General features: G+C 35.9%; 2 long non-coding RNA genes across 5 annotated transcripts, besides 2 other annotated features; one reads left to right on the plus strand and one right to left on the minus strand.

The window, feature by feature from the left end:
• Positions 1–51,639: 51,639 nt before the first annotated feature.
• On the plus strand, positions 51,640–131,566 carry LOC105377949 (uncharacterized). Its single transcript, XR_001744304.2, has 6 exons — positions 51,640–51,739; positions 79,267–79,399; positions 102,792–103,048; positions 105,447–105,517; positions 106,336–106,418; positions 131,472–131,566. It is a non-coding gene; the product is annotated as an uncharacterized LOC105377949 (long non-coding RNA).
• LOC107986634 (uncharacterized) lies at positions 91,116–208,560 on the minus strand. 4 transcript variants are annotated; one of them, XR_001744302.1, is made up of 7 exons: positions 208,502–208,560; positions 131,196–131,324; positions 93,593–93,675; positions 93,337–93,451; positions 92,590–92,663; positions 91,396–91,566; positions 91,116–91,257 (listed from the first exon to the last, which is right to left on the minus strand). It is a non-coding gene; the product is annotated as an uncharacterized LOC107986634 (long non-coding RNA). The 4 variants fall into 4 exon arrangements; XR_001744300.1 differs by having other exon boundaries at positions 92,590–92,777; XR_001744301.2 differs by lacking the exon at positions 131,196–131,324 and having other exon boundaries at positions 92,590–92,777.
• Positions 142,428–142,537: a silencer, noted in NCBI's record as "silent region_17485". NCBI's record gives its function as "represses an Ori minimal core promoter by ATAC-STARR-seq in GM12878 lymphoblastoid cells {active_cell/tissue: GM12878}" and the evidence as "EXISTENCE:reporter gene assay evidence [ECO:0000049][PMID:35858748]".
• Positions 220,952–221,453: an enhancer, noted in NCBI's record as "NANOG hESC enhancer chr6:113180414-113180915 (GRCh37/hg19 assembly coordinates)". NCBI's record gives its function as "activates a minimal SCP1, AML or CMV promoter by ChIP-STARR-seq in primed H9 embryonic stem cells {active_cell/tissue: H9 hESC(primed)}" and the evidence as "EXISTENCE:reporter gene assay evidence [ECO:0000049][PMID:30033119]".

Below are 234,530 nucleotides of genomic sequence, written 5' to 3' on the forward strand. Positions count from 1 at the left end.
CCTAATTTGTTGCTCCCAATTCATGCCTGCCTCAATCTAATCCACTCTTTACAATGTAGCCAGGTGTATTTTAAATCAACCACGGATCATATTACTCTCTCTTCAATGTCGTCATCTCGCTGATAGTAACAACACTGTTAGTTCCATTCCAAGTATCTCTCTGACTCGAGAGGCACTGCATGGGATGTTCCCCTTTTACCAACACCTTCTTCCATTCCCTACATGAATGTCACCCATTCCCTACGCAACAGTCTCAAATGCTTTCTTTCAACTCCTGTCATGTGCTGTGCTTCTCTCACTGCAAAGCTCAATATATTCTTCTCTGTCTCCTACATATGCTTTTGATCTCCTTCCATCTTTCCTTGTCTAGTTAATTCATGAGCATCCTCAGGTCTTAGGTTACATGATACTTTATCAAGACAACTTTCCTAATATCCCCAAATCAATGAAGTCTCCAGAATTTAATGTCCACTGTTCATGTTGGTCTCCACTGAGAACACTAACTTCCCCTATCTCCCCAGCACTTGACACAGACACTGAGTAAACCTTTTTAAATTGCTTACTTACTTGGTTATCAAGCCATATTTTCAAAAAGAAAGAAAAGTTAAATAAAGCCATAACCAGCCAAATCAACCAAATAATTGTCTAGTCTACAGTCTCAGTCATTACATGACAAAAACGGGGAGGCAAATGGGAGCGAGTTGAGAAAGAAGGAAAGACTTGTTAATTTCTCATGTATAAGGATGTATTTAATAACTAGTTACATATTTAATTCTCATGTAAAAAAACTCAAATAAGTTGATAACAAATATAACCCATTTTTCAAGTAACCATATGCTTCCTCTAGTACTTGCTATTTTAGGATGAAAATTGTATGAGTATTGGTATGAGCCATGTTTTTCTTATCACAGCCTCTAGAATCCTATGGATGTACTCCAACTATGTTATAGCTCATCTACATATTTCATATCAAATTAATATTGTTAAAATTATTTATTCATTACTTTTTTGAGGTAAAAATATTGTTTCAGAGCCAATGCATTGTATTTATCTGCTTCATGGAGTCTACAATATTACAGAAATCTGCTGGAGGTTTTCTTTAGTTCCAATTGTGTACTTCATAATCCACATGGAAAAACATTCAAAATGTGAATTCAATTGTTCACCAAAAACAATAGTAAGTGGTGCCAAATTGAAACAGAAACAAGCAATACATCTTATATCAGTAACACATGTGGAAAGAGCAAAGTGAAATTATAAACTTATGAAAGTTAATAACAAACTCTATATTATGGGAAGTAACAAGACCACTAATAATCATACCATTGCACACAGAGTGCAACTGAGAAACAGATGTTTTAAGTGAAAATGTCTTAAAGCTGAATCCACTAATAATACATATACTAAAACACACCATTGCTCCCCAACTGTTTATTGGTTTTCCAGATTCTGCAAAGGCACTGTTTTTATAGCTGTCTTTATGACTCAGAGCATAAATATGCAAATACCCTAATGCTTATTTTGATACTTTGATGCTGACTCTCAGAGTTACTTCAGTGCATCTTGGTATGCAACTAATACAATGGGCATAAAGATAAATTGGTCACCAACTATAGCAAGTTTTATGTTATTTTAATGCATCCTCAACTTTGTTTTAATATTATCTATATCTTTATAGATAGTTTAATATTATCTATATCTTTAATATTATCTATATTTCTGGAAAAAGTTGGGACTATAAATTTTCCATTTTATTGCATTTATGTTTTTTTTTAAACACCACAGTTCTCACAGATATTTGAGGGTTCTTTGGGTCTGTGTACTATATGAAAATTTTAGCATGTTTATGGGAAACTGTCAATTAAATTAAGATATTATGTTATAATTCAATTTAGGAAACAAAAAGAACTTTCCAATGTATTTTTCGGTCATCATTGTATGGTAGTGCCAGAGAAAATATTTAAAGATTGGTATGAATTAGAAAGTAGTACAGGCCGGGCGTGGTGGCTCACGCCTGTAATCCCAGCACTTTGGGAGGCCGAGGCGGGCGGATCACGAGGTCAGGAGATCGAGACCATCCCGGCTAAAACGGTGAAACCCCGTCTCTACTAAAAATACAAAAAATTAGCCGGGCGTAGTGGCGGGCGCCTGTAGTCCCAGCTACTTGGGAGGCTGAGGCAGGAGAATGGCGTGAACCCGGGAGGCGGAGCTTGCAGTGAGCCGAGATCCCGCCACTGCACTCCAGCCTGGGCGACAGAGCGAGACTCCGTCTCAAAAAAAAAAAAAAAAAAAAAAAAAAAAAAAAAGAAAGTAGTACAATTAACCAGTCCTAGAAACGTCTGCTCCACTTGTTCCACTGAGTTAAGGACTCCACATTTGTATTTGTTAAAACATTTGCATTGTGGCAGAATTTCTAAGGAGTAAGATTCACCAGACTTATCACTGAACATTTTACTAAAAAGCGTTGCTTTTGTTTGGCAATCTTCCTAATCATAAAGTGATTTTATTTTAAGATGTTAAAGTTGGTTAAATGGAGGAGACACTGCTATTGAAAGAAACAAATAAATTAAATGTAGTCTTTGTTAAATTTTCTTATTAAGATTACATATTTTAACAAAGATAAGTGTGACAGTAAAAATATTTGCTTTTACATAGGCAGATAGAAATACTCTCCACATTTCTTGAGAGAAATTCTGAAAGTGAAAGGACAGATTGTTAGATCTAACCAAAAGATTATGAGGAGATTAATCATCTACCAAGGACTGTGAGTTTCATGGAGTATGTGTCACAGGGGATAACTGGAATGTAAGTATGCATTTATAGATGGTCTTGCGGCCATGAATCCCATTTGGGCAGCTATGTCTGGAAGGCAGTGGTAAATCAGATTCAAAATCTGCAAATATGATTGTCCTGGTTCTGCATGGATTATCGAAGCCTAAAAAGAGCAGAACAAGCCTTTTTTGTTATCAACTTGTGCAGTTTTGCTGGGCAGATAAGTGCTGACTTATTCTATTACTTACTGATTTCTGCCATCTTATGACCAATTTGAGCAGGCTGACAAAGTGTTGAGAAAATCCTGTGATCTATTACTGTCCTGTATTTCGCTGGCAAAAAAAATTCTGTTCTCTACATTTACCTGCATTCAAAAATGTAGAAACTTGTACTTCAACTCGAATATTATTTTTCACAATTAAAATTAGGAATATTTCCTGCAATAGTGTATTATTTTTATCTATTATATTTAAATTTCTTTTTCAAAATGCTTAATAGTTTAAAGCAGTTTGCTGCCAAAATTTCAAGACAGGTTCTTACAGGTGATGTTTCTTATAATTTCATAGTTTTATTTTTTAAGTTTTATGTACTTGATTCTCATTGTATATTACAAAACTAAGAAATACAAAGAATGAAATGAATAAATATCTTTAGCAATTAATGTAAGGCCAGCATCAACCATGAGTATTTCTAATTGGATGTACTGACAGATCTCACATCCTTAAGAATGAAGTGGAAAAATGACTCAACATTCCTCTAATTAGCATGCATAACAGCTTTGATACTCTGTATTAATTCCTTCTTTAATTGATTTTGAGGTTAAATGGGTATTAACTAAACAATATTTTATTGTTTACTGGTCAGTTTAGTGCACTTTATTACAAACTAACTCTATGGCTTTTACTTCTATTGTATATCCATGAAAAAAGGGGCTGCAGGGTTCATTTAGTCAATGAAGAGAAAAAATTAATTTACATGTTGATGAATTATAAGGAAAAAAAGCAGCTTTACCTTAATTGCTTTAGGGAAGTAATAGATAGCATTCTCCCTTTGAAGACTTTAAAATCAGTCAAATTGAAATAAATAGTTACAATATATCCTGACATATACCATTTGGGTTACAGGATAATATTGGCAGAGTAACAGCATTTCTCCTTGAATGATATAAGCAGTTTCGTAATGCAATATACATTTTTTGGAAGTTGGGTTTGTGGAGGTATAATTTATATACAACAAAATATACCCTATATGTAGTCACAATTCTATTCATTTAGACAAATGCAGAGTTATGTATCTGTCACCACAATCAAGATATAGACCATCTCCATAACTCCAAAGAATTCCCGCACACCCCAGTGGGCGTGTGGGAAGCAGTGGTCTTCCCACATGCCCACTGAAAACACCAGTCTGTGTGTTCTCTTCCTGTAGTTTTGCCTTTTTGAGAAGGTCACATAAAATAGAACCATTTAGTATGTAGCATTTTGAGTCTGGTTGTTTTCACTTGATATATTAAAGATTCACGCATGTTGTTGCATGGCTCATTCCCTTTTCTTACTAAATAGTATTACTTTGTAAGGATGTATACAAATTGTTTATCCATTTACTTGTTGATGAACATACAGATAGTTCTCAGTTTTTGGAAATTCCAAATAAGGTCGTTTTTAAAATATTCATACACAAGATTTTATGTGAACCTGTTTTCATTTCCCTTGGGTAGGAGTGAGATTGTTGGGTTGTATGGTAAGTGAATGTTTAACTTTATGAAAATCTTTCAAACTGTCTTAAAAAGTCATTGCACCATTTTGCATTTTCACCAGCAATGTAAGAGAAATTTAGTTCCTCTTCTTCTTCACCAGTATTTGATATTGTCTTTTAAAAAATGTAGCCATTCTAGTAGGTATGTAGTAGTATCTAGTTGTGATATTCATCTATACTCATCTTATGACTAGTGATATCACGCATCTTTTTATGTGTTTAATAATAATAATAATAATCTGTGTATCTTTTTGTGGTTTGTTTCATCAAATATTTGGCTAAACATTTTGAGGGGGATTTCTTGTCTTACTATTATTGAGTTGTAAGAGATTTTTAAATTTATTCTGCATTCCAGTTCTCTTCCAGACAGGTTTCTTGCAAATATTTTCCCTCAATCTGTGGCTTGTCTTTTTGTTTTCCACACAAAATTTTTGAATGAACAAAAGTTTAAAATTTTGATTAAAAACATTTTTTTTGAAATCATGCTTAGATTTTTCTACATAAGACGGCTTTATATTAAATAAAGCCACAAATGTTTTCTCCTATAATATTCTCTAAAAATGTTTAAATTTTAGGCTCTATCTTTAGGGATATAGTCCATTTAGAGGTATTTTTTTGTGACTTAAAATATATGTCAAAATCATTTTTTAAAATATATGAAGATTATATTTTCCAGCACCATTTTTACATCCTTCTTCACTGAATAACCTTGACAGCTTTGTCAAAAATCAGTTGTGTATCTATGTAGATCTATTTCTTCACTTTTTTTTTTTTTTTTTAAATGAAGCCTTGCTCTGTCGTCCAGGCTGGAGTACAGTGGCATGATCTCGGCTCACTGAAACCTCTGCTTCCCAGGTTCAGTGATACTCCTGCCTCAGCCTCCTGAGTAGCTGGGATTACAGGTGCCTGCCACCACACCCAGCTAATTTTTGTATTTTTAGTAGAGATAGGGTTTCACCAAGTTGGCCAGGCAGGTCCCAAACTCCTGACCTCAAGTGATCCGCCCACCTTGGCCTCCCAAAGTGCTGGGATTACAGGTGTGAGCCACTGCACCCTGCCTATGTAGGTCTATTTCTGAACTCTCTGTGCTCTTTAATTGATCTATGTGTCTATCATTTAACCAATATCATGCTCTCTTGAATACTGTTGCTTTATAGTAAATCTTGAAACCAGGTGCAGTGAACCCTCTAGCTTTTTTCTTTATTGTCTTTGAAAATTGTTTGGGCTATTCAAATTCTTTTTTTTTATGCAAGTATTGAAGTTAGGTTGTCATTGTAATTTGTAAAAATTGACATCTCAACAACATTGAGTCTTGTACTCCATGGGCATGGTACATCTCCCCGTTTATGTAGTTCTGTTTGGTTTGTCATAAAGGTGTAGTATATGTTTTTTAGAATTATATTTTTAAAGTAATTCATGTTTTGGTGCTATCATAACTATTGCTTGTAAGTGTAAATTTAAAAAGTTTTTTTGCTAGTTAAAATTCAGTTGATTTCCTATAATAGCGTGAAAACTGGCAATCTGACTGAGCTCACTTTTTATTTCTAATACCTTTTTAAGTATTTAATATTTTCTTTGTAGACAATATGTCATCTGCCAATAGAGACACTTTTATTTCTCCTTTTCCTATTTATATGCATTTCATTTCTTTTTATTGTCTGCTTGCACAGGCTAGAGCCTTTAGTGTAATGTTAAATAGAAGAGGTAAAATAAAACATCCTGGCCTTATCATTCTTTCACCTTTAAATATAAGGTTAGCTGTAGCTGTTGCAATTTAATTAGGTTGAGGAAGTACCATCTAATTTCTAATTTGCTTTTTATACTAAATGGCTATTAAATTTTATCAAAAGGGTTTCTTCATCTTTTGCAATAATTACATGATCTTCTTCTTAAGTCTATTAAAAAGTCTGTATGATGAAACACATTGGTTGATTTTTAAATTTTGAACCAATCTTGCATTTCAGGATAAATCTCACTTAATCATGAGATATTATACTCTTTATATATCTCTGGGTTTAATTTGATAAGATTTTAGTGAAGATTTTGCATCTATGAAGAATTTCTGATATTGACCGTTTGTTCTTCTCTTTTTCCCAATGAGTCTGGCTAGAGGCTTATAACATTAATATTTTCAATTAACTCACTTTTGTTTTCATTTATTTTCTCTGTAATTTCATTATTCTCATTTTTATTGTATTCTTCTATTTACTTTGTATTTAATTTGCTATTGTCTTTGTAGTTTCTTAAGGTAGGAGATTAGAACATTGATTAGATCTTTCTTCTTTGCTAGTATAAATATTAAATGCTATAAAATTTCCCCTAAGTATTGCTTTAGCCAAATTTAACAAGTTTTGATATGTCGTGTTTTCATTTTTATTGAATTCAATAGATTTTTCAGTTTCCCTTATGACTTCATATTGATCCATGGAGTTTTTCAAATTATGTTATTTCGTTTCCAAATATTTTTCCACATATCTTTATTGGTTTCTAGTTTAATTCCAATAGGTCGGAGAATATACTTTGTACTATGTTAATACTTTTAAATTTGATGAGGCAAAAATATTATAGCATGAGCACTTCTTTGTTTACATTATGGCAAAACATCTTACAAATGTTTGTAAACTACAGTAGATACTTCATATTGATGACCACAATTCTTTACCCAGCTCATTATGGCTGGGGTATTCTGCCACACCTCTTGACTCTAGACTCAACTGTATGACTTGCTTTGACTAATGAGATATTAGAAAATGTGATGCAAGCAAAGGCTGGAAAAAGGTCCTTACATGTTTTTACCCTTCTTTTTTCCTCTGTGACCACCACGAAATCATGCCTGGGTCAGCTTTCCCAAAGATGAATCACATGGAACAGAGCTTGGGTCTTTCACCTAAAGTCATACTGCCCATTCTACAGCTGACTAAACACTCATGAACAAGCACAGCAAAGATTGGCATAACTACCCAGCAGTCTTATAAACTCATAAATAATAATGTAATAATAATGTATAGCTGTTATTTTATACCACTGAATTATTAGGTGGTGTGCACTTTCTTGCCTACTTTAGCTTTTCTCTTTCTTCCATTTCTGAAATTGCCATGAGAACATATATAGAGATCTACATGGAGAATATCCTCAGGCTAGCCTGCTGGAAAAGAAAATGTGCAGAGTAGAGTCACATAGAGAACAGAATTCAGTTGTCACAGTCGAGGTCACTCTATCCCAGCTCTAAGCCATAGTTGACCTAAGCTGCAGGGGAAAGCCCAGGCCAGACTAGAAGAAGCTCCCAGCTGACCACAGCCTCAATTGCTGACCTGAGGCCAATGAGTAAAATAAATTGCTATTGTTTAAAGGCCATGAAATTTGGAGTGTTTTGTCACATAGCATTATTGTGGCAATAGATAACTGATAGAAAAACCAATAATCATTTGTACTTTATTTTGAGAATGAGAAGAGCTGTAGAAAAGAAAATAATAGGGTGTTTGTATAATGTTTTACAGGACTTCAGTGGAGCAGTGAAGAGAACAGGAAAAAGCAGGGATAATTTACTTGATCTGCTCATATTATTCTCCACATTGTTCCTCCAAAAATGACAGAGCCTACTTTGCATGTTTTAGTGACACAAATGGTTAGAAAATGAAGGGTTCACATTTTATGAAATCTTGTAACATCTCTAATTCATCATTTCTGGTATTGGTAACTTCAGTGTTTTCAGTATTTTAATAATGATAACTATAATTTCTTTTTAGATATGATTTTTATTCTCCTAGAGAAGCACATAATTTCTATAGAAATACATCTGCAGTTTGATAATGAGAACCATTGGAAAACAGGCCAGGCTTGCAGTAACTTACTTGTAGGCAATTATTCTGGGACATAGTTTAAAGAATTTGAGAAATTCTTACAATTCAAAATGAGTTCCATCTCCCTAAATTTTCATAGGAAACATAAGGTTGAGCTTTTTCTCTGATTAGCACAAAAGCTCTTTCTTCAGAAAATCTTAGGAAATGTCACAATACAAAAAGATGGTTAGAATAGAGGTGTTCAGTTGCAGAATGTAACTATTGCACTTCATTTTTACATAATGATATTATTAAAAATTGTAAGAACTTTAAATGTATTTGCATAAAAGAAAAACATTTGAAAAAACGTAGATCTACTCTAAAGACTGTATAAACAAAAAGCTCAAATTGCATATTTGTGGTCTTATTCCATTTATTTATTTATTTCTATTTATTTATTAACCCTTCTTTTTTCCAAAAAAGGTTAGAAAAAAGGTCAGTTTCTTGAAAGGTTGGGGTAATGGGCATTTAATGGCAGCCATGTTTTGACATATCCAATGAATTCCGTGAATTTGTATTAGGTTGGTCAAAGACCTGCCTTTCTAAAGTTTGGCCCTTATAAAAAATCATTTCTATCTTAAATAGGCAAATTCTTGTAAAATCCTACTTTATTTTTCTTTTGAATAGTAACACTGTTTAACGTGGATCACTGTACTCAGAAAAAAATCTTTGCAGGCTTATGTGACCAGTGCAGCAGTAAGCATTAAGGTAGCGTATTCAGTACTGGTGATACTTAAGGAACAGGATAATATAGTCAAGAAGATTCACTTAAAAGGAAAGTGTAATTAAGTTGCAAGACCATATTTGAATCACAGCTCAGATACTTATAGGCTGTGTGACCTTAGGAGATTGGTTCAACTTCTCTAATACCACTAGGTTTAACTTTTCTAAGGAGAATATGGATATAGTGGTGATACCCATTTCATAGGATTAATCAAGGTTCAATGAGGTGATTTTCAATCTCCTCTCCCAGATTAAGGGTAGATGGCTGGGGTATTGGCAGGAGGCTAGCACTGTATGATCCTGGGTGGACAAGACAGCTGTATTGATTGTGGGGCATGAGATAAGCAGGGGAATCAAAGTAGCAGCCATTACTGAGGACAGGAGACAGAAAAACTGTGAAATATTCAATAACAATAAGATTAATATTAATAGTGATATTAAATATCCAGAGTTGCTGTTGTGCCAACCTTAAGTGAGTTAAATATATTTTCTCATTTAATTCTCAGAAAAATCTCCTGAGATGGATATAACTGTTAGAAAACTGAGCAAGAAAGATAAAGTTACATCACAGCTACCAACTGATAGAGTGAAATTTAACCCAAGTACACCAACCCCAGAGTGAATGCTATAAACCACTGTGCTATGCTGCCTTTATACAAATCCAAAAAATTCAGATGGAGAAAAAATATTTATCCTTAAGCAATGTATGCAATTGCAATGATCAAAAGTGAACAAATAGGTTCTGGATTTTTAGTAGGTGGAAGGCAGAACCCATTCATTCATTCCTTCATTCAAGTATTGACTCAACACATATTTATTGCTTTTTATATGCTAAGAATAACACTGGCAGGGGAAAAACAAAACAGAAAATAGCCTCATGGAACTACATTCTAGTGGAGGAGACAGACACTAAAAATTAAATAGGTAGTATCATTTCAGAGAGTAAAAATATTAAAAATAAAATAAAGCCGAGTAAGGGGACAGAGAGGGGCTACTTCAAAAAGAGTGATTAAGGAAGGCTTCTCTGAGGAGACTGACATTTGATTGAAACCATTAATAATAAGAGGGATCATCTCTTTAAAAAGCTGGAAAGTAGTCCTTTAGCAGAGGGAACCATCAGCGTTAAAAGCTCTGAGGTAAGAACAATGCAATGTGAGCAAAGCTTAGGGCCAGAGGAGGAGATGAGACAGATCACTGAGAGCATGAAAGGCCAGGTAATATAGTGCCTGTGGAGGCCTTAGAGAGATTTCTGGAGGTACCATTTGACAGATCCACAGAGCAAGGCCATTTTCTATAATTACTCTTAGTGGAAGTTCCTACCATGAGTGGAAGAGAGATGTTAAAGCTACTGAGATATGTGTGAGATTGTCAGAATCATCTTCTTGTATCTGCTTAGCTCAAAGTATGCCATCAAGAATTACCTGTTACTGGGTGTGATGGTGCATGGTTGTGGTCCCAGTGACTTGGGAGGCCGAGGTGAGAGGATGGCTTGAGCCCAGGAGGACAAAGCTGCAGTGAGCTGTGATTGCCCCCACTGTACCCAGCCTGGGCGTGATGGTGCATGGTTGTGGTCCCAGTGACTTGGGAGGCCGAGGTGAGAGGATGGCTTGAGCCCAGGAGGTCAAAGCTGCAGTGAGCTGTGATTGCCCCCACTGTACTCCAGCCTGGGCAACATAGCAAGACCCTGTCTCTAAAAATAAATAAATAATCATTTGTTCATTTTTTTCTCATGCCTTTTTTCTTATTTATTTATTTATTTATTTATTTATTTATTTTAAATAAGCCTTAGCTGAAAAACCTCCCTGAAACATTTATAATGCAAAATGAAATGAAACCATCATTAAATTTAGGTTTTGCTGCTGATTAGGGACATGATGCTGGGCAAGTAATTCAACCTCTTTCAGTCTTAAGTTTCCTCATCTGGAAAATAAAGAAGGCAGGGGTTGGATTACTGATATATAAAGTTCCTTGTCTACCAAACATCCATTTTTCCATGTTTCTATGATCTAGATAGACAGTAGAATTTATATCCTAGTGATTCACTTTTTTTCCCTCACACATACAAAAAAAAACCTAAGAAAATTCAATGCCTGCAGTGCTCAAGACAGTATAGAGTAGATATTGCCACCAAGTACAAATGGATACACAAATAGTATACATATCCTATTAATTGTGATCTTCTCCTTACATCTGTCATGTTTTGACTTACCAAATATTCTCTTTAAGAGGGATTTTTATTACAGAAAACAAGATGCATGTGAGTTTATCTCAGAGCCTGTGATACATCAACCACTTTTGCTTCTTCCTTGATGTGACACAAGTTTTCTGGTCATTTCCACATGCGCTGTTTTACTCACCTGCTACTCAGTTGTCAGGCTGATGGTCACAGGCCTTCCGTGACAAGGAGTTCCACTGTCATACAGAGACATTAAATTGAACAACTTCTATCACAAGGAGTTAAACTTCTGAAACCTGCCACCTCTACTAAATAGAGGATTAAACAGAGGTTTAAAGTGAGTTCCCATTGATTAGTTAAAGGATTTATTTTGGGCATACTTAAAACTCACCTTTGACAGAAGTGTCAGCATATTCTGTTGAGAAGAGCAGATACACCCATCAGATACTAAGCTAAAGTCTAGCTTTTTAAAGAGGAGAGCTTTGATTTGTTAGGAACTGAAGAAAAACACATTTCTGGTCTGCAAAGTCACATCCTGTGGCCGGAAGGGTGTCCTTTGGAGGGAAATATATTTCTGAAGAGCTAACAGTTGTTTGAATTGAATTAGCTCAATACAAAAAAAATGATTAGTATTCTGTGCTGTTGCTTAGTATAACTATGGTGTTTTTTGAGGCTTTGTCTTTCGGCAAATTTTTGGTAAAAGTGGATTCTGGATTTTATATAGCTGGAGTGAACCAACCATTTACTTTCAATGTGAACATTATTCATTTGAAGACAACAATGTTCATGCATTTTTTTGTTACATTATCTGTATGTATCACAAGCAACCATATTTCCTCAATTGGCAAATCAGGTTGGCCGTTTCCTGGTAAATTAAAGCCCATTTGGAATTTGAATAGATCTTATTTTGAACAAGCCTTTTCCCCGTTTCTGCTCTCAAATTGGCCACATTGGCTTAGAGCATACCCATCTAACCTGCACTTAGTTTTGGATAGACAGAATTTGGAGACTTGAATTAAAAAATAAGGAAGCTCCATGTTCACCTCACCCCACCCCAACCAAAGCAGTACCACTCTTATCTGAATTCCTGATCAAGTGCTGCTAAATAATTTTAAAACCACTGTACTACAAATAACCTAGAGGCAGTCAGTAGTTTACATGCTCCTAGATTTAGGAATTGCACAAACCCAGCCTTTCTTGTATGTTGTTGACTTTTCTATGTAATTCTTCTCTTGGAGTAGTCTAGACGATTCCACATACTGCTTGCTTTTGTGTCCTCTTTGAATTTTGAGGGGGGGATTAAAATATTGGGAGGGTTTGGTTTCTGGACAACTTTATTTCACTATGAAGTATTCCTTAATGGAAACCTTAAGACCAGTGGACTTTCTTCCTAATGTTTGAAAACATTCAGTACTTCTGTTACCTGACTTTCATAAATAAGCAAACACTTTTAGTTTCTGTGATATATTATAGATACTAGCACTATTGGTGCATTTGTTCCTGGTTTTGGGCCCAACCTACTTCTCCCAAATAAAGTCTGCTTATTTCTAAAATATTATTTGAGCTTGAAGGCACTAATATATTATAACCCCAATTTTATTCTTCATCATTTTACTTTCCAATGCATCCTTTGTTTTCTCTTCCTCCCCTGTTCAGATCCTCTTTTCTTCATATTAAACTATTTTGCCAGGAAGTTCTTTACTTTTCATCAGTTCACCGAACTTTCCTTAGCAGACCTAGTTTTTACCATCCCAGAACAGCTTGTGCCATACTTGGATTTCTGTAACTAGGTCACTGCTGCTGCAATTGTAAAGACTGAGCAGCCCTGTACAGAATGCCAACTGGCAAAGGCAGATCTCCAAATCTCCAGGCCTGCTCGTTGGTTGGACGGACCTACAGGGACTTGGGCTTCTACCATCTTTCTTGAGAAAACAGATGTTATGACCAGAAGTGCAGAGGAGTAATACCTTGTCTTGATAAGATAAACTTAGCCAACGGAAGCCAGGGGACAGAGAGAACCAGCAGATAAAATGTTTCCCTGATTAGTCCTTTCTGAGGGCAGCAGTTCATATGGCCTCTCTGGAGATAACTGCAGGTCATCAATGCCCAGCTTGGTAGGGGTTCCCTAACATGTAATCTTTTTCTTTCCCTGTTCCATTTCCCTTTCCCCTTTCCCCCTGTTTCTATGGGATTTTATTTCCCAGTAAAGTATAAGAACATGCTTTTGCTTCAGGCTTATTTTCTAGGGAAGCTAGCCTAAGATATTCCCTAATTTGCATCTCTCTTTTACTCCTCTCTTCTGAATTCCAAGGTCATATATCCCAAATATCCAATTACCTACTTGGCTTCTCTATTTGAACCTCCAGTTGTGACTCAGATCAACAGATCCAAAATATTCCCATCCCCAGAGATCCATAACATTATTTTTTCACTATTCCCATCTTAATAAATTACATCTTTAAACACCAAATTGTTTAAGCCTAGAGGCTGGGAGTCATTATTGTTTTGTCCTTTTCTTAACTCCCACGTATACTTAGTTCTTAATTATTATCAATTATATTTCTTAAACATCTTTCTAATCTCTCCCTGTATTTTTATCTCTACTACTGTTGTAGTAGTTCAAGGACCAGTAACCTTTACCTAGACTCTTATAATTGTTTCTGAATTAGTCTCTTTGAATCCATGCTTGTCCCCTTCAATTTATTCTCTAAATAAGGCCTGAATGTTTTTACAAATGCAAATCTCATCAGGTTATCTCCTACTTACAAGCCTTCATTAGCTTCCCATTGCTTCCCATTACCTTCGAATAAAATGTTCCATTATTGTTATGGTGAACAGGGCTCTACATACATCCTCAGTCTCATGTCATGCTCCTCTCATTTTTGTTCTCTGTGCCCTGGTCACACCAAACATCTTTCAGTTTCTCAATCAGATATGTTATTTTCCACCTCAGTAACTTCACAAATGCTCATCCTTCATCCTGGAATAGTTTGCCCATTATAGTTACCTGGATAATTCTCAAAGTTCTCTTAGGTTTCCAATTTTAGCATTAAAATTAAATTAAAATTAATGCTAATTTTATTGTGAAGATTTTGATGAGGTTCCAATTTATATCAATGATTGCTAACTCCCATATCAACCCAAACTTGTCTTTTGTAGCACCCATCATACTTTCGAAGATTTGCTAAGTTTCTATATCCCAGATAGACTGTAAACTCCATATGATCAGAGAGACCTTGTGCTAGTCACTGTTCTATTCCAGCTACCTAAATACTTTGTCCCAGCCTGTTACTCCACTGGGTCATGTAGCCACTCTGGTGAGAGCAAGCAACGGGGAGAGATTGCAGTGTCAGGTCCAGACAGCTAACATTTCAGAAATTTAAGCCTACTAAGAAAAGTTACCAAAAGAATAAGATCTGATATTATCTAGGCCATTTTTTTTTTTAGTTTGCTTTACTTAATTTTGTTTCTTTTCCTTAACAGGGAAAAGAAACATGTTAGAGGGATGTGTTCATTTGAAGGTCATTGCATTGAAGCATAATATCTAGAGATGGAATCAAGATAATCTCCAGTTTGCAAGCTCAGTGCAGTTTCCTCCCTCTCTCCCTTCCTCCCTCTCTCCCTCTTTCCCTTCCTTTCTCCTTCCTTCCTTCCTTCCTTTCCTTCCTTCTCTTTTCTGCATAACGAATTCTAGGACTTTAATAGTATTGTACCACAATAACTTTGTGAACAAATTTTAATGTAAAGAATACTATCTTGCTCTGTTCTCATTTCTTGGTTGTCTGTACAAATTCAATGCACTCATTTTTTATTCTAACTCAAAACATTCCTCTATATGATTTTAGCATCCTAGTCATCATCCTTCTTACAAATTCTTTCTTACTTCAACTCAAGTTCCTTCCTCTTTCTTGGGGTTTCATGAATGCTAAGGCTCCACATTATTTCTTTATTATTCTTACATCTCAATGTTTTTTGCTTAGTGAAATAAATTCTTCTGATTTTATTATTTCAATAATTCTATCTTCAACCATAAAAAGGAGAAAGAGATATTAATAAAAATGCCTGACTCTAAACAGTATCACTTAAATGATGCATTTCCCATTTATTTTACTTAAAAGAACAATTTCTTTCCATTTCTATATGATCACTGCTAATTACCATTTACCACACCGCCTTGTAGTAAATACGTATTTGTGAATGACTGCATGTATATAATATTATTCAGTGAATGAAGCAACAGAGTTCCAAATATCAAAATGAAGTAGTCTCCCAGTTCCCCCAATTCAGTCTGCTGTTAGTAAATTGAAAAATTTCTTGGATTTATGAAGTTAAATCCAGTTAAAAAATTAAGAATGACTAATTTCACTACTAAAATAAGTATGTATATGAATATGTATATATGTGTATGTGACTATATGTATGTATTTGTGTGTGTGTATTTGACTATTTTGTGACACAGAAGACAATTATTCCTGGGACCTATGTTTCCCATTGATTACTGGTTTGATGAAGCAAATTTGATTAGCTTAATAATCTCTTCTTCTTGCTTTATAGTTTTACATGTGCTCTTCTTAAAGCAGTTTATTCGGTCAAAAGAAGAGGACCTTCAAGGATATAACAGAAGCATTCTTTAGTCACCCTAATGATAGACAGTGAAGCAATCTGGTGAATGGTTAGGATGTTAGTGGGATGGGAGGATTTGAAAAGGAGCAGATATAGTTGAGTATTGGAAAGCAAGAATTCTGTTTGGTACATTTTAAGTTGAGAAGTCAATTTTATGGACGTCCAAGGAGAGATATTGCTTAGGTAGTTAAATGATTGAGTCAAACATTCATGGGAAAGGTGAGAGCTAAAAACATAAACTAGGGAGTTATTAGCTTATAAAGTTAACCTTTAAAGCCATGGGATTCAACGTTTCCACCTAGAACATATGTGTTGTTAGAGAAAAGTGTGAGGCTTGAGCCCTAGAGCATGACAATACGTAGACATCAGGAAGACGAGAAGGATCCAGGAAAGGATATAGGAAGGAGTAGCCAGTGAAATAGAAGGTAAGCAAATGAACAAAAATGTCCTGGAAGAAAAGTGAAAAAAGGTTTCAAGGAGGAGAAAGTGATCCACTGTGTCCAGTGAATTTGATGAATTAAATGAGGCAAGAAATGAGAATTGATCATTGGATTGTTAACCAGAGGTCACTGGTGACTGATAAATTTCAGTGGAGTGATCAAGGTGAAAGCAAGATTGGAGAGTGTTCACAAGATAATGAGACAGGAAGAACTGGAGACAGAAATAACTCTTTCGAAGAGTTTTCATCTAAAGGGCTTTAGGGAAATAGCTGGTAGCTGGAAGGAAACATGAGATTAAGAGAGGGTTTATTTCATTGTTTCAAAAGTTGAGATTTAATGTACATATTATGAAATGCACAGATCTTACATGTACTTAGTTCTGATAAATGCACATACCATGTGGCATGCACACTCTTATGAAGATATAGAGCATTTTTCTCAGTCCAGAACATCCCCTTTTAGCCATTCTAGTCAATACATATATCATCCTACTTTCCCTTATCTACTCCATATGAAGCAACTATTGTTCTGATTTCTCTCAACATAGAACATTCTTGCCTAGTCCAAGAGTTCGTATCAATGGAATCACAGGGTGTGTCTTATTTTGTGTTGTCTATTTCACTCAGCATAATGTTTTTGAGATTCATCATGTTTCTGTATATCTGAATAGTTTATTTATTTATAATTATTGGGTAGTATTCCATTTCATAAATAAATTACACACTGTTTATCCATTCTCCCATTTCTATTTCTGATACTTTCATTTAAGTGGGATTTTCTACGGTCATAAAAAGCCTATTCTATTACTCTAATAGTTCTGACCAGTATTAGTCTTGTATGAAAACAAAATCCATCTCCCTATAACTTCTAACCACTCATCTAGTTATATGTCCTGGACCCAAATGCAAAAAAAAAAAAAAAAAGCATTTTCTTTACATTTTCTCGTCTAGTATAAGCTTTCCTGGTTCTTTCAAATGTGTCTGATATGGCATATTCTTTTACTCCTTAAATTGCTCTCTTCTTGCTCCTGAGACTGTGATGATTTATGACTCTTGAAATAATAGTGCTAAGGCAAATAAATAAATTAATATAGAAATACATAAATAATCCAGATGTAGTTAGATCAATACAATGAGGAACTGTCACCAGTTATTCTATCTACTATATTTTATTAGTGCAACCTACAATCCCATCAGATTTTTCTTAGTCACATATTTCCTTTACAAATTTTGAGCTTATTTTCAATCATTATATTTGAGTGCATTTTTTGGAGTCGTGGTTTCCAAGTTATAATTTTTAAGTTAGTTTCTTGGAGCAACTAGCAGGGCTTTCCATTTATCCCTGTCAAGCTTTATTTAATTAGATATGTCACACTATTCCAATGTGTTGAGTTTCTTTTGCAATATTAGTTATTTCATACAATGTATTTTCCATATCACTCAGTGTCATATCATCTTATATGTGAGGCCACCATGAATATCGTTATCAAAATCATTTAGTAAAGTATTGATTGCATAGGCTGAGTGCTACTAAAGATAAGCCCTTTGATACACTTAAATACTTCTCTCAATATTTACTTTTGTCCCTATGAAAAACACTTTGCTGTTTCCAAACAATTTTAAATGTACATACTTGTGCTATAACCCAGCTTATATACATTTTTTTACCACAAGAATATAATGAAAGATGATGCCTTTTTGATACTCAGATTTCTAAAGGATTCCCCTGCTCAACCTTTCCAGCATCCTTGAAAAACAAGCAAGTAAAAATTGTTTTGAATTACTTTTCCTTGGAGACAACAAACTGACTTTAAAGATCAGTTTCCTTATTCTAAATGCCAATAAATGTTTTTAAAACATAATTCATTTAAGAATTTTCCCAGGTAATGGCATATAAATGACATCATGTCATAGCAAAAAGAAAATGCATAGGCTTTTGATAAAGAAAAACCTGATTTTAAATTTCAGCTATACAATCTTGAGCAAATTATTCAGGTTTCTTCAACTTTAGAATTAGGAAAATCATTTCTACCTCATAATGTTTCTCTCAGGATTAAGTAAAATAGTGTAATGCAGAGCAAGTGTTTGATACATTTATGTTGTTATTAGGCATCTTTCATTCCCCTTCTGATGTGCCCATATGTCAGAGACTACCAAGAGAAAATATAATCTGTGAGTCTTGAATATGCAGTTGGGAACAAGATCTAAACCTTTTAAAAGCCATTTCCAACACTCAACACTGTACCACTTTGAAGAATTATTTTAAACTTGTATTCTCATACCAATACTTGATCTATGTTTTTCAAACTTATTTGTTTTTAATGAAGCCATCTATTTTCTAGTGATTATATTTTCCTCTCTGTGTGCCGTGAATCAAATTTTAATAATTCATATTTAAGGCCTACTTCAGGCAGCATAAAATATGCCTAATTGTTTTGGTTTTATGGCTGTTTTGAACTGAATATTTGTGTTTTCCCCAAATTCATATGTTGAAACCCTAATCCCATTGTGATGGTATTTAAAAGTAGGGCCTTTAGGAGGTCATGTGAATGGAGCCCTCATAAATGGGATTAGTGTCCTTTCAAGAAGAGGCCAGAAGATTAGCTAGCCCTCTTTCGGCCACGTGAGGATACCACGAGAAGTCAGTGATCTGCAACCTGAGGGTTCTTACCTGAACCCAATCATGATGACACCCTGATATGGGACTTCCAACCTCTTGAACTGTGAGAAATGCATTTCTGTTGTTTATAAATCATCCCGTATATGGTTCTTTGTTATAGCAGCCTGAATTGACTAATATAATGGTAGAAAGAAAAAGGCAGAGTTCCTGCCACCTTAACAAATCAATAATTATTTAGTATAATTATTTTTAAAGCATTAGGCTCATGGGAAATAACATCTTTCAATAGAATTTTACATGATAATTATCTAGAATTATATGTCTTTTTCCCTTATAGACTCTCTACTTAATTGCTTCTAAATCTTTACAGTATTGGTCAGATTTGAAAACCTATTTAAATAATAATAATCATATTAATAATGGCTATTGATTATTATGAGACAAATCCTAAGGAATTCTCATAATTTACCAATTTAATTTTCATGAGCAAACCTATGAAGTAAATGCTCTTCCATTCTCATTTTACAAAATAGAAATTGAAGTATAATCCAGTAAAGCAGCTTACCCATGATAGCTTACCTACCCATAGCCCAGTTCCACCACTTACAAGCCATAAGTGGGATATGAGCCTAGATATCTGATTTGTTACTGTAAAAATAGTGAAAGAAAAAGGTTTTAGGAAGAAGTATACTTAAGAAGAATAATTGGGGGGCAAAAATAGATAAAACGGCTATGGGATAAATTTGTGTGGAAGTCTGTTTTCATGTCTTCCTTTGTTGGGCTCCCAAAGTTGATTCACAATGTTAGGAATTTTAGGAAGCATGCATTCATACACCATGGTTTATTCACTGGGCTGTGGTTGTATGCTGGCAAAAGAAGAGCACTCCATGTCTTCCCATTACATCCTATGGGTGGATCCAATGTCCTTATGCACTAATTGCAGAACAGGGAACTGTCTACCAACTTGCCTCCAGTGACAGGCAGGGTGCAGGATGAAGAAGACATTATCACACACCTATTCAGGGCACCCTTATAAAACATAAAAGGCATGTGCAGTTTTATTTCATAAGGTTACCCAGGAATTCTGTGTTAACCCAGAGTAGCTCAAGAGCATGTGTTTGTGACAATGGCTGAGGTTCTTGCAAGCATGGGGCCAGGACTGCAACTTTACCTATCAGTCTATGGGTGGAATGGACACATGCGTTTCCCATAGTTTATCTTCAATAGGTAGACCTTTCTGTGAACTTGACATGTGACCTTATGAACATGGATAGCGTCCTGCCAGAATAAGTGGTCCTCACATGGACAGACTCATGGCAATTAATTTTCATGTTTTATTTTGTATTTCACAACCGATTGTGTGGTGTTGCTGTTGTCGCCTCCCTCCCCAGCCTCATGAACACACATGTTGGAGAGATAGTTAGTGCAGTTATATAAACTATAAGTCGAAGCCATAACATATATGATAGAGCCAATTTGCTTGTGGAGTATAGGTTCCAAATAAAGGCAATCAATAAAGCAAGTGGTGTCTTGGCTTTTATTCAGTGATGCAAGCTTTTGAGGGATTTTAAAGGATCATTATCTTGCTAAGCCTTCCTTTGTGATATGTTCCATAGCAAACTAAATTACATAAAGTGAAGCATCTTTTTGTCATGGAGATCACCATTAGGTGATGATATGTTCATTGCAGTTCTGCTGCACTTATTTGCACAAGGTTAAGTATTTACAGAAATCTTGGTATGAAATTCAAGATGAATTTTTCTACTTTAGCAGAAATATTGTATACTTACATCCTTTAACTTAATAGTTTGTTAAGATAAAGGAAAAAGAGATTGAGTGTTTTGAGGAGAAAACAGAGGCATTAGAATTCAAGGTAATATAGATTCCTTCTTAGTAAAAGATGGTGTCATGACTCTCTTAAATATGTTAATGGCTTATTCTATACTGTACTATTATGAATGAATGAAATCACCAAGTATTAATGTCATGACACATTATAGAAAGAAAATCTGTTTTATTTTATTTGAAATTCAAAATAAAGCATTAAGGTGAATGACCAACATTTAAATAAGTTTATTAAGTGAAAAATTGTGGGAACTTACAAAAATTGTATGAATTTGCTGTTGGATGATACAAAATAATAGCTTTTTAGAAATGATCTATTCCCTATATAGTGATAGTCTTTTTTTTTTTTTTTTTTTTTTTCGAGACAGGGTCTCACTCTGTCATCCAGGCTGGAGTTCAGTGGCGCCATCTCGGCTCACTGCAAGCTCTGCCTCCTGGGTTCAAGCAATTCTTCTGCCTCAGCCTCCCGAGCAGCTGAGATTACATGTGCCCGCAATTGTGCCCAGCTGATTTGTGTACTTTTGGTAGATACAGGGTTTCACCATGTTGGCCAGACTGGTCTTAAACCTCAAGTGATCAGCCCACATTGACCTCCCAAAGTGCTGGGATTACAGGCATGAGCCACCATGCCCAGCCTTTTCCCTATATAGTGATATTCTATCTTATGCTTTGAATGCAGTTGGCTAAACACATTGGCAGTAGAATAGCTTTTAAATGCAAAATATCCCGGAAATAGAGAAATATTAAATTGTTGAGGGAGTATTTGGAGATACAGTCTAAATTTTCAATCATAAAAATTAAGGTCATGAAAATAGATTCACTAATTAAAAATTAGCTAAAAAGAAAAAGATAAAGAAAATACTACAATTTAATACACTTAGGTAAATCAGGTGTTCTTTGCACTTAGCCAATAGTAAGATAGTCAATTTAATAAATGACCTCAATATAAGAAGAGAAATCTCTCTTGCAATGGGTGATGCAAGGACTCTGTTCTCTTTTTTTTTCTTTCTCTGTTACTCTCAGTACACCACCCTGAAGCCTCTATGAAACTTATCTCTGATCTGTGCAGACAGAGTACAGAATGATTTAGTTCCTTTAAATGGGTCTTCTCTGTGAGGCCCTCTTACAGCATTTTAGGCAGAAGCCATCTAAGTGAGTAAATGCTAACAAGATTGAAGGGACTGGATGAAAGGAGACCCTGAGTCCCATTTAGATTCTTTTATTTTAGCAGGTAGTCACCCTGTTTAGGTTTTCTGTGCAGGGCTTGGCCTAATGTTGTGGGCTATGGGTCAACATTTTTCTTTTCAGAGCCTTCGTGTTATTATTTTGGTCTGCTTGGTTTACCTGGTGCCACTGCGGATCCCACTGGTCCCTGTGGTGTTTCCTGAGTGGGTGGAAGGAGCGCTCCAGGCCAGGTTGCCTGCTGCCTCTTGCTAGGGGAAGGAGGTCTCCTGCACATAGTGACAAAAAGTGTTTTCTAGGCTGGGTCACTTGTGGAAACATGATTCTCTTTGCTGGTGCCACCAGCCACCTGGTGTCTCTACATGGGAGAAAATGTTTTCTGGACAGTGAGGAACATGAAGCTTCCTGAGACAGGCTGGTTATTGGGACAAGTTTCCTCTTGCCATTGCAACCTGGCAGTCCAGCATCTCTGGGTTGGGATGAGGAGAGTCTCAGGCTCATGGGGGAAAGATAGCATTGCCTCTGGCAACTTCTTTTGAGCAGAGCCCCTGAAGAATTTCTGTTGCTACATCCGCCAGGCTTGCTGGGTGTTTTCAGCAGCCTCTCCATCCAGGAAAGGAACGAGTCTACCTGGGCTGCCTTCTGTTGCTAGATTGGGAGTTAGGAAACATCAAGCCTGGAGAGCATTCTTTGAGGGTGAGTGGGACATAAAATGACCTGTTGCTATGTTCCTCCTCTAGTTCTGCTGCCCCTAACCAGTTCTCTCTACTTTCCAGATTTCTCCTTTGATTGTTTCTTGCATTATTGTTGATATTTATAGTTGTACTTAACAGGGCAGAACAGGAAGAAATGATCCTATGCCCTGTTGTATGGGTGAAATTTCACTATAATTACTTTTTAAATGAGACAATTTTATGTCAATACAAAATTACATAAATTTTAGTATAAGTAAATTTTTAAATTAAAAATCTTACTATAGAGAGGAAAGATTTTAATCTAGAAAAATGAAAAAACTTAATTTCTTATTTTTGTGTGTCTTGTTAGGTTTTTGACACTTTAAGGGTACTCTATGATTGAATCAATTAAAATTGATAAAGACTGCCAATATTTACAATATAGTGACATCTGTCATTAGTGCATGAAAATTATCCTTTTGTGATACCAGATTAAATGAACAAAATGAGTTGAAGTACTACAGATTAATCATCTAGACCTTGTTTACATTTTTCATACATCTATTTCTAACTCATATCTCTTAATTCAATCTCTACCTCAGCCCAAAATGCATCCATACTTTATGTAGAATTCATATCAATGGAAAAAATCAGCTGAGAAGACTGAAAAGGAAGAGATGCCGTTATTTTTGCTTTTAAACAGGTAAAGAATACTATTTTTAGTCTCTCTCATTAAATATTTAATCTTGTTACTTTTTCCTTGGATCACAGGAATATGGTAGGTATTATAGAAGCTTGTATTAATCAGTCAAATCCAAAAGCAGATGTAATACTTGGTGAAAAGAAAAGGTGAAAATACCAGCATGTTTTCTTTGAGCTATTTTCTCCCATGCTTTCACCCTTTCACTATTTGAGATTTTCCTATAATCACTGTTTCTGTTCTCTACCTGCCATTATTTTCAAGGTGTCACTGCATTTATACAATAGGAGTGTGGGTGTGGTGGCGGGGAAGCCTCTGTACCTCAAAATCTCTGGCTAGTAGCAAGGCAGTTCACCAGGACCTACTGGATAGAAATTTTCCGATACTATAAAGTTTCTTCCTTATAAAAATTAAATTAAGTCTGGGCACAGTGGCTCACGCCTGTAATCCCAACACTTTGGGAGACCTAGGTGGGAGGATCACTTGAGGTTTGGGGTTTGAGGCCAGCCTGGCCAACATGGCGAAACCCTGTCTCTACTAAAACTACAAAAACTAGCCAGGCATGGTGGCACACACCTGTAATCCCAGCTACTCGGGAGGCTCAGGCAGGAGAATCACTTGAACCCAAGAGGCAGAGGTTGCAGTGAGCCGAGATCATGCCACTGCACTCCAACCTGGGCGACAGTGAGACTCTATCTCAAAAAAAAAAAATTAAATTAAAAAAATTATATGTAATACTTAAGGTGTCTATAACAATTTCGTGACAAATAATTATAATATGAAGTTCTGTGGGCAGAATTTGTGTGAATAATGTGCCAATGTTAACTGTGACTACACATTAAGTTCAGTCAGTGCATCCAACTCTAAGTGACTTTTTCATAGGAAAAGGTTGATACCTTTTTCCTAAGTGTTAAAAGTTTAGGAATAATAACAATAATGTCTATAGTCTGTGATAGACCTGTAAAAAATTGTATTATGCAGAGGTTTCACACATGCACATGTAATTCTTTAAAATATATTTGAACCTATTTTAGAAAATATCTGGGATTATTATAATTGAAGAATGACAATTGAAATGAAATGAAATAATTGTGCATATTAAATGTATATTATTTATTGTTCTGTGAAAAATAATTGAATTGCTTGCATCTTAGTTTGGCAAGAATAAACTAGCCTATTTAGGCCTTTTTAATAATGAAATGGAGTACTTATCATTCATATTTTCACAAGTACTTTGATTTTCTTCATTGTCATGCTTCTACAAGAATGTAAACAGACTTTATTTTAAAAACGTATAATTGTAAATTAGTAGAAGAAATGACAGTGACCTTATTGGCCTTAGAACATCAGTGTATCCTGGAGGCTCTCTCAGCTAACCAAGAAGATAGAGCTTGGGGAATGTATGGAGAAATTGTCATGGGAATATTTATTACTATTTTAGGGGAGCTTATAAGCCTTATTGCTAGTCTGAGAGCCCGTTAGCCTGTCTCCCAGAGACATCTGACCCTACTTCTCATTCTGAAACTCTGTGCTCAGGAAAGTGCCAGGGCCAGGATGTATTATCCTGGGGAACGTGAGTATGACAAATGAGGACTGGTGCATGCTGAACCATGGCACTGCATACCAGGTATGTTGTATAACATCAAGATTGATAGGACACACTTGGCTGAAATGAAGCAGTCCCTGGTATATATTCAGTCTGGCTTACATGCAGATTGTTAGAGACTTAAAAATATAAGACTTAACTTGAATGGGGAAATAGAACTTCCAAAGGTCTGATTTGGTGCTTGTTCAGATGCTATAATCTATAAACATGTACCCCTAGTGAGGATTAGGATGCTAAAGTGTAAGCCTTCATTGTCTACTTTAACTTCTTTTAGATAAGTGCACCTTATTTGATTTTACAAAGTGGGGTCTCTATTGGCTGTCTCTGACAATCAGCGCTTCCTACTGATATATGACAATATAGTGGTGCTGCAGTTACTCATACTCCACGTTTTTGTCCGCTTTGTGCTACTATAACAAAGTCCTGGAGACTGGGTATTTATAAAAACAGAAATTTATTTCTCACAGCTCTGGAGGCTGGGAAGCCCAAAATCAAGACGCTGGCAGGTTTGTTGTCTAATGCTGACCGCTCTCTGCTGCCAAGATGGCAAGTTGATGCTGCATCTTCCTGAGGTGAATAAACACTGTGTCCTCACATGGCAGAAGGGCCAGAGGGTGAAAAGGAGCAAACTTCCTCCACAAGCCGTTTTATAAATGCACCAAATCCCATTTATGAAGGTGGAGCCCTTATGACTCAGTCACTTCCCAAAAGCCACACCTCCCAATACTGTTGCATTAAGTTTCGGCATTCAACTCATAGCACTCCATGTTTTAAATGGAACAGCAAAGACCTCACTCTTTTATACTTATTTTAAGTTGCTTGATAATGGATCCAATTCTGCTTGGTGTTGGGTCATTATGAGATTGAGACTAAGTGACTGACAACCTTTAAAGCTAGCAAATAGCAGGATATTACTCAAAAGACTAGAAAAGCAAAGTGAGACCACACATCAATTAAAAATGATTAAAATTATACACTCCTGAGATATTAGTATGAAAGTTCTTTTTAATATATTTAAATGAATAAGATTATTAAAATAAGTCATGAAAATATACCTAAATACTTTCTAGTTTTCAAATACTCCTTTATTTTAACTTAGTTATTTAAGAAAACTTAAATTGTACTACATAAGTACACAAGCTTTAAAGTAACTGGAGGAAATAATTGAGGTGATTTAAAATGTAGTTTCTTTAATTTTTATTGGCAAAACTGCCTGAAAACAACTATTTTAAGATCTAAAAGGATGTATAGTCATGCTCTACATAATGACGTTTCCATCAGTGATGGACCAAATATATGATGTGGTCTCCTAAGATTATAATAACATATTTTTAGTGTACCTTTTCTGTATGTACATAGATTTAGATACACTAATACTTACCATTGTGTTACAATTGCCTTTAATATTCAGTATAGTAAAATCCTGTACAATTTTATTGCTTTAGGAACATGTAGCCTAGGTATGTAGCTGGCTGTACCATCTAGGTTTGTGTAAGTACACTCTATGATGTGTGCACAGTGATGAAATTGCCTAATGATGCATTTCTCAGAACTTATCCTTGTAGTTAAGTGATGCATGATCATATTTACTTAATCAATCACCTCTTGAAATTTTTAAGTGAATTACAACTTTTTATCTTAAATTTTAGCTTTCAAATTGGTGAAATTATGACCCATCCTTAATTTGAGTTGACTAAAGCTCTGCTGCATGGCAAAATTATTGGCAGGGAGTAATACTCAAAGACAGTTATTTCAAATGCTCTGATTGAACTTACATTTAATTTAATAATATTAAAATGTTATATGCAGTGATCTATAACTTGGGGTGACAACATATATTCTCCGTAATCTCAAGAAGAAATAGTGAGTCTCAGACTTTGAGAGTTATAACATGTATCTCAGAATATACATCAGATTTTTAAGTCCTCATTTAATTATTCAGTAGTGATATTTAATGTCACCACTTGCCAAATACTTTCTAAATTCATCAGAACTGGAAAAAATCCCAAGGATACACTAATAGCAGCTGATATTTATTGTCCGCTTACTCTGCTTCACATGAATCATCTCTTGGTTGCTGCTCTTTCTCTGGATACCACTGCATTGTTGTCAGCACCCTAGGATCTCTGGGAACAGACACTCAAATGCTGAGTCTCCCATGGAACACGTGACAGAGTTCTTTAGGGGGCATTCATTATGATAGTGGTTGAGGAAATGTGGTGTTTCTTCCATTTTTGTCTCAACAATCTTGCATCTTCCCACCCAGGCTCTTGCTGCTGGAGCTCCTTGCCCATTGGCTCTTGGACCAGGTACCACCAGGTTGGCTCAAATCCAGATACTAGTATTGTATTCTATTAAAGTAGCAGAACTGCTTGTCTGGCAAGTTGTTTGGGTTAGTAGAATTCCCACACAGGAATGAGGTGACAGTGCCACCTTCTTGAGGGAGTTCTCAATCTCTGTGACTGATTCTCTGTTTCAATGTTGGCTTGAGGATTGAAAGGAAAATCCACTATATATACTGCTATATTTGGGACTTACCACTGACAATTCCCTCTTCTCCTTTCCTAATCTCTGGCTTAAACGGATTTGGAAGAGAGAGAGAGAGAGAGAGAGAGAGAGAGAGAGAGAGAGAGAGTGTGTGTGTGTGTGTGTGTGTGTGTTTGAGAGAGAAAGTATGTGTGTGTCTGTGTTGGGGATAGGCTATCCAGATTATGGCAGAATAGTTCATGTCTGAGCTTCTCTTTAAAAGGTGTGAAGTGCTGTGACTCTTTTTCCTTTGCTGTGAGCCCTAGTCATCAATTCCATAGCAACAGGAAATATCATGTTCACTGTGCACTAGTATATGGATGAATCAGTAAGCTCCTGAAGGGGAATAGAAGAGAGAGGTGTCAAGTTAGGTTGAGTTAGATCACAATCAAATTTTGAAACTAGTCCAGGAGTTTCTTATATACCAAAAGCGAATGGAAGAATACTATAATCTCTTTACATTAATTTGGATAACTTCAGTGCTAAATTCTGAAATACAGGTATTTTGCTATTTTTGTGATGGTTAAATCAAAAGAAAGTTATTTCTGTCTTGTTCTGAAGCAGAAGTGGCTTTCCAATAAAGTGAGTTCTGAAAAGATCACATGTCCTTCGACAAAGGTGTGATATCTTTACATGTTGTTGTAGGAGTTCAGATACATAAATAGCTTGTTGAAGGACTATGACTGACCTTAGAAACTGCCCCTTCCAAAGTTATTTAGTACAAGTAATTAGAAGATGTGGTGTATTAGTCCATTTTCATACTGCCATGAAGAAATACCAGAGACTGGGTAATTTATAAAGAAAAAGAGCTTTGGCCGGGCACAGTGGCTCATGCCTGTAATCCCAGCACTTTGGGAGGCCAAGGCAGGCAGATCACGAGGTCAGGAGATCGAGACCATCCTGGCCAACATGGTGAAACCCCGTCTCTACTAAAATTACAAAAACTAGCTGGGCATGTGGCACACGCCTGTAGTCCCAGCTACTCAGGAGGCTGAAGCAGGAGAATCGCTTGAACCCGGGAGGCAGAGGTTGCAGTGAGCCGAGATTGTGCCGCTGCACTCCGGCCTGGCATTAGAGCGAGACTCTGTCTCCAAAAAGAAAAAAAAAAAAAGAAAAAGAAAAAGAGGTTTAATGGACTCACAGTTCCACATGGCTGAGGAGGTCTCACAATGATGGTGGAAGGTGAAGGAGGAGCAAAAGCACGTCTTACATAGAGGCAGGCAAGAGAGCATGTGAAGCAGAACTTCCCTTTATAAAACCATCAGATCTCATGAGACTTATTCACTGTCACAAGAACAGCTTGGGAAAACCCACTTCCACTGATAGCAGTAGCTGCTCCAGATGCCCTGCTGCTGCCATCATGCCAGCTGCAGCAAGGAAGCATCACTGGAGCTGCACGATCAGTGGGGCCAGCAGGAGCTGGTGACAAGGAGGGTCCCCACCCCTTCTGAGTTGGGGTAAGAGCTCCCTGGGTGCCCTTGCAGCTACTCAAACTGTGGCTGCAGACCCAGGTCTCCTGCTCCACAGAGCAGGCAGAAGCCCCACCCTCCTGGGTGGGGCTGCAGCCTCCTATGTTGTGGCTGCAGATCCAAGCCTCCCTGTGCTCGTAGGGGGCCAGGAGCAGGCAGAATCCCTGCTCTTCTGGGTGCCACTGCATCCACTCAAACCATGGCTGCAGACTCCGGCCTCCCACTCCATGGAACAGGCAGGAGCCCTGTCCCACTTGGTGTGGCTGCAGCCACCTAAGCTGTGGCTGCAGATCCAAGCCTCCCTGTGCTCTTGAGGGGCCTGGAGGAGGCAGGAGCCCTGCCATCTCTGGTGCAGCTGCAGCCACCCAAACCATGGCCACAGATCTGGGCCTCCCAGTCCATGGAGCAGGCAGAAGCCTCACCCACTCTGGGCACAGCTATAGCCACCCAAACAGTGGCTGCAGACTCAAGCAACCCTGTACACTTGGGAGCCCAGGAAGGCCCCCCTGCCCTTGCAGGCTTAAAAGTGCCTGCCCCCACTGCCTGGCTTCTCCCTGCTGTCAGTGCCTGCTCTGGTCTCAGAGCAAAACTGGGAGAGCCAGTTGCCATGAATGGCAGCAGGAGACAGGTTCCTGGGCAGAAAAGTGTGGGTCCCTGGTGAAACCCCATATTTCAGCCAGGGAGGGCCTCATGGCTGGGATCCTGGCTGCCAGTCTCATGGACAGGAGTAGGAACTTGTAGTGCCTTTTCTGGGCCCACCCATGGCCATCCATGGACTGATTGGTGTGCACTTCCTCCTCTTTGAGGCCCATAAAAGCCCCTGGATTAGCCAGTGCTGAACAGACCACAGGATGACCAGCTGCAGAGAGAACTAGCTGCACAGAGGAGCTACCCTCTCTGCTGAGAGCTTCAGAAACCTGCAGAGACATTGGTACTACCAGTTGCAGAGAGGAACAACCCACTCCAGGGCCTTTTCTCTGCAAGGAGCTGGGCAGATGTTAGGATGACCAGTTGCAGATAGGAGCCACCCTCTCCAGGGCCTCCTCTTGCCAGACAGCTGAACACTCCTTGGGATGACCTGCCTGCAGAGAGGAACAACCCACCCCAGGGCCTCTTCTCTGCCAGGAGCTGGGCAGATATTGGGATGACCAGTTACAGAGAGGACCCACCCTCTCCAGGGCCTCCTCTCTGCCAAATGCTGAACACTCCTTGGGATGACCTGCTGGCAGAGAGGAGCCACCCACTTCAGGCTTCTTCTCTGCTGAGAGCTGCAGAGAGGATGAGACCACCTACCTGCAGAGAGGAACCACCCACTCCAGGGTATCCTCTTCAACAGGATGACCTGCCTACAGAGAGGAGCTACCCACTGTGGGCCTCCTCTGTGCTGTTCTAACACTCAATGAAGCTCCTCTTTCTCTTGCTCACCCTTCACTTGTCTGCATAACTCATTCTTCCTGGATGTCAGAGAAGAGCTCAGGCAAAGGCACCACTGGCTACAGAGGTTTCCAGCCAGAAAAGCGACACCCCAAAGATTCTGTAACACCGTGATTGAATTACCTCCCACTGGGTCCCTCCTACAACACATGAGGATTATGGGAACTACAATTCAAGATGCAATTTGGGTGGGGGCACAGCCAAACCACACCATGTAGTATTTAGGAGAACATCAAATTGGTGCTGAACATGACAAATCACTGTGTATTCTTATGGGTACAATACACATTGAGATAAATTAGTTTGATCTCACCAGAAGGCAGAATGAAGTTTGAGGACCTCATGATTGTTTGTTTGTTTTTAATTATATCATCCACGTAGTTTAAAAAGATGATTTGTTTTTAATGTTAGCTAAAATTAGAATAGTTGGTCTGAACTTGCTTGTTTCTAGGTAATATTTTCCAGGTAGCTGGAAGAAAGGATCAGAGTCCTCATGCATGAGGGAATTTAGATTTCATATATAAAAAGCCTTCTCCTTTATAGCAGATAATGTCTTTAAGGGTGGTTACACAATCGGGCTCTTTGCATTTACTGCCCAGCCTGGCAGAATCTCATTTATAGTCTGAGAAAACCTTGCTTTGTCTATTGAACTCATGTCATTCTGAAATCATTTCTTAGTAACTCCGCCAGGTATATATTTTAGCTCTTGGCCTGTCTGTAATTCTTGAGTAGGGGACTATAAAATTCAATTCTTTTTAAATTTCTAATATAATAAATAATATGTAAAAGAACATGGAATATTAAAGGAATATGAAAGTGCCAATCTAATCATAATTTAATGCGTTCCTTGTAGCCAAGACAGAACATACACTTATGCTTAGAACAAGAGTATTCTAAACATATAAATCATTAATAGTCAATTCAATCTTATTCCTTTATTATGAAAATACAAACATTAAAAGTGATATCCAGCTGGAAGCTCTCCAGTCTTTTCCTCCAATTCTTCTTCAGTCTTCCCCAAAGAGAAAGGAATGATAATCTGATTGCTGAATGTCAATTTGGGCAGCCTTAGGCTTTGTATGGAAAAGAAGAGACCTCTCTAGCTTGTGCTCCAGCTCATGATCTCTTCCCTGCTCTCTTGCCACATGAGAGAAATGGCAGGTCCTACATGTGAAATTTCCTATTTATGAATAGAGCTATTCTATTTCTCTTTGTCTTTTCTACGATAATTTTCTCCATTTTTTTGTCATTAGTTCTAAATCCTGTATAATCTTGATTGCCTTATCTGTACATGTTTATAGGTACAAATTTTTCTTTCAGAAACAATTGATGAAAAACACAATACTTTATATTTGGTCTTAGCCATCAAAGAGAATCAAGGAACTCTTAGTTTTCAATATAGAGTTATAAAAACTCTAACTAATACAGACTAAGATTATATAAACTTTGTACCTGCTAGAAAATATTGACAATTTACAATAAATGTGTCAATTGAAAACCATATGTCTGATCTCTTAGTCTAATCACTGCTGTAAGAAGGTATCTCAGACTGGGTAATTTATAAACAGTAGAAATTTATTACAGTTCTGAAGACTAGAAAGTTCAAGATCAAGGCACAGGCAGATTAGCTGATGAGGCTTTCTCTCTGCTTCAGAGATGGCACCTTCTAGCTGTGTCCTCACATGGTGAAAGGGGCAAGGAAGCACCCTTCAGCCTCTTTTATATAGGCACTAATGCCATTCATGATCATGGAGCCTTCATAACTTAATCACTTAGCAAAAGACCCCACCTCTTAATACTATCACATTGGGTATTAGGTTGCAACATATGTATTTTGGGAGAACATCAACATTCAGACCATGGCATCTGTTAACCAATGTTCCTTCATTCTCTTTGTCTATAATTGTGTATTAGTATCAGAATTACTTCTGTGTATTTTCTGTGATTCTTCTGCTTTTCCATTACTTGACAATGTGTGCTCCTTTTTAGTTTTCTGGAAACTTTCTTCTCCTTTATTATTTTTCAATATTAGTGACAATTCCTTTGAGACAAAACCTGTAAATTACTGCAGAAATCTTAGTTTTCCTGGACATGCAAACTTGAACTTATTTAATACAGTCATGTATTCACCGGCATTCTTCTTAGCTGCTTGGATTTCAGTTCTCTCTTCATATTTTGTCCTACCCCTCAGCTTCAAAATTATTCTTTCTGGAGAAGATATATACAAACTCTTTGTTGAGTGGGTCTGATTTTTCCAAATTACTTTACATTGTTCCTTTTTTTTGTTTGTTTTATTGTTTCAAGCATAACTAAAATATCTTTCTATGACCTCTAGAATTTCTGAATTTCTTGAGAATTTTTTCTTTATGACTCTCTTTTCATGCACTTGTGATAGTTTATTCGTTTTGAATCTCCATCAGTGTTTCTGTTTTAAATATACAAGTAATTTAGATTTACTCTGATGAAGAAGAGGGCACTGCTGAATATTTTCATTATAGGGATGGATACGATCGAAGTGGTACTCTAGAGAGATGAATCTTACATTCATAGGCTGAGGAATTGATACATCTTGCTAGGAGATTAACTCACGGGGACAACTATGGTCTCTTAGATGTTCATTTTAACCACACTTTCAGTCTCTACAGAATGTTGAGAGGGAGTAGATCAGTGTTTGTAATGCATTTTTTTTTTTTTTTTTTTTTAGACGGAGTTTCACTCTTGCTGCCCAGGCTGGAATGCAATGGCGCAATCTCAGCTCACCACAACCTCTGCCTCTCGGGTTCAAGCAATTCTCCTGCCTCAGCCTCCAGAGTAGCTGAGATTACAGGCGTGCACCACCACGCCCGGCTAATTTTGTATTTTCAGCAGAGACAGGGTTTCTCCATGTTGGTCAGGCTGGTCTCGAACTCCCGACCTCAGGTGATCCACCCGCCTTGGTCTCCCAAAGTGCTGAGATTACAGGTGTGAGCCACAGTGCTAGGCTGTAATGTTGCTTCTAACTGGACAGAGTGGCCAGTAAAGAACAGATTTGGGTTTCATAAGCACTTAACTCTACTAAAAAAAAAAAAAAGTATGAGAAAGCCTAATTAATCAAATGTCCATGGAAATGGAGACCAAGGGTTGTAAAGGAGCCTATCTTCATTCTTTTATCCTAAAATAGACTAGATTCTAAATCTAGTAAAAATTTCTTTGGAAAAGTTGACAGATGCCTATACATATATATTGTCACCATTTCTCTACATCTCTGGATTTGGATATGAAAATAAAGTTGTTGAATTCTGTTCTAGACTGTATTTTTCTTTTCTTTCTCCAAGGATACACACACACACACACACACACACACACACACACACACACACACACACAGACATATATGTATATATATCTAAGGTTGATTATATAATTAGAGATGATTAATACCAAACACTGACCATTCTACTAAATCAATACAGTCTTGTTGACTGATACATAAATGATGAGTCACTTTTTAATGTAATATGTAGAAACATCCTATTACTGAGGAGGCTCAATGCAAATAAAGATATTTTTCTTCAGCTTAATGTTAATTTTCCTTGAATACATGCTGTCCAATTTCAGTATATATTAAATGATGAAAGAAACACTGAAAAATGTATTTATTTATTCACTCATCAAATATTTGTTTGAATACTGACTGTATATACTAGATTTTTACTACCAGAAGTAAAATAATTAACAAAATTTTAAAAATGCCCTATTATTTTGCAGTTTATAGTATACTGGGGAAAAAGTAAGCAAACAATTATAATAAAGTATGATAAGTTATCTAGTAGATCAGCAAATTAGAAAAGCACCTAGCCTATGCTTAGGCTGCTAGAAAAAGATTTCCTGAATAAGTGATACCAAGCTGATTCCTTAAGGAGGGATAGAAGATAAAAAGGTAAAGAGGAGATTTAATGGCATATGCCAGGCATTCATCGTTGCAGGATTTGAAATAGACATGATCAGATTTTCATTGTATAATTCTCATCTTGGCCGAAGAGTAGGGAATAGGTTGGGTGATGCTAGTGGAAATAAGAAAAGAGACCTTGGGACTAGTCATGAGGTTCTTGCAGTAACCCATGAAAGATGATAGTGACTGGAATTAGGGCAGCACCACTAATAGCGATGTAGTTCAAGTTAGAGCTATAGGCCTTGGTGCTTGATTAAGCAAGGGCAACAAGGAGATGAAGGAGGATCCCAAAATAGTGCCTTCTTTTGTTTCTGTAGAAATATATTGGGATTGTGACCTTTGTTGAGATAAGAAATACCAGAGGAAGAACAGAATGCAATCATTATTTAAGACCTCTCCTCTTCTCCCCCGCTCACGATGCCCTCCCTTCTGTCTCTTTCTTCCCTTCTCCTCCCCTTCCCTCCTTTCCCCTCTTCCCTCACTTCCTCTGTCCATCTTGAAAGCTTAAATCTTTAGTCTGAAATTTTCAGTCCCTTCAAGTCATTGTCTTCTATGAAGCCCAAAATTATTTTGACAAGGAAATGTCACTTTAGCTTTTGTATTTAGGGTGAATCAGTGGGTAAAAATAAAAACAGCCTATCACCTTGCCAAGTTATTTCAAATATTTCTAACTGCTTAATCAAAGGAGACAGAATATTGATGTATTTAAGGACATTTGCCGAGAATATTTCTTGACCTTATATAAAGACTGAAGATGAAGCTAGGCAAATTATTCCATGCAAAATAAAATAACAGTAACTGAGAAAAAAATATATCCAAGAGAAATTATATGCTGCTATGTGAATATAATTTCTATAGATTTTACCTTGAGTACTCACAATTCAGAAATAAATTTTTATTTTATTTTATTATTTTACCACAGTGCTCTTCAAATGGAAGAAATCTAATTTAAAATAAAGTCAACAATGAAAATAATGGAATTATTATCTTTCTTACTGGAGAAGTGTTGGCAAAGAGGTGGAGAAATTGGAACCCTTGTACACAGTTGGTAGGAAGGTAAAATGCTTCACCTGCTATGAAAAACAATATGGAGGTTCTTCAAAAAATTAAAAATGGAAATACTTTCATGCTGCTGATAAAGACATACCAGAGACTGGGCAATTTACAAAAGAAAGAGGTTTAATTGACTTACAGTTCCACATGGCTGGGGAGGTCTCACAATCGTGGTGGAAGGCAAGGAGGAGCAAGTCACATCTTATGTGGATGGCAACAGGCAAAGAAAGGGCTTGAACAGAGAAACTCCTGTTTTTAAAACCATCAGATCTCATGAGACCCCTTTACTATCATGAGTACAGCACGGGAAAGACTTGCCCCCATGATTCAGTCATCTTCCACTGGGTCCTTCCCACAACATGTGGAGCTACAAGATGAGATTTGGGTGGGGACATAGAGCCAAACCATATCAAATACCATCTGATCTAATGATTCTGAATATTTATCCAAAAGAATTGAAATCAGGATCTTGAAGAAATATTTGGACTCCCACATTAACTGCAACATTATTCACAATAGCAAACATGTGAAAATAACCTAAATGTCTATTGACTGATGAGTTGATAAAGAAAATGTGGTATATACATACAATGAAATATTATTCAGACTTAAAAAAGAAGAAAATCCTGCCATATGTGATGATATGGATGAACCTTGAGGACATTATGCTATGTGACATAAGCCAGTCAAAGATGATAAATACTGCATGATTCAACCTATATGTGGTATCTAATATAGTAATGCAGAAAGAAAGAGTAGAAGGGTGTTTGTCAGGGGCTGTGAGGATAGTGAAATGGTAAGTTGCTATTCAGTAGATATAAAGTTTCACTTCCGTAGATATAAAGTTTCATTTCTGGAGGATGGTTACCTTCTAGAGATCTGTTGTACAAAACTATGCCTATGGTTAACAACACTGTATTGTACACTTCAAAACTGGGCAAAAGGGTAGATTTCATCTTAGGTATTCTTACCACAATAATAATAATAAAAAGACAAACTGAAATCTAGTCTGAAGTGAGACTCCATCCAGGGACTCAAACAGTGTTACTGACGCTCCTACTCTCCCTATCTCTCTCACATCTTGGCTCTGTTTCTTAGGAATTATTGGCTTATTCTCTCCTAATACAGATGGCTACCTCCAGGAGGGCAGAGAAGGTGATGGTGGGGGCTAACATTACCTTAGCTAGAGCTCAGAGAAGCATGAGAGAGCTCTTTGCTCCCATTGACCATATCTAAAACTCCAGAAGATTCTAATTGCTCAGGCTTGGGTCATGGGTCCAACACTTGTTGGAGAATTGTGGTCAGGTGTGCAGGGAATTGTGACAGCTCACCAGAATTATATAGTCTGAAAAAATGTGAGCAAAGCGCCTGCTGTTATCCAGTGAAAGGATGCAGAATACGGGGCAGATGGAAATACACATGTCCATTATATTTCTATTGGACACATTTGAAAATTTGCCTGAATATTAACTGTAAATTACAAGACTGATAAATCATATCAATGCCAAACCACTGACATGAATAAATAACTAAAGAAAATTGCCCACGACAAAAACCACATGATTATCTCAATAGATGCAGAAAAGGCCTTTGACAAAATTCAGCAGCTTTTCATGTTAAAAACTCTCAATAAACTAGGTATTGATGGAACATATCTCAAAATAATAAGAGCTATTTATGACAAACCCACAGCCAATATCATACTGAATGGGCAAAAGCTGGAAGCATTCCCTTTGAAAACTGACACAAGACAAGCATGCCCTCTCTCAGCACTCATATTCAACATAGTATTGAAAGTTCTGGCCAGGGCGATCAGGCAAGAGAAAGAAATAAAGGGTATTCAATTAGGAAAAGAGGAAGTCTGATTGTCTGTGTTTGCAGCTGACATGATTGTATATTTAGAAAACCCCTTGGTCTCAGCCCAAAATCTCCTTAAGCTGATAAGCAACTTCAGCAAAGTCTCAGGATACAGAATCAATGTCCAAAAATCACAAGCATTGCTATACACCAAGAACAGACAAACAGAGAGCCAAATCATGAGTGAACTCCCATTCACAATTACTACAAGGAGAATAAAATACCTACAAATCCAACTTATGAGGGATGTGAAGGACCTCTTCAAGGAGAATTACAAACCACTGCTCAACGAAATAAAAGAGGACACCAACAAATGGACAAAAATTCCATGCTCGTGGATAGAAAGAATCAATATCGTGAAAAGGCCATGCTGCCCAAGGTAATTTATAAATTCAATGCTATCTCCATCAGACTACCACTAACTTTCTTTACAGAATTGGAAAAAAACTACTTTAAATTTTATATGGAACCAAAAAAGAGCCCGCATAGCCAAGACAATCCTAAGCAAAAAGAACGAAGCTGGAAGCATCATGCTACTTGACTTCAAACTACACTACAAGGCTACAGTAACCAAAACAGCATGGTACTGGTCCCAAAATCAATATATAGACCAATAACAGAACAGAAGCCTCAGAAATAACACCACATACCTACAACCATCTGATCTTCGACAAACCTGACAAAAACAAGCAATGAGGAAAGGATTCCCTATTTAATAAACGGTTGCTGGGAAAACTGGCTAGCCATATGTAGAAAGCTGAAACTGGATTCCTTCCTTACACCTTGTACAAAAATTAACTCAAGATGGATTAAAGTTTTAAATGTAAGACCTAAAACCATAAAAACCCTAGAATAAAACCTAGGCAATACCATTCAAACCTGGGCAAAGGCTTCATGACTAAAACACCAAAAGCAGTGGCAACAAAAGCCAAAATAGACAAATGGGATCTAATAAAACTAAAGAGCTTATGCACAGCAAAAGAAACTACCACCAGATTGAACAGGCAACCTACAGATTGGGAGAAAATTTTTGCAATCTATCCATCTGACAAAGGGCTAATATCCAGAATCTACAAGGAACTTAAACAAATTTACAAGGAAAAAAAAAAAAAACTACCCCATCAAAAAGTGGGCAAAGGATATGAACAGACACTTCTCAAAAGAAGACATTTATGCAGCCAACAGACATATGGAAAAATGCTCATCATCGCTGGTCATCAGAGAAATGCAAATCAAAACCACAATGAGATACCATCTCATGCCAATTAGAATGGAGATCATTAAAAAGTCAGGAAACAACAGATGCTGGAGAGGATGTGGAGAAGTAGGAACGCTTTTACACTGTTGGTGGGAGTGCAAATTAGTTCAACCATTGTGGCAATTCCTCAAGGATCTAGAACTAGAAATACCATTTGACCCAGCAATTCCATTACTGGGTATATAACCAAAGAATTATAAATCATGCTACTATAAAGACACATGCACACATATGTTTATTGTGGCACTATTCACAATAGCAAAGACTTGGAAGCAACCCCAGTGTCCATCAATAACAGACTGGATAAGGAAAATGTGGCACATATACACCATGTAATACTATGTAGTCATGAAAAAGGATGAGTTCATGTCCTTTGCAGGGACATGGATGAAGTAGGAAACCATGATTCTCAGCAAACTAACACAGGAACAGAAAACCAAACACCACATGTTCTCACTCATAAGTGGGAGGTGAACAATGAGAACACATGGACATAGGGAGGGGAACATCACACACCAGGGCCTTTTTGGGGGTGGGGGCCTGGGGGAGGGATAGTGTTGGGAGTAATACCTAATGTAAATGATGAGTTGATGGGTGCAGTACACCAACATGGCACATGTATATCTATGTAACAAACCTGCACGTTGTGCATATGTACCCTAGAACTTAAAGTATAATAATAAAAAAAGAAAAAAAAATTGGCCAGTAAAAAAGTATTATCAAAGAAAATGTTTCAGAAAAGTCTTCATGCTGTGAGGCTTTGCTCCTATTATAGGCTGAAGAACAGTTCTGTGTTATTGTAGTTGCTTAAGGTGTTGTTACTGAGGTTTTTTTTTTCTTGATATTTTGTTAGAAAGTGACTTAAAGCTTTAGCTTTAGCTGGAAAGTCCTTTGCTGCCTATTTTATAGCTTGTATTTGAGTAACCTCCTTACTCTGCTATTTCTTTGGTCATGAACTGCAAACATCTTCTCAGAGCACTTGCTTAAGGATATGACTCTCATGTATTCTTCTCTCATATTCAGCCAGAATTAAGTTGCTATAAAAATTGTTTCTGGAAAATAAAAAAGGTGATCTTGTGTTTTCTCATCTGACGGTTTCAACCTGCTTATTAATGTCAAAATGAAGATGCTGGAAGAACTCAAGGAAGGAGATAAATGTGTGTGTGTGTGTGTGTGTGTGTGTGTGTGTGTGTGTGTGTGTTTCGGTTTTGTTTTCTGGCAGATTCCAACTACCCTAGCAGTTATGACAGGCGTCATGTATCAAGATATTTAAAAATGAATTGGGCCGGGCACGGTGGCTCACGCCTGTAATCCCAGCACTTTGGGAGGCTAAGGCGGGCGGATCACGAGGTCAGGAGATTGAGACAATCTTGGCTAACACGGTGAAACCCCATCTCTACTAAAAATACAAAACATTAGCCGGGGGTGGTTGCACAGGCCTGTAGTCCCAGCTATTTGGGAAGCTGTGACAGGAGAATCACTTGAATCCAGGAGGCGGAGGTGGCAGTGAGCCGAGATCGCACCACTGCACTCCAGCCTGAGTGACAGAGCAAGACTCTGTCTCAAATAAAAAAAAAAAAGAATTGTAGAATTGTGCATTATTCATTTTTAATTCTTTCAAGAAAGAGAATGCATTTTGTTTTGTTTTTTCAACATTTTTCCTGCCACTACCAAAAAATTATTTTTTCTTATTTTCATAATTGAGGATTGTGTTGATGTCAAGGCCAATAACTTTAAACAAATATAATATTTGTTGGTAAATCATCCACCCAACCAAACTAAGCCTCAGAGGTGGGAAAAGTTTGACTTCTCTTCTATAATAAATGATTATATTCTAGAAAAAAAATCATTTATGTAAGCATGACTTGGCTAACTGGATGTGCACATTGTCTTATGCTTTCTTAATATAGTTTCACATTTATTTCACAAAGAGAAAAATGTTAGCAGGTCATTAAAACCAAAATGTTCACATTCTGAGATTCTTGGTTCTGTTTTTATCTAGATCATTTCTTATTGGATTATCCTGGCTTCTCTTTAACCTATTACTTTACAAATAGCTCCCATGCTTGTCCAATTTGCTAGGCTACTGCACATTGCCTTGAGAACTCAAGGAAAGACTTTTATCACTATGGAAACAAGTCAATATAAGCATCTTCACATTTTATTTATAGACTAGGTATTGTAAGAGGCATGATGAACACTTGATATGATCAGAAATACGGGAGATGCTTTCTTGTTTTTAATTAATAGAATTAATGGTTGACATTGACATATGCATCTTTTCATAGCATCTTTTCACAGAGGAGACAAAACTGCAATTGTCACTTTATTTCATGTGTTACTTTAATTTACAGGTTTTTTTTCATAGTTCAAGGTTAACATCTAGACCTGCGACAGGAAACTTAATAGATGACACTAATATGAAAAGGGAGCTTATGGATATGTCAACCAGAGAGGTGTCAGATCCCCAAAATATCGGCAAACTGCCATAATAATCTTACACTTAACATGTTCTAAATTGGAATAGGAAATTAATAATTCACCCCTTTATAGGTTTCATTGTATAATAGAAAGAAGAAATAATTTGAGTCAAACACTAAAAGATTTGGGGAAACTACTTTATTTCATTTTAGCTGTCCCATTTATAAAATGGATATAATAATATTTATCTGTTGGATTATAGCAAAGATTGCAAATGATCAGAAAAAAATGTCTAGTGCAGTGCCTCCATACAACAGGTGATCAAAAAACAAGAGCTATTACCATCATGATATGTAACTTTTAAAATACTGAAATGATTAAGTGGTTTAATGATGATCAGATTCTTCCTAATTATGCAGCTCTCAAATGCCGTATTAGTAGATTTATAGGCATCTCAATAAGTTTACTGATTTGGTAGAGACAGAAGGTAAATGTGTCTATATCCTACTTCTTATTTAAAAATATTCTAATGTGGTCAAATGGGCTTCTGTAAATAAAGGAACAAATATCACTTTTTGAATAATTATTAGTCACTTATTTGTGTGCTTATTAGCTACAGATTCTAGAACATAATTTTCTCATTCCAAATAAGGAGAGCTTACCTTCACTTATTTCTGGAAAATAATATTTTATCAAAATTATTATCATTTAAGAAATTTATTTCCTGCAAGTTGGGCAAAATTTAGAGGACTTAGATAGCTTTCCAATGTGTGCGTGTGTGTGTGTGTGTGTGTGTGTATTCTTAAATATGGCATCAAGATTTTCTGCAACTGAATTAATTTTGAATAAAAGATATCTTTTGTCCTTCAACATGTAAAAATCAGCTCTTGACTATCAGAAGAAACTTATACTAAGTTACACCATTTAGTGTAGGAGATTTTAGGGTAACCATTTCACAAAGCCAATTTCTGGTTTAATTTTCACTGTGTATAAAAAGTTTTTCTTGGTTTTAATTCAGTTTCAAAGGATTTAGGGTTTATTCTGAGAGTCTAAGTTTATGTGTCATTGGATAAATAAGTGCATTTTCCTCATTCTTCAAATATTTTTCTGGAACAACTATTTCTAGCTAAAGTACTCTGATGGTAAGTTAAAAATTACAAATGTGCTTAAGACTATCATATAGTTTTAAAACATATCCTTGTCCATTAGCCAGGACACACAGAAAAACAAGAAAGCTTGCCAGCCATGGAGACATTTTCTTTCTTTCTTTCTTTTTTTTAATAAGCATTTCTTTTTATGCTTCTCTGTTTTATTTAATCAGATAAGAATTAAATATTGGCAGGTTGGAGAATGTCACCACAAACAAATGAAGGATGTGCATTTTGTTTCAGGTAAAAAGAGACAATACTATTTAGTTGTGGGAAGGGAAACATGATATCAAGCTGGCGAGCTCTTAAGGTTCATTTGGGTTTTACGTCTATGAATTTGTTTGAACTTGTTCATTAAACAACAAACTTCCCCTTACTTCTCCTAGCACACAAAAAGAAAAATTAATCTAAAAAATGCAGAGATTATTTCTTTGTGCTTCCTCTTGGTGCAAAAGTCATAGGTTGATTTCCTACAATTAAACTTGGTTTTTAACAAAGAAAACAAATGATTGAGAGAAAAAGTATCACGTTATTAATGAAAAATAAAATAGTAAAATGTCCCAGAAATAGAAACAGGCACCTTTTCACATTCTACTGTTTTCTACTGAATAAATGAATATCAAACTGAGAAACATTAATGCATGTGGTTGAACAGCAGGTAACACAGGTAATAGCAACACTAAACAAACAAAAAGTAAAAAATAATCAGTTGCATTTCTGTCTCATTAGTACTACCTATGATTTCAGACTTGAATTCATATTCAACATATTTCTGTGGAAAGATACAAGGCCTAAAATGGAGTAATATGTTTTCCAAGTAAGCTTATTTGGAAAATATTTGAAAGAGCAGATTATTTGACCATGTGCAAAACAAACATTAACCATCTCAACTTCTTCTAATGTTATATCAACAAACCATCCTCCTCCTTTACATAATGCAGTAGCTTATATATATTGTGATAGATTGTCCACAATTATCCTTCCTTCTCTGCCCTTGTTAGGACTCCCCATGGACATGGTAAAGTGTCTCATCCCACTGGCTTTTGGCTTGGTCACATGACTTGCTTTGACAAATGGAAGGTGCAGAATTGAGATCATGCTTTGTAAGCATGGTATTAAAAGGCATTATGTGCTTCTTCTCATCTTTCTTGCACTCTGCCATGACATTATCACATCACAGATGGAAGCTTCTCTTTTCACCTAGATCCTAGAATAAGGAAACACAAAGAGTAAACCTGTACCCAACCCACAGCCTGGAACAGACCCACTGCAGCCAATCCCCAGACCCACGAATGAGAAGTCAATGTTTGCCTGAACAATGTAAGCCTGAAAGTTTGGGCTTGTTGATTATGCATAATTATAACTGGAAAAACTGACTAATACAAGTGTCCATGAAAAAATTAACAAGAAAAGTTCAATAGAGATGGCATTATAAAACATGCTTGCAGTTTATCCAGGAGTACCAAGGCCTTGTACTAAGAAGGTGATGTAAAGGAGCTTAGTACATAGTGGTGGAGACCTCACCACTGGGTGCAAGAATCAGAATAAATATGGGAGTTGGGGACCTACTTTTAAAAGAATGAAGACCTTGGACAAGTTAGCATAATCGGAAGTTATATGAAAGAAAAGAAGACAAGGAAACAGTGACTACAAATGGGGTAAAAAAAATAGAGGTAAATCAGCAGCAAGACTGATGGTTTACGGAGCCCTGGAGTAGTTGAGCTGTTTCTTCTTTAAATTTTTCTTATTGTGATGCTAGCTTGTAGTAATGTCAAGTGGCTTCAGATAAGATGGGTCAAGGGAACAAGGCAGGGCCTGGCACTAGAGGCCCGGGTCACTTCTATGTGAATTATCCTCATAATAAACTGACAGCATCTGAAAGGATCTTTTCCGGATGGGGCTCCAGGGCGTGATAAGCATACCCATAAGAACTGTAAGACCTGTAAGACCTGTAAGAACAAACCAAACCACAAAATTAACATGAGATGAATACACTGCCAGCTTGCCAAGACAGATCGTAATGTAGTGGGTGGTCTCTTTGTCATCTTAAGTAATCATTGTGTTGGCATAAGCTTACAAATAGAAATATATTTTTAAAGAATTACAGAGAAAAGTCATTTTACTTTTACAAAGGCCATCGCTACATTTGGATTTAAAGGCTTTCAAAGACAGGACTGTGTTCCCTTTGATACAGGTTTCTTTCTCCATCTCCCCATATGGATGTTTCACTGTCTTGCTTTAAGATTGTCAGTAGTTTCCCCATTCCTGTAGTGTAAACACTATACCCTCAAATTCCTCCATACTCTGACTGAGATTTTCTTACATTTCCAAACCCATTTCATATTACTCGTCTCTTTGAAACCTCTTCAACAAAACAGGACTTATTTAAATATGATAGCATCTGGTAGTCAGAGTGCTGATTTTAAATAATCCTTAACTTATGAGCTGTGTGGCCCTGGACTGGTCTTTATTCTATCTGAACATTAGTTTCTCAGATGATATTGTATTGCTTAAAATTTTAAATAAGCTATTTTTTTTTTTTGGTGAGACGGAGTCTCACTCTGTTGCCCAAGCTGGAGTGCAGTGGTGCGATCTCGGCTCACTGCAACCTCCGCCTCCTGGATTTAAGCGATTCTCCTGCCTCAGACTCCCCAGCAGCTGGGACTACAGGCATGTGCCACCACGCTCGGCTAATTTTTTTATTTTTAGTAGAGACAGGGTTTCACCATGTTGGCCAGGCTGGTCTCCAACTCCTGACTTCAGGTGATCCGCCGGCCTCGGCCTCCCAAAGTGCTGGGATTACAGGCCTGAGCCACCGTGCCTGGCTAAATGAGCTATTTTTTAAAAAGGAAAACTGAAGCAAGACCAATGTTTCATTTTGCTTATTCTTGTGTTTATTTTTGATACTATACTATTCTCTCTTGCGTAAATCTTTTGTTTTCTTTATGTAAGTCTTAAGGTGAGTCACAACTCATGTTAAGCACTGTCTCTGGTGAGCATCTCTTCCAGAGTGTCCTACCTGGTGGTGATTGATTTCTCCTGTTGCAACATGCATGTCATTTAGCATGGCTATCCTGTATTGTTGCTTATTTTTTAAATGTATATTTTGTGTTTCAACTCAAGGTTTTGCAGGGCATAGACACTCAATTTCAAATTTGTGTATACTAACTACACTGTGCAAAACCTTGTTTATTTAAGACAATCAATAAATAGAATTCTAGAGGGTTATAAGTTACTTTAAAAGTCATAAGATTCCACTTCATGTGTGATGGTATGATTATTATAATTATGATAATAATTATGCAGAAAAGGCCAAATATATTTATATATTTTATATAAGTATATAATATGTAAATATACTTAAATATGCTAATTAACCCATCTTAAGGTGGTCCTTTTTAAATCTTTTACATTTTTCTATAAGTGTAGAATAGGAAAATGCATAATATAAAAGATTATATTCTTGTAGAGATTCATAGATAAATATTTAAAAATTTATATTCCTTTTATTTTGTATTTTTAATTCTATTTTTAAAAGTATTACTGAGAAGTAAATTGTTTTATGCTATGTAATAAGACAGCTATCTACAGCTTTATCAATCTATAGCATTCAAATGCATAAAACAGGAGAACTTAATAACTGAATCTAGACCACGGTCAGGAATTATTTTCTGTGAGGGGCTGAGTAATAAATATCTTAGGCTTTTTGAGCTCTTGCAGCTACTCAGTCCTGCATCGTTGTGTAAAACTAACCACAATAGATTAATGAATAAGCATGGATATGTTCCAGTAAAACTGAATTCAAAAAACAGGCATGATCTGTGATCCAGTTTGCTAAGTCTTGAGAGACAATTACATCATCTAAACCAGCATGTGAGTTTTCTAGTTGTAATGAGTAATGACTTTCCACTTTTTCCATGGATGAATTTCATTTTATAAACCAACTATCAAAATAAAATCCCTCGTGTTTATTTGAGAGATTTTTCCTAAATCCTTAATAATAGTTTTGGTCCATTTCTTTTCAAGATTGAAGTATTTTACAAAGAGAATCCTGAGATACATTGCCAGATTTTTACATGTGTTTTGCTTAAGCTTAATTAGTATTTTTCCTTTAATTTGTTGACTTTATACATTTATTTTATGTATATAAAATAGTGAATTTTCAGTTCAATTTACAAGCATCTCTTTGAACCTCTGTATGACTAATGCTGTGTCAATGCCTCAATAAAGTATTTATCTATATCTTTCCTATTTCTTCACACTAGATTTCTTTAGAAATATTGACATAATATAGTCAAATACTGGGGTTCAAATTGTCTGTTTGGTTATATAATGTCACTTGTGGTAGTTTCCTAGGAGAGTGGAATCTTTTCCAAAGTTATCTTTATTCTAGTGCTTTCATCACATTGTATTTCATCTCTGAAATAGGGATGTATCTTATCATCAATGTGATAAAAATATCCACTGTCATATTTACATATATAACTTAATATTTTAATAATACATAAAGTAATGAAATGACTTATCAAAAAAACAGTGGTGTTTAACTTGATCACAGAATCCTGGAGTGGAGAACACACATTCAAGTGAGTCAGTGGGAGCAACGTGTTGAATAATTTTAGGTTTTTAATTGTCCTTTAAACAATGTTTGGGAGCAAATTCTTGGGAGTAATGTCTAATCTTTCTGGTAGGATCTGCAGCTGGGGTTTATTGTCTAATTAGGATTATCTTCCAAGGCAAGACTTTAAGCCCCACAGAAGCAGCAGGAAAAAAATATGCATAAATATATTTATCATCTTATTTTATATTACATACATAAAACTAGATACTAAATATTCTATACATGTCTGCTATTCCATAGTATATATCTATACTATAACAGATTTATAGTTATAAAAAATTGTTTGGCTAAGGGTATAGGCTAGTGTATGATATGTGTAGACACATGGATTGGACCTAGACTGAGTGGATACTGAAGTTTGGGAGAGCAATGCGTTTCAGAACCTTCCCACTGATCAAAATTGGGCTCCTGATATACTCCTAGGCACTGCTAAGAATTTGTATCATCCCATTGGAATGGAATGAGCCTGAAGTTTGAAAAAGTTAAAAATTACAGGTGGATGGATTTGGCAGAAGGCAACAAATAATATGTCCCATAAAAATTAGTTGATGTGTTTGTATTAAAGTGATTACCAGAATGAGCAAATGTAATCCTTATTTCCACACCCATTTAAGTCACAGAATCTTTTTTTTTTTAGACGGAGTTTCACTCTTGTTGCCCAGGCTGGAGTGGTGCAATGGTACGATCTTGGCTCACCGCAACCTCCGCCTCCCAGGTTCAAGCGATTCTCCTGCCTCAGCCTACCTAGTAGCTGGGATTACAGGCATGTGCCACCACGCCCGGCTAGTTTTGTAGTTTTAGTAGAGACGAGGTTTCTCCGTGTTTGTCAGGCTGGTCTCGAACGCCTGACCTCAGGTGATCTGCCCACCTCGGCCTCCCAAAGTGCTGGGATTATAGGCGTGAGCCACCGTGTCTGGTCTAAGTCACAGAATCTTAAAAATCACTTAACAAGTATGTTTCATTGCTTACATTTATTTTTATTATTTTTGAATAGCTTATCCATAAAGATGACTCAAAATTTTAAACATACCAGGAGACAATCTAATGAGAAATAAATGCCACTCTCACTTCAATCCCATTCTTTTTTTAAAAAATGGAAATTGCTGTTTTTATGTATCATCCCAGAAGTATTCTACCAATATATAAGCATACACTTACAGCATTTATGTATTGTTAAGCGTCTACACCCCAATGGTGTGATGCATGCTATTCACATTGTGCTTTTTAAACTTACTATCAAACTCAGGGATGAATCTATGTCAATGAACATTTTAAAAATGGCTACAAATGTATGAATTTACAATAATTTATTTAATCAGTCTCCTTTTGATGGACAATGCAATTGTTTTTAATCTTTTTGCCAGTATAAGGAATGCTGAAATAAATATTATTCCACACACTTTAATACACATGCAGCTCTGTCTGCAAGACACATTTTCTTAGAAGTGAGTGGCATTTTACATTTTGATAGATATTGTCAAACATTTCTACTACGTGATAGATATTGTCAAACATTTCTACTACTTGATCTGGCTAGTTTATAGTCATATCATTAGTGTATGAGGTTGCCTGTTCTCTACTTTCTCCCTGACATAGCATTTTATTAAACTTTTGGATTTTTTCTAATCTCGTAAGTGAAAACAGCACCTTGTTTTAATTTCTATTTCTTCTATTAGGAATAATATTTTACATTTGTTTAAATTCTGCTTTTTATTTCCTTTCCTGGAACAATCTCTTCAAACCCTTTCATCATTAGGTTGTTTTTTGTGTGTGGGACATAGTGTTGCTGATTTTTAAGAACTCTTTGTATATTTAAGAAATTTTATCCTTTTATGTAATGTAAGTATTCTCATCTGTTTGTAGTTCATCCTTTGCCTCTGTTTATATTTTTTAAGAAAATGTCTTTAGTTTTATATATTTAAATTTATTGATCTTATCTTGTATGGTTTCTTTGAATATATGCCATATATACAGACTCTTCCCATATTCATGCTATGAAGTGATCTTTTACTTTTTATTAAAGGAATTTGATATTTTTATTTTTACTTTATATATTTAATCCATCTGGAATTTATTTTAATATAAAGAGAGAACTAGATATTCAACTTAGCTATTTTCCAGGAAAAATCAGTTCATCTCAAATATTTTATTGACCAATCTATTTTTCCCTCAGTAACATATTGTATTTATTACCTGCTAAATTTCTGATACATTTAAATTTGTTCTGAACTATTTTTATCACAGAGTTTTTGCTTATTTTTATACTATTATAAATTTTATTTTGGTAACTTTATACTATACGTAATACCTGGCATGGCTACTTCTTATCATTCTCAAAATATTTCTAAACATTCCTGTGTGTTTATTTTAACATATACATTTTGTTTTTATTTTTCCCATTGTTATTATTATGGGTTTTGATTAGGTGCCTATTTTGTGCTAGAAACTGAAAGAATACCCTGACATAAATTTTAAAAATAGTTGTATTCTAAAAACGTATTTTATTGTATAATAATTTTAAACATATTTTATTAAAATATATTAAAGAATAAACAAATGGAAAGATAGGTTATGTTCATGGATTGAAACATTTAATATTTTTAAAATGTCCATACAACCTGAAGCAATTTGTAGATTCAATGCAATTCTTACCAAAATTCCAATGTCATTTTTTACAGGAATAGAAAACAAATTATTAAATTTATATGGAGCCATAAAAGACCTCAAATAACTGAAACAATCTTGAACAAAAAGAACAAAGCCAGAGGCATCACACTTACTGATTTCAAAATATATTAAAAAGCTATTGTAATAAAAAATCATGGTCCTGGCATAAAAACAAACACGTTGACCAAGGGAATAGCATTAGAAATCCAGAAATAAACCCACACATTTATATTATAGTCAAATAATATTTGATAAAGGTGCCAAGAACACACAATGGGGAAAGGACAGCTTCTTCAATAAGCGGTGTTGAGAAAAGGATATCTATACGCAGCAGAATGAAATTGGATCCTTTCTCACACCATACATAAAAATCAATTCAAGATGCATCAAAGATTTAAATATAAGACCCGAAGCTGCAAAACTACTAGCAGAAAACATAGGAGAAAAGCTATACAATATTGGTATAGGTAATCGTTTTTCAGCTATGACTCCAAAAGTACAGGCAACAAAAGCAAAAACAAATGGGATTGCATCGAATTAAAACATTTCTGCACAGCAAATAAAATAGTTAACAAAGTGAAGACACAACTCATAGAAATAAAAAAAAACTTTTGCAAATCACACGTCTGAATTTGCCTTCTTTTATGTGGTCAGGAATACACTTAACCTCTCTGAAGCTTTGTTTCTTTATCTGTAAAATCAGAGAACTTGGTTACTGGAGTTCTAATGCTCTGTCAAATAGTAATTTGTTATAATCTATGAAAGTTAAATTGGTCAAAAATCAAATGAATTTTGTTAGGTAAAAGAATAACTTTCTGACATTAAGGATTAAAGGCTAGAACAGGTTACTTGAGGAAGCTAAAATGACCCATATTCAAAGTCCATGAAAAGCCTATCATTTCATGTACTAGTATTGTGTCCGGAATTGGTGGGTTCTTGGTCTCACTGACTTCAAGAATGAAGCCACGGACCCTCGCGGTGAGTGTTACAGTTCTTAAAGGCAGCGTGTCCGGAGTTTGTTCCTTCTGATGTTCAGATGTATTCGGAGTTTCTTCCTTCTGGTTGGTTCGTGGTCTCGCTGGCTCAGGAGTGAAGCTGCAGACCTTCCCGGTGAGTGTTACAGCTCTTAAAGCGGTGTGTCTGGAGTTGTTCGTTCTTCTGGGGCTCGTGGTCTCACTGGCTTCCTGAGTGAAGCTGCAGACCTTCGCGGTAAGTGTTACAGCTCATAAAGGCAGTGTGGACCCAGAGTGAACACTAGCAAGATTTATTGCAAAGAGCGAAAGAACAAAGCTTCCATGGTGTGGAAGGGGACCCGAGCCGGCTGCCACTGCTGGCTCCAGCAGCCTGCTTTTATTCTCTTATCTGGCCCCATCCACAACCTGCTGATTGGTAGAGCCGAGTGGTGTGTTTTGACAGGGCGCTGATCGGTGCCTTTACAACCCCTGAGCTAGACACAAAGGTTCTCCACGTCCCCACCGGATACAGAGTGTGGACACAAAGGTTTTCCACGTCCCCACTAGAGTAGCTAGATACAGAGTGTCAACTGGTGCATTCACAAACCCTGAGCTAGACACAGGGTGCTGATTGGTGTGTTTACAAACCTTGAGCTAGATACAGAGTGCCGATTGGTGTATTTACAATCCCTGAGCTAGACATAAAGGTTCTCCACGTCCCCACCAGACTCAGGAGCCCAGCTGGCTTCACCCAGTGGATCCCGCACCGGGGCTGCAAGTGGAGCTGCCTGCCAATCCCGCACCATGTGCCCGCAGTCCTCAGCCCTTGGGTGGTCCATGGGACTGGGCGCCATGGAGCAGGGGGCAGCGCTCGTCCGGGAGGCTCGGGCCGCACAGGAGCCCACGGAGCGCGGGGAGGCTCAGGCATGGCGGGCTGCAGGTCCCGAGCCCTGCCCCGCGGGAAGGCAGCTAAGGCCCCGCGAGAAATTGAGCACAGCAGCTGCTGGCCCAGGTGCTACGCCCCTCACTGCCCGGGGCGGTGGGGCCCCGCCGGCCGCTCCTAGTGCGGGGTCCGCCCAGCCCACGCGCACCCGGAACTCGCGCTGGCCCGGAACTCGCGCTGGCCCGGAACTCGCGCTGGCCCGGAACTCGCGCTGGCCCAGAACTCGCGCTGGCAGGGAAGCACCGCGCGCAGCCCCGCTTCCCGCCCGCGCCTCTCCCTCCACACCTCCTCACAAGCTGAGGGAGCCGGCTCCGGCCTTAGCCAGCCCAGAAAGGGGCTCCCACAGTGCAGCGGCGGGCTGAAGGGCTCCTCAAGTGCCGCCAAAGTGGGAGCCCAGGCAGAGGAGGCGCCGAGAGCGAGCGAGGGCTGTGAGGACTGCCAGCATGCTGTCACCTCTCAGTATAATTTAAGATCAACCCTAATTGAAAATACTATATTTTGAAGGTAAAATCTCAGGTTTTTTGCTATTTTGCTCATTGTTTTAACTTCATGTCTACTTTGAATGTAATTATAGGTGGTGGAATCTACACAAATATATCATTATTATTATTAATAGAATGACAAAACTTTTTAATTACAAAAAAGCATCCACATTTGTTATTGACCTGTTCCAATCAAACTAGTAAGAAAATACCTCTTTCAATAACTTCAAAGATTTCATTTAAACATGTGTCAATTTCTTAAGAAGCAAATATAACAGAATGCCAGTTCTCTTGAGATTAATGGGCTTGCTCGAAGGAAAATAGCACCAGAAGTATGATTATTTCAAATAATTCAAAAGACAATAGTTTCTTTCCCCCTTGTTCCCACTTATATTCTGTTCTATGACAACTGACTCTTCACTCACTTGTAAGCACAGCAGTTCTCATAAAAATATAAATCCTTAATTTCTCCCAGTTTTCTTGTTATTCTCTAGAGGTAAAACCAAACAAATTTCAATAAGCTAAAAAAAAAAGAAAGTGAACTTGCCAAATTAAGAGCTGGTTCATGAGACTGGGTTTGCTATGTGTTTAAACAAAGTCATGATTCATTAACTATGCCTGTAACAATCAAATAAACAAAACCATGCTCTACAAGGCATCCATTAGCACGTTTAAGTGCATAAATCACTAACCATGTGACTTACGGCTTAACCGTTTGCCGAAAACAGCTGTTTTCTCAGTTCAGATAATGAAGAGAAAAAAACAGCTGAAGCCAATTAGTGGATAAGCATTCATTCCGAAATATCTGAGACAGTTGAGTGATTTGTTTTGCAGGCCAGATATGTTGTTATCCAGACCCAAGTAAGAAAGCTCCTTTTACAATAAATTGAAGGTTTTATATTAACCCTTGTTTGTATTCGGCTCTCCTCCAAACAGCAAGCAGAGCAACAAACAAACAAACAGCTGATTAAAATCCAGTGTCCTTGAAAGCATTGCAGTGCATTATTTATTTAGGATTGTTTGTTTTGTTGCTCATGGAATATTTTAAGCATTCATGAAGACTAGGGCAAAGCAAAATATCTAATTTCAAGCAGAAATTATGTTTACCAAAGAGAAGTTATCTATCAAACAGAAATAGACTCTAGAAAAGACTGAGTATATTTTATATACTCAGATGCTGAAAGGAGATCTATTTTCAACAATGGAAAAACTTTAAACATTGCATTTTAGGTTGGAATCAACACCATTGTCAGCAAAATTATTTATTGAGTTTTACGTGGGAATCCTCCAGTGAAAGATTTTATGCAGCTTCTCCTGCTACAGTAAGGGTATAATCTGGAACTTCCCTTGCTTTGACAGTCCTGATAATTGAATTAATATCATTCACTAATAAAAATTCCAGAAACATGACAGATTTCCCTCGAAGGAGTCATCACCAGGCAAGGTACCAAGACACAATCTTTCTTGCAAAGACTGCCTTGTCACAGACAGGAAGGAGAGCTGGCTTTGCAATCAGATCAGCTGAATTCTGACTGGGCCACTTACTAGTTGGGCAATGATTGTTAGCTTTTGGAATCCTTCTGAACCTCAGTTTCTTCATCTATATAACACAGATAATTACATATCTCAAAGCCTTACAAGTTTGTATTGTGAAATTTAAATGAGTCATTTACTTTTTGATGAAGTTGACATAGTATGAGTTTAATCCAAAGGTCAATTCTCCTAGTGAAATGTGAAAATATATTTTAAAAATGGCTAACATTCTGCCTGTTATAAAATGAGCATTCAAAATAAGTGGAAGTTATTTTCATTATTTCTCATGGAAGTCAAATGTCTTGGGTTGTCTGAGAGAGACTGAACTTTTATAATCGGAGAAGAATGGATTGATCATTAAAAGTTTGATTTTCTGGAATAAAGATATGATTTTGCCTTTTGGAGGGAAACTATCTCACTGGAGGGATCTCATTAGTTATACTGATAAAGACAGTACCTACCTACTGTCTTTGGGAGGACTTGAGAATGGTGAATTAACCAAAGTGTCATTGCTTTAAAGAAAATGTTAGGTATCATATTAGGGTAGCTCGTCCTGGTGAAAGCCTAGGAAAAGTCCACCTTCCGAATATAGGGATGTGGGGCTTCCATGAAGAGAATGGATGGTCTCACTGCCAATGATTTGAAGAGGGCAGAAAAATAAGGAAAGGACTTAGGGGTGAAACAGGAGCGTTCACTGTCTCGGGGGCTGAAGGGATTAGGGACTGAACTGCTGATAGGGGAGAGATGCTCACAGGCAATCCTATTGGGGGAAGATGAGTTGGCTATTGTGAGAAGGTGGCAAACTTGAAATAGGAAGTATTTTCGTAAGGAAGTCGAGGCCAAGGAACCCATTAGAGAACCTGGGGTACCTGTAGCATTGTGGTGACCATATTTCACTCTCCAGCAGTGTATGGGAGTTCCCATTTCATTACGCCTTGACTGTAGTGATTATGCAAAATAAAAAATAAAATCTTTGCAAACCTTATATATGTATTGACTGTAACCTGACAGTGCCACATAGATATGAGTGCTGTAACCCTGCTTTATACTTGTAACTGCTTGATTTTTTGACAGAAAAAAACCAAAACTTTTTTTTTCTGAGACCTAGGAAAGAAAACTAAACTTAATCTGGAGACTCAGAACAGTTAAGCTGTTGTTGATCTAGTTCAGTCACAAAACTTGCTGTCTATCCAATACAGACTCTCCATCTTGGAGCTTCCCTATTTTTCTGCCATATTTTTCTTTCCTCTTCCCCCGATTGCTATTTGCATTTCACAAGGTGTTATGTATGTTGGTTTTCACATGTCAGGAGTGGAGAGGCTACTATCTAGTCTGTTTGTCCTGCCTTCTGGTTCTGGCCACTGGTGTCATCTGGTCTCTGGCACAGTGAGGCTGAAGGCAAGGGGAGGAGGGAAGAGAAATGGAAAAAGGGAGGACTTACAACTATGTCACATCCAAGTTGTGGGTAGGCAACCGATGATATCTACCTGCCTAAAATTTGCATTTTGATTATTGATACAAATGAAGATAATTCCACTTGTTAGCTTGAGTTTATTTATCTTTTGAAGATTATTTTCCTTTGTTCTGCTATTTACTGTGGTTTTAAGGTTTTCAGTTTAAATTTGTGCCAGAATTTGATATAGAAAGGATATTAATGCTTTATCAAGCAATTTCATGTGAATATTCTACTTTTTTATTTGCCTTTCAATTTTATGTTTTGCAATGCAGAAGAATACAATCTTTTCTTTGTTATTACTTATAAATTTAAAGGCATTCTTTATATTAGCAGATTAGAATACATACATTTTACATTTTCCAAATAAAGACAAGTAACAATTCTTTTTCTAAATTTACAATGCAATGAAACCTTTCCTAAAGATAAGGAAAAAAATTCTCATTTAATATTACAGATGGTGGATAAACACCACAATATAATTAATTCAGATTAGAAGTAAAATCCAATATAATTGTACAAATGAACTGAGAATATGAACAAACAATTTAAAACAAAAATACATGGTTCTATGTATACAATAATCATAACTTCAATGATATTTTATTTACTGTTTATTTGTATAATTTCTAAAAATATATGAAAAAATTTAGTCTTTCTAGAAAATTAAAAACAAACTCAATCTAAGTTAAAGAAAATGATATAGTTTGTATATAAGAAAGTAGTCAAATTGTTTAGGGTGAATATAATCTTTGTTGAAAAGATTATTGCAGGACTCTGCCCTTATTAATTTTCAGTTGAAGTGTAATTACTAAACATTTTTAGAAAAGCAGTATGGACATTTGTAATAAGAATCATAAATAAATCCTTTGGTGCAGAAATTCAAGGTTGAGACATTCATACTAGGAAAATAATTCTGAAAAAGCAAAAAAGCTATAAGCTATAAATATGATTGTATTATTGATGGCATTAGCTATAATGGAAAGCAAATAGTACTCTTATAGGAAATTATTTAGCACATCGTTTTTTAACAACAAAATGGAATATTATATACCTATTAAAATAATAATTGTAAGAATTGACAGAAGTAGAAAATATACTGGCAATGTCAAGTGAAAATATCAAATACAATATAGCATGTACAGTCTGTGTCAAGCTATGTATCATATTTGCAATGTTGTGTAGTTGGATAGTTGAAAATTCACTTTATTACATTTACTTTAATTTTTATTTAGTTTCTTTTATTTTAATAATTTAATTTAATTTAATTTATATTTTCCAAGTAATTAGCAAAATATATAGTCATACTAATAAGATAAGTAATAATTGTAACGTGTATGTTTGTTTATGACCATGGCATTCCCTGACAAACTTGCCCTGGTATTTCTTTCAGTAATTAACTTCTCTCACCAATTTCTTTGTCTTCAGCAGAAAGTCCTCATAACCAAAATGCCAGGATTTAGAATTCACCAGGCCATTTAGCTTCCTTTTGTAAGAATTTTTCATTAGGGTAGACCCATTATGTGCATTTAAATGTGCATTTCAAGAATAGGGGAGTGTTGTCTGGGATTCTTGTTTTGGTTTTTGCATTAGAGAATAAAACCTTCAAAACAAGATTCTTTGTTTGAAAATCTTCTTTTGGATTCCACTTAAAAGGTGGAGAAATGATCAAAATAGCATCCCACAAGCATTCTTGGCAGGGCTGTGATACGTGTTGAAGTTTTCTTTATTCTCAGGATTGGCATTTGTTGAAGAGCTTTTCAAAGATGGTAGATACATTAAAGAAGAAAGCACTTTCAGCCTCAACTAGTATATGGTTAAATTAATGAGTGATTTTCTGACCTCTGGATTTGTGTTAGAGTAACATTAATTATCTATAAGACCTTTGAACATCCTCTACCACTGACTTCAGCCAAGGAAAAGACTTCCTTCTAATACAGCATCAGTGAATTTTTTGTGACTCTTTGCAGATTTATATCTGTAGCAAGGATAAAATTTCATAAGATACTTTAAATTAAAATAAATAAAATTACTGTTATTTTAAACAAAATTATATTAGTCATTATTTTTTCTTGAAAGGGAAGGATGAAAAATATACAAGAGCCTTTTTGGTAGATCTGTTATTGGCTTTCCTCACTGGCTTTAAAGTCATTTCTCCGGACGGAGCTGCTTTGATTTATGGTCACTTGAAGTGATCCCTAATGCCCCTCCTTTGTTCCTATTTCCTATTTGGTTGCCAACCCTCCCAACACAGTCTATTATTCTGGAATTGGTTTAGTTGTGCTTGAAAGGAAGTTTGGTTTATTTGGTTTGAGAGCTTCTCAGATCTGCTTTTTTGTGTGTAACACACATAGGAAGAGCTGGAGTTTGCCATTGCAATGTAGTATTTTTTACAATCCTCCAGACCCCATACTTTCCATGCAATATTATTTCTTTTCGTTAAACATACCAAAATAGCTACACCCTTAATGGAAACTTTATAAGCCCTACTAAATACATTTAGATTTTTGAACTAATAATTTTTAACTGAGTTTCAGAGCATTGCAATAGTTTTTCTCATGCAGAAAAAAGTTTTGTAGGAAATTAGTTCAAATTTAATTACTTTTCCACCAAAACCTATAGGTCCAGCTGCTTTATTTCTTTATATATCCTTTAATAGGTTGCAGTCTAAAAATGTTTCTAGAGAGGTAGTAGTTTCATAGAAGTAAAGTGGAAAAATGTCTCTTCCATTTCTTGTTAGAGGCACATGAGACAATTGCAGACTAAGCTTCAGGATTTTGTTCTTCAACTTCTAGAATACACAGGAGAAATCATTCACTAGGACTGTATTCTACTTTGGGAGCATGCTGACCTATGTATTTTCAAAAAAATATTTTTAAGAAGTATAAATATTTACACAATAAATTCAGAAATCAAAGTCCTACCATGTATTTTCATTGTTTAGGGCAGATTCACCAATCGCTCCTCAACACTACCTTTCCTAGTGGAGAGCTTGTATTTGACAGAGTTGCTCCTTTAATGTCACTGCTCTGCTGATTTAGTCTTGAGTTGGGGATCTTTTCGTGGGTGAATATTTTATCTCTCTCTTCTGACTACATGTCTGTTCTCATCCAGTCTGGTCTCTCAATCAGTGCTTTTCAAACCTCATTGTACATACAAATCACCAGTTAAAATACAAATCTCGTTAAAACACAGATTGTGTTAAAATGCAGATTCTGGTTCAGGAGTTCTCGGTGAGTCCTGAGATTCTACATTTCTGTTACCTTCCAGGTGATGACAATGCTCCCGGTCTGTATTTTGAATTAATAACAAATATCTGGATTATCAGAGACTGTTGACCACTCCTGCTAGATACTACACATTACTACAAGAGAATTTGAGAGCTATGAGACCATAAGAGCTTCCTGATGCAGTCTTCCATTCTTTCAGTCCAATTCTGTAGAGCATCTGCTCTGATATTCAGATCTCACAACTCCTCTAGCTGGCTAAAGCTTAACCATCTCTAAATGTGTTACATTGCCAAAGTGTAATTAGGAAAGCATCTTTTGATGGGGAAGGTAGCTGGGTAGCAAAATCAATCAGGAAGCAAAATTTAAAGCTACTTTGAGGTTACAGGCGTAGAGCTAAGGTAACAGGCAGGGGAGTGACAAGTGAGAATGTAGGCTAGAGAAGATACCAATTAAGGCTAGAAACTGCTAAACAAGAATAAATAAAACAAGTCACAGATCACATATGCTTGGCCAAGGAACAGGAAAAAAATACTCTAGGTCAAGCCCAACTTGGTATTCCCAAGAGACAAATTAGGGTAGACTACAGGGTTGCTGTTGAAGTTGTCATTTAAAATGCCCAACAGAGCTGGGCCTCTGTATGGATCCATAGAGGTAGCACAGTGAACAACTCCAAGGGACATCATTTACCTAGACTATGATGTGAGTGGTGCTTCCTGGAATTGTACAATGTCATCTTTGGTCTTACTCTTCTGACTCTCAAAGCAAAAGCTTGAGTATACAATTGGGTTATTATAGCTGCTAACATACTTTCTAAAAGAAATCCTCTTATATTCTATTCCTTTGGCCTTGAGATAGTTGTTTCTAACCAACGAGAAATAACCAATGTAATTTCTTGACCTGCATGAGTTAGGTTAAAGCTAGACTGCCTAATAAAGATGCCCAACCAGCATTGACACCTAATGTATTAGTCAGGGTTGTCTAGAGGGACACAACTATTTGGATAGATGTATATATAAAGGGGAGTTTATTAAGGAGTATTAATTCACATGATCACAAGGTCCCACAATAGGCCGTCTGCAATCTGAGGAGCAAGGAAGCCAGTCTGAGTCTCCAAACTGAAGAACTTAGAGTCTGATGTTTGAGGGTAGAAGCATCCAGCATTGAAGAAAGATGTAGGCTAGGAGCCTAGGCCAGTCTAATCTTTCCATGTTCTTCCGCCTGCCTTTATTCTGGTTGCCCGGGCAGCTGATTAGATTGCACCCACCCAGATTGAGGGTGGGTCTGCCTCCCTGAGAACACTGACTCAAATGTTAATCTCCTTTGGCAACACCCTCACAGACACACCCAACAACAATACTCTGCATCCTTCAATGCAATCAAGTTGACACTCAGTATTAACCATCACACCTAAGAACCCTGAAGTTTCCTTCTGCCTCATATAACAGTTCTGAAGTGTACTTTTCAGACGCATGAGTACCATGCCCCATATGGTAATTTAGAGATCCAATCTGGTGGTGGATCTGCTACCTTCAACAGAAGGCTTTCAAGACTGTTCTAGTCATTGCTGTTCCATCCACAGAAAAGTAAGCTTGGTAGAAATTGCACACTTAAATCTGCTCACATTTTATTTGTCAGAAATAGTCACATGGCCATAGTCAGCTGCAGATAAGCTGGAGATTACTGCTCTAAATTGGGGCTGTGGATGGGCCACTTCTCAAGTACAACTACTATTATTGAATAAAGAAAGAATGCACTTTTCTCGACAGCTAGCAATATCTATGTGCTCTATAAACCCACCTTAGTGTCCTACAATGACTTTATTATTATTATTATTATTTATTTATTTATTTATTTTTGAGACAGAGTTTCACTCTTATTGCCCAGGCTGGAGTGCAATGGCGCGATCTTGGCTCATTACAACCTCTGCCTCCTGGGTTCAAGCGATTCTCATGCCTCAGCTTCCCAAGTAGCTGGGATTACAGGCCTGTGCCACCATGCCCAGCTAATTTCTTTGTTTTGCATTTTCATTAGACAGGGTTTCACCATGTTGGCCAGGCTGGTCTTGGACTCCTGACCTCAGGTGATCTGCCTGCCTCGGCCTCCCAAAGTGCTGGGATTACAGGTGTGAGCCACCACACCTGCCCATACAATTCTTATCCTTTGCATTCTGTACCTTGATGACTTATTTCTGTAAAAATGTATGGGCAAGACCACCTTTTTAACTTTAAAAAATGTTTGGTATATGTTAATTTTACATGTTTATTGTTCCATGAATGCCTTTTTATGAAAAGTGCTAAAATACTGGCCGGGCATGGTGGCTCACACCTGTAATCCCAGCACTTTGGGAGGCCAAAGCGGACTGATCATGAGGTCAAGAGATCGAGACCATCCTGGCCAACATGGTGAAATCCCATCTCTACTAAAAATACCAAAATTAGCTGGGCATGGTGGCGAGCGCCTGTAGTCCTAGCTACTCGGGAGGCAGAGGCAGGAGAATCGCTTGAATCCAAGAGGTGGAGGTTGCAGTGAGCCGAGATGGTGCCACTGCACTCCAACCTGGCAACGGAGCAAGACTTTGTCTCAAAAATAATAATAATAAAAATAAAATATTGGTTGATGGACCAGTGGCCATTTAGTACAAAGAAAAGAGCTACATTTTTGTAAGCATATAATAAAAATATTTATTTGACAATTCCAAGCTAAAGTATGATTTAATAGAAAAAAATCTCTTGCTAGTAATTGTCTTTAAAAATCTGAATTTGAATTAAAATCTATGGTATTTTTATATAATAGGATCTGTATAGGACAGAGTACTTTCCTTGTCTGAACTCCAGCAGAAAAAAAAAAAGTACCCTGTCATTGTTAGAAAAATTAACAAGGAAGATTTGGAATAAAGCCAAAGTTGAATTATGTGTGCCTCTATGAATAAAACTAGATCCCTACCAAAAGTGTTAGTATTTTCATTAGTGTTAGTGTTAGTGTGTGTTTTACATTCACACTTCAGAAATATGTGTCTAGAGAGAATTTATTTTCTATCAAAGGGTGCCTTCTTTTCAAGAAGATGTTTCTGTTGCAAAGTAAATTAGTTATCTTGAAGGTTGCTGGTATATTGAGGTTGGGATGATTTATTCAGCCTTTTGCAATTCAAACTTGGAGTAGCATAAGTAAAATATACATCACTAATCTGTTTGTGCTCAGTACTGATGGTACAGAATTGCTTTGAATATTATTTCTGGTTTCTTGCCAGAGCCAGGTGTTGGTAGGCACAAAAATGGAGCATGAGATTAAAGAACATGCGGATGCAAATGAGTCTCAGGAACTTCAAAGTATATTTGGGTATTGGGTTCCTGATAGCAAGATACATCTGTAGTCCTCTAAAAATGTAGCTACTCACTATTTGGTCCAGGTCCCAGGAAATTTCTAAGATGCACATTTTGTAGAATTTATGGGCAGGCTCTACCTTTCATTTTAAATCTTACTGTCTCTGAGTGATTGATCTGATGCATCAAAAGAATAATTTGCATAAGTGAATTCATATGTGAATGTCTCTCATCCTTACCCATCTTATCCTGTAGCATGCTTCCATGTCCTCTGTCTTATCAGGGTTATCACATACTCTCTTGGTCAGAGGTCATGCTTGTCTGTCACTTTCTTGCATAATCCCTTCACCTGAGAGAAGAAGTGGGTGGGGACACCTGGTTTCTACTTATTGAAGGACATCCATCTTCCATAATAGTAGAAACAGGAGAAATAATGCCCTAATACTATGTGGGTTTTTAAATTATTGTAAAGCCTTTGAAAAAGTTCAGTAACTCCAGATGAATGGTAAATACATGTGTAAAGTTTGGTAGGTCAAATTCAAATTTTCACCACTTAAAATACTATCACAATTTGAAGGAAACTTGTATGCTAATGTTCAAATTGTGTGTGTATGTGCGTGTGTGTGTATGTGTGGTGTGTTGTTACTGACTCTGCTATTATATGACTTACAAAACTTAAGTTGAAAAAAATAAAAGTCCTTTTAAGACATCATTGGCTGGGCCAGTGGCTCACGCCTGTAATCCTAGCACTTTGGGAGGCCGAGGTGGGTGGATCACTTGAAGTCAGGAGTTTGAGACCAGCCTGGCCAACATGGCAAAACCCCATTGCTACTAAAAATACAAAAATTACCCGGGTGTGGTGGCACACACCTGTAATCCCAGCTACTCAGGAAGCTGAGGCACGAGAATCGCTTGAACCTGGGAGGTGAAGGTTGCAGTGAGCCAAGAGTGACACTGGCCTCCAGCCTCCAGGCTGGGTGACAGAGTAAGACACTGTCTCAAAAAAAAAAAAAAAAAAAAAAAAGATTTTGTGCATCACTGCATTTACCCAGGATTAGTGAACTATGCTTTCTTTAAAAAAAAAAAAAAAGGAAGAAGTAAAATTTCTTCCTGAGGTATTAATGAAATTAATTTCATTCATTGAGTAATTCTCAATTACTTATTAGGTGATAAGTACTCTTCCCGCACAGCACTAAAAATACAAAGTTGAACCAAACAGACGTGGTCCTTGGCTTTCTGGAGCTTCTATTCAAGTAGAAGGAGACAGACAGTCAAGATCATTTCAGTGTTAAATGCGATAAAGGAAAAAAGAAACGGTGTCTGGGGGAGAATTTTCTGGGGATTACTGGAGTTAAGGTGGTCTGAGAAGGACCTTGAAGAGCTAATTCCTAAAGAATGAGAAACATTCAGATAATAAAGAGCCAGGAGAGGGCTTTAGCAGAGGGAAGTGAAAATGCACAGGTCTTTAAAGGGGGTGGTATAATAGTTAAAGAACCAAAAGAGAGCATTGTGTGTAGTATTGAGCAAGGAGAGAATGAATGAGGTAAATTGGAAAGATATGCAGAGCTCAGATTATGTAGCTCCATATAGGCCATGGTCACAGTTCCAGGTTGAATTCTCAGGAAGCTGTTTCTCCGAGACAGAAATTAGCATGTGAGGCAAATTAGAGAGTGCTCTTGGATCTACTTTGGAAGGTGGTGATGACGCAGGGTGGGGCAAAAGGAGAGGAGGAGCTGCACTGTAGTCCAACCAAGTGTCAGCAACTCCTTGGGAGCACTGGATCTGGGATGGCTCTTTTGAGTTGTCCCAAGTCATATTGCAATGGTGCTCGGTTACTGGATATGGGCCGCTCCTGAGAGGAAGTGTGATTTTGGGGGAAGCAGTTTTCCTTAGCCAAGACAATCCATCAGGAAGGCTGATACCCGAGAGCTGACTTGGCAGCATTCCCAGCAGTGAGTGAAGTAAGTCCTTCATTCCTGAAGGGAGATGGGGGCATGTGGATATTATTTCAAGCACAATGGGGAGCCACTGCAGAGTTCTGGAAATGAAGCCTTGTAGTCTGATTTACATTTTCGTATGGTTAATTTTTTATGGCCTGTTTTTGAAGAATAAATGATATAGAATACAGAGTTAGAAGGGAAATGAAGTGTAATATTGGTGTAAAAGCAATAGATTCAGTCAAATTTGGCCCATGTTATTTTTCTGTTCTTGACCAAAAGTTGTAAAATTTGGAAAAATCAAAGGAAACAGTTTTTATTCAGACTTAGTGATATCAGGACTAATAAGAGGACTAATATAATTGAATGTTTCTTTGCTCATTCTTTCCTGAGAATTGTTGAAATGAGAAATTATCTATAACTGTGGTTTTAGTGAATGCATGAATGTGTGTGTGTGTGTTGTGTGTGTGTTCATAAGAGAAAGAGAGTTTTAATTCTTTTTCTCTTCTTTATAATGTTAACCTGAATTTTTGTATTTAAAGTTTTTTCCCTTCAAATGTCTGCATTTTGGCATCTAACTTCAGAGACCCAGGATGAGTTACATATGATAGATCCTTATAACGAACCATTAGTCTCACTTCTTGGAAAGAATATTGGAGTTTGTGCTAGGCTCACCATGAGAGGTAAATGCTTACCAGCTGATTAACCTATTGATAAAAGTGGTGGTAGATGTGGCTACATGGCTATTGCGCAGAAGCACAAGGGAAATCTTCATGGTAATGGGATAGATCTACATCTTGATTGTGATGCTGTCTGCACAAATCTATATGTGTGATAAATTAGTATAGAGCTATCCATATAAATTTTACATGTATCAATGGCCTGGTTTTGATATTGTACTATAGTTATGCAAATATAACCATTGGGAGAAACTTGGTGATGAGTACATAAGACCTTTGTAACTATCTTTCAAACTTTTTGAGAATCTATAATTATTTTAAAATAAAATGTTAAAAAACGTTCTTTTCTGCATGACAAATGTGCTAGTCATGCCACTGTACATTCTCCTTGGATCATTGTACCCACTCTGATGACTTAAACTACTGCAGGCATATTGAAGACCTAAGAATCTTTATTTTATTCAGATATCCCCCCTGAGTTCCAGACTACATAACTCTCAGGCTGTCCCCATGGGTACCTCAAATTCAAGATGTCCAATGTGCATCCCCCCAAACGACAAAATAAATTTCATCTTAAAAATAATATTGGTTATATATATCTTATTTTCTCAAAATACTTTTAAAAGTCTTATTTAATTCTCACAACATCCTTCCTAATTGGTTAACAGAAATACTATTATCCTAATCTAAGAGTTAAAGAAATCAAAGAGAGTTGTTAAATGACTTGTCTGAGGACTCTGGTTAATATAGTAGAAGAGTAAATATTAAACCCACATATCTTGATTTATATTCCAGTACTCTTTTCAAAATACTATTATTGCCATCTGAAGTCAAATGCTAGTGCATCTTTAATATATTATAACACATGCAAGTAACTTAAAAGTAGTGTGTTTATACTTTTTTTCTAAAGTACCTGATTAAATAGTTCTCTAGAGAAACCCACATGAAGTAGGTCTATATTTTTGGGCATTTTAAATAGGGCACTGAATGTAGTATTTCTCGTCAGCCATTCAGCATATATTACTCTCATTTTTAACTCTGTTTCTTTGTGTTTTAATTCTGGGTGATAGGGGCACTTAATATAACAGGACACAGCATGAAGCTTTTTGCTTTCTTAGGGCTTTAAGACCAATAGAAAAAATTAACATTCTTATAGAGGAAAAAATTCTGAAATACAAAGTCTCTGACATCTGTTTCCCTCATTTATTTGGATCTTTTAAGATTAGCTTATCTCTTCTGGGCTCTTGGAGTCTTAAATTGAAAACACTGCTTTGATATATGTGTGTCGCTATGATTTGCACACTGTTAAAATGAATATCAGATGGTTTTATATTTTTGCAAAGGCAATAGCTCAAGCAGGTAAACTTTATCTTATGATCTGAAAACCAAGATGTTGAGACATGGATATCAAAGAATATTGCTTAATTACTTTAAATATCTTAATATTTTAAAGACTTGACCTTAACAAAAATTAATTTAAATTATGTTGTACGTTATAAGATGTATATCCAGCACACACTTATTAAGTATCTGGACACAGACAGGAAAGTAAGAAAGGCCTTTCACCAAGGAAGTTAAACAAAGCTACAGATACGTTCCATTTTAAAGAGAAGCAGGAGGAGGAGCCAAGATGGCCGAATAGGAACAGCTCCGGTCTACAGCTCCCAGCGTGAGCGACGCAGAAGACAGGTGATTTCTGCATTTCCATCTGAGGTACCGGGTTCATCTCACTAGGGAGTGCCAGACAGTGGGCGCAGGCCAGTGTGTGTGCGCACCGTGCGCGAGCCGAAGCAGGGCGAGGCATTGCCTCACCTGGGAAGCGCAAGGGGTCAGGGAGTTCCCTTTCCGAGTCAAAGAAAGGGGTGACGGACGCACCTGGAAAATCGGGTCACTCCCACCCGAATATTGCGCTTTTCAGACCGGCTTAAGAAACGGCGCACCACGAGACTATATCCCACACCTGGCTCAGAGGGTCCTACGCCCACGGAATCTCACTGATTGCTAGCACAGCAGTCTGAGATCAAACTGCAAGGCGGCAACGAGGCTGGGGGAGGGGCGCCCGCCATTGCCCAGGCTTGCTTAGGTAAACAAAGCAGCCAGGAAGCTCGAACTGGGTGGAGCCCACCACAGCTCAAGGAGGCCTGCCTGCCTCTGTAGGCTCCACCTCTGGGGGCAGGGCACAGACAAACAAAAAGACAGCAGTAACCTCTGCAGACTTAAGTGTCCCTGTCTGACAGCTTTGAAGAGAGCAGTGGTTCTCCCAGCACGCAGCTGGAGATCTGAGAACGGGCAGACTGCCTCCTCAAGTGGGTCCCTGACCCCTGACCCCCGAGCAGCCTAACTGGGAGGCACCCCCCAGCAGGGGCACACTGACACCTCACACGGCAGGGTATTCCAACAGACCTGCAGCTGAGAGTCCTGTCTGTTAGAAGGAAAACTAACAACCAGAAAGGACATCTACACCGAAAACCCATCTGTACATCACCATCATCAAAGACCAAAAGTAGATAAAACCACAAAGATGGGGAAAAAACAGAACAGAAAAACTGGAAACTCTAAAACGCAGAGCGCCTCTCCTCCTCCAAAGGAACGCAGTTCCTCACCAGCAACAGAACAAAGCTGGATGGAGAATGATTTTGACGAGCTGAGAGAAGAAGGCTTCAGGCGATCAAATTACTCTGAGCTACGGGAGGACATTCAAACCAAAGGCAAAGAAGTTGAAAACTTTGAAAAAAATTTAGAAGAATGTATAACTAGAATAACCAATACAGAGAAGTGCTTAAAGGAGCTGATGGAGCTGAAAACCAAGGCTCGAGAACTACGTGAAGAATGCAGAAGCCTCAGGAGCCGATGCGATCAACTGGAAGAAAGGGTATCAGCAATGGAAGATGAAATGAATGAAATGAAGCGAGAAGGGAAGTTTAGAGAAAAAAGAATAAAAAGAAATGAGCAAAGCCTCCAAGAAATATGGGACTATGTGAAAAGACCAAATCTACATCTGATTGGTGTACCTGAAAGTGATGTGGAGAATGGAACCAAGTTGGAAAACACTCTGCAGGATATTATCCAGGAGAACTTCCCCAATCTAGCAAGGCAGGCCAACGTTCAGATTCAGGAAATACAGAGAATGCCACAAAGATACTCCTCGAGAAGAGCAACTCCAAGACACATAATTGTCAGATTCACCAAAGTTGAAATGAAGGAAAAAATGTTAAGGGCAGCCAGAGAGAAAGGTCGGGTTACCCTCAAAGGAAAGCCCATCAGACTAACAGTGGATCTCTCGGCAGAAACCCTACAAGCCAGAAGAGAGTGGGGGCCAATATTCAACATTCTTAAAGAAAAGAATTTTCAACCCAGAATTTCATATCCAGCCAAACTAAGCTTCATAAGTGAAGGAGAAATAAAATACTTTATAGACAAGCAAATGCTGAGAGATTTTGTCACCACCAGGCCTGCCCTAAAAGAGCTCCTGAAGGAAGCGCTAAACATGGAAAGGAACAACCGGTACCAGCCGCTGCAAAATCATGCCAAAATGTAAAGACCATCGAGACTAGGAAGAAACTGCATCAACTAATGAGCAAAATCACCAGCTAACATCATAATGACAGGATCAAATTCACACATAACAATATTAACTTTAAATATAAATGGACTAAATTCTGCAATTAAAAGACACAGACTGGCAAGTTGGATAAAGAGTCAAGACCCATCAGTGTGCTGTATTCAGGAAACCCATCTCACGTGCAGAGACACACATAGGCTCAAAATAAAAGGATGGAGGAAGATCTACCAAGCCAATGGAAAACAAAAAAAGGCAGGGGTTGCAATCCTAGTCTCTGATAAAACAGACTTTAAACCAACAAAGATCAAAAGAGACAAAGAAGGCCATTACATAATGGTAAAGGGATCAATTCAACAAGAGGAGCTAACTACCCTAAATATTTATGCACCCAATACAGGAGCACCCAGATTCATAAAGCAAGTCCTCAGTGACCTACAAAGAGACTTAGACTCCCACACATTAATAATGGGAGACTTTAACACCCCACTGTCAACATTAGACAGATCAACGAGACAGAAAGTCAACAAGGATACCCAGGAATTGAACTCAGCTCTGCACCAAGCAGACCTAATAGACATCTACAGAACTCTCCACCCCAAATCAACAGAATATACATTTTTTTCAGCACCACACCACACCTATTCCAAAATTGACCACATAGTTGGAAGTAAAGCTCTCCTCAGCAAATGTAAAAGAACAGAAATTATAACAAACTATCTCTCAGACCACAGTGCAATCAAACTAGAACTCAGGATTAAGAATCTCACTCAAAGCCGCTCAACTACATGGAAACTGAACAACCTGCTCCTGAATGACTACTGGGTACATAACGAAATGAAGGCAGAAATAAAGATGTTCTTTGAAACCAATGAGAACAAAGACACCACATACCAGAATCTCTGGGACGCATTCAAAGCAGTGTGTAGAGGGAAATTTATAGCACTAAATGCCTACAAGAGAAAGCAGGAAAGATCCAAAATTGACACCCTAACATCACAATTAACTAGAAAAGCAAGAGCAAACACATTCAAAAGCTAGCAGAAGGCAAGAAATAACTAAAATCAGACCAGAACTGAAGGAAATAGAGACACAAAAAACCCTTCAAAAAATCAATGAATCCAGGAGCTGGTTTTTTGAAAGGATCAACAAAATTGATAGACCGCTAGCAAGACTAATAAAGAAAAAAAGAGAGAAGAATCAAATAGACACAATAAAAAATGATAAAGGGGATATCACCACCGATCCCACAGAAATACAAACTACCATCAGAGAATACTACAAACACCTCTACGCAAATAAACTAGAAAATCTAGAAGAAATGGATACATTCCTCGACACATACACTCTCCCAAGACTAAACCAGGAAGAAGTTGAATCTCTGAATAGACCAATAACAGGCTCTGAAATTGTGGCAATAATCAATAGTTTACCAACCAAAAAGAGTCCAGGACCAGATGGATTCACAGCCGAATTCTACCAGAGGTACAAGGAGGAACTGGTACCATTCCTTCTGAAACTATTCCAATCAATAGAAAAAGAGGGAATCCTCCCTAACTCATTTTATGAGGCCAGCATCATTCTGATACCAAAGCCGGGCAGAGACACAACCAAAAAAGAGAATTTTAGACCAATATCCTTGATGAACATTGATGCAAAAATCCTCAATAAAATACTGGCAAACCGAATCCAGCAGCACATCAAAAAGCTTATCCACCATGATCAAGTGGGCTTCATCCCTGGGATGCAAGGCTGGTTCAATATACGCAAATCAATAAATGTAATCCAGCATATAAACAGAGCCAAAGACAAAAACCACATGATTATCTCAATAGATGCAGAAAAAGCCTTTGACAAAATTCAACAACCCTTCATGCTAAAAACTCTCAAGAAATTAGGTATTGATGGGACGTATTTCAAAATAATAAGAGCTATCTATGACAAACCCACAGCCAATATCATACTGAATGGGCAAAAACTGGAAGCATTCCCTTTGAAAACTGGCACAAGACAGGGATGCCCTCTCTCACCACTCCTATTCAACATAGTGTTGGAAGTTCTGGCCAGGGCAATCGGGCAATCAGGCAGGAGAAGGAAATAAAGGGTATTCAATTAGGAAAAGAGGAAGTCAAATTGTCCCTGTTTGCAGACGACATGATTGTTTATCTAGAAAACCCCATCATCTCAGCCCAAAATCTCCTTAAGCTGATAAGCAAATTCAGCAAAGTCTCAGGATACAAAATCAATGTACAAAAATCACAAGCATTCTTATACACCTACAACAGACAAACAGAGAGCCAAATCATGGGTGAACTCCCATTCACAATTGCTTCAAAGAGAATAAAATACCTAGGAATCCAACTTACAAGGGATGTGAAGGACCTCTTCAAGGAGAACTACAAACCACTGCTCAAGGAAATAAAAGAGGACACAAACAAATGGAAGAACATTCCATGCTCATGGGTAGGAAGAATCAATATCGTGAAAATGGCCATACTGCCCAAGGTAATTTACAGATTCAATGCCATCCCCATCAAGCTACCAATGACTTTCTTCACAGAATTGGAAAAAACTACTTTAAAGTTCATATGGAACCAAAAAAGAGCCCGCATTGCCAAGTCAATCCTAAGCCAAAAGAACAAAGCTGGAGGCATCACACTACCTGACTTCAAACTATACTACAAGGCTACAGTAACCAAAACAGCATGGTACTGGTACCAAAACAGAGATATAGATCAATGGAACAGAACAGAGCCCTCAGAAATAATGCTGCATATCTACAACTATCTGATCTTTGACAAACCTGAGAAAAACAAGCAATGGGGAAAGGATTCCCTATTTAATAAATGGTGCTGGGAAAACTGGCTAGCCATATGTAGAAAGCTGAAACTGGATCCCTTCCTTACACCTTATACAAAAATCAATTCAAGATGGATTAAAGATTTAAACGTTAAACCTAAAACCATAAAAACCCTAGAAGAAAACCTAGGCATTACCATTCAGGACATAGGCGTGGGCAAGGACTTCATGTCCAAAACACCAAAAGCAATGGCAACAAAAGACAAAATTGACAAATGGGATCTAATTAAACTAAAGAGCTTCTGCACAGCAAAAGAAACTACCATCAGAGTGAACAGGCAACCTACAACATGGGAGAAAATTTTCGCAACCTACTCATCTGACAAAGGGCTAATATCCAGAATCTACAATGAACTCAAACAAATTTACAAGAAAAAAACAAACAACCCCATCAAAAAGTGGGCGAAGGACATGAACAGACACTTCTCAAAAGAAGACATTTATGCAGCCAAAAAACACATGAAGAAATGCTCATCATCACTGGCCATCAGAGAAATGCAAATCAAAACCACTATGAGATATCATCTCACACCAGTTAGAATGGCAATCATTAAAAAGTCAGGAAACAACAGGTGCTGGAGAGGATGCGGAGAAATAGGAACACTTTTACACTGTTGGTGGGACTGTAAACTAGTTCAACCATTGTGGAAGTCAGTGTGGCGATTCCTCAGGGATCTAGAACTAGAAATACCATTTGACCCAGCCATCCCATTACTGGGTATATACCCAAATGAGTATAAATCTTGCTGCTATAAAGACACATGCACACGTATGTTTATTGCGGCACTATTCACAATAGCAAAGACTTGGAACCAACCCAAATGTCCAACAATGATAGACTGGATTAAGAAAATGTGGCACATATACACCATGGAATACTATGCAGCCATAAAAATGATGAGTTCATATCCTTTGTAGGGACATGGATGAAATTGGAAACCATCATTCTCAGTAAACTATCGCAAGAACAAAAAACCAAACACCACATATTCTCACTCATAGGTGGGAATTGAACAATGAGATCACATGGACACAGGAAGGGGAATATCACACTCTGGGGACTGTGGTTGGGTCGGGGGAGGGGGGAGGGATAGCATTGGGAGATATACCTAATGCTAGATGACACATTTGTGGGTGCAGCGCACCAGCATGGCACATGTATACATATGTAACTAACCTGCACAATGTGCACATGTACCCTAAAACTTAGAGTATAATAAAAAAAAAAAATAAATAAAGAGAAGCAGATGACTGGTGGAAAAGGCACCACCCAAGAGAAAGATATACTTGGATTGTATGAACTATGAAATGGGCTTTGAGACAGCAGGAACACCTCAAGAGAGAAACAATAATCCAGTAAATACTAAACATTAAGTGAAATGCCTAGAAAAACTCTTTTAAGATATTTTCACAGGAAATTCAAACATGATAAAGCATAAGGAAATCCACAGAGGTTGCTGATAAGTCTTGATTTGCAAACTTATTCATGTTTCTTTCAGATAAATGACATGATGACAGTCAGAAGACACAAGACACTAAATTGTCCCTCAATCCACTGTTCCAATAGCATGTGTGCTCCTGCCTCACTTGACTAGTGAATAGGAGATGAAATCAATTCAGCCAGTGATTACTTTTACTTAATGAATGTCACATCTGAGGTCAGGGTGTCATATGTGTGTGTGTATTGGAGGGGGTAGCTGTAAAATAACATTGATGTAAGTTTTGTTGTTGCCCCCCTAGGTGGTAAATACCCAAAGTATCATTGAATCCTAAGGTTTTATATTTGCTTGTTTTATGCTACATGTAAACCTAAATTAGTGAACATGAAACATTGCAGGAGGGTCCTTCTAAACAACATAGCGAAACTTGTGGCTCCACTAACTCTTCAACTCAACAATTTGCAGCTCTTTGAACCAAACCTTGTAGTTCATGTGTGTTACTGCTCACTAGAGATATGAGGCTTGCTAATGTGAAATACATACTTTCCACTCAGATTGTAAGGCCTTGAGACTGTGTCATGGCATAACTTGATTTAATCATTGAGAGGCCTTAATGACCACCCTTTCCCCTCCTTCAAAGCTAGTCCAATTGAATTTTTGTATAGTGGTGGTGGTGAGAGTAGAACAAAGCAAAATGGGAAAGGTATAGGAGGGAGGAAGAAGTAGCCACATTCTTAGCCTTACATTTTTACTCAAAAGTTTCTAGAAATGGAAGAAGGTTTGGGCATACTACTCTGTAAAGGGGATGTAATGAAAAGGAAGAGGCCACGTGGCTCTAATAAAGTCACCTGTTGGGATACCTGCTCCTCACACCTTTCTTCTGTTCCTGTGCCTACCACATACCTGTCTGTGTGTGACTGGGTGGTGACTCAGTTCTAAACAAGGCATGGAGCTAAGAGGAATCTAGGATATGAACATTTCTCACTTTCAAATAATTTTAGTCTTGAAAAACAGGCTACAAACTTGATTCTGGTGCTTTGAATTTTCTGATTTAAGGAAAACCTATTTTTTTCTTATGATACAGAAAATAAGAGAACAGAAAGATAAATCGAGGCCAAAAAAGCAAAACAAACAAAAACATCCCAAATCAGCAAAGCCACTAACATTTGTAAGTATCTTCATAATTATGTAGGGAAGCATCACTTGAAAATCTATATGAATTTTTCAATAAAAGCAAGAGCAGGCTGGGCACAGTGGCTCACGCCTGTAATCCCAGCACTTTGGGAGGCCGAGGCAGGTGGATCACCTGAGGTCAGGAGTTCGAGACCAGCCTGACCAACATGTAGAAACCCCATCTCCTTAGCCGGGCGTGGTGATGCATGCCTGTAATCCCAGCTACTCGGGAAGCTGAGGCAGGAGAATAGCTTGAACCTGGGAGGTGGAGGTTGCAGTGAGCAGAGATCGCGCCATTGCATTCCAGCTTGGGCAACAAGAGTGAAACTCCGTCTCAAAACGAAACAAAACGAGAGCAAAACAATTATGCGTATAGTTGAAACTGGTTAATATGCACATATGGGTTAGCCTAAAAAATTAATTTGAACATTACAGACTATAGGAAGATAAGTTTTTGTTACATCATCTGGATTTTATTTTTCAGGATGGGTGAATAATAATAAAATAATAACAAAGCTGCAACCTGAAAGCAAAATTCAGTAGTATTCCTTTTTTTCTGCTTCCAAAATGGACTATTATTTTGAGATCTATAGTTTCAAAATTAATTTGATTTTAAAATTGAGCTAGTATTTTGTCCTAAATGTTTTTAACATTGTGGCATCAACCACCTAAGAATAAGCTGCAAAATCTATTAATTTAACATGGTTAATCTAAATCACACCAAATATTGTTGTTAAAATGAAAAGACTACACTGTGGGCATTTTTGATACCCAAATCTTTGCTTTGTATGTTTGTTTTGTATGTTTTCAATTATCTCATGATTCACTTGCATGGTCTATACTTACTTGCATTTTATTTAGATCTCTTGGCACAATGTTCATTTTGCTTTTGTGAGTTTTTCTGGCATCATTATAATAAACTATTTTAAAATTAGATATTACAATAATTTATTTCATACTATCAGTGCCGTGTATTTTATTCTTCACCATCAATATCAGAAGTTACTAAGAGAGAGGGTTGAAAATGAGTTGTCTGAATATTATTGAAAGTTACCTGGAATATACCCTACTCTCATTTTTGACATATAATAGTACAACTAAAATGTTACAATGTTTGACTTTTTATACTGTTGCGGAAGACACTGAAATGCAGTAGGTAGTGGCACAATCTTCATTTTAAGGAAATAATAGACTACTTTCTGACAATCTATTTGGATTTAAGCAATGTAGAGTGAGAAGGCAATCAATCTTTGTTTATATTTAAAGTGTTGCAATGATTAAAAAAGTATGGGGAAGGGCATAGATTTGAAGCAAATACATTATCTGACGATATCTATTTTAATGTAACCTACTTTCCATGGTATTAGGAAAAGTATCATAAAAAGAAAGAGTGATTGAAAGGCCTCTGATCAAATCCTCTCTGAATTATTCCTTAAAACACTTGAAAAACACAATTATTGTTTAGATTTTAAGGCAGGCCTGAATTGAATTACTGCTTTAGTACTCAATCTCTTTGAATATCATTATTTTCCAAAATATGTGAAAGTAGGGATAGATGGAAATTAATTTACTTTGAACATTTAATCATCTACACTGCATGGAGACAGATAACGTTCTTGAGGTTTGGGAGAGTAAAGAAACTGTTGAACTTCCTTTTTCACCCGTGATGATTTAGAACAACTAATGGAAGAGATATTTTACATGAGAATTTCTGATTCTGGGAGGATTAGTTTCCAAGCTACAATTCAATAAATATTTCTGAGACAAATGTTAATCTTGAGTATTCAAACCAGCTCAAGAGAATTAATATCAATTCGGCCTCTGTTCATACCTTAAACTATGACCCAGATTGATGAATTTGAATCCCATTTCTCACAGAAAGGCCACCTTTTAAAAAATGTAATGCCCATAGAAGAAAATGGATTAAAAGAGACCCTATTGCTATTCCCATTCCTGCACCAGACTACGTCTTTTATTACAAATATCTCAGAAATAACATTGTGATAAAATTCACACGCACACACACACACACACACACACGTATGTGTGTGTATATATATATATATATATTTATGTCTACAGTCTGAAAATACTTTCATTTTTCTTTTTAAAAGGTAATAAAACCTAATTACATGAATATAACAAGATTAACAGCATTGGTACAATACAGTAGCTCCTCTTTTATGCTTGAGTTTGCTTTCTGCAGTTTCAGGTACCCATGGTCAACCAATGTCCAAAAATATATAATGAAAAATTCCAGAAATAAACAAGTCATATAAGATGTAAATTGAGTGCCATTCTGAGTAGTGTGATGAAATCTCAAACTGTCCTGCACCTTTCTGCCTGCAATTTGAATCATCCCTTTGTCCAGTGTACACACAATGTATTCACTTTCTGCTCATTGGTCATCAACACTGTCTGCTCCTGACATCCAATGACATCGTCATGGCTTAGTGAACCAGGATCACCTGAAGCAGACAATCCTTCTTCTGATACAGCATCAGAAGCTCAATAGTAGCCTAATGTTATGTCACAGTCCCTCTCTTTATCTCATCACATAGGCATTTTATTGTTTCACATCATCAAAAGAAGAAGTGAGTACTGTAAAATGAGATGTTTTGAGAGAGAAAGAGGTCACGTTCTCATAACTTTCAGTGTAGTATAATTATTCTTTTTTATTATTAGTTATTGTTAATCTCTTAATGTGCCTAACTTATAAATTAAACCTTATCACAGGTATATATGTATAAGGAAAACCATATTATGTGTAGGGTTTGGTACTATTCGTGGTTTCAGGATAGTAATTTTGTGTAGATGGAGGGGGTACACTGAGGGGAAATCTTAGAACATATCCCCCACAGATAAAGGGAAATGACTATTGACAGTAGTTTACTAATCATTACTGTTTATTTCCTTTTATTCTTACAATTGAATTTCATGCATACTTTATTTTCCATCACTAACATCAGGGGCTATTGATAAAATTAGTTCTCTTAATAGTAGCCATGAATGCTAAAATATAAAGTTAATGTGATACGTGATTATTTCAATTCATAGGTTTGGAAACTGGGACTATGAAATATGAGGCAACTTTCCAAGGCCATTTTTGCATCAAGTGCTATTGTGACATTAGGCTGGGTCTTCTTAAGTCACAGTTGTTTTCTTGCCTCCTGTCATATAGTGTGGAGTTCTCCATAGTATAGCATGACAGGAAGCAAGAGATCTATATTTATGGAGATCTCCAAATGTCAGTAGATAACACATGTTTTGCTTATACTGACATCAAAAACCCTGTCTCCAAAACAATCTCAGATGAGATTCTCATGAGAACACAATTTGTTTGGAGAAATTAGCATGGGAATATAAGTTAAAATAAACATTTAAAAACTGTACGTTTATTTTATTTTTAAATAAAAAACATTTCACTGTTAGATCTATTTTCAACAGTAGAAGTATGCACAAGTTTATAGAAGAATTCTAGTAACATAAATTTTGTTTACCAATAATGAAGACCTTTGTCTTTATGAAGATTACAAGTATCCTGTGATTTATTTAACCAGTAACTCTGTATTTAAGTAAAAACTTGTTTATTTTCAATTAAAGAGGTTAATATCACCTTTATTTTTTAGTCGCATTTTTATGTATATTGCCCTGAGGTAAAATTACATCTACACAGAAAGTAAGATTTAATGACTAATCCATATAAACAATTAAATACTTTTGCATCAGGAGCTAAATCATTAGTTTTAAACAACTGTTCAAGAATCATAAAGCCATTGAGATCAAAGCCAGAATGGTTTGTGTGATCATTCCTGTTTTTGTCATGTTACTCAATAGTAAATGCCAAGAGTTCCTGGAATGTTTATTAGCCAAATAACTAGTGAAATAATATAATCATTTTAAAATCTGATGTCAATTATTATTTTAAAAAGTTTTATCCAGTACCCAATTATATTCTGATTCACTTTGCCAAAATCCTTAAGAGTCAAATAGTCATTCTAGAAAGATGACTGAAATCATAGAGCATTTAGCAAGGCTTTGTTGATACATGAATGGATGAATGAAATGAAAGAATGAATGAATGAAAGGACCCCTGGTAAGTTTCATAACACTTTTTAGTTCCATCCTACATAAAGAGACAGAGATAAACATATATTGAATGAAGCATCTAGTATGAAATCAACACAACTTTCCTTTCACCAGAAAGAGTAGGGCAGACTGGAAAATAGCATAATTTTTGAAAAATGGATAACTGTAATTAAAACTCATTTGCATTTTACTTCTTCCAAGTGTTCCTGGGAATCTATATAATGAGCATACCTTGGTCTCTTGTGGGATTCTGTCAATAGTTTAACCTCTCCTACCCCTCATAAGACAACACCTGCATGCTGCCCAGTTACAGAGTCAATTAATCAGAGCATTTCACATTGTGATGCAGGGAAATATGGCAGGTCCTATATGGAAAGTATCAGTGTGTATATATCATTTTAAAGCTATATGTTTTGCTTCACTCTAAATTCCTTCCTGGTAACTTCAGTTAGGCTCTTTTTTGAGCTTGTCCCTTCCATTATACAACTATATAAGTTCTTGCAGCAGCCAGTGCCCCATAACTTGGAGTCATAGTCATTCACAACAGTTCAGGACTAGCTATATAATTTGTCGGCCCAAGATTGCATGCCACCTGGAGAGAGGAAACGGAAGTGTTTATAGAGAAACTCCAGTCCGTGACAGAATGAGGGCTTCTCCCAGAATGAGGGCTGCTCCCAGGAACGTTAATTTCTTGACTTCTGATCTGCCACATTTCTGGAGGCAAGAGAACATCCTGAGGCTGAGAAGTGCAGTATCTGGCAGTTAAAGGTTGGTCTGTGTGCACTCCCGTGTTAAGGGTGGGGGACCATAGGTGGGGCACGGATATGTCGCCCACTGGGCCCAGAGTCAGGCCTCCTACCTGGAAAATGTTGAGCTGGTGATCACACAGATCTTACTCTGTTCCCCTAACTTTCTCCCTACCAGAATTCACAGAGGGACACACTGGAGTCAGACTAGAGCTATGGGGGATTGTTTGGTATATACACAGCTCCTCCCAGTTCTTCAAATCAATCACGCTCAGTTACCTTTGTCCAGTTTGGTCAGCTTTCCTAGACTCCTTTCCTTTGGTACCCAGGAAAATATTTATAGGTATCTGAACACAAATAATGAGCTGGGTTCAAGTTCTCTCTTCCAGGATACCTCAAGGGATGTGACTGGAAACTGTGTATTACTTTCCCTAAGCCTTTCATGACTATTGAGCTTCTGGAACTTTAGGTAGGGGTGTGATTTATGCAAAATACCTAAAATGCTTTTGATAAGACAATGTGATAAATCTGTGTATTCCAAGTACCATTTACTTTCTCTTCCTAATAGAAGAGTAACGGAATTTTGAGTTGACTTGGTGTAGCCATGTGCCCAGCTGAAAGACTGTATTTCCTGGCCTCACTTGCAGCTAGGTGTGATCATGTAACTAAATTATGATTAATGAAATATAAGTGGAAGTACTTCTTGGGACTTCTCAGATGACATTTTAAAAGAAATAGTGTGTTATCCTCTCCCTCCCTTTCTCTTTTTTCCCTTGCTGTAACATAGAATAATTGGAACACTAAATGTAATCTTGGGCCAGGAGTTGACCTTAAGAATGCAAGGCGTATTCTGGGGCTGAAAAACAGACAGAGAGGAAACTAAGATGTAAATTATACTATAAAGTCAGTTTACCAGTCCTAGACCATCTTTTTTAGGAATTATTTTATATAAGAAAGAATTAATGTTTGACTTGATTATGCCACTATTATGTTTCCTGCTATATGTAGTTGAGCACATTTTTAACTATTATGGAAGATGTTATCTATACTCCCACACCAACCTACCCAGGTCTAATTGCTACCTAGTTACCGTGTTGTTATACAAAATTGCCATAATACTATTTTGTATTCTGATTTTTATTTTACGGTCCTGTTATCTCACAAATAGTTTTTTTTATTGTTATTTTTAGTGTTTTTCACAAGTTTTCTTGGTCATTTTTAATGTATACATATGAAGTCATCTGATAAATTAGTGACATTTTAATTTATTGAACTGTTGCCCTGATGTTGGACACAAGTTGTTTCCATTCTCTCATAGTTATAGATAATGCTGTTAATATCTATAACAATAAGTATATCTAGAAGAATAAATAAATTATTATGCACAGGTTTGTGCATATTTGGCTCAATTTTATTGTTGTTGATAACTTCTCTCTAATGAAAATGCCACGAATAGAAAATTTTGGAGGCTGCCCTTTATATTCTCATTTTAAGTTACACAATCTCTCTTGTCCTCTCCTTTCCATTTCAGGGTCACGTTTCTCTTTAGATTACACACAGTGTCTTGTGATACTGCCTCTGGTCAGCTGATTTCTCCTTGCCTCATTCCAACTTCTTTTGTCAGAAAATTCTTCAAGATTGCCACATTCTTTCACAATAATATGGTAAGGAAGATCAATTATCTTTACAAGGCTTTGGTTTTAAACTTCTATCACTTCATCGGATCAATCTTAAGTACCTTTGAGGAACACTCATACATAGACCAGTTTCATCTGCTGATTGCATAAGGAAAGTAATATTTTGAATATCTTCAACTTCAATTAATGTCACTTAAATCACTGAGCTGGAATGGAGTTGAAATGGGTCACCTAGACCAACAGTTCTCACATCTGGCTGCTCATTGACACCAATGGTAGAGCTTTGTAAAGTTACCAGTTCCTTGATTACATCACAAACCTATTGAATCCAGTTTTCAGGGGAAAGAGTGGGAAAAAGTGAGTGTTAGGAAATTGCATTACTAAAAGCATCCCAAGGTAATGGTGATGGATAGTGGGCTTTGGGAATCACTGGAAGACACAAAGAAATTACTCACATACCAGCTGGTTTCCTTTGTGTTAAAAAAATAAATAATAACGTTCTTTTTATTCTTCCCTTTCTTTACGGTCCTACTGTCATCATGCCAGATCAGATTTTCACTGGCACTTGCCTGGATTATTAAACAGCTTCCCAACTGGTTTCCTTTGGTCCTTCCTCCACTTGGCCTTTAGCTATTGTGGCATCACAAGGCTCAGTGCTAGACTTCTACTCTTCTTTAAACTGTCTCTCGGGGAGGTCATATCCACTTATGCACAGATGACATACACATTTCTTTATTCAACCCAAATCTCTCAATGAAGTTTAAAATACAGCTTTACAATTGACATTTGATATCCCCTCTTGAACATCTTGAAATTCAATGTAACCAAAAGTGTTATCACCATCTTCTCTCCAACCTCCTTCAATATTTTTTTAATTAAAAAAATTGACACATAATAATGGTACATATTTATGAGGTACACAAAGGCACATAATGATGTTGTGATACATTCAATGTGTAGTGATCAAATCAGGGAAATTAACATATCCATCATCTGAAACGTTGATCATTTCTTTGTATTAGGAACATTCAATATCCCTCTAGCTATTAAATATATATATTATCATTAGCTATACTCGTCCTTCAGTGCTATAGAACAGCAGTCGCCACCCTTTTTGGCACCAGGGACTAGTTTCATGGAAGACAATTTTTCCTTGGATGGTGTGTGTGTGTGGTGGGGATTAGGGATGTCAAGTGCATTACATTGATTGTGCACTTTATTTCTATTATTATTACATTGTAATATATAATGAGATAATTATACATCTTACCATAATGTAGAATCAGTGGGAGCCCTGAGCTTGTTTTGCTGCAACTAGACGGTCCCATCTGGGGGTGACAAAAGATAGTGACAGATCATCAGACATTAGATTCTCATAAGGAGCACACAACCTAGATCCCTCACATGCACAGTTCACAATAGGGTTTGCACTCCTTTGAGAATCTAATGTGGCTGCTGATCTGATAGGAGGTGGAGCTCAGGTGGTAATGTGAGTGATGAGGAATGGCTGTAAATACAGATGAAGCTTCGCTCCCTCACCTACCACTCACCTCCTGCTGTGTGACCTGGTTCCTAACAGGCCACAGACGAACAGCAGTTGGGGACCCCTGCTATAGAACACTAGAACTCCTTTCCGCTATCTAGCTGTAACTTTGTATCCTTTAACAAATCTCTCCCTCTACTCCCCCTTTCCCTTACGTTTCCCAGCTTCTAGTATGCTCTGTTCTCATTTTTACTTCTATGAGATTAATTTTCTTTTTAGCTTCTCCATAAGGGAGTATATTTGGAGTTTAAGTTTCTTTTCCTGGTTTACTTCATTTAACATAATGCCCTCCATTTCCATCCATGTTGCTGCAAATGACATGATTGTATTCCTTTTTATGGTAACCTGTTGTGTATATGTGCATTTTCTAATGCAGCTAATAAAGCATCATTTGGTCGTAAACACCAATACTTCTGAGAATATGTCAGAAATATTTTTGAGATTTTAAATTATACCTATTTCTGAAAATGGAAAATATTCTATAAAGGTTTATACTCCTATGATTAAGTAGGTGAATAATTTTCATTACCAATTGAAGGGATTGGCAAAAAATTGTACTATGAATTTCCAGAATATCAGAAGAAAGGTCTCCTATTAGTGTGCTGATTCTAATAATAGACATTCATTCATTCACTGAGAACACTGTCCTAGGCTGTGGGGATACAACAATGAACCAGATTCACACATTGTATGCTGTCAATGAGCTCATGTTTCAGTTAAGGAGATGTACAATTCATAGACAAAAATTATATGAAGTCATTTTAGATTCTTTATTGATTACCTAGAATACTATGCCCTAGGAAATAATTTAAAGTAAAAAAATGTAGGTTTGAATCCAGGGTCACAACTTACTTGATTGCACAAATCTTAGTTTCCCCATCTATGCTATGGGTTTCTTTGGAGGAACAAAGATCTAATGTTCTTAGCAAGGTACCTGACACTTAGGAAGCCCCAGAAATTATGTTAACTAAAATAATAGCAATGATAATAATAGACAATTATTGTCAATAAGAATTATTATATTATTGTTCCTGTGAATACATTATTTATTATTATTATCATTATCATCTTTGGCAGATCCTGGCTCTAGGAGTTTGAGCAATATCATTTGTGAGTGACCTTCCATTTTCACACACTCAGAACTTTTCACTGATTCTCAAAGTGTTCTCTGGGCATGAAGTCATGCATTGCTAATAATTTCTTACATGTACAGTGACAAGTGCTCTTTCATGTGACATTCATTGCCTCCTTCTGGTATATTTATAAAGATCCTGTTTTTAGATGGTAAAAATATGGTTCAGAAAGATTTAATATCTTGCTCAAGGTCACATAGCAAACGCCACAAACTTTGTCTTATATTATTCTAAATATGACAGGTTGTTTTGACTCCAGTCTTTTTCCTAGAGGCAGAGTGGTCCTGAGTAGAAAAGAGGAGTAAGTCATTAAAAAAAAATATGAGGCCAGGTGCAGTGGCTTACGCCTGTAATCCCAGCACTTTGGGAGACTGAGGCAGGCGGATCACTTGAGGTCAGGAGTTCGAGACTAGGTTGGCTAACATGGTGAAACCCTTTCTGTACAGAAAAATACAAAAGTTAGCTGGGCGTGGTGGCTGGTGCCTGCAATCCCAGCTACTCAGGTGAGTAAGGCAGGAGAATCATTTAAACCTGGGAGGCAGAGGTTGACAGTGAGCCAGGATCACACCACCGCACTCCAGCCTGGGCCACAGAGTGAGACTCCCTCTCAAAAAAAAAAAAAAAAAAAAAAGTGAATACAAATATCCTCATGAGAATGGATTAGTAGCCTTGCTATTTACAGGTCTCCCTATTGTTAAATGCACACACAACTAGCAAGTTGAGAGTATGAAAAACGCAGCAGAAATAGCAATTTAATATATCTCCTATCTTAGATATCTTGGGTATTTCACTGTAAGAGCTTTTCTTTTCTTTTTGGTATAGCTTGTATATCTGTTTTATTAATTATCTCAACTTTTGCAGATGCCTATTTTTATGAAAATATTCAAATTATGACTCTGGGAGCCAGAGAGAGCTTGTATAGGTTGCACTTAAAAAGAACTAATTTGGAAAATTTTTCTAGTCTGTACTTCCCAAAGCATCTCTCTCTATTTCCCCTCTGAATCAGTGGCTGATTTGATTAGGCAAGATAGAGTTGAGTGGAGGTGGAAGACAGATTGTGGAGCAGAAACAGTGGGTTTGCTCCTTTAATATACCTTTCACCTCACTTTTCCTTTGCCTCTAAAATAAAAGACAAGCATTACATTCTCAGGCAATTTGCAGCTAGGAGTTTCCAGGTGACACTGTTTTGCCCTGAGTCTGCTGTTGGGTTCTTTCCCTACTCTTTTCTTTTTGTATAGAGTGAACAAATAATACCTGGAAGCAGCCATTTTTAAAATGATACAGCAAAAAAACAGGAAGTAGCCCATGTGCTTTCTATCTCTGGAGAACTTATATGAAAGGAATAAACCACAATGTGTTGGAATTGCCATTAAGCAGCTTTTTTGTTATTTGCAGGGAACTGCAATGGTTGGGTAAGAGACTGCTTGACTCTCAAACCTCCCGTATAAAGACGCCATGTTTTATACTTGTGTTCAGTGGTAGAAGTGTCTGATCGGTATTTTTGTAAATATTTAAAGACAATGCGTTGGAAACAAGAAGAGCGGACTGACCTTATCATGAGATGTGATCAATAAATGATTGTATTTTATTGCCTAAAGCCAGGAATTTCTCTTATGTAGGGGAGTGAGAGGTCAAGGGCAAAGTATCAGTTACTTCTTAATCAAGAATAGAATATCTCCTCCACTAGCATTTTTTTTTTTTTTTGACAGAGTCTCGCTCTGTCACCCAGGCTGGAGTGCAGTGATGTGATCTCAGCTCACTTCAGCTTCCACCTCCCGAGTTCAAGCAATTCTCCTGCCTCAGCCTCCCAAGTAGCTGGGACTACAGGCTCACACCACCACGCCAAGCTAATTTTTGTCTTTTTAGTAGTGATGGGGTTTCACCATGTTGGCCAGGATGGTCTCAATCTCTTGACCTTGTGATCCACCCACCTCGGCCTCCCAAAGTGCTGGGATTACAAGCGTGAGCCACCATGCCTGGCCCACTGGCATTTAATAAAAGATGAATTTTTAAAAATAGGTGAAGCCTAAGTAATCATCTTAAATGACAATTACAGTGGAAGGAAATATCATCTTTGGTAAAAAAAAAAAATTCAATAGAAAAGGCTGGGAATCTGAGAATCAGCTTTCATCTGAGTTCTACCATTTGCTTTTTACGCATCTTTAGATAAATCAAGTAAGTTTTTTTGCTTAAATTTCTTTACATTTTAAATATGACCAATAACACTTGGTCTCTCTCAATTCTTGCTCTTAGGATGATAAGTAGGTCAAGCACTTTGAGTATCTTTGAAAAGAAACAGTATTGAAGTGTCATGGATGTGTACATCATGAGTACTATGCTTCCACTTACATTAGGAGAAGATAACACTGCCCTTTATTGTCAACACAGGTTAGAACATTGACCAATCATCACACTGATATTTAGCAAAAATGAAATTTGTTAATTTGAAATCCAAGTTGTGGTCAAAGATACTTTTGCTTTGAGTGACATAATCACTTGCTAAATCTAATCAAGGATTGTGCCACAACTATTGTAGATGCATCTGTCAAAATAGTCGTTGGTATTTTGTTAGCTAGCTAAATGAATTCTAGAGATGAAAATTACTAAATAGTAAGAGTAGAACTGTAATATGGTTGTAGAGTTTATTCAGGGATTATGGCTTCCTGCCTCCACTCCTAAACTCAGTCTTGTTCAGGATTCTCTGCCTCAGCCCTAACATCCATTCAATCTGCAAACCAGGAAAAGTAGTCATGATAAAAATGGCATTACTAACATGTCTGGAGATATTTTTAGCTTATAAGCTCTTGTACGAATGTATCTGTCCACTTAGAATATCAGTGAAATGTAGGTCTGAGAATATAAGCCTGATGATAAAAACTCCCTCATTTTCTTGTACAACAAATCTAACAGACTGCAGATTACTGAAAGTAAGTCTGAGTGAAAGGAATCAGTCAGAACTAGTTTGGAATAATGTGAAAAACTGGGTTCATTGCTGATCTGTTTGATTTTGTTGTTCATGAATTTTAGCAGAATCATTTTTACTGGTTCCTGTGGTTTTGCCTAGCACAGAAAAAGGATATTATTGCGTTGATATAAGACCACTTTTTTTTCTGAGCCCTGTGCCAAAAAGAAAGATGGTCAAGGGAACTTAGCATAAAAGCAAGAAGGTTTGTGGAATAGCAAAGTCTAAAATCTCAGCCTAATATGATATGGAAGTGAAGAGAGGGGAGAGCTGTTTGCTTAGGAAACAGTTTAGGAGTCACTGGCTAGGGTTTCCTTCTGTGGTCAGAAAACAGAGCAAGAAAAATTGAGCAAAAAGTTGGATGGAGGCTACAGTCAGAGAATTGGAGGTTTGAATTAGTGATTTTGGAAAATGAATTTTATATTAATGACATGGTCAAAGATATCACTATGGGAGCAGAGTGTGAGTTTGATTCTGGACTGGTTGGTCATATGGGTACTGATGTCAGCTAGCATGATGAAAGACTGTGGTTCAGATGACAGTGTATCCCATGAATCAGCGAATTTCCTGTTTGTTGGTAAATAAGTAAGGGAAAACAATTTTATAGCTAATTAATACTAATAATAATATCTAACATGTTGGGTATAACATAATATGTGAAACACAACTTTAAATGCTTCCCATGTATTATTTCATTAATATTCTCAAAAATCCTATGAATTAGGTAATATTATTTTTCACATTATAAAATGAAGACATGAAGGCATAGGGTGGTCCAATAACTTGATGAAGGTTTCAGGGCTAATAAGAGGCAGAGAGCTTGGATATGAGTCTAGAGAGTCAGATTTCAGAGCCCTTGTGATTATCCAACTGTAGTATAATGCACAAACATCCAAGGAGGCTTTTTATTTAAAGAGCATGTAGGAATACTGACCTGACAGTGGCAATGAGAGTCTTGGCCCTCAGATATGTGGATATGAGAAAACCAGGCATAACTTGGAAGAAGAGGGCTATAGGAAGGTGGTATCCTCAGAGGGTAAGTCAAGTTTTGGATTAAAAATAATAAGGTAGAGGAAAAGATCCCCAAAATTATGGGGCATAGCAGCATTTGCTTGTTCCTAGAGAAATGTAGAAAGGGTGTGGAATATGGAGGATATATAGGTCCTAGGTCAAGGCTCGGAGAGGGTACCGGTGTTGTGGTTGAACAGTTGTGGATTATACACAGATGCATGACCAACAGATGAGGGATAAAATCCACTCACTCATGTAACTGCATCCACCCATGGAGGCACTTTTTCTTAATTCGTACAAAGGTGTTGTAGAGGACAGCAGAGACCCTAAAGAATTTACACTTTGTACATTGCATTAAATGATGAAAAACAAGACATGTTTTAGTGGGTTTAAACTCAGGTGTCTCTTTGAGGAGGGCAGACATTGGGCTCAGCAGCCAAGGGACTTGTCCCCTTGGAGTGCGATGCTGATGGACCCAGACACTGCTCATTCCCTCTACTGTGCTGTCAGGCTGATGGTGGACCAATTGCTGAGAATTTATCTGAGCCACACTAGTCCAAAGCCCAGAACTCATCCTCGACAACTTCCTCTCCCTTCCTGCTCTGTGTCTGATCCATTACCAACCTGAAATTTTCTCTGTGTGTTCCTTTCCTCCATCTCCTCCTACTGCACTAGTAAGCTTCTATATCTGTCCCTCTCCAATCCATTCTTTATGTTACAGCCAAAGCTATAACCCACGTTAATACTCCCTCCTTCTTAAGTAGCCTATTGGTACTGACCGTTTTGTTTCTGTGACCTTCATTTTCCACCTTGTGAGGGTGATGAGTATCCCCTTCCCTCTTTCTACTTTAGCCACTCTGCAACTCTCAGTCCCTCACATTTGCCATGTTCCTCCTGCCACAGTTCCTTTGCATATTCTGTTCTGCATATGAGAATGTACTTTTTTCCTCTTTTCATTTAGGTTATTCTTACTTATCTTCATATGTCGGTTCAAGATTTATGCCCTCCAGGAGGCCTTCCCTGGTTTCTCTGAACAGGTCAAGTATCCTGTTGTAGACTCTCATAACCCCTCTGTACAGCACCCTGATAGCACTCATCATAGTCAACATTTGCTTTATGTTCGCCCCACCACCCCCAGTAACACTGCTAGATCCGCTAGGACAGGACTGTGTATTATTGCTGCTTATTCTGTCACCAGTGTCTAGTACACGGCCTGCCATACAGTGAGCATGCTTATAACACATACTGGTGAGAAAATAGTTAAAAGTTGTTCCATTCCACTGGGATCTAATTCTCTGTGGGTTACAGAAACTTGTTTGAAGAAAAAGCACTTCACCTGGAGCTCGTCATCCTTCACCGTTAAAATTGTGCATCTCTCCCTTGTGCATTTAAATGAGGTCTAGACATTTAACGCCTTGACAGTTCACTGCATGCATGGTACTTACAAAAGTATGCATTGTCAATAAAGGCCAATATACTCCTAAGAGGCACAAATAGGAAAATTGGTAAAATGCAACCAGCTTCCTATGAGAGAGGTCAGACCACAGCAGCTTTCTCTCATGTATAGGCATCTTGCACAGAAAAACTGTAATCATGCAAAGACACGGCAGAGCACAATTACCCTGTACTTGACATAATAGGCTCTGATTGAGTGTAGCATGCATTTCGTTTAACTAGATTTTTGAATGGAGAATGAGTCAACCATGTGGAAAATGGTACTTGGTTTTGGAGTCAAGAAATCTGGGTTTGAGTTATGGCTCTGGCATTTATTATTTGTGCGACCTTGGGCAAGGAATAGAAAAATTCACGCGCATTGGGCATCTATAGGCATTTTGATAGGTCTGTTATTAACTTACTCCTCTCTTCAACTGTGTAAAGTAGAGATTATCATTATTCTCATTTTTATGAGGAAATAAGAAAAAAAGCAAGAACCAGGTCAGAAAATGAGGCTCGCATCTAGGATTGTGACTCAAAATTCAAGCTCTGTTTATCACATTATGCCTGCTAGGATGCTTGAGATCTTAGAATCCACCTCTATTGTATGTAAACAGGCATAATAATGGTGTCTTTAGGAGAATATGGTTTTGCCATTATATCAACAGAGCTGTAGAAGTGTAATTGTTGCTCAGCAAGTCTTAGGATTTAATTAACAAGTAGGGTGAAGTGACTATGAATTATCAAATTTCAATTACGAAGTGCCACCTGCCAAAAATTGTTTAAAATTTGATGTCATTTATTCCACTACCAAAATACTGTAAGTATATTATTTTTTCATATATACATATACTTAAAACAACACAAATGAAATAGAGCAGCACAAAAGAATAGCCCAGAGTTTTTAACCATTATTTTTTGAGCTTCTATTTAATCCTGGTCATAGAATTTAAAAAAATCTGAACTTCAAGAATAAATTTGGTAATTTTAGGACATTTTTAAGGTTTTGGAACTTTTTCCACTTTTTCTTTTCTTTAATGCTAAATTATGAGATAATTTATTTGTCAAATGAGGATTTGCCTTGATCTTATTCATTGAAAAAATGGATAGTCTAGTATTTTTTAAAAAATTGCTTAGAATTAAATACCTCGGTTGGGGAGCAAGCAATGATTTCTTGACAAAATAATCTGAAATGTTAATAATAATTAATATATATTACTATAATTTCTCCACCATATTAAAGATTTTTTTCCTTTACCTATATTGAAGGCATTAAGTGCTTAGATTTTGGAACCAGGTTAATTATATTTTTCCAATATCAGCAGTATGAAATTTTGCTAACAATATAGTGTTAATACATTGCAAATATCACATTTCTATATAATACTTTAAATGAGATTGAACATTTCTACTGATAATTGCAAAATTTAACCCCCTGATGTAGACCAGTGGCAAAGAAACTTAAAAGGTCTGAACTATTAAATATTTTGAAATAATTGTAATTGTAATATTTTCAGGTTCATATTTTGCAAGTCAATCCAAGGCCCTTGGAAAACAAGTGAGGGCTGGTACCTGGTTTCTGAATGGTACTGGAAGGGAGTTTTCATACTATAATGATTCAAAAATATAATACAATTGTAATTCAAAATAAAGTATTCACAGTGCATGCCTCTCTAGGCATTGTTAGAGACAAGTTTCTATACTCAGTAGACCCAAATGGATGATCAGAGATGGGACTCTAATGGCCACAGAATGCAGAAACAGCACCCAAATAGAGTGTAATGTGGACAGCTCGTATCTGCCTCAGCTGCAGCTTATGGCCCACATCATCTAAGGTTATTTGATGCCAGCCTTAAATCAAGCAAACACATAAACAAAATAAATGAACTGACATACCACATGGTAAGGAAATCCAACATGTGAAATAAAAACTTTATCTTTTGTAGATTTAAATCCAATTTGGGTAATTTTTAAAACGTGATAACACAAAAACATTCTTAATTAGTAAACTCATTTGTAAACCTTATCACACATCTCTAAGTTTTTAAGACTGTGCCTTATAACAGCCTATGTTTATTAATTGACAAAATACTCTTTACATTTAATTATGACAACTATTCCTAGGAAATGGATGGTGGGTGCTAGGATATCCATGACATTTTCTCTATTTTCTTTTTTTTTTAGTTTTCCAACTGAAAACAGCCTTTTCTTGATATCTTTTAATCAAATATTTTTGTTTTTTTTTTCAAAATGTGCCTAGGAATATACAGATTATCTAGAGATACGATTATGTGATCTGGATTGGATTCACTATACTTATACTAACAATTCCAATGTTTCCAAAATTTTTTGCTCATATGTAAACTGCCTTAACTGAAGCATGTCTTTGTCAATATCTCTTTTATAGCACAGTTACAGCATGATAATAAGATTATGAAAACAAAATGAATACACTGTTAACAAGAATGACTACTCAATTTCGGTTCTTAAATTCCTTTATATGATATTGCAAGTCCTAGTCTTTCATAGTTGCTCCTATATTGCCTATATATTTATTTTATTGCCTTTGCCATGTCATATGCTATTGTTTTCTGTTTAATTATTCCTGTTTCTAATTTATAATATATTCATATATCTTATGAGACATAAAAATGATTATTGCACGAGAAATGATGTGGTCACCTAGGTTATTGCAATGTACTAGATTTTGCTCAAGCATTATCTTGCTTATAAACTCCATGGGAGTCACCTTAAAACAATGTATATTGAAATATAAACACAATATTTATAGTACCATTTATTGGCCTGGGTACAATCAAGAGACAATATCGACTTAGTAATTTAAACATGGGAAATTTAACATAAAAATTATTAAACAATGATAAGAGAACAACTATAAACATGAAAACAGGGAGAGTAGTTAAGGAAGGACAAATTTGGAAAGAGGCTATGACCACACTGAAGAAGGTGTAATTGCTGACCACTGGATCGCAGAGACATTTGGTAAATTGCTTCCTGCAGAGCTGGTCCACAGTCACCAGGCGAAGTAGGTACAACTCTCTAGGGCACAGGTGATCTTAGGCTAAGAAGTGGGACCATAGAGAGTCAGCATCAAAACCCAGAGCTTTTCTATTTGTGGCTTGGGTAGGGTGGCTCTGGGCTACACAGGATGGAGGTCATGCCACAAGCTTGCTGATTATCAGCTCCACAGTACCCCTTACATTCATATCACTCAGGGTTGTGGGCAGCAGTTAACAGGGCTAGCGCACAGGTCAGATTTTTCTGGGGCTTCCACTATGCCATTGTTTCCTGAGTCAAGAACTGTAGAAAACACACTGTGAAAGCTGTACCCTCTAAGCCCTTGACAATGGTGAAAACCACGTGGAATAGACAGTGGGGAAAAAGTGCACTACCAGGAGGGAAGCCTCTGCCTTCTTGAAATGTCTTTGTATTGCCCTCTACTGATAAGTTTAGCATCATGATAGCCAAAAAAGAAAAAAATAAAGGTGAAGGGCCTAGATTTATTTTCACAGGGAAGGCAACCAGGGATGAATTTGGGGCTATGAGGCATTATCAATAATTGCCACACGCCACAATTATTTTTAAATTTATTTTACTTGTTTATATTTTAGAGATAGGGTTTTGCTATGTTGCCTAGGATGAAGTGCGTTGGCACAATCATAGCTCATTTTAGCCTCGAACTTCTGGGCTTCAGTGATCTTCCTGCCTTGGCGTGAAGAGAATAGCACTGGTCTTGAGGTTGGGCAAGAATCTTACCCTTTCTCAACTTTGGCGTGTTCCTCTGTAAAATAAGAAAGTTTTATAAAATCAATAATTCCACATTTCAATATAAAAACTCCTGAGACTCCATAGAAATTATACTGCTTTGAGACTTTCCACCCATTCTTTAACCAGAACTGCTTTACCATTATTTACTTACCATAGTGCGGTCCCTGTGAGGGAAAGTGATCGTGGAGGTCAGGTTGTAACTTTGGGTTGGGTCTGGATATGTGTGGACAGACTATTGACAAAAGACTCTCTTTCTCTTGCTTTCACACAGTTTCAGGAGCTATGGTTCTGTTCCTCATAAGGTTTTGTTTGAAGAATATTTCTTCCAGTTATAAATAAATAAGAAATAATAAATTAAATGACATCTAAATTTCCTTCCTACTGCGAATTTCTACAGTTGCTTGTTTCAGTTGTATTATCTAGTCAATTTGTGTGATTATTTTCATTGCACTACTTAGCCTGTTAGGCCTGGCCTTAGCCCAGAGTTTGTGTTCTTCCAGACTTTTCTCCAAGCGTTTGCACCTCCACGACCTGCACAAGTCATGGTTTTGTTTGCTTCCTTGCTCTTGGATGTGATTCTGATCTCTGGCCCTTGGACATCTGGTTAGTTCTGGTCAGTTCCCACCCTGGACCAGCCCCAGAGATTACACAGGTATGGATTCTAACATCTGCTGTGCTCCTATCCATTCCTAGTTTGCTATGCTCCTGAGGACAAACAGAGCAATGAGGATAGAATAGAAAGGTATGGGCATTATATTAGATTAACAACCATTAGATGAAACAAGAGATTATTGCAAATTAAGGTGGTGAAGATGGGCCAGGCACTGTGGCTCACACCTGTAATCCTAGCACTTTGGGAGGCCAAGGAGGCTGGATCACTTGACGTCAGGAGTTCCAGACCAGCCTTGCCAACATGGCGAAACCCAAAAAGTTCAAAAATTAGCCAGGCATGGTGGCCCGTGCCTTTAGTCCCAGCTACTCAGGAGGCTGAGGCAGGGGAATCGCTTGAACCCAGGAGGCAGAGGTTGCAGTGAGCCGAGATTGTGCCATCGCACCCCAGCCTGGGCAACAGAGTGAGACTCCATCTCAAAAAAAAAAAAAAAAAAAAAAGATGGTGGAGATGGGTTTAAGAGTAAGGAAAGCAATAATCAATAGATGCCTATAATCTCTGAACACTCTTCATTACCTTGGATGCCCCTTGTTTAATCTTGTCACTTTTGATGTACACTGCAATGGTCATCAGCATACCTTTCAACCCTTCCTGTAGACAACTGCCCAAACAGCTCATTTAGGCCATGGGCAGTTTTGGCAGCCTTGGATGCTAAATGCAGCTGAATTCACCTACCTTTCTACACCATCCATGGCTTCTGAATCTCCCCCATGAAGACACTCCATATCTTGCCTGCATCTTTTTCATGTCTGTGATGGAACTGCAGTGGTTAAGAATTTGACTGCAACAGGGTGTGATGCCTTATCATAACAAGGAAGGTATTTACTACAAGTTGATAGCAGGACCCACCGCTTATCTTTCAGCTAGAAATAGATATATTTGACAAAACATCTATGTAATACTCTGTGCCAGATTACAGTCATGTGCCGTATAATAACATTTTGGTCAATGACAGATCACAAATATGACAGTGGTCCCATAAAATTATAATGCCATAATACCATATTTTTATTGTACCTGTGCTATGTTTAGATATGTATAAAATATATACATATCTAAAGAAATTTCACAAATAAATACTATTGTGTTACAATTGCCTGCATATGTAGTACAGTAACATGCTGTGCAGATTTGTAGCCTAGGAGCAATTGGCTATACCATATAATCTAGGTGTATAGTAGGCTATACCATCTAGGTTTGTGTAAGTATGCTCTATGGTGGTCACAGGCCAATGAATTACCTAACAATGCATTTCTCAGAATGTATCCCCATCATGAAACAATACATGACTCTATATGAATATACTAGGTTTGGTGGAAAATTTTGCTTTATAGGAGGTATTATTTAGGGTCTTTTCTAAACTGTTTTTCAGAAGACACTCCACAAAATTTATAAATAAAATAGAATGGTTTTCTCTCTTACCTAATAGTCCAGGGTGGCAGGTAGACGTTTCTCCACAAGGCCATCTAGGGACTCAAATGTGTGATGCATTTCTGCCGCTACTGCCACAAATGCTGTGAAGCTTCCATCTCTGGGTCTAGAGAATTTATTCCAGTAAATTTCTTTACAGGATGAAAGATATCTCACCAGCACAAGGGAGGTGGGAAGAGAACATGGAAGTCAAGCACCTTTTTAAAAGATTTGAAATGGAAGCTGTGCACATGACTGTGGATCATACCTCTCATTCACGGCCACATACAGCTGCAAGTCTCTACGCTTATGGCCATACAGCTCAGCCAAAAGGGGTGTATGTGGGAAGTTCTGTTAATAAAAAGAGGAAGGGGAGAATAAATAATAGTAGGGGACAATAACATTCAATTTAATATATACATTGAATCAAGGAATACTTCACCACAATAACCACTAAAAGATACACACACACGCACACATACCCACACACACTACTCCTATCGATGTCTATCTATATAAGATATATATATATTATATCATATATATAATATATATCTTAGCTGAAAGTAAAGGGAAATATCCTAAAGCACTGCTCAGTTCTGTGAATACCCTAAGCACTTTTTATAGACATAGAGAGGATCTCAGAAGACTAAGACTAGCATGATGTTTAAAAGGCAAACCAAATATATGGAACTAGAATAAAAACTTATTTTGAAAAGACACAGCTAAATATTCTCGTGTAAACTTTTTGAGGCTGTTTTAGTGAGGGTTACTGTTTGTATACAGCAAACTCTAACTGCACCTAGCACATGAAAACTAATTAGACTTATTAAAAGACTCTCCAGGGCTTGTAGACGTAACAGCACCTTGGACTACAGGTTTGAAAATAGGCATACGTTAAGAAGACAGTTTCAGATTGAGATATAAGAAATACAGCAACCATCTTCACCAGGAGAAACATGGCTAGCTAGGATGATGTCTCCACTGTTGTGGGACTATTACAAATGAATTACAACTTTCACTTTGTCTTTGGCTTATTCTCTCCAGATATAAAGTCTTAGGTGGGAGTATATGATTAGCTAAGACTTCATCACATGTCCTGTACTCTGGTTGCCTCTGTAACAAAAGTGGGGCAATTTCTCTTGCCAACACTACACATAATGGAGACTCCCCCAAAACTCAGAAGGGAGGTAAGATGCAAATTAAACAATTTTTAAGTCTACTACAGATCCTGGCAAAGGCTTTCTAGTTTGATTTTATAGCCAGTGGTGATCTGCCTCCAAATCCTATCTATCTTGAATTATGGCTTATGCAGGTTTAATAAGTCACCTCTTACTAGTTTAATTCAGGAGCCTCTTCTCTTGTCTTGGACATTTTTGGTAATTAAGCCTACTCTTTCTACTTGAAACAACCATACTCATGTTTCAGGACTTTATCTCCCTCTGATTCTGCCTTCTCTGGTTGTTCTCTATCAGACTTTCATTTATTTCTCTATTTTCAAAAAACTGATTTTCTCTAGAAATTCAGTCTTTGCTTCTTTTTTCTTCTGAATTTCATACTATGAGCAACACCATTCACTTTTTACTTTCCACATTTAACACATATATAAATAAATTCCAAATCAACATACTTCCTGCTTGGCCTCTCTCCTCGTAAGATACAGATTGGAATTAAATGCTTACACCAAGAACTTCACATGCCCATAACCAAACTAAATATGTTCTCACAAATTGTTTTTTTCCTCTTAATCTCTATCTTTATGAAAAAACACTATTTTTAATTGATGCAAACAGTTATTGAATCTTCTCTTTCTCTTCCTCAATCTCATAACCCCCATGAACATCCTTTTGGTTGTCAAGATCTATTAATTCTACGCTTAAGTCTTGCTTCTTTCTCTCTGCTCTTTTCTACCCTTACCCTCCCTGTCTTAGCTTAGGCCCTACATATTGTGTCTTTTAATGAACTGATGATGGCCTATGGGTCAGTTATGTCATACCATATTTGTCTCCTTGGTGTTTAGTGCTTGGGATATAGTATCATTATCGAATTGAAACATTTTAAAATTCCATTGTAAAGGAGAAACGGTCTTGTATATATGACTAAATATATGTGCATCTGTGCCTACATTCACTATAATCATTATGACTTAGATAAGATGTAAAATAGATTTAATGACTAAAATATATGAACAATATATGGCAATTTATATGTGAATTACTGTTTGAAGTATATGTGAAAATATCAGTGGGACATTTTAAAATCTTCTGTACACACTCATGTGTTCAATATTGAGCCAGTATATGAATGAGTCAGAGTAGCTGTGGCTTCTTGAGCTGGTTGCTCAGCTATTCCTGTGCTTTCCTTCTTTTACGTTTCTTTGTTCCACTTTATTTTACCCCAGTTTTAAACTCTTGATAATTAAGTATGCAATACAGAGTTCAAAATCTAAGTTACATTTTCTGTGGATATTTTAAATTAATAATGGGAATGGAAATGTATCACTCAATACACCTCTAATTTCAGTATTTTATTTTTTTAAAGTTAGCATTTGCAACTATTAAATCACTGTTAGTTCATTAAGATTAACCTTTCCAAAAACAATTAGCTCATTTCATATTAGTCCATTTTTATACTGCTATGAAGAAATAACTGAGACTGGGTAATGTATGAAGAAAAAGAGGTTTAATGGACTCACAGTTCCACATGGCTGGGGAGGCCTCACAATCATGACAGAAGGCAAAGGAGGAGCAAAGGCACGTCTTACATGGTGGCAGGCAAGAGAGTGTGTGCAGGGGAACTACCCTTTATAAAACCATCAGATCTCATGAGCTGTATTCACTATCATTAGAATAGCATGAGGAAAACCCGCCCCCATGATTAAATTAACTCCCATGTGGTCTCTCCCATGACATGTGGGGATTATGGGAGCTACAATTCAAGATGAGATTTGGGTGGGACATAGCCAAACTGTATCAGAGTGCAATGACAATTTTTGTACAGTAAGCTGGATAGAGGTTACCTGGGGCTTGGTAAAAAAAAAAAAAAAAAGCCATGGTTTATTTATATTAAATAATTTTAATAAAGTAACATACACATAATTAGGAAGGTATTACACACTAAATTTATATGCAATTTTTTAAATTAAAGCTTTCCGTCAGTTTTCATTCATGATCACAGCTTTCTCTTTTTAAATAATGGATGTTATATCTGAAGTGACTACATACAATTCCTAATCAGGACTTTCATTTTGCTTTCTTAAAATTGTAAAAGACCGTGATTGATAAGCCATACGGTTCAGGCCAGGAGGTGATAAATAATGTAAAATCATTTATTAAAGCATTAAACATTTTACAATTGGGATTACACTTAAAGAATATAAAACTCTCCATTTTTTATTGATAAAAGTAATGTTGAAATTTTTCAAAACACAAATGGATTTCAAATTCAATAGTACCTTTAAAAAATTTAAAATACTTTATTTCCAGCTTCATTGAGATACAACTAAAGTACAATAAACCACATATCTATGAAGTATACAACCTGATAAGGTTTTTATATATGTATACACCAATAAAACTATCACTACTATTAAGAAAATGGACATATCAATGACCGTAAGTCCTATTTATACATCTTTATGACCCATCTCTCTTTCCTCCATGTCTTCAGGCAACCACTAATTTACTTTCTGTTTCTACAGATTAGGTTTCATTGTCTAAAATAAAATCATACAGTTTTCTCTCACTCAGCATAATTAGAGATTGATTCTTCTTGTTTAATCTGTTAATCATTTATTACTTTTATTGCTGAGTAGCATTCTATAGCAGGAGTATATTTTCTTTATACATTCACCTGTCAATGTACATATAGATTATTTCTAGGTTTTTGCATACCACATATAAAATTGTTATAAACATTCATTTACATATCTTTGTGTAAATACATGCTTTTATTTGTGTTGGGTAGATGGCTAGATCACATTATAGGTATATGCTTAAGCTGCCAAATGTTTTTCAAAGGCTATACTATTTAACATTTCCACCTGCAGTATATAAAAGTTCAAGTTCCTCCACATCCTAGTTAATATTTGGTATGGTAATTCTTTTTAATTTTATCAATTCTAATAGGTATATGGTGTTTTACCATTGTGGTTTTAATTTGCATTATTTTAATGATTAATGATATTCAGAATCTTTCTGTTCTTATTTGATATTCACATAACTTTGCTGAAGTATCTGTTCAAATATTGAACACATTTTTATTGGACTCTTCATCTACTAATTATTGAGTTTTGAGTTTTCCATGTAATCCAGATACAAATCATTTGCTGGGTCTGTATTTTGTCAATATTTTCTTCTGTGCCTTTCCTTTTCATTTTCTTAATGCTAATTGGATTTGTAGTTAAAAATCTCACAAAGAAAATTGCCAAGCCCAGATATCTTCACTACTAAATAGAGTTAATAATGCATGTAGAAGTAAAGTATATGAAAACAAAGGAACAAAAGCAGAGGGAGAGGAAGTGGAAGAATTCTGTTATAAAAGACCTTACACAGTATGTGAAGTAGAATGAACTTACTTGAAGGTATACTTCCTTATATAAGGCATAGTTTTTGCTTCCTTTATTTTAAATAAAAGATACAAATATGCTAAATGCGAAAGTTTGTGAAAAATATTTCATGCTTACATTAATCAACAGAAAGATGGAATGTCTATATTCATATAAGAAAATGTAGACTTTAGAACAAGGAACGTTTTATGGGATAAAGAGGGTCTTTTATGACAAAGTCATTAATTCATAAAAAGTCATTGCAAATCTAAATGTGTATACACATAATACTAGAGCTTTAAGATTTATGAAGCAAAACCTGATAGAAATAAAAGATAAGAATAGATAAATTCACAGTTATAGTCAGATATTTCAACACTCCTCTCTCAATAATTGATAGAACAAGTAGACAGAAAATCAATAAGAATACAGGAGATTTGAACAAGGTTAACAACATGACATTTATAGGACACCCCACCATAAAACAGCAGAATAATATCTTTTCAAGTGAAAACAGAAATTTTTGAAGACATAATTTTATGGGCCATAAAATACAGGTATCAATAAATTTAAAATAATTCAAGTATGTTTTCTGAAAAAATTGAATTAGTAATCAACAACAAAGTGATTTCTAGAAAATCCATAAATATTTGAAAACTTAATAACCTACTTCTAAGTAACACAGGGGCCAAAAAAAAGCACACACACACACACACACAAAGGAAATGAAAAGTTATTTTGAATTAAACAAAAGTGAAAACACTGTATATCAACATTTGTAGGATATAACTTAAGCAGTGCTTAGAAAACTTTATAGCATTAAACACTCAGAAAAGGTGAAAGATCTCAAACCAATGATCTTAGCTTTAACCTAAACTAAAAAAGAAGAGTAAATTATATCCAACAAAAGCAGAAGAATGATAAGTAATAATTATAAATATGTAATAGTAATTAATAAATATAATAAAGATAAAATATACAGAGATACCTTGAAGCTATTGCAGGTTTCATTCCAGACCACTGCAATAAAGTGAATATTGCCATAAAGCAAGTCACATGAACTTTTTGGTTTCCCAGTGCACATAAGCATTACATTTACACAATAGTTTAGTCTATTAAGTATACAAAACATTATATCTAAACAAATGTGCATACCTTAGTTAAATTTTTTTTTTTTTTCTAAAAAATGCTACCAATCATCTGAGACTTCAGGCAATCCCAAGGTTTTTGATGGTGGACATTCTTGCCTTGATGTTAATAGCTACTGACTAATCAGGGTAGTGGTTGCTGAAGGTTAGAGTGGCTATGGCAACTTTTTAAAATAAAAGACCAGTGAAGTTTGCTGCATCAATCAACTTTTCCTGTCATAAAAAATTTCTGTACCATGCAATGCTATTTGATAACGTTTGACCCACAATAGAACTTTTTTCAAAATTGGAGTTAATACTCTCAAACCCTTCTGCTGATTTATCAAATAAGTTTATGAAATGTTCTAAATCATTCATTGTCATTTCAACAAGGTTCAGAGCATCTTCTCCAGGATCAGATTCCATCTCAAGAAACCATTCTTTCTCATCTATAAGAATCAACTCCTCATCTGTTCAAGTTTGATCATGAGATTGAAACACTCCAGTTGCATCTTCAGATTCCTCTTCTAATTCTCTTGCTATTTCCACCAGGCCTGTAGTTACTTCCTCCACTAAAGTTTTGAACTCCTCAAAGTCATCTATAAGGGTTGAAATAAACTTCTTCCAAACTCCTGTTAATGTTGATATTTTGACCTCCTGCCATGAATTATGAATGTTCTTAATGACATCTAGGATTGTGACTCTTTACCAGGTTTTTAGTTTACTTTGCCCACATCTTTCAGAAGAATCACTATCTATGACAGCCATAGCCTTCTGAGTTTCTTTTCTTTCTTTCTTTCTTTTTTTTTGTTTTGACAGGGTCTCACTTTGTTGCCCAGGCTGGAGTGCATTAAGCCTCAAACTCCTGGGCTCAAGCAATCCTCCTGCCTCAGCCTCCTCTGTGCTAGGACTACAGCCACATGCCACCATACCTTGTATGTTAGTCTGTTCTTGGATTGCTATAAAGAAACACCTGAGGTTGGGTAATCTATAAAGAAAAGGGGTATATTTTGGCTCACACTTCTGCAGATTATACAGGAAGCATGGTGCTGGCATCTGCTTCTGGTGAGACCTCAAGGAGCTTTAATTCCATGGCAGAAGGTGAAGCAGAAGCAGGCATGTCACATGACAAGAGAGGGATCAAGAGAGAGAAGAGGGAAGTCTTGCACACTTTTAAATAACCAGATCTTGCATCAACTCAGAGTGAGAACACACTCATCATTAAGTGGATGGCGACAAGGCATTTGTGTGGGATCCCTGCCCCCATGATCCAATACCTCCAATATCTTTGGATGTTTGTTCCCTTCAAATCTTATGTGGAAATGTAATCTCCAATGTTGGAGGTGGGGCCTATTAGGCCTACATAAGATTTGAAAGGGCCAGGCATGGTGGCTCATGCCTGTAATCCCAGCACTTTGGGAGGCTGAGGCAGGTGGATCAAGAGTTCAAGAGATCGAGACTATCCTGGCCAACATGGTGAAACCCCGTCTCTACTAAAAAAAAAAAAAAAAAAAAAAAAAAATCAAAAAATTAGCTGGAAGTGGTGGCACACGCCTGTAATCCCAGCTACTCAGGAGGCTTAGGCAGGAGAATCACTTGAACCCAGGAGGCGGATGTCGCAGTGAGCCGAGATTGCGCCACTGCACTCCAGCCTGGTGACAGAGTGATACTCCATCTCAAAAAAAAAGAAAAAAAAATTGGAAGGGAACAAGCATCCAAACTATATCACCCAGCTAACTTGATTTTATTTTTTGTAGAGATGGGGTCTCCCTATATTGCCCAGACTGGTCTTGGAACTCCTGGGCTCAAGAGGTCTTCCTGCCTCAGCCTCCTAAAGTGCTGGGATTACTAAAGTGCTGGGATTACAAGTGTGAGCCCCGCTATGCTTGGTCTGAAATTTATTTCTTAGAGAATAAGGCTTGAAAGTTAAAATTACGCCTTGATCTATGAGTTGCTTAATGAATGTTCTGTAAGCAGGCATAAAAACAACATTAATTTCCTTGTACAGCTCCATCAGAGCTCTTAGGTAACCACGTGCTTTGTCAATGAGACATAATATTTTGAAAGAAATCTTTTTCTCTGAGCAGTAGTTCTCAACAGTGGCCTTACAATATTCAGTAAACCATGCTGTAAACACATATACTATCATCCAGACTTTTTTTTTTGTCTCATTTATAGACCACAGACAGAGTAGATTCAGCATAATTATTAAGGGCCCTAGGATTTTCCTAATTATAAATGAGCATTGGCTTTAATGTCAAGTCATCAGCTACATTAGCCCCTAACAAGAGAATCAGCCTGTCCTTTGTAGCTTTGAAGCCAGACATTGATTTCGTCTCTTAAGATGTAAAAGTCCTAGATGTGATCTTCCAATATAAGGATGTTTTATTTAGGTTGAAAATCTATTGTTTAGTGTAGCCACCTTCATCAATGATCTTAGCTAGATGTTCTAGATAACTTGCAGCAGCTTCTACATTAGCACTTGCTGCTTCACATTATATTTTAATGTTATAGATATGGCTGTTTTTCCTTAAACTTCACAAACCAACCTCTGCTATCATCAGACTTTTCTTCTACAGCTTTTTCACCTGTCTCAGCCTTCATAGAATTGAAGACAGTTAGGGTCTTGCTCTGGATTAGGCTTTGGCTTAAGGGGATGTTGTGGCTGTTTGATTTTCACTTCAGGCCACTAAAAATTTCTCCATGTCAGCAATAAGGCTGCTTTGCTTTTTTATTATTCATGTGTTCACTGGAGTAGATTTTTAATGTCCTTTCAGAACTTTTCCTTTGCATTTATAACTTGGCTAATTGTCTGGCACAAGAGGTATAGGTTTTAGCCTATCTTGGCTTTCAACATGTTTTCCTCAATAAGCTTAATCACTTCTAGCTTTGGATTTAAAATGACATATATGGAATTCTTCTATTCACTTGAACACTTACAGGCCACTGTAAGGTTATTAGTTGGCCTAATTTCAATATTGTGTCTTGAGGAATAGAGGGCCCCAAGGAGAGGGAGAGAGACAAGGAATGGCCAGTCAGTGGAGCCAGTGTGTCAGAATACACACATTTATTGATTAAGATTGATGTCTTATATGGGCACAGTTTGAGATGCCCCAAAACAATGACAATGGTAACATCAGGGATTACTGATCACAGATTACCATAACAGATATAATGGTAATGACAATGTTTGAAATATTGTGAGAATCACCAAAATGTGACAGAGAGACATGAAGTGAGCATGTGCTGTTGGAAAAGTGGTACCTTATGAAACACAAAGTATTGCCACAAATCTTTTATTTGTAAAAAAAAAAATCTGCAAAGTTCAATAAAGTGGAACTCAATAAAATGAGGTATATGCCTGTGATTATATATAGTAATAAAGATAAAAGCAGATAAAAAGAAAACCAATGAAGAAAGTCAGTACAATTGAAATTTTGATCCTTAAGAAAGTCAACTAAATTAATAAACTTCTAGCCAAACTCATTAGGAAAATTAAAGAATAGACGTAAATGACCAATATCAGAAAAAACTGGTGATATTAGATTCAACAAACATTGAAAAGATAAGAAAAAGATTTATATATGAACAAATTTATGCTAATAAACATAACAAGATAAAATGTTTACATGCCTTAAAGATACAAACTACCAAACTCAACAAAGCTCACTCAAGAAAAAACCTGGGTATCTCTAATTGAATTTTAAAATCTTCTCAGAAAGAAAATTTCAGGCACAAATGTCTTCACTGCTGAATTCTACCAAATATTTTCAATTGTACTTTAACTCTTGCAGAAAATGGAAGAGGAATGAATACTTTCCAACTCATTTTTAAAGGACTACCTTTCCGTAACACCAAAACCAGATGAAGATATCACAAGAAAAAAAAGCTACTGACCAATATCCCTCATGAACATAGAAGCAAATATTTTTAAGTAAATTTTAGTAATACGGTTCAACAACATGTTAAAAAATACATCATAATTGAGTTTTATCCAGGAAATGAAAATTCAGTCTGAAAATCAATGCATGTAGCTCCCCATATTAACAAAGTAAGTAAGAAAACCTGTGTGGTCATCTGCATCGATGTAAAGAAAATATTTGACAAAATTTAATGTTCATTCATGATTAAAATAAAAACTCTCAAAAAGCTAGGAAAAGATGGAAACTTCCTCAGCCTGATAAGAGGCATCTTTGAAAAACTGTTTTATCAGTGTCCCACTAACGCTTTCTGGCTTCAGAAGTGGGTGTCTGGTAGAGAACTTCCTTAACACCATTCAACAGCTCATGAGGACCACAGGAAGTACCATTAGGCTTAGGGTGATCTCCAGGGAACTCAAAATAAGACTGCTTACAGCTGAAGTTAATGGCCCTAAGTCTCATCTTCTCCAAGGCCTACATGGCTTCCCAGGGCAAAGAGGCTCAGTGTTTTTTTCACAGCCTCTGCTAACCCTAGAGTACAAGCTTCTCGTAACAGAGATGGTGTCTTTCTTTTGCTCACTAATTATGCCAAGCATAACACCATGACGTAGCATTTTATCTATACTTACTTACTACGTTATTATTTTTTTGGAGGGGAAGGTGTTAAAAGTGAGAAATTAAAATTAAAATGGTTTCCCTTATCACCAACATATCAACCCCTCCTTCCAACTCTTTTGTCTAGGATCGTAGGATTCTTGGACATCAGGGAGGAATAAATAAGGAATGTCTTGGAAGGAGGCCCAAATCACCATTTTCTCACTGAAATTAAATTAAGCTGTTGAAAGAAAGAAAGAAAGAAAGAGAAAACCCATGATCCAGGGTGTAGTCTTTTTTCATCTCCCCTTTAAATACTGCTCTTTTGTTATTAACATACTTGTTCATTTGATTCTTATGATGAAATGTGTGTTTTTTTCTTCTAAAGCATATAACAATCATCTAGATGGTCATTATTATTATTATTCACTTTTGACATGTATGCTGTGAACTATCAGTGTCTGCTGACACATTGGATAAATATCGTGGTGGAGAAACACTGTAAGAATACTTTGGTGATTGACTTGATATTCAGTTTTCATTTGGCTGTTTTTAGCACCATAAGATTCTTATTTTATTAGAATTAATTCTATTTAGTGACCCTTCTGCAAGTATATTCTGACCCTTTACAGTAACAGCCAAATACATTTTTAGCTCATTATCTGGTACATTTTATCGTGCCATCAGCTACATGAAGAGCTGATATACTCTTAGTGACCTTCACATAGAATTAAGTTTAGAAAGGTACACAAATGGCATACAGTTAATGCTAAAATAAAAAAATAAGCATATACATATATATCTATACACACATATATACATATATGCACACACATATATAACAGGCTTTTAATGTATTGAAAACTTGGAAAAATGGGAACTGGATTTTAAGAAATTTCAGTAAATAAATAAAACTTCCTTTTTGCTAACTTCAAATCTATCCTCAGGAGATCCTATTACATGATTTAGGAGAAAAATACATGCACACACACACACACATTCACACTCATATTTGGGATGAAAATACAACCTCAGAAGTTTCCTATTTGAAATAATAACGATTCTTGAAACTGACTACTATTGTTCATCCCCTCCAGGAATGATCTCCCAGGTTGAGAAAACAAAACCTGGAAAGAAGTCCAAATAATCTACAATGAATTAAATCCTCGCATTCTTGAGAAAGCAACTTGAGATCAGGGAGCAAATTAACATATAACTTCATCTCCAGATGTACCCTCTTGCATTTTTAAACCTCTGCTGAACCAGCTTTCTAGTTTTAAAAAGGTTGTTTATATTAAGAGCTCTTGAATTATTATATTTAAGGCAGTATTTCTTATATTCAAAGATTTTTATAAAAAAAACTAAGTTCAATTATATTTAACATTGATCAGGCTAAACTACAATTGGAGCCCTAATTAATGTTTCAAAAATTTAGACCACTTAATGATCATCATCAGCAGGTACTAATAATTCTTGGAGTCCCAAAAAATGTCCCAGGCAGTTTCCATGTTGCATTTCTCTTGGTCTATGGAAACAAGTGGCAAGAGTAGTTGAAAGTAAATGAGCTGTTCTTTCAATTTAATTCAAGATGTTTTCAGTACTCTGAATAAAAGACTTTAGAAACTGTTATTTTTTTCTTCTGATCTTTATAATGCCCCTTGAATTAAAAGCTAAGCTGACACTTTAATTGTGGTCAGGCCAAAGCAGTGTATTCATAGACTGGATAAATGCTAATTTGTCAGCCAGGCTAAATTATGCATGTCCTTCTATCTTCCCATTTCCCATGACTGTTCGCAGTTGGGGGTTGCTTCTCTATCCCTGGTTTCTCTAGAAATCTTTGCAATTGAATCACTAAGATGCTTCCTGTTAGTGAGAACTAACTTTCCCTCTCCCTGTCTTCCCTACTACCTCTCCTTATGCTTTTGTCTTCTACAGGAATATTTGTGAATTGTGCAAGAAGAATACACTATGTGGATTATTTCTAAAATCAAATGTTTGAAATTAAGGTAAATTTCATTTTTATAACAAAGTTCTTAAAGGCACAAAAAAGAAAATAGACAAAACAGTAATCCACAGTGAAAAACATAGAAAGACTCTTATTTGTTATTGGAAAGGGTAGAGACTTGAACAGATTTTATTTGTAATTTGTTATAACTTTATAATAAATTTGTGCAGAATTATATTCTGAGATAAATTTTAATACATTGCCATTTCCACATATGGCTGGGGAGAACCAAGACAAAGGTAAAATAGTAAGTTAATAAAGATCAGCAGTCATTAACTTGTATTGCAAAGAGCCTAAGCAGTCACTGAGTTAGATGAGGGAACTCCAAGCAATGGATTCATCCAGAGTCAATTTGATGACTCTTCTTCAAGAGTCTTCAACTGATTTATATATTGAGATTTTCTGTTAGATTTTTAAATAAATCTGATTTATACCTTGAGACTTTCTGTTAGTGTCTTAATCTTACTGCTGCTTTAAAAAGAAACAAAAGTTTTGAAAACCACTGAATTCAACTGTAGTTATGCCTACCATAACTACAGTTATGAAGATTACATGAAGATTATACAAGAAGAATGGCTGATGCAAATAAATTATTTTTCAGTCAATTCTGAGCCTTCCAGCAAGATAGCTAGCATTTCTTGAAGATGAGGTTTCTGATTTGTTGGTTTTGGTGTTGCTTACTCTGCAGCACAGTGAAGCCTCCAAAAATACTTCCCCCATGTATAAATTCATTTTACTAATCTTAGCCAATATCTTCCTAGATAAAAGGGCCATCAAGATTTCCAACAAGGGTCTTTACCATTTGATTTCCCATCACAGGGTGAGTTCTGAGCATAGAAAGCAGCCTGAAGCCCCAGGATTCAGGTCCCCAGATTACGAAGGACTGGACAGGATTCACTCCTGTAAGCAAAGTTCTTTTTCTCTAGTACTGTGGTTTCTGGAAGAAACAGTTGTTTAGAGATAAAAAATCAGGAAATCCAAAATGAATAAACATGTGAAAATGTAGAAATTGACTGTTGGCGAGGACTTGAAGATTCTTTCCATATTTTGAAGATGTGGTTAAATATTAAATATAATCAAAATGTTTCTACAGTTGCATGGCCATTTCTTTCTGTCTCATGCATACTTTGGCATTGCCTTGATGATTTTACCTCTGTGCCCCAGACTCTCAGTTTTGGCTCTGAAGGAGTTAATCTACTACTTATACTCCCTGCTCGTCCTGTGTGGATCTTGTATCACGAGATGATGAAATATTTGACTGTACATGCCACTCAGACTTGACTAAAATAAGAAACATCACTTTCTTTTCCTAGTCACGTATTCACTTAAAAATATGTCTATTCACGTATCATGTACATGACTCAATAAGAAATAAAACATTCTGGGCACCATAAAGTAAAAAGAAACTTTGAAATAGCCCTTTACCTGGTTAAGTTTTTAGGACATTGTAAAGGTTGGCAAATTCTGTCCTATGGACCAAATCTAGTATGTAGCATGTGTTTGTATAGCTTGGGAGCAAAGAATGGTTTTTACATTTTTTAATGTTTTAAAAAAGGAAAAATATTTTATTATAGATGAAAATGATTCAAAATTCAAATTTAGTGCCTATGAAAAAGATTTCTTGGAGCTACACTTATTAATTTAGGTATTGTCTATGTGTCTGCTTTTACATAATAATCAAAATTGATTAGTTGTAACAGAGACCTTATGGCCCACAAAGTCTAGAATATTTACTTTACAGAAAACATTTACCAACACCTGGAATAGTGAATTTCTTTATTTATAGCTGAATTTCAACCTGAATTTTGCATCATTTACTCAATTTCCCAATTTGGATGTCAGTCTGGGTGCCATGTTTTCTCTGGTGGCTCTTCTTCTAACTTCTTGATAAGATTATCTTTTTCTCTCTAGACATAATAGCCCTTAAGTTGGCTTATGCTAACTTTTTGTTCTGTCATTCAAAAAAGAAAAAAAAATGTGTGAACAAAACAAGGGAAAGAATACCAGCTTCCTTTGCTATGGGATGACACTGATTTGGAGCTGAGATTTAAGAATATACCCAGATTTAGGCCTGAAATAGCCTAATATTTTCTGTTTCTCCCTTTTTGGAAAAACTAAGACATTTTCTCTCCTTTTCCTGTTTTATAGTTCGTGTGCAACAGCTTGTCAATTGCTCAATAGTCTTGTTTGCTTCAGAGATATCTGAAGTTACACTTAGAGAAGAGGAAAATTTAGAGAAGAGGAAAATCAATTTGGCAGTGATTTAAGAGGTTCCTTAGGGATGCACTGAGGCCCATCATTTTTGTTTCTTGATGGCTCAAGATACAGTTTTGCCATCTGATATAGGACTACTTACTAATCTATGATTTAGTAGCAGATATTTTAGTGATTTTTTTTTGTCATCCAGACACTCCCTGTCCTAAAATAATGCCTGATTAAAATGAATCTTGTTTCCTAGAGAAATCAGCAAGGCACTGCAGATTAGCTATTTGTAAACTCCTTCTGAATCTATCTATAACACAGTGAAACAGGAATTAGAAGCAATATGACTATACTCTGGAGCATTTTCTTTAGGTGTTTCATCCACAGAAACAGCTTTGAGCTGTGAAAGCACTTCTGTAAGTGTTTTGAATTTAAATTCATGCAATGTGCTAATTATTTACTCTATAGAGTGTTTCTTGGCTCACATACTTTTTGTATGATTTTATATATGTGTGTTATATATATAGATATATGGCATTCTAAATAAATATTGGCTAGTGGATCAAGCTTTATAGTGCGACTAGCACTTATTGTTTTCCTTAAATGGGATACTATTCATAAACTTTATACATGTATCTTTTATTTTTATTTAAAGGATTATAGAAATTCCAGTGTTCATTGCAAATAAAATATTTGTGATGGTGAAGGATTAATTACTAAAGTGTTTTATAGTACTCTCCACTACTGATTTTACATTACATGTTTATTTGTTTATTATCTGTCTCCTTCATTAGAATGTAAGTCCCATGAGTAGGGTGTTCAATTTGTTCATCGCTGTATCCCCATCACCTAAAACCATGCCTGACACATAGGGTGTGACCAATACTTATTGAATGAGAAAATTGTCTGGCACCACTCAATCTGTAAGAGCTGGAATAGAGAGAATAACATATAGTGGATAATACGAATTACCTGCAGAAATCACTTTAAATGTCTTCATAATTTCAAGTTGATAAAAGGAAAGAAAATCTAATCCAATTTTGACAATAAGGGGAATCTGTAGCTGTATCAGTGATAGTAATATCTCAGCAAAGAATATGTTTACATAGAAGTCAGGAAAAGGGAGCCTCTAGGGTAAGACTGTTACAGTATTTTACTTCACTATGAGGGTGAAATTCAATGGCCAGGAATCTTGAGTAAGCAGACCCCTCTTCCTACCAAAGGAAGTAAATTTCTGCAGCCACTAAGATCACGCAACCAAATATCTATACTCTGACTTTACTCTCATTACCAGAGTTTTCATTATAATTGAGCTTGCTCTTAAATGAAGGGAGAAGCCTTACCAGTAGATTTGGGCTGAATTGGCCAGTCTTCTTGATATCACTGCAAATATATAAATCAGCATTCTTTTGAACTCTATGTGAGTTTGCTTAGTGTTTCCTGAAACTGACCACTCCTGGGGACTCTGAGTGTAATGTTTTGATTGTTGTCCCTTTGCTGCCTTAGAGACTAATCAGTTTTCTCAGGTTAGAGAAAACTATCTCCAGTTTACTATTTTCTATCTCCTGGAGGACAGAGATCTCCATAATACCAGAGTTTAGTATGTTATTGGTATTATCGTAGTGAGATTCAGCTACATTAGGCTGGGTTAACTAAAAAACAAAACAACACCACAAAGTGAAACAGAAGGAAAACAAAAATTTTTGAAAAGACACAGTGGCTTAAAACAATTCTAATTTTTCTGTTGTTTAAGCAAAGTCACATGTCTAGGAGACTCTGTGGGTAACTGATCTCCACAGAACAACTTAGTGATTTGGCTGAGAAAGTCTGAACCATCCTAAAGCCACAAAATCTGGAACTTGCTGGCCAGCCAAGTGGGGAGACAGATAATATGCTGGCTTGAAAATGCTGTCATACAAAAGAAAGACTCATTACATCAACTCATATTTCATTCGCCAAAAAAAGTCAAATTGACCATCTATATCTAAATGTGTTTGAGAAGTGCAATTCTCTTATGGAAGGCAAAGGAGTACTGGAAAATTTGGTGAACAACAATTATATCTACTACATGTTAAAAGAAAGAGTTAATTCGAATGTGCAATTTAAAAAGTCAGCTTGCAAGATATTTAACAGCTTAACATTACTATTTTGAAAAAAATGCGGGATTTTTATATTATATGTATATATATACTCACACACACATATATACACATACACATATATATCCACACGTATATGTGTGTATGTATGTTTGTATGTAGGTATGTGACATTATATTCACTCTACTGGTAACTTCTCAATGATTTATCACCCACTCTACTGATACCTAGAACTCATAAGGATCTCAGTAAACTGGTTTAATCAAATACTATAGTTGGGAACATTTTAAAATATTTTTTCTTTATGATTTTATAAAACATCCTTAATCTCTATTTAGAATTTGAATCACTTGAATGTGGCAGAATGACTTAATTTCTCCCCCTGTAGTTTCATCTTCACTAATGAGAAGTCATTTTCACTTCTCTTAGCAAAAGGACAAGGCAGGAACTTTCCTTCCTGAAACCCAAGGCTTTAAGTCTTCCAGAAAAATATAAAGACACATCTGTTTTCCTAGCTTTTAGAGAAGAGGAGTTGGATTATTCAAGAGAGGAAAAGGTGTGCCTCAACACTGAGAGGAGGAGCTTAAACTCAAGTCTTGGGAGCCATGGTGGTTTTTCTTTGCTGAGATATACAGCAGGGATTGGAGGCTGTGAGCAACAGACCACCATGCCTTAGAATGCACAACATGGACTTGGACAAAGATGATCTCAGCATCAAAAATGATGGACTAAAGACCAGAGCCCCTTGCTTCATTTTCTTAGGAGAGTATGTCTCCTAAAACCTTCTGTAGGGATCTCTATGTCATATATTACACATTTCATCATAGAGAGACAAAAATTTTTACTTGATAAAAAAAAATAAAGTAATTGGATACTTTTTATGAGAAATTGTAAAGGAGCAAATGCATAGCATTGCAAAATGAGCAAGCTTAGTTCTTTGTGTGAATGTAGTTTTCCAGAACTTGTGTGTATGCTATTAGTAAGTAGAGTTTGTAAGTCATTTTACTAGCCTGTGTTCTAACTCTTCTCAACTATTTCCAAGAAGTGAGACATTTTAAATCTCTTTGAATTTATTTAGATTTTAGTTGTCTTCTAAACAGCAGCAATATGTGTGTGTGTGGGGGGGTCAATTTCAATTTTTTTTTTTTTCTAACTGTATTGTAGTGATTTAAGGAAGCACCTTCAATGCATATGAATAATGAAGTTCTAAAAAGCACTGTTATTGCTGCACAAAGGGAAACATTGAGGACTAGAAGAATTAGGGAATTGGGATAGACTCTGGCTGCATCTAATGATGTGGAGAACTGGTGCTGTTCCTTGATGATCAACTTAGTATAAATAAAAGCCTTGCTCAGATTTGATGATGATGCTACTTTCTATTCCTTTTTCCTCAGGCCCCTCATTGGAGACTTTCCGTAGTTCAACTGCAGAATTTATTCTTTATTTTATTAATGGGAAAGGAATAGTTTTTAGGCCTGTAATTTCTAATGTGATTCATTATAGGACTAGGAAGATTGGGCTTCATGAAGACTGGTCTGGCATTGATCAATTCTTAACCATCAAAGAGACTTGATTCTCCAGGTATATCTGAGTGCCATTCTGAAGTGTAAACCACAGACAGTCTCCTTGGGATGTATGAAACCATCACAAGGACAGAGGTGAAAACTGAGAAATAATTCATTCAGCCAACAAATATGTATTCACAAACTACTTATTCAGAATGATGTGGCTGCTAAGGACATGATAGTGAATAATATAACGCAGATCCTATATCCATTGGGCTATGTTTTAGTTGCTTTTGTGGGGAGAAACAGTAAACACGTAAAATTTTATAGATACGTTTTATGAGAGTGAGTTGACAGATGTATTAGTCAGGGTTCTCTAGCGGGACAGAACTAATAGCATATATGTCTATTAGTATGCTATTGGTATATATGACATATATATGGAGAATTGACTCGCACTATCACAAGGTGAATTCCCATGATCAGCCTTTTGCAAGTTGAGGAGCAAGGAAGCCAGTAGTAGCTCAGTCCCAAACCTCAAAAGTAGGGAAGCCAACAGTGCAGCCTTCAGTCTGTGACCAAAGGCCCCAAGAGCCCCTGGCAAACCACTGGTGTAAGTCCAAGAGTCCAAAAGCCAAAGAACTTGGAGTCTGACATTTGGGGCAAGAAACATCCAGCACGGTAGAAAGATGGAGGCCAATTGGATTGTGCCCACCCACATTGTTAGTGGGTCTTCCTGAGGGTGAATCTTCCTCTCCCAGTCAACTGACTCAAATGTCAGTCTCTTCTGGCAACACCCAGAAACACCCATATAGACCCTGAAACAATACTTTGTGTCCTTCAATCCAATCAAATTGACACAATATTATTTTAATATTAGTGAAAGTGAGATGTATTGGGTAGAGATCAGATAAGGAAGCTCACCTAGCCTTGACTTTGCTAAATAGCTGTGTGATCTGAAGAACTTAGCTTAGCTTGGATGAATATTTCTTATCTATAAAATGAGAGAGCTTGGCAACATGATCTGTACAGGTACTTCTCTTCTAAGACCATGTAAGTCCAATCTTAAACAAATTAAGTTAATATATGTAAATCTCTTAGAACAAAGTTTGGAGGAATGTAAGCGCTTTCAGAGTTTCAGTTATGATATGAAAATGATTATAATTTTCCTTTTAATCTGTATTCCTTTCCCTGTCTTGCATAGTTTTAATGTAAAGTAGACCATTCTTCCTGAAACTCCCAAAGATGTTATCTGTGAGATAATAACAGAAATATAATTAGCTCTTATTAAGTATGTTGAAATTAGCCAAGGACTTTTAGAAAATCATTGAAAGGATTTTTTTTTAAATAAGGGTTAATTCTTTCTCAATGATACCTGTAAGTGTATAAATGATCAGATTTTAGGTGGGTTAAAAATTTCTCATTTCATTGTTGCATATTTTGTGTCTAGTATAATGTGCAGTAGGTCAAATGTTAATAAACTAAGTTTTGATATCTCAAATATAACTGTGCTATGTATAGTAATATAACGTTTATTGAATGACTATTATTCTGGGGGAAGATCCTTTGTCCTGTGTTTAGCCTTTTGTGATTTTAACACAATTTTAGCACATTTTAAATGAACAATTTTCTTTTTTTCTTTTTTTTTGAGACAGAGTCTCGCTCTGTTGCCAAGGTTGGAGTGCAGTGGCGTGATCTCGGCTCACTGTAAGCTCTGCCTCCCGGGTTCACGCCATTCTCCTGCCTCAGCCTCCTGAGTAGCTGGGACTACAGGCGCCCACCACCATGCCCGGCTAATTTTTTGTATTTTTCGTAGAGACTGGATGTCACCGTGTTAGCCAGGGTGGTCTCGATCTCCTGACCTCATGATCCACCCACCTCGGCCTCCCAAAGTGATATTTTTAACAATAATAAATAATAATAGAATAATAGTACAAATCTACCATAGATTTAGTGTTAAATATGTACCAGAATAGTACTAAGAAGCTTACTCACATTATCTCATTAATCCTGGAAGTTGTTATTGTGTTAGTTTTACAGACTCTGAGATGATTTACTAATTAAAAACCTGACCAAGGTAGCAGAGCTGGGAAAGAGAAAGACCAAGCTCCTGGGAATAATTAATGCGCTGCACTGTGCCTCTATTCTGATGACCAGAATAAAACTGTCTTGTTTAGGTGAAATAGCCTTTCAAAGCACTGTTTTATTAAAAATGCAAATATTTAAATTTCTACATCTGTATTCATAAATTAGATACTTCTCTAATTTTTAATAAGCTTTTTATTTTAGCATAGTTTTAAATTCTAGTTTTAGATGGAGAAGTTAACAAAAATTATACAGAGATTTCTCATACACCCAACACTGTTTCCCCTATTGTTAACACCTTACATTATTATTATGGTACATTAGTCACAGCTAATAAACCAATATAAACACATTATGATTAACTAAAACCCATACTTAATTTATATCTCGTTAATTTTAACCTAATGTCCTTTTAATATTTCCGTTCTAAGATCCGATTCACATACCAAATGACATTTAGTCGTCATGTCTCCTCTGGCTTCTCTTGGCCACGGCAGTTTCTCAGTTATTTCTTGCTTTTGTTGGCCTTGATACTTTTGAAGAGTACTGGTCAGGTATTTTGTAGAATGTCTATTTACTGTGTTTATTTGATTTTTTTGTTTGCTTTTTTGATTTGACTGTTTTATGGGTTTGGGGGAGGAATATCACAGAATTAAATTTACTTTCCTATCACTTCATATTAAGAGTACATTGCTAGGCTAGCAACATGACTTATTGCTGTTGATGTTAACTTTAATCATCTGGTGGAGGGAAGAGTTTGTTAGGTCTCTTCAGTGTAAAGCTAGTAATTTTTCTCTGTTTCTATACTTCCCTTTTTGGAAGGAAGTCATTGTAAGCAGCCCATATTACAGAAGTTTTGCTTCACTTCCTGGAAAGAAGAGTACTTACATAAATTATTTGGAATTCTTTTGCATGGGTAATTTGTTCATTCTATACCATTGATTTATGTATTTGTTTGTTGTTTGTTCGTATCAGTATGAACTCGTGGCTATTTATTTTATATATTGTATTATAATTCAATACTATATATATTTTTCTTGCTCCAATTATTACAGTTTTATTCATGGGAGCTTTTTCAGTTGTCTCAAGTTTCTTTGACATACACTCATCATTGTATTTATTTGTTTGTTTTAGCATTTGCTTACTTTCTGGCACTATAAGGTGCTACAGGCTCATCTTGTATATTTCTTCCCTCAGTTGTAGAGTAAGACATTTCTCTGAGTAATCTAGTTCTTTTTACTGAAGAATTGTATCAGAAACCAATATCTGAGTGCTATGTGTGCTCTTTGCTATTGGAGTGTTGTTGCTTTTCAGCCCTCTCAACTGACAAAGCAAGGAAATATGTATATACTGATCCAAGTTTATACACATATGTATAAACATTTTCTATATATAACCTTCTATATTTATATTAAGCTAAACATGAGTTCATGCTCATATCTCCAACTGTAATCATTATTACATAGATCATTTTAACTTTGTCCTCTTGCTTTTCTGTAACCTCCCACTTCAACAGTGATAAACTTAACTTCCATTAATTTACTTGTTTGATTCCAGCATATGGAATTCATGTGTGTATAGCTGCATCTCAATTCATATGTGTATAGCATAATCAGAACTGTTAACCTGTACTCCTATGGGAAATAACTTTATTAACTAGAGAACAGAGCTTACGGACAGTTGCTTTTGTCTTTAGTCTTACAGACTACTCATTTCCAAAATTACTTAGGACAGCATCCTTTAGTGAGGATATTTTATACATTTGTAATAGTTAGATTCTTTCTCAGAGTTTATATTCCAACCTGGAACTTCCTGATCTCTGAAATAAATTTTAAAAATTTGAATAAATGTAGGTTTATTTTTTGTTCAGTAAAGTACTCTGGGTGTCATAAATGCAGAATGTTAAGTATACACCCTAACATTTTCAAACCAAATAGTTTCTCAGCTCTCAAAAAATATCCTGTGTTTTACCTATCAAATCCTCTCTACTCCCTAAACTCTAAACACTGATCTGCTTTGTGTCTCTAAAGTTTTGTATTTTCCGAGATGTCAGGTAAATGAATCACACAGTGTATTTCCTTTTCAAAACTTCACTAAGCAATGTACATTTAACATTTATCAGTGTTTTTTTTGTGGCTTGATAGCTCATTCCTTTTTGTTATTGAATAGTATGGATGTAGCACTGTTCGTTTATTCTTTCATCAACTGAAGAACATCTTGCCTCTTTTCAGTTTTTAGTGATTATAAAGATGCTATAATCTTTTGCATGCATTATTTTGTGTGGTCATTAGTTTCAAACCAGTTGGATAGATACCTAGGAGCATAATTGGCAGAATATATGCTAAGGCAATGTTTAGCCTTGTAAGACACCAACAAATTGTATTCCAAAGTGACTGTTAATGTTGTAAAGGCAAAATTTTTGTCAGGAGGGTGTCTGGGATAGAGATAGAATAGGTTTAAAAGGGGATGCTTGTACCTTTCTATTCTGTAGAACAGATTATAAGAATATGAATTATCTGTTTTTTGAAAAGATGAAAGAACTGAAATAGCATCTCATTCCAGATAATTTTCTTTCTTTTTCTCTTCTCCCTCTTCTCTTCCTCCTTATTTTTCCTCTGTGCTTGCTTGCTATGTATTTACAATTTCTTTGTTCCCGTTCAGATGTTGACGCATATGTTGTGTCCTTCAAAACATCCTTCTCAATTCATGATGTAAGTGGTTGAATTACAGTTAACCTCTGGTGTATGAAGTTCCTTTTCTTCCTTTTTTTTCACGCGGTGTTGCTGATTGTTGAGTTGCTTTTGATTTTCCTGACTGTTCAGTGATAATTTAAGTGGGAACATGAGTGTCAGTCTCAATCAGTTTCTGCCACATTCTGATACAAATCGTATATCTGACCAAGCAGAGAATTTAAAAAAAGTATCTTTTTCAATACATTCTATTTTGCTATGATTTTGGACATACATGATATAAAGCAGTTTTGGACATGTGTGAAATAAGACAGCTTAATTCCACTTTTTGTTTTTGATTATCATTTCTTTTATGATGTCATTATAAAGATCTTATTTGATCTTTTCCTTTTTCTGTCTATACTTTGTCTCTTATTTGCTGCTTCTAATCTGTGATGGGTGGAGATATGGCTAAACAAGTATCAAGATTAAATAAGGAGCACATAATATCTAGTAATCTTAAATGCCACCATATACTATCTATGTTCATCTCAACAGCACTGAAAAGTAGAAATTTTTTCTCCAGTCTTATAGACAAGTAAATTGAATGAAATTCATAATATATTTTCAAATGTTATAAATAAGAAGTAGCAGAACTGGAAATCCAGCAGAGATTGTGTTTTTCCAAAAGCTGACATGCTGCCCATGTCTCCAATTTTTTTGCATGCGAAAGACCTAAAGAGTGACATACAAAGCTTTAATATAGAGACTTTTGAAAAACTCTGTTATTTAATGGCTTTTTTTCTCTATATTCTTTCTGCTAAGAAATCCTGGAGGATGGAATCTACCAAATGTTTGACCTTTGAAATGTAGGTTTAACTGAATTTGCTTTTTCTACACTTCTTTACTTGCTTTCCCATTTATGAACATGTAAAATTCTGCCTCCATGCAATTTTCATTGAAGAAACAGCTAACTGAATTGGATTTCTGATTTATAAAGCAAGTCCTTTATGTTCTTCAAAGAGCTTACCCCAAAGGACCAACTGATAACATAGCCCTGTTGTAAAATAATTCATTATAAAGGTCTGAAACAGGAGCTTTCCACCCTATCAGCTAGACGCATGTGCCCTAGTGATATTATCCCTCTCGGGAGGTTTTGAGCATCTTTGGTTCATTTTGCTCTATAGCTTTTACCATGCAATCTGTATTTGTGTTTTCATAACTGCCTCAGACTATACTATTGCCTCCAGAGACAATCTCAAATTAGAAAAAAATGTGTTACTAAAAAAAATCTTCACACTTTCTGAGTTTTTCTTATTTCAATGTGAAATATTTCTGCTTTTGGGCAGTTATGTTTGACTTACCAAGTAAGAAGATGACAACCTTACTTATCAAGTAAGAAGATGCATAAACCAAAATTTTATAATAGTATTGTACTTCATGGGACTGTAAAATTTAGTGAAATTTCAGAGAGGAACTATTGTCACTTTATTCTGGATGAAAAAGCTAAATATATCTAAAGGCTGCTTTTCTTTGAAGATATATTTTAATTATTATAAAAATATTTAGATGTAATGAACGATAGCACTTTTTTTAAACAACTGTGGTAAAATATAATGTATATATAACAAAATTCATCATTTAAAGTATGCAAGCAGATATTGGTAAATTTATGTAGTCAAATAACTACCACCTAAATCACTGTTTGGCAAATTTCCATCATCTAAAAAGTGTTTTTGGCTATCTTCCCCTTACCTCACCCTTGGCCTCTTATCTACTTTCCATCATTATAGTTTTGGCTTCTTGAATTTCATAAAATGAAATCATACAGGATGTAGTATTTTGTGTCTGATTTTTTTCAGTCACCAAAGTGCTTTTGAAATACACCAATGTTGTATGTTTCAGTAGTTCATTCTTTTTTATTGCTCAGTAGTATTCTATTGTTTTGAGTTTGTTTATTCATTCACAAGTAAGTGGACATTTTGTCTAGTTCCAGTTTGGGGCTATTGTGATTACAGCTGTTATGAACATTCGCAAACAATTTTCTATGATCATATGTTTCATTTTTTCTTGAGAATATCTAGAAGTGGAGTGACTGGATCTTATGATAAATGTGTATTTATCTCTGCATATTAAAAAAAAATACCTGCCAAAGTATTTTCCCAAAGGTCAGTACCATTTTGCACTCACACTAACACCATTGTGTTTGAATTGTTCCATATCTTTGCTATCATGATGAATTTTATGTGTCAACTTGACTGGGCTAAGGGATGCCCACATAGCTGGTAAGAATTTATTTCTAGGTGTGTCTGTGAGGGCATTCCTGAGAGATATTAGCATTTGAATTGATAGACTGAATAAAGATTACCCTTATCAATATGAGTTGGCACCATCCAACCTTTTAAGGGCCTGGATAGAACAAAAAGGCAGAGGAAGGATGAATTGGCTATCTCTTCTTGAGCTGGAACATCTGTTGTTTCCTGCCCTTGGTCATCAGTGCTCCTAGTTCTTGGGCCTTTGGACTCACACATGCACTTCCACCATTGGCTTTCCTGGTTCTCAGGCCTTCAGGCTTGGACTGAAACTACATTACCGGCTTTCCTAGTCTCTAGTTTGCAGATGACATATTATGGGACTTCTTACCCTCCACAGTCTCATGAGCCAATCCCTCATAATAAATCTTTTTCTATGTATTTATATATTTTCCTTTTGGTTTTGTTTCTCTGAAGAACCCTAATACTCTTGCCAACAATTAGCAATGTCGTTACATTTAATTTTAACCTTTCTATTGTATATAATGGTAGTATCTCATTGCAATTTTAATTTGCATTCTTTAATAACAAATAATATTGAACATCGTTATATACTTATATGCCGCTTACATATCTTATTTCCTAAAGTATTTGTTCAAATATATGCCCATTTTTAACAAGTTCATTAGTTTCCTCATTTTGAGATTTAAGAATCCTTTGTGTTCTGAGTACAAGTTCTTTGTCAGATATATAATGCACAATTATTTTCTTCCAATCCATCAGATGCCTTGTCATTTTCTTAATGGACTATTTTGAAAAGCATTTAAACAAAATTTATGAAATCTAATTTGACAATTATATTTCTTTTAAGATTTATGTTTTTGTAGCCTATTTAAGAAATATTTATATAACCTTATGACAGAAAGACACTCTGCTCTTTTTGTTCTAGAAATTTTGGACATATGATACATTAAAGTTAATATTTGTATATAATGTGAAATAAGGGCCATAATTCATGTTGCTCCCCTCCCCCTTTTTGTTGCATGTAAGTTCCAGTGGTCTGACTATTGAAAAAACTCTCATCATTGTATTACCTCCAACTTGGAATTTTCTTTGTAGGAAGGCTTTTAAATAAGAGTTCAATTTCCCTGTACATATAGCTTTTTCACATTACTTTTTCTTCCTCAGTGAACTTCTAATTTATGTTTCCTAAGGTCTTTGTCCACTTCACCTAAGTTTTCAAGTTTTGAGGCATAAAGATGTCCATAACATTTCTTTATTATTTGTGAGCTTTTCTGTTCTTTCCTGATACTGCTAATTTGTGTTCTTTTTTCTTAATCAGTCTGGCTAGATATTTATAAATTTTATTGATATTTTCCAAGAACCAACTTTTGCCTTCAGCAACTTTTTTCTATTGCTTTTCTGCTTTCTATTTTATTAACTTGTATTCTTTTCTTTATTATTTATCTTCTTCCACTTATTTTGTGAATAATTTTCTCTACTTTTTTCAGTTTCTTATGTATAAGCTTACAACATTTATTTGATATGTTTATTTTCTAATATAAGCTATGATACTATTAATTTCCCTCTAACTACCGTTCTTTATGTGAGAAACACATTTGATATTTTTATTTTCATGTCATTCCAAATATTTTCTAATTTGTATTGTGATAGCCATTTCAATTTATGATTTAGTTGTTCATTTTAAAATTGATACAAATATATTTTTTCTTATTAATTTCTAATTGAATTTGATTCTGGCCAGATAATATCATATATATGATTTTAATAGGGTTAAATTTATTCAGATTTGCTTTATAAACCAAAATATAGTATATCTTGGTGAATATTCTGTGTAATTAGAAAGCATGTGTATTTTTTTGTTGTTGGGTAGAGTGTTCTGTATGCTGATTAGATAAAATTAGTTAAGAGTATTGTTAAAGTATTCTGCATTTTTATTGAATTTTTTTGTCTAGTTTTTCTATCACTTTTATCTGTTGCCGAGAACAAGCTGAAATCTTCAACTATAATTGTGATTTTGGACCAGGCACACTGGCTCATGCCTGTAATCCCAGCACTTTGGGAGGCCGAGGTGGGTGGATTAACGGAGGTCAGGAGTTTGAGACCAGCCTGGCCAACATGGTGAAACCCATCTCTACTAAAAATACAAAATTTAGCCCAGCATGGTGGCATGGGCTTGTAATCCCAGCTACTCAGGAGGCTGAGGCAGGAGAATCGCTTGAACCTGGGAGACAGAGGTTGCAGTGAGCCGAGACTGCGCTATTGCACTCCAGCCTGGGTGACAGAGCAAGACTCCATCTGAAAAAAAAATTGTGATTTTGCCTATTTCTCTTTTAGTTCTTTCAGTTTTTGTTTCATATATTTTAAAAATTATACTGTTAAGTGCAGGCATATTTAGGGTTTTTATGTCTTGGTGAATCAAGTCACTTATCATTGTGAGCTGATTCCCTTTACACTGGTAATATTCCTTATTCTGAAGCTTTAAAACAATTTTGTTGGTACATAGTAGTGAATATATTTATGGGGTACATGAGATGTTTTGATACAGGAATGCAATGGGAAATAAGCACATCATGGAGACTAGGGTATCCATCTCCTCAAGGATTTATTCAAGTGATATTTTGCATTGTATATATTTGTACATTTTTAAAGTATTAACTTATTTATACCTGTACTCTTAATTTGGGATTCATGTAGACAACACGCAGTTGAATCTCATTTATTCAGTCCAACAATTTCTCTATTTTAATTGGAATGCTTAGGCCATTTAAATTTAATGTGGTTATTAATATGTTTAATTTTAAATGTACTATCTTACATTCATTTTTTAGTCATTTTTACTCTTTTCCTGCTTTCTTAGGGATTAATCGTTGTTTTATGATATTTTGTCTCCACTATAGGCTTTTTAACAGATATCGCTTTGTTTTATATTTTAGTTGTCTCCATAGGTTTTGCAACTATGCATCTTTAACTTATCATTACCACTTTAACATATCACTTCAAATAGCATTTATATAACTTCCATATCTACACTCCCTGACTTGATGCTAATATAGCCATACATATTAAGTCTACATATGATATAAACCTCTCAATATGCTGTTATTATTTTTGCCTTAAACAGCCAGCCATCTGGCACTGTTCACTCTTTTGGGAAGATTCAGATTCCCATCTGGCATCATTTTCCTTCTTTCTGTAGAGGGTCTGATGGCAATAAAGTTGCTCACCTTTTTTCTTTTTGATTTTGGTCTGAAAAGTCTTCATTTTGCCTCATTTATGAAAAAAAGTTTTCATTAGGTATAGAATTGAAGGTTGACAGATTATTTTATCCTATTAATTTAAAGGCACCATTTTTTATCTTCTAGACATTTCTGACAAAGTTTCTGCATAGTTTCTGACAAAGTTGTGTGGATTTGATATCATTTCTGATGTTATCGTTATTTCTTTGGCTTTCCCTATATCATGTGTTTTTCTCTGCAGCTTTTAAGATTTCCATTTGCCATCATTTTTAGAATGTAATTTTAATGCACTGTTGTATACTTGTATGTTCATTTTTCTTGGAGTCTTTTGAGATCCTAAGGATCTGAAGGTTTATATTCGTTATCACTTCTGAATACATTTCAGCCACTATTTTTTCAATCTTTTTAAACTGTCTCCTCACACCTTCCCCACCTACCAATCATTCTCTATGCTTTTGGGGTTCCAGTTGCACATTTGTTAGCTTAATATTGCTTCACAAGTTGCTGATAATCTGTATATTTTTTTCAATGTGTTTTTGCTCTAAACTACATTTTGCTTAGTTTCTATTGATATGCATTGATTAACTAATCTTTTCTTCTGTATCTTTTAATTTTTTCTTCTTTTCTTTAATCTGTTGTTGATCCTCTCCAGTGTATTTTTATTTCTAATATTATATTTTTCATTGTTAGTAGTTCCATTTTTTTAAAAAAAATCTGTTTCCCTCTTTATTATGTGTAAATTTTCCTTTATAATCCTGAGCATATTTATAGTATTTTCAATTTTTGTTTTATAGTCTCTTCTAATGATCTCCTTCATTGTTAGGTCTGTTTATATTTATTGATATTATTATATTCCACCTGTCATATTTTCTAGCTTCTTTATATGCCTAAAAATTTTTGATTGTATGTTCTATCTAACACATTTTATGTTGTAGATTACTGGATTTTGTTGTATGCCTTTAAAGAGTATTGAGTTTTGCTTAGCATTAAGTTGAGCTATTTGGGATCAAGTTGATCCTTTCAAAGTTTTCTTTTAAGCTTTGTTGAAGTTAATCCAAAGCAGTTTTTAGTCTTTTGCTCTTTTAGCCCATGACTAGAGTAAACCCTCCTTAGACTCTACTCAACACTCTATGAGTATATTATGAGATTCATCCCTTCTGACTGATTGGAATGCAAAATATTTTCAGCTCTGTGAACCTAGGGAATTATTCAGCCTGTTTCCTGGTGTCCCCCCCACCTCCCCAGTCTTAGTGAGTTTCATTCCACATGAGTTCAGACACAGAGTTGAAGACTTGAGGGACCCTTCTACATATGTCAATAACCCTTCTTCTTTCTATACAGATCCCTTTACTTTTGTACTCTTAATTATTATATATTTTCAAATTTTATCTGAAAATTAAGATTGGCTTCCTAAAGAATTAGAGAGATGCTCCACACATCTGATTATCTCTTCATTTGAAAGTTATTACAAAAATTTGATTTTACATGCATATGTTCATGTGTATGTGTACACTGCATGCACACACTGTATGTGCATATGCTTACTCTCTCATGCTTACACAAAATATTTTACAATCCAAAGCAATAATAAAGGAAGAATTACTTTTAGAGATGATTCCTTGAAACTTAATTTTGATTTTAAGTTTTCAGTGGAAATATATTAAAATATATGAATGAGCTATAATGAGCTCAGTTGTGAATTGGCATATTTCTGATCTGTAACTTTTATGAAATGAGGAGGATACACAAGGTAGAGTAAATGCAGACGTGTGTGTATCATGTAGATGAATATTGGGCTTTCCAACATTAATCTGCCACCTCCTTCAGTAACCTTTCCCCTGGCAAAAGATGGGTGAATTGGTCTTAAATCTCAGTTGTCAGGATGAAGGGATCGCCAGCAGCATTTCTTCTCATCTTTAAATACAGATTCTGTTGATACACTTTGACAGGCACTTATGTGTGTTTCAAAATATTGAAAAGGGTCATTCTCAGCTAAACCAGAATTTGCCTAATTGTTTTTGCTTTCTGCCCCTGGGATTTGAGACAGCAACAATGTGTGGCTAAGCAGTATAAAGCTTTCTTAACAAGTTCTGCAACTTAGTGACCCTGCTGACAAATGACCTTTCAACGCTCTACTGTCAAATTCCTAAACAAGAGCTTTTTCCCTCAGTGTGAAAAGTTAGAATCATTAGGAGTGTGAAACTTTGTGGAAATCTCTAATGGGGTTTTGAGTTTTCAACAAAATAAATTATCACTTAGTTAAATATTATCTCCTCTCATACTCCATCTCCACTGCTTTAATTGTAATTTTTCTAAAACCATAATACTCAAGGCAACATCTACTTACCTAAAGCATTTTTTCATAAGACTCACTGTGTATGAAATAGCTTCTTACCTCACTGCTATGAGGTGAAGGTAGCAGACATAAGTGCATGGATCCTTTTAAATGCAAAGAGGTATATTTAATACCTACTATTTAACTACTTCCTAAAAAACAAGGACGATGAACTTCATTGTTATTAACAAAGAAAAGAATACTGGTACACAAGTCCCTTCAGTGAGACATACAAATAGGACTGCAATAACCTTTGTAACTGATAGACGTGAAACGGTATTGTGCATACACATACACACACACACACAAAATCAAAATTTCACTAATTGATTCTAGTAGCAGCAAAAGCCAGATTGAGTTCATAAAGTTAAAATTATAGAATATTCTCAAAGTAAATTGGATTTATTAATTTAATTTCATAATAAAATGCAAATTTACTTAATGTTATACTAGACTTCTGAAGACTCAATAATAGTAGTGTTGTTCTTGTTGCTTTCAAGTGGTTGGTTCTGAGGTTATGTATTCTTTTATGTAGGTTAATGTTTTTCTTACAGTATCACTAATACTGTCAATTTGTTTCATGTCTCTTTCTTTTAATAAACCTCTTCTGATAGTGTGAATGCATTTGCTTCAAATGAATTACCTTGACGATTTTCACAATAACACATGCCCGGAAAAAAATCTTACAGCTGTTTTTCTTAAAATGGGGTTTATTTTCTCCAAGAAATGAATAAGTTTGGTAGAAGGGAGAAAAGCAATACACTGTAAAATAGGAGAGAAAAAGGAAGGAAAGAAGAAGCACCAACAACTTTAAATTTTGTAGGTTAACAGATTAATCACTTAAACAGAGAAAACACTCAAATGCTAATTGATATATACATTTTTGAAGGACTGACATACAAAAACTTGTGGCTGCCTTATATATGTAATAGTTATTTTATTTTTCTGGTTGCATTTATCAATATTAAATATAGGTCCATAACTTAAATTTATTATAAAATGCTGCTATTATTGGTCTGGGAGGTAACTGTGTATGAGTGTATATGTGTGTACATATATATGTGTCTACATGTATACATATACACACATTCATACATATATACAAACATACATACACACACACACACATATACGCACACACACACACAATATAAAACATACAGTAGCCCACTATTGGTTCAGTTAACCATTTACCATAAGCAGCAAAGCATGCATTTTAACGTAAGGTATTTAATGTAAGGTATTATAAGGTATCCATTATGACAATGGAGTTTAGTTAGGATTGGTCTCTTAGCCTTCTGTGACAATACTGAAATGTTGAATAAATGCTCCATCTGACTTTTCTCATCACTGACCCATATGAAAACAGTGCCCAATAACCCACAGGTCTTCTGCATTCTCTGTCACTTGCCTTATTTTCTGAGTATCCTTCTGTTAATTTACAACAAGCAATGATACCAGTAAAACAGATTTTTTTCATACAACAAGGAGTCATTTCTTCCTAATTAACAGTTTCATCTCTTGACTAAGTTATAAAATACTCAGGCCACTGAACTACCACTTACATTTCAACCAACCCTGTAGTTATTGATTGAGGGGAGAAAGGGGAATAAAAATAATGTGATGTTTAATGATTTTAGGGTATTTATAAGGATTTCTGTGACATGACATTTCTTCTTTTAAAAAGTTTCCTCCATTTAGATATTATTATTCTATTTAATTCAAAAGAGATTTCTAAGTTCAATTGTAGAAATGCAACACATATTTAAAGACTTACAAAATGAGGGTTACCAGATAAAATACAGGACACTCAGTAAAGTTTAAATTTCTATGAAACAATGAATAATTTTTTTAGTATTAGGATCTCAAAGTATTGCAAAGTATGTATTTATACTAAAAAATTCCTGGTTTACCAAAAATTCAAATTCAATTGGGCATCCTGTTTTATTTTGTTTTTAATTTGTTAAAACCTGACACCTCTACAAAGCCAATCTCTAACATCACTAAAAGAAGATTATGAGTCTTCACTGTAGATTTCAACCTGCAGAAAATAACTGAGAAATCCTGTTGTCCCTTAAATACTAAGACACATTTCTCATTTCATTATCTCTGAGGCTGATTGATTTAACTGAAAAAGGCCAGAGTCCTCATTAATTGGGTCATTAACTCTAAATCAGGGGAATGGTGTGTGGTCAAGAGTGAATTTTTAAAATATAAAAATCTAAACTAAAAGTCAAGTTTAAAGGCCTCTTTTCTTCCCTTTGTATTTATCTTTATTTTCACTCCACTCAGAGTTATATAAAGACCTTGCTGAAGGCGGGAGACTGTCAGGTGGATGTGAGAGAGGCCACTTTATCACAATGACAGATGCCTCTGGCACCCATAGCAACTTGACTCTAGCCACAAGGCTCTGGGCTTGGGGGCTGGGGTACAGATCTGGCTCTGACAAGCAGAGGCCTTGTGGGTGAACCCCACCTGGCCATTTGGAATCGTGGTCCTGAGGTAGCTCTGGAGCAAGTTGGCACAAATAAAGATTTCATAGCAATGTTTTCCAGATCCAGAAAAGATGAAATCAGATCAACCACTGATTTCTCTGTTGACTTGATAATGAATACTCATACACAGGTGAGGTAACTGTCTAACAGCCTTTCTGGTGATTAGTTTAAGAGAAGAACATTTTCTATGGCAGCTGTTTAGCTCAAAAGTTAAAAATCTCACCACTTTTTCATCTGGCCCAGTACATAATATTCTTGAAATAAAACTCAGAATTAAGATCCATCTTAGTTTTGGCTGAGAGTTGAAAATGAAAAGGCTCAAGTTAGCCCCATATTGACAGGGCTGTGCTTTAAGTATAAGCACACTCGCTGTCTCCATTTTCATTTCCAGTTTTATTCCAAGAGGAAGAGAGACAAGAGGCCAAGTTCCCCTTAAGAAGGCAAATGTCTCTTTTCTTCCTGTGGATTTCCAGATAAACCCTCTGAGGTATATTTGCATTGAGAAATGCAGTGCATTGTATGTTGCTAGGATGCAGCAATTATTAAAGTAATTACTAAAGTGGTATCTACATAAAGTAAATTTGGATGATGTTTAAAACTCAAATGCACACTTTGTGATATTGTGTATAATACAGCTTGTTTGTAGACAGACTACTCCTTTGCTAATGATATTGAAAAAGAACCTTCTTTACTTTGTTTTGCCTTTAGAAATAGATAAGTCCTTCTAGTTGAAAACTAGTTATCATTTTATCTTGTGAATAGTTTAACAGGATAATTATTAATAGTAGGAAGAAGAAAATTGTGACTTTTAATATGTAAAAGATATTTAATATATGTATACAAATTAGTTCATGGTATCCCAGTCCTAAAACAAAAAATCCAACTAGCCTCTAATGGCTTTGTGGTTGTACATAGTCATTTATTATGACTGCTGAATTCACTTTCACATTTTGAATCACTTTAAACACCTTCCTCAAATATTTTTGCTAATGTCATTTCCCTTATAGGAATTTTGTTTTTCCCTGTCCTATCATGTTACCCTATACTAAATTAAACCCTAGGCTATTATGGGAAAAAATAATTCTCCATTCTATTTAGAGAACAGACCCAGATACGTCTTACATCATATTTACATATCAGATAAATTTATTATTATTTCACATATATAGATCCAAGAGAAGTTCCTGGAGGTCCTTTGCTTTTCAAAATAAACAGTGCTTTATGGGTGTGAAGGAAAAACTAATTAATATAGTCTTCTAGCAACTTCTTAGAGAAGTGGAGTTATCCTTCTTTTGAAAAATAGTGCCCTGCCTTTTAATGAATGAAATGAGAATAAAAGCATGGCAAGAGACAACGATGGTTCACAATAATAGAGGAGAAATTTGGAAATAGTAAATGTGGTAGACTAAACATGGCTACAAATTGCTTGCTGCTCTTCCCATCAAGAAGTAAAGTCTAATTGCCCCTTCCTTGAATCTTAGCTGGCTTTAATGAGTTCTTTGACTGATAGAATATAGCAATAATAATGTTCTGGAACTTCTGTGGCTATGTTAGAAAAAGCCTTGAAGCTTCCACCTTGGTCTTGGAAGTTCTCTCTGGGAGTCTGGACCTGCATGTAAGAAGTCCAAGTACCCTGAGACCAACCACTTAAGGAGGTCATGTTAAGGTGCCCTGGTTAATATTCTTAGCTGAGTTTGGTGTTTGAGCCATCACCATCAAGATGCTAGTCATATGAGTAAAGACATCTTGTTCCCTCCAGACCATACCTAAACAAGTTGAAAACTACAAAGGGATACTCATAAACAACACAGGAATCACTCAGCTAACTCCTGCTCAAAGTTCTAATGCACACGAATTCTAAGGTAAAATAGTTATTGCTTTAAGCCACTGGGTTGTAGGATCTTTTCTTATGCAGCGACAGATACCTAGAATAGACTACCAGAAACCAGAGTTGGTCTTGAACAGGGTAGGTCTCTTTGTGTGACTGACACCTCAACCTTTTTTCTTTTGACCTTCCATCTTCTGGGTGTTGTCTGGCATTGTTTCCAACAATTGGGAAATACTAGTATCTAGATATAATAATTTGAATGGCAGATAAAAGGTAGGAGCTAGAATGGCTTGTTAAGCACTATTACATAATAATGTTATCATTTGATATTCTATTTATTTTAAGTTCTGGTCTCCTTATGCCCTTAACAGTTCTTTTGAAAGCCAAAGCCATTGCTCTGCCCCTCGAGTGGGTGGATGAGTCTGCTTGACTGTCAGACTTCATGGATAAACTGGCTGAAACCACATAATGTTCGCTCACTCATTACCTTTCTCCTTGTTAAGCCTTTCTGATGGGTGTGCACTGAATTCAGAAAACTGCTAAAATCATGTTAGACACAGAGAAGATGCAACCAACTTTGGATGATGTACAGAAAAGAGTTAACATAGCAGGCCTGGCCGGGCGTGGTGGCTCATGCCTGTAATCCCAGCACTTTGGGAGGCTGAGGCGGGTGGATCGCAAGGTCAGGAGATCAAGACCATCCTGGCTAACACAGTGAAACCCCCCTCTACTAAAAGTACAAAAAATTAGCTGGGCATGGTGGCAGGCGCCTGTAGTCCCAGTTACTTGGGAGGCTGAGGCAGGAGAATGGTGTGAACCTGGGAGGTGGAGCTTGCAGTGAGCCAAGATTGCGCCACTGCACTCCAGCCTGGGTGACAGAGCGAGACTCCGTCTCAAAAAAAAAAAAAAGAAAAAAACAAAACAACAACAAAAAAAACATAGCAGGCCTGAGATTGCTATCATTAGAAAGTAGGGTTGACTGTTGGCTGATTTTAGGATTGTATATTTTTGGGACAATTCCTACCGTTCTGTAATTGATAAGAGGGGTTCTCCATGCCTAAATAGTTTTTTACAAACATGTGATTTGTGTCAAACACCTACTTTTCTTCTGCAAGTCTGGGATTTTGGTATGTGCTAAGAAGTGGATGTCTATGTGATCAGCCCCCAATAAAAACTTTGGACACTGAGTCTCTAATAGCTTCCCTAATCAGCAATATTTCATATGGGTTGTCACAATTTGATGATGGAGGAATTAAGCATGTCCTGTCTGACTCCATTGGGAGAGAACTATTGGAAACTTGTGCCTGGTCTCCTCCAGACTTGGCCCCATGTGCCTTTTTCCTTTGTTGATAATACTTTGCATCTTTTCACTGTAATCAGTCATAGCCATAAGTATGACTACATGCTAAGTCCTGAGTCCTTTGGGTCCTCCTGGTGACTCATGGACGTGTGGTGGTTTCAGAGACCCCAGACAGGGATAGCAAGTGAGCCAAAGGAGAATTACACACACACACACACACACACACACACACACACACACACCCCACAGAGGCATGCATGCATGCACACACACCACAGGCACATGCACACATGCACACACCAGTGTTCCAATTGAGACTTTCCTACTAAAAAATTTTTAAATTTTTAATGAAAGAGGATTTGGATTTTCATTAAATAATACTGGTAACATGAATGTTATAATTATTTATATGCTTGCTTAACGTCACTACCTCCACCTCCTGTCTGCTTCTCCTCAGTCCACTTCAGTGAGGCTTGTTCCCAGTCACTCTGACAAAACGGCTCTCTCTCAGCTCCACTTTGCCAATTGTCACTTTTTTCTTTCATCTTACTTGTTCCTTCAGCTGCATTTCCCACAGTTGAGCTCTCTCCTTGAAACACTTTCTTCTCTTGGCTTTTGAAATACCAATATTTCCTGATTTTTATCTGACCTTTATATCCACTCCTTTTCACTGTCCTTTGGTAATTTTGCCGCGTATTTCCAAGCTTCAGATATTGGAACGACTTGGTTATGAGCTGCCTTCTGTTTTTTATTTAAATGCTCTTCCCAGTTTCATTTCTAGTGTCTTGGCTTTAAATATCATACATAAAATGATAATCCTCAAATTTACTCTCCAGAATTGTAACCTCCCTTGAGCTCCAGATTCTTACATGAAACCACTTAGTCAGGATCTCTGCTTAGAAGCATAAAGCCCTTTCAAACGTAGAATGTTTAAATCACAACTCCTGATTCTTTGTACCAATCCTTCTGTCCCTGTCCGAACCTTCTCCTCCCCACCCCTTTCTGTCTTGATAAAGGCCACTACATTTAATATCTTCTCTATCCCAGAAGCTGGAAGCAACTTTTATTTCTAGTAATCAAGCTTCCACTCAAGAACATTACCAGATAGTTTTTTTTGGCTCTGATGGGGTTTATGCATTTATATTGTATGCTAGTGACTCCTGATAGAAACTTTTTAAAAATTCACGCTTTTAAACTTTCATGAGGGCACAGCTTTTTTGAGAATTTGATAACTATAGACTCAGTAAAAATACACATAAACCACCTAAACAAAAAGTGTGCATGTAATTTCAAATGAAATATGTATGTGTGTATGTATATACCTATACATAGATATAATTTTAAATGAATACATAAAATTTTAAATGTATTAAAATGAAACGTGAAAACGGTTACAGTTATAATAGACTGTAAACCAAGTTAATATACAAGACAGGAGAATTTAAGTATGTTGGAGTATTAAATTAACTCCAAAAATCTCAGGGTTTTTTCCCCTACATCATCCATTGGTGTTTTTGACATTTGTCTCTCATACTGCACCTCTAAAATATGCTTCGAATCTGCTCCAAACCTAGTCCCAGTCACTGTTATTTCTTGTCTAACTGTCAAGATCCTTGTAATGGTCTCTCTGATTCCACTATTGTACTCACCCATAGTCTTTGTTTGGAGTCACTCTGGAGTATGAAGTATAGGGGGTCAAAGAGTGAGTGCTGGAAGTAGACTTTATAAATGAAAATCTTGGACCCGGCTTCTAATTAGTTGTGTCAATTTCTTTATATCTAAAATAGTGACCATAATAATAACTTTTATTAGAGTTGTGGGGATTACATAGATTGACATATCTAAATATAAAGCATTTGGATAGCATCTAGTACAAAAAACACTCCATGTTAATATTAATAATATTGTTATTTTTACCATATTAGGTTCACAAGAAAAGCAGAACCAAGAAGAGAGTTAATAAAAGGAATGGTTCACACGATTATGATGGATTAAAAAGTCCCCAAATCTGTAGTCTGCAAGCTAGAGACCCAGGAGAGGTGATGGTGTAGTTCCAGTCTAAAAGATAGCAGGCTCAAGACTCAAAAAGAGGTAATTTTTCAGTTGAAGTCTGACACGGCTAGCCTTTGTGTCCCGACCCAAGTCTCATCTTGAACTGTGATCCCTGTAATCCCCACTTGTCAAGGAAGAGACCAGGTGGAGGCAGTTGAATCATGGGGGCAGTTTCTCCCATGCTGTTCTCCTGATAGTGAGTTCTCATGAGATCTGATGGTTTTATAAGGGACTCTTTCCCCTTTTGCTCAGCACTTCTCCCTCCTTGTGAAGAAGGTGCCTTACTTCCCCTTTACCTTCTGCCATGATTGTAAGTTTTCTGAGGCCTCCCCAGCCATACAGAACTATGAGTCAATTAAACCTCTTTCCGTTATAAATTACCCAGTCTCAGGCAGTTATCTATAGCCATATGAAAATAGAATAATACAAAGTCTGAAGAGAGGAAAAGACTAATGGTCCAACTCAAGCAGTGAGAAATCAGGCGTTCCCTCTTAGCCCTTTCGTTCTGTTCAGATCTTCAATTGATTAAGTGGTATCCACCCACACTTGGGAGGGCAGTCTTCTTTACTCAGTCTGTTGATTCAAATGTTGATCTCATCCAGAAACACCCTCAGAGACACACTCAGAATAGTCTGACAAATGTCTGGGCATTCAATGGCCAAGTCCAGTGAACACAAAAAGTTAACCATTACAATTACTATTATCATTAGTCCACTCCTCAGCCTGAGTAAGCTTTTAAAAACATAAATCAGATCACTTCACCTCCCTGCACCAAGCCCTCCAGCAATTTCCCATCACATGCCTTACAAACACCTCTCACTCTGTCAGTGAGAGAGTTGTTCTACAGTGCTATTTCGGGTCCCTTCAGCATTCTTTCCATTTAGGTATCTCGGGTTTATCAGAAGCTCCTTCAGGAGACCACCCCTTCACCCTCCATTGTCCCTCAACTTAGGGAACACATTAAAGATTCTAAATTGTTTCTTTAAATTACTTCTGACTACTCTGGAAGTAAGAAAAAAAGCACCCCTATATTTCTCTAAACACCACCTCTCTTAAGCCTTCCACTTATTTAATTAAATTCTTGGCCTTTGTTTATATAGCAAGGAGGTAAATGATGTATTGAGTTTCTGTTGACTTTGGACTCTTCCTCTGCAGCTCCTGCAGATGGTCTAGCACTTCATCATAAAACAGGGGATTATTTATCACCTATCATGTTGGGGCCCCAACCAAAACTGATTTACAAAGGGCTCAATTTTCACACATTGCTATATAAGTGTTGTCACGTTCTTTCCAAAGTAGATATTTAAACTATTAGCAACAGTCTTTGGAAATGTCCATACTCACCAGCATTGGATGTTTTTATTTGTAAAATCTTTGCTTCATTAATAGCTAAAAAAATGAATCATCATGTCACACTTTTTAATTTGCATGTATATTAGATTAAGGGATCTTTTTGCCTAATGTATATACAGTGTTAATATTTTTACATATAATCTAAAAGTACAGGTGGATGAACTTAGACTATTTTTCTTTTCTTTTATCACTAGGTACTTTATATTACAGGTATATTAGATTAAAGGATCTTTTTGTCTGATGTATATACAGTGTTAATATTTTTACATATAATCTAAAAGTACATATGGATGAACTTAGACTATTTTTATTTTCTTTTATCACTAGGTACTTTATATTACAGGTTGAGTATTACTTATTCAAAATGGTTGGGACCAGAAGCATTTCCAATTTCAGATTTTTTTTGGATTTTGGAATATTTGTATAATCAGAACTCTTGGGGATAGGACCCAAGTCTAAACACAGAATTCATTTATGTTTCATATACATCTTACACACATAGCCGGAAGGTAATTGTGTACAATATTTTTAATAATTTTGTGCATGAAGCAAAGATGGTACTTAGGTGTGGAAGTATCCACACTTATTGATTGTACTTATGTGTGGAATTTTCCACCTATAATTTTGGTGCTCAAAAAGTTTTGAATTTTGGGGCATTTGAGATTTTGGATTTCTGCATTAGGCATGCCTAACCTGTATTTTATTTTTAATCACGTATGATCTATTTATGCGGTTGCTCATGTTAGTCTGATGTTCCTCTTGTGTATTTGCCTGAAATGCATATATTTTCTTCGTAAAACTTCCTAAAATTCATTCCCAATATCTCATCTGTTACCTTATATTTTTTGACCTTCAAAAACTTTAGTTTGTGTGTGTGTATGCAAAGCTGTTTATCTTTTATTTAGTTTGTTTCTCATTGCTTCTAGATACCATGCCATTCCTGACATTTGATACTTTTTGATTTCTGTTTTCTTCCAATTTTTCTGTAACTTTTATGTTTACCTCAATCAGCTTATATTTTATTTGGTAACACTGTGATAATGGTCTAAATTTACCTTTACTTTTTTTAAAAAAAAGATAACCAGTTTTTCAAACATCATTTATTCAATAATTAATAATCCTGTCCTTCCAAACTTGTCAAGTCCTTAATAATATATGACTTTCCAGTAAGTGAAGCCATTTCTAGACTATTTATTCTTTTCCATTGATTTGTCTGTTAATTTTAACCATTACCAGCATTTAAACATTTTTATGGACTTCTCATATTTGAAAATTTTTTGCCGTTGACTTTTAGGACTATAGGAAAGTTAAAAATTAAGTGTGTGTGTGTGTGTGTGTGTGTGTGAAGAAATTAATCAAAGTAATGTGAAGAAGTGGAACTGGTAGAGTCAATGTATAAACTTGATGTAATTGTATTTTCCAAATACTGATAAGATCCTTAGAGACTGTTTTTCTTCAACCGATTAAAACTCCCAACAGAGAAATTTATCCTGTACATTGTTGATTATTATCTGTGAAACTTTGAATGATAAACCAGTATATGAATGCGCACAAAGGTAGTTTTTATTTGGTTTATATTCTCCTCCCCACTCTCCAGTCCAGGTAAGGCACTTGAGGAGTTAGCAACATCTCTGTAGGATCCTCTATGCTATGGTTAAAAGCTGAAAATTAAAGCCATGCTCTTCAGTCAATACTCCTGAAATAACTCTCAGAATAATTTATTGAATCCTTTCAAGGAGAACTGGGAAAGTAAATTTAGCATATTATTTCTGACTTTGAAGTATAATATGTCAGACTACTTTTCTATTTATGTTATGTTTTATTTAATGATTGCTAAGAGTTATGAGTAAATACAGATTCCTAAATAAGAGGAATTGAAATGTAGATCAGGAAACAGGAAAAATAAATGAGCAAATTGTTTAATTTGGATTTGGTATGCAATTGTTTAAGAAAAATGATCATCTCTTCGTTTTAATGAATACTTCCAGATAGTTGGCTTTTAGTGTTGGTACAGGAAATATCAGCTTAGTCTCAGCTTCTCTGTTAATAAAAAATGTGTAAAATTCAAATTTTTGGTAATTTAAGCACATTTGTACTGAGTCATAATCACTAATCACTTTGGCATCTTAGGAAGATTAAACATTGAATCTGATGATAAAATAAAATGTGTTAGGATTAACTGCCAGATATTTGGGCCAATAGCTCTTGGGTCCTGAAAAATGACTTGATTCGAAGGGCTTAAGTCATTGGTAATTAGTGGGAGGAGGATAGTTGTGAGCCAGTTTCCTTTTTCCTTCATCCTGTTTCTCTCCATTTCATTTAAAGGACTTGAAAGTGTTCACATGGTCTCTTTAGGTCTTCTGCAAGGTAAGAATAGATTTTAAGGTAATAATGCATCAGAATAATGCTGAGAGAAGTAATTCATATTAGTGAAGCCAAAAGTTTACCTTACATTCATTTCACTCTAAAGCAAAAGGTGCACCAGAGTGAAACAAGACTTGACCTTGCTGATATAGTTACTAGTATCTCAGTGACAGTGATGCCCAGTGGAAGCCAGGAACCCATGCAGGTGTGTGCTTGTGTGTGGGTAGAGATGGAGAAGTATGAGGGAAAGGGAAGATGTAAAAAAAATGGGGGGGGGGAGATAGGAATATAAAGGGCACTTTGAATGCTTAATCAAAAGGGACTTTGGCATAACCAAAGGGCAGCCACATGGGAAGAATAAGAAATGTTTGTACCACCCTCTAGGTTTCAACAGTGTACCTAAGAATCTCTTGAATAAGATGGAGTCTTTTCTGGTAAGGATGAAGCCTGTGTAATTTACTTGTGCCTATAGACACTAAAGTCAAAATTACATTTGGTGCATATCCTACTTTCTCAGGAGCTAAACCTGGACATACATCTGGAGGCATCAATAGGTTTGATTTGAGAAGCTTTATACAACAGCTGGTAATAGTAGCCGACAAATTGAGTTTAAAACATCTGACTTTAAAACCCCTGTCACTATGTCAGAGGCATTTAAACCAGGGTGACTCTGTCTTGAACAGGGGCTAGGTAAACTGAGGTTGAGACCTATTGGGCTGCATTCCCAGGAGGTTAGGCATTCTAAGTCACAGGAAGAGAGAGGAGGTCAGCACAAGATCCAGGTCACAAAGACCTTGCTGATAAAACAGGTTTCAGTGAAGAAGCCAGCCCCAAATCCCACCAAAAACAAGATGGTCATGAAAGTGACTTCTGGTTTTCCTCACTGCTCATTATACACTAACTGTAATGCATTAGCATGCCTAAAAGACACTCCCACGAGTGCCATGATAGTTTGCAAATGCCACGGAAATGTCAGAAAGTTACGCTGCATAGTCTACAAAGGGGAGGAACCCTCAGTTTTGGGAATTGTCCACCTCTTTCTTGGAAAACTCCTGAATAATCCACCCATTGTTTAGCATATAATCAATAAATAACTATTAAGTATTATCAGTCGAGCAGCCCAAGCTGCTGCTCTGCCTATGGAGTAGTCATTCTTTATTCCTTTATTTCTCTAATAAACTTGCTTTCACTTTATGGTCACTGCCTCGAATTCTTTTTGAATGAAAACCTTCTCTTGGGGTCTGGATAGGGACCCCTTTTTGGTAACACCTTTAGTGAACCAGCTAAGGTACATTGGATACTTGTCAGTGAGTATAAATAATGTTAATTTGTTAAAACTTTCCCATTTTTAAGAGCTCCTCTGACAAACTAGAGTCATAGACAGTCTCCAGTGCCAGAGAAAATTACACACGTGAAGAAGTAGCTGCAAGCTTTTGCCATTGAAGTGTCTTCTCAATTAAAGATGGAGCACTGGCATGATAGCAGACAGTTCAAAGCACGCACACTATATAGATCTGGTCAAACCAACTCTGATGAACTTTTTACTCAGAATTTCAACTGAAAGAAACCACATTCCCAAATGTTGCTTAATAGATAAAACACGGGAGATCAATTTTGCCTGAATTTGTATTAGTGCTCCATGAAATTATGATACCATCACACCTCTATCCCTGTTATTAGGATATGCTTTCTTGAAATTTTATTTCATTTTTGAGAAGAATGATGCAGACTTTTTTTCTGTCAACAAAGAATCATCATAGACAATGTAAGCCTCAGAGACACTTATCTTGACAATTTTTTTTAACAAAAGGCTACACTTGTAATTTTCAAAATAACCTCACTAACCCATGAAAAATATTATTTTTAGATTTATATAATGATGCATAATGACTCTTCTCTGATAAGCTTTGGTTTCATCATCCATCAACAAAAGGAACTCTTTTTGTTCCTTTAGTATTTAAACACTTTTATTATTAGACACTTTTAATAAGCTTATATAAGGTTTTAGTACAAATATTACCATTAATCTTGCTGTGTCTATCTACTATGAAAGATAAAAGCTAGTTTCAAATCAGAACTGTAAAACAAAATTTGTTACTGTTACAGAACATATTTTAATTTACACCCATATTTTAAAACTGGATATGTATAAAAATGCTATGAAAGGTTAAAATTCTAAACAAGTAGAACACATGAAGAACATGTTCACTCCTTATCTAAATACAGGCTTTAAATCAGCATCAAAACCACTTTTAAAAATAGATCATAGGAATAATCAATATCATAAAAATGGCCATATTACCCAAAGTAATTTATAGATTCAGTGCTATTCTCATCAAGATACCATTTACTTTCTACACAGAATCAGGCAAAACTACTTTGAATTTTATATGGAACCATAAAAGAGCCCATATAGCGAAGACAAGCCTAAGCAAAAAGAAAAAAGCTGGAGGCATCATGCTACCTGACTTCAAACTACACTACAAGGCTTCAGTAACCAAAAGAGCGTGGTACTGGTACCAAAACAGATATATAGACCAATGGAACAGAACAGCAGCCTCAGAAGTAACACCACACATCTACAACCATCTGGTCTTCGACAAACCTGACCAAAAAAAAAAAAAAAAAAAAAAGCAATGGGGAAAGGAGTCCCTAGTTAATAAATGGTGTTGGGAAAACTGGCTAGCCATATGCAGAAAACAGAAACTGAACCCCTTCCTTACACCTTATCCAAAAATTAATTCTAGATGGATTAAAGACTTAAACGTAAAACCTAAAACCATAAAAACCCTAGAAGAACACCTAGGCAATACCATTCAGGACACAGGCATGGGCAAAGACTTAATGACTAAAACATCAAAAGCAATTGCAACAAAGCCGAAATTGACAAATGGGATCTAATTAAAGTAAAGAGCTTCTGCTCAGCAAAAGAAACTATCATCAGAGTGAACAGGCAACCTACAGAATGAGAGAAAAATTTTTCAATCTACCCCTCTGACAAAGGTGTAATATCCAGAATTTACAAGAAACTTAAACAAATTTACAAGAAAAAAACAAACAACCCCATCAAAAAGTGGACGAAGGATATGAACAGACATCTCTCAAAAGAAGACATTATGCGGCCAAAAAACCTATGAAAAAAAGCTCATCATCACTGGTCATTAGAGAAATGCAAATCAAAACTACAATGAGATACCATCTCATGCCGGTTAGAATGGTGATCATTAAAACGTCTGGAAACAATAGATGCTGGTGAGGAGATGAGAACACATGGACACAGGGAGGGGAACATTACACACCGGGGCCTGTTGGGAGGTGGAAAGAAAGGGGAGGGAGAGTATTAGACAAATACCTAATGCATGTGGGGCTTAAAAGCTAGATGATGGGTTGATAGGTGCAGCAAACCACCATGGTACATGTATACCCATGTAACAAACCTGCACGTTCAGCACATGTATCCCAGAAGTTAAAGTAAACTAGAATAAAATAACATAAAATAAAAAAGATCATAACTGTTAAAATATGTACAATACATTAAATATCTTTGTTGATGATTTTATTGTTTTTTCAACATCCCAGAGACAATACAGTTCACTGAATATTCCTGATACAGTACTCTTTTCCCAAACTCCCTTGTAGTTTGGTGGTGACCATGCCACCAGTTCTGAGTATACAGAAACATGCATCACTTTCAATCAAAAGTACCTCAAGGCATGTGTGACTTATTTCCACTTTCTCTTCTACCTTGATTCTGAAGGCCAAGTGTTCCAGATTGTATGCTAAAATATGGAAGCTGTGTAAATGCTTGTATCAGCCCTTGGAAGCGAGCTATCCTGGAGAGCCGGAGGGCTCATGGTTACTCCAAATGACAGTGAAATACATTTTAACATACTCAGTCTTAATGGTTTTGGAGTTGCTACCACACATTGTGTAGCTTGTTCCAACCAAGATATTGGCCTAACCAAAGCAGCACTGGCATGCATTAGGACTTTTAATAAGCATTTGCATGTTGTTATCTATATTATACAGAATAAATAGTTATGAAGAGATATCTAAGAATACACAATTTGTAGATAAAAATTGGGATTTATGTGTATTTCCCCATGTTGAGGGACCTCTTCTACTAATTATCTATCATGTCAGACAGTACACTAGGCCTTTATACATGTTTGTCAGCTCACACACAAAACTACCCCATGATATAGGTATTGTTGTTACTATTATTATCATTTTTAAGATAGGGAAACTGGGACTCAGTGAGGGTAAATAATTCTCAGTGAGAATTATTAGATAAAAGATAGCATAGATAAAAGATAGTCATCAGATAAAAGATAGCATAGCCAAGACTGAAGCTCAGTCACTAGACCATGCTGCCTTTAGTCTCTGTACTATTTTTTATTTAGACTGAGATAAATGAAGTAAAATCTTATTTCTAATAGAAAGTGATTTTGTTACTCAGTAAACAATAACTCTTCTTGTTCTTTTCATTTAAAGCATTTTATAGCTCAGAATATTTATAGAAGAGATATTTGAAAATCCATTTTTAGAGGATTGAATCAAAGATAATATATTTTAGTAAAATAACATATGACTGGCTTCTAAAAATCTATCTTAAAGAAGAGGTCCAGAAAAATGGTTGAAACATACTTATTTTTCTTAAGATGCACTTTTTAGGCATGATAGTAAAAAGTGCTTTAAATGATAGTAAAGCATTTTCATGTGTAGCATCGAATATTTAACAGCATTTTATTTTTCTTATCAATGGTGTTCCAGAATTTGATATAACTTCCAATGTATTCCAAGTCATGTGTCAAGTTAGCATGTTAGTCTCTGTAAATTTTGCTTACATTATTTGAAACATAAAATTTGATCCCAAGCAGAGACTATATAATTATTTTATGTTGATTTTCCTTCTGATATATTTCTTTTTAAAAAGCGATTTTGCTTTTTTGAATCATAAAATCTTTCAATCTGTTTATTTATAAGCAGCTCCCATGGTTATGCAAAAATATAGACTTATGCAACTTAAAATGTATGAAATGAATATTGTATTTTCTCACTTAACGGGTATCAAGTAGATTATTTTTAATGCTGAAGTTGACAAAAGTGAAGTGAGAAAAACATTTCTGCTTATATATTACAAAACTGCATAGCAGTAACATTATGTAAATATTTCTACATGAAATCTATATTGCAAGTCATAAGTCACCAGGACCTAAACTAGATATTAAGGTTTATGAAGGTGGTTTCATTCAGTGATTTGGTTTTATATTCACTACATTTAAGTAACAATTAACTACATAAAAATAAATTAAAACATGAACATATAGATAGATCTCCATCTTGAAAATAGACATGAAGTCATAATTCTGCTTCCAACCTGCCTATGTTGGGGCATTTTAAAAATTCCCTTAATTGTACATCCTACTCTGTCTTATATACCCTATTTCAGCACAACAGAACAGAGAAAGAATAAGGTTTCCCTTACAACTCTTAAAACTGATATTATCCTATGAAAGTCATTTAGTTATTTTAATTATTTTCATGACACTACCCCCAACAGCTTTCAATTTATTCACAGCTAGTGGGCATCTTTCAGACTATAAATAGTTGTAAATCCCTACAGGGCGAACTTTTTGAGAATTATTTTATCTGGGTTCTTAGAAAGCTTCATATGACTATCTTTTGATGTGCTATTTTAATCCTAATGGAGGAAATTAATATTATTGGAATAATACATATATAAGCTGTATAACTAAACAGCATGGTCATTTTAGTTGATTATTGACCTCTACCACCTCCATTCCTTCTGCCCTTCTGGTTAAAAGCTCGAGAGAGAGAGGAGAGGGAGTTAGTTCTGCTATTACATATTTTCTTCATGTTGGATTGAAGGTCATTATTTTGAACTCATAATTGCCCCTTGGTCTCTCAAACCCCATTAAGCTTAATGGTCTGATTTAATTTGCTTGGCTGGTCTTTACTCTAAAAATACCTTCTACTCCTCCTGCTTTTCCTTCCCTGATATGAACAGACAAAGCCTGGTTTTAATCCATGTTACATAAAATTTCCAGAGGAACCAATGAACATTCTATTCATGACAAAGATTTATAGCAATGCCTCTTCCACTTCATCAAAGAGTGCGATTGCATGGCACATACAGAGTGGGCAGACAGATTTTAATGATGCAATTACCAAAGTTTACCTCTCTGGCTGGTGTAAAAACTGGGCCAACAGGAGTTAAATGTTCCCTCCACAGGAGATCAGGGACAGAATTTTGAATGTCAACTTCTTCCTTACTGAGCTACTACATGTTTTCTTTTATACTTCTTCTACTTCCCTCCTCCCTACCCCACCTCCCATCAAGAGACTTATCTTCCACATTCTCACTGCTGTATTGGTTCAAATCTGCCTTGGACTCTCCTAAAAGTTCTCACAGTGCTGACAGGTCAGTGTAACAGTTTTCCATTAGTAAAGTCCGCATGCATAATTAAAAGGAACTTAGGAGACAAAACCATGAACTTGATACTTGTTATCATTATTCAAAATAGGTAGTTTGAGTTTTAAATCTAGAAAATTCTGACTTTTGCCAACAACAGAAAGAAAGTCCGCAGTTGAATAAACCTATTTTTTTAAAGAGAATAGCAAAAGGAAAACAAAGGCATCTTACAATTAACTTTTTGTTTTGATATTTGTTTAATGATTTGTTTTATTTTTTAAAAAATTCCAGACCAGTCAAATCTATACAATTTCATATTGATTTTTCAAAATTCAGTATCATTCAACACTTATTCATTTCTTTTCAGAACGTTTCTCTTAAATAAAGGTATAGTTTTCTCATTTTAAAGATGTAGTAATTTGTTAAAAGAATCCAGAAAAGTAATATTTACCTACAGAGTCGGAAATCAAGAAATTAGTTGATTTCAAAAGGCCTCCGTTAAGTACGTACTGAAAAGACACATGATACAATGTAAACACTTCCCTTGGGTTTTTATTAATTTTGTTTTATTTCATTTTCTAGACTTTTCCATTTGTCTTTTGGGCTGTATGTACATCAGTGAATGCTAGGAGCGCGGTTGGTCAAATAATGATATGCATATGGATCCCTGTAGGTGGCGCTGCAATCCTGCAAGAATAATTCTAGAGCCACCAACAGGTCTCCATTATGGTCTACCCAGATACTGATTTGGGACGCCTTCAGAAAATGGAAACGCTAATGAAAAATTAGTTAAATTTAACCAACAGTGATTTGTCCAATTTAAAATTAAAAAGGGAAATCATGTAGAACAAACCTAGGCATAAATATAAGCACGTACAACACATTTTAAACATCAACACTAAGTCTTCCTTAACCCTAATACTTCCAAATAATCTTTTTTAGAACCCTTGGCAACCCCAGTTTACACACACTGAAAAACGACAGTGCAATAAGAAAGATTGCATTGGCTTCTTCAACTGAGTAGTCAAAAGCATAGAATGATATTGAGAGTAATCTAAAAAAAAAATAAGCCTTTTCTAGGCTTAATTTTTATAATTTTTATAATATAATAAAATTATTAAATCTGCCAAATAACAGAAATACTTTCCCATGTTAGCACTTTAAATATTTTTAATTCTTTATATATTTGAGACTTATAGAGTGAAACAAAAATACAAAGAAAAATTTTATTAGTTGAATCAAAGCCTTAAGTTCATGATTTGTAAGGGGAGGAAGCACAAAAAAGTATCTGACTTTTTGATAGACTTGACACAGAAGTCAATGGAGACTTGCAGTTTACGTCAGGGTTTCTCAATCTTGGCATTGTTTACATTTGGAGACAGACAATTCTTTGTCATGGGGGGCTGTGCATTGTAGGATGTGTAGCAGTATCCTTAGTCTCTACCCACTAGATGCCAGTAGCACTCCCCCACCCCACTCCCAGTTTGTAACAACCAGAAATGTCTCCAGACACTGCCAAATATCCCTTGGAGGACAAAATTGCTCCTGAGTGAGAACCATTGGTCTATAGTTATGTATTTTTTTATACACAAAGGAAGAAGTATGTTGGAAGCGTGTCCTGTGATAAGCTATTCATAAAAATAGTAAGAGTTTGTTTTCTAATTAATTAATGTCCCAGAGGACCTAGAAACTTTGAGTATTCATCAACATAGACACAGTAACTCATCTCTATCACTTCAATACACCAAGGCATGCATATATTGTCTTCATCAAGTTTACATGCATGTTTCTTGTTTGAAATAACTGACTACTGTTTAAAGCTTTATCAAACAATGTAATGGTTAATGGAGTACCTACCATATTAAAATATTTGGGATTATACCTATTATGTATGCTTTCAGAAGATTACTGGAACATAATCTTCAAATAATAGTGGTTAATGAATTTTCTGGTGCTTTTTTAGGTATTTACTTAGAATAACATTGGAATCACTCACCATATTCTTCAATTTGAAGATTAATAATACTCTTGGAATATGACAAAAAATACACTATTCATGGGGTTTACATATTTTGGAGAACTAAAAATGTTATGCATCAATTTACATCAGATGCCTAGGGCATCTCTTTGCATAGCATGTTAGAATTTGAAGAGACATGCGAAATAATCTTACGTCCGGCCACTTTAGTGGTTTTGAAACTGAGGCTTACGGAGGTTAAATAGTGTCCTCAAAATAGCACAGCGAGAGAAAGTTCTGTGACTAGATCCCAGGTGTCTGGAATGCTTTCCAGTGGCTTCTTCGCCATGTCATGCTTATGGTGGAAGATGGCATCTCAGCTCTGGGTCTACATTTAATCTATTTCTGTATTTTGAATTTAATAATATCAATGCATAAAATACTGGCTTGCCTAGTTATATTATCAAAATATCGTTTAAAACCTTAAGACCCTGTTTGTTAGTTCAGGTCCACCAGACTGCCTACTTAAATAAAACAAGTAAAAATGATGGTGAGAAATTCTTAAGTACCTGTTTGATGAAATATCACTTGATAATTCTGGAAAGCTTTCCTGTTTATTTGAATATTATAGCATTGCTGAAATTGGAATTAAATGAATGCCTGATGTTGATTTTCTTAAAAAAAGAAAAATTCTGTTGCATATTTATTGCTACACTTATTTGTAATAAAGTGTGATAAATTCTCTCAAACATGACTACAAGGCCTGCCATAGCATGTGTTTTGTCATTGCTGTTCAAGTTTACCAGGTGCTGTGTGATAGTTCAATTACCCAATACCTATTTATAAAATCAAAATATTGCAAAATGTTTGTTCCTTCAGCTTTGGGCTCAATTATAAGAAATGCGAAAGCTGAAATTCTTTTGAGATATTTGATTAAAATAGGACCATCAGATAATCCACAACATAAATAAAGTATTTTTTGATGTTCATCAAAATAAAAATTGATAAAAAGTACTCTTGTCGGGATGCTGCAGACCTAGGAAGGTGGTCTCAGTTTGAGATGAGCTATTCTAATAACAATTCCTTGCCATTTATAAAGAATGATAAAACTGGCTCTGACCATTGAAATCACCCTTTGAAACCTTCTAACCCACTAAAACAATCCCTTTTTCATTCTATTCAAGATACTCTAACTGAAAAGTGTTTTGACTATCCCTATATAGAGTTCATATAACCTCAACTTCAAATGTTATGTGTTTATCATCTAGTGGTCTTTATTATATTATAGAAAAAGGGGACACTAAAAACATAATAAATATTAGTTTGAAACGGGCAGGGAGAAATTGAAAAAAGATTTTTAAAAGATGCAATGACTGTGTAGACAACTCCAACATACCGTTTCCAAATCTAATACCATAATTCTGCTTTTAATTAGACTATTCTTGGATCAATCACAATATATTTATTTCAAGTCAGAGCTAAATACCTATGTCCTATATGTGTTACGGTACTTGATGTAATGGTGTTGAGGCTAGAAAATGAACCCTAACATGATCACAACTTTAATGAGTGTGAGCTGAAAAAGCTGCTACTTAATGCTGGTCTTTCTACAAGTGGAAGCTTGAAGTTTGCTTCTGTTAATTTGGGAAAAAAAAATCTTAATTTTTTTAAGTTAAACAAATGAAAAGTAATTATCCACCAATATTATTCATGAAGAAAACTGTTAAGTGATCTTAGAAGAAAATGAGATGCTTAAAAATTAATGTATATAGGTGGAATCAGAACTGTAACTCTGTAGATTTTTTTTCATTTATTTGTTTTCAATGGGACATTGGAATTTGACCTTGTGATCTCATTATATTCTTCCAGATTGGGAGGGACCCCAATCTGTTAACCCCATTCCAAGAAGAAAGCAGTTTCAGAAATAGTTCCTTCAAGTGGATGTGAATGAGAAAGCTTCATGTAAAATGCATCATTGTAGAACTATCACAACAGAGAATGAACATCTATGTCTCTCTCTATTGCACTGTAATACTATGAGGCTGGGCATTAGCTTTTTAGATGTTATAGGGATGTGGAAATTGTGAACTAAATTGTGAACTGAACTGCTGAACTGCAATCTGTGAGCCCAGTGAAGGTAAGCTACATTTATAGTATCCTGGGGGTCAAGAGAAAACTGGAAGAATCAAGGCATCTCTTTGAATCCTTGCTACTGCATTTACTAGCTGAGGCATTAAGTCATTTAAATTTACTGAACATCAAGTTCCACGTATGTAAAATAAGGAATACAATACTTGACTAAGAGATTTCTTGGTAAACAAACAAGCAAAAGGGCTCAAAAGATGGGAAGTATTAGAAAACTTATGTGCATGCTAAATATCAAACCAAACCCACCTCATCATGTCTAGTACATCTGTATGAGGAAATTCATTTGTTCTCTCTCTCTGTGTGTCTCTCTCTCCTTCATCAGTTCATTGATGTGAGCATCCATCTCTCTCCAATAGAACCTTGGATTCTATTTTTTAGCTTTGCCTCCTCTCAGGTGACTTCTGAGCCTCTGACAGGCCCCTTGGCACAATTTTACTTCCCTATTGGCTTGGAAATAGTGTAACCTACTCTTGTGACAGACACCAAAGTGCCTACACAGTAGAGAGCATTCAGGTGGCTATCACAAGGAACTAAATACACAGAGGCTGGTGCTAGACCCAATGTATGGATAACTGGCTCTTTTCACTCTACTTTTGGCTAGTGAACACAGCTGTCAACTGATACTTCATTCGAGACCTGATAGACCTGATGTTTGATTGTCTTGGCCACGTTGATAATGTCAATTCATTCATTACTGGGAAACAGGAAGATAAACTTTTTACTTTCCCTTTCATAAATTTGAAATTTTTTGTTATCATTGATTTCTGCAGATACAGAGAAAGAAAAGACTTCTTTGAACTCTTTGAATAAGAACAGAATTCCCTTCTACCCTGTTTCTGACTTAATACTCCAATAAAAGCTAACCTTTTAACAACAGCAGCTGATATTTACATAAGATTCACCATGTGTAAGTTCTAGAACCAGTTAGTTCACATGTACTATCTTAGTTAATACACACTGTTAAGATTATGAACTAGATAAAATAATATTTTTCTGCATTTTTAGAGATGAAAAAATATATTCTACAGGGTCAGAGTTAGCCCGTATGTTTTCAATAATTTTTTACACATTTGCTTTTTTTTACTTGATGATATATTGCAAACAATTACCTGTGTCTTCACAATTTTTTCAAAAACATATATTGGATCGATTGAATATCCCATGATATTCCATCAGTTAGATGTCTCAAAATTCAATCAACAATTCCTCTATGATTTAATGTTTTATCTGTTGAAAGTTTTGCTAATACAAGTAAGGCTGGCATGAATGTTTTATAAAATATTTTTGTCTGTATTTTTCATATTTATAAAAACATTTCTTAAAGCAAAATTATAAATCAAAATTTATGATCATTTTTGAGACCCTTGACTGATTTCCAGACCGCGTATCCCCAGTCACAGTCCCTCCAACAGTGTTAGAGATGATCTCATCACACTATAGTGAATATGAATATTCAATCATTAAGAAAGAAAAAGAGTAAGAGAAATAAAAGTAAGTATAGCAATTATTACAATCACATGATTTAAATGTTTGGCTCTTTCTTCTTTAAACATGTATATAGCTTTTAATTTTGTAGTATTTTAAAAATGAATTCTATATGACATTATGTAACAGTAACTTTTTCTGTTAGATTTTAGGCAAACATTTTAAAATTTTATTTGCTTTTTAACTTTTTCAAAAATTTATACTCATAATTTAATTTTTTTTCAAATTAAAATGTACCAAATAATCACATGAAGTTGTATACTTCGTACAAACAGGGTTTTAATCTTCACAATCCTTCCTGTTTCACATTCTTTAGACTACATACTTAGTAATCTCAAATAATAACATATTCATAATTTATATTTAAAACATGATGTCTTTGGGTAAATCAATTCATACATATAGACATAACAGAGACACACACACACACACACACAAAGAATATAGGTTTCTAAGCTCCCCAACTTTTCTTTTTTTTTTTTGAGATGATGGAGTCTTGCCCTGTCGCCCAGGCCGGAGTGCAGTGTGGCCATATCAGCTCATTGCAAGCTCCGCCTCCCGGGTTCATGCCATTCTCCTGCCTCAGCCTCCCGAGTAGCTGGCACTACAGGTACCCGCCACCATGCCTGGCTAATTTTTTTGTATTTTTTAGTAGAGACGGAGTTTCACCGTGTTAGCCAGGATGGTCTCGATCTCCTGGCCTCGTGATCCGCCTGCCTTGGCCTCCCAAAGGGCTGGGATTACAGGCGTGAGCCACCGCACCTGGCCTGAGCTCCCTAACTTTTCTACTTAAAGTATTTTTCTGCCAGTGCTTAAAAACTCATGTAAAGTTATTTGTAAGAATTAAGTTATGATAAATTTTCTTCACACTCTTTCATTTTACGCCAATATTGTACTTAGGTTATATTGTGCTTTTTGCTTTCTATCACAGTTTAGTAGACTTAAATAAAATGATATCTATCTACCTGTCTACATGCATACAAATATACATATTTGTATCACATAATTGGAAGAGCTTGGAAGGAAAAGATTTTTATTCTGAAGGCTGCGTGTGGCTAATATTTTGTGAAGTAGACTGGATTTTATACTGTGAGACTATTACTTATATCATGTAGTTAATTGTTGTTTGCTTGTAAAGAAGCTATGAGCACAATATGATGGAAATCTTTTGTCGTTAAATCAACAGAAATGGACTTAAAGAAGGCAACTGCCTGAGACCCCATTTCAATGAAGGAAGAAAAGAAGGAAGTCATGTTTTGATAAAGCTATCAGAATTTAAATATATGTACTAGGATTCCATATCTGTTTTGGTTTAAAGAAAGAATTTTTAGTTGGATAAATCTGACAAGATTTGAAGATAAAAACAAAACAAAAATCTGGATCTCGTCTTTCTCTTATAAAGTGCGGTTTCTTCACATCACTCAGGAATGTTTATTCCAACTTAAGGCAGAACAGAAAATTGATTAATGCTGACTGCTTTCCTATGACTCTGTACTGTATTTACCTGAAATATAAACCACAATTTCAATAAATGGGTTTGTCTGATAATAGCAAAAAATTGAATCTCTCTGAAAATTCTGAATAAAATGTATGTAGTTTGGTTACATCTCTTTCTTACAGGAAAATGTACATAGGTAATATCATATTTTCTAAAAACGAATTAAAAAGAAATGACCAAGAGCTTATTAAATAAAGAGTGAAATTAGATAGGCTTTAAACCCCCAAAACAATATTCTCCTATGACTTAACTTCAATTAATATTAATTTAGAAAACCTTTTTCTTTCCCCCATAGGTAGCTTTTAATCAATTTTTCCCCTGATTCAAAACTACTGGATACTTAGGGCAGATGCAATTCTATAACCTTCTTCTTCCTCTACTACCCTGTAGAACAGATGATACAAATCTTTTCCCTGTGTTCAGATGGAACGTTTTATAACCACGTCGTGAACTGGCAGCTTGAATTTTGCACACTGCTACTTGCCATACTCTCTTGCAGCCCATGTTGTAGATAAAGCGTCCTTGTATTGAGGTTATTTTGGAACTGAAACTCCTCTGGATTTGTTCTGGTGCATTTTTGCCTCGTGCTTCTAAAGTTTTCGTTTAAAAGCTATGGGTTTTTTTTTTTATGATTTAAAGCCAAAAAATATATGCTTGTGCTTAATGAGTAGTTCTATTTTTAATTTTCTGAAGAACCTCCATACTATTTTCCATAATGGCTATAGTAATTTACATTTCTACCAACACTGTGTGAAATCCATCTTTCTGCATCCTCTCATTTCCAAGAGTGTTAAGAAATGCAGTGGAACAACTGTATAAACCAGAAGAATCAAGATATGCATATTAAACACAAACTGTATTGATTTTCCATGAGAAGTCTGCTCTGTCAATAGTCCTCTAAATTATGGTGTCTGTATGGTTGTAGATTCAGAGCATGAGTGATGATGGTCTGATGGTAGGGAGGCCATATTTACAGCCAGAAGAGTATTTACCCCAGACAGATGAACTTTCTGTTTTTGTGATCTAAACAATAACAAGCAACAAATTTAACTTTTAGTAATCGTTTTCACTGATGTGCACATCACTGAATTAAATTCTATTCCAAGGGAAAAAGACGTGGTATAATGATACTGAAGTCAATAGTTCTTGACAATCTGAATCTTATTTTGAAACCTTGTTAAAAGTCAGTTATGAGACAAGTTGTAGATTTTTATTGGTTCTTTGCAATTAGATAGAGATTGATATGAGATGCTACTTGTTCTGGCTGACAGTTGATAACAAACACATGTCCTGTGAATATGTTTGAGAAAAACGACTTGTTATGAGGTTCGTTGAATGGTAGTAAAACCGAGCGTAATTTACCAGCGGTATTATTCACTCTAAATTTCTCAGTTACCCCATCTCTATTCCCTTCTTTATTTTCTGTCAATTTTTCTCTATCTCTGCCTCTCTCCGATGTCTCTCAAGTAAAGTGCTTTTCCTTTTCTTTCTATTTCATTTAACAAATACATTTAACAAATAGTTCTTAAATGTGTGGTGTGTGCCAGACACTGAGTATATGCTGGGTATGGAGAAATGACTGAAATAGTCTCCATTCTAAAGAAACTGTCAGTAGTTAGGGAGCATTATATGTAAAAACTGGTGGTTTATTCTGCTTCTGGACAACATGGTGAGCTATGACAGGGTCCTACATTGCTCTGTAGAACCGGTCACTGGACAGTAAGAAAGGTTGATGAATTTGGAGACAAGTCACACATTGCAAAATTCTGGTGAGCATTATTCACATTTTATTCTTAATAAATGACACCTCACTGAAATACACAATGCAATGTGAATTTTGCTCCCTGGAGTGTGTAAAGTAACAGAGAAACTCTACTCAACCATAAATAAAAAACTGAAAAATCTTGGAGAGACCAAAGGTGTTTGTATCTTGATGGAACCAGGGTAGTTGGAGGTAGGGAAGTTTTCAAATTAGGGAAGGCCAGGAGCCTCAAATAAAATGCAAGATGAGTTGGCCTTTCTTTTCGTGCCCCTTTTCTTTCCCTAAGCTCTCAATTCCATGGGCAGGAATATAAAAACATCCACTCTGAGGTAAGAAAGGGGAGAACTGTAGTCTAGTTGTGGCGGAGGTCCTCTATCGGTGAGCAGGCACAGCCTGAGGAGTTCCTCAACATTCTTGCATCTCAACCCTTTTTCCCCACTGCATGAGCTAATAAGAACAGAAAGTAAGGGGCCAGGATGAAAGCAATGATAGAGTGAGAGTTACTGCAAGTTCCCTGGCAGTGAGACAAGGCTGGAAGGGCTATGAGTCTATGATACAAAGCGATAATTATCTCTCTTCACCAAGAGGCGCACAAGTTGCAGCCCAGGTTTTTGTCACTCTTCTGAATAACAAAGATCAGTCAAAGCAATTGATAGATCAAATAAAATTCGAGTTCCTAGTTACTGAGAAGCTTAAACACAATGCAATAAAAATCACTATGGAAAAAAGTGTTACCTTAAAAGCAAAACAAATGCAATAGAAATAATAAAAAAATTAAACTTGGAATTATAAATACATTCAACAGATAAAAGAAGATTAAAACATGAAGTAAAACATTTTCAAGAAAATATGCAGACATTTTGGGAAATGTCTGAAATGAATAAATTTTTAAAAACAATGAATGGGTTGAATGACAAAATATATACAGTAAAAAAATAAATAAATAAATACTGAGCTGGAGATTGAATAGCAGAACTTTCCCAGAAGGAATAGGAAAGGATTAATTGAGGATGACAGGGGAGAAAGGCAGGAGAAAAATAAATGAGTAAAAAGGGTGTATATTGGCAGAATTTTGAGCATCTGGATGACGAAGTCACCAGAGTATTTTTGGATGAGGAAGTATATCCTAAACAAGACTCCAAAAAGTACAAACAACAAGGAGAAAAGCTGAAGGGTGTGATTTTATCACAATCGAAGATTTATCTTCTAGGAGAGATATTAAAGATAAAACTAAAAGTGGGAGAAACTATTTGCAGTGGCTAAAACACAGAAGAAATTTTAACCTGTATGTACAAAGAGACAAATGCACTGCTGCTGGAGATGTAAATTGGAGCAGATATTCTGGAGAAGAATTAGGAAACACTATAGAAAACAGATAATCACCAGATGTTCTTCTTGGTGGTGACTTGAGTAAGGGGGAGGATAATTTTTGTAGTCTTTCCTCTGGATGATAGTTATCAGGGAAAAAAAATCCAGAGGATGTAATGCTTGAAGTGAATCTTCAAAGATAAATAAGAATTAATGCATTGGACAAAAGTTAACTGGGGAAAGGGAGTATAAGAACGTAGGCACTGTGGCCAGGCGTGGTGGCTCATGCCTGTAATCACAGCACTTTGGGAGGCCACCTCTACCTCAGTTCATTCTCCATAATTTTTTCCAGAATAATATTCCTAAATGTAATCCGACCATGTCACTTTTCTACTTTAACTTGCTCATAAGCTTTCTTTCAGAATAAAGCCCATGACACACCCTTCAAGGCCCTTCATGGTTTGCCTTTGACAAAATTTGAAACTCTATCCTCCTTTTCTTAACCTAGTGACCCAAAAAGAGTGCCCTGAATGACATCTGTTCTTTAAGGCCTCTGTATTTTTTACTGGCAATAGAGTGCCTACATTCTTTTTTGTTTTTTGTTTTGTTTTGTTTGAGATGGAGTACTCCCCCAGTCACCCAGGCTGGAGTGCAGTGGCAGGATCTCGGCTCACTTCAACCTCCGCCTCCTGGGTTCAAGCAATTCTCCCACCTCAGCCTCCCGAGTAGCTGGGATTACAGGCACCCATGGGTTCTTTTCTCACCATAATTACCTCTTTTCCAGTCATTTCAAATATGTCTATCAAATAGAGCTTTCATATTTGAAAAGTTATAACTGCATGTAGTGCCTGTAAGTTCCTTGTCTTGTTTCTAATCTTGAAGTAAAAGCGTTCAACTTTACAACCTTGAACATGACATTAGCTAAGGGTTTATCGTATGTGGCCTTTATTGGGTTGAAGTACATTTCCTCTATACCTAATCTGTTCAGAGTTTTCATCAAGAAAGGGTATTGAATTATGTCAAATGCTTTTTCTACATCTGTTAAGATGATCATGAGATTTTTATCCTTCATTTTGTTAATGTAGTGTATCACATTTATTGATTTGCATATGTTAAACAATTCTTGCATTGTAGGGGTAAATCCCATTTGATCATGGTGAATTTTTCTTTTAATATGTTTTTGAATTCAGTTATATAATATTTTGTTGGCAGATTTTTGCATCTATATTTAGCAAGGATATTGGCCTATATATTTCTTTTCTTGTAGTGTCCTTATCTGGCTCTTATCAGGGTAATGCTAACTTCATAAAATAAGTTTGGAGTTATTAGCTCTACTTTGATTTTTTTTGAAAGAGTTTGAGAAGAATTGACATTAGTTCTTCTTTAAATGTTTGGTATAATACAATAGTAAAGCTAATCAGTTCTGGACTCTAAAGGAGACTTGTTATTACACATTCAATCTTCTTGCTCATTGTAGGTCTATTAAGATTTTAAATTTCTTTGTGATTCAGTGTTGGTAGGTTTTATTAGTTGAGAAATTTATCCATTTCTTCTAGATTATCTGATTTGTTGACATATACTTTTTTTTACAATAGTTTCTTATAATGATTTGTATTTTGGTTGTATCGATTGCAATGTCTCCTCTTTCATTTATCATCTCATTTATTTGAGTAGTCTCTCTTTTTTCCTAGTCTAGCTAAGGGCTTGCCAATTTTATCTTTTCAAAAAAACCCAACTCTTAGTTAAATTATTTCTCTAGTCTCATTTCATTTATTTCTGCTATAATCTTTGTTATTTCCTTCCTTCTGCTAAATTTGAGGTTACTTTGTTCTTCTTTTTCTAGTTTTTTGAGGTATAACTTTAGAGTATTTGTGATTTTTTTTTCATTGATCACTGTAGATTTCCCTCTTAGAACTACTTTTTGCTGCATTCTATGTTTTGGCATGTTATGTTGCTATTTTAGTTTGTCTCAAGGTATTTTTTTAATTTGTTATTTGATTTCTTCTGTGACCTATTGGTTTTTAGGCGCATGTTGTTTAATTTCCACATATTTGTGTATTTTTCAAGATTTCTCATCATTGATTCCTCATTTCATGCTATTGTTATCCAAGTAAATATTTCATAGGATTTCAGTCTCCTCAAATTTATTAAGAATTGTTTTGTGGCCTAACATATAATCTATCTGGAGAATGTTCTATGTGCACTTAAGAAGAATATATATTCTGCTGCTATCAGATAGAATGCTATGTACATGCATATTAGGTCCATTTGGTCTACACTGTAATTGAAGTACAATATTTCTTTATTGATTTTCCTTCTATGTATTGAAAGTAGGGTACTGAGGTGCCCCATTATTATAATATTGCAGTCCATCTGTCCTTTTAGATTATTAAATCATTGCTTTATATATTTAGATGTTCCAATGTTAGGTGCATATGTATTTACAATTATGTTGTCCTCTTGGAAAATTAACTCCTTTAGCACTATTTAATGACTTTCTTTGTCTCTTTTTATAGTTTCTGACTTAAAGTCTATTTTGTGTGATATAATTATAGCCACCTCTGCTCCCCTTTGGTTTCTTTTTGCATGGAATATCTTTTCCCATTCTTTTTATTCCATTCCTTTCAATCTATGTGTGTCCTTACTAGTAATGAGTCTCCTACAAGCAGCATATGGTTGGATCTGGTATTTTTTGAAATCCAATCTGCCACTCTATCTTTTATAGGAGAATTTAATCCATTTACACTCAAGGCAATTACTGATAGGTAAGAATCTGCTATTGCCATTTCATAATTGGCTTTCTGATTGTTTTGTAGGTCTTTTGTTTCTTTCTGTCTTGCTATTGCCCTTTGTGGTTTAATGGTTTTCTATGGTTGTATACTTTGAATTCTTTCTTCTTATATTCTGTGCAACTACAATAGATTTTTGCTTTGTGGTTACCATAATGCTTACATAAAATATCTTATCCTTATAACAGGCTACTTTAAATTGATAACAACTTGCTTTTAATAGTATTCAAAAACTATACTTTCACTCTTCCCCATCTTTTATGATTTTGATGTTATAATTTATATTTGTTTTTATACTTTTTGTCCCTTAATAATTTATTATAGCTACAGTTATTCTTAATAGATTTGTCTTTTAACCCCACTAGTAGGGATAACATTGTTTTACATGCCACCCTTACAGTATTAGAATTAGTATGACTACATATGATTTATGTCATCAAGTTTTTTACTTCCTTATTTTGTACTATTAATTAATAGTCATTCATTTCAGTTTAAAGAATTCCCTTTGACAGTTTCTATAAAACAGGTCTGGTGGTGATGGGCTCCCTTAGCTTTTGTTTATCATAAAAAGTTTTTACTTCTCCCTCATTTTTGAAGGATATATTTGTGGATAAAGTGTGCTTGGTTGGCAGGTTTTTTATTTATTTTTGTTTGTTTGTTTGTTTCTTCATTTTTTTCTACCAGCACCTTAAATATACCATCCTTCTCTCTACTGGTCTGTAGGGTTTCTCCTAAGAAATCTGCTGAATACTGTATTAGAGCTGTCTTCAATGTGATGTGTTTCTTATCTTTTGCTTTTCAGTATTTTTATTTCTTTGATTTGTTGTAATTTGATTATGAAATGTCTTGGTAAAGTCCTCCTTGGGTTGAGTTTGATTGTGACCTCTGAGCTTCCTGTAGTAATATCTCCCCAGAATTTTGAAATTTTCAGTCATTATTTTCTTAAAATATGCTCTCTAGTCTTTTTACCTGTTTTCTCCATGAGGACCTCTTATTATGCGAAGGTTAGTTCACTTGATGGCGTCCCATAATTCCTGTAGGCCTTCTTCATTCTTTTTTATTATGTATTTTTTTCTTTTTGTTCCTCTAATTAGATAATTTGAAATATTCTGCTTTAGACCTCACTGATTCTTTTGCTTAAGTCGGCTGTTAAAGCCTTCTAGTGAATTTTTTTAGTTCAGTTATTATATTTTAATCTCCATGACTTGTATTTGCTTTTTATTACTTCTATTTCTTTTTCAAATTTCTCATTTTTGTTCTAAGTTGTTTTCCAAATTTTATTGAATTTTGTATTTGTATTTTCTCATACTTTCTTAAATTTCTTTAAGAGGATTATTCTAAATTACATGTCATTTTATAGATCTTCATTTTTTTCTGGGTCCGTTACTGGAGATTTATTATTTCCTTTCGGTATTATTATGTTTCCCTGAGTTTTCATAATCCTTGTGTCCTTGAATTTATGCCTGTACATTTGATAAATGTCTGTCTTCTCTGGCCTTTGCAGATGTTCTTTGGTGGTGATAGGCCTTTACTATTTAGTTTAGCCTGGGATTTTGTATGGGTTGACTAGTAGCAACATGAAAAAGCAGACTTTGGTGTCAGATTTTCTAGTTGGGCTGGATCATTTCTGTGATCTGAGGTTAAATGGTATTGCTGGTTGTGCTCCATGGTCCATTAAAACCACTAACTGAACTTTGTTGTCAGGTGGGAATGCTGGCTGGTCTCTAATCATCTCTGTTTGAGCAGGGTTGCAGGCTGTCTTCCTTGAATGGGTGGTATTGTTATTTAGAATCTGTACTTGGGCATTTCTATGTGATGGGTTCTGAGGCTGGATGAGGTCTCTAGGTTGCTGCTTGGCCACACAACATGAGCAGGGCCAGAGGCTATGCTCCACAGATACGTGTAGACTTGGGCTTGCCTCCTGGCCTAGGGTATACCTATGCAGAGCACTAAGATTTGGTAAAGCCACCACACTGTGGTTGGCATTGAGTGGGGCCAGATGCTCCCTCTGTGGGTAATTACTGACCTGCAATTGCCTCCATGCTTTGAATACTTAATGGAAACATTTGAACTTAGTTGGAGCACCCTCTTGAGTTGAGTGGGTTCAGATGTTCCCTTTATGGGTAATTGCTTACCTATAGCTACCTCTTGCTCTAGGGAAGACCTAATGAGAGTATCCAGGCTCTGTGGGAAAATTGGTTAGGCGTTTAATTCTAAAAGACCCCTGAACCATGTTTCCTTCAGCGCAATGCTATTGGCTGGTTATTTGGGGTGGCATTGCTGTTGGCTGGAATGTAGAAAAACCACCAAGAACTGTGCATTGGTCACTGTGAGCCCCACTTTCATTTTTTTTTCTAACTGACCCCAGGGAGTCTAGCCCTGCTAGTATTTCTAATGCTTCTTTTGGAATGAGACAGGAGTTAGCCTCACATGAACAGTTCTAGAACAGTGGGGGAGCAGAATGTCTGCCTCCAACTCACTTTTCCCATTGTAGAAACCGAGAGTCCAGAGGAATTATCTGGTGCTGTGCCAGCTTGGAGGAGGGGTAGCACAGTCAAAGAGAGCTATTCATTTTATCATTCAATAGCAGCTTTCTTGGTTCTATAGTCTAAGAGAGTGTATCAGTCTGATTTCTAAGATCTGGGGTATTTACAATGATAGCCTTGACTGTGGATAGTTGCTAGTTGGATTTCTGAGGTTGCAGGGTGAAGCCAAAGAACTCCTATTCCACCATCTTCTTGACACCACTACTAGATGAGATTTCTTTAGAATGGGTTTTGGAGTATGCTACAAAGGTGGCAGAGGATAAAATCTAAGGGAACATTTAAGAGTTAGGTAGAAGAATAGGAAGCCATAAAATCACTATGCTTCAGTAGGTCTCCTTTATTAAGTTAAGAAGGTTTTTATTTGGGAAGTCTTTTTCTCTCTCTCTCTCTTTCTTTCTTTCTTTCTTTCTTCTTTCTTTCTTTCTTTTTCTTTTCTTTTCTTTCTTTCTCTTTCTTTCTTTCTTTCTTTCTTTCTTTCTTTCTTTCTTTCTTTCTTTCTTTCTTTCTCTCTCTCTCTCTCTCTTCTTTCCCTTTCCCTCCCTCCCTCCCTCCCTCCCTTTCTTTCTTTCTTTCCTTCTTCTTTCTTTCTTTCTTTCTTTCTTTCTTTCTTTCTCTTCCTTCTTTTTTTAATATCAGTAGCTATTGATACATAAATTAAAAAGTATTCCATCAAGTCATTTAGGGAAAATATTACATCTTGTCTTCATAGATGTTATTTTACGTGTTTCTCCATAGTGACTCAATTTGGGCCTCTATTTGGGCCTCTAGTCCAGCTAGTTGTGGAAAGTCTGATATTGACAATTCATAAGCCTAGTGACTTCCAGGTTAAAAATGAAGACTCAAATTAAATTAATCTGTACTTCTTCTCTTCCTTTATTTTCTCCCCCTCTCCCTGGAGGTGATGTAAATTATGATGGGGGAGGTACTTAACATATTATTCTGTTTCCCGGGGAGGGTCTTCAGTGAGTGCCATCATCCATTTTTAGCAGCTTCCACCAAGGTGTCATTGATCTTGCCTGGTCTTCAGCATTGGCTTGTGTTTTCACTTTCCCAGCCCTACCCTCTACTGGTCAAATTCCAATGTGCTATGGGTCCCTGTCCTCACTCTCAGTTCCTACAAATTTGTCAGCCAGCTGATTATTTTAGAGAATGCTTTAGAACTGTCAGGTGCTTTTCCACCACTGATTCTGGTGCATGCACCTAAGCACCTCCATCAGCTGTAGTTCTTGACAATTTCAACCTCCTGTGGCACAAGGGGGTTCTCTATGAGGATTTCATTTTCTCCAGGGATGTGGTCTCTCTACTTCCCAGAAACCTAGACAGTATCACACTACATTCCCCTCTATCTTCCTCCTTCCCTCTGCAATCATACTTTTTCTCCTTTTAGGTGAGTAAAACTAATGTATTTCACTAATCTCTGATGCATGATTCATAGCCTGTATCTTGAACCTCACAACTTTGCTCTTGATATGCAGAGGCCAGTTATCTGTAATTCCAAGAGTAACATTTTTTATTCTATAAAGGCTGCATATTGCACATCAAAAGCACATTAATCTTAAAACTACTGTCCGCATTTAATTTAAAAAATCTATTTAGCTTGGCTCAAAATCAAGCTTTGTGCTCGAGGCCACCACATATAGAAAGTGAGAGATGCTACCTTAATTATGAGGGAAAGGAAGGACTACATAAAAAGCTGTAAAACAGCAAAACAGCAAGCTCTTAATATATATCACCATATTGTCCCATTATAATTTGATACCTATTTATGTATTAGCCAAAATAGGCTTTCTTCTGTAACAAAGACTCCAGAAATTTAATGCAATAAAGGTTTATTTCTTGCTCATTCCCAGAGCAATGCAAGAAGGTGGGGGATGGGAGAGTAGATGGTAGCGATACTCATTTAGGGACCTATGGTCCTTCCATCTGGTGGGTCCACTATCTTTCAAGGCCTCAGAGGATTCCACTGGGTTTCTGCATCTGCCAGAAGGCAGGAAAGAGAAAGTGAATGGAATACCCATGAGATATTTTATGGATTAGTTAGTTTGTGAGCAAAGGACATGAACAGACACTTTTTCAAGAGAAGACATACGTGTGGCCAATAAGCATATTTTATAAAGCTCAGGATCACTGCACATTAGAGAAATGCAAATTGAAACCGCAGTGAGATATCATCTCACACTAGTCGGAATGGCTACTATTAAAAAGTCAAAAAGTAACAGATGCTGGCAAGGTTGCAGAGAAAAGGGAGCACTTATACACTGTTCGTGTGAGTATAAATTAGTTTAACCATTGTGGAAAGCAGTATGGTGAGTCCTCAAAGAGCTAAAAACACAACTACCATTTGACCCAGTAATCTCATTACTGAGTATATACCCAAAGGATTATAAATCACTCTCCTATAAAGACACATGCACACATATGTTTACTGCAGCACTATTCACAATAGCAAAGACATGGAATCAACCTAAATGCCCATCAATGATAGACTGGATAAAGAAAATGTGGTACATATATACCATGGAATACTATGCAGCCACAAAAAAGAACATGGATCAAGCTGGAGGCGATTATCCTTAGCAAACTTACACAAGAACAGAAAATAAAATACAATTTGTTCTCAATTATAAGTCGGAGCTAAGTGATGGGAACTCATTAAAACAGAGAAGGGAACAACAGACACTAGGGCCTAATTGAGGACGGAGGAGGGAAAGGGGCAGCAAAAATAACTATTGAGTGTTAGGCTTCATAACTGGTTGATGAAATAATCTGTGTAACAAACTCTCATGACAAGAGTTTACCTATATAAGAAACCTTCACATGTACTCTGAACCTAAAATTAAAGTTTAAAAAAGTAAAAAAAAAAAATTAAGATAGAAGAATGAAAATTAAGAATTGAAGCTAGAGGGTCTACATGACAAAGACCTGAGAGCAATCTGAAGCAGACAGACAGCTTGTAGGGAAATTAGGATCTCAACCTCCAGCTTCAGGAAATGAATTTTGCCAACAACCAAAGAACGTGAAACATCCTGGAGCCCCATATAAGAACAACAGGCACCACCTCCCTAACCTGTCAATATCCTGGGAAATAATGAGCAGAGTATCCAGTCATGCCACACCCCAAAATCTGACCTAAAGAAACTGTGAGATAACTAATTTGTTTTTGTTTTTGTTTTGAGACAGAATCTTGCTCTGTCACCCAAGCTGGAGTGCAATGGCACAATCTTGGCTCACTGCAACCTCTGCCTCCCGGGTTCAAGTGATTCTCCTGTCTCAACCTCCTGAGTAGCTGGGACTACAGGTGTGAGCCACCGCATCTGGTTAATTTTTTTATTTTTATAGTAGAGATGAGGTTTCACCATATTGGCCAGGCTGGTCTTGAACTCCTGACCTTGTGATCTGTTACAGGCGTGAGCCACTGCACCCACCCTAATTTGTATTTTTTTTTTTTTTTTTTGAGACAGAATCTTGCTCTGTCACCAGGTTGGAGTGCAGTGGCGCGATCTCCACTGACTGCAACCTCAGCCTCCCAGGTTCAAGCAGTTGTCCTGCCTCTGCCTCCAAGCAGCTGGAACTACAGGTGTGCACCACCACGCCCAGTTAATTTTTGTATTTTTAGTAGAGACAGGGTTTCATTACGTTGGCCAGGATGGTCTTGATCTCTTGACCTCATGATCTGCCCACCTCAGCCTCCCAAAGTTCTGGGATTACAGGCGTGAGCCACCACGCTGGGACTAATTTGTATTTTTTAATGTTGCTAAGCTTGTGGCAATTTCTTATGCAGCAACAGGAAACTAATGCTGCTTGGAAGTGACTTACTTCACTTTTGCCTACACTGCATTAAACAAAGTTTAATCATTCAAGCCCATCTAACTGCAAGACATTGGAAAATGTAGATTAATTTGTTCCTAGGAACAAAAGGAAATGAACTGTTGAGCACATAGGAGTGACTTTGCTATTGTTATTTATTTTAGCCAAAGATAACCAAGTCATATTCTCTGGGGCCTTTAAAATATACATGCTGATACATTGCAGTATTTAATATGATTCACTCATTTTGTTTTCTCACAATAATGATAAATGTAATGTCAACCTTATTTAATGTTTAGGCCTGATTTTCATCTGAATATATCAGATGAACTTCAACAAGTTATTTTGCCACTCCATTTCATTTCTGCTTCTATATAAAATAGCAGATGGGTAATCCAAATCACACATAAAAGGACAGACACTGAACCTTTAATAGAACATCTGAGAAGGAGAGCTTAGGTACTGGCTTAACAGACATGGAAATTAAAACTATTCCTTCTTGGGTCATGTCAATGACCATATCAATACACTCTGATATTCTCAATGGGAAAATCAATATAACAAATGCTTGGGTTCATTATTCTCTCTCTGCCTTTCTTTTAAGAAATGTTTCTGACATAAATTTAATGTATAGTTAACACACTGAAATGTAATGTGATGGTAGCTTTTTGCTTATTTTGTTCTGAATATTCTACACAGATCTTATCCACAAAAATATTTTTTATCAACTACAGATGCTCACCCTCCAACTGACGTTTTTGTCTTCAGTTCTAGACCTGTGTTTTCAGTTTCTTAATCAACATTTTTACCTAGTTATATGAAACTGTTTCAGACCTAATAATATTTCAAAAATTGTACTCACCATATTTCAACCCAAACTCACTTCCAAACCTTGTATTTCTTATCTTAAAGAATCATATCACATTCATTCAGTTCCAAGTTGGAAATTTGAGGGTAATCTTAAACTCTTCTTTTTCTCTTATGTCATCCAATCTGTCACCTAGTCCCATCTTCTCTATGTTCCACATAGCATTCAGATCTTTCCTCTGCTCCCCATTTCAACTAGATTTCATTAGCTCAGACCTGCCTTATTTCTCTAAAATACTAGAACAGCTTTTTAATTAATTTCCCCAACCCCAGTCGGATTATCAGCCACATAGTTGTGAGAGTGATATTTCTAAAATGCAAGTCTTATTAACACATGCTTAAAATCATTTAGTGGCTCCTTTTTGAAGTTAGGTAAAAGTCCAAAGTTTTAGATATTTACCAGGGCCCTTATTATCTGTACCCTACTTACATTTCCATCTAATCTTTTGCTACAACCTCAAGAGATCACTCTTAACCAGCTTTATAGAAATTCTTGCAGTTTTCTGATGAGGCATACTCTCTGGCACCTTTGAGTCATTTCAGTATCTTTTTGTTAATTTACATTTCAAACTTCTTGAATAATAATTGCTATTAAAGACTTTAAATTGTATCTTTTCTTTGAAGACTTTGTTAACTTTCTTGGATAAAGTGAGGTGCTCTTGAGAAATTTTGTAACTATGGGCCTCTACCATGATCACCTTTCCAATTATGTTCTTATTGCCAGTTTTTAAATGTCTCCTACAGTTGCTAGATGTTTTGGGGGGTGAGGCCTACCACTCATTTAATCTCCATGTACTCAGACAATAGCTTAACACATAAAACATGGGAGACACTCAAAATTGTTCTATGAGTGGACAAATAAGTGAACCACAGGGAGGGAGTTAATTTGAGAGGAAGTTGTGGGATATAATTCAAAACACATAGTAACTAAATGTTTGAGAAAAAGAATTGTGGTAGTTTATTCTACTTTCTTTTTTTTGGTCTTGACTTTCAGAATGATGTTTTCTTCTTTATACTTCCCCAGAGACAACACGTAATAGGTAATTCTGTATTGAATAATAACCAGAATGCAAAATTATTATATTACTTTTTAAAAAATTGCTGTTCATAACAAAAAGTAACAGACAAAGATTTGAATGAATCTTTTGAAATTTTATGTAATTTCTATTTAGACTAATTTATATATAAAGAAGGGAATAAGTAATTTTTTTCCATTCAAAAGAACTAAATATTTCAAGCAAACATTTTAGGATAAATGATCAACATCTAAAATTCCTTAAAAAAGTGAACTATGCAATGCAGTTCTTCAGGAGGGGCTTTTTTCTTATATTTAATTTCACTCAGGAAGATATGGTAAATTATTGTCAGGTTTAGTTAAATTCTGTAAAAGGCCTTTTTCAGGAAGACAGGCATTATAGCAAGCTTGTATTTCTTCCTTGATTCTGGAAATTGATACACTGAAAGCAGTTCATAACAGTAAAGCTGTATCTAAGTTTATGTTTTTACCAAACTCAACCCTCTGTAACATAGTCCCCAAAACAAATAATAGGGAAAATAGTTTATAAACAATCATGTTTGCACTGGAATCCATGAAAGCTACAGTTTCAATAGTTCTAAGATTCATTATACAGGTTTTAGAGATAGAGACACACAGACACAGAGAGAGACAGAGAGGGGAAGAGAGAGAAAAAGAGAGCGAGAGCACGAGAGAGAGAGAGGGGAGAGGGTTGGGAGAGGGAGAGAACGACTAAAATGTGCACTTATATGTATGTGTTTATGCCTAATTGCCTTATCTTTGTATGAATAATCTATAAAGTCAAGCTTATCATTTCAGTGATTCCTTTAATCATGCACAGTATCAGTTAAATAAAAATTTGGCCTTTCCCCTTACTTTCTATCTATAGAATTTGAGCTGTATAAAAGTGAAATTTTACTCAAGGATTAACCAATTAAATATCCATCTTCTTCATTTGAACTGATTCAATATACCAGAATTGGAAGAAGCCTGAAAATCCCTTCATGGCTTTTGTTATTGTATCAGGCCTTTTGATTTTATAAGCTCTGGATTTTTATCTTAAGTTTGAATACAAAGAGCAACTTAGACTCATAATGTGCCCTGTGAAATCCCACATGTGTTTTCCTCCTCTGTGCCTCATTTTCCTGCATTCCTAGTATATGATGAATCCTGTTCTCAGTTTACAGGGATGTGGACTATTTTGGGTTATGTCCAAGCATTTAACATGCTAGAAAAGGCAGCAGTGTTTTAAAGGGCTTCTTCATCAGAAGACCTCTGAGATTTCGTAGCTACACAGAAATGAAAGTTATTCTCACTCAAAGTAAATTACTTCACATTGAATTTCTCATTTATCTAAAATTTCCATTCATCTTTAATAATGTTATTTGTTCGTTTTGTCCTTTCCTTGAATGTAGAAAAATATACTTTATGATCTCTCAGCCAAAAATACATGTTTAAACAAGTATCTCTTAATATATTATATGTGAGCACATGTGAACAAGTTTTAATATTAATTAAGTTATTTCTGTTTAGCTAATCTTACATTATATGATGACTTAAAACTATCAGTGATAAATTGCCCTTTATTGATAATTTATGTATTAAATTTTACCAACTCTAGAGTAATGACTTTTGTTTTTTAAGTAATACCAAGAAGTACAATTTTTTGATGCGTATTTTACATAAAGTTTTCATATTTACATACTATGTGTTAAGGGAGTTGGAAAATATCTGTATAAATCAATGATTCTATGATCTTCACCAAGTCTATCTGTTAAGCTAATGAATGTTACAAATTATACCATTAATCTTGACTAATACCTAAATAGAAAAATGATTTAAACATTGAGGGGAAGAGAGATTTATTTGATTAAATAAACGTACTCCAAAGTTACTAAGTTGTTTCATGCTGAAGGATTGGGTACACTATTATATGCCTCTGGTAACATTCTTGACAGATAATCTTATGAGACAATGGGTATTTAATGAACACCTGTGTCCTTTGCATTGACCTAGCTGCTATAGACTTCACTTTATAGCTTATAGTCTCTGGCCCACATTGGAAATACAGTATTTTGGGTGAGGAAAGACATATCCACAAGGAAATATCATTACATGTGGCAATTTATTTGATACTCAAATGTAAAAGTGTGATGCATTATTTGGTACAGAAAAATAGATAATGGACCTGCATGTAATAAAATGGTATATGTAGTACAATTACAAAATGCAACAGAAGACAACGTAGAGGACGCTTTCATCATCATCATCAACAGGAGTCAACTGTGAAGAAAAGACAATAAACTTTGGATTTTCAAATAGCTCTGCCTGAAAAAATGCTATATCCATTATGATGCAAAATATGAGATATTTTAAAATTAGGGTGAGAGACTTTATACTTCAGTTGTAACTTACGGGTCTTCACTATTTCTACCTTGAAAAGAAATAATTTTACCTAGATCACTGAATTGTTTTAGGATATAATGTGGTAATACGTTGAAAACTTCTAGTAAAATACCTGATAATGACTACCACTCAGAAAATGATGATGCTTATTATTATTTTGTGTTTAATTTAAAAAATAAGATAGACTAAATCTGCATAACTGAGACTTCTTAAGTTTTCACTGACATCTCAAGATAAAACACTTTATGGTTTTTATGCAAGTATAGATTATTTACATGATACTATCATTTTTATTTCATCTATGATTATATATGTATATTTATATTTGCATGTTTGTCCAGACTAATACAAATATGAATGACTAATTTTAATATAAATTCACATAATGCGAACATGTGCATATATGTGTGTATGCATACATAAATATGTTTATGTACTTATACATATAGAGATACTTATTCATTATTTCTTCCTTCAAATTGAAGCAGTAGGCACTGCTTTAAAACTAGTTACTTCTAGTCAGGCTCATTTATCAAACTTTCTTTTTTGATGTGAAAGTTCTCTACTTTGTCTTTATTTTAGTATGACTTCTTGCCTCATAATGTAAATAAAAACAAGGAGAATCTTATTTTTACAAAGGAAAAAACCTTAGACAAAAATAATTTTGGAAATAAAAGTGGATAACATATTTTCCACATAAATGTATTAAACATGATTAATACACTAAAATATAATAATTTTATAACTCAAAATATTTCAGTTAGTGAAACAGTCATGGAACTAGAGGGTCATTCTAGGCATGCAGATTGTATTTCCAGTGTAAGGAGCTTCAGGATCAATTATCAGCATACTAAATGGGTGGTGCAAACAATGTTGCCAATAGTGCTAACAGGTGCTGGCTTATCCTTAAAGAATGATGAAGCAGTACGAATATTCTTTCTACAGTTTTTTTTTAAACTAAAAACATTGTAATTCTGGAAACACATTGATAAAAATCAGCCCCTTCCAATTGTTAATGCATCTTTTAAATAAACAAACCTACATTTTTTTTCCTGAAAATATTTCTCGAAATAGAAATATCAATGAGTAACCATCCTCCCTTCTTACCTTGCTTCCTTTCTTTTTCAAATGCCTACGTAATACTAATTATGTAGAAACTGTTTTAGCAGCATAAATTCGCCCAGTACTCAGAACAAGCCCATGATATAGGTATTATTATCCCTATTCTAGAAATTGCATAGTCATCATTTTTGGTTTTAATTATATTGGATAAAGTGTAGTAACCAAGCTTTTTAAGGATATATAAATCGCTTAGGATTTTGAGAAGCTCTTTGGTTCCATATAGGCAAATACGAGCATGCATTTAAGTAATTAACCAAAAAAAGATAAAACAAAAAGTTATTTAATTAGGTTAGTACTGACCTTTTTGGCCTTAAAATAATAGACTTATTTACAAAGTTTCCTTTCTTTTTTCCTTTTTTCCTCTTTTCTTTCCCTTTCTCCCTCCCTCCCTTTCTTCAGTCCCTTTCTTCACTCCTTCTTCCTTTCTGTCTCTCTTCTCTCACTCTCCTTCTCTCTCACTTTTTTTGGGTTTTAGAAAATTAGGTGTTTGGTTTTTTTTTTGAACTAAAGTTAGTGTAATATAAGTTACTACCAGACAGAATTGTAATTTTGGTCTCGGATTCCATTCAAACCTATATGCAGCCATGAACATCAGGTCTAAGTGATTTTGCATAAAGCAGAGCAGCTATATAGCCTTTATCTCAACCTAGTTGAGAAAGGAATAATACGTATAGTTAATACAGGTGTCATTTATGCAAGCATTTTTCTTCAGGGTTGATTTCTAGTTTTTACTACACAAACTCTTTTGTGCATATTTTATTTCTTAAAGTTAGTTTACATTACTTTTGTTGTGAAATTATAATTAATGATTCTGAATATTACATATTTTAAAAATAATCTTAAATAATATTTTACTATATCAAATAATTTTCATGGTTAGACAAATGGGCAGGTTAAAAATTGGATCTATAATTAACAAGGTACAAATAAAAGCAAAGCAAATGATCCTATACTTGTTTTGTCAGTTCTTCCCCCAAAATACCTCTATCCTCCTTCCATCTCTCCCCACATTCACTGCCACACCTATATCAAAGCCATCACTTTGCTTCTCCAGGTAATTAAAATGTTTTCCTTACTAATATTTCTGTTTTTTATTTCACTTCATTTCAAAATGATCTTTGAAAAATACATACCACATAGCTCTCTTAACTAAATCTTTTAGTATCTTTCTATTGCCCTTAGATTAAATTTAAATTTATAGCACAACCTACAAAATTTTTCATCATGCACGTCCCACCTGCCTTTCTAAAAATCTTTCATAGTCCTTTGTTTGTTCTAATGCAACAGTGACATTAGGCTTCATTTTATTTTTCTGTGTCAGAGCTGGAGAGTCAATAAGAATAATGTTGTCTTTCTCAAACATTATTGACTCCAAAAAAATTAAGTTACCTTTTACATTACCCTCATGCACATATTTTACTGAAACAAAAGTTTTACCAAACAATATTTTTTAGCTATAATGCACTCTATTATTTGTATCCATTTCTTTCTATTATATTTACAAAAAAAAATACTTGGCAATTGGTTCACTAAATTGATTTCATGACCCTTTAATGAATCAGAACCCACAGTTTGAAAAACATTGGTGTAGTTAGTGGTTAAGAGTTCATGCTCTGAAGTTGACAAAAATGAATTTATATCTTGAGACAACCATCGGCTGACTGTATATAAACTTTGGCATACTTGACCTCTGTATCACAGTTTCTTCATCTAAAATGTTAAGCAATAATAGTATTTTCTTTATGTCATTGATATAACGACCAAATTACAAAATGCGTATGAAGTACTTAGACCAGTGCCTGAGACTGATAGAAATGATTTTTATTATTGACACTTTTGTGAATATTATTTGTTGTATATACAGGTCTTTTTTTCTTACTAGAATACTATTTTCCAGTGTCCCACACCCATATTTTATGGGTAATTCCACCTCATTCTCAAAGTGTTACATCTGTGATGTCTTCTTTGACTCACTAGGTCTGGACTCCCAACTCAGCTGCCTTCAGAGGCCGAGTAGGCAACTGAAATTCATGAAGTCATTCTATGTGATGGCATGGTCATACCTGGGGCAAAATAGGGACATGGGACTGTGTGTGTATATATATACACACACACACACACACCCCCCACATGCATACACAATCACACACTCACACATGACAGCTGATTTGCAGTTTATGCCTGACATTAGATCCTCTTTCTATAGGTTCGCATGGCAGCCTATACTTTGCTTTCTATGATATTCATTATCAATATTGCCAATATTTGTTTACCATTTCTCTTCCCGCCAAAAACTATAATTAACTCCGTATGGATAAAACTGTAACTACTTTATTTACTTTGTATTCCTAGCCCCAAGCCCAGTGCTTGGAACATGGTATTCCTGAGTGGAATACAACAGAATGGAGTGTCCTGATATGAGCCTAACTTGTGCTTACTTGAGAGTTCTGATAGGTCTTGCCTTTGTTGAAATACTGCCTGGCATCAAATTGCCTAAACTGGAAAAGAGGCTCAAGGACAGTGGGCCATGCTGGAGGGAAGGGCTACTTCTGTATATAGCACCACTGATGATGACTAGCTTGGTCATCAGTATCATCACCAACACTACTATCCTCAATGCTATTAGCCCCATCTTTATGGATTTATGCTTAATCTTGGAAGAGGAATCTAGAATCCTAGCCATTTTACTAAAATCCCTCTGGGAGATTCAGAGTGCAAATCAGCATGAGTGGATTCAGCAAAGTTGATGCCAGAAACTTTGACAGCAATAGCAGGAAGCATTGTCAGCTATACAGTGATGCTGTATTTTTCTGCTTCGGCTATTGGCAGGCTTGAAACAGGCTCAATGGCAATAGTGTCAATGTGAGAGGGGAATGGTGCATTTCTAAAGCAGCCATCTCACAGACCAGGAACTGTTGGGTCTATGGAATCCCTCCTGGTTACCCAAATTTGGGGCTTGAGAATATTTGTAAGACCTCTTCAATGGTTTCAAAGATAAGTTGAGAAGGCTTTGGTAATGTAAATTGGGCTGAAATTCTAGAATATATGGATGAGGGCACAGCAGAAAAAATACAGTTTGGAGACATTGAGATCCAAGTTTTAGTCTCAGATTGGAGAAACATAAAAATGATTATAATGGTTGGTCTGTGGAAATTATGGGTAATTCTTTTATGTTACCTTTTCTGAAATGTTTATAATGCAATTTGTTATTTCCAAAATGAAAAAAGAATATTTTAAAAGAATGCTAATAACAATAATAGTCTAATTACAAAAAATAATTCGTGTATGTTAATAAATTTGCTGTGATATGTGGAACGTGTGTGTGTGTGTGTGTACAAACCTGTAACAGAGTTCAGGATATGTAAGTTAGCCAAAAGAATTGCTAAACTCAATTCATAAAAGAGAAACCTGAAACTTGTGACTTGTCCAGATTTTTCCATAAAAATAGAAATCAAGTATGCATTAGAATCACCAGCTCACATAAACATTCTTTAGCCTCCATTGATTGAATACTTCAAATTAAGTAGCAAACTAAAATAAAATTATCAAGATAGGAGGAGGCTGGTGTGTGTGTGTGTGTGTGTGTGTGTGTGTGTGTGTGTGTGTGACAGTGAAAGACTGAAAGCAATTGTTGAGCTGGTTGGGAGGACCTAAAATAACAAGGTGTACAGTAACATTTATTTTTCCTCTCCTAAATAAATTATTCGAGTATGTTTTACATTTATCTTGATTTTTATTTTCTCTAAAATTATTACTTAGTGACAGGCAAACACTACTAGCATTATTTTATGTAGCACTAAATGATAGAAAAGAGAGATTTATATATAGCCCAGAAGCTTCAGGGAGATGAAGCAGATACTATCCATAGAAGTGTCGTAGACTCGCTTAGCAAATGTTTTCGCAGTTAAAATGGAATCAAAGTGCTTATTTACCTCAGAGGAGTTAAACCCATAAGTCCACTAATAGTAATTTTGTGAATGTTGAAACTGTGTTCAATTTTGATAAAAGATGCTTTAATGAATCCTCCTGCATTCACTCATTACAGAAGGCATGCCTGTGTTCTCCTTATGTGCCAACAGAAAAACTTTCACTGCAAGAGAGAAAAAAAACCCTGGCATTTAAATTCAGTATAAAATTTTTTCTTTTTGTCCTGAGATTGGAAAACTATTAGTGTTGAGTTAATGTACTGACCAGTGTAGAAATAGAATCTGAAAATGGTTCTAATTCTCTCTTTTATTTATGTACTTTTGTGCACATACACTTATCTATGATAACTATCTATTTTATAAACTCAGAAGAAATGAAAAGCAAATCAAATAAAGCTGGTTTAAATAATTTGAGACTGAAATAATGCAGTAATTATAATTTCTGTGTATGGATGGAATGTATCTCCCAAATAATAACCTCCAAACCCATGTGGCCAACAATTGGAAAATCACTGTCATGCACCATAAGACATCAGCCATTAGTTCCTGCTCATGTGCCATTTGCCATTTCTTTGGGTTATGCAGTGCAGCAATGCTGAGTATACTCTTTGATGTTATCTCTCTGAATCCTGCTTGTTGCAAGCTCATCACACTTTTGGCTGACTCTGAAAAATGGCAGCTAGCTTTGGGGTCGATAGTGGGAGGGAAGGGTGCTTAGCTACTTTTAAGCTACAAAGAATATGCTAAATCATGCTTCAGTGTGGCATGAAATCAGAGTGTTACTGGAGATAACAAAAAACAAAAAAGCAGAAAACAAATAAGCTGTCATAAACTGCTCTAGGATGATTCAATTTTTCTACTTACAAATGCTATCTATAAAAGATAAAATATAAAGTACATAGTAAGCCTTTCAGCCTGCATATGTTGGTAATGAAGAAGAATGCTATGTTGCATGTAATGGAGGGCTGGAACATTAATGTTCAAGTGTCAGGCCACTTTCATTGCTTGTTCCAAAATATAAATGAGTGATACAGAAGAGAGTATAGTTAAAAAATACTGTAGTGATAGATAACCATGTGAAAATCAAGAATTGCTTTGACATATTAAATATAATTTTAATAGCATATTAATTGTTAGATCTTATGTAATTAATAGCATCACAGGGCACCTACATATATATTTATTTGATGCTTTCATCAACCCTATTTTGTAGGCATTACTCTTGTTTTCAGATGAGGAGGTCAACTAGTAGGCTAAATGACTTGCCTAAGATTGCACAGACAAAAAGCAGGAGCCGTGGGTTAAGGCTCAGAACTTCTACTTCAAGAACATGACCCTGTGCTTGGAATCTGGTCTTTGAGGCCAGAAGACCAACTGAGTGTGCTCAGTTGTTTAAGACACTTTGGCCTTTGGAATGCTTCAAATCCATTATTTTATTTATTTGTTTTATTTTTATTTTTAGAGATGGGATCTCACTCTTTTTGTCCAATCTAAAGTGCAGTGGTGCAATCATAGCTCACTGCAGCCACCAGCTCCTGGGCTCAAGAGATCATCTTGCTTCAGCCTCCTGAGCAGCTGGGACCACAGGTGTGTGCCACCATGCCTGGCTATTTTTTTGTAGAGATGGGGGTCTCACTTTGTTGCCAAGGGTTGTCTCTGTCCTCAAGCAATCCTCCCACTTCGGCCTCCCAAAGTGTTGGAATTAAGCCGTGAGCCATGGCACCAAACCCTGAATCCATTTTATCGTAAGTGGTTGACTTATCCAATTCTAGCATTGGCATAACGCTCTGGCTGTTTGCACATTATGCCAAACATACTTGTTGAGAAAGGAATGCCATTTTGGAATAACACTGTCCAATATGTGAATTATTAAAGATAAAATAATATTTTACAAATTCACTTTATATATTCAACTACCCTAAGACTTAACGCAAATCTTCTATTTTTTTTCCTTTTTTTTTTCATGAGATCCATGAGGGATGATTGCTCAGTTCTTCAAAACATGCCTACCAGCATTCTTTCACAGAGACATGAGACATAACCTTTCTCTTCTTTAAAAGTCCTTATTCAGCGCCACTTCCTCCAGAAAGTTTACTCCATCTCCTAGTCAAAGCAGCCTTGGACCACCAAGTCTACCATATTCTGCATTTTCCCATAGGTAAAGAATTATTTCTGCAAAGCTGATATGTTGCTTAGGTCTCTGTTGCTTCAATTTTGAGGTATAAAATATCCTGGTCTATTTTCGATGTTTTCTCAAGCCTTCTTTAAAAAATTCCAGCTATGCTGAATTTCTTAGAAATTAGTTTTTCATTTTCAGACACAAAATAATTTTAGCAGCTAGCTTTTACTGCATCTAGATACTTGTCTAAATTTTACTGGATTTACATATATCTGCAAGCCTTGAGGCTCTGAAACCATAATGTGTCTCTCTTTCTTGCTTTTGCTGACCCACAAATATGAATCTTTTAAGTTCCACTTCAAATGCTGTATCTCTTTTTGAAAGACAAAAAAAAAAATTCCTAATTTGAAGGAAGTTTACCTCCCAGGTACCAATATCTTTCAAACACTAAGAAACTAAAAAAGAAATACCATTTTTATATTTTCCATTGTCACCCATATATTAATATTTTTTGTTCACATATTTTGACTTTGCTAGATTATTAAGGAATTTAGCCATCAAAAATTCTCCATGAAAAGAGGTAGATTTCAGACACAAATTCATGTAAATAAGTGAACTCTGAACAATTGGAATTCTCAATTCATACTGAAGGTATGTGGTGTAGAATACCTTCTGTGAAGACAGGGTGTTTACCATAGCACTAGTGTTAAGTACATTTGGGCCAGGTTTACTAAGCTTCAGGCAGGTTCAAAATTCAACTGCAATATGCTGGGGCAAGAGGCAGCCAAGGAATGTCTGAGTGGTAAGAAATGGCCTCTAAATTTACAATTGACTGAATAATCTCTACATTTAAGAATCATCAATGTAACACAATGGGGTTAGTGTCATAAATTACAAAGTAATTTGTTGAGGTGATATTCAGACTTATTTTACATTTCTATGGATTCCTATTTCAATGATGTTTATTTAAAGAAGATAAAATATAGACTAGCAGTAATTGATATTGGGTATAAATTTCCCCCAGTATGTTTGAATTTTACATCCCTGTCCTTGCAATAACAGCGGTTCATACTCAATCAACATTTTGGAGTGCATTACTGCATTAATTGCATTGTTTTACCCTAAGTTAAAAATACCTATATTTTTATAGTGAGCTATATAAATGATTGAATTTAAAAATGTGTTCATTTATAATCAGACTTGTGGATTTTAACTGCTATCTTCATATATGTGTATATACAAAAAAACACAAATAAGTTATAGGTGGAATTGCAAAGTCTAAGGAAGTTTTGTAGTTGATGTGTTATAAATCTATAAATATATAATCTATAATATTTATATATTATAGTTATATATAAATATATTTATAATTATATATTAAGATATTTGTATAGTAAATACATATTTACAGATTCTATGTATATATGGTATCTATTTATAATATATATCCCTATGTAATCCGTAAATATATAATCTATAAATTATGTAATATATCAAATATACTTTTGAGTAATAGCTAAGATCAACACATGTCCCATTATGATCCAAGTCCTGCCCATCTCTTCAAACTCCCTCACACTACTTTTCACTTTATTGCTAACTTTGGTAAATATGGCCAGCTTTCTTTTGTTTACTAGAAGACAATGCCCCCTGTATTTGCTCAGCATTCTATGCTTTCTACTCTGTCAGGAGCAGTTCCTCTGCTCTTCTTGTAGCTGGTCCTTTCTCTGATCATCCATTCTTAAGTAGATTCTTCTTGCTATACTCTAGGACAGCAACTTTTTTTCTTCTTAGCACTTAGGACAAACTGTAATGATTTCAATTATTTGTTTCACCACATACCATTTCCCCAATTAGAATGTAAGCTTCTTAAGGATAGTCACCTGGCATGTCTTGTTCACTGTGTATTTAATAAGGTACTGGCTGTTCAGTATTTTTTGAATGACTGAAAGAGCACACTTATTTCACAAATATAGTTTTCTTTTATTTTGTATTCTTGGAAATATGAATACAAATTTCCTGAACCCTCCAGGTCCTAAGCTTGAATCATACACACATTGAGTAATAGGAATATAAACAGAACTTAGTTTATTTCTTCTTGGAGCCTTTATTTGCACTTTCTCTGCAGTATTTCTGGAGTATTTTAGGTGTTTACTAACACATACTCTAAAAACACGAGAAACATTGTTGATAATGTCTATACTTATGATTAATAGAGTTGTGCTAAGTTGGTTGCTTTAAAAATTGTGAAAATCGAGGGAGGAGCCAAGATGGCCGAACAGGAACAGCTCCAGTCTACAGCTCCCAGCGTGAGCAACGCAGAAGACAGGTGATTTCCGCATTTCCATCTGAGGTACCGGGTTCATCTCACTAGGGAGTGCCAGACAGTGGGCGCAGGCCAGTGGGTGCACGCACCGTGCGCGAGCCGAAGCAGGGTGAGGCATTGCCTCACCTGGGAAGCGCAAGGGGTCAGGGAGTTCCCTTTCCGAGTCAAAGAAAGGGGTGACGGACGCACCTGGAAAATCGGGTCACTCCCACCCGAATATTGCGCTTTTCAGACCGGCTTAAAAAACGGCGCACCACGAGACTATATCCCACACCTGGCTTGGAGGGTCCTACGCCCACGGAGTCTCGCTGATTGCTAGCACAGCAGTCTGAGATCAAACTGCAAGGCGGCAGCGAGGCTGGGGGAGGGGCACCCACCATTGCCCAGGCTTGCTTAGGTAAACAAAGCAGCGGGGAAGCTTGAACTGGGTGGAGTCCACCACAGCTCAAGGAGGCCTGCCTGCCACTGTAGGCTCCACCTCTGGGGACAGGGCACAGACAAACAAAAAGACAGCAGTAACCTCTGCAGACTTAAATGTCCCTGTCTGACAGCTTTGAAGAGAGCAGTGGTTCTCCCAGTACGGAGCTGGAGATCTGAGAACCGGCAGACTGCCTCCTCAAGTGGGTCCCTGACCCCTGACCCCCAGCAGCCTAACTGGGAGGCACCCCCCAGCAGGAGCACACTGACACCTCACAGGGCAGGGTATTCCAACAGACCTGCAGCTGAGGGTCCTGTCTGTTAGAAGGAAAACTAACAAACAGAAAGGACATCCACACCGAAAACCCATCTGTACATCACCATCATCAAAGACCAAAAGTAGATAAAACCACAAAGATGGGGAAAAAACAGAACAGAAAAACTGGAAACTCTAAAACGCAGAACGTCTCTCCTCCTCCAAAGGAACGCAGTTCCTCACCAGCAACGGAACAAAGCTGGATGGAGAATGACTTTGACGAGCTGAGAGAAGAAGGCTTTAGACGATCGAATTACTCTGAGCTACGGGAGGACATTCAAACCAAAGGCAAAGAAGTTGAAAACTTTGAAAAAAATTTAGAAGAATGTATAACTAGAATAACCAATACAGAGAAGTGCTTAAAGGAGCTGATGGAGCTGAAAACCAAGGCTCGAGAACTACGTGAAGAATGCAGAAGCCTCAGGAGCCGATGCAATCAACTGGAAGAAAGGGTATCAGCAATGGAAGATGAAATGAATGAAATGAAGCAAGAAGGGAAGTTTAGAGAAAAACGAATAAAAAGAAATGAGCAAAGCCTCCAAGAAATATGTGACTATGTGAAAAGACCAAATCTACGTCTGATTGGTGCACCTGAAAGTGATGGGGAGAATGGAACCAAGTTGGAAAACACTCTGCAGGATATTATCCAGGAGAACTTCCCCAATCTAGCAAGGCAGGCTAACGTTCAGATTCAGGAAATACAGAGAACGCCACAAAGATGCTCCTCAAGAAGAGCAACTCCAAGACACATAATTGTCAGATTCACCAAAGTCGAAATGAAGGAAAAAATGTTAAGGGCAGCCAGAGAGAAAGGTCGGGTTACCCTCAAAGAGAAGCCCATCAGACTAACAGCGGATCTCTCGGCAGAAACTTTACAAGCCAGAAGAGAGTGGGGGCCAATATTCAACATTCTTAAAGAAAAGAATTTTCAACCCAGAATTTCATATCCAGCCAAACTAAGCTTCATAAGTGAAGGAGAAATAAAATACTTTACAGACAAGCAAATGCTGAGAGATTTTGTCACCACCAGGCCTGCCCTAAAAGAGCTCCTGAAGGAAGCACTAACCATGGAAAGGAACAACCGGTACGAGCCGCTGCAAAATCATGCCAAAATGTAAAGACCATCGAGACTAGGAAGAAACTGCATCAACTAACGAGCAAAATAACCAGTTAACATCATAATGACAGGATCAAATTCACACATAACAATATTAACTTTAAATGTAAATGGACTAAATTCTCCAGTTAAAAGACACAGACTGGCAAATTGGATAAAGAGTCAAGACCCATCAGTGTGCTGTATTTAGGAAACCCATCTCACGTGCAGAGACACACATAGGCTCAAAATAAAAGGATGGAGGAAGATCTACCAAGCAAATGGAAAACAAAAAAAGGCAGGGGTTGCAATCCTAGTCTCTGATAAAACAGACTTTAAACCAACAAAGATCAAAAGAGACAAAGAAGGCCATTACATAATGGTAAAGGGATCAATTCAACAAGAAGAGCTAACTATCCTAAATATATATGCACCCAATACAGGAGCACCCAGATTCATAAAGCAAGTCCTGAGTGACCTACAAAGAGACTTAGACTCCCACGCATTAATAATGGGAGACTTTAACACCCCACTGTCAACATTAGACAGATCAACGAGACAGAAAGTTAACAAGGATACCCAGGAATTGAACTCAGCTCTGCACCAAGCAGACCTAATAGACATCTACAGAACTCTCCACCCCAAATCAACAGAATATACATTTTTTTCAGCACCACACCACACCTATTCCAAAATTGACCACATACTTGGAACTAAAGCTCTCCTCAGCAAATGTAAAAGAACAGAAATTAAAACAAACTATCTCTCAGACCACAGTGCAATCAAACTAGAACTCAGGATTAAGAATCTCACTCAAAGCCGCTCAACTACATGGAAACTGAACAACCTGCTCCTGAATGACTACTGGATACATAACGAAATGAAGGCAGAAATAAAGATGTTCTTTGAAACCAATGAGAACAAAGACACAACATACCAGAATCTCTGGGACACATTCAAAGCAGTGTGTAGAGGGAAATTTATAGCACTAAATGCCACAAGAGAAAGCAGGAAAGATCCAAAATTGACACCCTAACATCACAATTAAAAGAACTAGAAAAGCAAGAGCAAACACATTCAAAAGCTAGCAGAAGGCAAGAAATAACTAAAATCAGAGCAGAACTGAAGGAAATAGAGACACAAAAAACCCTTCAAAAAATCAATGAATCCAGGAGCTGGTTTTTTGAAAGGATCAACAAAATTGATAGACCTCTAGCAAGACTAATAAAGAAAAAAAGAGAGAAGAATCAAATAGACACAATAAAAAATGATAAAGGGGATATCACCACCGATCCCACAGAAATACAAACTACCATCAGAGAATACTACAAACACCTCTACGCAAATAAACTAGAAAATCTAGAAGAAATGGATAAATTCCTCGACACATACACTCTCCCAAGACTAAACCAGGAAGAAGATGAATCTCTGAATAGACCAATAACAGGAGCAGAAATTGTGGCAATAATCAATAGCTTACCAACCAAAAAGAGTCCAGGACCAGATGGATTCACAGCCGAATTCTACCAGAGGTACAAGGAAGAACTGGTACCATTCCTTCTGAAACTATTCCAATCAATAGAAAAAGAGGGAATCCTCCCTAACTCATTTTATGAGGCCAGCATCATTCTGATACCAAAACCGGGCAGAGACACAACCAAAAAAGAGAATTTTAGACCAATCTCCTTGATGAACATTGATGCAAAAATCCTCAATAAAATACTGGCAAACCGAATCCAGCAGCACATCAAAAAGCTTATCCACCATGATCAAGTGGGCTTCATCCCTGGGATGCAAGGCTGGTTCAATATACACAAATCAATAAATGTAATCCAGCATATAAACAGAGCCAAAGACAAAAACCACATGATTATCTCAATAGATGCAGAAAAAGCCTTTGACAAAATTCAACAACGCTTCATGCTGAAAACTCTCAAGAAATTAGGTATTGATGGGACGTATTTCAAAATAGTAAGAGCTATCTATGACAAACCCACAGCCAATATCATACTGAATGGGCAAAAACTGGAAGCATTCCCTTTGAAAACTGGCACAAGACAGGGATGCCCTCTCTCACCACTCCTATTCAACATAGTGTTGGAAGTTCTGGCCAGGGCAATTAGGCAAGAGAAGGAAATAAAGGGTATCCAATTAGGAAAAGAGGAAGTCAAATTGTCCCTGTTTGCAGACGACATGATTGTATATCTAGAAAACCCCATTGTCTCAGCCCAAAATCTCCTTAAGCTGATAAGCAACTTCAGCAAAGTCTCAGGATACAAAATCAATGTACAAAAATCACAAGCATTCTTATACACCAACAACAGACAAACAGAGAGCCAAATCATGAGTGAACTCCCATTCACAATTGCTTCAAAGAGAATAAAATACCTAGGAATCCAACTTACAAGGGATGTGAAGGACCTCTTCAAGGAGAACTACAAACCACTGCTCAAGGAAATAAAAGAGGATACAAACAAATGGAAGAACATTTCATGCTCATGGGTAGGAAGAATCAATATCATGAAAATGGCCATACTGCCCAAGGTAATTTACAGATTCAATGCCATCCCCATCAAGCTACCAATGACTTTCTTCACAGAATTGGAAAAAACTACTTTAAAGTTCATATGGAACCAAAAAAGAGCCCGCATTGCCAAGTCAATCCTAAGCCAAAAGAACAAAGCTGGAGGCATCACACTACCTGACTTCAAACTATACTACAAGGCTACAGTAACCAAAACAGCATGGTACTGGTACCAAAACAGAGATATAGATCAATGGAACAGAACAGAGCCCTCAGAAATAACGCCGCATACCTACAACTATCTGATCTTTGACAAACCTGAGAAAAACAAGCAATGGGGAAAGGATTCCCTATTTAATAAATGGTGCTGGGAAAACTGGCTAGCCATATGTAGGAAGCTGAAACTGGATCCCTTCCTTACACCTTATACAAAAATCAATTCAAGATGGATTAAAGATTTAAACGTTAGACCTAAAACCATAAAAACCCTAGAAGAAAACCTAGGCATGACCATTCAGGACATAGGCATGGGCAAGGACTTCATGTCCAAAACACCAAAAGCAATGGCAACAAAAGCCAAAATTGACAAATGGGATCTAATTAAACGAAAGAGCTTCTGCACAGCAAAAGAAACTACCATCAGAGTGAACAGGCAACCTACAAAATGGGAGAAAATTTTTGCAACCTACTCATCTGACAAAGGGCTAATATCCAGAATCTACAATGAACTCAAACAAATTTACAAGAAAAAAACAAACAACCCCATCAAAAAGTGGGCGAAGGACATGAACAGACACTTCTCAAAAGAAGACATTTATGCAGCCAAGAAACACATGAAAAAATGCTCATCATCACTGGCCATCAGAGAAATGCAAATCAAAACTACAATGAGATACCATCTCACACCAGTTAGAATGGTAATCATTAAAAAGTCAGGAAACAACAGGTGCTGGAGAGGATGTGGAGAAATAGGAACACTTTTACACTGTTGGTGGGACTGTAAACTAGTTCATCCATTGTGGAAGTCAGTGTGGCGAGTCCTCAGGGATCTAGAACTAGAAATACCATTTGACCCAGCCATCCCATTACTGGGTATATACCCAAATGACTATAAATCATGCTGCTATAAAGACACATGCACACGTATGTTTATTGTGGCATTATTCACAATAGCAAAGACTTAGAACCAACCCAAATGTCCAACAACGATAGACTGGATTAAGAAAATGTGGCACATATACACCATGGAATACTATGCAGCCATAAAAAATGATGAGTTCATGTCCTTTGTAGGGACATGGATGAAATTGGAAATCATCATTCTCAGTAAACTATCGCAAGAACAAAAAACCAAACACCGCATATTCTCACTCATAGGTGGGAATTGAACAATGAGATCACATGGACACAGGAAGGGGAATATCACACTCTGGGGACTGTGGTGGGGTGGGGGGAGGGGGGAGGGATAGCACTGGGAGATATACCTAATGCTAGATGACGAGTTAGTGGGTGCAGCGCACCAGCATGGCACATGTATACATATGTAACTAACCTGCACAATGTGCACATGTACCCTAAAACTTAAAGTATAATAAAAAAAAATTGTGAAAATCTACAATTTATGCCAAAAAAACACAAAGTATATTATAAAAACTTCTATGCAATGTGAAACTATACAAAATACCTAAACATAAGCAGAGGAATAGGATTCAGAAGGAAATGTACTATATGTTGAAAGTGTTCATCCAAGGGTAATGGGATAATAGGCAATTTTGATTTTTTTTTGTATTTTTCAATATTTACAATCTCTATATTACATATAGATATATAGAGCTATGTCTCACTCTTAAAGGTAATTTTTTTTCCCAACTGCTCAGTGATTTTCAAACATTAAAAAACAAATACCCAGAAAATCACTGAGCAGTTGGGAAAACAAATTACCTTTAAGAGCAAGATACAGCTTCAGAGAGTGGAATGATTAATTCCTTTTGTAACTACTTATTTAGAGTTTTATATGTTCGTGGAGCTATTGCAGGATGTGTCATGTTTTCATGAAAGTGAAATCTAGTTTCTACCATTAACTATGTAAGATATGTTTACATTTCACTGTAATTGAAGACAGAATGTTGCAAATTATTATGAAGAATATGAGATAGAGAGATGGGAAGGTTATTTCCTGGGGTATGATTAAAGTACTTCATGGCATTGGCCATCAGCAAGAATGTTGATAACGAGAGGAAGACTATCCGGATCAAGGGACGGACATCCAGAAAGGCGGAGAGACGAGGAGACATGCAATGTTGTAGAAAAAGGAAGTAGATAAATGTGTGTTAAATAGGAGATATTGAAAAAAAAGTTCAGTTAAAAAAATAAATAAAATGAAAGATTCATGGGCCCAGCTTATGGAATGACTAGAAGGGTAGTCCACTGAGTAAAGCAGAAGTCAATGATAGAATTTACATAGGGTAGAATTTTAGATAGGGCAGGTTTTCAGGGCATTAGAAGAGTCAGGGAGATATATGTAATTTTAAACAAGTTGGGTTTGTATACATTTATATATCATTTGCAAGATATGCATTAAACAGTGAAATATATGAGTCTGAACCTCAGGAAAGAGATATGGCTTGGACATAGAAAGGTGTGAGTTGTCTTTGTCAAGGTGGTGATTGAAGTCACTGGCCTGGATTAGATCCTCTGAAGAGTCACTCCAGAGTATGGATTGAGGCTTAGTAATCTGGGTATTTTAACTGCCAAACAGAGAGCATAGAGAAAAGGAAGACAGGAGGCTCCTGTGGAAGTTAGGGTAAGTGCCAGCCAGATGTGATGTCATGGCAATAGAAATGGGAGGAAGAGGAAAAATATTGGGGATTCCTCTGTTGCTGTTTTAGCGTTCTGTTTTGATACCAAAAAGTTAGCGTGAATAGCATTATTTTATACAGGCCAGGGATTTCTAAACCTGGGGGCATATTAGAATTATTTACAGAGTTGTCTAATAATTTAATATACAAAATATACATCAATTGAGTGAATGAATAATGTTTAACATGTCTTGATCATCTTTACCAATACCTTTTTATTTATATTAACTTATGAAATTAGAGTATAAAAATTCCATTGAATCTAATAAAATTCAATACACTCTATGATGCAAAATTAGTAAGTTTTTCTGTGGGGGCAATTTTAACATTCAAAAAGAAAGAATGACATTTAACTCATCAGTAGCTAGGAAGATTGAAAATTCCCAGATTTGGAAAATTCAAGATTCTTAATATCCCTCATCTGGTGCTCTCCTTTCCTGTACTGGCAAAATGGTTATTTGTTAGCAGTTGTGAAAAAAGTCATAATATGACCATAACGTCATAGCCAATTGTTGAATTATATTTACCTATTTTCATATTTCCCCAGTTTTGCACCTGGCCTTGGGTGTTTTCATTACACAAAGTGCAAAATCATAATGTCTCCTTGTCTTTCTAATTAAGAATACTAGCAAAGGAATGAGTTAGGTTTTTAAAAATTTTCTCTTCTCACCAATAAGTCATTGAATCCCCTTTTCATTGCTTTCCACTGAATTATTGTTTACTTAAAAGAGAATAAAAGCAATGACCTGGAAAAGGTGTCCCTAGAGCTCTTGTTAATAATTATTCTTTCAAAATAAATCAGAAAAAAAATGTTTCTTTGAAATTAAATAGAAAGGCTGTACCAATAGTAAATAAAAATGCACCAAGTTCAACATTTGTATGTTTCCATAAGCATAATCAGTATAAAATCAACCTAGAGAAACTGTCAGATGACTAATATTAAAATGAGAACTATTAAAATTGCATTTGTTTATTTCTCACCACAACACAAATACACTTTGATATGTAATTAGTAATGGACAGATTCAGATCGTTCCACGTTTGCTGACAGTACCTGATTACAATTTTTTCCCTCTATACTCAATATTCAAATATACTACAGTGCTCTTACGATATGCTTATTATTACAATTTTATTCTACTTCCAAAGGATATATATTGTATGATTTAATATGGAATCACCATCAAACTCTTAAAAGAACAGCTTTAACATTGGCAAAGAGATCTTCAAAGGGAAGAATTTTAAAGTAGGGCCACCTCTTCCATCATGTATAATCTTCTTCACAGACAATCTGTATCTCTTTCCATATCACCTCATTCTGTATGGGCTTAATTAGAAAAATCCCAAAATTTTGGAATTGGGAAGAAGTTTAGAGAGTATTTAAATCTAGCCCTTTAGCCTATTCATATGTAATGCTATTTTACAATATTGCTGCAAATGGTGACTGACTTGGGACGTGGCTACACCTTTAGAAGTACTTCTTATTATTTTGGCCATCTGAATTGTCAGGAAGTGGTTTCTCATAAGCAGCTGAAGTATCTTCCCATCACTGGTTTTAATTATACTCTCTAGAGTCATGTGGAATAAGATAAAGTATATATGATCTAACCAATTTTGCTCAACTATATCCAATTCGAATAGCAAAAACACAAAAACCATGAAGATTAGTGCATCTTTAGCTTATCTATGACTTACTAGCTGTTTTATGCTTCTGTGAACTTTTGAAGTGGTTAGTATAATTCTTTATATTTTGGCACATAATAAAAATTTATCCTCTAACCCAGTCTATGAAATCATATCAGAGGGTAAGTATATGCAGAACTTTTGCCATCAATATTTTGTTTTTTTCAAGATAATATGTAAAATCCATGGTTTAATGAGAATAACATAAAAGGACATTATTTAGTAGGGTCAAATAGCTCTATGTGACAGATTAGGACTTGGAGCCAGGTTGAAGTAAACTTTCTAAGTGCTGAGTTTTCTTCAATGAGAAAGAAAACTGGTCCTAGAACCAGAAGGTTGACATCAAAAATAAACTAGACTGTCACTTTTTAACTGGCTAATCTGCAAGTTGATCTCCTTGCACTGTATCTACATGATTGGGATATTAATTGCCCTTCCTATAGGGCTGCTGTGAGAACCATAAATGAGGTAAGTAATGGCACCAAATGCTGTCTCGGGCACACAGGCACTGCAGCATACTGGTTAAAAGCAGTCTTTGAATCAAAGTTGTGCTCTCACCTGGCTTGTCAATGAATATTCCTGTGCTTGCAAAGTGGCTATTTGTTAGTGTTAGAAGTTGTGGACAAAAGCCGTAAGATGTCTATGACCATGATATCAGTCAGTTAATCATTACATTGCATTTATCTCTTTTCATATTTCCCCAGTTTTACACTGCCATGGGATATACCTGTGGTATAAATACCTGGGGCCAAATAATTCAACTTCCCTGAGTCTCAGTTTCTCCATTTATAAAATGAAGCAACATAGGCTTCACAACTGATTTTTTTTTTTTTTTAGTGTTGAAACAGCACTCTTAGAAGCCTTACACAAATGTCTTTTCTGTGTGTGTGCACAGAGAATATTTAAGATCTACTCTCTTAACAATTTCAAGTATACAGTACAGTAGTACTAACCATAGTCATCATAACGTGCATTGAATCCCCAGAACGTATTCATTTTAAAACTGAAAAATTTAACCCTTTGACCAACATCTCCCCATTTTCTCTCTCTGGTAACCACCATTCTGATTCTGCTTCACAGATTTGTCTTTCTGTCTGACTTATTTCACTTAGCATAATGTCCTCATTGTTCATCCATGCTGTCACAAGTGACAGGATTTTCTTCTTTTTTATGGCTGAATTATATTTCATTATATAAATATACCACAATATTTTTATTAATCCATCCACCTACAGACACTTGAGTTGCTTCTATGTCTTGGCTTTTGTAAATACTGCTACAGTGAGGTTAGGTGCTGTGTCTCACCTCTATAATCCCAGCACTTTGGGAGGCTGAGGTGAGAGGATTGCTTGAGACCAGCCAGGGAAAAATAGTAAGACCTCATCTAAATTAGTTGGGCATGATGTTGTGTGGCTGTAGTCTCAGCTACTCAGCTGGCTGACATGGGAGGATCACCTGAGCCAAGGAGTTCAAGGCTAAAGTGAGCTGTGACTGCACTCCACACTTGGTGACAGAGCAAGGCCCTGTCTCTAAATAAAGAAAGAAAAATCTATAATAAACACTGGAGTGCAGATATCTCTTTGAGATACTAATTTTGTTTCCCTCAAGTATATATCCTGAAGTGAGATTGCTGAATCCTATGATAATTGCATTTTCAATTTTTTGAGGACCCTCCTTACTGCCTTCCATAGCAGCTTTACTGATTTTCATTCCCGCCAACAGTGCACAAAAGTTCCCTTTTCTTTACTTCCTTCTGCCACTTGTTATCACTTGTCTTTTTGATAACAGCCATCCCAGGTGTGAGGTCTGTTTGATAAACAGTGTTGGGAAAACTGGATATCCATATGCAAAAGAATAAAATTGAACCCCTATTTTACACCACTCAAAAAAGTTAACTTGAAATGTAAGCCTCAAAACCATGAACCTCTTTGAAGAAAACATTAAGAAAATTCTCCATAACACTGATCTTGGCAATGATATTTTTGTATATGACCCCCAAAGCACAAGCAACAAGAAAAATAAGTAAGTAAGTGGAACTACATCAAATTAATAAGCTTCTGTACAGCAAAGAAAATGATCAACAAAATGAAATTGAAACCTATGAAATGGGAGAAAATATTTGCAAATCATAATCTGATAAAAGGTTAATATTCAAACTATACAAGGAATTCATGCAATTGAATAACAATAAAGCAATCTGATTTTAAAATGGCCAAAGGACCTGTATAGACATTTCTCCAAAGAAGACATACAAATGGCCAACAGGTACATGAAAAAGTGTTCAAATTCACTAATTGTCAGGATTTTCAAATTTTTCATAAAAATTTCAAATATTCATGAAGTTAATAACAGTGTAATGAGCCTCGATATTCCCATCACTCAAATTCAACGAGATTTTGCCACACTGACTATCCTTTTTCATTTATTATTGTTAAATTTATGAGAACTAAATGAAACTGAGGGCATGCAATACTTAGCGGAGTTCCTGGTACAGAGTGAATGCATAATATGCAGTTTCTATTTAAAGTTATTCATCCATAAAATAGGGATAATATTACCTAATACGGAGTAATTTTTGAAAAATTAAATCCCAAAAAAGTAGAGGTGGCAGTTCTTTTTAATTTGAAAAGTGAAATAACATGGCACAGATAATTAGTATGATTAAAGAGGATCACTGTTAATCACAGAAAAGGAGAAGCAAATAATAGTATATCTCTATGCCTGCAACAAAGAGGAGAGTGTTCTACTCCTATGCACATAGGGGAAAAGAAAACTGACGTGAACACAGAAAGATTGGTAGTTGCCAAAGATAAATTACCCAAGGCCTATTGTTGAGTAGAATTGACCCTAAGAGGCAGAACTTAATAATTGTCCTCCCTTTTAGGATGAGTAAATCTCACCATTGGGACGTCTTGGATAATATACGTAAGAGAAAAGTTTTCAATGTCCTGACCTCCCCTGCTCCTTTTCCTTTACTGTATTACCTGAAGAAGCACAGCCCACTGAAGATTGTCACCTTTCACAGTTCACCTTACCCAGGTTCCCTGTAGGACACAGCAATACTGATGGTTTATTTTCTGATAAGCTCACCTTCTTGCCTGTCCTGACATAACATTGCCCAGGTGGCCCTCCTGCCACTATGGCTTCTCATTTCAGGCCTTGACCCACTTTTCGTCTTCCCACCCCAAATGAGGGCATCACAGCTCCTCTCTTGGTCTGTCTTTCTCTACTCTCTACATCCTCTCCACTGGCATTATCCATCTATTCTCCAGCTTTCAAAAAATTATAACTAAACAGATGATTCTCAAATCTACCTGAGTCTACTCAAGCTTCACTCTTATAGTCCCCAAGGCCACCTAGACTATTCCATTTGGAAATTTCTGATACTTCAAACAAACTCCATAACTCTCCATCAGAAATTATTAGTTTTCTTCTCCCAACTTCCTTAAGTGTGAATTCAGATTTTTAAAAATTGTATGCTAAACTCATATTTTTAAATAATAATTCTTTCTAGAAGGTGCTTTAAATGAGATAGATTTAAGTTTAAATCATATTTAAGCCACTTGTATCAAAAGGCTATAAGGAGCTCTGGACTTAATGAACCTAAGTTTCCCCACATATAAAGTAGAGGTGATATACATCTGGAAAAGTTGTGAAGACTAGGCATAACATATATAAGCATGTAAAGCAATGTTTGACATATAATGGTACATAATGAATAAATTAATTAATTTGAAGCTACTTGTTTAAATTAGTTATAAATTTAAGTTTCATTTTAAGTCACTGAGTATTTGGTACCATGATTCTTAAAATAGAATATTCTATTTATCAATGGTTAGTTGATATTTTTCTTCAATAACCATATTGAATGGTGCTACATGAGTAAACATCTCTGCAGAAAACATGTGAATGTTGCTAAATTGAAAAATTTAGCAAAATGTTTGCTATTGAATCATAGCAAAAATTTACCAGCCTAAGAATTATGGTTTATCATCCACGACAACTATGACCTTTGTACATCTCCTTGCTGCTCATGAAGATCCATCCAAGATAATTAGAAAAAGTAGTGGAACCACTTGAACAAGATAGCATGCACCAATAAGGTGCCAATGAAATGTGTTCCTGACAGGAAAGAAGTTACAAATGTAATTGAACCACTACTCTCTGAAATGCCCTCTTATAAAAAAAAAGTAAATAAGTAAGTAGATAGTGAAGGGAGTGGTGAGGATGGTGGTGGTGAGGAGGGTAGAACAGGTGGTGGGAGGGATGAGTGGCTAAGGTGGTGAAAAAGGGGGAGATTTGTGGAGGAGGAACAAGTGAGGGAGAGTAAGAAGAGGGAGATGGTGAAGAATGGGGTAGAGGAGGGGGTTTTCAAGGAAGGGGAGATTATGGAGGGAGGGGAGATATGGAAGAAAAGAAGGTTATGTAGATTAGTGTGGAGCGGGTGATGGTAGATCCAGAAGGTATTAAAAGCTACAAAAAGTAAATAACAGCTTGTTTGTTGATAGACACATCAGGCATGGCATTCTATAAATAAGATCATCTTTGAAGCAAACACCGCCTTAGACCCCTTAATGATATCATTCTTGAACCAGTTACTATGGAAGCACAGTGATTTGTATTACCATTTGTCTTTTAGAGGTGATCTCCCTCCCACCCATATTCTATGCGTGGGAGATATTCTTGAACATATTGTATCTTTTAAAGGACAAAACAAATAGCAAACATAATTGTTTAAATGTAAATATTTATTATGGTTGGAAAATGAAAACTGTTTAGAATTTTTAGTCCAGATTTTGTGTTTATGAGACAAGTTAGTATTTTAAGTGACTCCTAATCAGGAAGCAGAATATTGGATATTCTTCTGATGCTTGATACTAATGCTGGTAAGGATAGAAAAACTTCACTCTTGGGGTCTCCTTCGGTTAAAGTCTCCTAACTCTAAACTTCAAATTTATTTTTAGTATATATATGCTTCAAATATTTCACAGGACGTACCTATACTAAAATACTATTTGCTGTTGATCTAAATTTTAAACTTAACTGCAGTTCTGTATTTTATTTGGCAACCCTATTCTGGGCAAGTCACTTAATTTGCATTTCACTGGGCCTTCACTACAGGAGTGATGTGGGATTTTTCTATTAATCTCTCAAAAGCACAATGCTACATTTTTTTCTGTGAATATAGAAAAAAGAAATAAAAATGGAGCACTTATTTAGGAATTTCAGCTCAAAAAATCTGGAATTCAGGTGCTCTCAGGCTCACGGGTTATATTTGTATCCCCTCATGAGTCATGTACTATGGACTTAGAAATTTAAATTCTGTATTTGAAGATGGATACTATGATACATATTCCACTGAGCCAATTTTGGAGTATTTTAATTTAATAATAAAGATAGATGGCATGTATTGAGTATAACCTGTGAAATTCAGTACTTTAAATACATTATCTAATTTGAATCTCAAAACAATCTTATGTGTTAAGTAATAATTTTATCCCTCATTTTTTAGGCCAGGAAACCGAGAGACAGAAGAATTGAGTAACTTGCTAGTGGTCACACAACTAGTAATAGGTATGGCTGGGATTTGAATGCAGATTGTCTGACTTAATAGTTTTTTTCTCTTGATCACTACTCTATTCTACCTCTAAACCTTGAGATAAAAAGTCTCACAGACACAAAGTTTAGCTTGAACATTTTATGATATATTATAGAGATTTGCTTATTAGGCCAAAAAAGAAATAGAAATGATTTAACAATACAGCTAGTCCAGCTGCTTATTGAGCTCAATATTCCTCCTTATTCTCCTTTACCCATGTTCCCTGACCTGTGAAAGCAAGCAAAGGATTACATGATCACAAAAGATCCCTACCTCATTTCATTCTACGGATTGAAAATAAGACATGTGAAGCTGTGGCCAACAGCAAAAAGTGCTAAATAAGGTCATCTTACTTTAATTGGCATTTGTAGGTTGATAAAAGAGTCAGCATAACTCTTTGTCTTCTTTCAGTTCCTTCTAGACTTAGACGATGACTTCCTGTCCTAGGCAGGGACCAGCTCAGTCAGCTCCTGGGACAGTGCCATTTCTCAGGCTATTTCACAGTAAAACCAAATTACAGATCAGCAGAGGAAATGGCAAAGTAATCTCTCTTTGCACAGAGACAGCAGAAAATGTATGAATAAAGTGGCCATTTAGTCTGGCTACTTTATGAAAAAAGTAACCATTTTTCTTGATCGACCTTAGTCAAAAGTAATATCAACCCAGAAAACAAAGACTTTTTTAAAGAAAAGAATATCTATTATCAGATAAACTCCTTTGTGTTGGTGGGTTAGTCCTTTCTTGGTTGATTTGAAAGAAACTGTTCAAAAGTTTAGTGCAAAGCATGAACATGAAGAATTGTTTACCTCATAGCATCCTGAAAAACATCTAGGCTTTTCTATTTCATTAAAATAATAATAAAAAGAAATTTAAACCTTGTGTTAGAAAAAGTTTTACTACAATATTATTTTATTATTCCTTGGTGATACCTAGCATGCATATTCAATAGAGACGCATCCAGTGCATACCACCAAGGAATAATAAAATAATAATCTCATTATAAAGTATAATACTATTATATATTTATAACTTAAATATATTTTATAACTTAGTTATACATTCGTTATAAACTAATAACAAAATAATAGATTATAAATCTCAAGTTTTATAGTTTATGAATCTCAAGTTACAGGATTAAAGGGATGACGCTATTTCAAAAATCCTTTCCTAAAAAAAGTGATTTATTTCTACAGTACCTGCAATTATCTGTGGCCACTTTAATTGCTGAGTATACAGAATGATTATTTACAACACAAAAGTGAGAGAACAATTATGGAGATTACCACAGAACTTTTTCTTTAATTTGCCGCAGGTTTGTGAAGGAGAAAAGGAAAAGCATGAGAAATGGTTGAGAATGCCATTGTGATCAGTGTTCACAGAGGCTTTCTTTTAAGAAGAAGGAAGTTTGGTCTCCTTTGACTTTAGAGAATTGGTTCCCACTTTATTTAAATAACACCATTCAATATAGTTATTGAGGACATGTATCAAACAACCATTTATAAATAGAGTATTCTATTTTAGGAATCATGATTCAAATAATCACTTAAAGTAGAACTTAAAATTTATAACTAATTTAAACAACTAACTTCAAATAAATGTATTATTTATTCATTATGTACCTTTTATTTATCAGACTCAGCCCTGATGCTTTATATATGTTATATTTAATCTTCACAACAACTTTTCCAGATGTATAATATTACCTCTATTTTATATATGGGAAAATTTAGGCTCATTAAATTGAGAACTTGCTCATTGCCATTTGATACAAGTGGCTCGAATGGGATTTAAATTCAGTTCTATCTCATTTCAAGTACCTTCTAAAAGGATCATTATTTTAAAATATGAGTTGAACATACAATTTTTAAAATTAAAAAAATCTGAATTTATATTCAGGGAAGTTGGAAAAGGTGCAAGCTTGCAAATGGTTTCCCCCAAATTTAATTTTATACATATGTATGTATAATACCTATGTATAATTTTATACATTCCTGTTTGTGTATACACACAAAACAAAAAACTCCTAACATTTTAGGGACAATATCCCCACTTGTTGAGACCAGGGTACAATGCAGCCTCATACAAGAAACTTGGCCGATAATCTTGAAGTTTTTATGCAGTTTTGGTAAACTGGGAAGAGTCCTAGATTTGACACAATTGTTTTCCTTGAAGGAATAATTATATAATGAAAACCTGAGAGTGAGCACTAATGTAGCTTAACGTGGGGGTGAAAGGATGGACACATACTGGAGACGCTGGAAATGCTCCATTCAGAACCTTTCCACTGCTGCTTGTCAGTACTCCAAAGCCTCAGCAAGGGGGCTGGAAGGAAAGTGGGAATTTACATCTCATCATTTCTTTTATCTTAAACTTGGGTTTCTCATAGCGGCTCAACTTACTTCTACTGTTGAAAGAAACTCCTGATCTGGAGAAGTTGGGCACAAGTAGCTGAGGAAAAAAAGAAAGATGAAAGAAAAAGAGAAGGCCAGGGAGAGAGACAGAAAGGAAGGAAGGAAAGAAAGGAGGGAGGAAGGGAAAGAGAAAAGATTGAGGAACAATTTCTTGCAACTAATTTTATCAGAAGCTATAATAGCCAAATTAATTAAAAAGCTGCTTTTCTCATTGACTTTCCTACCGAGTGCCTGATAAGGTAGCATACCTGAGGGCCACACTTACAAATGAGAAAAGACACACTCCCTCTTCCGCAGAACTGGCCCTTGAAAAAGGGACTGCAAGAATTACAGAGAAAAATCTGCCGAGACTTTTCAAATGGCAGATGCTCATGGCCTTAACGTTCTTTACTTCCTCCTCAAGCACCTGAATGGCTAAATAGATAATATTGATATCAAGTCTTCCTGCTCAAGTTATAAAGGAAGAAATCAAACATTGCGTGGATATATAGAAGGAGTTATCTCAAGCATAATTTAGCCACATTATTTTGAAGCCAATTGAAAATCTAGAACAGGGAATGACAGCCAGATTGAGCACCAGAAATAAAGAAAATATAGCCTAAGAAAAACACTAAAGAGCATAGTTTGAAAGACTTTTTTCCAAGGAAAACATAAGAAAATCTTATTTTACCTTCTCAAGGAAAAAAAAATATACACACACACAGTATATATAAAATATATGCATGCATGTATATAGATTTGTATATATCTGTATACACAGCTTTATATGGAGAGAGACAGAATAAATCTAAGGTTTTTAAAAGAAGAATAAAAAATAGTCCCAGGCTTTTTCTCAAAATATTACCATAGTCCCCCTTTATCCAGGGGGGATACATTTCAAGACCTCCACTGGAGGCCTGAAACTGCAGATAGTACCTAATTCTGTATATACTATGTTTTTTCCTATACATACATACCTATGATAATTGACCTATGATAAATATACCTAATTTAATTTATAAATTAGGCGCAGTAGGAGATTAAAAACTTACTTTTGACATATGTTTGGCTTCTTTTTGGCATATCCAAGTTGCCTGCATTACTACTCTTGTGCTTTGGGGCCATTATTAAATAAGGGTAACTTGAATACAAGCTGTGTGATGCTGAAATAGTTAATCTGATAACTGAGGTAACTATTAAGTAGCTAAGGGTCAGGTAGAGTAGACAGCATGGAAACGCTGGACAAAGGGATGATTCACATCCTGGGAGGAACAGAGTGGGACAGTGTGATATTTTATCATGCTACTCAGAATAGCACACAGTTAAAAAATTATAAATTGTTTATTTCTGGAATTTTCTGTTTAATATTTTTAGGCCACAGTTGACCTCAGGTAACTAAAACTGCCTAAAGCAAAACTGCAGGTAAGGGGAACTATAGTATTTGCAACAACACAATTTCTGCAGATTTTTGAGGAAAAGAGTCATAATTCATCTAGAGGATTGGAGTATCACGTAGCATTCTTAGTATATGGGTTTCCAAATCAAGGGATAGATTTTGAAAACTGCTTATTGCATTAATTATTTAAGTTGATTGAGATGCAAACTCCCTAACCACTGTTTATTACCTCTAAAACAACCCCAAACCAGTTTTAATTGAACTCTTAAATATGTAGGATTCACTAAAACCTACACAGAAATAGCAATTGAGCCAACATGTATTGTTTTGGTTAAATGCCTAGGTACTCTAAAAATCATGAAAAATGGTCTAAGAACCAGTTTTCTTTTTTCATTCTTGGGTGGAAATGTTGACTACTGATTTATGCTTATGAATAAGAGAAATGAGACTTTGAGAATTTTCATTTGCTGTTAGCCAAATGTAGGGCGAATTTAGAAAGCTTACTGAATTTTTTTCTACAGCAATCATTTTTTAAGAAGGAATTAACATTGATATTATGTTTGATTACAAAGCCAGGAAATGCAAGGAAGCAAATAATAACTGCTGTGAAAACTGACCTAACTCCTCAGTAACCCCAAACATCCAATCTATAGAGTCATATATGTATATGTGTGTGTGTGTATTCTATAGGAACTATAGCTGTGAAGAAGCTGCTGGCATAGAATGGGCCTGGGGAATCAATGTGATCCATAGGATGATTTGTGAAGAATAATCTCTTATTTAAAAATAGGGAACAAGTGCCAAGACAGAGACAGAGAACAACTTCCCAAGTGGAAGCCGAGGAATTCTGTTGTTGGTCAAAGTTGGGACTCTGGGGAGCTATACTAGAATGGATGCTGTCCAGATCTCAGGCCTTAATTATGTGCAATGTCAATCTCCCAACAGGTACCTGAAGAAAGGCAGAGGAGGGGGACCGAAGAACAAGGAATGTATAGGACTGCCATTCCAGTCCATGGGTAACCTCCAAGTTAGAGGAAGTGAGAAAATCTAAGAATCAGATTCACTCTTTATAGTGACCAGGGAGAATGCCATGCATACAACAAGACTATAGTTTGTGTTTCCGAATTATGTAGGGAGTTGTCCTTAGAATATGTGCTGTAGCATTACAAATATGAATATCCGTCTTTGATAAGTAAATGTTTGCCCCTTTCCATCATGCTTGAAGACAGATATTAGAAGAAACAATGTATTTTTTTTCAGGACAATATTTTTATTAAGGCACAGGTTGCCCTTCTGGGAAGAATTAGTGCAATAGATAAAATTTATGACTTTTATCTGTTTTAGTGGAACAGATGCCATCTCCCTTGATAGATAACTGGGATATAAAATTTTTGAAGTGCTGATTGCAACTATGCATTTCCTAATGGAATAGATATAAATTTTCAAACCACAAACTCAGGTGTACAAAAACGTAACTACCTTTGCCTTTTTCCTTAGTTTAACTGGATCTTTACTTTGAGTTATTATATTTGGTAGCAGAAAATTTAAATGTTTTTAACTTTAAGTAGATGTATACATTGTAGGGTATTATTAATCATTTCAGGTTTAAATTTACTCAATTCCAGATTTCCCTGTCCCTGTGTCTTCTCCCCAGCTTGGAACATTCCAAGCACCTATATGCCATCATGACATGGGCAGACATATGCTTGGTGGTTCCCATGCCCCATCAAAGTGGCCTTCACTGAGCTTTACCTTGTACTATTTGGCATTTGTGATCTTTATTTTAGTGTCTACCAGGAGGCTGGTGTTCCTAATGGGTGTACTTCAAAATAACCGCATCTTCATCTTGCACAGCTTGACCAGAAAGCCCCTCCGTGTTTGCTTTCCCATGGCACTCTAGGGTCATGGCAACTTGGTGGTTCTTCCTCAGGCCCTCTCTGCCCTGGACATGTCTGCATGATCTATGTCTTCTCTCTAACCCTACCAAGGCGGTAGAGGCAATTACTTGAGAATGTTATTAATACTTCCAAGCTTGTTTGGGGATATAGTTTTTATTTAGAAATTATTATTGTTGTTAAGAGGATACAGTTTGTATTTGGAAAACAATCAACATTTATCTGGAGTTTCTATCAGTTTTTCTTCCCTCAAACTCATGTCAGAAATGGAACAGAGATTACAGGATCCCTTTCTCAGGGATGCATGCCAACTTGAATCTTCCAGTCCTCATCAAGCCCCTGTACTTGTCAGGACTGGCCCTGCCTGGGGACAGTATGCCTTACATGGCTCAATCTCATGGTTTGGTTTTCATGGAGCAAAGGCCAAGAGATTTTAAAAAGGGAAAGATTACGTCACACCATCTGTATCGTACAGTGACCACCAGTATAATTCTACTTAAAATAAAGCAAAACAAAAGAAGATAATTGTGATTCATGCTGTGTCCACTGTAAAGCAAAATAAGAATTTTCACCCTTTATGAAATATTCAAATAATTTTATGCCATCTTTTGTAACATGAAATGTAACTTGAAACCATAACAGAGTTGGTTCAGCTGTTTCCTGGAGAAGGGCCTGGCACAGTGTTTGAATTCTCTAGCATGAAGATACCTTCCAGAAGGCCGAGTAGGAGTGGATTGCCAAGGTTCTGCTTCACGCCTTGATGAACATAAACCAACATTTCTCACCAGTGAAGACTCAGATTATGGTGCTGAAAATATGTTTCATCACAAGATGACAGGTGGCCCAGCAGCAGCAGTTACTGCCTATTCATGAACCATTTTATCACAGAATAGAACCACGTACATATTGACAAAGACATCTTTGCTGTTATTGTGGGAGTCATGACGTCCTACAACTTCTCTGTATCTGACGCTTTACCAGTTACATGAATCACCAGCTTTTTCTAAGAAATAATTTACACTTTTAATTATAGAGTCATTTACATAAATTTTTTGGCTAGATGTTTATAGCCACATGTTAGCTGCCAGTCTTTTTATTTTGACAGTCTCGCTCTATCACCCAGGCCAGAGTACAGTGACGTGATCTCCACTCACTGCTGCAACCTCCGCCTCCTGGGTTCAAGCAAATCTTGTGCCTCAGCCTCCCAAATAGCTGGGATTACAGTTGTGTGCCACCACACCCAGCTAATTTTTGTATTTTTTGTGTTAGCTGCCAGTCTTGAAGAATATTTGACTGCAGATTCCAAGATAATGTTGCCTTCTCATTGAGACCTACCCCAACTAACCTTTTAAAAATTGCAACCCTCTTTTCAATGCTCTGCTATTTGTTATTTTTTCCCTTGGCACTTAATCACTTTTTGATATATTATGTACATCATTTATTATATCTATTGTTTATTGTCCATTTCTCTCCACTAAGAGGTAAGAGCAGAGACCTATTTTCATTCACTAATGTATCAAAAATATCTGACACATAGTTGATGCTCATTAATATTTATTGAATGAGTGAGTTTGCTTGTAGATATCCTCCTAGACAAAGTTGCAAGATTAACTCAGTGGAGAATGCTTATGTCATTCCTTCTGTGAAAAAGAATTACTTTGATCACATCTCGTCACCTATGAGATTCGGTCCAACTCTTCAGTTTCATAATTGGCCCTCAAACTGTGTCTTCGAGCTCCTACTTTTCTTTTATAGTAACTCAATGTGTAATCATAGTGTAACCATAGCAAAGTAATAGCTACGTTCCTTCACATGGTATTCGTCTTTCTAGGCAGCAAGGCTTTCCCTGTGTATTATTTAGCTATGTGGCATAATAAGGCATAAAAATCTGTCTCAAAACCCAGGGCAGTGTCTTAAGGCAACACACATTTTTGGTTTTTCACTTAAGCGTTGTGTGGGGCAGCTTTGATTCAGGCTGGGCTCAGCTGGGATCTGCTGGGCTTGGCTCCAGTTGGTAGGTTGGAATTAGATCAGCTTTGTGTGCCTCCTCATTCTTCCTGGACCAGCAGCTATTCAGAGTATATTCTCTTTCTGGCAGATTATCGAATGCAAGGGGCCACATGCTAGCACATTTATGGGCTCTGCTTGCATCATGACTGCTCCCTTCCACTGACTAAAGCAAGACACATAGTCAAGCCCAATATCAATGTAGTGGAGAAATATGTTCTAACCGAAGGAGAAGAGATAGGTAAGTGGTAGATATGTTCTACCAAAAGATAAAAGAAGTAGATGACAATATTTTCTGATCAACACAGTGTGTATCTCACACATTATTCCTTGTTGGCATATCCATCATGACCTAGCACAAATGTTGCCTACTTTATGAACCCTCTCTATTGCAGTAGGTAGTCAGGTCTGAATTTTGAAATCCAGTGCACTCTGCTTACAGCTATTCATTAAGGCATAGGCTTGTCTCTTCTCCTGGGCTCTAAAGATCTGAGACAATTTCCTATTAAAATTTCTATTCCCAATATCTACCATACAACCTAGCAAGTTATACACTTAATAGATGTCATTTGTATAAGAATGTAGATAATCCCATTAAAGAAAACCAACCCCATTCAGATTCCATCAATGTCAGCTTTGTGTCTATCTGAAATGAGAAAACTACCATATGAAACTTAGTAGATATTGCATTAAATGTAGCACATTTAGGAAGTGTTCCCATATAAAACTGACTAGAAGCAGGTGATTTGAAATTAAATTCCATAATTAAATACCATATAGCATGCTAAAGTGTTCAGTACAATTTGCCAAGGGTTTTTCCACAGAAAGTGATGGAAAATTCTTTGGTAGAAATTGATGTTGAATGTTTAGAGCCTTGACAGAAAGAACTCCTTAGCAGTCAAAAATGTAGAATATTCTTCGCTTTCTCTCAGAGTTCTGCTACAAAAATCTCAGTTTTGTTTCAGTTTTTTTAAATGACACATATAACGTCAATTGACAAATGCCTGAATTTGTTCTAGATGATAATTATTCCATTCATCTACCCATCCTTTCCAACCTACTATCTATTCATTGGTCCATCTCTTTATTTATGTATTCTACCTTTCTGAACTAATTAACCTTAGTTTTATTTAAATTCACTCATAATCCAGTTTAGAATCAATGATTTATGATTTCAATTATATCTTTGCCAATATCCTGACCTGCTATTTCCCTTGGCCTTTTCATTGCTTTCATCTGAATGAAGACTGGATGAGTCCAAGTACTCATTTCCATTATGTCTCCTTGAACCATCTAAACACCATTTTGTTAAACTAAAAAGTCAATTCCCATTCCATTTTCTCCATCACAAATACACTATTGACTTTTAAGATTTATATTTTCAATACTCAATTAATTTCAAAACCACCTCATACAGTGGTTGTCAAGTTTGATCTATGAAAAAAATGATTAGAGCTTGGGATTGCTATCCATAGCATTAGTAGCATGCTGCTTAACCTTATCAGCTGCATGCTCAACAATTATAAAATGAGTACCAACTGAAATAATTTTATATTTAATTTATTTTGGATAATTAGGTTTGATAATTTTTATGATGAAATTTAAGTTTTGTTCTCTCTGTGGAATTCAGGCATGATGTTTCCAGTTCATTCATTTTCTTACCTTCCAATTTATATATCTCTTATCTGGAAGGAACCACAAAACATACATTATTACCAGCTGACATATTCAGATGGATTAATGTACCAGAAAAAAAAAGTTTTCACCTTGGAAAGGAGAGTCAAGTCTTGATGCACTGGGGAGTAAAATGGGTATGTTTTGAAGGAGAAGCAGGATGACAAGAAAATTTCTAGTACAGGAATTATAAAACTAAATGCCTTAAAGGTCAGGAAAAGTTACGCAGGCAAGGTGTTCAAAAAATGCTTGTAAGTAACTGTGGATAAATAGAGTCCCTATGCCACCTAAAAGCATTCCAGTCCTACATATTATGTCAACCAAATAAAATAGCCCAGAATCCCCACTGTGAGGCAACTGGTCCAGAGAATTGAGTTCAGTGGAGAAAAAGAACCCCAAGCAATAAGGCATAGAAGTCAACAAGCATATGTGGTGAGAGGTAAGCCCTCCAGCACAAAGGCATGTCTTTAGTGTTGTCTTATCAACACCAAGAGTTACCACGTTAGAGAATTATGTGCTTAAGGCTTTACATCTTTTATAAATATAAGTTATACTTCAAGGGATAAATTGTCATAATTCCATGCATTATCAAAAATAGAACTAAAATTTCCATAAGCAATAAGAACAATAACAACAAAAAAGGAATATCTGTTGGAACCAGCCTTAGGGATTGAAATTGGAGATTTAGTGCTGTCAGGAGATTTTCTCTTTTTCCTTTCTCTTTTTTCCCCCTCTCTCTTCTCTCTATCCATTTATTTTTCATTCTCTTTGCATATATGTTCCATTCTCTTCTGTAAATGGGTTTTTCCTATGTCCAGCAACCTCATCCTATTGATAATCATGAAAGAGAGAGAGAGAGAGAGAGAGAGAGAGAGAGACAGAGAGAGAGAGAGAGACAAAGGAACATTCCCTTTATTCTATTATTCATATATTAATCCTATAGCGGTAATCTAATTTACTTTATTTGTGTCACATATACTCTGCATGGACCAATAATTATTACTTGGATTATAGTTTACCATGAATGACCCTACTGGCCAGGCATAGGTTTTATTTCTATTCCAAGTGACCAAAGGATAGGTCTATAACCAGGGAAAATGAATAAGAATGCTTGATAGGCAAGAAAATTAATACCCACAGTTCACTACATATTGATGCTAATTAGACAGCTATACCTCAATGAAAATAAATTAATTAAAATCTTTCTTGAGAAAGAGAGAAACAAAGAGCATAAACGCAGGAGACTCAGAACCATATACTTGTTAAGATTATCAACAGTAAGCCCTGACTTCCTATCTGGAACATAGGAAAACATTTACTAGATTTTGTGATCTTGGATAACTTCTCTAAACTTCTTAAATCTCAGTTTCCTCTTCCATAAAATGGGAATAATTTTTCCCGGTATATCACCTACGTCTAAAATGGTCACCATATCATGATTCCAAGCACTTACCACAGAGTAAACATATGTAAAATACTTAGCATGGAAATAAACAGTATTTAATTTTCAATAAATAGTATTCAGTGCATTAAAGCTATAATGCATTGATCAACTAATGAGAGAATGAACAGGAGATCTCACTAGGAGGCCAGGGAAAAATACATGAAATTCCAAGGTTTGAGGGTCAAGAGATGAGCTTTGTGGTATTGTTCTTTCAAGGTTGACTACAATGGTATTGAAGTTTATTCTTTTGTTCTTCTACATTTTAAAAATTATCTGTCTAAATACAGTACAGCCCATAAGTGCAAAAACAGAAAACTATGAAAACAAAACAAAACAAAAAACAGTTGTATTTGTTCTTAGCTACATTATGTCATTCAAGCTGTAATTTCCATATGTTAGCTATGTTGCTGTCACTCCAAACAGAGTGATGGAAGTTAAAAAGTATTTAAAGGAACTTATGGTTATTCCCAGACATCTGGATATTTGTCATCATGGAGGCAAAACATCCATATATTTTCATCAAGAAGCTTTGAGATTAAGCAGCAATATACAGGGAATATCTAATAGGGGTTTCCTTTTTAATTTGTCTCTAGTGGTCATAAAGGTTTTGGTCTGGCATAATCCTAAATTTTTGTTTGTTTTGTTGTTCAATATGAAGATGTCATGTGCTCTGAATATATGCCATAAAGTTTTTCATAAACTTGGGATTAGTTGATATTGCTCTATCCTAGTGCTGTCTGTGGCAAAGGGGTGCATTTCACGATGGTGTCCATGGAGAAACAATGAAGCTACCAACTAGCAAAAACAAAGATCACTACTGTGCAGGAGCTCTATAAATATCAGGTTTTTGACACCTGGTTCCACATTAGTTGAGACAAATAGATTACCCTAAGGACCCAGGTAAAGACGAACAAGTTCATAAATTTAATGGTTTGCTTGCCTTGGATTTTTTTTCTCATAGCAAAGCTAAAATGTTATATTTTTCTTCTAAGATTTCATTTTTTCATTCTCATTTACCAAAGATATTTAAAAATACAATTCTTAATAAGATCCTGCCCAGTTCAGCAAAGATAATTAAATTTTGAGCAAATACATTTGACTGTTGGATCCACGTGAAGACCTATCCATGCCACTACTGGGCTGACTTTCCCTCAGATCCATTCCCTGCTTTCTTCTGCTAAGCTCTGTGTCACAGAGACTGAATTCTAGCTATTGCATTCTTAGCCTCCTGAATTAGCTGGCTTTTCTTGTGTTTGCCCAACAGAAGTTACTGGCAGGAGATTGGAGGATGGAAGAAAAGGAGAGGCCAGGGTATTTATTTTTGTGCCTTCCTCCCACAGGAAGCATCTCCAGCAGCTTTATCTTTTCTATGGCTCCAGCTCCTATTAGGAATAAAAAAAAATTACCACTATTTCAACTGCTATTGAGTCACTCCAGCTGCTGAACTACAGTAAAATCTCTTCCAGCCTAAGGCTAGGAGTGGAGGCATGTTTTTATTGCTAATCTTGAGGTTGCCTCACCACACTCAGAATTAATAGTTCTTCCATCATCAATTTGCTACATCAAATTCTCTTAGTTTTAAATAGTTTCTAGTTTCCTGGCTGGACGCAGACTGCAACACCAATTATCATTACTTGCCTAGTTGTTAAATAGAGAATATACCATTTTTAAACAAGTAACTCTAAAATATTCCAAATAGTTACCAATTTTTGTCATTAAAATTAATTTTTTTGTACTTGTACCAGCTTAATAAGATGAAAATGGGAAAATGTAGTTTTAAAATGTGAGCACATGGCCTCAAGCCACAATCATGGCCCCATTAAATAATTCTGCTCCCCTGATTTAGCTACAAAACATTGTATTGAAAGTTCAACTGCATAAGTTACTGTGTATATACTTATAAACTAGAACAAGCCTGTTTTTGTTCAATCTGGAAGGCACTTTCTCCCATATCCTCAAGGATCAATGTCATACAATGGCCTAATGAAATCCAAAGAGCCCCTTTTTCCCTGGAATTTTGCACAAACCAAAAAAAAAAAAAAAAAAGGACAAGTTTAACTGCCATATTCTCAGGAAGGAGGAAAGTTGGAGTGATGAAGGCACTACATGCAGGAATTCCAAACTCATATGCCTTGAGTCTCTTCTATATCTCCTTGAATGGACATTAATAAGGATGCATCTTATCGGCCCATTCTACTTAAATCTGTATAATTGTGCCACTTTAACATTTTCAGCCTTCCAATCCTGTGGATTGTTGACCTAACAACTAACCATTTTATTCTTTTATATAGAAAAGTTCCTCCACTTTGGGAGGCCGTGGCGGGTGGATCTTGAGGTCAGGAGATTGAGACCATCCTGGCTAACACGGTGAAACCCCGTCTCTACTAAAAATACAAAAAAATTAGCCAGGCCTGGTGGCGGGCACCTGTAGTCCCAGCTACTAGGGAGGCTGAGGCAGGAGAATGGCGTGAACCCGGGAGGTGAAGCTTGCAGTGAGCCGAGATAGCACCACTGCACTCCAGCCTGGGCAACAGAGCGAGACTGTCTCAAAAAAAAAAAAAAGAAAAAAAAAGTTACTATTCTGTTGAAATTGGGAAAATATTCTGCAGAGGATTCCCAGCTAAATCGATGCAGAGAATAAACCAGGAGACAGCTCATGACTGTGATATGATTTGGTTAATTTATTGAACTTCTATCTCTCTGCTAAGCTGTAAGTGCCATGAATATCTGCTCTAAGGAAAATACAGACATGAACAATTCAACTATGGCAGCAGGCTTGCCAAAAATCAAGCTACTAACACACTTACCAAAAACCCTTCTAATTAGCCATGTAATTACTCATAACTGACATTTGTTTAATATTTTAGAAAGGATGCATTTTTATTTATCTAACTTTATTGACACATTTCTGAGGAGGTAGAGTACATATCTGTAGCTCCATTGTATAGATAGGAACTGAGGCTCAGAGAGGTTTGATAACTGCCTCTATTCACGTCTATTAGTTTTTCTACAGCCTTAGTTACATCTATTATTTTGGCTCTAGAGCTATTCTTAAATTCGCTGTAGCCCTGATTTCAACCACACATTTTTGCATTATTAGTAAACCTTTACTTACAGGTAATGACCTACACATAGGAAACACTAAAGTCTGATTTAAAACCAGGTTTTCAGGGCTCCAAACTCTGAGTTTCTCATACTTCACCATATTGTATCCTACAATTTGGCCTTCATGTAAACATACCTTGACCCACGAAACTGTGAAACTGAGGAACTCCACTAAAATCTTACCAAAATAAGTTAATGGCTGCAGAAGACTACATAGAGCTGAGCTAACACACTTTGCCCTTCAATGCTTGCTTCACACTGTGATGTCCTTCCTCTTTTTGAGCCTCTTCTGAACATTTCTCTAATATTGAAGCTTAGTTGCTTTGGATGCTAACATAGTGCACCTTGGGAAAACTTTGATTGCTACAAAGTGCATTCTCATCTTGAGTCAAATTCTGTCTTTCTAATCGCAATTTATTAGACCAAAAGGTCCTAGCTCCACCTTTTGGGCTTAAATAAAACAAAGATTATCTCTGTTTCTCTTTTAAAAAAATACTTGCAAAAAACTATCACTCATTGAATGGCTTAGTCTCTGAGCAAAATATTGCCCGTCCGTTCACCCAGTCCTAATAGTGGAAAGTTTTCAGTTCCTTCTCCACCTCAGATAGTTTCCTCTGTATAGGCTTTGCTGAATCTACATAGCTCCTATTTTAAGGTTTCCAGCTCTAAGCACAATATTTCTGGTATGGTTATATTGAAAAAAAAAGAGCAAAGCCTTTTCTGGACACACTGGTATCTGTTTCTGTTTTCTATCATCTCATCTCTCTCATGTCATGCATCACTCACACAGAGCTCATGGCAAGCACAGATTCCTGCTGGTTCCCTCATGTCCTGCTGTAAAGTCATGTTTTCCCCTGACTCTTCTACTAGCATGTTTATTTTGAATTTAAATCAATTTTCATTTATTAAAATTCATCTTGTTTAGCAACATCATAGAGCATACATTTTGAAGTCAGATTTGGTATGGAAGCAGCTGCTCAACATTCAACAAAATCCATTTCCTCTTCTTCCTGGGCACACATATAGGTCACATGGATGTTTCCTACAGCTGCTGTACAAAGAAGCATACATTAGGTGGTTTGAAACAGAAATTGATTCTTTCACAGTTCTGGAGGTTAGAAGCCTGAAATCAAGGTATTGGCAGGTTTGGTTCATTCTGAGGGCTATGAGGGAAAAGCTGTTCCATGCCTCTCTCCTAGCTTCTGGTGGTTGCCAGAAGTCTTTGGCATTTCTTAGCTTGTAGGTGCATCTCTCCAATCTCTGCCTCCATGATCATGTCGCGTTCTATTTGTGTGTTTACATGGCCATCTTCTTCTAAGGATACCAGTCATACTGGACTAGGGACCAACCTTAATCCTGTTGTATGATCTCACCCTAACATAACTATAATAACAATATCTGCAATAACCTTATGTCCAAATAAGGTCACATTTTAAGGTGTTGTATGTTAGGATTTCAATGTTATTTTTTGAAAGGCACAATTTATTTTTTATTTATGTTTTTTATTTATTATGTATTTAGTTTTTCTTCAACTTTTATTTAAGTTCTGGGGTACATTTGTTGGATGTGCAGGTTTCTTACATAGGTAAACGTGTGCCATGGTGGTTTGCTGCACAGGTCAACTCATCACCTAGGTATTAAGCCCAGCATCCATTAGCTAATTTTTCTGATGCTCTCCCTCCGCCTAGTGTTCTTACCGTTCAGCTCTCACTTGTAAGTGAGAACATGTAGTGTTTGCTTTTCTGTTTCTGTGTTAGTTTGCTGAGGATAACAGCTTCGAATTCCATCCATGTCCCTGCAAAGGACATGATCTAGTTCCTTTTTATGGCTGCATAGTATTCCATGGTGTATATATACCACAGTGTCTTTATCCAGTCTGTCATTGATGGGCATTTGGATTGATTCCATGCCTTTGCTATTGTGCATAATGCTGCAGTGAACATACATGTGCATGTGTCTCTACAATAGAATGATTTATATTCTTTATAAATCATTACTGGGTGTATATACATACACCCAGTAATGGGATTGCTGGATCTAATGGTGTTTCTGTCTCTAGATCTTTCAGGAATCACCACACTGTCTTCCACAATGATTGAACTAATTTAAATTCCCATCAACTGTGTAAAAGCATTACTTTTTCTCTGCGGCTTCTCCAGCAACTGTTGTTTCTTGACTTTTTAATAATAGCCCTTCTGACTGGTGGGAGATGGTATCTCATTGTGATTTTGATTTGCATTTCTCTAATGATCAGTGAAGTAGAGCTTTTTCTCATGTTTCTTGGCCACATAAATGTCTTCTTTGGAGAAGTGTCTGTTCATGTCTTATGTCCAGTTTTTAATGGTTTTTTTTTTTTCTTGCAAATTTGTTTAAGTTTTTGTAGACTATGGATATTAGACCTTTGTCACATGGATAGATTGCAGAATTTTTTTCCCATTCTGTAGGTTGTCTATTCACTCTGATGATAGTTTATTTTGCTGTGCAGAAGCTCTTTAGTTTAATTAGATCCCATTTGTCAATGTTTGCTTTTGTTGCAATTGCTTTTGGCATTTTCGTCATGAAATCTTTGCCTGCAAGGCACAATTTAACTCATAATAACCATACTACCCAAACTTTCCTGCAGTTACATGTAGTTATATAAATTATATTACTGAGTTCTAGCTAGTGGAATGTGAGTGTATGTAACACTTCCACACTTGATTCACAAAAATATCCCATGCTCTTTTTTCCATTTTGTTGGCTAGATACAGCAATGAGAATGGAGAGCCACAGATGGAAAGGACCTGGGTCTCTGACTGCCTTTTGAGGACGGCCACCTCTTAGAGACCAATACTTGCCTTAGTTAAATGAGCTGAACATAGATGTATTTTATATTGAGCCATTATGCTTTAAAAAAATTATGGACTTTCCAAATCCTAACTAAATACTTGGATTGACTTCAATTCTATCATTAACCAGATGTGTGAACTTGGGTGTTATTTAAACTTTCAAAGTCTGTATACTTTTCATAAGAAGAGATGCAATACCTATCATTCAACCAGTTATGCTGAGTCCCTATTAGGTATCAGGACCATGGTTCTGTACAATGAAAATAAAGATCCCTTTCCTCAGGTAACCTACATTCTTCTGAGGGAGATGAATGCTAAACATGTAATCAAATATATAAATATAGAATGTCTAGAATGTCCATAGAGATATAGACTAAAAAATGATCAAGATTTACATAGATTAACTGGGAGGGAGGCTCTAATAAGGTACAGTAGTCAAGAAGGCCTCTCAGGTATGGGAAGGGGCTGGATGTGAGACAAATGGTGAGCAAAAGCCATCCATGTAAAGGGTGCTCTAGGGACAAGCTTTGGCAAGTTGAAGGAATTAAACCAAAACTAGTGTGATTAAAGCAAATGATAAAATGTCTGGAGCATAGGAAATAAGAAAGAAGAGAAATATGAGATGAAGTCAAACTGTAGGCAGGATGTATGTTATATAGGCTTATAGCTCATTACAAGATTTTGGTTCTATTCTAAGAGATTGGCAAACCAATTGGAGCATTTTATGATCTGATTTTTATTTTTAAAAGATTACTCTGATAACCATGTTTTCACTGGATAATAGGAAAAGCATGGAAGCATTTACTAGGCATTTGGAGTAATCCAGGTGAGAAATAATGGTGACTTAGACTAGGATGGCAACAGAGGACACAGTGAAAAGTAGTTGGGTTGTCTTATAGCAAATAAATATGTATCTGGAATAATGATGATGATGATGAGAGCAATTGCAACAAAAATAACAGTAATAATAATAATACCTGGCAATGAATTTAGCCTTTACAATTGGCTTTTACTCTTCAGCTTTCCTTTTCAATTTCATGCACTATAAACATTTAAATCTTATCTTATTAATATCCTTTCCTGGATCAGTAATAAAGTTGTCAACTTCTAATTCAAGAGTGAACACTTTTATTTCCTATCCATTGATAGCCATTATAATGATGTTAAATGAATGAAAATGATCTAATCCTACAACCATAAGCATAATAGAAAGTGAGACATCAGCAGACACTTAAAATATCTCTGAAAGATGAAAAACAGATGAGTTGATGGAATCCAGAGGGGGCTGCAGGTAAAGGGGAAACTAGGCTGCCCCTGGCAATAATGCAAGTGACCCCAGATGATTGGAGTGAAAAGTGGGTCTGAAAGAGAAAGAATAATTAAGTTCCTATGTTTGTAATAATTCTCCATCTCTAATCCAGAAGCCAGGTATTAACTACCAAAGCAAATATATACAACTAAGTAAACAGCCAAAGGAAAATCAGTCTCAGAATAAATTTAGCTGCCTAGCAAGAAATGGGGCAACTAGTATATTCTGGCATTTAGAAAATTTTAAGCACAGTGACTGACACTCAGCTCTGTATCCTGTTTGGCAAAAGCAACCTGTCAATAAAACTCATTTATGAACAGAGTGGTATCAAGCAAATATTTTATTGTATCATTTTAAAATGTGAAAGAAAACAAAAGTAATGTAAGAAGTAGAAGGGCAATTTATTCTTAGAAAGATGTGTATGTGTGTGTGTGTATATATATATATATATATAAAATTCATAAAATAAAAGAGTAGCATTACTCACCAAATTAAGGATCAAGGGAAAAGAAATAATTACTAATTACAAAATTAGTAATTGAAAAATTGTTAGAAGATGAAGTCAAAGGAATTCCTCAAATATATATTAAAACACATAATCATAGGAAAAAGATAACAATGACAAGGTATTCATTTAAGACACTCAGCACTGAATTAGTTTTCTGAGAAGGGAGCATACATGAAATGGAGATAAAATTATTTTTAAAAAGTACAAGAATATTTCCAGAGCTATGGTAGATATGCTTAAACTAAAAGAGCTTGACAAATATTGAACAAAATGAGTAATACTTTAAAAAATTGAGCCAAAATTGAATACTTTGAAATATTGAACAAATATTGAACAAAATGAGTAATACTTAAGAAATGCTTTCTAGAGGTATCATTGTAAAATCTTAGAAAACAGGAGTGTTCCATTTATCTAGTGCTGTGTGGCAGACCACTTCAAGATTTCGAGACTTCATTAATATGTGAAACAGCTTGATGTAGCCATTCCACAATGTATACATATATCAAAACATCATGTGTGCATCATGTTGTGCACTAATAGATACAATTTTTGTTTGTCAGTGTAAAAACTAAATTTTAAAAAACATGGCTTCAAACAACAGCAACATTAATTTTACTCACACATCTGCAGGTGGGGCAAAGCTCAGCTCATCTCTGTTCTACTTCATGTCAGCTCTGGCAGCTCAAAGGCTGGGGTTAAAGTCTTTGGAAAGCTCACTCACTCGCATGCCTGGGCAACGGGAAAACTAAAAAACATCTGTGCTGAACAGCTGGGTTTCCTCAGGCATCTTTGTATCTCTATGTGGTCTCTCCATGTGATCCTTCCAGCATAGTGGCTTCGGGATAGTTAGACATCTTACATGTTAACTCAGGCCTCCTAAGGTACATATCCAGAGAGAAAGAGAGAGAGAGAGAGAAAGAGAGAGAAAGAGGCAGACAGAAACGCTACCATTTTTCTTTTCTAATACACATTTTGTCTTAGAATTAAGATTAACAGAAAAGTTAGAAAGATAGTACGGGGTCCCTACATACCCTGCATTCATTTACCCCATTGCTAACATCTTAAATTAATCCATTATATTCATCATAACTCCTCAACCAATATTGATATATTATTATTAAAGAAACACCATCATTTATTTAGATTGTATTCCTTTTTCTCTAACATCTTTTGACGATTACTGGTAGTATTTTGCAGAATGTCCTTCATCTTGAGTTCATCTGATATTTTTCTCATGTTAAGACCAGGGTTATGTTTGTGTAGAGAGGAAGACCACAGAGGTGAAGTGCCATTCCCAATATAATACAGCAAGAGAACTTATCTTCTCACTGATGATGTTAACCTTGTTCACCTCACTAAAGTATTGTTTTTCAGATTTCTCTGTTGTAAAGTTATTTTATTTCCCTCCTTTCTATACTATATTATGTGGACACAAGTCACTAAGCACAGCCCATATGTGAGGAAGAACTCATGCTCTGCTTCCCTGAGGGTGCAGTATCTACCTAAATTATTTGGCATTTTTCTCTATGGAAGATTTCTGTCTTCTCTCTCATTTAGTTTTCAATCGTAGTGGTACAGACTCACAGATATTTATTTTGTACTTTGGGTTATAATTCAATATCTTATTCATTTTGTTGCTCACATTGTTTCAGCTTTGACCATTAAGCATTTTTTCAGTTAGAAAGTGTTCCTTTGAATTACCGCCATTGTTTTGTTTTTTGAGCAATACCCTAAATTTTAGCACATCAACATACTCCAGGTTCATCTTGTACACTTTCCCTCCCAGCTCTAGAACCAAACATTTCTCAAAGGAGCCCTGCTTACTTTTATTGGAGAATGGAGTTAGAAACTGTCTGAACGCTGGAGTACTCATTGCTTTTAGGCTTTCTCAGCAAATGGAGCAAGGAAATATATGTATGCATACTAACACGTGTATTATATATACATATGTATATATATACACACATATATATAATTTTGCTTTTATATATCTATCAATATCTATATTAAGCTAGACACAAGTCCCTACAAATATCTCTGATTCTAGTCTGGTACCTTATGCTTCATTCCAGCCTTTCCTCCTTGCTTCTCTGTAACTGCTAACTCCAACAGAAAAAACCTGGCTTCTACCACCTGCCATCTATTTACTTATTGTTCAATTCTAGTATATATGTGCAGAATTTCAGAATTCTTAACCTGTACTCCCATGACAAACAACTTTAGCAGCAACAATCCAATGCTTATGTATAGTTTCCTGGTCTTTATTCTTCCAGTTTTCAGTCATTTCCAAAGTTATTTAGCTGAATACTTATTTTCTCCACCCTTTTCAGTGAGATTATATCACACGTTTGTAATACAGTTAGATTATTTTGACACAGTCTGCATTCTATCCTGGGATCTCCTGTATTCCTGGTTGATTTTTTTTTAAATTCATCTATTAAGCTTTATTCTTAGTCCTTGAAGTCCTATGGATTTTGAGAAAAGGAGGGGTCAAACAGTATCATTTTGATTCATTCCTTAGTCATAAAAACATCTTCAGTTCTTCAACTCATCTTAGTCAACATTCTCCCTTCCCAAAGGCGCTGGTGCCATTGATAGATTTTCATCTCTATGGTTTTCCCTTTTCCAGAGTATCATTTCAATGCAATCATATGGTATGCAGCCTCACAGGACTGATTTTTTTTTCACTTGGGAATATGTACTTACGATTCATCCATGTTGTTGTATGGATTAATTAATAGCTTATTTGATTTGATCATGAAACAACATTCCAAAGTATAAATCTGTACTTTTTGTCCATTATCCTGCTGAAAGACATTTTGGCTATTTCTGTTTTTTGACATCTATCACTTTTTAACCAACCTTGAAAGTCACACAGCATCACTTAGGTTACATTAAATTCATTAGGAGCAAGTCACGAACATCAGCCCATATTCAAGTGGAGAGAAATTAAACCCAACCTTTTGTAGGATGAGCATCAAAGTGTTTGTGGTCATATCTTAAGACCACCTCAAAAGGATAAAGAAAAATATCCTGACTGTCTTCAGGGATTCTTCAACTCTCCAAACTCAGTTCATGAGTGTTGGAATAATTATCTATTGCTATGTAACAAATTATCACAAACTCTGCTTCTTAAAATACTATTCATTTATTATCTCACAGTTCTGTGGGTGGGACATCTGGAACAGGGTAGGTTCTTTGCTCAGGATATCACAAGGCTAAAATCAAGGTGTCGGTAGAACTAAGTTTTTGTTTGAAGGCCATAGGGGAGAATCCCCTTCCAAACTCATTTAAATTTTTTGTTTGTTTGTTTTGTTGTTTGTTTTTTTCCAAGCTAGATTTGTTTATTTGTGCTTATAAGACTGAGGTCCCTGTTTTCTTATTGGCTGTCAGCTGTCAGCAGGGGATAGCTCTCAGCCCCTAGAGGATGCCCCTCCTCACTGGCCCTTCACAATGTAGCTGTTTGCTTTTTCCTAGGTCAGCAGGAACACGTGTCTCTGACTTCTTGCTCTGCTTCTTTCGTATCTGAAATCAAAATCTAGATGTAAGGGGCTCATGATGAAGCCAAGTCCACCCAGATAATTTCCCTTTCTTAATGTCAGTTGTGCCATATAACATAATCTAATCGCAGAACTGACAGCCATCACCCTCATTGTACTGGGGATTATTCAAAGTCTATACACCAGGACCTGAGGATCTTGGGGGTCATCTTAGAATAATATCTACCACAATCATGGATTATACTTAAAGTAAATGGCATACCTTTGACCAGCTATTGGAATGTCACAAAGGAGAATTTATTTGCATATGCTTTCTTGAGTGGCAGAGTAGAAATCTCATTGAAGTAGATATTGAAGTATGTATTTACTGAAGTATGTATGGGGCATTATGCACACAATAATAATGTAAAAAAGTATTGGTTTTTAACTTTTAGGTTCAATTCACAGATGAATTATGAAGTTTTGTCATAATAATGGAGTAGAATTTAAATGTCATCAATCTTGACAATACAAAAGTCAAACTATGGCTCATGCAAGTTGGTGCGTGGAAGAAGTATGAGAAGTAAAGAAATGATTATGGGTATTGATATACTTATCTAGCAATAAAGGGATGGTATATACTGTCTAAAATTGAAAAACAAACAAAAACTTAAAAAAACAGAAGTTTAAATGAGAGGTTAGCAAAATTTTTCCTTTAGAAGGCCAGATAGTAAATACTGTAGGCTTCGCAAGTGATACGGTTTCTGTTGCAACTACTCAGGCCAGGCATTGTGGTATGAAATTATCCATACAGAACCCTAAACAGATGGATAAGGCAGTGTTTCAATAAAACTCTATTTACAAGAACTGGCAGCAAGCTGGATTTTGCCTACAGGCCATGGTTTGTCAATCCTTGGTTTAAAGAATATTCTTTAAAGACATAAAAAGTAAAGTAGTGCTGTAACTTTATTAAGAAGAGGTGAGGATGAAGCAGATTTTTAAGTAAGCTAAATCTTTACAGCCACAGCATAATAAGCAATAAATGATGGCTAAAGTTAAAACATCAAGAAGTGGTACTATGAACAATCATTTAGAGAAAATTGAGGCAATTAATTTAAACACTGAAATCACAGATTATTGCTTCCAGGGAGTGTGTTTGCAGTGGGGAGAGATGGGGTAGGAACTACTGCTTGTAAGCATAAACTACTTTGTACTATGAGAACTTAAATATTTACATATTACCTTGATGACAATTTTAAAGAATAAACTATTGAATAAAACAAATTTGTAGACAGAGCCTCCATTTACTAAATTGATTGACCCATTATCGGTTTTGATTACTATTATTATTAAAATCTAATTATTCCGAAGAATATATTATTTCTTATTATTTATAAGGCTACAGCAAGAGTTTTTATAAATTCCACGGTAAAATTTAGAGATTGTATGTAACTATATTGATAGAATTTCCTTGATGACCAGATTTTGCCTTATTTTTTTATAAAAGACTAGTAGACAATGATATGACATTAGTAAATTTATGCAGTTTTCTAAGAACTAAACAACCATTCTGTGAATACAACTTTGCAGGAAAAAAACAGTATTTATTTCAATTTTATGGTGAAAATTTCTGTTTGTCCATTATTAAGATTTATGGTGATTTTCCTGTTCTGTATGTTCTTTAGATATTCTTGGCAGTGGTTCAGCTATCTCATATGTGAATCTCCTTAAGACTACAGTAATTTTCCATGACACCATTTGTTCTAGTCAGAGATAACGTTTTAGCCCAACAGCCTGTACTTTATAATATTCTTATCTTTAAGGACTTCCATTCCACATTACTAATGCTTATTTTCTATTTTTTAATGCAAATGCTATTTTTCTTTATATAAGAAGTGAAATACAAATGAGACAAGTAGTTTCATTTTTCCTTTGGTATTTGTTATTATGATTCGCTGTAGGCAACAAATCAATATTGTATTTGTTGCACATCCAAACATATGAAACATGAATTCCACAAAACTTTTTATTGAGTTATAGGGTACCCCACTGATTTGTAATCAAAAGAAAATGCCAGTGTGTTTTCTGAGCATTGCATTATTTTCATAAAATTATAGGCAATGTGTTACTATCCATTGGAGAGTATTTTATTAAAAACTATTAATAATAAAATCAGCACATCATCAAATTAACAATTTTTATGGGTACTATTAATTTGGTTAACTCTCAGATTGTTCTTTCTATGACCATATGATTATGAGAAATGAAAACATAATAAAAATACTCATGGAAATTAGAAAACTGGTTCAAATTAACCTATTACAGTTTTGTTTTTACAAGTGTTTTCACTATTTAAAGAAATATAATATGTCACTTATTTTGAGCAAACTCAAACAAATGTTAATCTTAAAATGAAAAATGAAAAAGCACTCTCTCTTAAGATTATCAGTCTAAACTATACCTAAGTGTAGCAACCAGAAAATTTCCTAATTATTTGACTTGAAGTGTCTAGTAATATTTATAACAATATTTGTAATAAAACTAACATATATGTCCTACTTACCACTTGTCAGGAACTATACTAAGTGCTTTATATATACAGCATTTCCTTTAATTCTCTCAACACTCTACAAATATGTGTTATCCCCTTTTAAATACAGCAGAAAACTTGGGTCTGAGGTATTAAACATTGTGCCTTGCAGGATAAACATTTGAACAAAAGTTAAGCTCAGCAGAGGCTGAATTTGAATTAAGAAATTTAAATTCAGTTCTCACTTCATAAATTTTTCTGTGAATAAAGAGATAGAGGAACAGAGAGGAAAGATAAAACCCTGAAATATGTTCATACCCAAAAAAGGGGAAGGAGGGAAAGTAGGCAACCTGTAAAGCTTTAGATAAAAAAAAAAAGAGATGCCCGTTAGAGTTTCATCAGCTGAAAGTATAAATGCCCTAAGTTGGGAAAATATTTCTGTTCTTTTAACTGATATTATTTGACTATCATGAAAGGAGAACCAGGAGAAATTTGGAAAGAGGAATTTGAAGCCGTGTTCTTTTAAAGAGTTAGAGATTAGAGACAAGACAGCAATGACAGTGATGAAAATGGTTGACAAGAAAGGGTTAGGTGAAACAAGAGAGACGTGCAGGATTGGAAGCGATAGCTTTATCATACACAGATGGTTCTGAATTGATAGGCATATAGGCTATCCTAGATACAGGATGAAATAATGACGGAACTCTTCCTGGTATGGGAGTGAAGGGGATGTGTTTAATTTGGAGCTTAAAAGCTATCAAAACCATATACATTGTAGAAAAAAAGTTGAAATCCTGAAAACCATTTAACCATGTTTTAAGATTTTGTCATATATTGTATCCATACCCTCCAACAAAGGTACACACACACACATGCTTCTAGATCTGCATTATTTCTCTCTGTGATAGCACCACCATGTACCCTGTTAACCTCATGTATGAACCTAGCGGTCATTTCATACTCGCTTTTCTATTCTACTCACATCTGTGCAATCAACAAGCCCTTTCAATTCAACCTTCTAAACATCTCTATTCTCCTGCTCTTGATAACTATAATGGCCTCAATGTAACTCACCCTGTGCATAATCTTTCCACTCCTACAACTCCCCAACCCATTCTCTGCACTGCCTCCCAGCTGATATTTTTAAAGCACGCATACCCACTTACACACAGTGATTATAAGGTATCTATGTTCACAGCTCTGCAAGAATTACTTATGTCAGTGGGAGCAGTCGTTTGAAATGCAAGGTTGTTCAAACATCATTTCCAGCCTCAATGCATACCACCACCACCCTTTGCCCCCAGCAAAATTGAGCTAACTTTATTTGCTTAAACATGTCTTGCTCCCTCCTACCTTTACACTGGCTGCTCCATTTGCTTAGAATATTCCTTCTCACCTATGCATGGACTAGTCCACTTGGAAACCTTCTGAAAGTTATAATCACTTCTCCAGTCTTAAAACTTTGACTCCAAGGCAGGCTTATATGCTTGTCCTCCATGCTGTCTCCAAGTGCTCTGGACATGTCTTTACTCCTGCAGTTATACTGGGCTATAATTTGTTTTCTTATGTGTCTCCTTTTCCTACTTACACCTTAATCTTAAAAGTTGGACTAGCTCTTTAAATTTTATAATTCCTATGTCTAGTATAGTTCCTGGGACACAATAGTTTTATAAACAGTTGTGAATAATAGACGAATTAAAGTAGTTTATTTTTAATTAAAATTTCTTTCCTCTAGTGAAGACCTCCAGCTATTACACTAAGTTCATGACACTTTTTTGTTTGTACATATATGGAGGAATATTAGACTGTTTTCTATTTCAAATTTATTTGAAAATATTTGTAATCAAAATGATTGGATTTACTTTCATCCAGAACTTGAAATAAAACACGCTTTGCAAAATAATTTTTTATCTTTCTTCTCACAATCACATAAAATCCTATAGAGAAATATAAACAGAATCTGTACTTGATGTTAATTCTGTGAGATTGGAATTAACAGGCAGTGCTGAAAGGATGATTCTTCATAGCACAGGCATCTTTTCTAAAGTAAAAGTATTTGGGGCTACAAAGAACTCATGTCCTCATGCTGCCTACAACAATGTTTTAATATTGGAGGAAATATTTCCAGTACACCACCTTATTAATTTTTAAACAGAAGAAAATTTCTTTCAATACTTTATAACAAATCAATATCAGCTGATCTGTCAAGCTTATCATCATGTGAATAGTATAAGAATATATACCCTAAAGTAGTTTTAGTCTATACAGAGTATTGTTTTGCAATAGGAAAAACAAATTGCTACCAAAGGGTTTACAGAAACTGAAACAATCATGAAAAAATTTACTCAATTTAACAACTGTTCAATTCAACTACTGGTGACTGCACACTTATTAAATACTCAATTTTTTTAAAAAAAGAAAAGTATATGACACATCCATACTCTGGGTACTTATTTTGCAACTTAGAAAATTGAAGTGTAATACTAAATACATGAAGTAAATGAGACGAGGATATGAGGGCAGAATAGTTTAATTTTTAATATATTCTGTTAAAGTTTTCATACGTTAGATGATCCCTATCACCATGATTGTGTTTTGCGTCTGACACAACAGACAATGGAATTCTTGGTGGCCAAAGAGTGAAGATGAGTAGAGTTAGAGTGCTCCATTTCTCAAGGGAGCAGGGACCTCGCTTCTACCCAGAGAAATCTAGTGATAAATTTCTTTTTATTTTAATATAACTGGTTGAGCTGATTGGAGTGGGGAGGTGGAGGGAGCAGATGTTATGGTGGGAGGGGTCTGTGAAAGAGGGAAAAAAATAAATCCCTAAAAGCAGAAGATGAGTGGTTCCTAAAAATATATTGTTATTAAAATGTTTGTTTGAAATTTTTCCTCTTCCGCCTTCTAAAAGAAAACATAGAAAGGAACATAAGGTTAGAGTTTAAAATATGCATCCATATGAGCAATGCCTCTAAAGATATTTGTGTTACTGAGTTATAAATCATAGGAATCATCTGTGAACTGTATAAAAAGTGGAGTTTCCAAGGCAGGTTTGGAAGGGTTTTATAGAAAAAGCAAGGGACCTACCTTTAAGAAAATGGGTAGTCTAAAACTTACTCTACACATCATTCATAATCTAAAAATTTCAAAACACTAAAAGAATATTTGTCTGAGGGAGTCTAAATATGAAAACTAAACTCTTAATTATTAATTTAATTTGCATTTTGTTAGTAAGATGCTGTAGTGATAATAAATTTGCAATCCCTCTGTACATAACATTCATTGATTTATGAATGCCTCTATAATTATTTAAAGGTGTTTCTAATACAAAATAATTACAACATAATAAATGAAAATGTGGTACTTTTGAATCTAAATTTTGTATGTCAGAAAAACAATTACTTATCAATCATTTCACCTAGAATAAAATAAAGTTATGACTTTCTAAAATTAAATATGATGAGCCAGAAAAGCTTAATTTCACTTCATTCATGGATTTATCTCATATTCCTTAACGAAATGTAATATGAATTAATTTGCCATTTTGTCATTAAATCTAGGTGGCACTACCAGTTAATGTACTAAGTGAGAACCATTGTTGTTATTAACAATACTTGTAAAATAAAGTACTATAAATATAACAAAGCGGTTACTGGAGATATGCCAAAGCTGGCACTGCAGATCAATTGATCACCCTAACTTTTGTGGATTCAGGTTGTTCGCCGCAGTACCAGGACACTGCAGTCATCTCCCAACTGCCCACAAAATGAAAATAGCTGGCATGCATATGGAGATTTTTTAATTGCAAAGAAAGTCTGATAGTGGATCCTAGAATAACCACACTTCCTTTGTGCTCCCCCACTTCTGTCCAAATCTGAAAAAGACCTCCATATGCTTTAAATATTATAGCCTGACACATACACCTATGCAATGAAAACTTACTCTGAGCTTCCTTATCACCTCCCTCCAAGTAGATTACCTTATATCAGAAATTACATGGAACGCATGGAATGTCTTTGCAAAAATGTATCCCACAAACTTCACAGACAGGAAGAAGCCAATGTGAAATCTACTATTTAATTCTGGTGGCTTAAATTAGCTATTTATTCACTAAGCATTTTTTCTTTCAGTCCAGACAAATAGTGAAACTATATCTGCCAACCTCCCTTGCTATTAAGTGTGGTCATGTGGCCGAGTTTTGGCCAGAGAAATATAGCAGACATGGTATATACCCTGTAAAGCCTTCCTGTTATCATGTACTCTCTTTCTTCTCACATCTGACAGCTGGATGTTGATGGCCAGTACTGTTCTGGAGTCTCATGTTAACTTCTGTTAAAAAAAAAAAAAAAAACTAGTCTACAGTATGTAATCTAGTTAACAGATAAGGGCTATGAGGAGACTAAGGCTTATTATGGTCAAGTGTCCTGCACAATTAAACTAGAAGCTTCCAATTTTGTATAATAGTGAATTCCACTGCCCTATAATTATTCCTGTTTTACAGCTGGGAAAAACTGACAAGGTCACAGATGCCCCTTTCACCTTTTCTAATGATTGATATTAATGGCTTCTTCAAATTATGAGTATGTTCAAGACCATGTGCTTCTCTTCTTTGGAATTTGATGAGATTCGTTCATTCAACAAATTTTTTTGAATACCCATTATGTACCAAGTATTGTTCTAGATTCTTGGGAAACACAGTGAAAAAATACAGGTAAAGAATCTTGCCTTATAGAGTAAGTTTCTATGCTGTAAATACCTGATGTAGAGAGAATTGATTAATTACAGTGCAATTAATTAAGCAAACATTTTTAAGCCACTGGTAGTCTTGCATTTCTGCAGCACATTCAGGGAGGACCTTTGATGTTTAAAATAAACACTAGACGCTGTGAAAATATGAAATGCCAAGTCTAACCTCAAGAATGGTCTCCATGGACAGATAAGCCAGAGATGCACACAATTTCTATCAGACATCTTTAAGTACCACTTTACATCCTCTCAGCATGACCTCTTTCTGGACCTTCATCCACCTTTGATTGCCAATTGCCATGAAGTCGGCCAGCTTTGAATGGGCTCAGACTAATCTCTTATGGACAGAACCTGACAGTGCTTGGGTACTGTCCTCACTGCTCCCTTTCACCTCCCATCCTTGAGCTTTCCTGTTAGTGCTAAACTTCAAGCTGCAGAGAGAATGACTCAAATGCAATTGAGAAGAAAGAGGGCATTAGCACATCATAGAACAAACTTTTGACCAGTGGAAGACAGCAGCCAGCATATAATTATTTCTCGGTTCTGCACTCTGCACAGAGTCCTGAGATGCACCATTTATATGGGCTCTATGAGGATGATTCCTCAAGAAAAACCAATTAGTTGTACTTGATAACAAGCAGTACCCATGTCAGGAATTCACTCTCTTGAGTTTAATTTCTTCTCTTTCCCTATATCTTCCTCCCTTTTCTCCTTACCTCTGCTTCTTTATGATTATCTGATCTGGTTAACTATTAGCATACACAATTTTGCCCCCGTCTCTGCTTTCTAGGAACACTTATTACACATGGCAAAATGTGGCAGTGATCACAAGAGATTTGTGAATGATGTGATATGAGGGTATACAAAAATAGATCTGTTTCTCGGTGTGGTTTCTAGGTATGTCAGGAAAGTCAAGGAGAAGGTGGGTTTTTAGGATTTATTTTAAAATATTAATATATTCCTGACAGATGAAGAAGGATACAATTGGCATTCAAGTTTGAATAATGTTGCAAATGTGTGTGTGAAGGTAATTAATTGTGGGATGTGACCACAAACAGTAAACGGGGAGAAGGTTCTTTAGAAGAAAGTGGAAGTTAAGGCTAACATTGAAGATGGTGAATACTATAGACACACAATGCTAAAAATAACACACACTTCTTTCAGGTTACCATGTTTGATGCCAAGTCAATAGGAAGCCAGAGCCTCATGAAGGGGACAGAGAAAGAGACTGGACAGTGGTTGAGAAGCATCTTCTCAAATTGTATCTTGCATAAAATTTTTCTGTACAAAATTCTGGGTTCCGTCCTTTGAGATTGTGATTCAGGTCTGGAGAGGGGCCTTGGGTCTTCATTTCTACTAAATTTCTAGATGCTGCTGCTATATCTATTAGGCAACCACATTTTGAATAGCACTGGTTTAGAAAATGTCTGTCCTTTCTACATATCAGTCCTAGAGGTGGCTTGGAACTCTGTGTTTTTCAAATTGGAATATTCCCTCTTTAGCCATCCTTTAAGTGCTTTCTGAGTACATGTGCACTTTACATAAGTTAAGACATTTATTTAAAGCAATGTATACAGCATCTAATTTGTGCACAGCTCTATGGTTGATGCTGACAGAGAAACATTGCCAGCTAAGCCTGAGAGATTAACTTTTCTAATTATCTCAACACTAACCCACATTCTACAGAGGAGATTGGGTTTCTGCTGCAATAGGACACAGAAATGAAAATTTTAATGGGCTGGAAGCATCCAGAGGGACATGAAAAAGGAAGATTTAGAGAGATAAGATGTCAAACATGGTCTCATCTTCCTGTTGTAATTTTCCTGACTCTCTGCCACTGGGTATTATTTAGCCAAGGAGGTGATCAGTCTTTGAGTAGGTTTCAAATACAAAGAAGAAGCAGAATGTAGTGTATGTAATCTCAAATTTGCCCATTGATTTCACAGATTCCTAGGTCCGTTTCTGAGTGCCGCACTTCACTTCAGGAGGGAACAAGACAGAATAAAACAAGCATGTAATATGAGGTACCATGAAGAGAACTGGGATACTTATTGTGAAAAGTAGATTCATTGTGCTAATGGGTGTTGACTATGACAAATATTATTTTCTAAAAGGCTGCCATATGAGATACTAGAAGCTAGAAACAAAAGAAAAGAAGGGTAATGTATGGAAGTTAAAATGAAACAAACTGGATCAATCTTTATAAAATTTGTCCACAGGAAATGTGCTGCTTGGTGAGAAAGAAAGTTTGATCGTTACTGGAGCTGTTCAAGGTGAGTCAAGTTAGCTGACTTCTAGTTGGAAATACATTTTATAATGGTTTAGAAAATCCTTTGCCAATAATTCCAAGTTGATAGAAAAAAAATGACTTTTCTTTTTTGTAATTGCATATTTGCACAAATTCCAGAAGACCTGAATTCATAGGTGAAAATTTCATTTTGTTCATAGTACTAAAAACCATATAGATGAGTGATTTAAAACATAATATGGGAACAAAAAAGCCATCCTCTGGTCAGGGCACTGGGTCTGCATTAAACACAGCAGGGCCCTGGTGAACATTTAAAGCCCTCAGTGGGAAGTGATTATCTTTCTACTCTCTAGGTTTGCCTGAAATTACCCAGTCTTGTCCATGCTGAGTCCTGAGTGTTAAGGGAAATTAATTGATGGTTTAATAAGTGAGAAATGAAAAGAGAGTTATATTCTGCTGTGCTAAATTTTAAATAGAGTTTCATTTTCTTGTAGTGTCCATTAACTTATATTCACCTAGAATGCGAATTACTTAGGTTGTAATTTGAGACCTAATTAGAGTAAAACAATTTATCTTATTGCTGTTGAGAATTCTTTACCAGGTACTCTTAGCAGCATAAATTTTGAAAATGGTTAAACTAGGAAATTCTGGCAACCCATTTATTTATGTCTTAATGAGAGAAAGGAAAGAGAGAGAGAGAGAGAGGCAGAAAGGGAAAGAGAGAGAGAAGAAATAACACCACAAATTTTAACACATAGAAAGAGAACAGGGGGACACATAAAATATCAATCATAAAAGGTCTATGGAGTTCTTTTTAAAATGTCTCTTCCTAAGTTTTTCATGCACATGCTTAAGAGTCAGCACCATAAAAGCAAAAGCATAATGGATAGTAAAGTATGGGACTTGTTTCCCTTTAGTTATAAAGGGGATACATGTTGTATTTTCCTATGTCAGAAACTATTATTTAATTATTTTTTTAAAAAAATTTAATGGCCAGAATTAGAGTTTCTAGAGAAACTCAAAGACAATAGAAAAGACAAAAACAGGAACACTCAAGGAAATGTTAGCTTCTAGTATCTGCAGCTACAGGCAAGTAATAAATGTAGCCTAACTCCTAGCCAGATAAACCTAAATCCTCACACTTAGGTCTATTTAACTCAGTTTCTTTCACCCAATTCATCCTGTTCAAATTGCAAAAAAAAAATTACAACACATGCTGAAACACAAAAGACACATACGTTGAAGAGACACAGCGAGCGTCAGATCCAGATTCAGAAACAGCAGAGATTTGGGAACGATCAGACTGGAAATGTTAAATAAATATGACTAATATGCTAAGAACTCTAATGGAAAAAGTAGACAAAATGCAGGAGCAGATGAATGATATAAACAGAGAATTAAAAATTCTAAGAAAGTACAGAAATGAAATGCTAAACACTGAAAATCAAAAGGAGCAAAAGGAAACAAAACAAAACAAATGGTAACCAAAAACACTGAAAGAGAAAATAAGAGTTGTTTTGAGGGAGTCATCAGTAGTCCGGACACAGCTGATGAAAGAATCAGTGAGCCTGAAGATACGATGATGGAAACTTCTCAAATTGAAAGGCGAAGAAAAAAAAAATGAAAAAAAAAAAAAAAAGGAATAGAATATCCAAGAACTGTGGGATAATTACAAAAGAGAATACACAAAGAAAAAACAGACAAAGAAGCAGAATATTTGAGGTAATAATGGCTGAGAATTTCTGAAATTAATAACAGATATCAAATCACAGAAACAAGGAGCTCAGAGAACACTGAGAGAGGTAAATACCAAAAAATCTACACCTAGGCCTGTCGTTAGAAAATCAAAGACAAGGGCTGGGTGCGGTGGCTCATGCCTGTAATCCCAGCACTTTGGGAGGCCGATGCGGGTGGATCATGAGGTCAGGAGATGGAGACCATCCTGGCTAACACGGTGAAACCCCGTCTCTACTAAAAATACAAAAAATTAGCCGGGCGTGGTGGCGGGCGCCTGTAGTCCCAACTGCTGGGGAGGCTGAGGCAGGAGAATGGCGTGAACCCGGAGGCGGAGCTTGCAGTGAGCCGAGATTGTGCCACTGCACTCCAGCCTGGGTGACAGAGGAAGACTCTGTCTCAAAAAATAAAATAAAATAAAATAAAATAAAATAAAATAAAATAAAATAAAATAAAATAAAATAATATAAAATAAAATAAATAAAACAAAATAATATAATTTAAAAATTTTTAAAAATTAAAAAAATAAAAAAAAATCAAAGAGCAAATCTTGAAAGAAGCTGGAGAAAAGGAAAACCATACCTCTAACGGAATTTGCCTTCAGAAACCATACAATTAAGAAGAAAGCAGAGAGAAATATTTAACAGTTGAAAGAAAAAAAAAAGGCCACTAACCTAGAATTCTTTATCTAGTGAAATTATTCTTTAAAAGTAAAGGGCAAATACTTTCTTAGTCAAATAAAAATTCAGGAATTTTGTTGCCAGAAAGAAATGTTTAAAGATGCTCTTCAGAGAGGAGAAAGTGATATGGATCAGAAACTTGTATCTGCATAAAGAAAGGAATAATGTTAGGGAAGGAATAAACAAAGGTAAAATAAAATCATTAAAAAATGTGTACTGAGTGATTATTGCTTCTGGATAAGTGAAAGGAATGACAACAATATTATGAGGGAAAGAGGGATGAATTGAAGTGCTCTGTTTTAAAGTACCTGCGTCACCCATAAACTGTTCTTTGAAAGTGGACTTAGATTTTTTGGAAGTGTATATGGTAAATTCTAGGGCACTGAATAATTTTTTAAATGTATAGCTGATATGCTAAGAGAAAGGACAAAATGCAGTTATGTAAAATGTTCAATTAAAACCAGAGAAGGCAGAAAAGGACTGCAAGGCAAAAATGTTACAAAGAACAGATAACAAATAGAAAATAGTTGGGAATATGGTAGATATTAATCCAATTATATTATTAACCACTTCAAATGTGAGTGATCCAAATACTCCCATTAAAAGACAGATACTCTGACATTAAGTGTTCTTATCGCAATAATATGTAAATTTAAGAAGCTCAAGTATATGTTGTCTACAAGAAAATTGCTTTAAATGTAAAAATGAAGACAGATTAAAAGTGAACACATGGAAAAATATACCATATTAACACTAAAAGCCAGAATTGCAGAAAATATATATTCTATTTTTATACTGAAGGAGCTGAAGACACAATTTATACACTTTTGAACAACATAAAAGACTAGTGGTATATAAACCATTACAATCAGGTACAGTATTCCTCCCCTGATCCCTGTTTATTCCAGGGTATATGGTCCAAGACCCCCAGGGGATAACTGACATCTCATATAGTATGATACCAAACCCGATGGCCATCAGTCAGAACTAATTTCTGTTCAGATTTTCCATATGTTTAATTCCTTTTCCTTCCTAAGCATTGATCACGTCCTGTGGCCATAACTTTTGAAGTTTGAGGTAGGAGGTAAGCTAGCATGAATTTCTTTGTACTTCTTCACAATTTCATGAAGAGAAGATTCATTCTTACTGTAGATCTTAACAGCGTAAGTATATGATTTTTTTTTCTTTATTAAGTCGAGAGCTTTCACCTTTTCACTTAAAGGAGGCACTTTATGGCTTCTCTTTAGCACATCCAAATTGCCAGGATCATTACTCTTGCACTTTGGGCCCATTATTGAATGAAACAAGGGCTACTTGAGCACAAGACTGTGATACCAAGAGAGTGGATCAGATAATCTAGATGGCTACCAACTAACTAACAGGCAGCATCTACAGTGTGGATATACCGGACAAAGGGATGAGTCACGTGCCTGGTGGGAAGGAGAGGGACAGCACAGGATGGTGTGACATTTCATCACACTATGCAGAATGGCTTGCAATTTAAAACTGATGAGTTATTTCTGGAATTTTCCATTTAATATTTTTGGACCATGATTGCCCACAGGTAACTGAAATCACAAAAAGCAAAACCGCAGATAAGGGAAGACTACTGTAATTCCTTTCTTGGTGGTTCTAGGCCTCCACCTCCCAGAGATCACCATGCCCAGAGCCCTGGTTTCTTCTTCTCCAGAGGTCTTTATGATGCCCTGAGCAAGCTTCCATCATGGCCTGCATGTAAAGTTGCCCCTAGGCAACTTTTTGATCACTATGAGTTGATCATAATATAATAGGGACTAATAGGTAAAAAAGACGTGAGATCAATATTAAAGAAGATATTTCTCATGGTGACATCTGTCCAAAGATAAACTATTAAGCTACTTGTTGATTTTCTAAGTCTCTTGGTCTTGGAAGAGTCACATAGATTTTGAGACAGTTCATCAGGGGTGTCATATCAAATATTCAAATACTTGCCAGGGATGATTTGATTCATAGATTCGTAAGAACTTCTTAGTCCAACAGACAAAACACAAGTAGAACACTTGAAGTTAAACCTTTTCTGAAGATTTTTTCTTATAAAGTTTGTAGGTCTCTATGTCTACAATGACCTTATTTTTTCCAAAAAAGTCATCAGCAGTTTTTTAAATACAGGATAGAAATATTACTGCAGCCAGAGTGATATTTTTGAAATGCAAATTTGAATAGATCACCACATCCAGATTAAATATTTCAGACTATCCATTTCCTTCTATAATTAAAGAAAACAATCTTAGCAAAAGTTCGCTGTAGGGCCCTACCTATATTTCCAACTCTTGATCTCATGAAGCTTCTTAATATCTATGTTCCAACCATTCCTTACTACCTTTATTTTTGTATACATTATGCAGCTGCTTCTACCACAGGGCCTTTGCAATTGCTCCTACCACAGGGCTGCTGCCTAGAATACATTCTCCTACCATTTTTCTCTAGATTATTACTATTCCTTCTTCATATCTGAACCCAATTATCATTTACTCAAAGTTCTTCCTGATCTTTTTGACAATGTCAAATTCTTTTATTGTATTCCACTATAGTGCCTGCACTTTTCCTTCATGGCACTTATCAAAATTGTACTGTCATGTAATAGTGGTATGATCACTTAATTAATGTCTGCCTCTTACCATTTGAACTATAAACTCCACAAGGGCAAGGGCAGAATCTGTTTTCATGATTTATTCCCCTAAACTGGGACTGGAAATATTATTGAAATTCTTAAATAATTTTTAAAAGAGTGAATGAAAGAATGGTTCATTATACCTAAGAATAGAATCCCACTCATATTCCTTTTTAAATTTGTGGTTTCCTTTATTACAAAAAACTAGAGAGATTTCATTTAGCTCTGTATTTAATCAGAAGTTAGATAAGTAGCTGCCTGTGTGGTAACATTTCAACAAGGTCCTAATTCTTCTCTCTCTCCCCTCTGGCTGTTGGTTTAAATTCTAATTGGATAAATCTTCTTTACTTTAGTCTAAGGTTCTAAGCTCTATTAGGTTGAAATTCCTGTGAGGCAAGGGAAAGTTTGGCTTTATTGGGAGATTGCTGCTTAACTGGAGACAGCCTCACTGGGATAACCAGACGGGCCTTTAGTTCAGCTGTGGGTTGTTGCCTTTAAACTATTAACTTATAACACCTAAATCAATGTTTAAAATAACCTTATGTTGTCACTTATTTATTTACTTTATTATATATCCCAAATTAGAGAAGGCTTGGGCAGTGCTTGAATTCTGAAAGGGTCTTTCTGGGAAGCAAAGCTATAAAGGGATGCGGAAACGGCATGAGGCTCCTGGGTAGCCACAAGACCCTGGGGTAGGTGAAGAAGGATGTGTGTAAGACATGCTTTGTCATAGTCACAATTTTTTAGGGGCCATGAATCACTCATGTTGCTTTAAGTAAGGTGCTCCTTTATCCCTTACGTTTCCAGAGTAGCTTCCAGAATGAGAAAAGGATGACAAAAGGTCTCGCAAGTTCTGTGTTAGCAATTCATGTGTGATATCCTAGACTTCATGTACATGGAGACTACTTTACCCAATTAATGACTGAGCTAATTCATGAAATAGTAATAATGATAAAACTTCAATGTTTAATCTGTTTGATGCAGGACAGGTTCTTGGCTTCACTGGGGAAGAAATTCAAGAGCAAGCTGCTGGTAGAAGAAAACAGCTTTATTGAAGCAGTAGCAATGTTTACAGCTCTGTGACTGCTCCTGCAGAGCAGAGCTACCCCATAGGCAGCGTGCCCAGAGTAGCAGCCTAGGGGAAGTTTTGCAGTTGTATTTATACCCACTTTTAATGACATGCTAATTAAGGGGCAAATTATTCAGAAATAGCTAGAAAGTGGGCGGTAACTTCTGGGTGTTGTCATGGCAATGGTAAACTGTCATAACACTGGTGGGTATCTTATGGAGGGGTGCTTTTGGTGCCTCTTTTTAGTTTCAGCCAGTCTTCAGTCTGGTCCAGAGTAGAATCCCACCTGCCTGCCTCCTACCTCCATATTTGCTCGATGCCAATTTTGTAATGTTTCTAGAGTCCATTGTGTTCTTTCTTAGTAGAAAAGATGACAGATATTAGATGATTTTTGTTCATTCACATTTAACAGAATTGGAGATGCAGAAGGATAGAATGTGCTAGTTTTATGTATTATGTAAATCATAAATGTAAACATTTTTACATACATATTTATTTATTACATAGTTATGCATTCCTGCATTCCTTTAGTCATGAAAGTTCAAGGTAAATAATGTAGGATATTTGCTCTATTATGTTTCTCCTCTGAAGATTACATGATCATATAAACCTTGTTGCTTTTATTTAGCTGATGGATAAACTACAGTAGAGTAATTTGGAAAGTGGCCCTATATTGTGTATTATATGGATTGAAAGCTTCATCATGTCTATCACTGCCTCTGGAATTCAGTTGTAGAGAATATAGTCACCTGAGCGCCCTTGTTAGAATAGTTTTGTTATCTATGGTGTGATATAAACCTACCACTACATATTTCTTTTTCTGTTTAGTTGTTTTTAGGGCATTATTTATTTTGCAATACATTTTCTGGTAGCAGTGAAGTAAAAAATGCATTTTTTAGGAAAATTAAAGTTTCATCCTCACTTCTTTCATTTGTTGCATCATTTTGTCGTCTGCCTTCTGTAGGGAATGTGAAGGTCAGGTGGCTCTTTCACTTGCATTGTAACAATTCGTTTGTTTCTTTCAATTATTATAAATTCATTCTCAGAGAAGGAATGCAAGGGATCACAGTTAAGATGATAAAAATAATAGATCTCCAAGCAGGTTGTGTTAGTTTTTATATCTACATGAAATTACTTTTTTGGTATTGATTATATTCTTACTGCTCAGAAATAAACTACCCTCTTCCCAATCCAAGTTTGGAGAATAATTTTCTTTTCATTCTCACCTCTACAAATACAACTTGTTTGTGCAATCAAATTCTAAGGCAAATCTCACAATGTAATGTGTGAGTATAGACAAGTCCTGCTGAGACAAGAGAATGTTTTGGTTTTTTAAGTCTCACTAAGCTAAGAAAGTCTTCTTTTTCTTGTCTTCTTTCTAAATTTTTCTTTTACATACCCTACTAAATACACAGATGCATTAACTTAAGATGACTTGATAATCTCCACACCATTTATAGAGAAAAATAAATTAAACAAAAAAATTTCAAAAAAGAGTAGGCTAGAAGAGTATTACACTTATTTTGTGATGTATATTGCAGTAATAATAAGAGCTAACATTTATAGGGCACTTACTGTGTGCCTGGCAGTTCTAGCATCTAACACTGTATATAAAATATTCATATTTAATGAAGTTTTATTACGATGTATATTAAAACAATCCAGGGTGTATTTGTTATTCCTCCACTTTGTATCCCCAGTACCTGCTATGATCTCACCTAGTAGTGAGGACCACGTGCAAGGAACAGAGTTCTCAATGTAACACCAGGTTAAATTTAAAAGATGACCAGTGATAATCTATCTCTCTTTTCTTGCCCCTTTCTGGATAAAAGGTAATGCCTCTCTTCCAAGTTTTGTATACAACTACTTGTTAATAAAACAAAGTAACTGAACATGAAAGAGCTAGAAACAAGTAACTATCATTGAGTAAGTTGCTAGTAATACAAGTACGAGGCATTACTGCTTTTGACAGTCATTAATTTACTAGCCAGTGGTGCCAAGACCCACCCCATAGCCTATCGAGTAACCTGTGTGATGTGTGAAGCCATGATGCTGCAAACTATTCGAACTGGTGGGAAATGTGGGGAATTACAGGTTAGATACCGGTGAAATATTGGTAGAAAAGAGTGCCTTTGGAGTTTGTTTGCAGAGATTACAGTCAACTGAAGGCTCCTGGTGGAATGGTTTTGTAACTTACTATGTAATGCAAACCTACAGCCGTTTATTTCTTTTTCTATTTAGTTGTTTGTAGGACATTTTTGTTTTTATTTTGCAATACACTTTTGGGCACCAGGTAAGTAAAAAATAATGCATTTAATGAAAAATTAAATATTAAATCTAATATTTCTCAAGAAAGTATATAAGATCTCAAATTTCCACAAAATATATTTCATCACAAAGTGCTCCATGGAGGTGATAATGATATTATTGACCATGTGACCAAAAGACACAAATTAATGAAGTGTCAACATCTTTTTTAAAAGTTAATAGTTTTTTTAATAACTGCACCTGAAGACAATGACTGCATTAAAAAAAGTTCTAAATTAATTTTACTTTTGAATTTATATTTGTATTTGAATCTAAATTTTCTTGGAGTCATAAAAAAGTAAAGCCATAGTGTCATCATGTAGACTTTATTATCAGATAAATAAATTTGTAAGCAGTTAAATAACAGGTTTCTATCGGTACCATCAGATGTTTCAAATAAAAAGTTGACTAAAGTCATTTAATAGTAATTTTATATTTTTCATTAAATTTGTATCATTAAAGAGAAGTTTGGGAAGTTCATTCTACTGTGATAAAATAGTTGATATGAATTAAATTTTCAAAGCCAGTAAAAAGTTCAACATTGAACTTAAATTTATTAGCTTCATCATAATAGTACAAATGCAAATTTTGGTAAAGTATGATAACAAATTACTTTTTAAATTAGGAAACTTATGGAGTAAAGTAATATTTGGTTATGGTGCATACATAATTGCAATGTACTAATTCCATCTAAGTAAGTTTTAATATTTGAACAAAATAAATGGGAGTTGGCAATGTACAAAGATACAAATATTTTAAAATATAGAGTAACTAAACCATGCATTATCAAAATTAAAAAGTTTGACTCAACAACAACAAAAACTTTAACATGGCACTGTATGACTTTTGTTTTTGTTACTCATCAGCATTTGAATTTTAGAAATGTTTGAGCCTTTGAAGGACTACTTTATAAATCAATCTAAGTATCCTGCAATAACATTGAAGATTTTTGTTGCTTTTTTCAAGGTCAATTGAGAATTTTTAGTCAAAGTATTTGATAAATGGGGTACCAAAACTTTTTAGCTTTTGAAATTTTAAGTAATGTTTTCAAATGTAATGTCTCTAAAAAAAAAAAAAAAAAGCAAGAGGGAGAGCCAAACAAATTAAACAACTGGACCTCTTCAGAAGATTTATTTGGAAATCTGTAATTGCTTGGAATATCTTAATTTGCAGGCTGAATCATTTAATAAAACTTATCTTTTTATTTAGAGAATGTTATAGCTATTTTGAAGTGGAAAAAATAGAAAAGAATCTAAAAGTGTAGCACTTTAATTAAACTAGTCAAATGTTCTAAAAATAGAAGCAAGTTATCTGATGTATGTGTTGTCCTATAAAAAATATTTTTTGAATGCCTCAATGAAAAGACACAGGCCTAAAACTTAAAGTATAATTAAAAAAAAAAAAAAGAAAAGACACAGGCTGGCAAACTGGATAAAGAGTCAAGACTCATTGGTGTGCTGTATTCAGGAGACCTATCTCACGTGCAAAGACACACATGGGCTCAAAATAAAGGGATGGAGGAAGATTTACCAAGCAAATGGAAAGCAAAAAAGCAGGGCTTGCAATCCTAGTCTCTGATAAAACAGACTTTAAACCAAAAAAGTTCAAAAAAAGATAAAGAAGGGCATTAAATAATGATAAAGGGATCAATGCAACAAGAAGAGCTAAACATCCTAAATATATATGCACTTGATACACGAGCACCCCTATTCATAAAACAAGTTCTCAGAGACATACAAAGAAACTTAGACTCCTACACAATCATAATGGGAGACTTTAACACCCCACTGTCACTATTAGACAGATCAACGAGACAGAAAATTAATGAGGATATTCAGGACTTGAACTCAGCTCTGGACAAGCGGACCTAATAGACATATACAGAACTCTCCACCCCAAAACAACAGAACATACGTTCTTCTCAGCACTACATAGCACTTATTCTAAAATCGACCACATAATTGGAAGTAAAACACTCTTCAGCAAATGCAAAATAACAGAAAGCATAACAGTCTCTCAGACCTTGGCAAAATCAAATTAGAACTAAGGATTAAGAAACTCACTCAAAACTGCACAACTCCATGGAAACTGAACAGCCTGCTCCTGAATGACTACTAGGTAAATAATGAAATTAAGGCAGAAATAAATAAGTTATTTGAAACCAATGAGAACAAAGAGACAATGTACCAGAATCTCTGGGACACAGCTAAAGCAGTGTTAAGAGGGAAATTTATAGCACTAAATGCCCACATCAGAAAGTGGGAAAGAACTGATATTGACAACCTAACATCACAATTAAAAGAACTAGAGAAACAAGAGCAAAAAAATTCAAAAGCTAGCAGAAGACAAGAAATAACTAAGACCAGAGCAGAACTGAAGGAGATAGAGACATGAAAAACTGTTCAAAAAATCAGTGAATCCAGGAGATGGTTGTTTTGAAAACATTAAAAGTATAAATAGACCGCTAGCCAGACTAATAAAGAAAAAAAGAGAAAAGAATTGAATAGACACAATAAAAAATGATAAACGGGATATCACAACTGATCCCAAAGAAATACAAAGTCCCATCAGAGAATACTACAAATACCTCTACTCAAATAAACTAGAAAATCTAGAAGAAATGGATAAATTCCTGGACACATACACCTTCCCAAGACTAAACCAGGAAGAAGTCGAATCCTTGAATAGACCAATAACAAGTTCTGAAATTGAGGCAATTAATAGCCTACCAACCAAAAAAAGGCCAGGACCAGATGGATTCACAGCTGAATTCTATCAGAGGTACAAAGAGGAGCTGACACCATTCCTTCTGAAACTATTTCAAACAATAGAAAAAGTGGGACTCCTACTTAACTCATTTTATGAGGCCAGCATCATCCTGATTACAAAACCTGGCAGAGACACAACAAAAAACGAAAATTTCAGGCCAATATCCCTAATGAACATCGATGCAAAAATCCTCAATAACATACTGACAAACCGAATCCAGCAGCACATCAAAAAGCTCATCTACCATGATCAAGTCGGCTTCATCCCTGGGAAGCAAGGCTGGTTCAACATATGCAAATCAATAAACGTAATCCATCACATAAACAGAATCAGTGACAAAAACCACATGATTATCTGAATAGATACAGAAAAGGCCTTCAATAAAATTCAACACCCCTTTAACTCTCTATAAAAAACTCTCAATAAACTAGGTATGGATGGAACATATCTGAAAATAATAAGAGCTATTTATGACAAACCCATAGCCAATATCATACTGAATGGGTAAAAGCTGGAAGCATTCCCTTTGAAAACCAACATAAGACAAGGGTGCCCTCTCTCACCACTCTTATTCAACATAGTTTTGGAAGTTCTGGCCAGGGCAATCAGGAAAGAGAAAGAAATAAAGGGTATTCACATAGGAAGAAAGGACGTCAAATTGTCTGTTTGCAAATGACATGATTGTATATTTAGAAAACCCCATTGTCTCAACCCAAAAACTCCTTAAGCTGATAAGCAACTTCAGCAAAATCTCAGGATATAAAATCAATATGTGAAAATCACAAGCAGTCCTATACACCAATAATAGACAAGGAGAGAGCCAAATCATGAGTGAACTTCCATTCACAATTGCCACAAAGAAAATAAAATACCTAGGAAAACAATTTACAATTAATGTGAAGGACCTCTTCAAGGAGAACTACAAACCACTGCTCAAGGAAATAAGGGAGGACACCAACAAATGGAAAAAAAATTCCATGCTCATGGATAGGAAGAATCAATATCGTGAAAATGGCCATACTGCCCAAAGTAATTTATAGATTCAATGCTATTCCTATCAAGTTACCATTGACTTTCTTCACAGAACTAGAAAGAAAACTACTTTAAATTTCATATGGAACCAAAAAAGAGCCTGTATAGCCAAGACAATCCTAAGCAAGAAGAACAAAGCTGGAGGTATCATGCTACCTGACTTCAAACTATACTACAAGGCTACAGTAACCAAAACAGCATGGTACTGGTACCAAAACAGATACATAAACCAATGCAACAGAACAGAGGCCTCAGAAATAACATTACACATCTACAACCTTCTGATCTTTGACAAATCTGACAAAAACAAGCAATGGGGAAAGATTTCCCTATTTAATAAATGGTGCTGGGAAAACTGGCTAGCCACATGCAGAAAACAGACACTCAACCCCTTCCTTATGTCTTATACAAAAATTAGCTCAAGATGGATTAAAGACTTAAATCTAAAACCATAAAAACCCTAGAAGGAAACCTAGGCAGTACTATTCAGGACATAGGCATGGGCAAAGACTTCATGATTAAAACAATAAAAGCAATTGCAACAAAAGCCAAAATTGACAAATGAGATCTAATTAAACTAAAGAGCTTCTGCACAGCAAAAGAAACTAGTATCATAGTGAACAAGCAACCTACAGAATGGGAGAAAACTTTTGCAACCTATCCATCTGACAAAGGTTTAATATCCAGAATCTACAAAGAACTTAAACAAATTTACAAGAAAAAAACAACCCCATCAAAAAGTGGGTGAAGGATATGAACAGACACTTCTCAAAAGAAGACATTTATGCAGCCAAAAAACACATGAAAAAATGCTCATCATCACTGGCCATCAGAGAAATGCAAATCAAAACCACAATGAGATACCATCTCACACCAGTTAGAATGGCAGTCATTAAAAAGTCAGGAAACAACAGGTGCTGGAGAGGATGTGGAGAAATAGGAACACTTTTACACTGTTGGTGGGACTGTAAACTAGTTCAACCATTGTGGAAGTCAGTGTGGCGATTCCTCAGGGATCTAGAACTGGAAATACCATTTGACCCAGCCATCCCATTACTGGGTATATACCCAAATGACTATAAATCATGCTGCTATAAAGACACATGCACACGTATGTTTATTGCGGCATTATTCACAATAGCAAAGACTTGGAACCAACCCAAATGTCCAACAATGATAGACTGGATTAAGAAAATGTGGCACATATACACCATGGAATACTATGCAGCCATAAAAAATGATGAGTTCATGTCCTTTGTAGGGACATGGATGAAATTGGAAATCATCATTCTCAGTAAACTATCTCAAGAACAAAAAACCAAACACCGCATATTCTCATTCATAGGTGGGAATTGAACAATGAGATCACATGGACACAGGAAGGGGAATATCACACTCTGGGGAC

The sequence above is a fragment of the Homo sapiens genome, chromosome 6, assembly GCF_000001405.40.
Source record: "Homo sapiens chromosome 6, GRCh38.p14 Primary Assembly".
Lineage (NCBI taxonomy): Eukaryota > Metazoa > Chordata > Mammalia > Primates > Hominidae > Homo > Homo sapiens.